This window comes from Sinohyriopsis cumingii, unplaced genomic scaffold, assembly GCF_028554795.1.
Source record: "Sinohyriopsis cumingii isolate HCF-2022 unplaced genomic scaffold, ASM2855479v2 utg000938l, whole genome shotgun sequence".
Lineage (NCBI taxonomy): Eukaryota > Metazoa > Mollusca > Bivalvia > Unionida > Unionidae > Sinohyriopsis > Sinohyriopsis cumingii.
This window is the reverse complement of record NW_028315944.1, coordinates 2,357,566-2,637,500: the sequence shown is the minus strand read 5'-3', so window position 1 is coordinate 2,637,500 and position 279,935 is coordinate 2,357,566. Positions and strand designations below refer to the sequence as shown.

The window sequence follows — 279,935 nt, the reverse complement described above, 5'->3', positions numbered from 1 at the left end:
GCACAATGAAGGACTCCAATTTCTCCACATACACATTCTGACCAGGAAGATCATCCTTGTCCCAGGATCCCAGTGGGTAGGGAGAATAGTAAGTTTGCATCAAGACTGGTATATAGCTGTGCTCTGCACCACTCTGTTTAACACAATAAAGAAACCATGAGAAAGAAATTCTAAAGAAAAAAGCACAATTTGTTTGACAAATAAGTTCAAACACCTAAGCACTTCAAGTCATTCTTACCTAACATATCCTGCTCTCTTTTAATTGCACACAATTTGTGACAATGAAATGCCCTTTGCTAATTTTTTCAGCATATTTTCCCGCAAAACTACTATTTTAAGACTAACAAAGAATCATATATCATTCCTGGATCATCTAAATGGATCAATACTGGATCATCTAAATGGACCAATACTGGATCATCTAAATGGATCAGTACTGTATTGTCTAAATGGATCAATACTGGATCATCTAAATGGATCAATACTGGATCATCTAAATAGATCAATACTTGATCATCTAAATGGATCAGTACTGGATTGGTAATCAGAAAACCTGTATTGAGAATTCTTCTTTCTTGTGTCAAATATGCATGGGTTCTCCACGATGGCTACCTATACCTTAAAAAAGTATTCTTAAAATTTCAATCTAACTGGTAAGAGTTAGTCATTCTTTATGGATAATGAATCATGACAGAAATTGCTGATATGCATAGGCAGCAACAACTAAATGATAATATTGTTCAGGGGAGATATAAAAGTGTACTGGATTTATAAGTGGGTCACCTCATTAATAGGAAGGTAGATTATCAAACCTGTGTGATATGGATTCATTACTAAACCAGTGTTAAATAGGATCCAGAACTAGACCAATGTTACATAGGATCCATTACCACACCCATGTTATATGGGATCCATTACCACACCCATGTTATATGAGATCCATTACCATAACCATGTTACATGGGATCCATTACCACACCAATGTTAAATTGATCTATTACCATATCCATGCAATATGCGATCCATTAGCACACCAATGTTATATGGGCTCCATTATCATATCTGAATTATAATCGGATTCATTACCACAGCTATGTTACAAGGAATATACTACCACACATTATATGGGATCCATTACCATGCCCATATCATGTGGGATACATCACTGTGCCCATGTTGTATATAGAAGCCAATACCACATGTGCTATATGGGATCAATTACTATACCAAAGTTAAGTGGGATACATCACTGCAACCATGACATATGGGATCCATAAAATCACCTTTTATTAGATAAAATCCATTAAAAAACCCATGTAACACTCGATACATTACCATATCTGTGTTGTAATGGATCAATAACCACAACATTGCTACATGGAATCCATTAACATACCTGTACTATATGGGATCCACTACTATACCTGTACTATATGGGATCCACTACCATAATTGTACTATACAGGATCCACTACTATACCTGACCTATATGGGAACCACTATCATACCTGTACTATATGGGATCCACTACTATACCTGACCTACAAGGAATCAACTACCATAACTGTACTATATGGGATCCACTATCATATCTGTACTATATGGGATCCACTATCATACCTGTACTATATCATACCTGTACTATATTGGATCCACTATCATACCTGTACTATATTGGATCCACTATCATACCTGTACTATATGGGATCCACTATCATATCTGTACTATATGGGATCCACTATCATACCTATACTATATGGGATCCACTACTATACCTATGCTATATGCTACCAAGACTGGTTACACCTCTCCCTCGATAACTTGCGCACAATGGGATCCACAAACATAGACTGCACTATAAAAGACCTCCAAAATTTGAAAAAATATCGCTTTGACATCAAGAAAACCGCAGGGGGGAGAGCGGTGTTAGGGAGCTGGGCTGTTTAATGACTGAATCCTCATTTTACAATCACGTCGATAATAATTTTTAATAATGCGCTTTTTCTAATGAAGTTGTTTGTTATTCTGTTTAAATACCATTTTTTTTCTTCAAAATATCCAACATGAAAGATCGTTCCAACTGGTTTGAACAACCATCACATGTACGCAAAAAATATGTGTATTACGTCACTGCTTTTTGTTTTCTTGATGAGTCTGGTCTCGTAGTGGTGTTTAATAGTATCTTGCCAAATCGGTAGTCCATAATTTAGGAACTAGACTAACTGTTGATACACCACCAAACAAGATTCCTTTTTTTTTAAAAATACGCAACATTTATTTCGTGACACGTCTACGTCGAAACTCAATCTTTTTTGTTTAATTAGTACAATGTTAATGTCGTCATTTCAGTGGAAGTAATAATGAAATTTCTTATCATCCCTGAGGATATCTCTAAATGCCAGTTCAAGAATTCTCTGAAACTCGCTTGCTCACAAATGGTCCATATCTGTGAAATCAAGCCCTATATTTTACGAAGTATTCATTTCGCTTGGCTGCCTTGTTATCTTTGATCACAGTTATGAAAGAGTCTGTTAATTTACGGTAGTTTCTGTTACATACACAATAACGTTTATTACAGTGTTCGACTGATCAAATGAAGTGAGTTCACCTGACATACGACTGCGGCCGCTAGATTTTAAGATAGTCTGATTTTTGTGCCTTTTAACTTTTCTTTTATTTCACCTCCTTTTTTTTTAACTCAAAAGACATAATTAATGTGATAATACAAATGAGACCAGCTTTTAATTCAGTGCAACAATACAACAAATACTTCTGCAAGTCAGTTATCAAAACACGGGCAACACTTAATTAGGTTCTCAGAGAAATGCTCGCGGACATAGCTGTTACGGCAGATTGATGCATTTTACGTTTAATTACAAGATGACACATTGCATTTATGACGATTACACATAAAAGGAACTAAAAGATGGAACAAGAACACAAATTTCAATTGATAATAAATTATTTAATTTGTATTTATTTATTAAAGTACTGCCTCCACTCAGCATAAATGACATTTTCATTGATCGAAATTTCCCTACATATCATTAATTGCGGTGTACTAGGTGTCACAGGATGAAGCTGGGTTGGGATTGGATTAGAGAAGACACCAAAAGCAACTGTGTTTACACAATGTTTATTTATAATCGCTATTTAAATACTAACAAATATGACACCATTATAAACAAAAAGATAAGGAAAATTATAAAGTTCCTAACATGGAACTATCAACAACAATTAACTCAACGAGAAAAAACTCAAAACATGAATTTAACAAATGGAATTTCAAAACAAACGTGAATTCCTATCACCGATCAACAAAATAAAAGTGATCTACACCCCAATATAAAGAGAGTCTTGAATGTATCGTTCAAATAATGATTTAGAAAAGAATGTAATTATGAACGTATCGTTCATAAAACGATATTGAAAAGCAGTGTAAATTACGAACCTATCGATCGTTCACATAACGATATAGCAATAGGAATGAATGAAATTACGAACCTATCGATCGTTCACATAACGATATAGCAATAGGAATGAATGAAATTACGAACCTATCGATCATTCACATAACGATATAGCAAAAGAAATAAATGAAATTATGAAATGCAATAGTGGAAATAACGTGGAACACTATAACTATTGTGGTGCCCATTTGATGTCCAAGATGTTCCGGTTCCATGCGCTCTAGTCAATGGCCAGAGAAGCACCCATGCATGGTCCGCTCCTCTCAGTCTGTTGAAGGATCCCTCGAGAGCCTTCACATCAATCACAGATGGGGCCCCGAGTGGCCGAGTGGTCTAAAGCACTCTCCGTCACGGATCACTGCCATCTCACCTCTGTCTGCGTGGGTTCGAGTCTCGGGCTCGGTCAATGTGGATATGTGAGAAAGCTTGCCGGTAGCTTCTCGTGGGTCAGTGGTTCCTTCCGGGGTTTTCCCGGGTTCTTCCTCCACCATTAATACTGGCCGACATGTATAGCCTATCTTGTGCTGAAAAATGGCGTTAAACCCTATAACAACAACAACAACAACATCAATCACAGACCCAATGGTCACGAAGCCCTGGTCCCTCGCACCGAGAAAACCAGTATACTCTTCCGATCCAACGTCACCATAACACAGCATATACGTCACACGAAACCACACAGTTCTGTGACTTCACATCAAACCATTATAAGGCACGGCAGCATGTATAAGGCATGGCAGCATGTATAAGGCAGGTATAATGCAGCTAAAATTATAACAACTAAACCATGTAGTACATATGACATGGTTAAGTACTTCTGCATTGATATATGTTGCACATGCACGCACATGAATTCGTTACCCATTCCATTAATCGTTTAATGCATGCAGCGTATAATTAAATATCAATTTGTCTGTTCAGTTACAACAAATAGCTAACTCGAACCAGACTATAGTATTTCTAATATGGCGTTGTATAACCTAGGTATTGACTCTGTAGAATTTATAATAAATATGTTTCCTGCTCGTTAGGTACTGCATTCAATGAATATGTTTGCAGATATAAGTCTTTTTGAAACATTAATTAAGGTTCTAAAACATCTAAAGTATGAAAACAATTCTGTCATATAAACAAATAGTAATAAAGAAAATTTCATTACCTCTACAGCTGGAGATTTGCTTCCGTAAAGGGGTAAGCTTTCTGACAAGACTCTGCGTAATGTAATTTAGTTATAGAGAATTTGTTCTATATGTACACTAGCTGTGACAGATATGCGCAGCTAGGTACATAGGTTTCCCGCTGCCGGCAATTTGCACATGCAGGGGTCCGAGTTTCGCTCAGGATTTCGAAATAACTAGAGCCTCTACAGCTGGAGATTTGCTTCTGTAAAGGGGTAAGCTTTCTGACAAGACTCTGCGTAATGTAATTTAGTTATAGAGAATTTGTTCTATATGTACACTAGCTGTGACAGATATGCGCAGCTAGGTACATAGGTTTCCCGCTGCCGGCAATTTGCACATGCAGGGGTCCGAGTTTCGCTCAGGATTTCGAAATAACTAGAGCCTCTACAGCTGGAGATTTGCTTCTGTAAAGGGGTAAGCTTTCTGACAAGACTCTGCGTAATGTAATTTAGTTATAGAGAATTTGTTCTATATGTACACTAGCTGTGACAGATATGCGCAGCTAGGTACATAGGTTTCCCGCTGCCGGCAATTTGCACATGCAGGGGTCCGAGTTTCGCTCAGGATTTTGAAATAACTAGAGCCGAAAAAATATACCACCCTCGGGTGACGCTGTATGCGGCAACGAAACCCGAGTACATTTTTGACAACATATACATATTGATATAACTCATACACAATTCCGTGACACTAGGAATGTCGTTTGGAAAGAAAATGTAAAACACTGTAGGAGCTATTTTTAAATTTGATATTTCATAGTGTTGATTTCATTTTCAACGATAAAATGAGCAATACATCAAAATTTCTGTTACCAATTTTGATCGCGATTTTCTTCAATTTCAACAAATACTGATAAATTTTGGGGGTATTTTCAGGTTTAGAAAATGGGATCCACACCTGACACCACATTATAAGCGGGTTCGCAAGTTATCAGGGCATGAGTTATCGAGGGAGTGGTGTATATGGGATCCACTACCACAACAGTGTTATATGGAATCCACTACCATACCAATGTTAAATGAAAGACTGCAATGTACTAAGGTCTTTTATGCTGAGGGACACCTATATTATCAGTCCAACCTGTAAGAGTGTTGTGCGGTTCTTATCTAGCATGTAGTTGGATGTTTCACACTTTGGTCCCTTAATACTGATGACCTGGAAGTAGATACATGGGAATCGTATATCGGTGTCCTCCCCATTGATCTGCCAAAACTCCGGCTCATCTGCAAGAAAGATAAACACTGCATTGTAGCTTAACAGCCAACGACTTCAACCAGACAATACTGTCATCATAGTGAATGGTAAATTCAGTACAAATGTAAGCACTGCATTGTAGCTTAACAGCCAGCGACTTCAACCAGACAATACTGTCATCATAGTGAATGGTAAATTCAGTACAAATGTAAGCACTGCATTGTAGCTTAACAGCCAACAACTTCAACCAGACAATACTGTCATCATAGTGAATGGTAAATTCAGTAAAAATGCTTCGAGCTTTTGGATCTGTAGTCTACAGCTTCTCATCTTGAGTTGGGCTTTTAAGTGTTCTATTCATGTAACTCTGTGTACTATTTCTCAAGCAAATAAATTTGCAAAAGCAGAGTAAATCTGAGATGTTTTTTTCCTTACCAAGAAACAACAGTGATAAGAGTGTGTTCTGACAACAAAGGATTCAACAAAGTACACTGACTGATGAAATAGCTTTATGAACCACAAAAAATTAAGAAGCAATCAAAGCATATGAAATCAGTAAAAAATTCATGTGAAGTACCACAACTTTAATTGTCAACACGATGATCTCAACTATCCAAAAATACTGTGTGCTTTGTTACTCTTATGGCAACAAAATCATGATTAAAAAATGTACTGTTTAGGAATAAAATCTGACAAAATTCATATTACTCTCTGCATACACCCACCCACAACACAAACAAATCATAGTTTATTTTGTATATTTGATGATTCCTTTAATTCTAAAAGCTGGGTCAATTTATGGGAGGTTAAACAAAGAATAATTAAATATGTTTGGATTGCAGTGTCAAAACTGAAATCTAAATATGTCTCAAATGCATCATTTGGAAAGAGAGGTGTAAGTTTCATTTTAACTTAACAAAATAATTTATAAAGGCATACATTTATATTTGTTACCCATAGCAACCCACATAGCAAGGCACAGAAGTCAAATTTCTCAACCATTTTAATAAATAATACTACCTAGGGACTTGAGAGTAATAACATCTCCTGGAGCAAGAATTCTGCAAATAGAAATATCATGTGCATTAACCTTCCTGATGATGAAAAAATGGAAAATTAAATAAATATTAACTCATAACAAGATGTAAGAAATTAACCCATAGGCAATCAAATTTAACACTGCATTGTTTCAATCAATGTCAAAATTATTTTAGTCTTATTAAGTGCTTCAACCTTAAGTGACAGTTAAACATGCAAAGTATGTACATGTATTATATAGTGTAACAAAGATTAACTGTGTTAACAGCATCTACACAACTTAAACGAGTTAGAATTTTGAAAACATAAAGTCAATGTCTAAATTTTTCAAAAACTTTTAAATCAGTACATAGAAACTCCTGACAGAATTTTGAAATACAGAATCTCCAAGGGCAGAAAGTTGAGATTCTCAGAAAAAGGACTCACCAGTCCTTTACTGAATATTTTATATAAATATGGTTATAATGTGTTTTGGATGTATTCAGACCAAGACTGACTATATCCATACCTAGACAGATTATAATGTGTTTTGGATGTATTCAGACCAAGACTGACTATATCCATACCTAGACAGGTTATAATGTGTTTTGGATGTATTCAGACCAAGACTGACTATATCCATACCTAGACAGATTATAATGTGTTTTGGATGTATTCAGACCAAGACTGACTATATCCATACCTAGACAGGTTATAATGTGTTTTGGATGTATTCAGACCAAGACTGACTATATCCATACCTAGACAGGTTATACTATTGGGTGTATTGAAAACTAAAACTGGTTATAATGTTATTATGGATATATCAAAACTAAGACTGGTTATATTGTTGTATTGGATGTATCCAGACCAAGACTGGTTATAATGTTGTATTGGATGTATCCAGACCAAGACTGGTCATAATGTTGTTATGGATGTATCCAGATCAAGACTGGTTATAATGTTATTAAGGATGTATCAAGACTAAGACTGGTTATACTGTTATTATGGATGTATCCAGACCCAAACAGGTAATAATGTTGTTATGGATGTATCCAGACCAAGACTGTTTATAATGCTGTATTGGATTTATCCAGACCAAGACTGATCATAATGTTGTTATGGATGTATCCAGACTAAGACTGGTTATAATGCAGTTATGGATATATCAAGGCTAAGACTGGTTATAATGTTGTTATGGATATATCAAGACCAAGACTGATCATAATGTTGTTATGGATGTATCCAGACCAAGACTGGTTATAATGTTGTAATAGATGTATCCAGATAAAAACTGGTTATATTGTTATTATGGATGTATCCAGACCAAGACTGTTTAAAATGTTGTTGTGGATGTATCCAGACCAAGACTGGTCATATGGATGTATCCAGACCAAGACTGGTCATAATGTTGTTATGGATGTATCCAGACCAAGACTGGTTATAATGTTGTTATGGATGTATCCAGACTAAGACTGGTTATAATGTTGTTATGGATGTATCCAGACCAAGACTGGTTATAATGTTGTTATGGATGTATCCAGATCAAGACTGGTTATAATGTTGTTATGGATGTATCCAGATCAAGACTGGTTATAATGTTATTATGGATGTATCCAGACCAAGACTGGTTATAATGTTGTAATGGATGTATCCAGACTAAGACTGGTTATAATGCAATTATGGATGTATCCAGACTAAGACTGTTTATGTTTGAAGACCTTCTGGGAAGAAAACAATACACTGGAGTACAAGAAACTCCCATCAGCTAATGTAAAGTTTGACAGATGAAATTAACACAAGTTCTTTATTGAAGACTTTGGCAAACACAAAATATTTTCATCTTCCACTAAAAACCATGGATTCAAGACAGCATGCTACAGGGAAAATAATAGAAAAATTATTTATAAATTTAGTTGCATTGATAAATTTTCAAAGTGTCATTTTCCTTAACTCATTGACCAACCACATTAGACACAGTGCAGATGAGAATTTTGCCTTTCATAATTGTATGTCAAATAATGGTTTTATACTCATATGCAAATGTCAAAGAAAAAACAAACTGTTAATTTCTTTTTTGCCCCTCATTTTCTAGATGAACTACAGGATCAGAACTGCTTGGGAGAAGGCATAGGAATAGATTCCCTCCCAGTCAATTCAAAAGGTGTCAACAACCCATGCTATCAGATTCAGGACTGAGGAGATGAAGGTGGGCAACTTGTTGTTCCACCTTGTTAGAAACAGGTCTGTCACTGGTTGACCCCAGAAACTGCACACTCAGTGGAAGATATATGGATGGAGGGACCACTCAGTACAGTGCAGTAGCAGCCCCGTCCTGGACAGAGAATCAGACAACACAGTGAGCCTGCCTGGAATATGTTGTACCTGAATGTTTACTTGATGCTGGGAACACCAACAAAGATATTCCCATATCAATACACATAGCTGTGGTGACTTCATTCCACCATGTTTATGAATGTAATTCACCACCAATGTATTGTGTAACATTACTGGGACTATTTTTGAATAAAGATGGTCCTGCCAAAGATAAGAGCCTTTGAGGATTGCCTTCATTTCCAAGAGGTTGATATGAAGGGTTCTCTCTTGTCCTCAAAGTCCAGCAGCAATAGGGCTCCACCATCTGACAAGCTTGCACCTGAACATTTTGTAGCCTGAGGCTGCTGGGCTTCTAATGAATTCCCAATGCTAGCTATTTTCTATTCTGCAAATAAATCAGTAAGTGCCATTCTCTGTTCTGCCACTGAATCAAGAGTGCCTGATTTCAATGTGACCTTTATCTGCTGATAAAACAGAAGAAAAAAATTGGACACCTTTGTGGGAGGAGGGCCATCTGCAAAGAGCACATCCAGAGGTGGCCAAGATTTATGAGATCTGTGTTAAAGAGGCCAAAGATTTGAAGAAATTCTCTTGCCACGATAAACATTTCAGAAGAAGCTCTCGCTGATGTTAGGACAATGTGTTTGAGGAGGAAGAAGAACTCGGTTAGTATGAGTGAAGAACTCCACACCCAAATGACTGAAATGCTGGGAAGAAACAAGTGCTAACCCGTCCATATTTACTATCAACCCTAAACTTCAAATGAGACAGAGATGGTTGTGTATATCATGAATCAAAACTGAATTTAGCAATACTATCCGCAGGATGTTGCCTGGCTATGTTGACATCCCAGATGAAGATGTCTTGCAGAAAAGGGTCATGATGAAGTCAACTGTTTGGGTAAAATCCCTGGGCATGAGGTTGAGGCTGAAATGTAGCCTACGTTGGGCACAAAACAAGTATTTTCTTGACGTTACATGAATGGAAATGTGGAACGATCCATTAGACAGGTCCACACTTATTGTGTATTTTCTGGGTCATATGGACAAATGGATGAACCTTGCTGCTACCATTTTGACCTTTGGGGCTTTTATGAATATGCTGAGATTGCTTAAATCAGTAATGGGATGGAATTTCCCATCGCCTTTCTTGACCAAGAACATCCTGGAATAAAAGCCTGGTGATGCTATTTTCCAAATAATCTCTACCACCCTTTGGTCCAGTAATGTCTTTATATCCATCTGTAATATATCAGCCTTCATGGAGTTGGCCAGAGTCTCCATCATGGAGAGGACTGATAAGAGAGGAGGGTGCTGGTTGAACGAGATGTATAGCTTCTGATTTTCCCTTTACATACCTTAAATATGAGGGAACCAGAAAGGGAGGGTGCACAAAGTCTCTACATGGCGTGGCTTGAGCGATGCAGAGTGCAATAAAGTATCCCTTCATATTAGAGCTAAGGCAGAGGAGGCTGTTAAGGTGTTAGCCATAACGTGATTGTCTACCCAATTAAGGACTTTAAGGATGAGGCTGAATGCATCCCAAGATCGACTGTTTTCTGCCAAGCAAAACACTGCATGGGAGGCCAAATCCAACAGATAGGAAATAGAAAGCACATTCTATAAAAGTACTGTTGTGGCATTGAAAACTTGCATTTCCACCTTGTAATACAGACGGGGGCAATATCTTTCCTTCTCATTTTAATTTGTTTTGACCTCAGTCACCTCAATTCTGCCATAAATTAACCCAAAGACAAATTTTCCAGAGGGAACACACCCATGAGTCAGGATATACGTATTATTATACAATTGTGGCTCTAGTCAAACTTCATCAATGTTTTCTGTGCACAGCAAATTCTTCCTACAACTGACATTCCATTCTCTTTCTTCTCTTTTTTAAGTTATTCATCTGGCTTATTGGGGTGTCAAAACTTCTATACAGCCAGTCCAAGCTGGTCCCTCTTTTTCTTCACAACTGGGTGTAAATCTAATCCTAAGACCCTTGGGTAGCAGATTAACAATATTTCATACCACCTTGCTATCCCCAGAAAATATGTATTGTATGAAGATAGGCTTGGATCCAGACCAGTGACTGGTCTGACAGGTCACCAGGGACCATGTGGGCATTATGCAACAACATTTTAGACATATCCTGGACCCAGTCTGACTGTCTCTTTCAGAAGGCTTTAACAACCTGGTAGATATTTTCAGTACTTCTTGATGGGGTACACCTCAGAAAAATTGATTAATTTTTCCTGAGTGTAATTCATGCTTAAGAAGCATATTTTCTATCTCCTTCCCATTATTACTGACCTTGGATTTGATTACTTAACACAATTTTCATTACTGACCTTGGATTTGATTACTTAACACAATTTTCATTACTGACCATGAATTTGATTACTTAACACAATTTTCATTACTGACCGACTATGGATTTGATTACTTAACACAATTTTCATTACTGACCGCCTTTGGATTTGATTACTTAACACAATTTTCATTACTGACCTTGGATTTGATTACTTAACACAATTTTCATTACTGACCGACTTTGGATTTGATTACTTAATCAATTTGATTAATGATTCTCTATGTACCTCCACTCTCTTAAGTTGTTCTGTCTCAAACTCATCAATCTTATCTGAGCGAAACTCCATACTGGTTTCTACTTACTTCATTTTCCCCATCACTCTTTCTACCTCTCCCTACACAATACTCCTTTGTTCTTTCTACCTCCCCTATACAGCACTCCTTCAGTCCTTCTACCTCCCCTACACAGCACTCATTCACTCTTTCTACCTCCTCCTACACAGCACTCCTTCACTCCTTCTACCTCCCCATATACAGTACTCCTTCACTCTTTCTATCTCTCCTACACAGCACTCATTCAGTCCTTCTACATCCTCCTACACTCTTTCTACCTCCCCCTATACAGTAATCCTTCACTCTTTCAATCTCCCCTATACAGCACTCATTCAGTCCTTCTACATCCTCCTACACAGCACTCCTTCCCTCTTTCTACTTCCACCTACACAGTACTCCTTCACTATTTCTACCTCCCCATATAAGTACTCCTCCACTCTTTCTACCTCCCTCTATACAGCACTCCTTCAGTCTTTCTAACTCCCCTACACAGCACTCCTTCACTCTTTCTACCTCCCCCTACACAGCAGTCATTCACTCTTTCTACCTCCTCCTACACAGCACTCCTAATAGCATCAAACTCTGACTTAAGATCTTAGACTCAAGTTTGAATCCATACTTTCAATCTCAGAAAGTAAAGCCTCATTTGTTTTGTCCAACATTTTGTCTATATTTGCAAGCATTTTTCTGATGCCCAGTTCTGAGTCCCCATTGAGCACCCTTTGATTTAAATTTGAGAAATATGGACTCACTTCTTGAAGGTCGGGGGAAATTTGGCCTATTGAGAGATTGGAGACCTGTTGAGGGGGAAATTTGGCCTATTGAGAGATTGGAGACCTGTTGAGGGGGAAATTTGGCCTATTGAGAGATTGGAGACCTGTTGAGGGGGAAATTTGGCCTATTGAGAGATTGGAGACCTGTTGAGGGGGAAATTTGGCCTATTGAGAGATTGGAGACCTGCTGAGGGGGAAATTTGGCCTATTGAGAGATTGGAGACCTGCTGAGGGGGAAATTTGGCCTATTGAGAGATTGGAGACCTGTTGAGGGGGAAATTTGGCCTATTGAGAGATTGGAGACCTGTTGAGGGGGAAATTTGGCCTATTGAGAGATTGGAGACCTGTTGAGGGGGAAATTTGGCCTATTGAGAGATTGGAGACCTGCTGAGGGGGAAATTTGGCCTATTGAGAGATTGGAGACCTGTTGAGGGGGAAATTTGGCCTATTGAGAGATTGGAGACCTGTTGAGGGGGAAATTTGGCCTATTGAGAGATTGGAGACCTGTTGAGGGGGAAATTTGGCCTATTGAGAGATTGGAGACCTGTTGAGGGGGAAATTTGCAAACCTGAACATGTAAGAATTCCTTTGGTTGTAGATTTACTTTAGGAAGACACTTTCTTTCTCAGCTATTCAATGGATGACCTCATTTACGACTTGAATACATTTATTTGTGGTAGACTTTAAGATTTACGTTGTACAGCATGCCAACAAAAGAGGGGAGGGATTTGATTCTTTGCACATGTTGCTGGGTAATGCACACAACATATCAACCTACGTCATCCCTGTGTGTATGATGATATCTGATGAAACAGAAGCACCACCTGTATGTAACATTCAACATGCTGAAGTGAACCTTCAGATTAGTTCTCATTTAAGTCATTTGCAGCCCAGTGCACATAACATAACCAGACAGAATAATGCTAGTGGAGCTAACAGTGACTTGCATACTACTTGAAGTTGCTGTCCACTAGTTATGAAATAAAGAATTATACACAGAGTCTTTTAGCTCTGTGGCTTACTGCACATGATCTTGAGCAATATGTCTGAAGTGATACTGTTGAGTTCTAGTACAAACAGAATAGGCTAGCTGGGACTAAATGCGGTTTTCACATACAATTTACTAAACTACGCCTAAGCAATGACTAACACCCAGGATACCAATGTCCACAATTTACTAAACTACGCCTAAGCAATGACTAACACCCAGGATACCAATGTCCACAATTTACTAAACTACGCCTAAGCAATGACTAACACCCAGGATACCAATGTCCACAATTTACTAAACTACGCCTAAGCAATGACTAACACCCAGGATACCAATGTCCACAATTTACTAAACTACGCCTAAGCAATGACTAACAACCAGGATACCAATGTCCACAATTTACTAAACTACGCCTAAGCAATGACTAACAACCAGGATACCAATGTCCACAATTTACTAAACTACGCCTAAGCAATGACTAACAACCAGGATACCAATGTCCACAATTTACTAAACTACGCCTAAGCAATGACTAACAACCAGGATACCAATGTCCACAATTTACTAAAATATGCCTAAGCAATGACTAACACCCAGGATACCAATGTCCACAATTTACTAAAATATGCCTAAGCAATGACTAACACCCAGGATACCAATGTCCACAATTTACTAAACTACGCCTAAGCAATGACTAACACCCAGGATACCAATGTCCACAATTTACTAAACTACGCCTAAGCAATGACTAACACCCAGGATACCAATGTCCACAATTTACTAAACTACGCCTAAGCAATGACTAACACCCAGGATACCAATGTCCACAATTTACTAAAATATGCCTAAGCAATGACTAACAACCAGGATACCAATGTCCACAATTTACTAAACTACGCCTAAGCAATGACTAACAACCAGGATACCAATGTCCACAATTTACTAAAATATGCCTAAGCAATGACTAACACCCAGGATACCAATGTCCACAATTTACTAAAATATGCCTAAGCAATGACTAACAACCAGGATACCAATGTCCACAATTTACTAAACTACGCCTAAGCAATGACTAACAACCAGGATACCAATGTCCACAATTTACTAAAATATGCCTAAGCAATGACTAACACCCAGGATACCAATGTCCACAATTTACTAAACTACGCCTAAGCAATGACTAACACCCAGGATACCAATGTCCACAATTTACTAAAATATGCCTAAGCAATGACTAACACCCAGGATACCAATGTCCACAATTTACTAAACTATGCATAAGTAATGACTAACACCCAGGATACCAATGTCCACAATTTACTAAAATATGCCTAAGCAATGACTAACACCCAGGATACCAATGTCCACAATTTACTAAACTATGCATAAGTAATGACTAACACCCAGGATACCAATGTCCACAATTTACTAAAATATGCCTAAGCAATGACTAACAACCAGGATACCAATGTCCACAATTTACTAAAATATGCCTAAGCAATGTCTACCACCCAGGATACCAATGTCCACAATTTACTAAAATATGCCTAAGCAATGACTAACACCCAGGATACCAATGTCCACAATTTACTAAACTACGCCTAAGCAATGACTAACAACCAGGATACCAATGTCCACAATTTACTAAACTACGCCTAAGCAATGACTACCACCCAGGATACCAATGTCCACAATTTACTAAACTACGCCTAAGGAATGACTACCACCCAGGATACCAATGTCCACAATTTACTAAACTACGCCTAAGCAATGACTAACAACCAGGATACCAATGTCCACAATTTACTAAACTACGCCTAAGCAATGACTACCACCCAGGATACCAATGTCCACACTAGATTGATACAGTAATGGAAACAAGGTAGGAACTGACAGACAAGTTGGCATTGTTTACTTTTTCAGGTATAGTAGATCAATTAATTGGCACATTTAAACTGGCTCTGTGGGTAAGATGTATTTCACAGTGTTTGGGATAACAAGTTTATTATTTTGGAAACTTTCACAGCACAGTTAACGTGTTCCAGTCACATTGGAAAATGCAAAAATATATCAGATTCCATCACTTTTATTTAAGTTTGGTACTGACTTCCTTTGAAGAAAGGTTCTTTGCTGTTATCGAATGATTGTAGACGGCTTTCTTTGATGAAGGGTGTATGCGCTATTGAAGTCACCGCTAAATGACAGCTTTGTTATTTTTTCCATCTGCTGAGTACATTTTCATAACAGTCGGTGCTTCAAAGGTAATCTGTTTCCTTTGAAATTTCAGCAAACTATTTTATCTGGTTACATTTTTAAAAAGGAATTGGCCATCGTTTGGACTAACCTAGTTATTGTACCTTCATGCCTATTGAATAAACCAATAAGTAAGATGTATTTTATTTTTACATTTGTGGTAGCAGCGTGATACTGCCTTCCATGCATGCGTCTGAAAATTAACAAAGGGTCAACGGACAATAGAGATGCAGGTGTTCTGATGACAGGGATTATTACAGAAAATGTGAGTGTTCTGAAGGATTTAATTCTAAGTGAAAAGAAGAGGAATTTTACTTACCATCCACATACAAATGTCAGTCTTTGTAAATATATTAATTACTAGCAAGTGGCCGAAAATCCAGTTTAAGATAGATTACAAGACAATGCCTCGTCCGGTTGATCTCCATCACCAGAAATGTCAACAACATAAAAGCGGATATTTCACAACATATAGAACTCATGCTAATGTTAAGATAAGCGGATAATGATATAACAATGACTGTTTAGATGGGTTTTTTCTTTGTACTTTTAAGAACAAAAAATAATTTTTCGTGTACAAGAAAAATACAAATAAAATTTCAGGAGCCAAGCCACGATCGTTTTGTATTATTCTTACGCGATCTCTTTCCCAAAATGATAACAAGTTTTTCATTTTTTTGGGGTACTTTTTAAGAAATAATTTTTTGTGCATAAGAAAAATACATGTATATGAAATTTCAGGAGCCACACCACAACTATGTTATATCTGAATTCGTGTTATAACGGAGCGTGCTATAGTGGCGTCACACTGTACCAGCTATACCTGCAATTAAGTCGAATCCAGCTGCAAAGAACATTGATTCTGATCTGCTATAACAATGCACCAGCAGATCACGGTCTATATTGTTTATTCTATTGATTACTCCTAATAGGCTGCATAGACCCAGACCTGCCATCACATTATGTGACAGCAGATCTGGGTCTGTGCAGTTTGGAGTTGGACTCGGAAGTAAATATATATATCAATACTTGATTTAACATACCAGTAAGAGAGTGGAGTGGTTGTTAAACTTACCTGGGTGCACTAAAATATGCCTTTATGCTTTCCTCATGGGGGGCACGGGGACTGTAATTTGGGCATTGCACTATAGCAATTTTCACCTCTTCTGCCTGGGGAACCTGACTGCTCCATGATGAACTAGTGCTATTTTCTTCATATGGGTTCAAGTCATTTAGGTATCTCTGCACAAAAACAAAACTTATATTGTTAATCCAGTCTAAAAAAAGCAAGTCACTTGCAACTTATTTTGTTTCACAACTGACTGAAATAAATACTTTTCACAATAATATATTTTTATTTGGGTTAAAATTACTGTAAATGTGCAAGATATTATGTACTAACAATCATTTCAACTTCTCATAGAGATACTATGCAATATAACGGGGGGGGGGGGGGGGGAATGATACACCTGTGTCACATATCGATACAATTCACAATACATAGCCTGTCACATGATGCATACTGATACACAAATGAACAAGATGGTCTTTGCATCTTTGGAAGGTAGGTAGTGCCATTTTATGCACGCTGACATACTGGTTACCTTCATCAATAGCTGCCTAAGAAGACTTCTCCAGATCCGCTGGCCAGACACCATCAGCAACACCAACCTGTAGAAGAGAACCTCCCAGCTTCTGACAGAGGACGAGATCAAGAAGAGACACGGGGTTGGATAGGATACACCCTACGTAAGCCGCCAACCAACATCACCAGACAGGCATTGAGGTCAAACCCTCAAGGCAAGTGGAGAAGGGGCTGACCAAGAAACACATAGAAACAATACCTCAAGGTGGACATCACTAAGATGGGTCGCACCTGGACTCAGCTCGAGGGGATGGCACAGGACAGAAGCCTCTGGTGATCTTTTGTGGGCAGCCTATACCCCAGCAGGGGTGACGGGCAAAACTGAACTGACATACTGGTTGCATTTCCAGTATGATGACTACAGACAAACATAGTTATCAATATTTATATGCAATTCTCAAAGATGACAAAATAACAAAAATACTTTCAAACAGACTACCTGTTGGTTGTCATTGAGTTTTATTCAACATTTTAGGCCATTTAATGGTGGTTCCATTTAAATTAGTTTGGCCACCAGGCCCTTTGGTTTACACTACATGAATGCTCTGAAACCATCTTATTACAAATTTCATGTCTCACTTAAACTTGGAAGACATTACAATGTTATCTTCAAAACAGAAGAAACAATGCAATTTCCTTGTGTGAAGAAAATTTCATCACGAACAAATCTGGGCATGGGAATGAGGACGAATATAAACAAAATCTATCATATTTTACTTTCTGTATATGCAAAAGTCTGCTGTGGCCACAGGTATTTGTATTAGTTAATGAAGAAGGAAAACTGTTCACAACGCCCAGTCCTTTCCTATAATTGTTTTTAAATTTACACAAGGTGATAAATCTGAAAGGTTTGAAATCTGCCCCCTCACTGAGTCTATTTATTCCAGCAGCACCTTTATTCACTGGTTAAATATCTCTGCAACTAAAGAGAAGTTTCTACCCATTAGCAATTTAAGGAGAGCTGCAATAAAAATTGTATACTATGCCGAGCACAATTTCATATGCAGGACTTTCAACTAATTTGAGGGAGTTCCTACACATTACTGCTACATTAATATCTGATTGGTTTATTGTTTATCCAGAATGAACAATAACAGCCAATAATAGTTCAATGTATGTTTCACTGAGTGACAGACTGGTATTATAGCTTTCCAGCAGATGAGGTACAATTAAATGTTGTGTAAAAATGGTTATTAAGAAATGAGTAAACTACTTCACTATACACGTGATACATGTTTGGAATGTATCCTACATGCTGAACATGCTGCTGGGTTAAGATAATTAGCACTCAAGGGAGGGAGAGGATTATGAACCATGTCAATTTGTGTTAATCTGTAAACATTACATGAGTATTCTCAAAATTCTTTTTTGTTTTTACAAAGTGAATTGAATGCCTGTTACTGCAAATACTGTTTCAGACGAATTTTAAATTTAAAGAATAACAAGGCAAAGTAATAATAATTATTCCTGACTGCTGAAGACTACAATAACTTGCATATGGTAAGTATCATTTTGTATCGATTCTCAATCTACTGTATCAATATGTGTATCATTACAGCAAAAGTATCGATGTATCGATATACTGATGACTCATTTCATCCCTATATAAAATAAATAGTGAAAATAACAATGGATTCCAACATAGTCCTTTCTTTCAAAAATGATATACAAGTTTCATTTTATATCTAACTTCCATCTCTTCCTCATGTAATGTTTTCATCAAATGATTGCTTATAACCGTGATACTCAAGGTATGGTTTTATTGCCATTGCACCCAGTTTGTTGTGATTATTTTTGAAGCAGTTTGATCTTGTTCAATGGTTAAGGTAAAGCTATACAGAAATAGTATAAATTAAAAACATTCCATTTTAGATTTGTTTAGAACTTTTTTTCTCCCACCCATTTCAATTACTTTGCAATTTAGCAATCATAACTCCAATCATAGAGAACTGCACTGTATCATAAGAAAGTAAAGTTTTTCAACTAAGGTATGGTCAACAAAATGGTGAATTTAACTGAATAACAAAATAAATAATCTGGAAATACTATTCTCTTGTTAATTTGGTATAAATGACTATATATATATATATATATATATATATATATATATATATATATATATATATACATACACAGGTCACTGCATTTGTATGGGTAAATATGAATGAGTTTTTCTAATGGAAATACTGCATGACCTTGGGAGTGCAGAATATCCATCCAACAAAACGAGTTCATATTTTCCCATACAAATGCAGTAACCTTCTTATTATATGCTCATTTTTTTATTCTACCTGATGCTTAATTATATTAACAAAATACACTACACAAAACAAAGTAAATGAATGTATGCCACATTCCAAACTAAATACACAAGAGCATATTCATCATTACATAACAACAACATAATTACTGCGCACAGAACTCCATCTAGATAAATTTGAGTGCAGTAAGGAGGATGTAATTGCACTTATCATTGAAATTACAGTACAATTTCAAAATGTGTAATCAAAATTGAGAACCTATGACATGGCTCATGTTATTCGGATTTGCAGAAATAAGAAATTACATTTTGAGGAAATTCAGGATGTAAAACTTTAAGTATATTTTTTTGCCATTCTTATCACCAGCTAAAGAAGACAGTATATGACTTGTCACTTGTATTTATCTGTAAGTACCCTTTTTTGCATCTGTTGTATACTGTAGCTAGCCTAAATCCGAAACATTGTATCAACAAATTTAACGCCAAATGTGCCAAAGCAGCAGGTATGTGGCAGTCCACGAAGCATCTGTTTTAGTTCATTCAGAAACAAATTTAAGCAACCACAATGTAAAGCACCTCTTATGTGAGTGTACATGAGTTGTTTGCAAATCAAAAGTGCTGGTGTCTGCAATATGTATATTTGCATGCAAGTTCAGTATCGGGTAATACTGAACAATTCTCACAATGTAAAGTTAATGGAGAAAACAATGAGCATATATATATATATATATATATATATATATATATATATATATATATATATATCGGAAATGCTTAATTACACGTATTTGGATGCCAATTTTTTTATCTGGGACGCAAAAAATCACTCAGGCGGGAGTCCTCTGTACGCATGTAATAGGTGTGCAACAAAATTCAAAGACTTGCCAGTCCTGCTTCAGCCACCTGCTTTGTGGGAAAATGTCTTGATCAGTTAGCTGTGCTGATGTTTACAATGACAGAATTCAGTGACTGAAAGACCCCTTGATGTACATACATGTTGCCATTTTATAAGAGTACATAAAGAAGAACATGATGCAATAGCTGGGCAGCAAGTTCAAAGGCTTTGATTGGCAGCCGGGTGGGAAAATGTACCGATATTTACAGTGATTGAATTCAGAGGCAGAAAGACCCAGAGATGTACATGTGGTCATTTATAAAAGTACATCAAATAAACAACTTTAGCTTTCGTTATCGTGTTCATTTCCGGATGTAGTGGAATGAGCAGTGCACGTGACCTCAGAATCAAGATATGCTGAGACTTAGACAAAATGCCATTCGTAAGTGGATGACAAGTCGCCTAAAAATGTAAACTTCGCCTTCTGTTAGGAAAGCAAAAACAACTTTGCCCTGTGATTATTTAAAAGGTACATTGACTGACCATACCATATTTTTTTAAATGCCCTTTGCCTTAGCCTGGTTAGTTCTAGTGTTGTAGCAAAATGTATTCATTAAGGCATCAGTAGCTAGGCCTAGTTTTTATATCAATTATGTTGACAAACAAACTCTTGCCCATTCACAAGCATTATGTTTTGATAGCTGATTGACCATTAACCCTTTTCCAAGTAAGGTAGAAACTATCAATATCCTGCTAGATATCCTTTGATGACAAAACATACAAAGTTGTGTTTTAAGATCAGAATCAGTGATATGGATATTTATTAACTGCCTCTTATACACTATTTTGTCATAAAATTAGTTTAAAACTGTAAGTGAACCAGTAGGCCTAACGGGAAATAATGGCAGACTTCGCTAAGTCTGGGATGTACCAGTTCATTTGATTGTCTGTTTTCTTAAATCAGTGGGCAAATATATTCAGAAAAAATATACAAATCATTGAAACCAAAACCTAGGTATTATTTTATTAAAGATTTAACTTTAAAATGCAAATTATGTAGGTCAGAAACGTATGAGACAATGCTATGTTGTGGAATTCACGAGATGCGCTTTAAGGTCTAAGCTGTTTTCTGACTTGACATGTACCTGCGAAAATACGGGAAAAAACAGCAAATCAGATACTATTTATTTGCCTAAAATTACTACAAGTATGTATACATATAAATAAACCATAAATTTGCGATCCTGTCAATGGACTATTGTAATGAAGCTATATTATAGTGAGTGATTACATTACGAAAACCTCTCCATCTAAAAATAGATGCATTCACGTCTGTGTTGATACTGTAGGAAAGAAGGGACTGCAACTTTTGATGGTGGGATTCATTTTTTTACCAAAATGGGAGTCCTGGTCTCCTAGTTTTAAACTTCTAGCGAGACCTCTTTATATATATATAACTGAAGCAATAATGCATACCTTTAATACAACTTTATCTGGTTTTTCTGTAGGACATCTCAACATATTGAACAATAGGTGTGGAGTAATGAATAGTCTTTCTGATTTATATTCCTTCCCTAGACCTTTAACCATGGCAATTTTCTCTTTCTTGATATAACTAGATGGCTCTACATCATCACTATCACCGATGTAATAACTTGGATATATGATCACAAAACTGCCATCAAATAAACCATACTTCAGCATTTGTTTATCAGACATGCCAACAAAAAATAGAGGGTCAAATGTATTTTCCTCTGAATACCTCCTCAGCATTTTTCGGAAAGTTGTTTCCTGGTAAACTACATCATACGTAAACTCTCCTATTTGCACCTTTGATCTTTGTGAAGAATCCCTTGTGATATCTGAAAGACATACATCAAATGGGCCCTGTATCTTAGATGGGCTGTCTGATGTTATAGTTCTGAAATCTCTGTACAGCTTAATTGGGGGGCTGTTCTCTATTGCTTCAGGTACATATGTCATTACGAGCTCTGTCGACTCGGTCAAAATGCCCTGCTGGACTGGACTGCACTCCAGTACAATCATATCCCAAAAGAAAGACTTTTTAAAGTCAGGATCTTCTAAAAACTTTGCTGGATATGAAGCCAGAAAAACATCTTTGCTGCGAAGCAAGATATTACTGTTACACATCTCCATCAGCAAACCACTGCAAAACTCAACCTTCTGCAGCCACTGAAAAGCGTCATAATTATTCACTCTGAAGACAACGCTTTTCACTGGATATACATTAACTTTTCTTACAAAGATAAAGTCACTATCAATTTTGTAGTGGAATTTAAAACGTGCTGTACAATGTAAACAAATGCCCTTGTCGGATTCATCCGGCAAAATCTCGTCTCCCGCAATTTTCACAAAGACAATAATTTCCATGTCAGCTCTGTTTCTTTGTGTACTTTTCTCCAATGATGACACATGAACCAGATTGTCCGAATGAGCATCGCTTGAGTACTTTCGAGGATTGTGGGAGGATAAATTAGGCGACCCTTGGGTACTTTCACTTCTGTCTGAGGGATACGTTTGTGACCATACGGACAGGTACAGAAAATTGTGATCTGATGGAACTGCTAAATATTCCGCATACTTTCGAGCAATTTGTACGTGTAAATCGTGCTCTGAATCAACAGATTTCCGCGTAACAAGCCTGGCTTCCACTCTAGGTTCCATTTTCATGGGCGCAGTCATTTTTGTAAATTATATTTATTTAGACTGGTTTAGAGTGTCGCGTCAGCAAGAACCGGTAAAGAAAAAGCCAGGGTTAAAAAAGACGGAAATAATAATAATAATAATAATAATAATAATTTTAAAACGTTTGCGACCTTGGTTTTAAATAAGCCTGTCATCATTTTTATTTTTTTATGATTTTTTATGAACTGTACCTGCAGTTTATACTGAGTGTTTTGCAAGCCGTATTATCAATGGGTAGTCAGTCATTTGTCCTACCTTCTTCAAACACTTCCTTATCCTGTTTTCGCTGTCACTTTAATGACAACTTTTGTGCAATATAAAAATAAAAACAAAAGCCAACAACAACAAAAAAGTACTCATCAGTGAAGAGTAACACCAAGGCTCAAGTACATCACTGAGAGCAAACAGCAGACATGTGCACATTATACAGATTGAAGTATCGGTGTTAGTGAAGAATCAGCGATCACATTTTACCTTTCACACTTTCTTTACCTGTTTTCTGTCTTAGAAAAATTTAATATGTCAGGAAATTTGAGAATCACAGCTGAAATACAAACGCAAGTCTCTGCAATTTCTCATGACTTCAGTCTCAACCGAGCTCAATGTGTCATAAGATTTTAACAGTTTTTGTTGCGATTGCTGAGACACTCCTGACTGGACTACCCCAGACGATTATTGGTGAACTTCAGATACCATATATCGGTTTCACACCAGTATCTCTTGAGTTAACTTTGTCTAAAAAAGTACTCAACAGTTGTTTTTTTATTTTTTATATTCTGTTAACAGGAAATCTGCTTATAGTAAGCAGCGAAAACGCATCACGTTTTCTCCGCTCGAATCTTTTCTCTGAAATGGTATTAAATAATGCGGCTGATTTTTTCTTATATATAACCAGTTAACATGATAGCCAGTGTTGAGAGAGAGAGAGAGAGTGAGTTGTATGAAATATTTGGTACATGTCACTTACCGTGCGACTTCTTTTTTGATATCTGTAACTGCTAAAGACAAAACAAAATATGGTTCACAAGTGAGAAATTACGTTTGTCTCTTTCAAATGAGGATTCTACTCTCGTTTTTTTTTTCTTTCGTTTTTTTTTCTTTCTTTCTGCTCGTAACCACCGTCACCGCTGTTGATATTCGTCTCTTTGTTTGCCTTCTTTTGTTGGCGGTTCTATAAACATTTTTTTCTTAGAAAATTTACTTTTTGTCCTTGACTTCGGTGTCGTTCTATTTCACATTATTTTCATCTCTTACCAGGAAACGTTTTCTCGTCTGCTGCATCATCAGTATCAATGAATGTTTTTTAGATATAGATTTTCCTTACTTTTGAAAAGTGTCCTGTATTGAACTATCGAAATTCGTATGTATGTGCATTGTCTTTGCAAGAATCTATTTTTCTTTCCATTCATCCCTAATTAAATATTTTTGAAAAGTGACTGATATTGAACTATCGAAATTCGTATGTATGTGCATTGTCTTTGCAAGAATCTATTTTTCTTTCCATTCATCCCTAATTAAATATTTTTGAAGAGTTCATTATTCAGCTTCAACTTGTTCAGGTTTTTTCTTCTTGCAAAATGATATTCTTCTTTACACTCATTTCCTTGTTTTAAAATACCCTTTCTTATGGTTGGCCTTACAAACCATCACTCACAATTATTGTAAGTAGTGAATAGGGATAGTATAGCGACAAAGGGAATTAGCATTAAAAACACCCTTGGGAACATATAGCGACAATGGAAATTTAACATGGAGAAAAATCGTGGGAACATATAGCGACAAGGGAAATTAACATGGGAATAAATCGTGGGGCTGTTGAGCGACAAGGAAATTGAATATGGAGAAAAATCGTGGGACTGTTTAGCGACAAGGGAATTGAACATGGGATTTTTTTTTAAAAAAAATTTAAATTTAAAAAAAGGGTAGGCAATTGAAAGGCTATCTCTTTTCGAGAAATATGGCTGGCCCTGAAAAGGGCCTTTGGGTTTTCTTCTTCTTCTAATTTCTTCTTTTTCTCCACCAAGTTCTTATTTTCTCTCCTACACTCTTCTTCCCTTTCTTTTTTTTTTCTCCTCCTCTTCTTTCTTCCTCTCTTCCTCCTCTTCTTTCTTCCTCTTTTCATTTTCTTCTTCTTTTTCAATTTTTTCGTTCCATTTGCGTATTCTTATTCTTTCCTCTTCATCCTCCTTCTCCTCCTTTATCTCTTTCATGACACCACTAATCTTGTCCTTTGCTTTTCTTAAGTTATTAATTTCCATCTTTACACGATGGGGACTATAGGAATAATGGTCTTCAACGAGTCTTATTAGCATCTGTTCCATTATTCCTAAGTTGTCTAAAACGTCTTGCAAGGTTTGTATTTTGTCCATTTGGTTAGAAGCCATCTTCTTTGTAGAATGGTTCCAACGACGAACGTGGTGGGTTCTTATACTGAAAGCGCGGACGTGAAGGAAAACATCCCCCTAAAACATAAAATTGATCTTACCTAGATCATGACCAAACAACGCGCGTACGTGAAGGAAAACATCCCCTACTTTCTCATTTCATATAATATAACCCTAACTATACTCTTCACATACGCTAAGAAACCCATAATCTACTATTCACACAAACATACCTGAGCTCTTACAAACACAAACACACAAACACACAAACACATACCCTCACATTTTTTTAAAAAGAGTTAGTGTTTATATTCACTCTACTCTACCTACACACATTGGCAAATAGATGGTTATTTCTTTTCTTGAGTATTTTGTAGCCCTGAAAAGGGCTGTTTGTTTTTAACTTCAGAGGTCCCTGCTTAATGGTGGCACCTTCCGGGTCTGGCACCACAGACACAACGTCTACTCCAATCATTAGTCCAATTCACATGACTCGTTTGAAGAGCAGACGGCGGGTGAGTGGCTTCACTATCCCACTCCTCCGTTTGCGGAATAGTGAATACTTCTTCTTCCCTCTGTCTTCTTTGTCTTTGTCTTCGTTGTGATTGTGGTTCAGCTACAGGCTGGCGAGATGTCATTGCCTCAGGTGTCACCTTGCACACAGGGTTCATCATAGGGTGACACCTGATCTCTCTCTTTCTTTCATTCTCTTCTTTCATTTTTCTCTCCTCCTCCTCCTGTTCTATTCTCACTTCTTCCACAAGGGAGTCCGCAGTCAGTTCGTTCAGTAGGTATCTGGCATACTCCAGATGCATCTGGAGTTCCATCAATTTAGTCAGTCTGCTGCTCATTTTTCTTGTGTTGATCAATCAACAAGGGTAGCTAGACTGCCCAGTGAGTTTCATTTTATAGTGAAAGCGCGAACGTGATGGAAAACATCCCCCTAAAAACATAAAATTGATCTTACCTAGATCATGTCTAAAACAACATCAACGCGCTGACCTAAAAGAAACACTCACTCACTTTTTATGCTACCCATCACTATTTTAAAATTTTTTATTAACCACTTCAATAGACTATCCACATATGCAAAGCAATCCAATCTAACCCCAAATATACACCTCAAACACCAAAAAACATGATTTTAATCTACTATCCACACCAACTTACGTGAGCACTTACAAACACAAACACACAAACACATACCCTCACATTTTTTATAAAAGAGTTAGTGTTTATTTTCACACTACTCTACCTACACATTGGCAAATCGATCGTTATTTCTTTTCTAGAGTATTGGGTAGCCCTGAAAAGGGCTGTTTTTTGTTTGCTATGGCATTCTTTTTTAGTTTCTAAGAATGCGATGTCCTCTGAGGATTGACTTTCTGGCGATAGGTCTGCTTCTTCGGAAAGAGAAGAAGAACTCTTTGGTGTCGATACGACAATCGACAAAGCCTCTGTCAGCTTCAGGTTGCTGCTGTTGTTGTTGTTGTTGTTGCTGTTGCTGCTGTTGCTGCTGTCTCTGAAGTCTGTACTTCTCTGTCCGTTCTTCTTTCTCCCTGTTCATTTCTTCTCTGAAGAGCTCTTCTATCAGGTCTTCAGTGATTTTTAACATTCTCACATTCTCTATTTCTTCTGGCTTCGGTATCAGACTGTGTCTGACCCTATGCAAATTCACGTAGGCTTCGTTGAGCTTAGCTAGTTCGGAGCACATCTTCTTAGGAGGATGAGTCGACAATGGATGGTTAGACTGGAAACAACCCCGGTTCTTAAAGTCAAAGCGCGGGCGTGAAGGAAAACATCCCTCCACGGTTTTCGAGCCGCAACGTTCAGTGAGTGTCATGAGAGGGATAGTAAGAAATGAAAGAGCATCAATCCAACATTCTTATAGCTAAACAAAAGACAAAGGCATTTTTTTCAAAACACAACATTTTTTATTCAAAAATCACTTAACACTAACCAACAACAACTCTAACATTTTTTAACAATAATCCAATACTATAACATCAAACAATTTTTTTCAAATGACAAACATTTTTTTTCTCAATGAACAATCTACTTTAAACAGGGTTGACAACGTTGTGAATGAAATTGTGATTTCCACTGTTGGAAATCATTAGGCCATTGATGGACACTACGTTTCCTAGCTTGAGACAAAAGATAAGCATAATGGTCACAAAACCATCGATCTACTTTCACATCATTTCTAGCAGAAGAACGAGGATCAAAATGAGTCACTAAATGTTCTAAGGAATAGCCCAGGCTGCGATGATGCAGAAAATGCACACAGTACTGTCCACACACCAAGGAATCTGTGCCTTGTAATTTCACATTATTGAATCGGGTGGTCTGAGCATTTCTTCTCATAAAGTCGATGATATCGTCTTCCAAAGGGGGCAATCCATACGAATCGAAATATTCCACACATCCTTCTTGAGGAAAGTAGACGGCTACCCAGTGGGTTCCTGGGAGATGACTGTCGTCCGTGTTGATTACGTAAGCTAGATGGTCTTTAGGTTTGCGATGAGGGAGTTCATCTTTAGCACAGACGACAGGATTCCAAGAAGCCGTATACGAACTGTGGTTCAAAAGGTAATAAAGTTCCCAGGTATCCATTGTTTTGTGTTTTTTTCTTCTTCTTCTTCACAGGTAATAATAAGTCGTCAATTCGATCCTGACTTTTTGCTTGAAAATGTCTGACGAATAAACGGTTATTCGTTCTGTTTCCTCACTCTGATTCAGGAGAGCTTCGATACGATGGATCTCTTGAGTGGTTAATGGTGGACAAGAATGTTCACGCAAGTCTTTATACCACTGGTGCAACACGTCTTTGTTCGAGATGAGACTCCAAGCTTCGTCCAGATACTCGTCCAATTTTTCTTCTTGGCTCAACATCAGGCATTTATCGTGTTGAATTTGACTGGGATGATCGTTTTGACATCCATAGCAATTTTTCTTGATCAATTCCGTCATTTTGTCGACCAAGTGTTTGGCAAAACAGGAGACTAAATGGGCTTCTTGTTCTGGCCATCTTGACTTCATCATGATCACTTCTTCTTCCACAGTCTCCTTACATTTCATGTCCAAAGTTTCTCCACTAGGTAAAGAGGGATAACAGTCTTCCATGACTTCTAGTAATCTAGAATGACTTCTCTCAAACTGTTGATTTCTATGGTATTATCGAATTCTGCATACAGGATGACGTTCACTGTCTCTGGCAGAGGATTTGCAAACTGAAGTTCCACACGAATCTGGCCTGATTTTATAGGGTGGAAATGTCCCTCGTCGCTGCCTTGGTCTGGAGTGAAATCGAAAGCCCACAAAGCATAGCCTCCTGCGTAATCGTCGTACGTAATGCCGTGACTGGTGTTGGTTCCTAACTGGCCGGTGGCTTCGTACAGGGACAAGTACGATCTCAAATAATTCTTCTTGGCAAAGTCAGGCTCGAAAGGTCGGGTACACAAGGTCTTGCCATCGCGACTGACTTCGATTTTCTTCACGTTGAAGTGTTGAAAGTGGAAAGGATTTTCAGCGAAGTCTCCGTTGAAGGCTGAATTCTCGACCATACCAAGGATTAAACGTTTCGGTAACTGTCCTTGAAACAGATGATCTTCGATCATGGAATAATGTCCAACGGGAATGGTGAACGTTTTCACTTCCACACGTCGTATGGGATACTTGGCGGTCGTTCTGCTCAACGTCTGATTGATGTCGTTTCCCACTTTGGGTAACACTTCCACGCGTCGTACGTAGAGTTTGGCCTCCTCAATTTGGCTTTTAGGATTGCCAGTCTTAGTAGCATCAGCATCAGCCAACAAATGGAAAGCGGCAGTGCTACGATTCAGTCTCAGGCGAACATTGACACCGTTCAGCAAATATTTCTCTTCCAACCACATGTCCAAATGCAAACGATCCATCAGTTCTAAACTCTTTCCATCTTTGATTCTGCATCGTCTTTCCCCAAAGCCGTCATTGTCATCTGCGTCAGCTATCTTAAACTTGGTCGCTTCGTCAGGTTCCCACAGCACACAAGCATTGAGATGGGTATCCTTGGCATCTATTCCGTACGTCAAGAGATTTTCCAGGTAGGCACGGTAAGGGTAAGTATCCATGCAGCTGCTGACCAGTTTGTTATTCAAGTACAAATCCACTGAGCTGAACAAGGAATGCATGAAATTGTTGACGGGAGCTACCTTTTCATCGTCTATAGGACCCCCAGTCTTATCTACAACTTTGACTTTCAGGTACAAGTAACTGCTATTCAGATCGATGTAATCTTCGGGCTGTCCTTTGATTTCAAACTCGATGGGAGCGGAATCGGTCAATGAGGAGACGGGGTGAAATTCCACCCATTGGGATTCTTGCATGGTCATCATGGTAGGGGGCATGGCAAACAGATCCAGTTCCGTCTTGGAACAAGCGCAAGACTCTCGGTGCATCATTTTTTGTTCTGTTCTCTCTCAATAATCGAAAACGTCTAAGTCTCGAACGGTTCTTCTTTTCTTGGCCTTTCTCGCTTGAAGTCTGGTGAAAGGGTGTTTTCTTCGTCGTCTCTTTCTGCCTTGTCCTTGCTGAATGCCTGACTCGGTAGCGTGCAGGGCATTTATAGGTGTTTCTCGTTGGCCTAAAATGTCTTTGCCCGTTTGCAGCAAGACATTTTTGCCTGCCCTCATGAAGGCTTCTTTAGGGTTTTGTTTGTCGATGATGACATTTTGGAGAAATTCTTTGCCTTGCGTCAGTGCCGCATCTTTCAAGGCGTGCAATCCGCGTGTCACCATCGGTTTCAACACCGGGGCCACCGAACGAAAGGCCGATTTTAACATGTCTCCTAAACCGTGTCCTCGCTGTCGAGCAACTCCTCGGTACACTGGATACATGACTTACTTACGAGTCGTGAGAGAACCGTTTTCGAAAATGGAGTTTCACCGTGACTTTTCCTTTGATGAATGGAATATTTTGTCCCAAATCTCCTTTTATAGTAATGTTGACCGTGTCCAAATACGACTTGCTGACCGGTAAATAGTGAGGATGGACAAATTCGCGGTGAACGTGGTAAGTGTTTCCACCTTCATCGTCAGCGTTTGCGGCAGAATCCACTTTGAAAGGAATGACACGCAGTAACGGTACGGAGGTGTGTCCCACCACGTTATACTCCACCACATCGGAGTACACGAACATCAAATTCAGTCCTTGGTTCAGTTCTACCGGGGTACGAAAATACTTGGCAAAAGTATCGTTGTCAGAAATGACTAGTAATTCGCCTTTTTGTTGTTCTACTGTCTTCTTCAGGTTCATGTCACCGCCCAACATGTCAAACAATTCAGGACAAAATAAGAAAGACATGATTTTAGACCCCTCAGGAAATTTCATCAGGAAGCGACGAGCTGTTTTGTGGTACTCTAGGGTGACACTTTTTTTGGCATGCTCCAAAGCTTTCCCAAACACGCCATTAAACCTGGTGGCTATGGTGTTGACCAAATGTTGACCACTAAAATAATAACCTGGGGAAATGAACAAGTGATAGTCGGTCCAGTTTGGATTTTCTTTGTTACGAGTTTTCTTGTCATATTTGCTATGGGTATCCATCCAATGTTGCATTTGCTCGTCATGAACTTGCACCGTAAAAAAATTTTGATTGGGAAGGACATTGAGGACTTGGGTCGGGTGAATCATTTCTACTAAAGCCACTTCCCAATGGGCTTCGTGATCTAAAGGGATGGCTTGAGGTAATTTGGCCGTGTAACAGCACAACGTGTTATTGGGAAACACCTCCATGGAACTGTCACTGGGTAAGGTTAAGTAAAATTGGTTTTGGTGACTCATAATTCCAGAGTTATGTGGCTGTCCGAGGGGTTAGTGGACGTCAGAGGCGTGTCTTCGCCCAAAATGGGGTTCTGGTTGTTATTGGAGTGGTGACTGGCACTGGCACTGGACACAAGGTTCCCGGGGTTCCCGTTCGAGGAGAATTTCAGGGAGGGATTGGGAAGCAGGTAACCGATGCAACTGCTCAATAAAATGGTCCACAATTGTTTGTCTCCTTGTTGCAAACTCAAATTGGCGATGGCTGCCCCGATGACACAATACACCACGAAGATTTGGCAGAAAAAGACGATTTGCGTTTTGGGCACACGTTCTCCACACCACACCCACAAGGGTTGTTTTTGTAAATCTTGCACAGAAGAACTGGGTGAAGAAGGAGTGGTCGACGTAGCTGCGTCTGTTGTGTGAAAGGGCATGATGGTCACTTCTTTTTATAGTCGATGACTTGCGAAGCGTCGATCCAAGAATCGAAACTGGGTGGATATCCTTTCCAACGTACTTTGACTTCTTTGACACGTCGTTTGCCTACTTTACGGGTTCTGCGTTCGAGAATGCTTTCGATGTCGTACACGTCGTCTTCTTTTTTGGTGACACGTTGTAACTCGGGCAAATAAAACGTTCCTTTGAGTACTTCTCCGTTCATGTCTTCCAATTTATAGACGGCAGGATGACGGCCATGCACTCGTCCAGTGACGCGAAACAATTCGGTCGTCCAGTTAGGTAAGTAACCTTTGTCGAAAGTGCGTTTGGTTTTGCCAATGCGTACCCAATCTCCTACCGTCAACTCTCCACTTTTCTTGGGGACAGCCCTCGTCGGGGACGTACCAAACAGACGCTCAAACACCAACACTTCGTTCTCGGGAGTCACGTCTTGCGGGGCACGTCCGATGCTTCGATGGTAAGATTGGTTGTACGCTTGCACCAGGTGCGGTAAGATGTCGATGTACTTCAGAGTGTGGTGATGCGTAAAATATTTCCACATGCGTTCTTTCAAAGTGCGTTGAAAACGTTCCACGATGCTGGCTTTGGTTTCGGGATTCTCGGTGGTAAAAAAATGAATGTCACGTTTCTTTAATTCTTTTTGGAAAGCTTGGTTCAGAAATTCGGTGCCTTTGTCCGTTTGCCATCGAAGAGGGTGACGACCGCTTTGTTTCAACACCCGTTGCAGGGCTCGCACTAACTCGCTGCTGGATTTGGATGTCAAGGGTACGACCCAAGCAAATTTGGAAAAGACGTCGATGACACAAAACAAATATTTGTAGCCACGATTGTAGCTGGCCAAATGAGAGACATCGGCTAAATCGGCTTGCCATTGATGATAGATGCCTTCCACTCGGGTGCGACTTCTGGCAAACTTGCGTCGAATGGGTTTGTGTAAAGTGTAGGTAGCTTGTTCTTGTAACCATCGTTGCACTTGAGGTAAACGGAGACTTTTCAGTCGCGTTTTGGCAGCACGATACAATTTTTGAACTCCTGCGTAACCTGCAGGATGGGAGGGATCGTAGTAAATGCTGGCTAAGACTTTTTCCATTTTTTTTTTTGGTGTGTTAATAAGACACCCACTCTTGTAGGATGCTACTCTTTTTCTCTTGGGGTACTTTCTTGGATTGCAATGCTTTGCGTGTGCGGCCAGCAATAGGTGTCGAAGAGGAGAAGGATGTCTGAGCGGGGGATATCGGTTCTTGTTTCACTTCTGTCTTCACTTCTGTCTTCACTTTCTTTTTCTCTTGTGAGGAAGAAGGGGTGGCCATCATCTTTTTAATCCATCCAATTCTGGAGGTAGGTGGTGTTGTTAACTTGCGTACTTTTTCTGGTGGAGTTTGAAACCCTTCCTCTTCTTCTCCTTTTTCTGTCTTGGTCACGGGTACTGGTGGTACTGGTACTGGTACTGGTACTGGTGCTGGACTTTTCATCAAGGTCTTAAAATCTTTCAAAGTGGGTGGAGCTGTTTCGTCTAAAGCTTTCTGGTGAAAGAGTTGCAGTCGTTGCAAGAGTTGACCGTACTTTTGCGATTTTTCTGTTTCGGACAAATCTTGGCGATCCATCAAGGACTGCAATTCGTGTTGTAACTGGGACATCTCGCTCAAATGGGGATTGGGAGGTAAATGCGGGGTGTGTTGTTCTTGCCACCGATGGTATTCCATCCATCGTTTGTAAGGCACTAAAGCTAGTTTTCGTCCTTCCATGGGGTTGTCAGGGGTCGATTCTGAGATCTTGGGACTTCCGAAGGCCTTTTTATCTTGCTCCCACCAGTCCTCCCAACATGGTTCCCAAGACTCCTTTCAGTATGGGGCCTAACAAGAGAGGTAAAATACCTCCACGTTGCACTAACATCTTCTTTTTTTGACGAATGGGAATTTTCTTTTGAACCATTTTCCGAAGAACGTGACGATGTCTGCCTAAGCATTGTTTCTGGTGTTTGGACAAAGGAATCGTGCCTTTCAAAACGTTCAAACAACATTCGCACACGGTATCGATGACCTCTTTGGAGGCCGTTTGAATGAGTTTTTTTCGTAGGGGTGGAGAAGCTTTGGACAGGACAGATAACAGGTCCCCATGTTTGGCTAAACGTGGTGGCAGTCCTTTCCTTTTCTTTCCTTGGGGTTTTCTGGAGGGTGACATCTTTGAGTCTTTAGGAGCACCAAAAAACACTGATACCCTACTCGGTCACAGGCCTTTTTTATACTGGAACGCGTCGCCACTGATTGTCTTTACGGCGTATTAGTTTGAGGACAGGCATGACACGTCGTGCAGGGGTACGCAACGGACTAAATCGAGCCAGTTCTTGCTTGGACAAATCCAGTAAACTTTGTAACATGCCCGATCTTTCATGGACTTTGATTTTGGGAGAAGGTACTTTGTGAGCAGCAGCCACTGCCACTAAATTGGAAGGTCCTGCCACTGGGGAAGTTCTTTTGGGGGTCATCAACGGAGAAGTTCTTGGTGTGATCAACGTCTCCAAGTACTCTTCAGTTCCTGGTGACATCAACGGAGAAGTGGATAAACGTGAGGCTGCCGGAGACGCAGTCACCGCTGTGGCAGGTCGTGGTTTGCGAGTGTAAGGTTGCGTCCTGGCCGAAGTGCCTCTCTTGCGACTAGTTTTCTTCTGTGGACTTTTCTTTTTCTGGGGACTTTTTCTCTGTTTCTTTTTCTGGGGGCTTCTTTTCTTTTTCCGGGGTGGTGTCTGGTAAGAGGAGGGTCCTGCCACTGGAGAAGTTATTCTTCTTGGGGACCTGGTTTTTTTCTTTTTCTTCTTGGGGCTTCGTTGGACTTTTGTCTTGGGGATAACTTTGGGGGCATTAGGATCCCATCTTAAGAGTGAGCGAATGATGACCCCTCCTAGAGTACCGCTCCCTCCAGGTTTCAAAATGATTTGTTTTTTGGTTTGAGTGTCGATGCGGGGATCGGCCAGTTGGACCAAAGCAACTTTGTTTCGATCGAAAAAGCGTTGGGTTTGATGAGGAATCTGAATGATTCCTTGGAGTATTTGACGTGCTGTCACAGTGAACCATCGTAAGACTTCTTTGAGACTAGCTTCTAAGACACGAGCTCGTGTTTGTGGATTTTTTTCTCGACTGATGCCATACAAGGCACGAATCAATTTGACGGGAAGATGCGACTGAAGGGACGTCATGTTCACACTGTGTGAGACAGACGAAAAAGGGTCTGAGGTTTTTATAGATTTTTTTCATGGGGAGTGAAATGAAGTCGAGGACGGAGACGTGTACAGGACAGGCCCTCCGTCTTGGCACCAGTGGTGAAACAAGTGGGTACGAAATCGCAAATCCTCGGGAGTCGTAGGTTTCAAATCGACGAGTAAATAGGCGTGTGGCGTTTGAGTGGCATCGTCGTACGCCTGAGTCAGCCAAGGCGTTCCTAACTGTTTGGCTAAGACTTGCACTTGCGATTTATCTCGAGGGCTTTTAAACAAGACCACGTAATGCGCATTGAGACTGATGGTGCGATGGGCTTTACTTTGTTGAAACAAATTTTGGGTGATGTAAACGACACTGGCATTACGGTGATGCCCTTTGCGCGTGAACCACAATTTAATTTCTTCTTCGTCTTCTCCTAACATGTCGTCGAAAATGACCAAATGGGTTTGACGGGAGTCAGAGACGATGCCGTCGTCTTCTTTAGGAATGCCTTCCACAAACACGATGGAATCGCCTTGACTTTCTCGCAAGAGGCTGTACGCCGATTGCCACTCTTTGTAACACCACACGATCCGTTGAGGTGGCCGATCGATCAAATGATGTTTATGTTCGATCAAACGTTTGACGAATTCGGTTTTGCCTGAACCGCTAGGTCCAGCAATGAGCATGTTAAAGGGATGGCGAAGATACAAAGCCTCCCAACTGGCACGATCTAAGTGTTCGTCGATGACTTTGACAGTAGAGGAAGAGGGAGCAGAGACAGCAGAGGTAGCAATGGAGTGAGAAATGTCACTTGTGACACGAAAAACAAACAAGACAAGAGTTTATATCCTTTTTCAGAACACGTTTATTGAATGTTTTTTTTTTCAAACATGAATACGAAAGACAAAAATACATAAAAGCCAAAGGCTTAAGTACAACAATAAAAGGCACATGATAACTATGAACGTGGAATAAACACAAGTGTCTGTACAACAATCACATGTTTTGGGTAATGTTCTAACCAGTTCTATAGTAGGGGGTAAGGTGACACAAGTGTCCTCCCGAAAGGGTCTTTCAGGCCTGTCCACGACAGTCCTGTCCTGGGTGCCGGGTTCTTCTGGCACCGTCACTAACACGGGTTGAAAAGTAACTTTTTTCCTTGAACAACTCTCGTGCATACTGGGCCACTTCTTGGGTCCAAGCCTCAAAACCCCATTCTTTCCAGGCACGGACATCTGTCCAATGGGGATGTAAGTCACAAGCTACACACACATCGTCATACACGTCTTGGGTAGCTAAAAGTTGACGAATCTTTTTTTCCTGTTGAGGTCGAGAAGTATCCAGATGAAAACGCAAGGCTTTGAGCAAAAGGAGTTTTTCGTGACCATTTAAGGCCATTGAGGTGGTAAGTACTGATCGTAAAGAGTCCACAAAGAATCGGCTGGTAAACGAAATCCCAGAAAACAAGTCACTAAGACACACACCACTTGTCGTCCCAAATTGAATGGATAAAATTCTTGTAATAATTGATGATAATGATCCACGGTTTGAATATGATCATTGAGTTCCTTCCACGGAATCTGTTGAATGACATGTGACATAAACCGTGGCATGGCAGCCTGTTTTTATGTTCTCTTTTTTTCGGATGCAATACACGTACTTTCTAGCCAGAGATCTTCGTTCTCCAGTAGGGAATCTAAATCTTGCATACTGTAACCGAAACGTCAGAGTTCGTTTAGAAGTTTCCTGTTCCGCTAAGTAGATTCCACGTAACAAATGTTGGTAATCCTTTAACTTGTCTTCCTCAATGCGTTGCACTAGGTGAATCTCGAAGTAACCATAATCATGAACATGTCGATCATTAGCGACCTCAAAGTTTTGAACAATGTCTGACCATTGAAATAATTTCTGACGAATCAGTTCTCTTATACCATTCAGGTACCAGTGGTTAAAGATCTGGTGACGTAACGGATGCAATTGTTCTTTACGTTTGACTTGTATTTTGACCAGCTCTCGGTAAATGCATTCTCTCAATTCCACAGGCAAGGCACGAATGTTCTCTAGCAAAGTATCCATGAATAGGTCATACTAAATCCTCTTTGGTCTGACACAAGAAATGTACTGTTTGCACAAACATGGTTTTAATTCATTGTCGAATCTAAATCGTTTCACCACTAATCTACACATTACAATTCGTTCAGAAGTTTCCTCTTTCACCAAGTTGACATTGCGTGAAAGATGTTGGTAATTCGTTAACTCTTCCTCTGGAATTCGATGCAGTAAGTTTACAATGTAGTAGATAGAATCGTCCATACCAAACCATTCCTTTTTATAACCAGGAGGTCGTTGATCAATGTCTGTCCAATGGAACAGTTTCAACTCAATCAGTCCTTGTATAGCCTTCAGGTACCAGTGGTTCAAACACCGGTGACGTAACGGATGCAATTGTTCTTTACGTTTCACTTGTATTTTGACCAGCTCTCGGTAAATCCTTTCTCTCACCTGCACAGGCAAAGCACGAATGTTCTCTTGTAAAGTATTCATGAATAGGTCAGTCCGTACAATTCACAAAAGTAATCCACATAGTGAGTAATTTCTGACCACTGCCATTCAGGGTAACGTCCAAGAATGTCACTGAACTCTTTTGATGTAAACGGTCTAAAGCGATACAATAGGAGGAATGCACCCTTGACCCAAAGAAATCTAACACACTGGTTGACTTTTTTCACTTTCCTCTTATGAATTTCTCGACACAAAAGTTCTACAGTGACCCATTGAGATTTCACTCTGGCAAACCCCTGCCAAACTTCCTTGTAAATCTTCTCTTGTAGTTCTTTAGGTAATGATTCAATATCGTTTTTGAAATGAAGTTTAAATATTGGTCTCGGTGATGTCCAACATTTGACTCCTAACCAATCTGGTTTCTTCTTCGTCAACGACATGGTAAGTTACTTCAATGTCTCGGTCCCACTAAGGGTAAGTAATGACAATTCGGTGACCATCGAGCATGTTCTACGTAGGCCGAATCTTGCGGTTCCCAGTGGTGAAGTGACACACCGCAACTGAAGCACTTGACTTTATCTCCTTCGCCCAAGTAGAAAAATCCGGCTCTGGCTAATTCTTCGGGGGTCGGTCCTCCCAGATACTTAGGCCATTTTCCTTTGAACGATTGAAGACGATTTTCAAAATCGCAGTATTCCGACAAACGCACAGGAAACGAATATTCGTATTTCACAGGTTCGTTTCGATGAGGGTTGAGTGACATGGGTAGGAGTTTGCTCAGGGCTGGATGACATCCGTAGGGGGGTAGACGTGAAGGTGAACATTCCCCTTTAAAACGAAACCCAGTAAAATGTCCAAGAGGACGAGCGGCATCACTTTCGCATCCCACAGGTTTGATACGCACAGCATCCCTTTCCATGATAGGGGTAGGGACACTAAAGTTCCCATGATGCTTTACGGCATCGCTCAGGTTACAAGGTACAGCATCGTACCCATCGCAAGGCTCACAATCGCACTCGTCTGCAAACTCCGTTACGCAATTACAATGGTAACCACATGGACAATCGCAGTTTCCTTCCGGACATTTTCCGTCGCAATGCCTGGGTCTTATCCATACAGTATTAGTCACACTAGAGGAAGATACAACTTTTTTACAATCCCCAAACTGGAACGATGTCTCTTTCAAAGTATTCATCTTGTTCGCTCGGTCTTGGTAGTCCCAATGAACTATCGATCTTGCCTAGGGTTCCTTTTTTATATACAGACCAATACCGACGTGACCGTACGGTAAGGTGAAATGATTGGGAAGTCGCACTCGCTTCTGGTATACAATTTGATAGACTTTTTCCAAGGGTCGACTGACGATGTGGTGAGTGGGTAAACGTACAATTTTGTTCGGTTGATAGGTGGTCACTTTAACGTTTCCATCCCCTCCCGATTGCAAGGCTTCTTTCAATACCCCAAAGTTGACCACTCGACTGGTACGATAATTCAGAGTCAGTCCTTTCACTTTGCACGTCGTGTGCACTTCTCCTTGTTTGTCACGGTATTCGTAGCCGTAATTTTTGGGACCGCCACTGACGAAACTTAGGATCTTGTCGTCGGGATGCTCGTCTGTCCAGGCTCCTAAACGGTCTCCTTCGATGTTAGGGTGATGTTGAATCGGGTGATGGATGTAAATGCAACTGTCCGTGTCAAAGTACAGGACGCGTTCTTCTAACAGTTCTAAAGCTTCGTACAATTTTAAGCGAGCATGAGCTGTCACGTAAGCCGCAATGATGACATTTCCAAAAGGGTCGTCTTGTACAAAGTCCAGATCTTCTTCGTAATTGACCAAGATCAAATTCTCTCGAACGACGTCCACGTGTTTCATGTATTTGGTTTTGTCGTGAATCATCTGGAAGTAGCGGGAAGGTTCTGTCAAATATTCCATCTTGGGTAAACACGGTCGTTGTGCCATTTTACCCCACAAGCAATTTAACATCACTTTGGCAAACGATCGCCTGCCTTTGTTTTTCTCGATGTGGTCTAAAGTGATGCCTTCTTGTTCCCAGTATTTCTCTTTAAATTTTATTTGGTCCTCGGAAGTGTGACACCAGGAAGGATAGCCGCTGGCTTCTTGCTTCAGTTTCAAAAAGGCATCCACGTAGTCGGCGAAAATGCCTTTCTGAGTAGGGTCACCCTTGCGGTACCGTTGTGTCTTGGGAAAGTGGCAAATTTCGTACACTTCTAACAGTTGGTATCCCATGTCCAGAGCTTTGAACAATTCTACGCTGACCCAGGTTCCCGTCAAGGCCCGTTCTTCCTGGCTGTGCTGACAAACTTGGTCTTGGTTGCACGTTTCGGCACAAGTACGGCACAAGGGAAACATCAGTTTGCCTTGACAATGGTGAGGTAAGACGGGATGGTATAGGTTCGTGGGAGGCAAAACTTTGCACTTGATCAAGCCTTCGTATTGTCGAATGTTTTTCAGGTCGATGTGTTCCGTCAGCAATTGCGGGTGCCCTACAGGAAAGCGACAATATTTGCACACGTAGGGATACAACGAACACACGTCCAAGTACTTGATTTCTTCTCCTTTCTCTTCGTCGGCTTGGTACAGCAAACAGGTGGCATTGGTCCTTCCTCCGTACAAACTATCCCTCGGGTTCAGCGGGTCCATGAACTGGTAACTTTCCACGAGGCGTTTAAACTCGGAATCGGTTTTCAAACGGTGATCGTACTCGTGTTCCCACATTTCCACCACTTGGTATCCTTCCTGTTCCAACTTTAGGCGTCGCTGACAAGTGTCCTGGTACAAGTCTTCCATGGTTCGTTGTAAAAACTGATTTTTAGTGCCACGGTCAGGGTAACAGACGGGACATCCGTGAAATAAGCAACCGTTAAACTCGTACACGATCTTGGGGTTTTCTAAGTCCCAGCCATCGACCGAATACGTTCCGATGGTCTTTTCGCCCCCTCCGTTGCGTGCATGCTGAATCCACTTGTCTTCCTTGTCGCACAAATAATGTAACCAACGTAGGGCTTTGACCGAGTATTGACGCTTGACATAGTGAGTCGTTTGAGGGCTGATGACAGCCACGGTGTTTTCAGGCATGAATCGTTGTCGATACACTAAGGAACACGCTTTGGCAATGGTGCAAGCTTCTTTCAAAGGATCGACCCTCCGTGTTCCATGAACAGTTCTCGAAATTTTCCACAGCAACGCCGTAAAATGTCCACGTCGGAACGACAATACTTTAGCATTTCTTCCTGAAAGTCGAAAGGGTCCGAGGCGTGAGCCTGGTACCAAGCGTAGAAAGCTTCTCGTTGTTCGGTACGCATGTTGTCGGGGTCGTAATAGTGAGCCTCAGGTAAATGGGGTAGAACGGCATGTTGATTGGCTTCCGTATTGAAAAACTGTGGAAAGTACCCTTTAGCCATTTCTGTCATTCCAAACGTTTTAGGCATTCGACTCAAAGGCATGGCCAAGTAACTCATCGAATCTTTAAACTGTACTTGTCCCACTTGCATGAAAATGATTTTGGCTCCGTTCAAAGTCTCTTTAGGACGCTCGGTGCCTTGTTCCGTATAGTACCTCAAAAGAAACTGTCCATCGTATCCGGAGAAATTGTGAGCCATCACCGTGGCATGACGATGACAATCTCCGTAACGTTCGATGTCCTCTTGGCTCCACGTCTTGTCGATGGGGTCTAAGACCCATTGGGCAAAATCGGCTAGCGTGTTCGGTCCCCGAAAGATTTTTTCACGCCCTCCAGGAATCTTGCTGCAGTGAGGGCAATGACTGAAGATAGGTTCTTGAATGCACTTCTCGCACGCTCGATGAGCCACGCAGAAATTAGGAATGTGAATGCCGGTTTCTTGCATGCATTCGAAATCGAAAAAGATGAAATTGCCTTTCTTCTTGTGACCGTCCTCTTTCTCTGGTGGGGGTTGGTATTTTTGCACGTAACATTGGTGTTCCAAGTCCACGATGTGGTGACAAATGTGACATTTTTTCTTTCCTCGACATACGTGTGCCTTGGCAGCATTGGTACATATGACTTGTTCACACGTAGGGCACAATCTCAGGAGTTGACAAGCACATTTCTTCTGTGAACCTTGCGTTTTCAGATGTTGTTGGTAACAGGTAGGGCTGACAAACGTACGCAGACAAGTTGAACAAGGCACTGGTTCTTCGCTCAGACAGGGTGAAGAGGCCAAACATCCTGAGCATTTCAATCCACAATACTTGTGCTGCTCTCGATTATTATAACCATGGTCACATTTCTCACAGTAATAACCGTATCCCAGGAATCCGGTGATACTGGAGCAGCAGAGGGGGCGAATCGGACATTTTGTCCAATCGTTATTTTGCTTAATTATTACTTTCTGCACTCAACGATCTAGTGTCGTCAGCGCCTGGTAAAAAAAAAAACGACGACGTCGTTGGGGGATCGTCGCGTCGTCATTTGGTTTAATTAACACCTTCTGCGCGCCGATCCCCAGCGTCGTCAGCGTCCGGTAAGCACATCGACGACCGCGTCGATGTCATCGCCCCCTCTGTTCCTGACTATTTGCCGGATTTGTATCAAATCCATGTGTGACATTGACCAGCATCGATGGGAAACTGTCTCCATCATTGAAGGAACTATTATGACATTTCCTTCATCGGTCTGACACTTTTCCCATGTGTGACATTGACCAACATCGATGGAATTAATAATGACATTTTCTTCATTGATGAGGAAACTGTCATAGTTCCTATAAATAATTATTATGACACTTTCCTCATGTGTGGCAGGTCAGTTTTGTAAAACAATTCCTTCATTACTCTGTCATGGGGCATTGTTGTTATTGTTGTTGTTTTACAAAATAAAAAATTTTTTTATTAAATAATGCCCCATCGGCGGATTTTAACCGACGAGGATACCAATGAAATAATAAGACTCCGTGGGAAAACACCAATATCGGAAATAGCAGATCGATACAAAATCAGTTACCAGCGCATCTATAAAATCTGGAAAAATGAGCCCGACAATGATATCAGAATGATAGACCTCAGCATCGACGATGAAATAAACCAGATTGTTGATACACCCAGTGATGCGAATTCATCCATGGACGCCATCGTGGATAAACAGACCATTCAGGATTTGCAATGGCGGCTAAATAATTTGATCAACGAGAATAAATCATTGCAACAACGGTTAAAACACGTGTCAAGCACGGCCGATTATAATCGAGTACAACGGCGTTATGATTATTTGCAACAGCGTTATGACGATTTACAACAGCGACACGATGATATGCAACGGCGTCACGATGATGCGCAACGGTGTAACGATGATGCGCAACGGCGTCACGATGACATGCGACGCACCATTAGTGGGCTTCAGCATGAACTCGGAAATGTTCGGAAGGAATTGAATGAAGCACAACACGATAATGCGCTACTGATTCAGCGAATCACCGAAATGACCGCCGTCCCCAACGAGCCGGAAATAATCAGAAAAAAGAATAAACCCCCCTCGGACAAACCTCGCGAGGATAAATTTACGATCAACGAGATCCCCGGTGTGGTATCTCGCAGCGATATTAGGTTTGTGAACCGCATGGACAAGGTGCTTCAAGATAGCGACTAGACCTTTCGTTCGGTAATTACCCATACTGTGTCAAATCGTTTGACGTCATGGTTTGGAAACATTTTTTCATACGTTCTTTGGTAATATTTGTCGCGGAGGCATAACCGAGCTTTTGCTGAACGACTTTCGAATACCATACAATCGTATTTATCCCCGCTGGGGAATTTCTGAACCGCATGATATTTTCCGTTCTTAAATTTTACATTGATTGGCATCCTCGGGCAGGATTTTTTATAGTCGCTGATGACGCTGTCGAATTTCACCGGGTGATATTCCAACAACGACATTATAATTAAACCGTTATTTAATTAAATATTAAAATGATATCAGGTGGACGGTCCTGGATGAACAGTTGCACCACCGAAATTACCATTATTTCGGTACGACAAAACCAGAATAATCCCCCCCGGCGAAACAACTTTACAAGGACACTAGAGTCAATACTATCTGTTTAAATATCAACGAGAGAAGGATCTTCCACCGCGGAGACGTGTAAATGGTTTAACCTCAGCCCGGACACAATTCAACAACCCTTTTTTCAGGCCCGAGATGGAATGTTGCGCGGTGATAAAAAACATTGTACCACCAAAGAGATAATTTCCGACGCGATGAAGAATTTAACGCCCGACCAGAAAAACGCGATGAAGGAAGTGTCATGGGGAACTGTCTCCATTGATGAGGAAACTGTCATAGTTCCTATAAATAATTATTATGACACTTTCCTCATCATCGGGAAAACCATCCATTAACCGACCACACATGGAATCGTAACGCGCTGGTATGTTCGTCCGTCGCGGTAACATCCTTTCCAGCAAATCCCGCATCGTCAATGGTCTCGTTGATCCACGCTGGATCGCCTACAAAATCAGATTCGGGCCAGTCGGGATAATACAATGTGTAATTCGATCGATCCGTGTTTTTAGTATCATCGGATATCAATCGACCGCCGAATCCCTTGTAGATCGATTTGATTTTTTCAATGATATTTTTTAGCGTCAATTTACCCCTTCTAAACCTTATATCCGGGAATATATCACCGAAATGTTTCAACAGCGCGTTATACCTGTCAAGTCGGTCTGGTTGCGCTAGCATTTCTGAGATGCTATTGATTAACCCGGCACGACTCACAGGAACGCTCTTCACATCAAGTCGATCCGGAACCACATCGGGAAGGTTCAACGCGCTAAGAACATTTCTAACGATGTTAAGTTGTTGCCGGGGACTGATTTTATCGGATCGACATGGCGTCGTTGCTACGGCGTTACCGTTATTATGCTCGTCAACGAGAACCCGCTGATATCGCTGCAGCCGCGAAACGTTCTTATTCAGATGTTCTATTCGGTAGTTATCTAGTTTTCTTACGTCGGTCTGGAACACGTAATTGAGATACGTCAACGCCTTTTCGTATGGCTCTAGCCGCTGTTCGGGGTCGTATTGGTAGTATTTATCACCAGTGATTTCATCACCGGGCTCACTATTAACCGCAGCAATTCTCTCTCCGACGGAGGATTTTAAAAAATCATCTACGCGTGGATCACTATTGAGTACAGCGTCGCTGACTCGTTTCTGCTTTTGTTGTTTTTTTTTCTTCCATATTTCGTATTCATCTGGTAATTCCCATTCAACTGAATAACCGGTTCGTTTCATCATTTCAACGAGTCTGCACGTGAAATAACGTTTTGAATTGTTCTCGTCAATAATCGTGCTAATAAACATATATCCGTAACCGGTATGTACATCACAGCGATTTGGGGTTCTAAACAGCAACTCCGTCGACGATAAATCCCTTTCATGTGATTCGATTGCGGAAATAATATCATTGCGGGTCAGTGGAAGCTCTGTGCGGCTCCGTTTTGTTGCTGAATAACGTACTTCCGAAATATTTCTGAAACGATGGATGGCTTGTTTGGTCGCCTCTACAGAACCTAATTCCTCGGAAAACACCGTCATGTACTTGAATCGCGGGTCCACAATGGATATCCCGGCCTCGACGGTACAATTATAGATCACCACGTCGATGTTTTCAAACGCCGCAGTGGTATCAGCGAAATCTCGCTGTTTTTCGGCCGGGTCAGTGTACGCATGATAGTACTTTACTCGGTATCCTAATTGCTGTAACAATTTGGCGAGCTTCTCCACAGAATAATTTCCGCGTCGATTGTGCGTGAATACAACTACACGATTTCCTCGTCGTAACATGTCCAACAGTTTACTGTAGTTATCTCTGTGAGACTGTTCCACAATAAATTTTTTACCATGATCGGGCCGATATTCGTTGGTGATGAATTTCATGTCCGGGCGATTCAAGTATTTCCTGAATAATTCCAAGTCGTCATTGTTAGCGTCCGCGTCAAGTACAATTACCCGTTTCGCGGATGAGATCAGCCATGTCAGTGTTCCCCAAATCTGTTTACCGCGTCTTGATGAGACTATCTGTCGAAGGATTCCGTGCCACTCATCCAGCAATAGAACATCGGGAATTCCACCGACCCGTACAATTGATTCTATTTGTGAAATGACTTTACGAGGCTTTTTAACGTTGAATATAATGTCTCCATGGATATTTTCGTACGATTCAAGATTATAGTCGATGGCGGTCTTTCTGGTAAATGTCTTTCTGTACGATACGCACAACACAGACTGATCATCTCGTATTGATTTCCACGCCGACTCTGACTTGCCGAGTCCACAGTGGGATCCATCCATGTAGTCGTCGTTGAGAATGATTTTACATCCCCGGCCGCCTTCATGAACGGGTGACTCGTGATAAGTATAATCGGGAGTCCTCTTGGGAAACTCGCCACTGTAGTCCTTGCGGCGATAATTAAAACTCCTTACATACCTTTCGTAGAGGGTTTTATCGTCATCACCAGTGATTTTATCACCATCACGCGGTATTATTATTTTTTGCGTGCTTCTGTAACAACCGATCACAAACTGATCAGAGTAAACACGCACAAATGCGTCAATGGCCTTTCCCTCAATGAATCCACCGATCTCATTGTACCCGTGACGTCGCTGACATATGCTGCAAAATGAGCCTGCAACTCGCCCCAGCGATATTATGTTGCCGAGTCGATTTGTAGTCCCGGTGATTTGATCGGGTTGTCCGGACAACAACGTGGAAAATTGTCGAATTTGTTCAGCGGTGATTTCATCACCGGTAGGATCATCACTGGTGATTTCATCACTAGTGATTTCAGGTTCGAGTTGTTCGTAACACGGCTGAATAGAGACCGGACAAGATAGCAGCGTGCTGGTGAATCCAACAGGATAAATCAATCGCTTATCAACGCTATTTGGTCTTGCCGACCTGGTTCCGGACAATTTGATGCTATACAGCCCAGCTTGCGTATCAACATTCCATGTTGGTCTATCCGCGGCGACTTTCTTCAACAGCGATTGATGTTCCTCGAAATCTACCGGGATCGTTCTTAACATGATGTGATAACCGCCGCTGGTTTCAAAAACCAAAACATCGTTGATGGAATCAACTAACTCATGGAAATACGACAACAACTCGGCCAGCGATGGCGTCTTGGAATCCACGTCGATGGTAGGATATCTGCACCGGTGTTTCGGAATAATCTCATTAACAGCGGAATGTCCCTGAAATTCCCTTATGTCCGGATCATCTACGAACACGTGAAATCCCCCCATTTGCTGGATGATTACTCCACGAATTTGATAGTCTGCAACGGTGAGAAGGTCAATTGCGGACTTTTTACTGGAAACACTCCAGGATGGACCCAAATGCCTTCGGTAGTATTCTCGCACGTCGTGATACGTTTCCGGGGACGTAAAATATTCATCCGGGGACTCCTCATAGTAAGATGTTCCGCGCCCCAATGCGTCGATGAAGGTGTTATTGGAATAATGATTATCCATTATACTGTATGCTTTTTAATATTTAATTGAATGTTTAATAATGGTTAATAATAATGGTTAATCCGGCGCTTGCTGTCAATAAATGCAAATGGCTTCCCCAGGGATCAGGGGTCCCATGCGGAAAAAACTGCTACGGTGAGTTTTGCGGGGTGCATAATAGTAGATCAAAACAGGGGAGCAAGAACGGTCCTCAGCCCTGTCTCAGATGTGGAGCGGGCGTCCGAGGAAAGATTAGAATTTGTATCGGCTGTGGAAGCCCCCAGTATCGGTCCGCGGTAGAATACTGCCAACGAAAGAATAAACCGATACCATCCCCGGAAGAATTCTTAAAATCACGATGGGGTGACCCGTCACATATGGAGAAAATGTCAATAGTTTCTCCATCAATACTGGTCAAAAGTAAAACCGACCTGTCACACATGAGGAAAGTGTCATAATTATTATTTATAGGAACTATGACAGTTTCCTCATCAATGAAGAAAATGTCATTATTAATTGTTTTACAAAACTGACCTGTCACACATGAGGAAAGTGTCATAATTATTATTTATAGGAACTATGACAGTTTCCTCATCAATGAAGAAAATGTCAATAGGAATTCATCGATGGAGACTGGTCAGAGTAAAAAAATTATAAAATTATAAAATTATCGTTTTTGTTAATTCTGGCCATTTTTTGACTGTTTTTGGCCATTTTTTGACTGTTTTTGGCCATTTTTTGCCATTTTTTGAGGGTAAAAACCCAAGGAAATCATTTAGAGAAAATCGATGTTTTTCCGAAAAATCGAGAAAAAAACGACTATAGGCGACAAAAAACGACCAAAAATGACCAAAAATGATCAAAAATCGAGAAAAAACCAGAAAAAAACCGGATTTTTATTGAGGGTAAAAACCCAAGGAAATTTTGATAAAATTTATTCCGGTTTTTAACAGGAGAAAATGTCAATAGTCCTCCCATGGTCAGACATACTCTGACCCACCCCCGCGATGACGGACTTATTACGTCGTGAAAATGGCTCTATCATCGATGAAGGAAGTGTCATAATTACTATAAATAATTATTTTGTCCTTCATGGTGGTGACTTGTAACGCCAGGGTGCGTTCGTAATACCGTTGGCGTTGACGGCACAAAAATAGCGGAGGCATTTATTTGTGCTGCGATGTAGCGTGTTAATGGAAGGTAATGATTCACAAGTAAATTACCTATCGCGGCGATGAATTACAAAAAAATATCGCGGCAATAATTACAATTAATTTTTTTCTCCGCGGTAAAAATATATCAGTTGTTTTTATTGTTGTTGTTATAGCAAGGTCACTACTAGTAGTAACTGCTTAGGGGTCCATAACAACAACAATAAAAACAACTGATATATTTTTACCGCGGAGAAAAAAATTAATTGTAATTATTGCCGCGATATTTTTTTGTAATTCATCGCCGCGATAGGTAATTTACTTGTGAATCATTACCTTCCATTAACACGCTACATCGCAGCACAAATAAATGCCTCCGCTATTTTTGTGCCGTCAACGCCAACGGTATTACGAACGCACCCTGGCGTTACAAGTCACCACCATGAAGGACAAAATAATTATTTATAGTAATTATGACACTTCCTTCATCGATGATAGAGCCATTTTCACGACGTAATAAGTCCGTCATCGCGGGGGTGGGTCAGAGTATGTCTGACCATGGGAGGACTATTGACATTTTCTCCTGTTAAAAACCGGAATAAATTTTATCAAAATTTCCTTGGGTTTTTACCCTCAATAAAAATCCGGTTTTTTTCTGGTTTTTTCTCGATTTTTGATCATTTTTGGTCATTTTTGGTCGTTTTTTGTCGCCTATAGTCGTTTTTTTCTCGATTTTTCGGAAAAACATCGATTTTCTCTAAATGATTTCCTTGGGTTTTTACCCTCAAAAAATGGCAAAAAATGGCCAAAAACAGTCAAAAAATGGCCAAAAACAGTCAAAAAATGGCCAGAATTAACAAAAACGATAATTTTATAATTTTATAATTTTTTTACTCTGACCAGTCTCCATCGATGAATTCCTATTGACATTTTCTTCATTGATGAGGAAACTGTCATAGTTCCTATAAATAATAATTATGACACTTTCCTCATGTGTGACAGGTCAGTTTTGTAAAACAATTAATAATGACATTTTCTTCATTGATGAGGAAACTGTCATAGTTCCTATAAATAATAATTATGACACTTTCCTCATGTGTGACAGGTCGGTTTTACTTTTGACCAGTATTGATGGAGAAACTATTGACATTTTCTCCATATGTGACGGGTCACCCCATCGTGATTTTAAGAATTCTTCCGGGGATGGTATCGGTTTATTCTTTCGTTGGCAGTATTCTACCGCGGACCGATACTGGGGGCTTCCACAGCCGATACAAATTCTAATCTTTCCTCGGACGCCCGCTCCACATCTGAGACAGGGCTGAGGACCGTTCTTGCTCCCCTGTTTTGATCTACTATTATGCACCCCGCAAAACTCACCGTAGCAGTTTTTTCCGCATGGGACCCCTGATCCCTGGGGAAGCCATTTGCATTTATTGACAGCAAGCGCCGGATTAACCATTATTATTAACCATTATTAAACATTCAATTAAATATTAAAAAGCATACAGTATAATGGATAATCATTATTCCAATAACACCTTCATCGACGCATTGGGGCGCGGAACATCTTACTATGAGGAGTCCCCGGATGAATATTTTACGTCCCCGGAAACGTATCACGACGTGCGAGAATACTACCGAAGGCATTTGGGTCCATCCTGGAGTGTTTCCAGTAAAAAGTCCGCAATTGACCTTCTCACCGTTGCAGACTATCAAATTCGTGGAGTAATCATCCAGCAAATGGGGGGATTTCACGTGTTCGTAGATGATCCGGACATAAGGGAATTTCAGGGACATTCCGCTGTTAATGAGATTATTCCGAAACACCGGTGCAGATATCCTACCATCGACGTGGATTCCAAGACGCCATCGCTGGCCGAGTTGTTGTCGTATTTCCATGAGTTAGTTGATTCCATCAACGATGTTTTGGTTTTTGAAACCAGCGGCGGTTATCACATCATGTTAAGAACGATCCCGGTAGATTTCGAGGAACATCAATCGCTGTTGAAGAAAGTCGCCGCGGATAGACCAACATGGAATGTTGATACGCAAGCTGGGCTGTATAGCATCAAATTGTCCGGAACCAGGTCGGCAAGACCAAATAGCGTTGATAAGCGATTGATTTATCCTGTTGGATTCACCAGCACGCTGCTATCTTGTCCGGTCTCTATTCAGCCGTGTTACGAACAACTCGAACCTGAAATCACTAGTGATGAAATCACCAGTGATGATCCTACCGGTGATGAAATCACCGCTGAACAAATTCGACAATTTTCCACGTTGTTGTCCGGACAACCCGATCAAATCACCGGGACTACAAATCGACTCGGCAACATAATATCGCTGGGGCGAGTTGCAGGCTCATTTTGCAGCATATGTCAGCGACGTCACGGGTACAATGAGATCGGTGGATTCATTGAGGGAAAGGCCATTGACGCATTTGTGCGTGTTTACTCTGATCAGTTTGTGATCGGTTGTTACAGAAGCACGCAAAAAATAATAATACCGCGTGATGGTGATAAAATCACTGGTGATGACGATAAAACCCTCTACGAAAGGTATGTAAGGAGTTTTAATTATCGCCGCAAGGACTACAGTGGCGAGTTTCCCAAGAGGACTCCCGATTATACTTATCACGAGTCACCCGTTCATGAAGGCGGCCGGGGATGTAAAATCATTCTCAACGACGACTACATGGATGGATCCCACTGTGGACTCGGCAAGTCAGAGTCGGCGTGGAAATCAATACGAGATGATCAGTCTGTGTTGTGCGTATCGTACAGAAAGACATTTACCAGAAAGACCGCCATCGACTATAATCTTGAATCGTACGAAAATATCCATGGAGACATTATATTCAACGTTAAAAAGCCTCGTAAAGTCATTTCACAAATAGAATCAATTGTACGGGTCGGTGGAATTCCCGATGTTCTATTGCTGGATGAGTGGCACGGAATCCTTCGACAGATAGTCTCATCAAGACGCGGTAAACAGATTTGGGGAACACTGACATGGCTGATCTCATCCGCGAAACGGGTAATTGTACTTGACGCGGACGCTAACAATGACGACTTGGAATTATTCAGGAAATACTTGAATCGCCCGGACATGAAATTCATCACCAACGAATATCGGCCCGATCATGGTAAAAAATTTATTGTGGAACAGTCTCACAGAGATAACTACAGTAAACTGTTGGACATGTTACGACGAGGAAATCGTGTAGTTGTATTCACGCACAATCGACGCGGAAATTATTCTGTGGAGAAGCTCGCCAAATTGTTACAGCAATTAGGATACCGAGTAAAGTACTATCATGCGTACACTGACCCGGCCGAAAAACAGCGAGATTTCGCTGATACCACTGCGGCGTTTGAAAACATCGACGTGGTGATCTATAATTGTACCGTCGAGGCCGGGATATCCATTGTGGACCCGCGATTCAAGTACATGACGGTGTTTTCCGAGGAATTAGGTTCTGTAGAGGCGACCAAACAAGCCATCCATCGTTTCAGAAATATTTCGGAAGTACGTTATTCAGCAACAAAACGGAGCCGCACAGAGCTTCCACTGACCCGCAATGATATTATTTCCGCAATCGAATCACATGAAAGGGATTTATCGTCGACGGAGTTGCTGTTTAGAACCCCAAATCGCTGTGATGTACATACCGGTTACGGATATATGTTTATTAGCACGATTATTGACGAGAACAATTCAAAACGTTATTTCACGTGCAGACTCGTTGAAATGATGAAACGAACCGGTTATTCAGTTGAATGGGAATTACCAGATGAATACGAAATATGGAAGAAAAAAAAACAACAAAAGCAGAAACGAGTCAGCGACGCTGTACTCAATAGTGATCCACGCGTAGATGATTTTTTAAAATCCTCCGTCGGAGAGAGAATTGCTGCGGTTAATAGTGAGCCCGGTGATGAAATCACTGGTGATAAATACTACCAATACGACCCCGAACAGCGGCTAGAGCCATACGAAAAGGCGTTGACGTATCTCAATTACGTGTTCCAGACCGACGTAAGAAAACTAGATAACTACCGAATAGAACATCTGAATAAGAACGTTTCGCGGCTGCAGCGATATCAGCGGGTTCTCGTTGACGAGCATAATAACGGTAACGCCGTAGCAACGACGCCATGTCGATCCGATAAAATCAGTCCCCGGCAACAACTTAACATCGTTAGAAATGTTCTTAGCGCGTTGAACCTTCCCGATGTGGTTCCGGATCGACTTGATGTGAAGAGCGTTCCTGTGAGTCGTGCCGGGTTAATCAATAGCATCTCAGAAATGCTAGCGCAACCAGACCGACTTGACAGGTATAACGCGCTGTTGAAACATTTCGGTGATATATTCCCGGATATAAGGTTTAGAAGGGGTAAATTGACGCTAAAAAATATCATTGAAAAAATCAAATCGATCTACAAGGGATTCGGCGGTCGATTGATATCCGATGATACTAAAAACACGGATCGATCGAATTACACATTGTATTATCCCGACTGGCCCGAATCTGATTTTGTAGGCGATCCAGCGTGGATCAACGAGACCATTGACGATGCGGGATTTGCTGGAAAGGATGTTACCGCGACGGACGAACATACCAGCGCGTTACGATTCCATGTGTGGTCGGTTAATGGATGGTTTTCCCGATGATGAGGAAAGTGTCATAATAATTATTTATAGGAACTATGACAGTTTCCTCATCAATGGAGACAGTTCCCCATGACACTTCCTTCATCGCGTTTTTCTGGTCGGGCGTTAAATTCTTCATCGCGTCGGAAATTATCTCTTTGGTGGTACAATGTTTTTTATCACCGCGCAACATTCCATCTCGGGCCTGAAAAAAGGGTTGTTGAATTGTGTCCGGGCTGAGGTTAAACCATTTACACGTCTCCGCGGTGGAAGATCCTTCTCTCGTTGATATTTAAACAGATAGTATTGACTCTAGTGTCCTTGTAAAGTTGTTTCGCCGGGGGGGATTATTCTGGTTTTGTCGTACCGAAATAATGGTAATTTCGGTGGTGCAACTGTTCATCCAGGACCGTCCACCTGATATCATTTTAATATTTAATTAAATAACGGTTTAATTATAATGTCGTTGTTGGAATATCACCCGGTGAAATTCGACAGCGTCATCAGCGACTATAAAAAATCCTGCCCGAGGATGCCAATCAATGTAAAATTTAAGAACGGAAAATATCATGCGGTTCAGAAATTCCCCAGCGGGGATAAATACGATTGTATGGTATTCGAAAGTCGTTCAGCAAAAGCTCGGTTATGCCTCCGCGACAAATATTACCAAAGAACGTATGAAAAAATGTTTCCAAACCATGACGTCAAACGATTTGACACAGTATGGGTAATTACCGAACGAAAGGTCTAGTCGCTATCTTGAAGCACCTTGTCCATGCGGTTCACAAACCTAATATCGCTGCGAGATACCACACCGGGGATCTCGTTGATCGTAAATTTATCCTCGCGAGGTTTGTCCGAGGGGGGTTTATTCTTTTTTCTGATTATTTCCGGCTCGTTGGGGACGGCGGTCATTTCGGTGATTCGCTGAATCAGTAGCGCATTATCGTGTTGTGCTTCATTCAATTCCTTCCGAACATTTCCGAGTTCATGCTGAAGCCCACTAATGGTGCGTCGCATGTCATCGTGACGCCGTTGCGCATCATCGTTACACCGTTGCGCATCATCGTGACGCCGTTGCATATCATCGTGTCGCTGTTGTAAATCGTCATAACGCTGTTGCAAATAATCATAACGCCGTTGTACTCGATTATAATCGGCCGTGCTTGACACGTGTTTTAACCGTTGTTGCAATGATTTATTCTCGTTGATCAAATTATTTAGCCGCCATTGCAAATCCTGAATGGTCTGTTTATCCACGATGGCGTCCATGGATGAATTCGCATCACTGGGTGTATCAACAATCTGGTTTATTTCATCGTCGATGCTGAGGTCTATCATTCTGATATCATTGTCGGGCTCATTTTTCCAGATTTTATAGATGCGCTGGTAACTGATTTTGTATCGATCTGCTATTTCCGATATTGGTGTTTTCCCACGGAGTCTTATTATTTCATTGGTATCCTCGTCGGTTAAAATCCGCCGATGGGGCATTATTTAATAAAAAAATTTTTTATTTTGTAAAACAACAACAATAACAACAATGCCCCATGACAGAGTAATGAAGGAATTGTTTTACAAAACTGACCTGCCACACATGAGGAAAGTGTCATAATAATTATTTATAGGAACTATGACAGTTTCCTCATCAATGAAGAAAATGTCATTATTAATTCCATCGATGTTGGTCAATGTCACACATGGGAAAAGTGTCAGACCGATGAAGGAAATGTCATAATAGTTCCTTCAATGATGGAGACAGTTTCCCATCGATGCTGGTCAATGTCACACATGGATTTGATACAAATCCGGCAAATAGTCAGGAACAGAGGGGGCGATGACATCGACGCGGTCGTCGATGTGCTTACCGGACGCTGACGACGCTGGGGATCGGCGCGCAGAAGGTGTTAATTAAACCAAATGACGACGCGACGATCCCCCAACGACGTCGTCGTTTTTTTTTTACCAGGCGCTGACGACACTAGATCGTTGAGTGCAGAAAGTAATAATTAAGCCAAATAACGATTGGACAAAATGTCCGATTCGCCCCCTCTGCTGCTACTGGTAATGGTATCGAAATGGTCATCGTGATGATAAACATGAATGTATTTTCCGTCCTTAAAGTCTTGGCCTCGAAACAACAGAGGTCCGCGCACTTCTTGAGGGTGCACTTTCATGGTGTAGCGTGGAGCTAGGGCATCTTGCAATTTTTGCATCTCAGGAATGCCACAGGGTGTGTCTTTGGACAGTCCGGCTTGTTGTAACAGGAGTTCTGCTTCATTTCGTTGTTTGGCTCGATCGGATCGTTGAATAGTTTTCCAGGTTCTTTTCCATTCTACCGTGTCGTTCTTGTTGGCATAGGTTCGTCCCACCACGATGGCACGGGCTAAACACATCTGGTCATGAGGGTTGTGAATTTGGACAAGGCTACGCTTAATGCTGCGAAGGTCGTTCACCAATAACATCTTTTTGCGTCCGGTCCCTTGAGGAGGAGAGACGTGGGTCATGTCCAATGTGGCTTTTCCATCGGTGATGTCAAACTGGTCGTTGGATTGTTGTACGTGTTGAATCTTGTCCATGACTTTGGAAGCAGTCAGTTCTGCAGGGGTGCTAAACTCGATCCAAACAGGGGATTTCAAACCGTCGTGTTGTATGGAAAGTCTCAAGCGATCGTCTTCTTTGGGTTGACATTGTTGATTGAGTGCAGTGAGCAAAGAATCCCACACCTCAGTGATGAACACTTCTGCTTTCTCTAACGGCACTTCAGCCTTGAAATCTTTAAACTTCACTGTGTATTTGTAAGCCGTGGTTCTAAATTTTCTAGAGGAGCGCTTTTCCGTCTCTCGAATGGAATAGTACTTTTCAGGGTTGACTAAGGGTGGTGAACTTGGTTTAGAGGGTTCTGATTCTGGTTCACTCATGTCCTCTTCAAAATCACTGGCATGAATTTGTGCCAAGATTTCAGCCCTGGTACGAGGCGATAGATCACGTTTCTGCCTCTTACTTTCTTCTTCTTTCTTCTCGAATGAATTAGATCGTTTCATCTTGAAAGCAAAAAGTCAAATGACTCAAGTTCAAACACCATGAGCTTCTTTATAGTCATAGCAGACCAGCGTATATAAAAGGGTGTGTGTCTTGTCCTTTCACTATTCATTTCACTCTCAAGCCGAGCACAACGATGGAAGAGACTAACCAGATGGAACGTTTCGTCAGAGCTTTGCGAGGGGTCATTAGAAAATTCTCTTCAGACCAGCCTACGGACTACTCTCCTTCCTTTCGAGATAAAAGTCAAGATACTTGCTATATCTGTCAGAAGAAAGGGCATTGGTCTTCAGAGTGTCCAGACCGTCAAAAAAGAACAAAAACAGGGACTAAAAAAGACAAAAGTCAAGATACCTGTTATTATTGTAAAGAAAAAGGACATTGGTCTCCAGATTGCCCAAAAAAGAAACAAGAGGAGTCAGAAGAAAAGAGGGATTCTTCAGAAGAAGAGAGGGATTCTTCGGAAGAAGAGAAGGATTCTTCAGAGGAAGAAGAGGAAGAAAGAAGACAATTCTATTTACAAGAGGCAAAGAAACAGGAGAAGAAGAAAAGAAGAAGGGAAGATAATGAGGAAAAGACAGTGAAGAAATTTAAAAAACAGAGAGACTAAACAAGGAGAAAGAAGAAGTCAATGAACTTTTTATTAAAGTGTTGTGTTGTGAATGGTGAAATGGATTGTAAAAAATAGATAAAAGAATAAATTAATGATATAAGGTAAGTGTCTTTGAGTTTTGATTTTAAAATAAGAACATACAATCACGCAATCATACATAGACACGTACTATAAGGGTAAAATGGGTGGTTTTTTTTTTTTTTTTGAGTTATTGGCAAATTGAAATTGTATTTCTTTTCGAGAAATGTGGGTGGCCCTGAAAAGGGCCTTTTTCTTCATGGTGAAGGGGTGAGTTTAAGCAATCAACTTTAACTGCCTTAAGCCTTTGCCACGGCCAAGGCCTACTTCTGGACTGCGTAATGTTGATGATGATGATAATGATTGGGTTGAAATCACTAAGGGTGGTACGGTAGGCTTAGTCACAGGGTTGACGTGTTTAGCTCGGGAAGGTCGTATTCTCTTCGGTCGTAATAAAGAAGTCTGATACATTTGTTTCAGACTTCTTAACTCCGCTAAAATGTCCAACAGTACCGTGACCGTTTGATTTTCACCCTCTTGTTTCTTTGCTGCTACTTCTTCTTGCTGTTGTTGCTGTTGTTTTTTTCTTACCTCTTCTTCTTGCTGCTGTTGCTGTAGGAGAAAAGCCTGTTCCGCTTCCTTTTGTCGTTGTATAAATTTCTCCAATTCTTCTTTCTGTCTCTGTCTAAAATTCTCCACTTGCGGTAATGAAGAAGGTAACGAAGGTTCCGGAACAAATTCTTGCGAGGAGAGAAAATCCACAAAATCCCAATGTACCTCTTCTGAAAGTAAGTCCGGGTTCCCTTGGGCGGTCTCCCCTGCTGGTGCACCCCATTGGATCGTTTTCTGAGTTTCCGTCATGTTGAATCACTGTCGCATAGATTGACTGCACACAAGCGCTAGCGAATCTATATAGACCAACAGACGTCACAGACTGCTCTCTTCGGATTGGATGCGGGCTGACTGAATTTTGTAACGCGTGTTCGGATTGGTGAATGAACTCAATCCGTTTCAATCCTACCACTGCCTATAAATAAGCGCAATTCACTGCATTGATTCACCTGTTCTCGTCGCTTCAAGATGTGGACCACAGTTGAGTCGTCCACCCTTGTGTCTTCCATGATGTTTCGGACAGACTTGCTCATGTATGTCCGATCCAAGTGGACCGTTGTCCACAGGACAAACACCAGCCTGTGGATACGTAGGATCTACGTCGAAAGACAAGGATGCCTCAAAAGAGTGCTGATTTACGGACCAACAGTGAGACGCAGCCTAAGGACAAGAAGAAGACCAATGCGGTGCCCTTTATGTTAATGAATACATTAACATAAACCCAAAGGCCCTTTTCAGGGCCAGCCATATTTCTCGAAAAGAGATAGCCTTTCAATTGCCTACCCCTTTTTATAAATTTAAATTTAAAAAAAAAAAGATCCCATGTTCAATTCCCTTGTCGCTAAACAGTCAAACGAGTTTTCTCCATATTCAATTCCCTTGTCGCTCAACAGTCCCACGATTTATTCCCATGTTAATTTCCCTTGTCGCTATATGTTCCCACGATTTTTCTCCATGTTAAATTTCCATTGTCGCTATATGTTCCCAAGGGTGTTTTTAATGCTAATTCCCATTGTCGCTATACTATCCCTATTCACTACTATTGTAGTTCTGTTTATACGTCTTCCTCTTTGGCTTTCACGATCCTTAGTTCTGCTTAACAACCCATCTTGAATCCATCAAGCATTTCTGAAATAGTTTTAGCCAGTTCAGTTTCTGGTTTCCTTTTTCTTTTCAGTTTTTCAGTTAATATTTGTGCTTTTATTTCAGATGGCAAATTCTCTGTATTCGCGCCCTTGTATATCAAAACTATTTTTTTTTAAAACACGTGGTGAATCTTGTATTACACATTCCTTGCCATTAACAGAGCTCCTGATACATTGTACCAGCCTCTTTTGTTTATATGATATAGAACAAATTATATTAGTAGTTAATGGGGACACCCTAGGGACAATGGGACTTATCATTTTTGTTGTTTTGGGGCTTAACGCCATTTTTCAGCACACGATAGGCTATACATGGCGGCCAGTATTAATGGTGGAGGAAGAACCCGGGAAAACCCCGGAAAGAACCACCGACCCACGAGAAGCTACTGGCAAGCTTTCTCACATACCCACATTGGCTGAATCCTAGACTCGAACCGCCGCAGACAGAGGTGAGATGGCAGTGATCCGTAACGGAGAGCGCTTTAGACCACTCGGCCACTCGGGGCCCCTGGACTTATCATTAAAAAACACCTTGGGACACTCTGGGGACAATGGAAATTTAACATGGGAAAAATTGCTTTGACACTCTAGGGACAAGGGGAATTAACATGGGAATCTATTTTGGGTCAGTCTAGGGACAAGGGAAATTTAACATGGGAGGAAAAAAAACAATTCTAGGGACAAGGGGACTTGAACATGGGATTTTTTTTTTTTTCAAAATAAAAAAAATAAATAAAATAAAATAAAATAAAAATAAATTTAAAAAAAAATGGCAATTGAAAGTCTAACTCTTTTCGAGAAATGTGGGTGGCCCTGAAAAGGGCCGTTGGTTTTCTTCTTCTTCTAATTTCTTCTATTTCTCCACCAGCTTCTTATTTTCTGTCCTACACTCTTTCTCTTCTTTTCTTTCTTTTCTTCCTTCTTTTTCTCTTCTTTCTTCCTCTTCTCATTTTCTTCTTCCTTTTCAATTTTTTCGTTCCATACTCTCATCCTTATCCTTTCCTCTTCATCCTCCTTCTCCTCCTTTATTTCTTTCATCAGAGCAGTGATCATTTCCTTTACTTTTCTTAAATTGTTGATCTCCATCTTCACTCGATGGGGACTATAAGAATAGTGATCCTCGTTTAACCTCACTAACATTTGCTCCATCATACCCAAATTGTCCAGGACGTCTTGCAACGTTATCATTTTATCAAGTTGGTTTGAAGCCATCTTCTTTTTTATTCTTTGTAGAATGGTTTGCACGACGAATACTGTGGGTTCTTATAGTGAAAGCGCGGACGTGATGGAAAACATCCCCCTGAAACATAAAATTGATATTACCTCGATTATCACTTAAAACGCGCGGACGTGAAGGAAAACATCCCCTACTTTTCTCATTTCATATGATCTACTATTCACATACGTAAAGCAGGAATAAACAAACCCCAAATCTACTATTCACACACGCAAATTATTAAAATGAAACCCCAAATCTACTATCCACACAAACGTACGTGAGCGCTTATAAACACACACACACACACACACACAAGGAAAAAAGAGTCAGTGTTCATATTCACACTACTCTACCTACATACATTGGCAAATCGATTACTATTTCTTTTCTAAAGGTTTGGGTAGCCCTGAAAAGGGTTGTTTTTTTAACTCCATGGCACCTGGTTAATGATGGCACCTTCCAGGCCTGGCACCACACACACATCTTCTTCCCCAGTCTCTTTTCACTCTTTTTTGGGGGAGAGCAGAGGCAGGATAAGTGGCTTCAGAATCCCAGTTTTCTGTCTCTGGGATTCTGAAATTTTTTTCTTGTGGTTGTGGCCATTCCTCTCTCCTTTTCCTCCTCTTCTTTCTTTCTTCTCTCCTCCTCTTCTTTGTTTCTTCTCTCCTCCTCTTTCATCCTTCCCTCTTCTACAACGACTTCCGCGGCCAGTTCATTTAGTATGTGCCAGTAGTTAAGGGGGACACCCTAGGGACTAGTGGACTTCCATGTAAAAAAGGCAATATCCACTCTGGGGACTATGGAAAATTTAACATAGGAGAAAAAAATATCCACTCTGGGGACTATGTAATTTAACATGGGAGAAAAAGATATCCATTCTAGGGACAAGGGGAATTTAACATGGGAATAGAGTGTGGGTCTATCTAGGGACAAGGGGAAATGGAACAGGGTCGGGACACTATTTTAATATGGTCCCGACCTGATGGGTCTATGAGTAGTGAATAGGGATACCCTAGGGACAATGGGTCTTACCATTAAAAACACTCTTGGGTCAATCTGGGGACAATGTAAATTTAACATGGGAAAAATTGCTGGGTCAATCTGGGGACAATGTAACTTTAACATGGGAAAAATTGCTGGGTCACTCTAGGGACAATGGGAATTTAACATGGGGAATAGATTTTGGGTCTGTCTATGGACAATGGGAATTTAACATGAGGAATAGATCGTGGGACTGTCTAGGGACAATGGGAAATTTAACATGGGGAATAGATCGTGGGACTGTCTAGGGACAATGGGACATTTAACATTACGGAAACCCCTGGGGGGATATAGCCTCAAGGGAATTTAACATATGGAAATTGAACATGGTGGGTCTGTATAGCGTCAAGGGGAATTGAACATGGTGGGACTGTCTAGGGACAATGAAGGTAGAGGGTCAAACACAACAGAGACAGAGACATACATACACTAGTACAAGCGTGAGATTTATATATAAAGCATTACCAAGACCTGAAATCTTGGTAATGGTGGGGTGTTCAGAAATTTGCATAATTGTAATGATGCTATAAATAGCTATAATCAAGGAAATGCTCAACGACAAAATGGATGTGACTAAATGTAACGCTAAAATGACGAAATTGTCCCAGAATTTAAAGGAAAATAAACATATCCACGAAAATTAAGTTACAATGGTTTAGACTAAAATGGATAAAATTAGTAACTACTTACAATATCAACTTGTGTGACGATCGTGGATAAACACCCATGTATCTATTTATAGCCATAATCAGCTGATTTTCCTATGAAATCTCACTATCTATTTATAGCTACAACTTGTGGGTTATTCCTTTGGAAAATCCCACTATCATTTTATAGCCTCAGCTTGAGTGACGTTCCTGGTTATGAACTCTAGTACATATGTATAGCTACAACCTGTGGAAAACCCCAAGTCCATATTTATAGTCTCAAAATTTCCAGCGTCAGTGACGTCACTGTACTGGAAATTAGGGGATAAATGGCAACAGTGTTGCAAGTGGCTGACCTGAATACGCGCTACTGTAGGTAGATAGGTAGAATGTATTTGATAGGGATAAAGGGAGTTTTAGAGGGACAAACAGAGACCAATACACACACACACACACACACACACGCACACCACAGAGAGAAGAAGAAAAAACAAACCCAAAATATACTATTCACACAGGGAAGAGGAAAAAAAACCAACAAATATACTATCCAGACGTCCTTACACTAACACACACACACACACACACACACACACACACACACACACACAGATAGAAGAATAAAACCAAAATTAAAATATACTATCCATACAAACGTACGTGAACGCATACAAACCCCAAATATACTATCCAAACAAACTTACTCGAACGCATACAAACCCCAAATATACTATCCACACAACGTCGCTAACGCGTACAAACCCCAAATATACTATTCATACAAACGTACGCGAACGCATACAAACCCCAAATATACTATCCATACAAGCGTACGCGAACGCATACAAACCCCAAAAATACTGTCCATACAAACGTACGCGAACGCATGCAAACCCCAAATATACTATCCATACAAACATACGCGAACGCATACAAACCCCAAATATACTATCCACAAAAACGTACGCGAACGCATACAAACCACAAATATACTATCAATACAAGCGTACGCGAACGCATACAAACCCCAAATATACTATCCATACAAACGTACGCGAACGCATGCAAACTCCAAATATACTATCCATACAAACTTACGCGAACGCATACAAACCCCAAATATACTATCCACAAAAACGTATGCGAACGCATACAAACCACAAATATACTATCCATACAAGCGTACGCGAACGCATACAAACCCCAAATATACTATCCACACAAACGTACGCGAACGCATGCAAACCCCAAATATACTATCCGTACAAACGTACGCGAACGCATACAAACCCCAAATATACTATCCATACAAGCGTACGCGAACGCATACAAACCCCAAATATACTATCCACACAAACGTACGCGAACGCATGCAAACCCCAAATATACTATCCATACAAACTTACTCGAACGCATACAAACCCCAAATATACTATCCACACAACGTCGCTAACGCGTACAAACCCCAAATATACTATTCATACAAACGTACGCGAACGCATACAAACCCCAAATATACTATCCACACAAACGTACGCTAACGCATACAAACCCCAAATATACTATCCACACTCGGGAGGAAGAAGAAAAATAACCAAATATACGATCTACACAACGTGCGCGAACACACACACACACACACACACACACACACACACACACACACACACCACAGAGGGAAGAAGAAAACCATTATACACTATCCACACGGAGTGAAGAAATAACCCTTTATATATACTATCAACAGAGAGTGAAGAAAATAACCCAATATTTTCCAGCAACGCAGAGTGAAGAAGAAAAAGTTTTTTTAAAGCACCTAAGCCCTCACCTGCAATGACCAACTCTGCCAAACACCTACACCCCACCCCCACCCCCAACACTACAAAACCCATTTAACCCGTTGTTTTATGGCATCAGTGTGTGATTTAGGAAACATCAAGACAAAATGATGGATGAATAGGCTGACTATTGTTTACCGACTTGCATGCCTAAAGAGCGTGCGTGAAGGAAAATATCCTTCCATTTCAATTCTAACTAAAACATGATCCAGAGGGATAGAGAGAGGTGAAAGAGCACAATTTCATAAAGTGTGAGTAAAAACAAAACACGCCATCGTTATTATACAATGTCAAGACCAAGAGACACTTACGTTTTCTTTCTTTTCTATTCTCTTTTAGAAGGTAGTATGAAATTTCACGTCAGGGCCAACGCATCGGCTCACATTGTCAATTTTTCCATTTCCATGTCTTCACTGGCACAAGTTTCTCCTCATCTTCAATTTCTTCTTCTTCTGAATCCCTCTTCTCTTTTACGTCTTGTTTCTGTTTCTTCTCTTTTCTCTTAGGACACTCTGAATCCCAGTGTCCTTTCTCCTAACAACGATATTAGGTATCTTGACTTTTGTCTCTCTTTCTTAGACGAAGCAGGTAATCTGAAGACAAATACCCATTTACCTTTGCAGATATAGCAAACTTCATCAGCATTTACACACTTTCGTATGACTCTCATCAAATCAACAACCAAAAGAGTAAGTTTTGTTGCCACTTTCGCCTGTGAATTATGCTTTCGTATGACTTTTAGCAAATATTTGACCAGCAGGTCGATCTGTGTTGACTCTTCCATCTTCTTGATCGTTTGAGAGTGGAATGAATACTCTGACGCTAAGACACTCTCCCTATATACAGGGACCTGCTGCGTATGAAACCTAGTCAAATGTAATTTTTGCAATAAGATGAAAAGATTTCATTGAGAAAGTAAAAGGCAATGACGTGCCGTGTCGCCTCACACAAGACCTGAAGTGTTAGCTCAAATCCGTGTCAGCGATTTCGAAGACGACATAACTGAGCTTTAATCAATGCTCTCCATTTATGCCACAAAACCACGAGTCCTGATTCACGCCAAAAGAAATTTCGTTCGGTCCATAAAAAATAGTATCACATCTGAGAAACGCAAAAACGAACTTCCAGAAAACTGAGAACGACGGCTTACACCTACAACGTGAAATGTATGAGTTCATGTAGTGCGCAAAACTTAGTCAAATTAAATTTTTATAGTCAAGACGAAACGATCTCTTTTCGAAGAAGAAAGCAGACACCAAGCGACAATGGCCATCCGTGTCACATAACACTTTTCAAAATGTGTATTATCAGAGGTTTGTTCTAGCGATCTGCACGGTTAAATTCAATGTTGATGTATTTTGCAATCAGACGGACACAGTTTCCATGGGATCGCCCATGGTACCATTGTTCGTGCATTAGTTTAATTTTTTTAAATATTTTTTTATATAAATCGCCTATAGGATAGACCCAGTAAAGCATGGCCATTCTCGTCACTGTGTGAATAGCTACTCAAGTCAATTCGAAGTGAACGCGGTCAGAAAATAAGTATAGCCAATGAAATGGCTTACAACGGGTGATGCATTGTTTTGTTCTAGGACTGTGTGGCATAATAATCCCTACGCTCTTGCGTTGTTACCATTACAGTGCAGACAGACTGGAATGTGAACTTACAAGCCCTCTTTGTGTATTGTACCATTTCTTCTTACCACATCAAAATACTGAGCGTCACAGTGTTGGTTCGCGTTTTCAAGCTGACCATTTTTTTATATCTTACTTAAACCTTTTAACATAAACACTCACACTCACATCGGTAGAGTCAGAACAGACGTGTTACAGTATTGAGGGGCATGTTATCTTTTTTTCTTCAAACTAATAAATTTGGGGTTTGTATGAAGTAAAGAACCGAAAGTACAGTGAACCTCAAGGATGATGACCCAATCTGTCTGTCTATTGATGCGTGTATTTACTTAAGAAGAAATATGACCTCTAAAACACAAAGAGATACGCCAAGCATGATTAGAATGAACACAACGATGTTTTCCTTCACGCCCATGTAATTTAGAGTTTCAATCCTCTTTCAAGACAAACTTGGTCCCCTTTTGTAGGGCTTGAAATAAAAAAAAACTGAAAAATCTTAAGCATTTTGCTATAGATAATTTCATCAACAGACTAAACAACATAAATACCGTTACAACACCAGAAAGCCTTAAATCTTCTATCAAAAAGAAATGCATCAAAAAATTAAAGATTAACGATAACTAACCAATGAAACCGAAATTAACAAAGGCAATCACATGTGAAGAAATGTCTCTCACTTTGGAAAGGTAGGCGAATGTAAGCTATCATGCACCATCAACTTGAAAAAAATATAAACAGAGAGAAACCTGAATTCAAAATTCATTTTTTTTAAAATTTGTTTTGTTTCTTTTTTTTTCTTTTTTGGAACAAATCTAAGCACTAATATAGAGTGGAAAAGGGAAAATGCACATAAAAGCTTTGTTATTTCTGAAAAAATGAGGGGATATTCCTAACGTTCATAATCACCTATATATGCTTGGACTTGTCTGTGACTTATCCACAAAACAAGATGTACATATTTCTGGTCAAGCTGCAAGTGTGTGCGTGTTTTGGAAAATGGTAAAAATTGGATATACAATTTTCTCGTGACACTTATAAAGTGAAGAGTCTGTGCAAGTGTCAAAAGCCAAAGTCATATAAGTTTTGTATTTTGTACGTCTTGTAAAGATTTCCACTTTAGAAAATGTGAAGTATCACAAGTTATTATCACAAACAGAAGTGGAACATAGGGGCTTGCAAGAAAGAAAATAACCCAGACAGTTGGTGTCATCAAGAGTGCTTGCTTGCTTACTTGAATTAAAGTGATTTTCGCTCCAATGGAGCATATATCACTGGTTTAATCACGCACCGCGTGATTTTTAATTACTCCTGGGGAAGGAAAGAGAGCCTCATCCCCCAGGCTTTTATGTACTCACAGACTACTTTTAAATTTAGCCACTCAAGGTGTAGGACTAACTAGTCCTTAACAACCTGACGGAAAGGCTTTAAACATGAGTGGGAATAGTCTCACCACACACTCATTTTTCTTAGCTGGTTTGAAATGCCTCAGGTGTCAACCCAAGCAGTATGTAAAGCCCGCTACGATTGGTCGGTAGCGATGACGTCACATTAGGACACATGGGCGTGTGGCAGGTGGAAATCGGTCCACATTCTGCCACGTGTACGATGTCCGAGCGTGGTAAAGGAGGAAAAAAAGGTGCTCATCAAGCCAGCGATGGATGTTAAGTACTCCCCAAAACGCTAGTCCGTACCTATTTCAAATCAAGTCGTGTCACCAAAAAAGAAGACGTGTACGACATCGAAGGCATTCTCGAACGCAGAACCCGTAAAGTGGGCAAACGACGTGTCAAAGAAGTGAAAGTATGTTGGAAAGGATATCCACCCAGTGTTGATTCTTGGATCGACGCTTCGCAAGTCATCGACTATAAAAAGAAGTGACCATCATGCCCTTTAATGCAGATTCAGCTACTGCGATCACTCGTTCACCCAGTTCTTCTCTGCAAGATTTGCAAAAACAACCCTTGTAGGTGTGGTGTGAAGAACGTGTGCCTAAAACGCAAATCGTCTTTTTCTGCCAAATCTTCGTGGTGTATTGTGTCATCGGGGCAGCCATTGCCAAGTTGAGTTTGCAACAAGGAGACAAACAATTGTGGACCATTTCATTAAGCAGTTGCATCCGTTACCTGCTTCCCAATCCCTTCCTGAAATTCTCCTCGAACGGGAAGAACGGGAATCTTGCGTCCAGTGTCAGTCACCACTCTAACAACAACAACAACATCCCCATTTTTGGGCGGAGACACTCCTCTGACTTCCAGTAACCCCTCGGACAGTCACAGAACTCTGGAATTATGAATAATAACAACCAATTTTACTTAACCTTACCGAGTGACAGTTCTATGGAGGTGTTTCCCAACAACACTTTGTGCTGTTACACGGTCAAGTTACCTCAAACCATCCAATTAGATCACGAAGCCCACTGGGAAGTGGCTTTGGTGGAAATCATTCACCCAACACAAATCAAAAACATCACCGAAAAGCAAAACACTTTCCAGGTGGAAATCCTGAATGCCCAATTGGAAGAAGAAATCAACAAAATCGGATTTTTGGAGACACAAGACCAGCCAGCAATCCAGCCTTCATTATCTACACCTTGAAAATTCCTTCAGGTTATTATTTTAGTGGTGAACATTTGGTGGACACTATTGCGGACAGGTTCAACTAAACCTTTGGAAAAGCACTGAACAGAGCCAAAAAAAGTGTGAAGATTGAGTACCATAAAGTGGCTCATCGTCTCATGATCAAATTTCAAGATACGGACACATTGTCCCTCAGGGTCAATGGTAGTTTGTTTGAAATTTTGGGTGGAGATGCAGAAATGGTCGCAAACAACTTCAGCCCCAAGTTCAACAGTAATATGGATTTTTAAATAGCTTTTGGAAACCCGGTAGAACTGAACCAAGGACTGAATTTGATCTTTGTGTATTCCGATGTGCTGGAGTACAACGTGGTGGGACACACCTCCGTACCGTTACTGCGTATCATTCCTTTCAAAGTGGATAGTGCCACGACCAGTGACTAGGAAGGTGGAAACACCTATCACGTACACCGCGAATTTGTACATCCTCATTACTTGCCCGTCAGTAAGTCGTATTTGGACACTGTCAACATTGCTATAAAAGGAGATCTGGGACAAAATATTCCATTCACCAAAGGGAAAGTTACATTGAAACTCCATTTTCGAAAACGGTTCTCTAACGAATTGTAAGTCAAGGCAGCGACGAGGGACATTTCCACCCTATAAAATCCGGCCAGATTCGTGTGGAAATTCAGTTTGCAGAAAATCTAAGCGCAGACAATATGGTGAACGTCATCCTGTATGCTGAATTTGACAATACGATAGAAATCAACAGTTTGAGAGAAGTCATCCTAGACTATTAGAAGTCATGGAAAACTTTTATCAATGTTTATATAGGAGGAATTCTTTGGACATGGAATGTGAAGATCCTGAGGAAGGAAAACCCCAAGACAAAGACGAAGAAGTCACCATGATGAAGTCTAGATGGCCAGAACAAGAAGCCCATTTAGTTTCCTGTTATGCTATAGTCTTGGCAGAAAAAAATGAAGGAATTGATCAAGAAAGGTTGTTATGGATGTCATAACGATCATCCCAGTCAAATTCAACACGATACATGCCTGATGTTGAGTCAAGAAGAAAATTGGACGAATATCTGGACGAGGCTTGGAGTCTCATCTCGGAAGAAGACGTGTTGCAACAGTGGTATAAAGGCTTACGTGAGCATTCTTTTCCTCCATTAACAACTGAAGAGATCCATCGCATCGAAGCTCTCTTGGATCAGAGTTGGGAGACGAGACGAAGAAACGGTTACTTGTCAGACATTTTCAAACAAAAAGTCAGGATCGAATTGATCACTTATCATTACCTGTGAAGAAGAAAAAAACATGGATACCTGGGAACTTTATTACCTTTTGAACCACAGCTCGTACACGGCTTCTTGGAATCCTGTCGTATGTGCAAAAGATGAACTCCCTCATCGCAAACCTCAAGACCATCAAGCTTATGGATCAACACGGACGACAGTCATCTCCCAGGAACCCACTGGGTAGCCGTCTACTTTCCTCAAGAAGGATGTGTGGAATATTTCGATTCGTATGGATTGCTCCCTTTGGAAGACGATATCATTGACTTTATGAGAAGAAATGCTCAGACCACCCGATTCAATGATGTGAAATCACAAGGCACAGATTCCTTGGTGTGTGGACAATATTGTGTGTATTTTCTGCATCATCGCGGCCTGGGCTATTCCTTAGAACATTTAGTGACTCATTTTGATCCTCGTTCTTCTTCTAGAAAGGATGTGAAAGTAGGTAAATGGTTTTGTGACCATTATACTGGTCTTTTGTCTCAAGCTAGGACACGTAGTGTCCATCAATGGCCTAATGACTTCCAACAGTGGAAATCACAATTTCATTCACAACGTTGTCAGCCCTGTCCAAAATAATGTGTTAGCTGAGAAAAAATATTTGTGATTTGAAACAAAATGTTTGATGTTATATTGTTTAATTATTGTTAGTTTTAAGTGATTTTGAATAAAAAAATGTTGTGTTTTGAAGAAAGAAAAAATGCCTTTGTGATTTGTTTGGCTATATGTATCATGATTCATGCTCTTTGACTTCTTACTATCCCTCTCATGACACTCATTGAACGTTCCGACTCGAAAACCATTTGTAGGGATGTTTTCCTTCACGTCCGCGCTTTGACTTTAAAAACCCGGGTAGTTTCCAGTCTAACCATCCATTATCGACTCATCTTCCTACGAAGATGTGCTCCAGACTAGCTAAGTTGAACGAAGCCTATGTGAATTTGCATAGGGTCATGACAAGTCTGATATCGCGACCTGAAGAGATAGAGAATGTGAGAATATTGAAAGTCACTGAAGAACTGAAAGAAGAGCTCTTCAAGGAGGAAATGAAGAAGGAGAAAGAAGAATGGACGGAGAAGTACAGACTTCATAAACAGCAGAGAGAGAGAGTAGCAGCAGCAGCTACAGCATGAACCTGACAGAGGCTTTGTCGACTGTCGTATCGATACCAAAGAGTTCTTCTTCTCTTTCCGAAGAAGCAGACCTTATCCTGTGAGAAAGCCTGTCGTCAGAGGAGGCAGCCATCTTATAACCTAAAAGATCGCCATAGCTTCAAATTCACTAAAATAAATAAAAATAAAAATAAAAACAAAAAAAACTTTTCAGGGCTACCCCATACTCTCGAAAAGAAATAACATTCCATTATTAGAGTACTTAACATCCATCGCTGGCTTGCTGAGCACCTTTTCTTCCTCCTTTACCACGCTCGGGCATCGTACACGTGGCAGAATGTGGAACGATTTCCACCTGCCACACGCCCATATGTCCTAATGTGACGTCATCGCTACCGACCAATCGTAGCGGGCTTTACATACTGCTTGGGTTGACACCTGAGGCATTTCAAACCAGCTAAGAAAAATGAGTGTGTGGTGAGATTATTCCCACTCATGTTTAAAGCCTTTCCGTCAGGTTGTTAAGGACTAGTTAGTCCTACACCTTGAGTGGCTAAATTTAAAAGTAGTCTGTGAGTACATAAAAGCCTGGGGGATGAGGCTCTCTTTCCTTCCCCAGGAGTAATTAAAAATCACGCGGTGCGTGATTAAACCAGTGATATATGCTCCATTGGAGCGAAAATCACTTTAATTCAAGTAAGCAAGCAAGCACTCTTGATGACACCAACTGTCTGGGTTATTTTCTTTCTTGCAAGCCCCTATGTTCCACTTCTGTTTGTGATAATAACTTGTGATACTTCACATTTTCTAAAGTGGAAATCTTTACAAGACGTACAAAATACAAAACTTATATGACTTTGGCTTTTGACACTTGCACAGACTCTTCACTTTATAAGTGTCACGAGAAAATTGTATATCCAATTTTTACCATTTTCCAAAACACGCACACACTTGCAGCTTGACCAGAAATATGTACATCTTGTTTTGTGGATAAGTCACAGACAAGTCCAAGCATATATAGGTGATTATGAACGTTAGGAATATCCCCTCATTTTTTCAGAAATAACAAAGCTTTTATGTGCATTTTCCCTTTTCCACTCTATATTAGTGCTTAGATTTGTTCCAAAAAAGAAAAAAGAAACGAAACAATTTTAAAAAAAAATGAATTTTGAATTCAGGTTTCTCTCTGTTTATATTTTTTTCAAGTTGATGGTGCATGATAGCTTACATTCGCCTACCTTTCCAAAGTGAGAGACATTTCTTCACATGTGATTGCCTTTGTTAATTTCGGTTTCATTGGTTAGTTATCGTTAATCTTTAATTTTTTGATGCATTTCTTTTTGATAGAAGATTTAAGGCTTTCTGGTGTTGTAACGGTATTTATGTTGTTTAGTCTGTTGATGAAATTATCTATAGCAAAGTGCTTAAGATTTTTCAGTTTTTTTTAATTTCAAGCCCTACAAAAGGGGACCAAGTTTGTCTTGAAAGAGGATTGAAACTCTAAATTACATGGGCGTGAAGGAAAACATCGTTGTGTTCATTCTAATCATGCTTGGCGTATCTCTTTGTGTTTTAGAGGTCATATTTCTTCTTAAGTAAATACACGCATCAATAGACAGACAGATTGGGTCATCATCCTTGAGGTTCACTGTACTTTCGGTTCTTTACTTCATACAAACCCCAAATTTATTAGTTTGAAGAAAAAAAGATAACATGCCCCTCAATACTGTAACACGTCTGTTCTGACTCTACCGATGTGAGTGTGAGTGTTTATGTTAAAAGGTTTAAGTAAGATATAAAAAAATGGTCAGCTTGAAAACGCGAACCAACACTGTGACGCTCAGTATTTTGATGTGGTAAGAAGAAATGGTACAATACACAAAGAGGGCTTGTAAGTTCACATTCCAGTCTGTCTGCACTGTAATGGTAACAACGCAAGAGCGTAGGGATTATTATGCCACACAGTCCTAGAACAAAACAATGCATCACCCGTTGTAAGCCATTTCATTGGCTATACTTATTTTCTGACCGCGTTCACTTCGAATTGACTTGAGTAGCTATTCACACAGTGACGAGAATGGCCATGCTTTACTGGGTCTATCCTATAGGCGATTTATATAAAAAAAATATTTAAAAAAATTAAACTAATGCACGAACAATGGTACCATGGGCGATCCCATGGAAACTGTGTCCGTCTTATGGCAAAATACATCAACATTGAATTTAACCGTGCAGATCGCTAGAACAATCCTCTGATAATACACATTTTGAAAAGTGGTATGTGACACGGATGGCCATTGTCGCTTGGTGTCTGCTTTCTTCTTCGAAAAGAGATCGTTTCGTCTTGACTATAAAAATTTAATTTGACTAAGTTTTGCGCACTACATGAACTCATACATTTCACGTTGTAGGTGTAAGCCGTCTTTCTCAGTTTTCTGGAAGTTCGTTTTTGCGTTTCTCAGATGTGATACTATTTTTTATGGACCGAACGAAATTTCTTTTGGCGTGAATCAGGACTCGTGGTTTTGTGGCATAAATGGAGGACATTGATTAAAGCTCAGTTTTGTCGTCTTCGAAATCGCTGACACGGATTTGAGCTAACACTTCAGGTCTTGTGTGAGGCGACACGGCACGTCATTGCCTTTTACTTTCTCAATGAAATCTTTTCATCTTATTGCAAAACTTACATTTGACTAGGTTTCATACGCAGCAGGTCCCTGTATATAGGGAGAGTGTCTTAGCGTCAGAGTATTCATTCCGCTCTCAAACGATCAAGAAGATGGACGAGTCAGCACAGATCGACCTGCTGGTCAAATATTTGCTAAAAGTCATACGAAAGCATAATTCACAGGCGAAAGTGGCAACAAAACTTACTCTTTTGGTTGTTGATTTGATGAGAGTCATACGATAGTGTGTAAATGCTGATGAAGTTTGCTATATCTGCAAAGGTAAATGGGTATTTGTCTTCAGAATACCTGCTTCGTCTAAGAAAGAGAGACAAAAGTCAAGATATCTAATATCGTTGTCAGGAGAAAGGACACTGGGATTCAGAGTGTCCTAAGAGAAAAGAGAAGAAACAGAAACAAGACGTAAAAGAGAAGAGGGATTCAGAAGAAGAAGAAATTGAAGATGAGGAAAAACTTGTGCCAGTGAAGACATGGAAATGGAAAAATTGACAATGTGAGCCGATGCGTTGGCCCTGACGTGAAATTTCATACTACCTTCTAAAAGAGAATAGAAAAGAAAGAAAACGTAAGTGTCTCTTGGTCTTGACATTGTATAATAAGGATGGCGTGTTTTGTTTTTACTCACACTTTATGAAATTGTGCTCTTTCACCTCTCTCTATCCCTCTGGATCATGTTTTAGTTAGAATTGAAATGGAAGGATGTTTTCCTTCACGCACGCTCTTTAGGCATGCAAGTCGGTAAACAATAGTCAGCCTATTCATCCATCATTTTGTCTTGATGTTTCCTAAATCACACACTGATGCCATAAAATAACGGGTTAAATGGGTTTTGTAGTGTTGGGGGTGGGGGTGGGGTGTAGGTGTTTGGCAGAGTTGGTCATTGCAGGTGAGGGCTTAGGTGCTTTAAAAAAACTTTTCTTCTTCACTCTGTGTTGCTGGAATATAATGGGTTATTTTCTTCACTCTCTGTTGATAGTATATATAAAGGGTTATTTCTTCACTCCGTGTGTATTGTGTATAATGGTCTTCTTCTTCCCTCTGTGGTGTGTGTGTGTGTGTGTGTGTGTGTGTGTGTGTGTGTGTGTGTGTTCGCGCACGTTGTGTAGATCGTATATTTGGTTTTTTTTTCTTCTTCCTCCCGAGTGTGGATAGTATATTTGGGGTTTGTATGCGTTAGCGTACGTTTGTGTGGATAGTATATTTGGGGTTTGTATGCGTTCGCGTACGTTTGTATGAATAGTATATTTGGGGTTTGTACGCGTTAGCGACGTTGTGTGGACAGTATATTTGGGGTTTGTATGCGTTCGAGTAAGTTTGTATGGATAGCATATTTGGGGTTTGCATGCGTTCCAGTACGTTTGTGTGGATAGTATATTTGGGGTTTGTATGCGTTCGCGTACGCTTGTATGGATAGTATATTTGGGGTTTGTATGCGTTCGCGTACGTTTGTATGGATAGTATATTTGGGGTTTGTACGCGTTAGCAACGTTGTGTGGATAGTATATTTGGGGTTTGTATGCTTTCGCGTAAGTTTGTATGGATAATATATTTGGGGTTTGCATGCGTTCGCGTACGTTTGTGTGGATAGTATATTTGGGGTTTGTATGCGTTCGCGTACGCTTGTCTGGATAGTATATTTGTGGTTTGCATGCGTTCGCGTACGTTTTTGTGGATAGTATATTTGGGGTTTGTATGCGTTCGCGTAAGTTTGTATGGATAGTATATTTGGGGTTTGTATGCGTTCGCGTACGCTTGTATGGATAGTATATTTGGGGTTTGTACGCGTTCGCGTGCGTTTGTATGGATAGTATACTTGGGGTTTGTATGCGTTCGCGTACGTTTGTATGGATAGTATATTTGGGGTTTGTATGCGTTCACGTACGTTTGTATGGATAGTATATTTTAATTTTGGTTTTATTCTTCTATCTGTGTGTGTGTGTGTGTGTGTGTGTGTGTTTGTGTGTGTGTGTGTGTGTTAGTGTAAGGACGTCTGGATAGTATATTTGTTGGTTTTTTCCTCTTCCCTGTGTGAATAGCATATTTTGGGTTTGTTTTTTCTTCTTCCCTCTGTGGTGTGCGTGTGTGCGTGTGTGTGTGTGTGTGTGTGTGTGTATTGGTCTCTGTTTGTCCCTCTAAAACTCCCTTTATCCCTATCAAATACATTCTACCTATCTACCTACAGTAGCGCGTATTCAGGTCAGCCACTTGCAACACTGTTGCCATTTATCCCCTAATTTCCAGTACAGTGACGTCACTGACGCTGGAAATTTTGAGACTATAAATATGGACTTGGGGTTTTCCACAGGTTGTAGCTATACATATGTACTAGAGTTCATAACCAGGAACGTCACTCAAGCTGAGGCTATAAAATGATAGTGGGATTTTCCAAAGGAATAACCCACAAGTTGTAGCTATAAATAGATAGTGAGATTTCATAGGAATTTCAGCTGATTATAGCTATAAATAGATACATGGGTGTTTATCCACGATCGTCACACAAGTTGATATTGTAAGTAGTTACTAATTTTATTCATTTTAGTTTGAACCATTGTAACTTAATTTTCGGGGATATGTTTATTTTCCTTTCCAATGTGGGTATGTGAGAAAGCTTGCCAGTAGCTTCTCGTGGGTCGGTGGTTCTTTCTGGGGTTTTCCCGGGTTCTTCGTCCACCATTAATACTGGCCGCCATGTATAGCCTATCGTGTGCTGAAAAATGGCGTTAAGCCCCAAAACAACAACAACAACATTTTCCTTTAAATTCTGGGACAATTTCGTCATTTTAGCGTTACTTTTAATCACATCCATTTTGTCGTTGAGCATTTCCTTGATTATAGCTATTTATAGCATCATTACAATTATGCAAATTTTTGAACACCCCAGCAAGATTTCAGGTCTTGGTAATGCTTTATATATAAATCTCACGCTTGTACTAGTGTATGTATGTCTCTGTCTCTGTTGTGTTTGACCCTCTACCTTCATTGTCCCTGGAAAGTCCCACCATGTTCAATTCCCCTTGACGCTATACAGACCCACCATGTTCAATTTCCATATGTTAAATTCCCTTGAGGCTATATCCCCCCAGGGGTTTCCGTAATGTTAAATGTCCCATTGTCCCTAGACAGTCCCACGATCTATTCCCCATGTTAAATTTCCCATTGTCCCTAGACAGTCCCACGATCTGTTCCCCATATTAAATTCCCATTGTCCCTAGACAGACCCAAACTCTATTCCCCATGTAAAATTCCCATTGTCCCTAGAGTGACCCAGCAATTTTTCCCATGTTAAATTTACATTGTCCCCAGATTGACCCAGCAATTTTTCCCATGTTAAATTTACATTGTCCCCAGATTGACCCAAGGGTGTTTTAATGGTAAGTCCCATTGTCCCTAGGGTATCCCTATTCACTACTCATAGACCCATCAGGTCGGGACCGTATTAAAATAGGGTCCCGACCCTGTTTCATTTCCTCTTGTCCCTAGATAGACCCACACTCTATTCCCATGTTAAATTCTCCTTGTCCCTAGAATGGATTTTTTTTTCTCCCATGTTAAATTACATAGTCCCCAGAGTGGATATTTTTTTCTCCTATGTTAAATTTTCCATAGTCCCCAGAGTGGATATTGCCTTTTTTACATGGAAGTCCCCTAGTCCCTAGGGTGTCCCCCTTAACTACTTGTGCCTGGCATATTCCAGGTGCACATGAAGTTCCAACAGTTTTGCTACCCTTCTGCTCATTCTCAAGTGTTGATCAATCAACAAGGGTAGCTCGACTGCCTAGCGAGTTTCAATTTATACTAAAAGCGCGGACGTGAAGGAAAACATCCCCTAAAACAAAATTGATCTTACCTAGATCACGACCAAACAAACGCGCGGACCTAAAAGAAACACTCACTCACTTTTTTATATTACCCATTACTAATTTAAAAATTTTCATTAACCACTTCAATATACTATCCACATACGCAAAGCAATCAAATCAAATCCCAAATCTACTCTCCCCACACGTCAAACAGCAAAAAACATGATCTTAATCTACTATCCACACAAACGTACGTGAGCGCTTACAAACACACAATCATATACACAAACACATGCACTCACACTATAAAAAAGAGTCAGTGTTTATATTCACACTACTCTACATACACACACTGGCAAATGGATTGTTATTTCTTTTCTTGAGTATTGGGTAGCCCTGAAAAGGGCTGGTTTTTTTTGCTTGTGCAAAGTTGAAGCTAGGGCGATCTTTTAGATTCTAAGAATGCGACGTCCTCTGACGATAGACTTTCTGACGATAGGTCTGCTTCTTCGGAAAGAGAAGAAGAACTTTTTGGTGTCGATACGACAATCGACAAAGCCTCTGTCAGGTTCAGGTTTCTGCTGCTGCTGTTGTTGCTGCTGTTGCTGCTCTCTCTGCTGTTTCTGAAGTCTGTACTTCTCTGTCCATTCTTCTTTCTCCCTGTTCACTTCTTCTCTGAAGAGCTCTTCTATCAGGTCTTCAGTGACTTTTAGCATTCTCACATTCTCTATCTCTTCTGGCTTCGGTATCAGACTGTGTCTGACCCTATGCAAATTCACGTAGGCTTCGTTTAGCTTAGCTAGTTTGGAGCACATCTTCGTAGGAGGATGAGTCGACAATGGATGGTTAGACTGGAGGCTGCCCCGGCTTTAAAGTCAAAGCGCGGACGTGAAAGAAAACATCCCCCACGGATTTCGAGCCGCAACGTTCAATGAGTGTCATGAGAGGGATAGTAAGAAGTCAAAGAGCATGAATCAAAATTCTTATAGCCAAACAAAAGACAAAGGCATTTTTTTCAAAACACAACATTTTTTATTCAAAATCACTTGACACTAACAAACAATTATAACATTTTTAACAATAATCCAACAATATAACATCAAACATTTTTTCAAATCACAAACATTTTTTTTTCAATTAACACTCTACTTTAAACAGGGTTGACAACGTTGTGAATGAAATTGTGATTTCCACTGTTGGAAGTCATTAGGCCATTGATGGACACTACGTTTCCTAGCTTGAGACAAAAGATAAGCATAATGGTCACAAAACATCGATCTACTTTCACATCGTTTCTTGAAGAAGAACGAGGATCAAAATGAGTCACTAAATGTTCTAAGGAATAGCCCAGACTGCGATGATGCAGAAAATACACACAATATTGTCCACACACCAAGGAATCTGTGCCTTGTAATTTCACATTATTGAATCGGGTGGTCTGAGCATGTCTTCTCATAAAGTCAATGATATCGTCTTCCAAAGGGGACAATCCATAGGAATCGAAATATTCCACACATCCTTCTTGAGGAAAGTAGACGGCTACCCAGTGGGTTCCTTGGAGATGACTGTCGTCCGTGTTGATCACATAAGCTTGATGGTCTTGAGGTTTGCGATGAGGGAGTTCATCTTTAGCACAGACGACAGGATTCCAAGAAGCCGTGTACGAACTGTGGTTCAAAAGGTAATAAAGTTCCCAGGTATCCATTGATTTGTGTGTTTTTCTTTTTCTTCACAGGTAATAATAAGTCATCAATCCGATCCTGACTTTTTGCTTGAAAATGTCTGACAAATAACCATTTCTTTGTTTCGTCTCCTCACACTGATTTAGGAGAGCTTCGATACGATGGATCTCTTGAGTGGTTAATGGTGGACAAGAATGTTCACGCAAGTCTTTATACCACTGGTGCAACACGACTTCGTCCGAGATGAGACTCCAAGCTTCGTCCAGATACTCGTCCCAATTTTCTTCTTGACTCAGCATCAGGCATTTATCGTGTTGAATTTGACTAGGATGGTCGTTTTGACATCCATATCAATCTTTCTTGATCAGTTCCGTCATTTTTTCGACCAAGTGTTTGGCAAAACAGGAGACTAAATGGGCTTCTTGTTCTGGCCATCTCGACTTCATCATGACAACTTCTTCGTCTTTGTCTTGGGATTCTTCTTCCACAGTCTCCTCACATTCCATCTTCAAAGTTTCTCCACTAGGTAAAGAGGGATAACAGTCTTCCATAGTTTCAAATAATCTAGAATGACTTCTCTTAAACTGCTGATTTCTATGGTATTATCGAATTCGGCATACAGGATGACGTTCACCGTGTTATTTACGGGTAAAGGTTCTGCAAACTGAAGTTCCACACTAATCTGGCCGGATTTTACAGGGTGGAAATGTCCCTCGTCGCTGCCTTGGTCTGGAGAGAAATCGAAAGCCCACAAAGCATAGCCTCCTGCATAATCCTCGTACGTAATGCCGTGACTGGTGTTGGTTCCTAACTGTCCCGTGGCTTCGTACAGCGACAAGTACGATCTCAAAGAATTCTTGTCGGGTTCAAATTTAGGTTCAAAGGGTCGGGTACACAAGGTCTTGCCGTCGCGACTGACTTCGATTTTGGACACTTTGTAATGATGAAAGTTGAAAGGGTTTTCATGGTAGACTCCGTTGAAGGCTGTATTCTTGACGATGCCAACGATCAAACGTTTGGGTAACTGTCCTTGGAACAGATGATCTTCGATCATGGATCGCTGTCCAGCAGGAATGGTGAAGGTTTTCACTTCCACTCGTCGGATTGGATACTTGGCAGTCGTTCTGCTCAATGTCTGACTGATGTCGTTTCCCACTTTCGGCAACACTTCAACACGACGCACGTAGAGTCTGGCTTCTTGAATCATAGTTTTGTAAGTGGCACCATGAGCAGCCATTAAATGGAAAGCGGCACTGCTGCGATTCAGTCTCAAGTGGATATCCACCCCGTTCAGCAAATATTTCTCTTGCAACCACATGTCCAAATGTAAACGATCCATCAGTTGTAAAGTGCGACTTAGTGCAATTTTCGTTCGTCGTTCTACGTCCCCAGCAACTGTAATGCTGTCGAACTTAGTCGCTTTGTCAGGTTTCCATACCACGCAAGCATCCAGATGAGTGTTCTTGGCTTCTTTTTCGTACGTCAAGAGATTTTCCAGGTACGCTCGATAAGGGTAAGTATCCATGCTGCTGCTGACCAGTTTGTTATTCAAGTACAAGTCCACTTCGCTAAACAAGGAATGCGTGAAATTGTTGACGGGAGCTACTACATCATCATCGGCTAGGTTAGCTTTGGGTGGTTCGATCACTTTCACTTTCAAGTACAGGTAACTGCTATTCAGATCGATGTAATCTTCGGGCTGTCCTTTGATTTCAAACTCGATGGGAGCGGAATCTGTCAATGAGGAGACGGGATGAAATTCCAACCACTGGGATTCTTGCATGGTCATCATGGTGGGGGGCATGGCAAACAGATCCAGTTCCGACTTGGAACAAGCGCAAGATTCTCGGTGCATCATTTTTCTCTGTGTCTCAATACTTTAATAATCGAAAACGTCTAAGTCTCGAACGGTTCTTCTTTTCTTTGCCTTTCTAGCTTTAGAAGTGTGAAGTCTGGTGAAAGGGTGTTTTCTTCGTCGTCTCTTTCTACCTTGTCCTTGCTGAATGCCTGACTCGGTAGCGTGCAGGGCATTTATAGGTGTGTCTCGTCGGCCCAAAAGGTCTTTACCCGTTTGCAGCAAGACATTTTTGACTGCTCTTAAGAAAGCTTCTTTGGGGTTTTGTTTGTCGATGATGACATTTTGGAGAAATTCTTTGCCTTGTGTCAGTGCCGCATCTTTCAAGGCATGCATTTCGCGTGTCACCATCGGTTTCAATACCGGAGCCACCGAACGAAAAGCCGATTTTAACATATCTCCTAAACCGTGTCCTCGCTGTCGAGCAACCCCTCGGTACACTGGATACGTGACTTAAAACTGGTGAGAGAACCGTTTTCGAAAATGGAGTTTCACCGTGACTTTTCCTTTGGTGAATGAAATATTTTGTCCCAGATCTCCTTTTATAGCAATGTTGACCGTGTCCAAATACGACTTACTGACAGGCAAATAGTGAGGATGTACAAATTCGCGGTGAACGTGGTAAGTGTTTCCACCTTCCTCGTCAGCGTCCGTGACAGAATCCACTTTGAAAGGAATAACACGCAGTAATGGCACAGAGGTGTGTCCCACCACGTTGTACTCCACCACATCGGAGTACAGAAACATCAAATTCAGTCCTTGGTTCAATTCTACCGGGGCACGAAATAACTTGCTAAAAGACTCGTTGTCGTAAATGATTGGTAATTCCTTTTTCTTGATCATGTCCTTTCTCAGGTCCATGGCTCCGCCCAACATGTCAAACAATTCAGGAGAAAATAAAATGGACACGATTTTACTCCCGTCAAATTTCATCAAGAAGCGACGAGCTGTTTTGTGGTATTCCATGGTGACACTTTTTTTTGCACTTTCCAAAGCTTTCATAAACACGACATTTAACCTGGAGGCTATGGTGCTGACCAAATGTTGACCACTAAAATAATAGCCTGGGGAAATGAACAAGTGATAGGTGGTGTACTTTTGAGTTTTTGTGCCAGGGGTTTTCTTATCATATTTGACATGGGTATCCAAGTACTGTTGCATTTGCTCGTCATGAACTTCCACATCAAAAAAGTTCTGATTAGGAAGGAGATTGAGGACTTGGGTTGGGTGAATGATTTCTACTAAAGCCACTTCCCAATGGGCTTCGTGATCTAATGGGATGGCCTGAGGTAATTTGGCCGTGTAAGAGCACAACGTGTTCCTGGGAAACACCTCCATGGAACGGTCACTGGGTAAGGTTAAGTATAATTGGTTTTGGTGACTCATAATTCCAGAGTTCTGTGGCTGTCCGAGGGGTTACTGGACGTCAGAGGTGTGTCTCCGCCTAAAATGGGGTTGTTGTTGTTGTTATTGGAGTGGTAACTGGCACTGGCACTGGATACAAGGTTCCCGTTGTTCCCGTTCGAGGAGAATTTCAGGGAGGGATTGGGAAGCATGTAACCGATGCAACTGCTCAATAAAATGGTCCACAGTTGTTTGTCTCCTTGTTGCAAACTCAAATTGGCAATGGCTGCCCCGATGACACAATACACCACGAAGATTTGGCAGAAAAAGACGATTTGCGTTTTAGGCACACGTTCTCCACACCACACCCACAAAGGCTGTTTTTCTAAATCTTGCACAGAAGAACTAGGTGAAGGAGTGGTCGACGTAGCTGCGTCTGTGTGAAAGAGCATGATGGTCACTTCTTTTTATAGTCGATGACTTGCGAAGCGTCGATTCAAGAATCAAAACTGGGTGGATATCCTTTCCAACGTACTTTGACTTCTTTGACACGTCGTTTGCCTACTTTACGGGTTCTGCGTTCGAGAATTCTTTCGATGTCGTACACGTCGACTTCTTTTTTGGTGACACGTTGTAACTCGGGCAAATAAAACGTTCCTTTGAGCACTTCTCCGTTCATGTCTTCCAATTTATAGACGGCGGGATGACGGACATGCACTCGTCCAGTGACACGAAACAATTCGGTCGTCCAGTTAGGTAAGTAACCTTTGTCGAAAGTGCGTTTGGTTTTGCCAATGAGTACCCAACCTCCTACGGCCAACACTCCACTTTTCTTGGGGACAGCCCTCGTCGAAGACGTACCAAACAGGCGCTCAAACACCAGCACTTCGTTCTCGGGAGTCACTTCTTGCGGGGCACGTCCGATGCTTCGATGGTAAGATTGGTTGTACGCTTGCACCAGGTGCGGTAAGATGTCGATGTACTTCAGAGTGTGGTGATGCGTAAAATATTTCCACATGCGTTCTTTCAAAGTGCGTTGAAAACGTTCCACTATGCTGGCTTTGGTTTCAGGATTCTCGGTGGTAAAAAAATGAATGTCACGTTTCTTTAATTCTTTTTGGAAAGCTTTGTTCAGAAATTCGGTGCCTTTGTCCGTTTGCCATCGAAGAGGGTGACGACCGCTTTGTTTCAACACTCGTTGCAGGGCTCGCACTAACTCGCTGCTCGATTTGGAAGTCAAGGGTACGACCCAGGCACATTTGGAAAAGACGTCGATGACACAAAACATATATTTGTAGCCGCGATTGTAGCTGGCCAAATGAGAGACTTCGGCTAAATCGGCTTGCCATTGATGATAGATGCCTTCCACTCGGGTGCGACTTCTGGCAAACTTGCGTCGAATGGGTTTGTGTAAAGTGTAGGTAGCTTGTTCTTGTAACGATCGTTGCACTTGAGGTAAACGGAGACTTTTCAGTCGCGTTTTGGCAGCACGATACAATTTTTGAACTCCTGCATAACCTGCAGGATGGGAGGGATCGTAGTAAATACTGGCTAAGACTTTTTCCATTTTTTTTGTTTGTTTGTTAATAGGACACCCACTCTTGGAGGATGCTACTCTTTTTCTCTTGGGGTAATTTCTTGGATTGCAATGCTTTGCGTGTGCGACCAGCAATAGGTGTCGAAGAGGAGGATGTCTGAACAGGGGATATCGGTTCTTGTTTCACTTCTGTCTTCACTTCTGTCTTCACTTTCTTTTTCTCTTGTGATGAAGAAGGGGTGGCCATCATCTTTTTAATCCATCCAATTCTGGAGGTAGTTGGTGCTGTTAACTTGCGTACTTTTTCTGGTGGAGTTTGAAACCCTTCTTCTTCTTCTCTTTTTTCTGGCTTGGTCACTGGTAGTGGTGGTAGTGGTACTGGTGATGGTGCTGGACTTTTCATCAAGGTCTTAAAATCTTTCAGAGTGGGTAGAGCTGTTTCGTCTAAAGCTTTCTGGTGAAAAAGTTGCAGTCGTTGTAAGAGTTGACCGTACTTTTGCGATTTTTCTGTTTCGGACAAATCTTGGCGATCCATCAAGGACTGCAATTCGTGTTGTGACTGGGACATCTCGCTTAAATTGGGATTGGGAGGTAAATGCGGGGTGCGTTGTTCTTGCCAACGATGGTATTCCATCCATTGTTTGTAAGGCACTAAAGCTGGTTTTCGTCCTTCCATGGGGTTGTCAGGAGTCGATTCTGAGATCTTGGGACTTCAGAGGGCCTTTTTATCTTGCTCCCACCAGTCCTCTCAACATGTTTCCCAAGACTCCTTTCAGTAATGGACGTAACAAGAGGGGTAAAATGCCTCCACGTTGGACCAACATCTTCTTTCGATGATGGGGAATTTTCTTTTGAACCATTTGGCGAAGAACGTGATGATGCTTGCCTAAGCATTCTTTCTGGTGTTTGGACAAAGGGATCGTGCCTTTCAAGACGTTCAAACAACATTCGCACACGGTATCGATGACCTCTTTGGAGACTGATTGAATGAGTTTTTTTCGTAGGGGTGGATAAGCTTTGAACAGGACAGATAACATGTCCCCATGTTTGACTAAACGTCGTTGCAGTCCCTTCCTTTTCTTTCCTTGGGGTTGTTTAGAAGAGGGATGTTTTTTGGAAGGTGACATCGTTGAATCTTCAGGAGCACCAAAACACTGATACCCCAACCTGGTCACACACCTTTTTTATACTGGAACGCGTCGCCACTGATTGTCTTTACGTCGTATCAACTTCAGAACAGGCATGACACGTCGTGCAGGGGTACGCAACGGACTAAATCGAGCCAGTTCTTGCTTGGACAAATCCAGTAAACTTTGTAACATGCGCGATCTTTCTTGGACTTTGATTTTGGGAGAAGGTACTTTGTGAGCAGCAGCCACTGCCACTAAATTGGAGGGTCCTGCCACTGGGGAAGTTCTTGGTGTCATCAACGGAGAAGTTCTTGGTGTGATCAACGTCTCCAAGTACTTTCAGTTCTTGGTGTCATCAACGGAGAAGTGAATGAACCTGAGGCTACCGGAGACGCGTTCATCGCCTTTGCAGGTCGTGGTTTGCGAGTGTAAGGTTGCGTCCTGGCCGAAGTGCCTCTCTTGCGACTAGTTTTCTTCTGTGGACTTTTCTTTTTCTGGGGACCTTTTCTCTGTATCTTTTTCTGGGGACTTCTTTTCTTTTTCCGGGGTGGTGTCTGGTAAGAGGAGGGTCCCGCCACTGGATAAGTTCTTCTTGGGGACCTGGTCTTTTTCTTCTTCTTTGAGCTTCGTTTGACTTTTTTCTTGGGGAGAACTTTGGGGGCATTAGGATCCCATCTTAAGAGAGAGCGAATGATGACCCCTCCTAGAGTACCGCTCCCTCCAGGTTTCAAAATGATTTGTTTTTTGGTTTCAGTGTCGATGCGGGGATCGGCCAGTTGGGTCAAAGCGACTTTGTTTCGATCAAAAAAGCGTTTGGTTTGATGAGGAATCTGAATGATTCCTTGGAGTAATTGACGTGCCGTCACCGTGAACCATCGTAAGACTTCTTTGAGACTAGCTTCTAAGACACGAGCTCGAGTTTGTGGATTTTTTTCTCGACTGATGCCATACAAGGCACGAATCAATTTGACGGGAAGATGCGACTGAAGGGACGTCATGTTGACTCTGTGTGAGACAGACGAAAAGGGTCTGAGGTTTTTATAGATTTTTTTTGTGGAAAGAAGTTAAGTCGAGGACGGAGACGTGTACAGGACAGGCCCTCCGTCTTGGCACCAGTGGTGAAACAAGTGGGTACGAAATTGCAAATCATCGGGGGTCGTAGGTTTCAAATCGACGAGTAAATAGGCGTGTGGAGTTTGAGTGGCATCGTCGTACGCCTGAGTCAGCCAAGGCGTCCCTAACTGTTTGGCTAAGACTTGCACTTGCGATTTATCTCGAGGGCTTTTAAACAAGACCACGTAATGTGCATTGTGACTGATGGTGCGATGGGCTTTACTTTGTTGAAACAAATTTTGAGTGATGTAAACGACACTGGCACTACGATGATACCCTTTGCGCGTGAACCACGGTTTAATTTCTTCTTCGTTTTCTCCTAACATGTCGTCGAAAATGACCAAATGGGTTTGACGGGAGTCAGAGACGATGCCGTCGTCTTCTTTAGGAATGCCTTCCACAAACACGATGGAATCGCCTTGACTTTCTCGCAAGAGGCTGTACGCCGATTGCCACTCTTTGTAACACCACACGATGCGTTGAGGTGGTCGATCGATCAAATGATGTTTATGTTCGATCAAACGTTTGACGAATTCGGTTTTGCCTGAACCGATAGGTCCAGCAATGAGCATGTTAAAGGGATGGCGAAGATACAAAACCTCCCAACTGGCACGATCGAAGTGTTCGTCGATGACTTTGACAGTAGAGGAAGAGGGAGCAGAGAAGCAGAGGTAGCCATAGTGTTAGGAATGTCACTTGTGACACGAAAACAGACAAGACAAGAGTTTATATACTTTTTTCAGGACACGTTTATTGAATGTTTTAAACACGAACACGAAAGACAAAAATACATAAAAGCCAAAGGCTTAAATACAACGATAAAAGTCACATGATAACCATCAACGTGGAATAAACACAAGTGTCTGTACAACATGTTTTGGGTAATGTTCTGACCAGTTCTATAGGGGGTAAGGTCATACAAGTGTCCTCCCGAAAGGGTCTTTCAGGCATGTCCACGACAGTCCTGTCCTGGGTGATGGGTTCTTCTGGTACTGTCACTAACACAGGTTGAAAAGTAACTTTTTTCCTTGAACAACTCTCCTGCATACTGGGCCACTTCTTGGGTCCAAGCCTCAAAACCCCCTTTTTTCCAGTCACGGACATCTGTCCAATGGGGGTGTACGTCACAAGATACACACACATCGTCATACACGTCTTCGGTAGCTAAAAGTTGACGAATCTCTTTTTCCCGTAGAGGTCGAGAAGTATCCAGATGAAAACGCAATGCTTTGAGCAAAAGGAGTCTTTCGTGACCATTTAAGTCCATTGGGGTGGTAAGTACTGTTCGTAAAGAGTCCACAAGGAATCGGCTGGTAAACGAAATCCCAGAAAACAAGTCACTAAGACACACACTACTTGTTGACCCAAATTGAATGGATACAGTTCTTGTAATAATCGATGGCAATGATCCACGGTTTGAATATGGTCATTGAGTTCCTTCCACGGAATCTGTTCAATTACATGTGACATAAGCCGTGGCATGGCAGCCTGATTTTATAGTCTCTTTGTTTCGGAAGCAGTAAAGGTAATTTCTAACTAGACATCTTCGTTCTCCAGTAGGGAATCTAAATCTTGCATACTGTAACCGAAACGTCAGAATTTGTCTAGATGTTTCGTCTTCCGCTAAGCAGATTCCACGTAAAATATGTTGGTAATCCTTTAACTCGTCTTCCTCAATACGTTGCACTAGGTGAATATCGAAGTAACCAAAATTATGAACGTTTAGTTCATTCACTAACTGAAAGTGTTCAACAAGGTCTGACCATTGAAACAATTTCTGACGAATCAGTCCTCTTATACCATTCAGGTACCAGTGGTTAAAGATCTGGTGACGTAACGGATGCAACTGTTCTTTACGTTTGACTTGTATTTTGACCAGCTCTCGGTAAATGCGTTCTCTCAACTCCACAGGCAAGCCCAAAATGTTCTCTTGTAAAGTATCCATAAGTATATACACTGTTTTTGGAATCCTTGGGTGGTGGCCAATAGCCTCGTTTACCTTTGTGCCTGATGTAATATCCACTCATAATCAGTCTTCTTATACTTTGGAACAGAGCATAATTTAAAAACGGATGAATAACTTTGCGTTTACGTTTCACTTGCATTTTGATCAGTTCTCGGTAAATGCGTTCTCTCAACTCCACAGGCAAAGCACGAATGTTCTCTAGCAAAGTATCCATGAATAGGTCATACTAAATCCTCTTTTGTCTGACACAAGAAATGTACCGTTTGCACAGACATGGTTTTACTTCAGTGTCGAATTTAAATCGTTTAATTACTAATTTACACATTACAATTCGTTCAGAAGTTTCCTCTTTCACTAAGTTGACATTGTGTACAAGATGTTGGTAATTCGTTAACTCTTCCTCTGGAGTTCGATGCAGTAAGTTTACAATGTAGTAGATAGAATCATCAATAGCAAACCAATCCTTTTTAAAACTAGGGGATCGTTGATCAATGTTTGTCCAATGGAACACTTTCAACTGAATCAGTCCTTGTCTAGCATTCAGGTACCAGTGGTTCAAACGCCGGTGACGTAACGGATGCAATTGTTCTTTACGTTTGACTTGTATTTTGACCAGCTCTCGGTAAATCCTTTCTCTCAACTCCACAGGCAAAGTGCGAATGTTCTCTTGTAAAGTATCCATAAACAGATTATGGTAAGTTACTTCAATGTCTCGGTCCCACTAAGGGTAAGTAATGACAATTCGGTGACCATCGAGCATGTTCTACGTAGGCCGAATCTTGTGATTCCCAGTGGTGAAGTGACACACCGCAACTGAAGCACTTGACTTTATCTCCTTCGCCCAAGTAGAACAATCCGGCTCTGGCTAATTCTTCGGGGGTCGGTCCTCCCAGAAACTTAGGCCATTTTCCTTTGAACGATTGAAGACGATTTTCAAAGTCGCAGTATTCCGACAAACGCACAGGAAACGAATATTCGTCTTTCACAGGTTCGTTTCGATGAGGGTTGGGTGACATGGACAGGAGTTTGCTCAGGGCTGGATGACATCGGTAGGGAGGTAGACGTGAAGGTGAACATCCACCTTTAAAACGAAACCCAGCAAAATGTCCAAGAGGACGAGCGGCATCGCTTTCGCATCCCTCAGGTTTGACACGCACAGCATCACTTTCCATGATAGGGGTAGTGAGAACAAAGTTCCCATGATGCTTTACGGCATCGCTAAGGTAACAGCGTACAGCATCATTCCCATCGCAAGGCTCACAATCGCATTCCACTTCAGAAGCCCCACACTTGAATTGTGCCTTTCTAAACTTGTTTTGTGTTTCTCTGAAAGTATTCATCTTGTTCGCTTGGTCTTGGTAGTCACAATTAACTATAGATCTTGCCTAGAGTTCCTTTTTATATACAGATCAATACCGACGTGTCCATACGGTAAGGTGAAATGATTGGGAAGTCGCACTCGCTTTTGGTACACGATTTGATAGACTTTTTCCAAGGGTCGACTGACGATTTGGTGAGTGGGTAAACGTACAATCTTGTTGGGTTGATAGGTGGTCACTTTAAAGTGTTCATCCTCTCCAGATTGTAAGGCTTCTTTCAATACCCCAAAGTTCACCACTCGACTGGCACGATAATTCAGAGTCAATCCTTTCACTTTACACTTCGTGTGCACTTCTCGTTGTTTGTCCCGGTATTCGTAGCCGTAATTTTTTGGACCGCCACTGAAGAAACTTAGAATCTTGTCGTCGGGATGCTCGTCTGTCCAGGCTCCTAAACGGTCTCCTTCGATGTCAGGGTGCTGTTGACTCGGGTGATGGATGTAAATACAACTGTCCGTGTCAAAGTACAGGACGCGTTCCCCTAACAGTTCTAAAGCTTGTACAATTTTAAGCGAGCATGGGCTGTCACGTAAGCCGCAATGATGACATTTCCAAAAGGGTCGTCTTGTACAAAGTCCAGATCTTCTTCGTAATTAACTAAGATCAAATCCTCACGAACGACGTCCACGTGTTTCATGTATTTGGTTTTGTCGTGAGTCATCTGAAAGTAGCGGGAATGTTCTGTCAAATATTCCATCTTGGGTAAACACGGTCGTTGCGCTATTTTACCCCACAAGCAATTTAACATCACTTTGGCAAACGATCGCCTACCTTCGTTTTTCTCGATGTGATCTAAAGTAATGCCTTCTTGTGCCCAGTATTTCTTTTTGAATTTTATTTGGTCTTCGGGAGTGTGACACCAGGAAGGATAGCCGCTGGCTTCTTGCTTCAGTTTCAAAAAGGCATCCACGTAGTCGGCGAAAATGCCTTTCTGACTGGGGTCACCTTTGTGGTATTGTTGTGTCTTGGGAAAGTGACAAATTTCGTACACTTCTAACAGTTGGTATCCCATGTCCAGAGCTTTGAACAATTCTACGCTGACCCAGGTTCCCGTCAAAGCCCGTTCTTCCTGGGTGTGCTGACAAGGCTTGTCTTAATTGCACGTTTCGGCACAAGTACGGCACAAAGAAAACATCAGTTTGCCTTGGCAATGGTGATATAAGACGGGATGGTACAAGTCCTTGGGAGGCAAAACTTTACACTTGATCAAGCCTTCGTATTGTCGAATGTTTTTCAGGTCGATGTGTTCCGTGAACAATTGTGGGTGCCCTGCAGGAAAGCGACAATATTTGCACACGTAGGGATACCGCGAACACAAGTCCAAGTATTTCATTTCTTCTCCTTTCTCTTCGTCGGCTTGGTACAGCAAACAGGTGGCATTGGTCCTTCCTCCGTACAAACTATCCCTCGGGTTCAGTGGGTCCATGAACTGGTACCTTTCCACGAGGCGTTTAAATTCGGGATCGGTTTTCAAACGGTGATCGTATTCGTGTTCCCACATTTCCACCACTTGGAATCCTTCCTGTTCTAACTTTACCCGTCGCTGACAAGTGGCCTGGTACAAGTCTTCCATGGTTCGTTGTAAAAACTGATTTTTAGTGCCACAGTCAGGGTAACAGACGGGACACCAGTGAAATAAGCAACCGTTAAACTCGTACACGATCTTGGGGTTTTCTAAGTCCCAGCCATCGACCGTATGCGTTCCAAGGTCTTTTCGCCCCCTCCGTTGCGGGCATGCTGAATCCATTTGTCTTCCTTGTCGCACAAGTAATGTAACCAACGTAGGGCTTTGACCGAGTATTGACGTCTGATATAGTTGGTCGTTTGAGGACTGATGACAGCTACGGTGTTTTTAGGCATGAATCGTTGCCGGTCCACTAAGGAACACGCTTTGGCAATGGTGCAAGCTTCTTTCAAAGGATCGACCCTCCGTGTTCCATGAACAGTTCTCGAAATTTTCCTCAGCAACGTCGTAAAATGTCCACGTCGTAACGACAATACTTTAACATTTCTTCCTGAAAGTCGAAAGGGTCCGAGGCGTGAGCCTGGCACCAAGCGTAGAAAGCTCGTTGTTCGGTACGCATGTTGTCAGGTTCGTAATAGTGAGCCTCAGGCAAATGGGGTAGAACGGCGTGTTGATTGGCTTCCGTATTGAAAAAGTGTGGAAAGTACCCTTTAGCCATTTCTGTCATTCCAAATGTTTTAGGCATTCGACTCAAAGGCATGGCTAAGTAACTCATCGAATCTTTAAACTGCTCTTGTCCCACTTGCATGAAAATGATTTTGGCTCCGTTCAAAGTGACTTTAGGACGTTCGGTGCCTTGTTCCGTACAGTATCTGAAAAGAAACTGTCCATCGTATCCGGAGAAATTGTGAGCCATCACTGTGGCATGACGATGACAATCTCTGTAACGTTCGATGTCCTCTTGGCTCCACGTCTTGTCGATGGGGTCTAAGACCCATTGGGCAAAATCGGCTAACGTGTTCGGTCCCCGAAAGATTTTTTTACGCCCTCCAGGATTCTTGCTGCAGTGAGGGCAATGACTGAAGATAGGTTCTTGAATGCACTTCTCGCACGCTCGATGAGCCACGCAGAAATTAGGAATGTGAATGCCGATCTCTTGCATGCATTCGAAATCGAAAAAGATGAAATTGCCTTTCTTCTTGTGTCCATCCTCTTTCTCTGGTTGGGGTTGGTATTTTTGCACGTAGCATTGGTGTTCCAAGTCCACGATGTGGTGACAAATGTGACATTTTGTCTTTCCTGAACATACGTCTGCCTTGGTATTATTGGTACGTAGACCTTGTCCACACGTAGGGTACAATCTCAGCAGTTGACAAGCACATTTCTGCTGTGAACCTTGCGTCTTCAGATGTTGTTGGTAACAGGTAGGACTGACAAACGTGCGCTGAGAAGCTGGACAATGCATTGGTTTTTGCCCTTCGCTCAGACAGGGTGGAGAGGCCAAACATTCTGAGCATTTCGATCCGCAATGCTTGTGTTGCTCTCGATTGTTATAGCCATAGTCACATTTCTCACAGTAATAACCGTATCCCAGGAATCCGGTGATACTGGTAATGATATCGAAATGGTCATCGTGATGATAGACGTGAATGTATTTTCCATCCTTAAAGTCTTTCCCTCGAAACAACAGAGGTCCACGCATTTCTTGAGGGTGCACTTTCAAGGTGTAGCGTGGAGCTAGGACATCTTGCAATTTTTGCATTTCGGGAATGCCGCAGGGTGTGTCTTTGGGCAAGTCGGCTTGTTGCAACAGGAGTTCTGCTTCACTTCGTTGTTTGGCTCGGTCCGATTTTCGAATATTCTTTCAGGCTCTTTTCCATTCTATCGTGTCGTTTTTGTTGGCATAGGTTCGTCCCACCACGATAGCCCTGGCTAAACACATCTGGTCTTGAGGGTTGTGAATTCGGACGAGACTTGTTTTGGTGCTGCGAAGCTCGTCCACCAATAACATCTTTTTGCGTCCAGTCCCTTGAGGAGGATAGACGTGGGTCATGTCCAGTGTGGCTTTTCCATCGGTGATGTCATACTGGTCATTGGATTGTTGTACGTGTTGAATTTTGTCCATGACTTTGGAAGCGGTCAATTCTGCTGGGGTGCTAAACTCGATCCAAACAGGGGATTTCAAACCGTCGTGTTGTATGGAAAGTCTCATGCGATCGTCTTCTTTGGGTTGACATTGTCGCTTGGGTGTGGTGAGTAAAGAATCCCACACCCCGGTGATGAACCCTTCTACTTTCTCCAACGGTACTTCGGACTTGAAATCTTTAAACTTCACCGTGTATTAGTAAGCCGTGGTTCTAAATTTTCTAGAGAAGCGCTTTTGGATCTCTCGAATAGAATAGTATTTTTCAGAGTTAACTAAGGGTGGTGAACTTTGTTTAGAGGGTTCGGATTGTGGTTCACTCATGTCCTCTTCAAAATCACTGGCATGAATTTGTGCCAAGACTTCAGCTCTGGTACGAGGCGATAGATCACGTTTCTGCCTCTTACTTTCTTCTTCTTTCTTCTCAAATGAATTGGATCGTTTCATCTTGAGTGCAAAACATCAAATGACTCAAGTTTAAACACCATGGATTAATGTATGGTCATGGCAAACCAGCGTATATAAAAGGGTGTTTGTCTTGTCCTTTCACTATTCATTTCCCTCTCAAACCGAGCACAACGTTGGAAGAGACTACCCAGATGGAACGTTTCATCCGAGCTTTTCGAGGGGTCATTAGAAAATTCTCTTCAGACCAGCCCACGAACTACTCTCCTTCCTTTCGAGATAAAAGTGAAGATACTTGCTAAAGCTGTCAGAAGAAAGGGCATTGGTCTTCAGAGTGTCCAGACCGTCAAAATAGAAAAAAGTTGTTAGAAAAGACAAAAGTCAAGATACCTGTTATTATTGTCAAGAAAAGGACATTGGTCTCCAGATTGCCCAAAAAAGAAACAAGAGGAGTCAGAAGAAAAGAGGGATTTTTCGGAAGAAGAGAGGGATTCTTCAGAGGAAGAAAGCAACCAGGTAAAGAAAAAGAAACAGGAGAAGAAAAGAAGAAGGAAAGAAAGCGAGGAGGAAGAGGAGGAAAAGACTGTGACGGTGAAGAAATTCAAAAAAGAGAGAGACTAAACAATGAGACAGAAGAAGTGAATAAACTTTTTAAAGTGCTCTGTTGTGAATTGTGAATTGGATTGCAAATATTGATAAAAGAATAAATTAGGTATAGAAAGGTAAGTGTCTTTGGGTTTTGATTTTAAAATAAGAACGTACACTCACGCACTCATACACAGACACGTACTATAGGGGTAAAATGGTTATTTTTTTTTTTTTTTGAGTTATTGGCAATTGAAAGTTTATCTCTTTTGGAGGAATGTGGGTGGCCCTGAAAAGGGCCTTTGGTTATTGGTGTAGGAGTGAGTTTAAGCAATCAACTTTAACTGCCTTAAGCCTTTGCCACGGCCGAGGCCTACTTCTGGACTGCGTACTGTTGATGATGATGATGATGATTTGGTTGAAATCACTAAGGGTGGTACTGTAGGCTTAGTCACAGGGTTGGCGTGTTTAGCTCGGGAAGGTCGTATTCTCTTCGGTCGTAATAAAGAAGTCTGATACATTTGTTTCAGACTTCTTTACTCCGCTAAAATGTCTAACAGTACCGTGACCGTTTGATTTTCACACCCTTGTTTCTTTGCTGCTGCTTCTTCTTCTTCTTGTTTTTTTCTTACCTCTTCTTCTTGCTGTTGTTGCTGTAGGAGAAAAGCTTGTTCCGCTTCCTTTTGCTGTTGTATAAATTTCTCCAATTCTTCTTTCTGTCTCTGTCTAAAATTCTCCACGTGCGGTAATGAAGAAGGAGACGAAGGTTCCGGAACAAATTCTTGCGAGGTAAGAAAATCCACAAAATCCCAATTTACCTCTTCTAAAAGTAAGTCCGGGTTCCCTTGGGCGGTCTCCACTGCTCGTGCACCCCAATGGATCGTTTTCTGAGTTTCCGTCATGTTGAATCACTGTCTCATAGATTGACTGCGCACAGGCGCTAGCGAATCTATATAGACCACGTGACGTCACAGACTGCTTTCTTCGGATTGGATGCGGGCTAACTGAATTTTGTAACGCGTGTTTGGATTGGTGAATGAACTCAATCCGTTTCAATCCTTCCTGCCCCTATAAATAAACGCAGTTCACTGCATTGATTCACCTGTTCTCGGCGCCTCAACATGTGGACCGACGTACACTCTTCCACCTTTTTGTCAGCGATGATGTTCAGGACGGACATACCCATGTATGTCCGATCCAAATGGACAGTTATCCATAGGACAGACACCAGTCTGTTTATACGTAGGATTTACGTGGAGAGGCAAGGATGCCTGAAAAGAGTGTTAGTCTATGGACCTACCATGAGACGAAGCCTAAGACGAAGAAGATGTTGCAGATGCCCTTTATGTTAAGGGCATATTAACATAAACCCAAAGTCCCTTTTCAGGGCCACGCACATTTCTCGAAAAGAGATAGACTTTCAATTGCTTACCCCATTTTTTTAAATTTTTTTTTAATTTTATTTTATTTTATTTATTTTTTTATTTTTTTAAAAAGAAACAAAATAAATCCCATGTTCAATTCCCCTTGTCCCTAGAATTGCTTTTTTTCTCCCACGTTAAATTTCCCTTGTCCCTAGACTGACCCAAAATAGATTCCCATGTTAATTCCTCTTGTCCCTATAGTGTCCCAGCAATTTTTCCCATGTTAAATTTCCATTGTCCCCAGGGTGTCCCAAGGTGTTTTTTAATGGTAAGTCGCATTGTCCCTAGGGTGTCCCCATTAACTACTTATATTACTCCTCTTTTCTTGATGCACTTTACTTGATCTTCTTGGATTAATTTGTATATCATTTGTAACCAGATAGCACATGATATCTTAAGAAATTAACTCTTTCTCTGTTTCATTGCCTAGTCTGGTCCTAGAGCCTCTTTCCTTCTCTTCGTTCATAATGTTTTCTCCATCTTCATTCATGCCTTTTTTTCCATTTCATAAATCTTTTAGTACACTTTCATTATTTTCCATTTTGTGATATTTTCAATATCTTCAATATGGATAATTTATTATCTTTCAATTTACTTTTCTTAGTTTTACGTTTTCTTGAATGTTCAATAAAATCATCGGTTCTTATGATGGCTACATATTTAATCACGATTTTTAATTCTTAGTTTCAAAATTTCTTTATCCCCAGCATTTGTACGTCTTGAGATATACCCTAGCAAAACAAAGACGTGGAAGTTATGAAGAAATGTAAGCAGTATATTAGAAATGTCAGCGTATATAATATACTCAAAATTAACATATTTTAGATCTATTTCTATGATATTAGATTGTGGAGAATTTAATATTCCTGTATTATCAATATTCTTGTTATTATTAATAGATTTATAAATCTGATGTTTAGCAGCAGAGGAGGTGAACAGACCTTTTGCTGGAACGTCATTTTTGAAAAAATAAAGCTTCCTACGAAAACGAAAATAATAAGGTCACTAACGCCAAACCGAAGCCTCTAACAGACCGAGAGGTTCTCCAATTTGATAAGTTTTTTTTTGTTACTTTATCTTTCTCGTTCATGTTTTTTATTATTTATAAATTTGTATGTGCGTTCATTTACCCGCCGGACGTTTCATGGAGGTCGCACCTCCTTTGCTGCTATAAATGTATGAGTAATTAAACCGATCTCTCAACCAAATATTTTATCAAGACATATACAATACCGCGATCGCGGATCGTGTAAGTTTATTGTTATAAATCCGTGTGGAGCAGAGTGTACTTTTGAAAAGAAGTTTTTGAATTTAATCATATCCATATCCCCACTACACCAAGTCTGATGAATATGTCGCAGAGTATGTGTATCGACTCCATTAAACACAACTAAAATATTGCAGTTATCACTGATCACTTTAGGTATTTGTGTATATCGTTGAGTAACATAAATCACATCAGTATTTTTATGTCTGCCTCGAGAAAATATTCTAGCTGGATTTGATTGTTTGTCCAGCACTACGTCGTCATATACTACTAAATTATTAATAAATCCATCGAGGTCATCTACAGATGGGGTTTCAATATCGGTGATAAAATTAACAATAGCATTACCATCTTCGTCGAACAATTATGCATTTTCATTAAAATCTTTAGGTACGTGGTAACATCTTCAACCGACGGAGATACTGTATGACTGGCTCTTGCTTTCGTGTCGCTGAGAAATCAATGACATCCATGTTATACAAGTATAATAAATACTATGAATCTATATTGTGTTCGATGTTGAGCATCCATCCTCACAAGTGGATTAACATCAATAATAAAAACTAAAAAGCGTACACTTACTGGTAAATATGTGAAATGTGGTACAAATAAATATAAATTTATTTCTAGTAATAAAATTGGTAGTGATATTGCTATATTGTTAGGAAAATTACCAAGAACTCCATGGGCTAAATACCCAGGACAAGATCATCTTCCAGGATATACCTACTGTGGTACTGGAACCCGACTTGATATCCGACTTGACGAGCGAGATCAACCAAGACCTGGAGAGTATCCAATAAATGCTATTGATAAAGCATGTCACGTTCATGATGTAGCTTATAAAAGTAAAGATCTGCAACAACGACATATTACAGGTGTGAAGTTGATTCACTCGTTAAATTCCATAAAAATATATCTTTTAGAGAATCATTAGCTAATTGGTTGGTGAAATCTGCGATGAAGGGTAAACTAGTAGTAGGAGCTGGTAATTAATCAACCGATTATTATAAAATAATGGAATCAGTTTATTATAGCCCAAGAGGATATTGGAAAGGCAGATCAGCGATTAGTAAACTCGCTGATGCAGCAAATGTTACACGTTCTGTTGCTGCAAAATGGTTAGCACGACAGGCAATATGGCAAATTTATCTAATTTTAAGCATGAACATTTTGATGTCAACACTCCTAATGAAGTTCATCAAGCAGATATCTTATTTTTACCACATGATACTATTAAAATTGGTAGACATCAATCACGTGCATACAAATACGTGTTGACTGGCGTTGACGTTGCAGGTAGATATAAAGAGGCAGAACCACTATCAGCTAAAACAGCATCTGACGTTTATCTGCTTGTCAACAAATTTGTCAACGAGGACCTTGCGATGGCTACACTTGCTACAGGTTGATCCTGGCAAAGAATTTCTTGGTGCAATATCATCTCTGATGAAGAAAAAAAAAATAACGTCAAAATTAGACGAGGACATACAGCAATTCATCGTGATCAGGCAATTGCTGAACAATTTATTCGAACACTTGCTGAGCGTTTCTTTTGGATATCAATATGCGAAGGAAATAATTCAGAAAGATACGAGATCTCGCGAATGGGTTGCAAGATTACCAAGTGTGATAGACACGTTAAATAATGAAATTACTCAACCAACTGCCATGAAACCCGTTTATGCGATTGAAAAAAAATTCACGTACCAATACATGACTTTCCAAAACAATCAGTATTAGGTAATTTTACTGTCAGATATTTATATGAAACTGATGAACTTGAAGGTGGTAAAAACAGAGCGACTGATCCTATTTGGAGTATTACGACATTTCTAGCGTGGAAAGATCTGCGTGTAGACCTGCAATCTACAGACTGCTCCTCATCGTGGATTTTTACGTGTACAATTACAAGTAATTACTGAAGACACACAATTACCACTGCATTCACTTTGAAAACTAGCTCCTCGACGTCGATTAAATTCAAGACAGGTCAGCACCACATTTTCGCTTGTATGACCAAAATTACTATTAATTCTGTCCACGGTAAACTGTTTTGAATTATTTTTCTAATATTGCCACAACATTTCTACGTTACGGTTCGCACAATGATTATTCTGTCGTGATTTCAATGTCATGATAAATTCAGCATCGAGATCAAAGTCAGGCTTATTTTTTTGTCACGTTGTTTATAACTAATTTTTTCTTACTATACCATCGCCATTGCCAGCAATGGTTTCCTGAATTTGATCATTATTTTCTGTGAAGTCTATGACAATTCTCCGCAGCTGCGATATTCTTCTGACTCGAGACACTGCGAGATAAACTAAGTTTGACGATTCGATACGATCCAAACAGTTGTATCAGAGGTGGTTAATCCTTGTGATGAATGAATTCTCATTGCGTATCCTAGCGTCAATGGAGTTTTTTCAATAGTTAACGCGTTCTCAACAACACTGACAGGAACTAAAACAATATCATTTAATACAAGATTTTGTTTCTCTGGCGATCCTGTTATATCAACTTCAATATTTTTTCGTCGAGTATCTGCTGGTCCATAAGACAATGGTACGGGTAGATTTGAAATTTGAAATAAATAATTGTTGTTGAAGTGTATCCCGAACTATCTTTCTACTTGCCACCATCAAATCATTTGGTCTCCATAAATTCCAAAAATTGTGAATAGGAGTTTCTGAAAGTATTTCATGCTTTATTTTATATTGAATTTTACTCGGTTGTAGTCTGATTAATTTCTTAAACTCTTAGTTCTGGATCAAGTGCTCTATGATCATCAGCTATTTCTTCATAATAATCTACAAAATTCCTCACCCAGTTACGTGGAAACAATCCAACAACAGGCGCTGGATGACCATGATCGCCACACATTATTGCAGCAGTATTTTCTGTCAATAACCAATCAAGAAATATTGTTAACGTTTCTAATGAAACAGTGCATATTTCATCCCAAACAATAATTCTTGGAATATATTTCTCTCCCATTCGTCCAGGAATCCATTTATTTCCTTCCATCGAAAGAATATATGATAAGTGCATGATTTAATATTTCTTTCTCTCATTTCTCTTGCGAGTCTATGTGTAGGTGTTAATACAAGTATTTCTGAATACCAGTTCACGAATTATTCGATCACACCAGTTGTTTTACCAGAACTCCAGGCCTATAGAGATAAACTATTGTATGTCTAGCTACAGGATCAAATACACATGGTGTTGATGACAATTTTGATATTTGATTTCTTTTATAACAAATATCCTTCATTTCAACGTCGGCGTATTCCGAATAATTGAGTATATTTTCTTGTTTTATTCTCCATTCACCCCATGATGCATAAGTGCCGATATGTAGTTGTTCTAGCAATCCTGTATTTTTTTTTATTGATATAAACGAATCTGTAGCAAATCTGACAGCAAACTCAGAAAGTCTATTTATCATCGATAATATATTTATCGAAATGTATGCAAGCATTGAAGATCTTAAATGAGTAAACTGCGGTGACACACGATCAATATAACTCACAATTGTACCTAATTTAGTTCCGTCTGATAAATTAACATTAATTCGACTTATAAATGTGTTTCTATTCTTTGTATCAGCAATTATAAAATATAGTTAAGCATCATCTATATTTCATCTTGTACAATGACTTTTATGATCATATGATCCTCCTTGGGTGAATTATTTTCTGCCAAGATTTTTTGCGATTTTATTCTCAAAATCAGTTATATCAGGATTTTCATCATCAGAATATTTCTTTTGTTGTGGTAACCAAACTTGTTTCTGCGGACGGTACATTATAATTGCTTCACTTACTGTTAACAATAACAATATTTTTACATGCAGCAAATATCGTAATAAAACTGTTGGTGAATACATTTGTTCTGAAAAATGTTTGCCAAACCAGACATAACAAATCGGATGAAGATTTTCAGCAAACTTAAATGACTCGATACAAGCGAATCTAGTGAAATAAAAATCTGATAATGGTCTATTTATCGATACTCTGGTCATCTCCAAAAGGCTCATAATACTTGGAACACTCGCCCATACCAAGAAATTTTCCGGGATAACATGCAACCATAGCAACCGAAATAATATACTATAATCGTATATGGCATTCCATAATCCATCGTGTCCGTAGTCGACACAACTGCGTTGTATTTCTTCAAGAAGATCTAATCGTGTTGGTTTCCACCACTTTTTCTATCTAGCAAAACGAGCAGCAACTGACAGAACGTAAAAACAATTACTCAGTAATTGTACGCATCGACATGGGTATATTTCAACGCAAGATTTTTCATTTCTTCATGGACAGATTCTGTACGATAAATATCTCTATTAGGCTGTACAAACTGATTATAGTTTCAGTTGTCGTAACTCTGAAATAACCACACGGATACACGTTCGTGCTTACTTATTTCGTCAATAAAATAAAATATATCTTCTTGGTAAAATGTAACAGTCCGATTTCGTGGAAATAGTGTTACTGCATTAGTCCACGCATGCGCCTTATGATCAATAATTTCAATCCAAGCTACTTTCGATTTATATTTTAATTCGTATAAAATCTTTCCTGTTATCGTTCTTACTATTACCGGGAATTTTTATTTCTATCCTAGCTCAGCGACGTCTTTGACAGACGCTCCGATATCTTTAACTATTTCTCTCCACTCGTTTTATATTTACATCTTTAATCCATTAAACCATTTCCACGTATCGCGTTTGTGAAATATCCCGTTACTCGCTCGGCTACACAATTTATGTTTGAACATTTCATCGGTTTTAGATTATTAACGCTGGGTTTATCATTTATCGAATAAATTCCATAAACAACCTCGGTTACAGCATACGCTCTTTCATAATACGGTTTGACAATACCAGTCAACATTCCTGGTTTGGAATTTTTGCTTAATACGGCAATTATTTCATTATAAAAGACAGTGTCACGTTTGTCACTGATAATCCAATTATTATTGTTCATTTCTGCTAATACAATAAACTTTACTCTGAAAAATATCTGTGATCATCGTGATAATTAATAATCGTTGCCGCTCGTTTGTCGTTCATTGTATCATTGATAACATCGTCGACACCGTCGGTGTTGCGGACGACTTTGAACGTTGACCACACATGAGATGCACCATCTTTACTAAATTCTTTCTTTGCGTCATGAATAGTGTTAATCAAGTTTTACTGGTCGGATCAACCAGAGCACGCATCGGTAAGTCAGAGGATATTCTGTCAAGATTAAATTTATCCTTAGGTGGTTTAATCTTGAGCCCTGTTAATTCGTTCATATTATAATTAAGACAAATGTATATTAAAATTTAAAAGTTATATATATATATATATATATATATATATATATATATATATATATATATATATATATATATATATATATATATATATATAATGATTTCTACCAAAGAATAAATGCAAATGGCTTGTGATAGGCCCTCCTTGTGACAAAGCTTGTGTAAACTAATTCTGCGGATATCAATTACAAAGTGTACGAAGAAGGAGTTTGGGACCAAAACCATGTTTGAAGTATGATGTTGGAGTGAGAAGAGAAACACAGTTGTGTGTGCAAGATGGTGGTAAAATATACAGGGAACTGAAAAGATATTATGATACAAAAATATTAATACTGATAATAATGTCAAAGTTACAAGAAACGCTGAAGGCTATGTTGCTAGATTTTTAAAATATTATTTAGACAAATAATAATTTAGAGAAATAATAATTATATATAAATGGAACAAAAAGAATTTGTAAAACATCCTATCATCAAGGATTAAGAGGCATCTTGTGATGATATAATCAGGAACTGTCGACTAAAAAAACAGTTGGTAATGTCACTAATACTTGTTATCTTATGATCAATACTAAATGGAATAAACATTATTTCAGTCACAGGTTTGTCTACGAGTGTTTTCGGGGCGGGGGTTATTGGCGAAGACGGTCTTGTGATCGATCATATTGATGGAGAAAAACACAATAATTCTTTAGATAATGTGCCAGCCAATACACAGAGCTAGAACATCAGATTTGGTGATAATGGCAAACAATCAAAAATTGCACAAAATGTTAAATTTGTAAATACAGAAACTGGTGAAGAAATAATATTTCAATCATTGAACGCAGCTGGAAAATATATTTATATTTTTAGGTCTTCAATACATTATGTCGCAAATACTATTATCAGATTTGCTTTCTCTAAGAAGTATACACAAACTATAATTTTTCATTATTCTTGAAGGGAGATAGCTCTGACAAGCTAAGGTATCTCCGGTAGAGTAATTATGTAGTTACATTGCTTGTTGCTTCTAATATTATATTACGATTTATTTAATTTTTTGTGTCATTATACTCATTGTTAACATAATTATTGATAAAACAATTATTTATTTATTCTGATTCTTCACCGTCAGTGGCAGAAGTTGTTATTGTTTTTGTAGAGCTTAACGCCATTTTTCAGCACACGATTGGCTATACATGATGGCCAGTATTAATGGTGGAGGAAGAAACCGGGAATACCCGGAAAGAACCATCGACCCACGAGAAGCTACTGGCAAGCTTTCTCACATACCCACATTGGCCCAATCCGAGACTCGAACCCACGCAGACAAAGGTGAGATGGCAGTGATCCTTAAGGCTTTAGACAACTCTGCCAGAGTGGCAGATGTGCAAAATTATCTATGATAATCATAATTTTGTGCACTTTTGCAATGGCATAATAGAACGGTTATTTATCTATTTTGATACTTCTATTATTGAAGGGTAATTCTCACCGGCAGAGTAATTCAGTAGTTACTCTGCTTGTTACTACGTAATATTTATACGACTTATAAAGATTATATTTTTGTGTGTGTCATCGTAACAAATTTTATACAATAATTTAAATATCTGCGTGATAATTAACATAAGAAACTATTTTACTTACTTCTGTTCACTCCAGAGTACATTTCCAGACTGACTGAGATAAAATGAGTCTGACTGTATTTTATAGTCAAATACACCCACGCAAGTATTCTGGAAACTACGTCATTTTGCGTAAGCGAATGTTTCAGAATGTTTCAGAAAAATCATGTGACTGAGTTATTCTGATAAATCTTTTCTAGAACACTTGCGTAGGTGTATTTGACTCTAAAAGACGGACAGAATCGCGTCTCTCCAGTCAGTCTGAAAAAAAAAGCATCGAGAGGGAATCGAGGTAAGTAAAATATTTATTTAGTGGTTAGAGATTGTATTTTTGCGCTATATTACAAAACTGTATTATATGTCTTGGTTGAGGAATACAATATATATATATATATATATATATATATATATATATATATATATATATATATATATATATATATATATATATATAATGAATTACGAAAATATTAATGATATTATTTCTGCAATTAAAAAATAAAGAAAGACGGCATAAAAATTCAACATCAGCTAGAAAAAATTATTTGTGAGTTTTAATCATTGCAAAAACGTAAATCTGATGATAGATATACACTACCAGCAGAGTACAGATTTATAAAAGAAATCCAGCAAGCTATGTTGCAATCTTTGACTACTGTGAAATATAAAGAAGTTAAAAAAATTCGTACCTCTCTCAACCGTGATTGAAAAATTAGATCAGAATTAGCTCACGAATACGAAATGAATACGAAACGAAAAAAACATTATTAAATCGCGTGTGAGGCAGTTGAAAAGCTTATGCCAGATCGTGAAAATAAAAGCGATGACAGAGTTATTAGTGAAAGGGAAAAAAAGTAAATCGGATTTTGAAAGTGAATGTGAAAATAGTAAAGAGGACTTTGAAAGTGAAAGTATTGACAACTTGGGTCACTGTCGTGGGTAATTATCCTCTGACTTTATGCTACATGGGAAATAAATTTAAAAAATTACTCGTGCAATTTTTTCAATAATTTGAATATATCCAAGAAATCGTTAAGATCTTACGTAGATATTTATATTCAAATTTTCATTTCCTAAATCAATTAAGTGTCTGGGTTGGTAAGCAAGTTTGAAATGTATTCTTGATAATAACGGATTTGACAACGCAGGTAAACAGGATTAATAGGCTCTTGCATAATCAAATATCCTGGAGGTACTTGCGGTGTAAATGTATATAAAATATATCCTTGTTGAGCTTGAATAGATTTTTCAAGATTTATTTGATAACTGCCATCAACTGCATGACATACAAGATTGACTGCGATTGTTAAAGTTATATTTACAATTTCTGGTGAAATATATCGGCCACCACCGTATGGATCGTAGTTATGCATGAGAAGAGATGCTGGCGGTGCTGTTTTTCTCCATGATTCAGACATTTTAGAAAGTTTTCGTTCAAAAGATTACTGACCGATTTTTGTAGTCCATTAGTTCTAAATTCTTGCAGTATAAACTTATATTGACTTTCCTCAGTTATTTTATAATGATGGAGAAATATTTGTTTACAATTTGCTCTTTATATATATATATATATATATATATATATATATATATATACCTTAAATATTCTCAGCATGTTTTTTAATGTTTTCTAATTTCATGGTGTTTGTTTTTGTAATCATATATCTTATAGGTGCTGTCTAATGTTGTAAAGCGCTTAGAGCTTCTAAAGATTAGGCGCTATACAAAGTCCTCATTATTATTATTATTATTATTATTATTATTATTATATATATATATATATATATATATATATATATATATATATATATATATATATATATATATATATATATATATATACATACATACATATATAGACTTCATGTCTTTTTCTCGTTGTTTCCTTGATTGATTAGCTTCTTCAAGTTGAAACTTCATTTTTCCTCTTTTTGTCTCCTTTCTTGTCTTTTTTATTAAATATAATCATTTATTTTCTGGTTAAAGATGCTAAAATCATTAATATCTTTCACAGATCTGATCTGCGGAGTATTAGTAGCGACACGATATACATCCTTAATCCAATCGGGAGGTCTTCGAGTATTATTATATTCGGGTTTTACATATTTTTCACATTCACGATATCCAAACACGGCAATATCAATTACTTTGTCTGTGTCTTCGATATCGGCAATACCTTCAGGCGTAAATTTATATATTACCCTGGTTCTGACTCTTGGCAGAGGTTGTTGTTGAACTTTAGGTTGTGGTTGAGGAGGTTGATGGGGTGGTGGTTGAGCTGCTTGGAGACGGCCAGCAATATCAACAGGCAATGTTTCAAGAGCTTTTGATGTAGCCTCAGTTGCTGTGACAATTTTTTTGGTTGGTTCGACAATTGGTTTAAATAATTTTTCTGTACCTTCTGCATATTCAACTTGTGCTTCTTCTTGGCATTCTTGCAGTTTTTGTTTGAGAGGATCAAGATATCTTCTGATTGCTTCTAATCTTTCTCTAGCTAATCTACTAGTGCAAGATTCCGTTATTGATATAATAATGATTTAATAACTCATACATTCATAGCAGCAGAGGAGGTGCTACATCAATGAAACGTCCCGCGGATAAAAAAACGTACATCACTTTTTTTCGAAAAAAAAAAACACGAACGACAAAGATAAAGTAACAAAAGAACTAATCCAAGTCGAGAAACTCTCGGTCAGTCAGAGACTTCGGTTTGGCGTTTTTGGCCTTATTTTTTTCGTTTTCGTAGGAAGCTTTATTGTTTCAAAAATGACGTTCTAGCAAAAAGGTCTTTTCACCTCTGCTGCTTATTCTGTTGGCGTTTTTAATTTCTCTTTTGTATCTAATGATAGTTAAACAGTGAGCAGTTAAATTACACATTTCCTTCTTGTCTTTCTATCCCAACATAACAAAATATTTTAATAACCCCTTAAATCTCTTTCAATTTTGACTTGACCTTCATTACAACTACAACGCAATAACGGTGACTATAATACACACAAGAGAGCAAAACGTCAATTTCAAGCAATTTCAAGCACTTGAACTTGATCCAATTCCAACATCACTGCTGTTTGAGTGCTCAGATCCAGTATTGCCTTCACTAACTGATGTTATTAATACTTCTCTCTCATCAGGGGAATTCCCATCATTTTTCAAAACTGCCATTGTAATGCCTCTGAAGAAATCAATATTTGACCATAACGATTTAAAGAACTACTGCCCAGTTTCTAATCTCCAATTCATATAAAAAATCTTAAAAAGGTTGTTCTATCCCAGCTTGTATCTCATCTGAATTCAAACAGTCTTTTTAGCAATGTACAATCTGCATATCGCCCTGGCCACAATACTGAAACTACTCTTCTAAAAGTAGTTAATGACATTCTCTCTGCTTTTGGATAACAAAAATATTACAGTCCTTACCCTCCTTGATTTGTCTGCAGCATTTGACACAATAGACCATGATACAGTAATTCACCGTCTTCAGCTGTATTTGGCATTCATGATATAGTCTTAATGTGGTTCAAGTCCTACTTGGTCAACAGGACACAACCTGTCTGCAAATGGAATATACTCCAGCCCAGTTAATCTATGTTGTGGTGTTCCACAGGGGTCTGTTGTTGGACCTGCGTTCTTTATTCTATACACTCAGCCGCTCTCAAGTGTCATAGATTATCATCCAGTATCTCACCAATTGCACCCTGACGACACCCAGATATGCAAATCTAGCTACCCAACTGAAGTTGATGCTACCATCCAAGGTGCGTTTCTGATGTGAAATCGTGGATGACATGTAACAAGCTGCAGATGAATGATAATAAAACTGAGGCCATTCTGGTCACAACACAAAGACTTTCTCATTCACATCTTTTACCTCAAACAATAAATATCAGCAACACCAACATTAAATTCACAGTCAGTACGAAACTTAGGTGTTACTCTGGACAGTACTCTCACAATGCACCAACATATCATGAACATATGCAAGAACGCATATCTTGAGCTGAGACGCATCAGCTCCATTCGCAAATGTCTTTCAATTGATGCCACAAAAACACTTCTGTGTTCATTAGTACTTTCAAGACTGGACTATTGTAACTCAATTATGTCTGGTTCATCTCAATATCTACTCCAGAAACTTCAAAACGTTCAAAACACAGCTGCTTGGATCATATTTAGAGGACCACAATCAGAGCACACCTCCCCGCTATTCTGTACCCTATACTCAGGGCCGGCGCTACCATATAGGCAAACTAGGCAGCCGCCTAGGGCGCTGATTTCAGGGGGCGCATTTTTTAAAAAAAGTTATTGTTTATAAATTTTGAAATTGATATATTCGGGGGGGGGGGGGGCGACAAAAATCTAACTTTGCCTAGGGCGCCAGATAGTCTGGCAGGGTCTGGCGCCGGCAATGCCTATACTTGCTAACCATTCGATCCAGAATCAAACACAAAATTTGTTCTCTGTGCTACGTTTCACTAACGGACTCCAGTCCAACATTCCTATCCGACCTCACCCATGTGTACACACCAGCAAGATACTTACGCTCCTCTTCTGACAATCGTATACTCATTATTCCCATTATAAAAACGAAGTCATATTGACAATGTTCTTTCGCATACCAGGGCCCAGCAACATAGAATGAATTGCCCACTGAACTTAGACACAAAAAACACAGTGATTCCATTCAAGAGTGCTTTTAAAATTCACTTATTTTGACTGCAAGAACAAACTTAAAGACCTAATAATATTTTCTACCTTAAATATTTTCCACATTTTTTTGTTTTATAATTTCATGGTGTTTGTTTTATGTAATCATATCATTATATACGTTTTTATGTTACAGGTGTTGTCTGATGTTGTAACGCACTTTGAGCTTCTAAAGATTAGGCGCTATATAAAGTCCTCATTATTATTATTATTATTATCCATACACGAAATTTTAGAATACATTCAACAATGAACCACGGTCAGGTTCCATTTTAGATACAGTTTGACCTACTGCCGAGAAACTAACACTACAGATGCATCATTACACGATGATGTTGAACAGTACACATGGTCGATCAAATAATCATAATCCGATAACTGTAATCAGAGCTGAGAGAGCGAGAGAGAGAGAGAGAATTGACTAAGTGTCCCTGTGTTCAAAAGTAATATGTAGATCAATCGGTACACTATAATTTATTTTTTAAAAATTACATTTAAATGCAATGTATTTTATTTTATGCTTGAACTATTTTGGCGAGGTATTTACAATTTCAAAAGTCATATTGGGCAAGAACGTTCATTCCCTATATTCTGGAATTCCGGTAGCATCTCTTAAATGGTAACTCCAATGAGACTTAGTCTATTAAGACGTTTGAGTTATAGCCAGTCTAATTGTTCAAAACAAACTTCCGTCTGCAGCAACACATGCTTCCGGTCAAAATAAACTGGCTATGCTCAACAGTTCTTAAAGAGACTGAGTCAGAATAAGAAGACAAAACATGAAGTATGTGATTGTCCATGAAAAAGTTCATTGAATCCTGGTTCTCAAATATCTTGGCAGTTTTTGGATAAGCTTTTCCTTTCTTGATCCGAGTGTTTCGGGATCGATGTTTACATTTCGTTATCGTTATATTATTGTGTTGTTACCGTATATAAATTGTAAGTTCCGTCACCTAGGGTTGATATGCATAATATTTAAGGTAGAATTGTCCTTACATCACAGTTCTGAAGTTTCTTCATCCATGAAATAATTATGTTGATTTACATTGAAAACACTTTTTACCTCATAGTTTGTTTGCCAATAGCGAAAACAAACATGGAAAGATGGACCAATGAACATACAGAAACAATGTAGTTAAATTGTTCTATAGTGACTGTGAGTTGGTTATTTACTTAGTGTCGGTTAGAAGTCAGCCCAGTTAAGCTGCTTCAATGTTGCTTTACAGTTGGCTTCCAGTCTATCATGAATCACACCCGACATTTTTTCTCCGAAAGTATTGTCGTGGCACAATTCCAGTCTAGTTGAGAATTATTTACTCCTTGTATAACTTATAAATATCAAACCATGTCATGCTCCACAAGTGCAGACGTTTTAATTTGGAAAAATATAGCCCTCAGGAACAAGTACAATGTCAAGTCCTTTTTTCCCCATTTCTTCTCCAAAAGTATTGTCATGGCACAATTCTAGTCTGGCAGAGAATTATCACAATTAAGTACAGTGTCAAGTCCTTTTTTTTTACATGGAGCTGCCTAATGTACATGAAAACCACTGCTATGGTGGCCTAAGTGGTTAGAGCAGCTGCCAGAGATGCAGGTGATCACAGGTTCGAACCTTGACTGAATCATATCAAAGACTTATAAAAATGATACTAGCAGCTGCCTCGCTTGGCGCTTAGCATTAAGAGGTTAGAGTTAGCACCGGTTGGCGTGGTGTTGGTTTAATGTGACTGGTGGAACATGATACCTAAGTGCTCGACATAAACTGCCACACTGCAGACACCATAGGAAAATGACTAAAAAATGGCTAAAGCTTTGTTAAAAACCCACATACATGAGCTGCTAGGGTGTGAAATGGGCCCTTTACTTAGGTAAAAAGATAGTAAATACATATAATATACACTATGCAAGACACCTGTCATTATAACAGCTGCAATTAAAATGACAGAATATGACCTAAGTCTCAAAATTCTCAGAGTAATAAAAATGTCCATTAAGATGAGTAAAATCATTCTTTACATAAGCATTCTATGATAATGCAGTGAGATTAAAGGTGTCTTTATATTTTTTTTTTAAAAATTCATTTTGAACTAGTATTTAAAATGACTGATGATTGATTATATTTTTTAAAATAATTCAGACTATTATTATTAGTAGTAGTAGTAATAGTAGTAATAGTATTACTGTTAAGAAAGAAAACAGAAGATCTATTTACATGTTTATGTGGAATCTAACTAATAATTTAAATATTCAGATTCAAACTTTAAAATACAAATAAAAATAATAATAGAAAAAGTTATTATTATTTGCTGATTTTTTTTTCATCATTTTTAAATTAAGATATTTAATCAGTTTAAATTTACTTTTTAGGAATTTTTTGGGTCATATTATGATAATAATAATAATGTCTATACTACATATTCTTTTAAAATATCAATCAAATTTTAAAGACGCTAAATACAAACCAGATAAAAAAGAAACAGTTTTAGGCTAAAGATTCAGACTACAGAGTTATGGAATTTTTGGCATATAATAACATATATACACTGTACCTACAGGACATATAATAACATATATACACTGTACCTACAGGACATATAATAACATATATACACTGTACCTACAGGACATATAATAACATATATACACTGTACCTACAGGACATATTTATGATTAGAGAATTTTACAGTTTAGTTTAATCTCCTATTATTTTAATGGTAGCCATTATAATGGACAGGTATCTTGGATGGTAACAACAGCACACAGTACAGATAATGCAGGTTACAGAAAATACATGTTTCCATGATGGAAACTAATCCATTGACACCATTGTCCATCACGGACTGGATATATTGATAATCACATATGATTACGTTGTGGCTTGCTGTGCAGGGTTTTCAATAGACGTGTACCCTGAGGTTTTGATGCTTGGAATTTAAATTTGATCCATTCTGGTGCATGGAAATTCTGACCTATGCATTTTTATGATGCAAATTGATTGGGTCAGACAGAGGTCTCACTAGGATTTTCCAGGACTCCTAAATTGGTAAAAATCTGAGTCCCACCAGCAAAAGTTGCAGTCCCATCCCAGAAACATGTTGAAGTGGCTAAATGTCCATTAAAATGCCAGGAATAAACAGACAAAACTTTTTCAGTTTTATTTCTGTTAATCATTTATTATTCTACAAAAACTATGTATTAAAATTGATATCATATACAAATATCATATTCTTTAACTACAGTATAGTTCACTTTTGTCAATGTCGCATTTCACACAATTTTCTGATGCTTGGCTTTGGATTGTATTCCTCCACACTGGGTTCCTCATTGACTTGCATCATTTAAGTTAAGGTCTCATATTTTATTCTGGACCTTCCCTTAGTCTTGCCAAGTTGTCTAAAGCACTCACTGTTATGGATCACTGCCATCTCACCTCTGTCTGTGTGGGTTCGAGCCTTGGCTCGACCAATGTGGTTACATGAGAAAGCTTGCCAGTAGCTTCTTGTGGGTCAGTGGTTCTTTCTGTGGTTTTCCTGGGTTCTTCCTCCACCATTTATACTGGCCACCATGTATAGCCTATCTTGTGCTGAAAAATGGCGTTATACCCTACAACAACAACAACCCTTAGTTTTGACTTTGTTCTGCACACTGAAGCCTCTCTTGCATGCCATGCATGTTACTGGTGACACCAACACAATCACAGCTAGGACTGCAAAGTCTGGAAATCTCTGTAATCTTGAAGTAGAGTTCTACAGGCTTCTGTCATTGTGAAGTTCAATGATATTATAAACACCTGGCAAGTAGGTTGTCTCAAGATGTCTCATGCCAAAAAAATATGGAACTTTGCAGATTAGAAGAACCAGTAGTTGTCATTGAGTTTAATTTTCCACTGGCATATAGCTCTTATTTGTCAGTCAGGATGAATTTTGTGAATCCAAGGAAAGTTTTTATTCCAAACACTAAGCCAGGCATCATGCACTTTCTTACACTTGGCTACTGTCCCATCCAAACAGTCAGTTCTAGCAACTTTAGCAGAGTTCTGAAATTCTTTAAAATCAGTTTTCTGTTTAACCCCAAAATACTTATCCAAATTTGCACATAGCATTTTGTCCAAGTCTCAACGTGCCTTGATTTCAAGGTCGCATGAAATATTTATATGGCTACAATCAGAAATGAACACAATAAAAGGGATTGTGCTGGGTTTTGCCAGTGTCACAAATTGCAATTTTTTTTCCTAATTGGCAACAAAATATACTATCTGGAGATATTTTTGGTGGCAACATGTTTGGCTGATAAAAGCTGCATATACAGTCTTGGCTTTGGAGTGAAGAAATTCAAAGGCACCATGACAGGTCCTGCAGACTTGGATATAAAAATGCACTGGAATCTATTGTTACATAAACAAATCCTTGTTTCATTTTGACAAACCACCCCACAGTGCATTATTATATCATAATCTGCTTATGCTGGTGTCTGGCCTTGGTACTGTATGCTGTAATATAACCAAAATAGCCATGCAGCTGACTAGCTACACTCGATCACCTCTGAATGTGAGAACAAGGAATGACTACAGTCGATCAGAGGACAGCAATTAAAAAAAAAAATGTAACAGAAAAAAATAGTTTCCTGCAACTTCAAAGAAAACTGATTACCTTTGATGCACTGATATATACCAAGCAAATTAAAAAAATCTGTTTCAGTGTTCTACAATTACTTGATGTTGCCGCAGCAATAACAAATGGGCATTTGTTTGGTCCTTCAAAGATAGCCTTTAGCGGTGCCTTCAATAACACATACACCTTCATCAAAGCAAGTCAACAACCTTTGATCAAAGGAAGTCAGCAACAAACTTATTTAAAGCATTGTTTCATTTTTCATAGTTAATGGAACATATTTATTGTGCTGCGAAACTTTCCTGTTTGCAACAAAAAAGTCAGTATGGAGGACTCCTGCATGGGTAATTTTCTGTGTCGCAGATCAAAACTTTGCATCCAGATACGAGTAATTAAGCGTTTCAAAAATTTCTGGTCAGAACATCATTTTTATTTACCCTTTATTCTATGACTGCTCAGTGTGTGCTGTCCATAACAAATGTATTGTATGCACCAGTGGATGACATTTGCAGGACTACTGTTTATTGGTCAGTAATATTGTACCTATGTAAAATAAATATGAACTAGGTAGGCTGACAGGTTACTAATGTTACTCTCATTACTGAATCAAACTTGATAAATGTTTTGAGATTATCTTTGATGTTTATTATTGGAAGTTGAATAGGGAATCAATTATCACTTGATTAGAATAACTTTTGATCAAATATAAGTGGTTGTTTAATTGACCATCACATTATAATCAGTTAGAAAATCAAGTGGAAAATACAGCAGCTTGCAGATCAGTTGTCAAAAGTAAGTGGACAGATTTTAGTTGGGTTTTATTGGTGATTACTTTCTTTTAATCATCAAGACGTTTAAAAGTTTGAAATCAATGGTAACAGATTAAGTTTAAATCAAATATTGGCATTTGTTTGACCTGTTTCCAGATCAGGCAAAAATAATGTGTTTCCAGGTGGCCAACCATCCTTCTTTTTCTTTGCTGACCCTAGTTCTATTTCTCAGCGTTAAAAAAAAATATATATATAAAAAAAAACTGATCAAAAAGTTTATTTGTGCATCTGATTGAGCTGGTTTACCCTGGTACTTGAAGTGCATATATACTAATCATTATAATATCTATGTTATGAAGAAAAAATAAATGTAATAAAAAATTTCCAGAAATTGATTTGTGCATCTAATTGAGCTGATTTAACCCAGTACTTGAAGTGATTAGTACATTATATATTTGTGTGTGTGTGCGCGTGTGTGTGTGTGTGTATTTTTTTTTAAATTACCTACTAACCGAAATTTTAAAAACAGTGCAATAGGAAATTCAATTTTTTTTTGCCATGTAGTGTACTGGCCAAGTATGTTCTGACCTGTTACAAGTATGGTTTTTGACGATTTTATTTTACCAGTCCCATAAGATACGTTCAGACTTTGTTACCCTGAGCATATGTAAGAGAACTTATGGACACGAAATAATCTGTGTTGAATATGACACACCCCACTACTGCATGTTACAATAAAGTAGGTAGATAGAATGCTTATTTGATAGCACACTGAAAGAATCTGATCTTGTACTTTTCTTGTTTGGTTTTAGTTTTTGTTCTTCATAAACAATTTATGTGCAAAATTAATGTATCCACTATCGCAAATCATATGCTGCGATGTAGCATAAACTTTTATGTTGAGTAAAAACATTGACATATTTGTTCGTTAATGTGAAGATGTACTAATGTGTTTGCTTCTTATCAAGGAGTCTACGTGCAAATTTAACTTTGAGTACCGGTACATTTTTGGAGATGCAAGTTTCAAATGATTTCATTTTAAATCCAAAAGGTGAAACCCATATCAAGCATGTTACCAGCTGAGCACTGATATTATGATTGAAAAGATGTGCTAATTCGTACAGTTCAAAAAAAAAGATCAGTACCAGAACATTGTGCACACACAAAAATACTTAAAAAATTAATTTGTGGTGTCCTAACATATATGGTGTCACAGCATATATTGTAAACAAAGTAAATTGAAAATGTTTTCACTGAAGAATATCAGAGACAGTTTCAACACTCAGCAGTTAAAGGGGTCACGGGTGGCCAAGTGGTCATGTTGTCTTTTCAGATCTGTCCCATCTCATCTTTGGCTGTTTGGGTTCTAGTCTTGACTCAACCAATGTGGGCCTGTGAGAAAGCTTGCTGGTAACTTTCTGTGGGTCAGTATTTATTCCAGGTTCTTCCTCCAAATATACTGACTGCCATGTATAGCTTGATCATGTGCTGAAAAATGGAATTAAACCTCACAAAACCCTACACTCAGCAGTTAAAAGAAAGAAATATTTTTATTTTTGATTCTTGGAAACATTCTTTTGAGTGACTGTTGTTACTTTATGTGTGATTAGATGTCATACTGACATGAGTTGAACAGTACTGTGCTACTCAGTTATTAGTGTTTAGTAATTATGAAAGTGACAAATCTAATAATGTCAGGTACTTATAAAAGTTAAAAATCGAAAAAAATCCAGCAATTATGAAAGTGACAAATCAAATAAAATCCCGTAATTATCTGAGTGAAAAAACTAACGTCCAGTAATTATCAGTGATAAATATAATAAAATCCACTCATCATCAAAGTGAAAAATCTAATAAAATCCAGTAATTATTAAAGTGATAACATCTAACATTTAAGAACACATAGCGGTAAGGAATCAAATTCCAACTATGTCTATCGTAATTTGGGTATAAATATAAAGGCTGTGACAAGACTACACACATACCAACTATGTCAGTCCTAATTTGGGTATAAATACAAAGGCTGTGACAAGACTACACACATACCAACTATGTCTATCCTAATTTAGGTATAAATACAAAGGCTGTGACAAGACTACACACATACCAACTATGTCAGTCCTAATTTGGGTATAAATACAAAGGCTGTGACAAGACTACATACATCCCAACTATGTCTATCCTAATTTGGGTATAAATATAAAGGCTGTGACAAGGCTACACACATACCAACTATGTCTATCCTAATTTGGGTATAAATACAAAGGATGTGACAAGACTACACACATACCAACTATGTCTATCCTAATTTGGGTATAAATACAAAGGATGTGACAAGACTACACACATACCAACTATGTCAGTCCTAATTTGAGTGTAAATACAAAGTCTGTGACAAGACTACACACATACCAACTATGTCTATCCTAATTTAGGTATAAATACAAAGGCTTTGACAAGACTACACACATACCAACTATGTCAGTCCTAATTTGGGTATAAATACAAAGGCTGTGACAAGACTACACACATACCAGCTATGTCTATCCTAATTTGGGAATAAATATAAAGGCTGTGACAAGACTACACACATACCAACTATGTCTATCCTAATTTGGGTATAAATACAAAGGATGTGACAAGACTACACACATGCCAACTATGTCTATCCTAATTTGGGTATAAATACAAAGGATGTGACAAGACTACACACATACCAACTATGTCAGTCCTAATTTGGGTATAAATACAAAGGTTGTGACAAGACTACACACATACCAACTATGTCTATCCTAATTTGGGTATAAATACAAAGACTGTGACAAGACTACACACCTACCAACTATGTCTATCCTAATTTGGGTATAAATACAAAGGATGTGACAAGACTACACACCTACCAACTATGTCTATCCTAATTTGGGTATAAATACAAAGGCTGTGACAAGACTACACACATCCCAGCTATGTCTATCCTAATTTGGATACATAAAGATCTACTGCATTCCTCATATTCATTATTTGTCATTGTAGAGGATGAATATTTTTGAGGGAAGTATTCTTTACACCAGGTCATCATGGCACTTGTATAAACATGTATGACAGACATTTTAAAAGTGTCTCAAAGTTGATGAATCTATTCAAATGTATTCTAAACAATTCATCTGACTGGATTCTTAAAGGCATATAGCCATTGAAATTTTTTTTAGAAAAGGGCTAGCGCTTCATCTTGAAAATATTGGCTGTTTTAATGGCAGTGAGTACAACATCTGAATACCATGCTTACATTTATTTCAGAATGCTCTCTGCTAACAATTCCTTCTACAAACATTAATCAAACCTTTTGATGATAGCTTTAAATTTATTCAGTAAACAGTGTGAAATACACCACTTTTGAAAGTCTTATATTTAATGTCAGCTTTCTTGGGAATGTAGACTAGACAAATAACTACTTCTGAATAAAGATTTACACTAGTAGGCTAGACAAACAACCACTGAATAAAGATTTACACTGGTAGACTAGACAAACAACTACTAAATAAAGATTTATACTGGTAGACTAGAAAAGCAACTACTGAATAAAGATTTATACTGGTTGACTAGACAACTACTGAATAAAGATTTATACTGGTAGACTCGACAAACAACTACTGAATAAAGATTTATACTGGTAGACTAGACAAACAACTACTAAATAAAGATTTACACTGGTAGACTAGACAAACAACAACTGAATAAAAATTATACTGGTTGACTAGACAATCAACTGCTAAAGATATACACTGGTAGACTAGACAAACAACTACTAAATAAAGATTTATACTGGTGGACTAGACAAACAACTACTAAATAAAGATTTATACTGGTAGACCAGACAGACAACTACTGAATAAAGATTTATACTGGTAGACTAGACAAACAACTATTAAATAAAGATGCACACTGGTAGACTAGACAGGCAACTACTGAATAAAGATTTATACTAGTAGACTAGACAAACAACTACTAAATAAAGATTTATACTGGTAGACTAGACAAACAACTACTAAATAAAGATTTACACTGGTAGACTAGACAGACAACTACTGAATAAAGATTTATACTGGTAGACTAGACAAACAGCTATTAAATAAAGATGTACACTGGTAGACTAGACAAACAACTACTGAATAAAGATTTATACTGGTAGACTAGACAAACAACTACTGAATAAAGATTTATACTGGTAGACTAGACAAACAACTACTACTGAATAAAGATTTATACTGGTAGACCAAACAAACAACTACTAAATAATGATTAATAGTGGTAGACTAGACAAACAACTACTGAATAAAGATTTATACTGGTAGACTAGACAAACAACTACCGAATAAAGATTTATACTGGTAGACTAGACAAACAACTACTAAGTGAAGATTAATACTGGTAGACTAGACAAACAACTACTAAATAAAGATTTATACTGGTGGACTAGACAAACAACTACTAAATAAAGATTTATACTGGTAGACTAGACAAACAACTAAGTAAAGATTTATACTGGTAGGCTAGACAAACTACTGAATAAAGATTTATACTGGTAGACTAGACAGACAACTACTAAGTAAAGATTTATACTGGTAGACTAGACAAACAGCTACTAAATAAAGATTTATGCTGGTAGACTAGAGAAACAACTACTGAATAAAGATTTATACTGGTAGACTAGATAAACAACTACTAAGTAAAGATTTATACTGGTAGACTAGACAAACAACTACTAAGTAAAGATCTATACTGGTAGACTAGACAAACAACTACTAATGAATAAGAGCCAGCTCTCATCAAATGATCTGTTATATCCAAGTAAGAATAGTTCTCTTCAACGTGACACATGTGATTGGTGAAGTGGTTCAGAAAAGAAAGTGAATTCAAAGATGAAAATCCACACTGACAATTCTGCACTCAATCTGAGTCAGTGAGTGTCTAATTAGAATTAAAAAAAACTTGAAGTACTTTTTTTTTAAAAACACTATAGAAATAATACAGCATTTCAATTTGGCCCTGAATTTACATTTGTTATTGCAGTTAGAGATTAGGATTCTTGGTTATTATATTCCTTGTCTCTAGCTGGAACCTGTAAGGTTCATCTGTTTGGCAGTAGTAATCAGTATTTATTGAATGAATAGAAAAAGACTAAAAGAAATGGAAAAACATTTTGTTTTTCTTGATTGCAGAGATTTGACATAACCTGAATGATTTTATGCAATGCTTAAAAAATAATTGTTTTGCAATCATACTAATGATGCATATTTTGCAAACATGGTCTTGTTTATATATTTTTCAATTTATTTATGTATGCAATATTATCATGATACCTATTGTATTGAATACAATTAGCATGATGTGTACAGTGATACAATATGATTGGTGATGCCTAACTATAATGATAATGAGTCTAGCCTACATGATGTGTACAGTGATACAAAATGACTGGTGATGCCTAACTATAATGATAATGAGTCTAGCCTACATGATGTGTACGGTGATACAAAATGACTGGTGATGCCTAACTATAACGATAATGAGTCTAGCCTACATGATGTGTACAGTGATACAAAATGACTGGTGATGCCTAACTATAATGATAATGAGTCTAGCCTACATGATGTGTACAGTGATACAATATGACTGGTGATACCTAACTATAACGATAATGAGTCTAGCCTACATGATGTGTACAGTGATACAATATGACTGGTGATACCTAACTATAACGATAATGAGTCTAGCCTACATGATGTGTACGGTGATACAAAATGACTGGTGATGCCTAACTATAATGATAATGAGTCTAGCCTACATGATGTGTACGGTGATACAAAATGACTGGTGATACCTAACTATAATGACAATGAGTCTAGCCTATAAAATATATGAAGTTAAGCTCCTAATTTTGTATAATACTGATATTTAAAGTTATCATTTATGTATAACTAAATACAGTCATCTGTCACCAACTTATTCTCATTTGAATTATAATTTCCTAAGAATTATAATTTCATTTGAATTGTTCACTGATGAAGTTTAGCTGTATGCAGTACCTGCTATGTCTACTCACTTAAAGTCAAGTCAGACTGCAAATGACAAAGATCCTGATCTGCCATAACATAATGCACCTGCAGATAAGGGTCATTGTAGTTTGTTCTGCTGAATAATCCTAAGAAACTGCAAGATCCAGATCTGCCAGCATATTATGGGATGGCAGATCTAGGCCTGGTCAGCCTGCAGTTGGTCTGTCTTAAATGCAATTACAGACAGTATATGCAGCAAACATTTTCTATTTGTATTCACAAGTTTGATACATTTATTTCTATATGATTTGTATTCTGTCTCAGTACTGTCTCCTTAATCTTAATTAGACCGAGTTTTGAGATTTTTTTAATTCTCAAAACTGTCACATCATTTAGGATTGGTTTTTGTACGGTAAGAGTAAAGAACTCTTGTGGTAATATATGTGGTCTTAATATCAACACTTATAACAACAAAAACTCAAAATACCTTTATACTGTTTTTAAAACTCTAATAGCTTCATACATTTACATACACAGCCATACATGAATTCAGTGGTCTTGTATAAAAACTTCATAATGTCCGTGAAATATTTTCTTTTACCTCACTACTTACATTTGTTTTTGACTTGATGAATCTTGTACATAGGAAACTGGATGGACAAATTTAAAAAAACTGACGGCCCCGGACCAGAAACTGGTGGTGCTGGAAGCAGGCATTCTAGCTACTGAGCGCTCTGTGAGTGCAGTCCAGGATAAGTGTTAGAGATTGGTTTTGGGAATTCTTTAACCAAATAAAGACTGCTCAAAATTGTGCAGTTTATCATGCAAATTATGCCATTGCTTAAATGAAATTAATATAAGCCTTTGCAAACAACAATACTGTGAAATTGATTAAGACCCGGCCTACACAAATTTCACTTGTAGTTATGAAGATACAATTTTGATGCATTGTTTTCTTTTGTAGGGTTAACATAGATGGCCTTTTGGTCTACTTTCCCTATGACTATATCTACCCTGAGCAGTACATGTACATGTTGGAACTCAAAAGAACCCTGGATGCAAAGGTAAGAATTTTCATTCATAGGCAGGCAAACATACAGTTAAGATAGCTATTACAATTTCCTGTGTGTCTGCATTGTCAAAAGAAAATGCTCAGGTAATAATAATAATAGCAATAATAATAATAAAGACTTTATTTTGAGAACATTGGATGGCACTGGCATTAATAAAGTTGGAGACAAACAAAAATTGCCAACCTCAATATTTTGTCACCAATTTTTAACAAAATGTTGCCATTTTCATAATACAGTACTACCCATTTATCTCGATATCCCTTTTACCAACATAATATTGTCAACTTCAGTGGATTTAGAGATAAGTGGAGGAGGGCTACAGAATCAAATTTTGCATACCAGTGAAATTTGTAAGAGGTTAACTGACGTTAGTGAGCAGCCCTGACACTGAGAGAAAATAATTGAATTTTTTATTCATTGAAGGCAAAACTTATCTGACATACACGTGTGTATTGACAACCTACAGCTGTGTAGAAGAATCCATAATGCGTGAAATAAAGTATGTTTATATGAAACATCCATAAATTCTAGTATGGATCACATGTTAGAAAATTTATATATCATTCACATTATGTTAGAAAGCACAAATAAATAGTATGTAAAAAAAAATGTAGTCCTCATTTGATCTATACCACTCTCAATAAAACACTAATCAGTTCAATTCATGGTTGCCAGCAGCTCATGGCTGTATGGTTGTTTACATGCCACATGTACATGACCTAGTTTTTGGTCAGGTGTCTTGCTGAGGCTACCTTGGAGATGAAGCTTTTAATATTGAAATGAAAACACATGAACAAAATAAAAAGTTTAACAAAGATCATTGCAGCCAGATGTATATGGTTTCAAAAGATTCAAAATTTAATTTGCGTTTTATGCCACCCTTGGTAGTGACCATAAGCCTAAACATATTCTTGCAAAGTAGAAGCTTTTGCGACACAATAAAAAGTGTTTGAATCACTTTGGAAAATGCAACAATCAGTCAGCTTCTGTCGTTTTTATTTATGTTTGGTGCTGACTTCCTTTTGATGTAAGATGCTTTGTTTTTATTGAATATTGTAGATGACTTGCTTTGATGAAGGTTGCATGCATTTTTATTGAATATTTTAGTCGACTTGCTTTGATGAAGGGTGCATGTGTTATTGAAGTCACTGCTAAATGCAAACTTTCGAGGACCAAACATTAGGTTATTGCAGTGGTGACATCAAATAATTGTAGTAGAGCATTGAGATAGATTTTTTTTTTGGGGGGGGGGTCATTTGCTTAGTATTTAAATAGAACAATCAGTGCTTCAAAGATAATCAGTTTTGCAAAATTATGTTTTGCGTGCATTTTTAAAAAAATGTCATCGGAGAATTGATTGTAGTTGTCTGCATAATCGGATTATAAAGTATAAACATGCTTAAGATGCATTTGTAAATATTTTAAGACAATGATGTGTTTATGTAACAATAGATAGCTCCTGGTGCATTTTATATCCAAGTTTATGTCTTCCTTTCATAGTGCCTTTGAATTTCTCAACCCCAAACCCAAGATTATATATATACAAGTTTAAACAGCTGAAAAAATGTAAGAAAAACAAATCGCAATTTGCAACATTGGCAAGCCCAGTGCCATCTATGGAGAAGGTAACTCAGTTAGTTACAGAACTAATCTACACTGGGGCCTTCTAGCTGTTATGTATAATATATACAAATATATAAAACACGATGTAAAAAATCTGGCTTGACACTAAATAATCAAGTGATTTTAAACATTGAAGTATCAAGCCTGGAACATATGCACAGGCATCTGTGAACACATAAACAGATATAAAATGTCCTGCATTGAAAAATTAAACTGTGAAAATGGTGCAAAAGTACAGAAAAACAGGTGTTGTCTATATTATATTACTAGAACTGTATTTGTATTTGTAGGTACAAGATTTTCATGTTATGGAGGATAATTATTGATTTATCTTTTTTATATTCCCATCTTAAGAAAAAAGCTTAATGTGTTTTAATGTTGTCCATCTTACCGTTACCAATTTTGTGTCTGCATTTCAATGTTTGAAAACCTTTGTAGATGGCTTGCTTCTGGGGTAAAGAAGAACCCTATCAAAAGGTCATGGTCAATGACAAAAGAAGAAAAATGACTTCCACCACAATAATTTGAGTTATCCAATGAACAGTTACTAATTTATGTGGATGACTTGCTTTTGGGATAAGAAGAAAAATCTGTTGTTTTTTTACCAAAAGGATGAAGGTCAAGGTCACTGTGACAGAAAGAAGAAAAATAGTTTGAACACAATAACTTGAATTCTTCACCACCTACAGTTACATAATTCAAGGATGGGTTGCACTTGTGGAGAAGCCTATTTATTTGGGGGTAAAAAGGTAGAATACTGTGTTCACTGTAGCTGAAAGAATGCACAAGAACTTCAGTTTTTCATCATATACTTGGACCAAGCTTTGCGCTTCAATAATGAAGAACCTTAATGATTAAAGTATTTGGATGGCTTACACTAGGGACAAAGAAGAAGCACTTTCATTTTGGGTTCCAAAGGTCAAAGCTGAAGGTCAGTATAATTTTGAATTTTTTTCATTATTTGTTATGTATAATTATCATTTGTAATTGACTTTGTCCTGAATGAAGTTCATTATGTACCTGACTTTGGTAATTAATTCTGTAAACAAGATAATACATTGCTGTTATTTCTCTGTGAGTGTAAGTTAAATATTAGGATCATTATCTTAATCAGGGTCAAGGACATTGGTATTCCCACATGTTGTTCCTGATGTCACCATATTCTTTTTTTTATAATTTTACTAACAGATTTTACCTTGTTTACAACTTGAATTTTTTTAGAAATGAACTTTTTACTCTCATCCTGGTTAAACTTTTTGTCTTAGCTTCTTTTTAAATCTTGTTTACTGAAGAAATTACTTGGACTTGCTATAACATCTGAAGCAAAATAATTTTCATTGTTGTGTTCAATTTTTTATTTCAATTTATTCAAATTTATTATTCACTGGAAGTACAAAGTGCTCAATAAAATTCTTGGACAAACATTAACTTGGAATTATAGTGAATTCAGACAAGGACATCTTGGATTTATGTTAATGTGATTCATCAAAAGACTTGGCACATTTCCACATCACAGTTGAATCTTTTTGGAAGGTCACTGGAATTTAATTAGAATTGTATTCATTAGGACTGGTGACAGAACTTTTTTGGACTATTTTAGATTTAATTCTCAATACTGTAAATTATTTTTAAATTTTCATTTTGTGTTCATGCGAAATTAATTATTTGTTGAATTTTATAAAACTTTTTGGTTTTCACTTGTTTCTGTTACTTTGATTAAAACCATAGAGTCAATACAAATGAAAATGATTTTTGCACAGAAATGTCAGTTACGGACCAATACATTCACCACAGTTAGTGGATGGTTTGCACTTAAGGCATGGAAGAGGTTTGTTCATTTGAAGGGCTTAAGGTAAAAAAAAACAACCATGGTCATTGTGGTGCAAGATATATGGGTTATGAAAATAACATTTGTTCTAGCCCAGGTTCCTTGACCATTCTTTGCAAATGTCTGGCACTGAGGTTGCCATAGTTAAGAGACCTAAAGATTCAGGTATCTAAAGGTCATGGTAAGTTAGATATGAAAATAATAGTCTCTGCACATTAAGTTTAGTGTCTTAAGTGCCTGCAATGTGGACTATTAAAGATGGGACAAATTTACAATGTCCCCACCCTCTCATAAGAAAATTAAATAATCAGGGCTAAACATCTTGAGTGTGTTTTTTGTCTCAAATTTTGAGTTTCCTCAACATCTGAGATTTTTCTCAAATCCAGTTTCACAAAGAACACATGAGAAAAATCTCAACTCAGATTTGAGTCCACAATTATCTGAGGTTAGGGTTATGTTCCCTGAAGTGCTCAACTATGGCACTTGAATGATGTTATCGTTGATGTCATCAAAGGAATTGTTTGGAGAATTTTTAGGGACAGAGGTAACCCCATGGATATCAATGACAATGCTTTATTTGCTCACTTTAGATTTACTGGACTTAATTTTATTCATTGTAAATACTGTTACTAAAACACTTGATTCGGCTTTTACTAAGTGGAGCATGGCGTTGCTACCGCTCCACAAGGTGCTTTTGGCCTTACACTTTATTGCTACTGGCACTCACTTTATGCTCATTGGAGAGTCCTTGGGTGTGAGTGTAGCCAGTGTAAGCAGATGATTCCTTGTGTGTGAGTGTAGCTAGTGTAAGCAGATGAGTCATTGGGTGTGAGTGAGCTAGTGTAAGCAGATGAGTCGTTGGGTGTGAGTGTAGCTAGTGTAAGCAGATGAGTCCGTGGATGTGAGTGTAGCCAGTGTAAGCAGATATTTGAAGTGGCAACAGCCTTAGTGAGACAGGCAAAGAACTTAATACAATTTCCCCAACAAGAGGCAATATACGACGTCAGCAGGGCTTTTACAGAATGTCAGGTAAGATATTTTCCATTGATTTCAAGTATTTAAAAAATTATTCGTGTCCATCAATAGCAGCATCTGCTCCTCATACGTCATATGGCCAAGTAAAAACAGTGGATGATACCGGGTAGGCTTTGTACGAAAGGAAACATGCCATAATATTTATGCATAGTTTTTACTGTGAAGCCTGCAGTGTGTTATTCCATTACAAAGTATATGAATTGACTGAAGGTAGGACTGTGCGATTAAAAAATATTTTTTAACTTATGTTAATAAATTTATATGGGCTACAGACTTTGATCTAATGTCACATCAGGTGCATTGGAATTTGGGGTCGTGACAGTATTGTTGTTAATTATATTATTCACACCACAGGGGCTGGTACAGTTGCTTACAATTTAACTATCAGTCATACATGTATTATTATTATTTTGTTGTTGTTGTAGGGTTTAACACCATTTTTCAGCACACAATAGGCCATCATGGCGGCCAGTATGAATGGTGGAGGAAGAACCCGGGAAAGCCCGGAAAGAACCACCGACCCATCAGAAGCTACTGGCAAGCTTTCTCACATACCCACATTGGCCGAATCCGAGATTTGAATTCACACAGACAGAGGTGAGAAGGCAGTGATCAGTAACGGAGAGTGCTTTAGACCACTCAGCCACTCGGGGCCCCTGTATTATTATATATTGCATGTATGACTGATGGTTAAATTGTAAGCACCAATAAAAGACCCTGTGATTTGAACACCATCCCAACTAAAATCAAAAAGGGAAAGCATTAACAATGTAAACAAATACTTGCAACTTAGTAATTACATTAATTTATTGTTTCTAAATTGTTGACATAGGGTCCCCGACAATGAAAACTTGCTACCACTTCCACCAAGATGGAAGCACTTGATGTAAACAAACATACAGGCTACATACTGTCCTTTTTTGGTTTCTTTACTAGTCCATTTCAACAACAAAAATTCAGCCAGTATAACTTTTAATATTGCAACAACAAATTGAACAAATAAAAAAGTAACTCTTGTATATCTAAATAGATGGAAGTACAAAATGTATGCAACTGTTGAGATTATCAAATATGGTGGACTAAATCACATTTGTTGCTTGAAAACATATATTCATGCATGTAAATATGGTGATTGTATTACTTAAGAAACTAGTTTGATTCAAAATCGGTTTTAGCATTGACCAATAGAAAAAGATAACTAAACTTAGCATTTACTTACAACACAAACATTACTGAGTTTCATACCTTTTTTTTAAATAGAAGATACACATTATATTATCTTATGCATTTTTCAATTAAAAAAAATAACCCCAAAGTTTAGGCAGGCATATAATTTCCTATAAAATCGTGGCTTTTTCCCTCTTGTACCTATAACCATTGTTATATAGCTTTGACATGCCATGCACACAATTGGGGCAAATAACAAAGATAAATAAGTCTTACAATTTAGTTCAGCAATGTAATAAAATGGATTCATTAATGTAGAATCATAACACAGTTTCTTTTGCTGAAGGATATATCTTATAGATTTTGATGAACTACAGTGAAGAGCATGTGGTGGATAATTTATATACCTGTAAAATTATACCTGTGAATAGCTATGATTATATCTAGACTAAAATATCAAAATCAAGATGAAATTGGTCAGTTTAGCAACAGCAATTTAAATTCAAATTCACAGATACATTATTCATGAAAGGGTAAGCTTATTAACACATACTTGGGGTTGAGAATGTATTACTTAATGCTATCAGTATATTTTAATCCATTATATTATTAGAATCAGCTGTCATTGTGCCTAATTTTTCCCATTTCTGAACTTTATAATTGGTGATGTACATTAATAGAGTTCATAAATATTTATCTTTTATATTAAACAATAAAGATAAATGATATATTGCAGCGCATACTTGATGTTCATAATACAAAATACTTTTAAAATAAATTATGTACATTCATTACGGGATTTCCAAAATGTTCTTTGGGCAATGGATGGCACATTCATCAGGATTCAGGCCCCAATTTCTAATGAACAGGATTATGTAAAAAGAAAAGGATTCCATTCCCTTAATGTACAGGTAATTAATAAAGGAGGAGAATAATAATATGAGAGACACTTGGCACCAAATTTTGCAACATTATAATTGAAACTGCAATGGTCAATATATTGAAATGATACGGAAAATAGAGAAATACACATAAAGTGTAGAAAGGTGTTATATATACAAATCCTGGGAATTTAAAAAAAAATGTATTTAACATTAGATAATATTAAAATGATTAGTGTGCACTACAGTGTAAAATCATTTCATAATGTTGTTTTATTTTTAAAGTACTTTTATACCATATTTTACTGGTGGGTATGATGTAGGTATAGGTTCAGATGTTCATTTCATCAAACAAAAGTAACATTTGTTTATGTCTTTTGGAATCAAACCTTATATATGGATATGTATCTCCTGGACACAAAATATAATGATTTGGGATTTTTTGAATCATTGATCATAGGTAGGGTTGGTTGTAGAATATGTAATCTTACTGAGAAGATATAATTAAAAATTACAAGAATTTACCCTATCAAGAGCCAAAAACAAATATTTTTACATATAATAAATGTTATAAATATGATGATACTTTTGGCTGATAAATTTAATTGTGTTAATTTATCATTTTAATATAACATTTTAAACATCATTTAAGTAACCAATACCATTTCATATTTAATTCCTAATATTTTCAGGTGAATATGATGGATTTCTACTTGGTGTGTCTGGCTGTCATTGTCAGAAATTTCTTATGACACCATACAATGCACTGACCACAACTGCATGGAGGAAGTTCCTTATGACACCATACAATGCGCTGACCACAACTGCACAGAGGAAGTTCCTTATGACACCATACAATGCACTGACCACAACTGCACAGAGGAAGTTCCTTATGTCACTTTACAATGCACCTACCACAACTGCACAGAGGAAGTTCCTTGTGACACCATACAATGCACTGACCACAACTGCACGGAGGAAGTTCCTTATGACACCATACAATGCACTGACCACAACTGCACAGAGGAAGTTCCTTATGACACTTTACAATGCACCTACCACAACTGCACAGAGGAAGTTCCTTATGACACCATACAATGCACTGACCACAACTGCACAGAAGAAGTTCCTTATGACACTTTACAATGCACCTACCACAACTGCACAGAGGAAGTTCCTTATGACACCATACAATGCACTGACCACAACTGCACAGAGGAAGTTCCTTATGACACCATACAATGCACTGACCACAACTGCATGGAGGAAGTTCCTTATGACACCATACAATGCACTGACCACAACTGCACAGAGGAAGTTCCTTATGACACTTTACATTGCACCTACCACAACTGCACAGAGGAAGTTCCTTATGACACTTTACAATGCACCTACCACAACTGCACAGAGGAAGTTCCTTATGACACTTTACAATGCACTGACCACAACTGCACAGAGGAAGTTCCTTATGACACTTTACAATGCATTGACCACAACTGCACAGAGGAAGTTCCTTATGACACTTTACAATGCACTGACCACAACTGCACAGAGGAAGTTCCTTATGACACTTTACAATGCACTGATCACAACTGCACAGAGGAAGTTCCTTATGACACTTTACATTGCACCTACCACAACTGCACAGAGGAAGTTCCTTATGACACTTTACAATGCACCTACCACAACTGCGCAGAGGAAGTTCCTTATGACACTTTACAGTGCACCTACCACAACTGCACAGAGGAAGTTCCTTATGACACCATACAATGCACTGACCACAACTGCACAGAGGAAGTTCCTTATGACACCATACAATGCACTGACCATAACTGCACAGAGGAAGTTCCTTATGACACCATACAATGCACAGACCACAACTGCACGGAGGAAGTTTCTTATGACACCATACAATGTACTGACCACAACTGCACAGAGGAAGTTCCTTATGACACCATACAATGCACTGACCACAACTGCATGGAGGAAGTTCCTTATGACACCATACAATGCACTGACCACAACTGCACAGAGGAAGTTCCTTATGACACCATACAATGCACTGACCACAACTGCATGGAGAAAGTTCCTTATGACACCATACAATGCACTGACCACAACTGCATGGAGAAAGTTCCTTATGACACTTTACAATGCACCTACCACAACTGCACAGAGGAAGTTCATTGTGACACCATGCATTGCACTGACCACAACTGCACAGAAGAAGTTCCTTGTGACACCATACAATGCACTGACCACAACTGCACAGAGGAAGTTCCTTATGACACTTTACAATGCACCTACCACAACTGCACAGAGGAAGTTCCTTGTGACACCATACAATGCACTGACCACAACTGCACGGAGGAAGTTCCTTATGACACCATACAATGCACTGACCACAACTGCACAGAGGAAGTTCCTTATGACACTTTACAATGCACCTACCACAACTGCACAGAGGAAGTTCCTTATGACACCATACAATGCACTGACCACAACTGCACAGAGGAAGTTCCTTATGACACTTTACAATGCACCTACCACAACTGCACAGAGGAAGTTCCTTATGACACCATACAATGCACTGACCACAACTGCACAGAGGAAGTTCCTTATGACACCATACAATGCACTGACCACAACTGCATGGAGGAAGTTCCTTATGACACCATACAATGCACTGACCACAACTGCACAGAGGAAGTTCCTTATGACACTTTACATTGCACCTACCACAACTGCACAGAGGAAGTTCCTTATGACACTTTACAATGCACCTACCACAACTGCACAGAGGAAGTTCCTTATGACACTTTACAATGCACTGACCACAACTGCACAGAGGAAGTTCCTGATGACACTTTACAATGCACTGACCACAACTGCACAGAGGAAGTTCCTTATGACACTTTACAATGCACTGATCACAACTGCACAGAGGAAGTTCCTTATAACACTTTACATTGCACCTACCACAACTGCACAGAGGAAGTTCCTTATGACACTTTACAATGCACCTACCACAACTGCACAGAGGAAGTTCCTTATGACACTTTACAATGCACCTACCACAACTGCACAGAGGAAGTTCCTTATGACACCATACAATGCACTGACCACAACTGCACAGGAAGTTCCTTATGACACCATACAATGCACTGACCATAACTGCACAGAGGAAGTTCCTTATGACACCATACAATGCACAGACCACAACTGCACGGAGGAAGTTCCTTATGACACCATACAATGCACTGACCACAACTGCACAGAGGAAGTTCCTTATGACACCATACAATGCACTGACCACAACTGCATGGAGGAAGTTCCTTATGACACCATACAATGCACTGACCACAACTGCACAGAGGAAGTTCATTATGACACCATACAATGCACTGACCACAACTGCATGGAGGAAGTTCCTTATGACACCATACAATGCACTGACCACAACTGCATGGAGGAAGTTCCTTATGACACTTTACAATGCACCTACCACAACTGCACAGAGGAAGTTCATTGTGACACCATGCATTGCACTGACCACAACTGCACAGAGGAAGGTCCTTATGACACCATCCAATGCACTGACCACAACTGCACAAAGGAAGTTCCTTATGACACCATACAATGCACTGACCACAACTGCACAGAGGAAGTTCGTTATGACACCATACAATGCACTGACCACAACTGCACAGAGGAAGTTCCTTATGACACCATACAATGCACCTACCACAACTGCACAGAGGAAGTTGTTTATGACACCATACAATGCACTGACCACAACTGCACAGAGGAAGTTCCTTATGATACCATCAATGCACTAACCACAACTGCACAGAGGAAGTTCCTTATGACACCATACAATGCACTGACCACAACTGCACAGAGGAAGTTCCTTATGACACTTTACAATGCACTGACCACAACTGCACAGAGGAAGTTCCTTATGATACCATACAATGCACCTACCACAACTGCATAGAGAAAGTACAATGATGCCTTGTGTAGAGCCAGTGTTGTTATGGAACAAATATTGGGCATTCTAAAGACTGAGGCATTTCCCATGTTTGCATAATGGTATGAGAGTTTTTCCTAATAAAGCTCCCCAGTACACATTTTCCTGTGTTGTCCTTCATAACATAGGCATATACAAGGGGGACATCATTCCATAGGCATATACAAGGGGGTCATCGTTCCATAGGCATATACAAGGGGGACATCATTCCATAGGCATATACAAGGGGACATCGTTCCATAGGCATATACAAGGTGGATATCATTCCATAGGCATATAAAAGGGGGACATCATTCCATAGGCATACACAAGGGGACATTGTTTCATAAGTATGTACAAGGGGGACATCGTTCCATAGGCATATACAAGGGGGACATCATTCCATAGGCATATACAAGGGGGACATCATTCCAGCTGATGAATTAATTGCAGATAATGAAGAAATTTTAAATATTTACGAACCAGAGGATGGAAATGAATTGCGTGATTATTTATGCAGGACATTTTTTTCATGAATGAAGACAATTCAGTATAAATATATACACGAGATAAATAATACATTATCACATTTATACCATACAGATGTACTGAAGACAATTCAGTATAAATATGTGCATGAGATAAATAATACATTATCACATTTATACCATACAGATACACTGAAGACAATTCAGTATAAATATATGCATGAGATAAATAATACATCATCACATTTATACCATACAGATGCACTGAAGACAATTACTTCTGTAGAATTTTTTAAATATAAGACTTTATAAGAACTTTTTGGAATTTACTTAGATAATAGCATGTTGTCTTTTCCCGATATTTGTTGCAATAAAATTAGTGGTTAATAAATACTGAGTAATGTAAACATTCCTAAAGTTAATTTATTAAAATCAAATTAGGCAGAATCAAGGTTATCTAAAATAAAAACATACTATTTCCACTTTACAAACATGGGAAACTTGATAACTTAATAATAATAATAATACAAAGTATAGTAATTTATCCTTTTATATGGAGTTATAACATAATCATATCAAATGTAATGAATGACCATAGCACAACATTGTGTAATAACTAGTAAGCTTAATGACTTCATGTATATTGCAAAGTATGAAGTTCATTGCTTATAAGTGGATTAGAAACAAAATATAATCCCAATAAATCATTGCAAGAAATATATTTCATGCTGTTTAAGCCCTGTATGGCATAGCTGATCAGTATACCATGTACAAATCAAAACCAAGTCTTCAGTGCTACGTTATATTTCCCTTGTCAACTGTTCATTGTGAACATTACTTTTCTACTTAGAATAGAATCAAAACCAAGTCTTCAGTGCTACGTGATATTTCCCATGTCAACTGTTCATTGTCAGTATTACTTTTCTGCTTAAAATAGAATCAAAACCAAGTCTTCAGTGCTACGTAATATTTCCCATGTCAACTGTTCATTGTGAACATTACTTTTCTACTTAAAATAGAATCAAAACCAAGTCTTCAGTGCTACGTGATATTTCCCATGTCAACTGTTCATTGTGAACATTACTTTTCTACTTAAAATAGAATCAAAACCAAGTCTTCAGTGCTGCGTGATATTTCCCATGTCAACTGTTCATTGTGAACATTACTTTTCTACTTAAAATAGAATCAAAACCAAGTCTTCATTGCTACGTGATATTTCCCATGTCTCCTGCTCATTGTGAACATTTCTGCTTAGAATAGAATCAAAATCAAGTCTTTAGTGCTGTGTGATATTTCCCATGTCAACTGTCCATTGTGAACATTACTTTTCTACTTAGAATCAAAACCAAGTCTTCATTGCTACGTGATATTTCCCGTGTCAACTGTTCATTGTGAATATTACTTTTCTACTTAGAATCAAAACCAAGTCTTCAGTGCTATGTGATATTTCCCACGTCAACTGTTCATTGTGAATATTACTTTTCTACTTAGAATCAAAACCAAGTCTTCATTGCTATGTGACATTTCCCATGTCAACTGTTCATTCTGAATATTACTTTTCTATGTAGAATCAAAACCAAGTCTTCAGTGCTACGTGATATTTCCCTTGTCAACTGTTCATTGTTAATATTACTTTTCTACTTAGAATCAAAACCAAGTCTTCAGTGCTACGTGATATTTCCCACGTTAACTGTTCATTGTGAATATTACTTTTCTACTTAGAATCAAAACCAAGTGTTACACAAATCTTAGTGAAAAGAACTTGAATTTGCTAAATGCAAATGTCTGAGAACAGGCTGAATATAAATGAGTTGAACTTTACCAAAGCCTTGGAAAATCCAAAAGAGCAAAAGTGAGAAAGATGTAGAGTTATAGCCTGCATGTTTTGTAGCACATTTAAGACCTGTGTGATTCATTAACCTTCCAAAAAGTTATAAAGCTTCTTTGAATTATTGATTGATGAAACTGTAAATGTACTGCTGTTATGACGATGATGGTTTATGTTCATGCATTTTCTTCCATCCAGCCAACAATGTATACACCTATCCATGCACTATCAAGCCTGAATTTAATACATACACTTCCATCTGTGTATGACGTAGATACAACACAGAATTCTCTGTGAAGTTTGTTGTTGCTGTTGTTTTGGGGTTTAATACCATTTCTCAGTGCATGATAGGCTATATGTGTCGGCCAGTATAACTTGTGGAGGAAGAACCTGGGGGAAACCCTGGTAAGAACCACATACCCAGCAGAAGCTATTGGCAATTTTTTTACATGTCCATGTTGGCCAAGTACAAAACTCAAACCCTTGCAGACAGGTGAGATGGCAGTGATCAGTAGAGGCAAGCACTTTAGGCCACCGGATCACACCTATGTGAAAGCAAACTATTCCTTTTTCTTGGGACAAAAGTAAAAGTTTTTCCCATGTTCCTAGACTTCTCACTTCTGAAGGATAATTCTATGAAATTATTGCCCCAGAAAATTTTGAAATTATGAAATGTCATCCAGTATACTCTTGGAATACATGCTATGTATAGTATGCCTTTTGACTTCTCAAAGAAATTAATGTGAAATTTTTGTCCCAGAACATTTTGAAATCAGGAAATATCATCTCAGTACATGGTATGTCTGTTATACTGTCTCAGTTATTTCAGGCTTGAATCTTTTATTAACAGAAATAAATGTACCCCTACTTGTAAATCATATTCAGCAAATTACAGCAGTTTAGTCTCATGTTATATTTTAACAGTTGTCTGCTTTACTATGAGGTTCACAGTAGACTTCAAAATTTGTCTCCAGATGGAGCCCTCTGTGGAATAGTCCAACAAGCAGTTTAGGAAAGTAGGGTCTCTCTTGTTGTTTTCATCAAGATTGATTTTATTTTTATATTTCAGGGTCATTGTCCACTAGAGATGCCCTCTGGGACAGGGAAGACTGTGTCCCTGATTTTATTTTTATATTTCAGGCTCATTGTGCACTAGAGATACCCTCTGGGACAGGGAAGACTGTGTCCCTGATTTTATTTATATATTTTAGGGTCATTGTGCACTAGAGATGCCCTCTGGGACAGGGAAGTCTGTGTCCCTGATTTTTTAAATATATTTCAGGGTCAGTGTGCACTAGAGATGCCCTCTGGGACATGGAAGACTGTGTCCCTGATTTTATTTTTATATTTCAGGGTCATTGTGCACTAGAGATGCCCTCTGGGACATGGAAGACTGTGTCCCTGATTTTATTTTTATATTTCAGGGTCATTGTGCACTAGAGATGCCCTCTGGGACAGGGAAGACTGTGTCCCTGCTTGCTCTGATCGTGGCTTACATGAGGGTTGGTACATTGTCTCATTCCATTTTCTCACCCTTACTTGAAAGTAGGAGACATTCAAGACATTTTTTAATGAATTTCAGTTTTTAGAACGCAAGTAATGCATTTTGAAAATACTGACACATTTTAAATGAATTTCAAATTAGCATGAAGTTTTGAAATTTAGAGGTAAAAGGACCTTTGTGGCTGTTATTATATTCAAGTAATCAGCAGACATTTTAGAGGACTTAAATTTCTAAAATGTTTAGAGTTAAAGGAGTATATTACTGTTATGTTGCAATACTATTCAATACTATTCAATGTTTTTAGAAAATTTATATTATCAGGAACATGTTTTATAAATTGTAAAATTTAAGATTTTTCTTACAATATATAGATAATAATAGCTGAATACATGATACAAGAAATAAATTGGTAATTTTAACAAAAACTCTTTATGCATTGTAGAAAAATGCTGATATTCTTTGGAAGATACTTCTTAAATTTGTATCTTATTTTCTCCGACAGGCAAATCCAAATGATGTGACCAAACTTATCTATTGTTCTCGAACTGTGCCAGAATTGGAAAAGGTACTGGTTGATACATTTTTGTTTAGTGTGACACTATTTGTGGCAAAGAAATACTTGAATATTAGATCTGTAACACTATATATGACAAAGAAATGCTTGGATGATTAACTCTGTAACACTATATATGACAAAGAAATGCTTGGATTATTAACTCTGTAACACTATATATGACAAAGAAATGCTTGGATGATTAACAATGTAACACTATATATGACAAAGAAATACTTGGATGATTAACACTGTAACACTATATATGACAAAGAAATACTCGGCTGATTAACACTGTAACACTATATATCACAAAGAAATACTCGGCTGATTAACACTGTAACACTATATATGACAAAGAAATACTGGGCTGATTAATACTGTAACACTATATATGACAAAGAAATACTTGGATGATTAACACTGTAACACTATATATCACAAAGAAATACTCGGCCGATTAACACTGTAACACTATATATCACAAAGAAATACTGGGCTGATTAATACTGTAACACTATATATGACAAAGGAATTCGTGGCTGATTAACACTATAACACAATATATGACAAAGAAATACTTGGCTGATTAACACTTTAACACAATATATGACAAAGAAATGCTTGGATTATTAACAATGTAACACTATATATGACAAAGAAATGCTTGGATGATTAACACTGTAACACCATATATGACAAAGAAATACTTGGATGATTAACAATGTAACACTATATATGACAAAGAAATGCTTGGATGATTAACACTGTAACACAATATATGACAAAGAAATCCTTGGCTGATTAACACTGTAACACTATATATGACAGAAATGCTTGGCTGATTAACACTGTAACACTATATATGACAAAGAAATACTTGGCTGATTAACACTGTAACACTATATATGACAAAGAAATATTTGGCTGATTAACACTGTAACACAATATATGACAAAGAAATGCTTGGCAGATTAACACTGTAACACTATATATGACAAAGAAATCCTTGGCTGATTAACACTGTAACACTATATATGACAGAAATGCTTGGATGATTAACACTGTAACACTATATATGACAAAGAAATACTTGGCTGATTAACACTGTAACACTATATATGACAAAGAAATACTTGGCTGATTAACACTGTAACACTATATATGACAAAGAAATACTTGGATGATTAACACTGTAACACTGTATATGACAAAGAAATTCTTGGCTGATTAACACTAACACTATATATGACAAAGAAATACTTAGCTGATTAACTTTGTAACGCTATACTTGATAAAGAAATACTTGTATGATTAACTCTTTTACTCCTAATGCATCAATTTCTCATTTGTATTTAAGATTTCGTCAGTTGCATTGGATTGAACCATACCAGATGACATAATACTGTACAGAAAAATCATAATTCTTTGCATAGCTGAGGGCACCAGATGACATAATACTGTACAGAAAAATCATAATTCTTTGCATAGGTGAGGGCACTACCCCTCCCAAGTGGATGGTCACATCAACACAGGGTTTTCACTTAAAGACTTGAGAGTCCAGTGTAGAGATTTGATGTAGAGTTGGTCCACTACCCCTCCCAAGTGGGGTCACATCAACATAGGGTTTTTCGCTTAAAGACTTGAGAGTCCATTGTAGAGATATAATGTAGAGTTGGTCCACTACCCCTCCTAACTGAATGGTCACATCAACACAGGGTTTTCACTTACAGACTTGAGAGTCCAGTGTAGAGATTTGATGTAGAGTTGGTCCACTACCCCTCCCAAGTAGATGGTCACATCAACACAGGGTTTTCACTTACAGACTTGAGAGTCCAGTGTAGAGATATGATGTAGAGTTGGTCCACTACCCCTCCTAACTGGATGGTCACATCAACACAGGGTTTTCACTTACAGACTTGAGAGTCCAGTGTAGAGATATGATGTAGAGTTGGTCCACTACCCCTCCCAAGTGGATGGTCACATCAACACAGGGTTTTCACTTACAGACTTGAGAGTCCATTGTAGAGATATGATGTAGAGTTGGTCCACTACCCCTCCCAAGTAGATGGTCACATCAACACAGGGTTTTCACTTACAGACTTGAGAGTCCAGTGTAGAGATTTGATGTAGAGTTGGTCCACTACCCCTCCCAAGTAGATGGTCACATCAACACAGGGTTTTCACTTACAGACTTGAGAGTCCAGTGTAGAGATTTGATGTAGAGTTGGTCCACTACCCCTCCCAAGTGGATGGTCACATCAACACAGGGTTTTCACTTACAGACTTGAGAGTCCAGTGTAGAGATTTGATGTAGAGTTGGTCCACTACCCCTCCCAAGTGGATGGTCACATCAACACAGGGTTTTCACTTACAGACTTGAGAGTCCAGTGTAGAGATTTGATGTAGAGTTGGTCCACTACCCCTCCCAAGTGGATGGTCACATCAACACAGGGTTTTCACTTACAGACTTGAGAGTCCAGTGTAGAGATTTGATGTAGAGTTGGTCCACTACCCCTCCCAAGTGGATGGTCACATCAACACAGGGTTTTCACTTAAAGACGTGAGAGTCCATTGTAGAGATATGATGCTGAGTTGGTCCACTACCCCTCCCAACTGGATGGTCACATCAACACAGGGTTTTCAAGAAAAGACTACTGATAATGTCTAGTTTGACCTACTTGAAAATGGCTCCTTGAGTGGCATCTTGAAAATCTTGTATTGTTACTCTTCCTGAATGGATGATTCTATCGAAATGGGGTTTTCACTTAAAGACATCTTATGATGTCTAGCTGGTCCTCAATAAAAAATAAAACCAATTTGACATCAAAGATGGCAGCATTGGCAGCCATCTTCAAAATCTTGTTTTCACAACTCTACTTAAACAGAAAGTCATGTTGACATAGGGTTTTCACCAGAAGGCTTATTATAATGTCATAAATGAAAATAGTGCTGATCTTAAGTCCAGTATGGCTGCCATAACAGATACTAATGAATGGAAAGTCACATCCTGAAAATACTGTTATCTCAGCTACTCTCTAAATGGTGGGCATATATATATATATATATATATATATATATATATATATATATATATATATATATATCCACATGAAGTTTTCAGCTATGGACTTATAATGATACCTGGTTGATCCTAACTGAAAATGGTCCATCCAATATGGCTTCAATGATGACTGTCTTAAAAATCTTTTTGTCAGTAATTCCCCTGAATGGATGATCATTGTGACATAGAGTTTCACCAAAAGACTTCTAATGATATCTGCTTTGTCTTAAATGAAAATAGTGTCAAGCTGGCATCCAGTATGTGTAACACAGCAGCTAATTTGAAAATCTTGTTATTGCTGAGGAATATTAATCATGGTTTTAACACTTGACAGTTAAAAGGAAGAAATGTTCTCTGGAAAATCTTTTCATCGTGTATAGTGTCAGTCTCAGAGGGAATACATCCGCAGATGTATGAGATAGAACTTGTTTAAAGTTTAGAGAGTAGTGAAGTTAGTCTTGTATGAATGTTTAGCAAAGATTGTAGTAGAAAGCATTTTCACTAACGATGGACTCCATGTACACCTTGCAGGTTGTAGAGGAATTGAAATCTCTGATGGTGTATTATGAAAAGACACTGAAGGAGAAACCCAACATCCTGGGCCTGGCCCTTAGCTCACGGAAAAACCTCTGTATTCATTCACAGGTAACTTGCATGCATCACAGGTGCTAATGAAAGATATCTTGAATCTGGCCACCATGTCACAGAGATGCTCAGTATTTTAAGGCCTAGGTAACATGAGTAGTTGGCAGGTACAAATTAAACACAGAGCATAGGAACATGTAAAACTCAGTACACTGAACTTGGTCTGCAGCTCACACGATATTTTTTGCTTCACTCACAGGGTATATGCACAAAGAGAAAGAGACAAGGACAATGACATGAAAATACTTCAGGCACTGATAACAGTAAAAGAAATGAAATAATGTCATTTGCCTTGTGATGTTGCAATCATAATTTCATTGCATGCTGCCATTTTACCTAAAAGAGCTACATTTCCATACTGGATGTTGATCTTATTTAACTTCAGTCTTTTCTAATTACACCCCATTGTTTTATTTCATAATTCCCTTTTCTAATTACACCCCATTGTTTTATTTCATAATTCCCTTTTCTAATTACACCCCATTGTTTTATTTCATAATTCCCTTTTCTAATTACACCCCATTGTTTTATTTCATAATTCCCTTTTCTAATTACACCCCATTGTTTTATTTCATAATTCCCTTTTCTAATTACACCCCATTGTTTTATTTCATAATTCCCTTTTCTAATTACACCCCATTGTTTTATTTCATAATTCCCTTTTCTAATTACACCCCATTGTTTTATTTCATAATTCCCTTTTCTAATTACACCCCATTGTTTTATTTCATAATTCCCTTTTCTAATTACACCCCATTGTTTTATTTCATAATTCCCTTTTCTAATTACACCCCATTGTTTTATTTCATAATTCCCTTTTCTAATTACACCCCATTGTTTTATTTCATAATTCCCTTTTCTAATTACACCCCATTGTTTTATTTCATAATTCCCTTTTCTAATTACACCCCATTGTTTTATTTCATAATTCCCTTTTCTAATTACACCCCATTGTTTTATTTCATAATTCCCTTTTCTAATTACACCCCATTGTTTTATTTCATAATTCCCTTTTCTAATTACACCCCATTGTTTTATTTCATAATTCCCTTTTCTAATTACACCCCATTGTTTTATTTCATAATTCCCTTTTCTAATTACACCCCATTGTTTTATTTCATAATTCCCTTTTCTAATTACACCCCATTGTTTTATTTCATAATTCCCTTTTCTAATTACACCCCATTGTTTTATTTCATAATTCCCTTTTCTTATTACACCCCATTGTTTTATTTCATAATTCCCTTTTCTAATTACACCCCATTGTTTTATTTCATAATTCCCTTTTCTAATTACACCCCATTGTTTTATTTCATAATTCCCTTTTCTAATTACACCCCATTGTTTTATTTCATAATTCCCTTTTCTAATTACACCCCATTGTTGTATTTCATAATTCCCTTTTCTAATTACACCCCATTGTTTTATTTCATAATTCCCTTTTCTAATTACACCCCATTGTTTTATTTCATAATTCCCTTTTCTAATTACACCCCATTGTTTTATTTCATAATTCCCTTTTCTTATTACACCCCATTGTTTTATTTAATAATTCCATTTTTGATGTACACACCCATTTGCCAATTGTATATTGTTAAGATGTTGTCTGGATGTGTGTCTGTCCTAATCAAGTATCATCATTATTTGACATAAGTTCTGGTAATTATTCATTACATATTTTATTTCAGACAGCTTATTAGTACTAAATGCTTTAAAGGAGCACTGCTGCATAATAAAATAAAAAAAATTTATGCAGAAAACTCAGAAAGAGGTTTGTTCTTATAAAAACAGCTTTCTGAGCTTAGTACATGTCAAACATTTGAATACTTTAAGGAAAACTTTCAGATTGAAGAGTATCATTTCATTTCCTAAGTTCTAGAAATTGTACACAGGGATAATTTATTCATATTCAAACTGCGACTGTTACCATAGAAGCTGATGACTCCATGTAAAGGTGAGAGTGGCAAGAAGATAGGGTTAGTTTGATCAGGATGACAGGGAAAGAAGAAATAGCAGAAAGTACAAAAAGATACATAGAGCTACAACCTGTGGAAAATGGCTTACAGTAAGAAAGAGAGGCATCCCAATACAGTTATACAAAGAAAGAGCTACAACCTGTGGAAAATGGCTTAAAGTAAGAAAGAGAGGCATCCCAATACAATTATACAAACAATGGATTAAAAATTATACTGTAATTTCTAACTGATGCTAACTGTAAATTCAGTGACAGTGATATTTTACATTAGTGATGGAGTAATGGATATGCATTCAATATAATGGATCTTGTTAATGTTATTGGAAATTAATGTGAAGAGTGAAAGCATAAATAATCTTATCAGTCTGACCTTTAAATGAGTGCATGACTGCAGAACTAACAACTATTTCTAATGTCATTAATATTATTTAATTCAGACAACTGCAATGGTTAAACAGCAGATCAGTTGCTTTATTCAGTATGGTTTTGTTGCTCATTGTATGAACTTTTAGATGCAGCAAGGCATCATACATGAATTTGTTTTAGTTTATATTTCAAATTCATTTTTTCTCGCAGGTATTACATTACATAAAGGACCTTTAAAATGACTGTTTAACAGACTTATTAAAGCCAGTTTAGCAGAGGCCTGGCATTGACTCTGATACATTAGATTCCAAACCTATTTTGTCTCTTTAGATATATTGTAAACTTAGCTTACACTGATAGAAATGTAAACTTAGCTTACACTGATATAAATGTAAAGTTAGCTTACTCTCATAGAAATGTAAACTTAGCTTACACTGATAGAAATGTAAACTTAGCTTACACTGATAGAAACATAAACTTAGCTTACACTGATAGAAATGTAAACTTAGCTTACACTGGTAGAAATGTGACTGTTATGGTGAAGAATTCTATCGACATTTTTACCTGTAGGGTGAAGAATTCTATGGACATTTTTGCCTGTATGTTGAAGGATTCTATGGACATTTTTACCTGTAGGGTGAAGAATTCTATGGACATTTGTACCTTGATCAGTTCTATACTTTACCTGCAGAAGAAATGGGTTTAATTTCAGTTTACAAAATACTTTTAAATTTTTGTTCTTGTGAAGAAGAAAATTATGTTTTGTGTGAACGTTTGCAAATAAAATAATGTTGCTGTCAAGTATAATTAGATATAATATTTCTTCTGCGGTTGAATGGAAAGTTAATAGTTTAATAATGTTTTATATTGTTTATAGTTGTATCAAAATTGAAAAGTTATATTCATAAAGTGATGTGTGGAGATATTAGTTACATCAAATTCAAATATACATGTATGCCAGTTTATTTTGTAACTCTCATTTCATGAATATTTTTAGTTTTAATAGTGTCTTTGAAATCGTTTCATAAATGTCATTGACAGTTATCATGTTTAAATTGTAAAACAAAAAGTGAAAAAAGAGTTTTATCCCCATGCAAAAGGTTGGGTTAATACCTTGCTGTCTGTCTATCCCCCCCAACCTATTAGTAATGTAGTGTATCCCCATCACCATTAAAGACAGACAACTTTGGGGTTAGTCCCGAAGTACACATTGGTCATAAAATTGTAATTATGAGTATTCGGATGGGATCAGTGTCTCAGGAAATATTTTTCTTCTCTAAAAATCTAAATATTTAGGGCAATGCTTGTGGAAATCTACAATTTGGTTTATGTCATCTTCAGGGCCAGGGCTGTTACACTGCCTGGTCCTTCCCCAATAATGATCCTTGTGGGTATGGTGCCCCTGGGTTACAACTTAAAACTGTTGAGATCCCCAAGTAATAACCATATGCTTGAAGGACAGTAGACAGAACCAGACATACTGGTATATCCAGTATGGACCATTGGTCATGTCCCTTATGTCGTTGACACTCCCCTGGTTAATAACTTAGACATGGTTGAGATCCCCACATTCTAACCATATTTGATTTGAAGGACATGAGAGGAAATTAGACATATTTCTAGCACAGACCCTGTAGAAGGAGATTTGCTTTCTGTTATTAAGAAAACTGTTTAGATCCCCAGCCTATAACTATATATAGGTTTGAAAGGCATGTGGAGACAAAATTACACATGTATCCAGCACAGACCCCGGGTTGTGCTCCTGTGGTTGGGAATTTGACCCTGGCTCAGAACATGGAAACTGTTACGATCTCCACCCTAAAACTATATATGGATATTTTATGTACAAGGGAATAGATGCAGTAGGGTATTTACCCTAGTCATATAACTTGAAAACTGTCAAGATCCCTATTCTGTGTGTGAATGTTTGTGTGTGTGCGTGAGCATACATGTGTGTGTATGAGCAAGCATGCGTGTGTGCATTCATGTGAGTATTGATAAATTTGAGCCTGTAGCAGGACATACATATGGCTGACTATATTGGACATGTGGGGTGTGCTGTGTCTTATGTAAGACAAGGCTATAAAGTCTGCCACTTTCATCATTATATTATGTAGGTCAAAGGTGGACATTACTCTGTTTGAGCTGTAACTTGCAAACTTTTAATAAAGTAATAGACACATAACTTAGCGTAATAGTACATCATGACTTGATGTTGTCCTTTCATGGACCCATCTGTAATGCCAGGTCTTGTCCAAACTGTCACCTAGACACTTTTGTTACAGATAATGGAATTAATGTTTCCCCTGTAAAATGAGGGTGTATCGTGTACCTGTCATGTGTATCAATAGTCCTCAGCAGGATCAGATTCATGTGTAAAGTTTACTCGCTTTTTGTATTAGTACTGTAACACTAAAGTCAATGATGGTAGTTTAAGTCTTATGTTTAAATTATAATTTTTTTAATGTGTCATTTATTTTTCATGGTATATTCATCAAGTTTTAGATAATAGATAAACCTTTTTTATTTTTGTTTCATTATTTTAGCTCTCATATTCTCAAAGAAAATGATTTAAAAATGAATGTATGATTAAGTATTATAAATCAGTTTTTTTTTAATTGTTGGCCTGTATTCAGCAGATGTGTAAGTAATGAAAATAAAATATTTTGGATGGTGTGTCTCGTACCACTATCAAGATTCTGCAAAGTTTAGGTCACAGTCGTCTCAAGGTTACTTATTTGTGATGTCCTGATTGTAATTTAAAACATTAAAAGTAGTAATATCAAACACTTAGTTATCAATCAATATACAATTCATTTAAACATTCCCGGATTATTTTTAGGCAAGTTCTGTTTTTTGGCAGCTTCCATAGCAACCACAATGAGATACAATTTATCACATCTTCCCAAATTGCACACTGGTAACATTTCAGTCACAGATTTGGAGGAAATATTCATCATGTCGTAATCCACAAACAAATGTGTATATCATGGTTTTGATGACAGCCAGGTGAGAAACGTAATTTTCACAACTTGAAAACTGCTTTGTTTAATGTAATCAAACTTTCCAAATATGTTCAATGTGACATGTTTTAGTTAATGTTGTTTCATATAACTTCCATAGCAATCATGAACCTTTGACATTATCTTGTTGGAAACCTGTTTTATTATTTTTAAAAACTGATGGCAATTAAAGTGAAACTTTAGAAGTGAAAGAAATATCTTTTACATTTTCTACAATAGTTGTATCTATGGAGAACCAGAAACTGTCTGCTAAGGGACCAACCATTTATGGAGGTACAGGGGATGGAGGCACCTTGGATTTTCTTTCAAACCAGAATTTGTTTCTCTATTACCTGAAGATATTTAATTATTTTCAACTTGTTAATTGGAAAGGAGGTTCTTTTTCCACAAATGAAAGCAAGATTTTCTTTTCAAGCTAACTGAGGGCTGAAAATTTTGTAATTTGTGTGTGTGGGGGGAAGGTAAAGTATCCATTCCCCTCTGAAAATTGAATGTGCAGTCCTTGAGTTTAATTCAACTCCGAGAGAAATCTCTGAACCCAGTTTAACTGCAAATTGCTGTTAGTATTTGTTTTACTGTTATTTCATTGCAAGTACAGTGAGCACTGCTTGCTACTTTTGAAGTATGTTTTATTTACCCATAGAAAATTTACTTATTTTTTTGTGTAGGAGACAAGAGTTTTGACCTGTTAGTTCTTTTGAAGTATGTTTTATTTACCCCTAGAAGAGTTACTTCATTTTTTGTCTTGGAGGCAAGAGTTATAACCTGTTAAAAATATATTCTGTTATAACATGCCATGAAGTTGAGGCATATGGGATTTACATTGTCAGTCTATGTCTGTGGGTCCATCTGTTTTACTTGACCATGCTAAAAGTCCTATATAGTTTCAGTTATTAAAATTTAACTTGCTCTATTGGTGAAATTGGATGAGGTTGTGTTTACCGTATCAATAAACAGATAGATGGCTTATCCTTTTATTCTTTATGAGAGAGTGCTGGAGATGTTATAATGTAAACTTTCATTTGGTTACACTTTGAGATGACCTGCACAATTTTATTACACAACAATTACTATTTTTATCCACCACTATAAAACTGCATATAAAAACTGCTTTACTTCAAGGAGAGTACATTAAAATGTATTAAACTATTTCATCACATCAACAACACCAGTACTTTGTTTTTTATTATCACATAATGTCGAAGCAGCATGCTCTCTTATGCCGTTTATGCCTTAGGTTGTTATTTTGATTTGTCATGTAATCATATTACACATGGTCAACTTTATTTTTAGACCAAACAAGCCCTATGTACGTTGAAGTTTGAATGTCTTAAACATGATTTTCAGTCTTAAAACATGATTTTCAGTCTTAAAACATGACTTTCAGTCTTAAAACATGACTTTCAGTCTTAAAACATGATTTTCAGTCATAGAACATGATTTTCAGTCTTAAAACATGATTTTCAGTCTTTTTAGATTGAACACAAGCTTATTTTCAAATATTTTTGACCATTCAAATAAAAGAAAATGGAGAAAGCAAAGTAAAAATTTCAAAATGTATATAGTAGTGCTCTTTTAACATGGTAACCATAGTTACTTTTGAGTTACATTTATTTTGTTTTATACATATGTTATAAATGACTTTGTGTCCATCATGTTATTTGCCAGTTTATTTTTTCATTAGGTGTTGAGTACAGAGATTAAATGAGGTCACTGTTTTGCATCAGTGGCTTGCTTTTAGACTTTAGGCAGAGATCAGTGAGGAAACAGGTACTATAGTAAAAGTCACGCTGGTCATATAGGCATTCAACACTGACTTTTTCAGTAATGGGAGTAATTTTTTAGAATTCGATTCTACATACCTATAAGTGGCAAGTATTCACTTCATTTTGGATTCTTATACATCCACATTCCTTTGGAAGGTTGTTATTTATATGCCCCGAGAAGTGCATATGGCAAAATCAGTGTTAAACTACGTAGACATTTTTTGAGGAAATGAACCTAAAGGTGTGATCCAGTACAATCCAGATTTGATGTCACTTTCTGTGATGTCACAATGAAAGCTATTCATATTGATAAAAAAACATCTTTACTACCCGATATTGTGACAATTCCACTCGAAGTGCCCTTTTCTTGACCCATGTTTAGCACATTCCACCATTGCGAAAGACCACATAGATCGATAGTTTTCATCTGGAAGTTTCTTGATGACATTTAAGGTGCAGAGTATTCAAAAATCAGGATTAAATAGACTTTGTTTGAAGAAAATTAGTGTTAAAATTTAAAAGAACAATTTATATGAAATTTGAAATGAGTAAATGTGCATACATGACCTGTGTGACTTGTACTATAATTATTGTGTGATAGAGTTATTTAGTTATTTAATGTAACATTTTTGTTGCAGGAAAAACAGATGATAAAATCTTGCAGTTCAGTTTTACTGTTTCTTAAAAATACAAAATTAATTTCAAAACATGTTTGTATGTCAACTGTAGGTATCCTTAGAGCGAGATGGCAAGGTTGTGGATGCACGCTGTCACAGTCTCACAGCTTCCCATGTCAGGGCTCAGCACAAACATAACCCAGACATACCTGTTTGTGGATTCTTTGAGGTACCATAGGATAAATATTTTTTCTTTTCATATTTTTGTCATGCCTGCCATAAGGTGGAGCTTGTTATGTTGTGCTGTTGACTAACCTTAGTTATTCATCATCTACAGTTCAACATCATAGTCACTGTGAATAAAATTGGTTTCCACACAGTAATCTAGATTTTAAAGTTACCAAATTTTTCAGATGAATTGCATTTGGGGCAAGGTATAATGCTACTTCTTTTGGTCTCAAAATGTCAGAATTTAAGGTCACTGACCAATTAAAAATGGTTTCTGCAAAATGAATGCAGTTCTGTCACCCACAGTTACCAAGCTTTGTGGATGGTTTGCACTGTGTGTAAAGAAGAACCCAATTGATTTTGGAGAAAAAAAAGTTGAAGATCAATTCCAGTTTTTAAAAGAATTTTAAAAAATGTTTCTCTATAACTTTAGTTTAAGATGACATACCTCAGCTAAACTTTGTGGATGGCTTGCACTTGGGTTAAGAACGAAGTCTATTGATTTCAGGGTCAAAAGGTCAAGGCCACTAACTAAATAAAAAGTTAATTCACAATAAAATAATTTCTACATCAAACACATTGTGATAGGAAGGAACTTGATGATTTTGGGGTCAACAGGGAAAAAGTCAAGAGAATAGTCAAGGTCACTCTGACTGCATGTAGAAACGTTTCTTCCATGCAGAAGTTTCAGTTGTCTTCATATTGGAGTATTGCACATAAGATGGCATATAATGTGTTGTTATGATACTCTTGTTAACCATTTTTTTCACATGGTCTGTTGTTTAAATTGAAAAGTAATAAATACAGGGTACAAAGCAGACCTAAAAAACAGAAAAGTCTAAAATTTCATTTCGACCTTAAAAACCTTAAAAGAGTCTTTAAAAATTAAGGAAACCTAAATTGAACAAAAACAACAAACAGTTTGAACAAATGATATACGACTCTGTCCCAACTCTAAAATAAATGCTTTTTTGCACACTGTTCTTTGTTACGCTAGCCTGGCAGTCAAGAATTTCTTAGCACTTGTGGGTATTTGTTTTTTAAGTATTTATTAATTTTCAGTTATCTTTTTTTCTCATTTAATTTAGAAACTAACTCAAATCATACTCTACAGAAATTTCAATAAAATTAATGCTGTTGTCATCATGGAAAAAATCTTGTATCTACTTGGTGTTTTTAACCTCAAAAACAATTTGAAAACCTCAAGAAAACCTATTTTAAAAAAATCCCCAAAATTTTAAAATTTAATTTTTCTTGTAACCCTGTAAATAACAAGGTCCTGCTTGACTCCTTTTTTACATGGTAATATAGACAGTTTGAAAATTAAATTAAGTACTGCAGCTTTGCTTTTTGTAGAATCAGTTGATTGCAGGCAGTGTATTATATATGTTAATATTATTGCAATTGCTTATACATGCATGTAGGACAATGTGTTGTTTGTAGAACATGAGCAAAGAATAGCACATTAATTAGTTTGTTGTTATACTGAGAGAGACAGACAGACATAGCTAAAGAGATATTCTGGCCTGTGGATCATATTTCTTTGTGTTGTTACATATATCTCATTTAATTCATATTTATTTTAATTTAATTGTTTGTCAGTTTTAAATTTTTTATTCTATTATATGCTATTATAATGTAAATTTATTCCCTGGATATGATATTATTCCAGAAAATTAGTTGAACTGAACCATTCTTTCGTAAACACCAGGTGTTAATCAAAATCTTGACCTTGTTTCAGAATTTGTAGCAACCTTTGTAAACAAGTTCTATTTTATTTTAAAATGATTGGTTTTTGTCAGGGTCATTTTTGGTGTACGTGACATAAACACATTCACGTGTCCCCCCCCCCCTTTTTGATTTTGCAATTCTGTTTTTTCCATTACTGCACATTTGTTAGTTTTAAGAGAGATGCGTAGAGAGAGATTTCTAAGTTTGGGGCTTTTTACACTGATGTCAAGTTATTTTGTTGTAGCCAGATTTTGACTATAATTTCTTCAGATCAGTTGGATTGAGGAGTGCTCACACAGAAATTTTGTAAAGATATTGCTTACAAATTTAATTTGGATTTCCAATACCGGAGTGCCATTATTTGTATATCCACAAGGAACTGTAGATAAGCACATTACAGACTACAACATATGTCATCGTCATCCATCTTGGATTTTCCATCAGGATTCAAACTTGAAATTATTAGAACATTTATTACTACGACTTTTGCAATTTAATTCGTGAATTATTCTCTGATTATTTTTGGATTTGATTCTTGAAACCGTAAGTTCTTCTCATTTTTTCATTTTTACAGATATTTTCCAGGGAAATGAATTATTTGTTAAATTTTGAAAAGGTTGTTGTTTTCACTCTTTCTGTGTTACTGTTTATTCAAGCCTAAACACATAATGTAACAGTGTTTATTTGTTTTACAGAACTTTGATGTACATGGAAAAGAAGAGCCACTGCCTGCAGGGATCTATGGCTTGGTACTGTTTGTTTCTGTCTAAATGTTATCTTTACAAGGTTAAGGATGTAGAATAGGCCAGATACATGCCCTAAGAGGTGACTGATGGAGTTTCTCAGTGATTAGCATGTATGATTCATGACCAAAAGGGAGTGGGTTTAGTTCCTATCATAGGGTCAGACTGATCAGTGACCAAAAGGGAGTGGGTTTAGTTCCTATCATAGGGTCAGATGGATCAGTTATCATGGTGTGTCAGTGGCCAGGGCAGTTTGCTACAAAGTTCCATGGCACTAAAAAACCTACTTTGTTGCTCTGCTGTAAAACACCAAAATCAACAAACTAAGCAAAAACTGTTTAAATGCTTAACTATGAACATTATACTTCTGTTATGAACTTTCTATTAGCATATTTTGATTATCAAATATCATTCATGTTTGATCAGTTCTAGGTTATTTGGAATTCATTACTGTTGATGTGGCCTTTTGTTTGTCTCTTTTTTCTAAAAATATAATAGCTGTTGTTCCTGAAATTGTTTTTGAAAGCTCTGAAACAGGTTCTTTGTAATAGCATTTCAGTGTTATAACCATTGATTCTAATTTACTTTCTGTCATTATTTAGTGGAAACTTTGACTTTGTTATTCATGTTTGTACGAGAAAACTGTCCATGTGAAATTTTTCATTACATGTTGGTACACACATTGTTATTGAAAGAAATTCAGATTTAGCTAAACAAGACCTTTTTTTGAAGTATAGGATCTAGTTAAGCTAGATGTATAGGATCTAGTTAAGCAAGACCCTTTTAGAAGTATAGGATCTAGTTAAGCAAGACCCTTTTAGATGTATAGGATCAAGTTAAGCAAGACCCTTTTAGATGTATAGGATCTAGTTAAGCAAGACCCTTTTAGATGTATAGGATTTAGTTAAGCAAGACCCTTTTAGATGTATAGGATTTAGTTAAGCAAGACCCTTTTAGATGTATTTGATCTAGTTAAGCAAGACTCTTTTAGATGTATAGGATCTAGTTAAGCATGACCCTTTTAGATTTATAGGATCTAGTTAAGCAAGACCCTTTTAGATGTATAGGATTTAGCTAAGCAAGACCCTTTTAGATGTATAGGATTTAGTTAAGCAAGACCCTTTTAGATGTATTTGATCTAGTTAAGCAAGACTCTTTTAGATGTATAGGATCTAGTTAAGCATGACCCTTTTAGATGTATAGGATTTAGTTAAGCAAGACCCTTTTAGATGTATAGGATTTAGTTAAGCAAGACCTTTTTAGAAGTATTAGATCTAGTTAAGCAAGACCCTTTTAGATGTATAGGATTTAGTTAAGCGAGACCTTTTTAGAAGTATAGGATCTAGTTAAGCAAGACCCTTTTAGAAGTATTAGATCTAGTTAAGCAAGACCCTTTTAGATGTATAGGATCTAGTTAAGCAAGACCCTTTTAGAAGTATTAGATCTAGTTAAGCAAGATCCTTTTAGAAGTATAGGATCTAGTTAAGCAAGACCCTTTTAGATGTATAATATCTACATGAAATTGTTAACAAGATATGCACTTAACCTAATATAATATATAGCTGTATTTTATTGCCATTTTTATTATACTTTAGTTGCTCCATAACAGTTACGGTCTTTGACTACAGGCATTGTGCATGTATACCATATGTACTCACTCATGTCTAGCTGCAGACTGCACAGACCCAGATGTGTTGTCCCATAAAGTGCCATCAGATCTGGGTCTCTTTAGTTTGGTAGGAGTAATCATTAGAACAAAACAATATAGAACCTGATCTACTGGCACATAATATGATGGCAGATAAGGTATTTGTTGTTTGCAGTTGAACTAAACTTATAAGTGAGTATATATGGTAACTGTTATTTTTTTTTAGGATGAATTGAAGGATTATTGCAGAGAGAAAGGATACTGCCCCTACTTCATGGCCAGATATGCAGTGAGTAAAACATTGATCCTACCAGTTGTTTTCAGTTTTAATTCTCACAACACTATTCCTATAAGTTCCTTTCTTCTTCCTTATGGAAAGATGCATTTTTCACTCTTGTTTGTCTTGCCAAAAAATGCATTTTTCACCCTTTTGTGATTAATAATAATAAAATTAGCATTTCTTTGCTTCTTAACGAGTTCATATCTTTACAAAATCAACTTAGATTAAAGTGCATTGATGGACATTTGACACAACTGAAAAGAACTTTGACAAATAGAAATGTTTAACATCTTAATTCATATGAGGAAAGATGAAAATAGTGAGACACTTTTTTTCTTCAAGAGTTGAGGATGTCTTGTCAAATAATTAAATCAAACTCCTGCTTATTATGGTACAAAAACTTTGCAGTACTTCAAGATTTTAGTGAAATTATTGTAACATTTCAAAAGTCAGACAATGATTGTGTTGTATCTAAATTTGTATTATAACAAAGCATGTTATAGCAGGGTTTCACTGTTTTTATACACAATGCTTAAGACCGGATTGGTTTTTGGTTTAGAGAGGTTTTCTATTTACTGAGGGTTTTGCAGATGGAAAAAATGTCTTTTTATGTATGGTCATGTGGCTGAGAGAGTGCAAATATAATTATGAAAGAACATCTTTGTTGTTTAAGAATGCACAAATTAAAAAGTATTTTTTAAAAAGAAACATTTAAAAAGAAATAGCAGAACAGTGTTATTTCCCTCGGAATATTACATTCAGACATGAATAAATTCAGTTATTAAAAAAACACTCCTCATCTCAAGAAATATTAAGGAATGACACTATAACAACTAATTATCAATGACACTATAACAACTAATTAGCAATGACACTATAACAACTAATTATCAATGACACTATAACAACTAATTATCAGTGACACTATAACAACTAATTATCAATGACACTATAACAACTAATTATCCATGACACTATAACAACTAATTATCAATGACACTAGAACAACTAATTATCAATGACACTATAACAACTAATTATCAATGACACTATAACAACTAATTATCAGTGACACTATAACAACTAATTATCAGTGACACTATAACAACTAATTATCAGTGACACTATAACAACTAATTAGCAATGACACTATAACAACTAATTATCCATGACACTATAACTAATTATCAATAGAAAAATGTAAGGTGCTTTAATTTTCATATTGATCAGTTATCTAAAAAATATCGAGTTATAGAGTATTTACCTATTCATGACCATTCAGCAGACTGTTACTGAATATTCACCCTCTTTTTTGGTTTTTGTGAAAGATAAAGAGATGGGACATTAATCTAACTTGTAACAAAAAGACCAATGTCAGAGTTTGTAAGGAGTGCGTGAAGGTCAGAGAATACCAATAAATAGTCCAGTGTATTGTTTATTAAAAAGACCCATCCAAGTATATTTTTTTTTGTGCTGGATTTCTCTCACACCACAGATGTATTGGATTAAACTCATTCGTTAATGCATGTATCACACAAGTTTTTCTTTTTTCTCTGTATAATTATCACTGTTCTGATCATAAATGCAAAGTACATTTAAGTTTTTCTTATTTCTCTGTATAGTTATCACTGTTCTATCTATCATACAAAGTACTCTTTAAGTTTTTCTTATTTCTCTGTATAATAATCACTGTTCCTGTCTGACATAAATACAAAGTACATTTAAATTTTTCATATATTTCTCTATAATTATCACTGTTCCCATCATACATACAAAGTGCATTTAAGTTTTTCTTATTTCTCTGTATAATTATCACTGTTCCTGTCATAAATACAAAGTATAATTATCACTGTTCCTGTCATAAATACAACGTATAATTATCACTGTTCCTATCATAAATACAAAGTATAATTATCACTTTTCCTATCATAAATGCAGTGTACATTTAATTATTTCTTTGTATAATTATGACTGTTCCTATCATAAATGCAAAGTATAATTATCACGGTTCCTATCATAAATACAAAATATAATTATCACTGTTCCTATCACAGTGCATACAAAGTATAATTATCACTGTTCCTATCACAGTGCATACAAGTATAATTATCACTGTTCCTATCATAGTATATACAAAGTATAATTATCAATGTTCCTATCACAGTTCATACAAAGTATAATTATCACTGTTCCTATCACAGTGCATACAAAGTATAATTATCACTGTTCCTATCACAGTGCATACAAAGTATAATTATCACTGTTCCTATCATAGTATATACAAAGTATAATTATCAATGTTCCTATCACAGTTCATACAAAGTATAATTATCACTGTTCCTATCACAGTGCATACAAAATATAATTATCACTGTTCCTATCACAGTGCATGCAAAGTATATTTATCACTGTTCCTATCACAGTGCATACAAAGTATAATTATTACTGTTCCTATCATAGTACATACAAAGTATAATTATCACTGTTCCTATCATAGTACCTACAAAGTATAATTATCACTGTTCCTATCACAGTGCATACAAAGTATAATTATCACTGTTCCTATCACAGTGCATACAAGGTTTAATTATCACTGTTCCTATCATAGTACGTGCAAAGTATAATTATCACTGTTCCTATCATAGTATATACAAAGTATAATTATCAGTTTTCCTATCATAAATACAAAGTACATTCTAGCCTCTACCAATAATCGATCAGGAATTTTAAAATTTATAGGTACAAAGAAATTCCTAAAATGAGGATATTCTTCATTCTGTTTATGTAATGCTGCAAAAATTATGTTAATGTAATTTATTCTAGTGTCTAAATTAAGAAAATTAGCATCAGGATCCCAAATTTCCTTTGAGACATTATTATTTATGTAAATCTATTTTTTTAGCAGAAAACTAGTATAAGATGAGAACCTTGAACTGTTTACTTTTCCAACATGTTTCGGTGTTTTTTATAAAGTGCATGTCATCAAAACATTGTAATGTCATATTTATCTGTACATTTACAAAGACATTGCTTCTTTCTGGCCTTATCAGAAAACAGTCCTCAGCAATTTGGGCAATCATTTCTTAGATTACCAGTGTAATGTAGCAGAACTTTAGATATTTGGTGTTATCACATCTACTCTAATGTTTTTTCAAATTCTTCTCCCCATTTGGAATGACCTTGACCCCTACACCACCCATAAAAAGACTCCTGTTTATGTTATCTGTCATTTATATTATACAAAATGAATTGTGGTTGTTTGTTCTTATTTTATTTTTATAGACTTGGAGTGGAAGATCAGTATTATTTCCATGATTTTACATTATTGTTTTTAAAGTGTAATGTATCTGCAAGATGAATCAACTAAAATTAGCCACGCTTCATTGAATATATGATATAATCAAATTGCACATAACATATTTAAGTTATACTAGGAAATTATCATATAGACAATAACAAATATTCAAATACAGTAACATCATGTACCACTACAGCAGCAGGGAGAGTGAACCCTACAACTTTTGGAGTAAGTCTTTTTTGAAAATAAAGCTTCCTATGAAAAAAAATGAAAATACAAGGTCAATAACGCCAAACTGAAGCCTCTAACCGACCAAGATTTTCTCTAATTGGGTTAGCTCATTGTTTATTTTATTTTTGACGTTTGCGTTTTCAAACTTGTGTGATTGTTTGTTTACCTACCTGGACATTCAGTTCTTGTCGTCACCCTCCCTGCTGCAGTGTCTCAACTGAAAATTTTATCAAGACCTACATGTTATTGTGACTGAGGATCATGTAAATTTATCATGATAAATCCGTGTGGGGTAACTTGTGCTTTTGAAAAAAAGTTTTGGAACTTAATCATATCCATAAACTCTGAACACCAAGTCTGATGAATGTTTTGCAGAGTATGTGTATCGACTCCATTAAACACAACTAAAATATTCAGTTAACTCTGATAACCTTAGGTATTTGTGTGTATTGCTGAGTAACATAAATCACATCTGTTTTTGTGTCTGCCTCGAGAAAATATCTGAACTGGATTTGATTGTTTGTTCAGCATCACATCATTGTATACTACAAGATTATTAATAAATCCATTGAGGTCATCTACAGATGAGGCTTCATCAATATCAGTGATAAAATCAATAATACCATTACCGTCCTCATCCAGAAATTGTGCGTGTTTATTAAAATCTTTAAGCACATCGTAACATCTCTCTGATCATCTACAGATGGTGTCACTAAATATAACTTATCCCACTTGAGCCATCTCATTATCAGATTAAGCAACAATTGCATCTTACCAGACCCAGATGGACCTATGGTAATTGGTCTGATAGAAATTGGTAAGGCTGGATGATGCTTGACTGGCTCTTGCTTTTGTGTCACTGAGAAATCAGTGATATCTGTGTTGTACAGATATAATAAATAATATGGATTTATATTGTGTTTGATGCAGAGCACCCACCCCCTACAAGTGAATCAACAACAACAACAAAAAGGAATAAAAAGCGTGCACTTACAGGCAAGTGTGTGAAATGTGGTACAAAAAAATACAAATTTATTTCATCTCATATGAAGACAGGTGGTGATAATGCTGCTTCACTGAGCAAATTACCAGGAGTTCCATGGGATAAATACCCCAGAGAAAAACATATTCCTCGATATAATTATTGTGGTCCTGGAACCCGACTTGATATCCGACTTGACGAATGAGACCAATCAAGACCTGGAGAGTATCCAATGAATGCCATTGATCAAGTGTGTCATACTCCTGATGTAGCATATAAAAATAAGGATTTACAACAATGACATATTGCGTAGGTGAAGTTGATTCACTCATTAAAATCCATAAAATATAAATCTCTCAGAGAAAAACTTTAGCTTCCTAGTAAAAAATCTGCAATGAAAGGTAAACTAGTGCCAGGGGCTGGTAATTAATCAACTGATTATTATGGTAATAATGGAATCAATTTATTATAGCCCAAGAGGATATTGGAGGGGTAGAGCAGAAGTTAGTAAACTTGCTGATGCAGCAGATGTCACACGTTCTGTTGCTGCAAAATGGTTAGCATGACAGGCAATATGGTAAATTTATTTACCTCCACCTAAAAAAATTCAGTACACACATTTTGATGTCAGCATTCCCAATGAAGTTCACCAAGCAGATATTTTGTTTTTACCACATGATACCATTCAAACTAGCCAATCACACACATACAAATATGCGTTATCTGTCGCTGACATTGCAAGGAAACATATTTCAATCAATCAGTGCAGCTGGAAAACATTTTAATATTTGCCCGGCTTCAGTAAAACATGTCGCATACATAATATATAGATGGGCATATTAAAAAAAGAATGAACAGAAAATAATATTTCAGTTTTAAACACTGCAAGAAATGTGAAGGGATATAATTCTGTCAAGCAAAGCTTTCTCCGATAGAGTGATTAAGTAGTAGTCTTGCTTGTTACTGCGTAATATTATATGACTGATGCAATTATTATTTTTTTGGTGGCTCACACACTGTATTTCTTGGCCCCTTGACTGTCAAGGATTACATTAGGGGGATTCTGTCACGGTGACCATCCCTCTTTTTTGTATAAATTCAGAAAAATAAGAACCGTATCATTAGTGTGCTGATCCTGGTAAGAATTGCACAGACCATTTTGATGTAGCTGTCTGGCAAGATGAAGGGATATAACTCTGTCCTGACTGTCAGGGGATGAGAAGAAAGATTAAATAATTATCTTACTTGTATTTTACCACTACTTTCACTTTTAAATGATTACATTTTATTTGGTTTCTTTTGTTGTTTTTTTTGAGAAATATTATCTTTATTTTTCTGAGTCTTTCAAGTTTCTTGCTTCCTTGAGATTTTGTCAATGATAATAATTACAAAAAAAATAAATATAAACAGCGAATAAGACACGCCCATTGTGTGAGCTACTTTTTGATTTCAAAGTATTGCTCAGCTAGTATAGTATAGGACACATATCATTATTGGGGTTCTCCCAAATGCTCAAACATATTTATTATGTAATGAATTTCAAAAATATTAATGTTATTATTTCTGCAATTCAAAAATTACAACATGACAGTATAAAAATTTCTGATCAACTTGATCCTGAAAAAAATTATTTGTGACTTTGAATCATTACAACAATGAAAATTTGAATATTGATAAACATTACCAACAGACTTCCGATTCATTAAGTTGATTCAGCAGTCTATGTTACATTCCTTGGCAACAGTCAAAGATACACAAGTTGAACAGTTCGTTTCACTCACGCGAGCTATTGAGAAAATTAGGTCAGAAATGTATCACGAATATGAAACAAAAAAGAGTGTGAACACGCGCATATGGCAGTTGAGAAATATTGTCTGATCATGAAACGATCCATTGTAAAAATTAAAATGAAATTGCTGTCACCATTGACTGTGAAAGTAGTGAAAATGTCAGCAACAGCTAAATAAAGTAAAAGTATGAAATCCTTGACAGAGTCGATGACCGAGTCTTTGATTTCATAAATGGGGGAAAATTCAATTCTGGCTGTAGTAAAAAAAAAAATTATTTTATATTTCTGATAATATTTATTCAGAAATCAGATTCAGTGGTTTTATAATTTATATTTATTTTTATTTTTGGTCGATAATCTGAATAAATTTGAGTAATATACCAGTCAAATCTAATAATGATGATGAAATCATTGGGTCAGTAATCAAAAATATTAATAACAATGATAGTCATTGAATCTGAAATGATAATAAATTCGAGTAATATACCCATCAATTTGATGAAATTGTTTGATAATCTGATTTAATTTGGGCAATATACCCATCAATTAGATGAAATTGACTCAACGATAAAATCATTAAATCTGAAACAATATTAATAATGATAAAATCATTATAAAATCAATGATAAAATAATTGTATTTAAAGTTGTTTATGAATTTGACTAATCTGCTTGAATTTGGGTAATATAGTCATCAATTTGATGAAATTGTTTGATAATCGGAAAAATTATGGGTAATATACCCATCAATTTAATTAAATTAGATTTTATTCTGAATCAGATTATAATATATTTATTAGCTGATCAAATTCAATGCAAGAATGTGCATAATTCAGAATCTGATCTCTGTCAGATGCAATCGTAATAATATGTTCTTGCTGCTGCTCATTTAACTGTTCCTGCATTCACAAAAATTCTTCATCACCATAATCATCAATAATTATATTAACACTAAATTTTTCTGTGTGGAAGTGTCAGTATTGTTCTGACGACACATTCAAATATCTCTTTGTTGTAAACAAAAAACTCACATGTTAATACATTATATAATACCACATAAGTAATTGTTTGTAGCATTTGTAAAATGCCAAATTCGATGCAGAAACAGATTTTACATAATCCTCTACAAATGCACATACAGATTTATATTCAAAACTTCATGTCGCAAATCAAGCAAGTGTCCAGTCTGGTCAGTAAGTTTGAAATGTATCCATGATAAGAACGGATTATGACATAGCAGATAAACTGGATTAATGGGTTCTAACACACAAAAAAATCCAGGGGTGCTTGAGGTGTGAACATATATAAAGTATATCCCTGCTTGACCTTACTGGACTTTAAAGTTACATCATGTACAAGATTAACTGCGATCGTTGATGTTATATTAACAACACCTGGCAAAATATGACAACCTCCACCGTATGGATCATTGTTGTATCTGAGAATACCTGCTGCTGGTGGATTTATTTTTCTTTGGGAAAATATTCATCAATAACATTAACAACTGATTTTGTTAAATCATAGACCTTAAATCCTGGTATTGCAAAATTTGGTAATTGTTCTTCGCTTATTTTGTAGTGGCTAAAATTACTGTTTCAATAATCTAGCGAGTTTATTTCTTTCGCTATTGATAATTATGGTTCATGAACAGTGATAGCAATTTTGGATTCTTTTTCTGTAATAGATTTGATTCTGCACTGGAATTTATCATGAATCTGTTCAATTTGATAATTGCCCATAGGTATACTCACAACTTGCCAATTGAGGGTTCCATTAGGTTTATTTTTATATGCAAATACCAGTGAATTGTTTGCTTGTAATCTGCCAAATGACACTGATCTAATATGTGACTAACTATGATATACTTGCAGTTGTGCTAGTGCAATTTCTTTGGCTGGAATCGCAGTTGGAAAGCTAACACTGAACTCAGGATTGGTTGAGCTTGCTGATACCATTGTGGTTTTTGATGGAGTTGTATTAGCGACGATCTCTTGTAGTAATTCATTCAACATTGACATTATAATTATTGGTTTAATCCTGATGCTAAATCATTTGTAGATTCTGACACAGTCATTGCCTCATGGTAAATCTTAATAATTTCTGTGAATTCCTGATCTGATATTATTCCATCGCTGAGACTTGATGATATCAGCGAAGATAATTTGGAGTATGCTAGCATTGCTGTATGTAACTTTATTGTATACTCGTCTACTTTATCAACCAAGCATGCAGATTTTTTTTCTCGAAATGATGTTAAAAATGCCAGCAACATCAGTTATAATGGTGACACCAATTCCTATCAATGGTGCTATCATGTATGATGCTGACAATGCGCTGATGACTGTTACTGTTCAGCAATGACTGCAGATGCAGAGTGTACAATTATATAAATAAAATATCGAGATTAATGATACCAGTTTCAACATTGTTTGGTTGTTTTGGTAATTGATCACACATAAAAACACCTCTTAAATTTTTTGTATTTAATCACTTAACAGCATCAATTAAATCAAAATTGAAGATGGGAAGAATCAAAGAAGTGTCCAGGAGAGTCTTGGACCTTTTCTGTACCACAAATGGGGAGTTCCTGATAGTCTTAGACCTTTCCTTTTGTTTGGGGAAGTTTTGATTCTGTGACCTGTTGCTTTCTTTAATGCCATCCCAGCAGCAGTTCCAACAGCACCAAGTGCAGCTGCTTTTGCAACAGCTGGGGCTGCATCTGCTATTAATGCTGGTATAGCTGCAAAAAGTGGAAATATGCCACTCATCTTGGCTGCATCGTTAATGGTGCCTGCAAAAAGATTAAGTCATACATCGGTCTTTGATCATTTGGCTTCAGTGAAGTGCCTGAGTTGATGTTCTGACAATGTTTATTTGGACCACCTTTGATTTGTTCTTTTTTAGTGATATTTTTATTCCACAGTTCTTTGCTGAATTTGACTGTAGATTTTTAATCTAACCAGGAGTCAGACTGACACTAACATGATATGACATTATAAATATCATGAGCGATTTAATTACATGTTTTCTACTGGGACATCAGTAACTCTCATTTGTCCACCAACACCTTCAAGCAGCATTATTTTGTCTGAGAGTATGATAGCGATCGCTGTGTAATCAGTAACACTGGCTGGTAGTGCACTTACTCAAATTCAAACAAATGTCAACGACTGACTGTCTAAAGAAATCTAAATGTTCCAGCGAGAAGTAGTAGATTAGATACAGCATCAAGAAATCTCACTGAGATATTTGCAAACCAGAATCCACATTCTGATCACGCCACATGAATGTCATCAAAAGATAATAAGCACATCTACATGATTATTTTCAAAATCCAGCGACACTTCTTCAGGCAGTTCTTTTTGTCCATTTATCCTTAAAGAACTTCACTAACTCCAAGTGGGTCAAATACCATATGATTTCATATTAGAGAATCCCATTGTCAAATATCTTGAAAAGCTATAGATATATGTCATAGTGATGAAACTCCCTGTTGTGATATGATCTGCCATGCAAATGTGCCACCAGTTGTACTTGTGATTGAGTCTGCAGTCATTGTCAACCACAATAACATTGACTTTCCACCACTGTCCATAAAAGAGAGCAGCTGTTGTTTTTCACTGAGTGATGGTGGCATTGCTGGCATCCACAATAAAAGTTTTGTCAGGGTCGATGTTGCAGCTGGATCAACACCTTCAGCGTGCTAGATTGCATCATCATCTGTGGATTTTCGAACAAGAACAACTGTATGTTTTGCCCCAAAGATAACTTTTCTAACATTTCTGCAGAAACCAAAGATACGTGACAGTGGTATCACACAGCAAAATCTTTTCTGAGCATCAATTTGATTTTTACATGCTGTGAATCCCAGATTAAAATTCGCTTTTACAAAGAATAAACTTTCAACATTAGCGGTGTCAGCCGCAGCAGACTTTCTTTGGACCCTGAAAAGTATAAGGTCTGCCATCAGCGCGATCAGTGGCATCTTTTGCAAACATCATTGATGAACCAGCAGACCATGTATAATCATTGCTGTATTGGGATAACCTCAATATCGATGTAACAACATCAGCATCATTATGACAGACATCAATTTCTCAACCATCAATTATATATCATGCACTGTTAAATATACCATAATTCCGTTATTAACAAACCCACCCTGCACATCACCATAAGGATTACTATCGGGTTTTTACAAATCTACCCTGAACTTCAATGAATTCCTCATCGGGCAAGAAATCTCTGCTTGTATCCTGAACTTGTAGTTTGATTCATCTGCGTTGGTTTGGTTCTTGTGCTTCATAAGAATGATATTGATAATCACGCACAGACTCATCCTTGAGTACTGGTGTGTTCATGTCAAATGCTGGATCAGATACATGTTTGAACATTTCATTATAATTGTTATCATCTCAAATGATGTACCATCACAATCGCTTAGCAATTGCGACAATATAACCCACTAACAAATTTGCAGTTATATCTCGAGTTTCTTCACTGGCTAATTCCTTCAGCAGTTCATTTGCTGCTTGATTTATTATTTTACTAACATTTTTATGCATTACTTCGGCACTGGGTAATTTTACTGGCTGTGGTTTTTGTCATATTAATCTTGCTAGTCTGTCCTTCATTGCAGAGAATTGCCTTGCTAGCAACCAAAAGCACCAATACCTTTATCACGAACATTGTCAATAGCCTTCATTCCCAGTTGCTTTGCAATCGGTATTGCTTTTAGAGCTATTCTTCTAAATAGACCCTGAACAACATCACCTAGTCCTTCTATGTAGGTAACTTTATACGTAGATAATTGCGAATTTGTCACCTTGATCTTTACAGGTCCACACTGAGCATTATGTAAGATCATCTTATTTTAGTCATGTATCTGATTGCATACCTCAATTACGGGTGTAATAATCATCAACGATTTCTTCAATGAGGGACTGATAAATATTAGTGTCTCATGATAACGCCTGTGAATATTCATTGACAAATAACAGCTGCTTCACTAATGATTTCTGGGGAATTATTACCTGCTCATTTTCATCTAATGAGGATTTCTAGTCTATCAACATCAGCAAGGACATTACTGGGATAGAGTTTATCGGGTCCACCATTGGACTAACCACTTCCAGTTTTTTCGTTTGTTATTGGTTGTTGTAGATACTCATTTATTTTCTTCTTATGACTTTCTTATTTTTTTGCTTCTTCATTTATACATTTTTGTTTTACTGGTTGTTGTAATTTATATAAATCTTCTTCTGCTTCATAGATTTTATCAGTAGCAAGACCATTTCTAGTGACACTAGGGCCATGACCTTTATCCTTTTTCTTGTTGTTGAGTCGGCTTTTTTCTTATGTAAGGTTGATTTCCATTCTGCTCTTGCTTTCTCAAGTTGCTGCTTCATTCATTTCTTCTTCTCTTTGTCACATTTCTTGTCTTTTTTGTTCAGTGTACTCACCTACTGCCTGTTTAAAAATGTCAAACTTATTAACATCTTCCTCAGATCTGATCTGCAGAGTATCAGTAATGACACAATATACGCTCTTGACCCAGTTGGCAGCTTTTAGAGTTTTAGCATATTCAGGTTTTACATACTTATCTCTATCACGATATCCAAACACGGCAATATTAATTATTTGGTCTGAGTCATGGAAAGCGGCAATACTTTCCAGCATAAACTTATCCATAATGTTAGTTCTAACTTTTGGAGGAGGTTGAACTTCAGGTTGTGGTTGAGGAGGTTGCTGGGGTGGTGGTTGAGCTGCTTGAAGACAACCAACAATATCAACAGGTTATGTCTCAAGAGCTTTTTGAGCACCCGTTAGATACGTCAGGTGAAATTCATGTTTGAATCTTTTAAAAATGCTAACAGGTGGCAACATTGAATGAAATAAACATCCATTAGATATGTCAGGTGAAATTCATGTTTGAATCTTTTGAAAAAGCTAACAGTTGGCAACATTGAATTTTATAAACACCCATTAGATATGTCAGGTGAAATTCATGTTTGAATCTTCTAATTCAGTTTCATTGTAGACAGTGCAGTGTTTCCCTTTACCCTCATTTGCGCTTCAGAGACCCCCAAATTTTTAATTTAACTCAGTCTGACCCCCAGTTTTGACACCAAGGTGATTTTTGACTCTGTCTTGTACCCCTAGGGGATACACTGTAAACAGTATAATTATGGCACGTTCTTTTCTTTTAAAAGATGAAAAGAGTCAATAACCTTGTCATCGATTCCCATGAACACTTCTGTGAGAACCTAATTAAGTACCGGCTGCGTTTTGATGTACACCTTGGGGTTATTTTTGTTGCAGTTTAAAGATCGATTAAAAGAGACTAATATTGTTTTATCATGTTAAGTAGGTCTTTGTATCAAATCAACCATGGAATGTACAATAAAAAGTTCAATGGCATGCAGATCCTAACAGTGTAGGCTCTTTCAGGGTCTTTTTGAACTGTTGAACATGGTTTCAAATATTATGTACTTAACATCATAAAATTAGTAATCAGTTGTTTATCCTAATCATTTGTAAATGTGATCATGTTCAGTAAATGAATCAAGCAGAAGGTGCAATTATGAATGAAAAGTTTTGAATGATAGATAGGGTTCATAATGGTGAAGCAAAATCAAATGTTTGTTGTGATCTCAAATTTGCCAAGTCAGCACTCAGAGATTTGCTCACGGATGAGCAGACATTTCAGGATCATTTGCTGACACCATTGAACAACAACAGGCATGGACAGCAAATGATACATAATTAGATCATGCTGTACATACATTAGTTCACACAGCATATAAACAAGGTGTTTCTCTCTGGAACAGTTTTCAATGCCCTTGCAAAGAATGACAAAAGGTATGGATAATGATTCTTGATTTCCTGGCAAACCATAGATGACTTTTGAGATTCCATGCCAACATGGAATAAAACAAAATTCATTATCAGAAAGATACACTCAGCAGAATGTGATGTCATGGTCGTCAAGTGTCAAAAACTGAAAATATTATTGTGTTCTCATTTTGTGTTTCTGACCCATTAGATTCATGTTAATTTTTTTATAAATCCCATGGTAACTTGCACCCTCGCTTAAGTGTGGTAGATGTTTTTGAACCCCATTGTGTGCAAGTTTTGAGGGAGCATTCAGTTTTTCATTCACATTCATGTGTTCTCAAGCACATCCACCTCCCTCTTGAACGCAGTCTTGTACCTCTTCTCATATTTTGTCATGAGGTATCTTTTCAAATGCAGTATTTTCATGCATTCCACATTACTTGGAGGTAGATAGAAAACCACACTGTACCTGGCCCCTTTGAGTTTCATGGTAACTTTCCTAAGCACCTAATGACATTTATCACCACAATACTGCACCCCCAGTACAACCTAATTCCCATAAGATCAAAATTGTTATATACAGTAGTCAAAAAAAAATCTTTTTTTTTATACATGTACCATCAATTTTTTCTTCAGTAAATCAAAACCCCTTTACTCTGGAGACCAAAATTCAGTCCGTTTCAATTTTACACTGAAGCAAAACCCTATAAAACCAAAACTCATTTCACTCATAGAAATATGCTTTATACTGAACTGAGGTCCAGAAATACCCTGTGATCATGCATCAAGTAAAACATGCACCTGAAACATGCAGGGCTGAATTATTTACAGTTTGCAAATACTGTAGTAGGCTTAATGGTGAGTTGGTGACCCAGAAATATTCCAGGACATTCCAGGTAAAAAAGTACTCAAACACAGTTGCTGATACAAATAAGGGCTGACAAGATGCTACCTGGAATCATTACACTTTTTAAGCAGGACCAATTTTTAAGGTAATTGTTAATAACTAAACACTAGTTGAAAACAACTATATATTATCTGTTTATTATGCAAACATGATTGATGTCATTGATTTGTGTAAATTATGAATATAACTTTATTTAAAATTTAACATCTTGGCTTTTAGTAACCATCCTTGTTTCCTTGGTACTTTTCTGACAGTCAGGTATTTGGAAGGAATGCATGTTGTTAACTAAATGTTCATTTTTGTGTATTACACAAAACAAGACAGATGTTCTCTCATAATTACACATTACATTCTTTGTCATTACATAAGCACATTCCCTATTTCAGAGTTAACAATGATATTGATGATTATGTACTTGTACATTTACTTGTCTCTAACAAGACATCTTTTTCTTGGTGGTTATACCTTCAGTATCATAAAAAGCCTCAAAAACAAAACTAAAATTTGGTCCCAAGGGTTTTCAGTTCGGAGGAGAAATTAAATATATATATATATATATATGTTTTTTTTATTTTTGAATTAGATCACCCATGCAAACGTGGTTGTATACAGCTACTATTATCTACTGGATCCGAAGATTGCAGAACAAGTATCAAATGGACTCTCAAAGAAATCTGTGGTTGTTTTTGATGAAGCTCACAATATAGGTAAGGTTCAGACAGTCTGTGTGCTACTTCATGGTGATGTAATGCCTGTTTGCTAGCAGACAATATAATTATGGTTCAGACAGTCTGTTTGCTACTTTATGGTGATGTTTGCTTGCAGATAATATAGGTATGGTTAAGACAGTCTGTGTGCTACTTTATGGTGATGTTTGCTTGCAGACAATATAGGTATGGTTCAGACAGTCTGTGTGCTACTTTATGGTGATGTTTGCTTGCAGACAATGTAGGTATGGTTCAGACTGTCTGTGTACTACTTTATGGTGATGTTTGCTTGAAGACAATATAGGTATGGTTCAGACAGTCTGTGTGCTACTTTATGGTGATGTAATGCTATCAGACAAGATACATATCTGTAGGTATTACCAGAAATACAGTGGTTTCAGAAGTGGGTCCAGGAAATATATTAAGTAAGTTCGATTTTGAAAAGTTGATGGTTCTTTTGGCATCTCATTTCCTTCTCCCCAAAATCTCCCACTCGTAATAAAGGGCTGGATAGTAGAGTCACTAGCCAGCCTGTAGCTATTGTGTCATGTGACAGAGTGGACTTCTTTCTGATATTAGATCTATAACATAAAATAGCTTATATGCATTATTGGAATTGTATCTTGTGATATCAAATTTATTACTATCATGATTAGAAATGTGGGCCAGGCAACAAACGTGATCATATTCAAGGATCTAAATTGCAAATAGTACAGTATAAACTTGTTTTTATGTCAGTGTGCCAATAGGTCTCGGTGGCAGCTGTTTGTTAGGAATAAGACAAACAATATATACCCTGATCAACTGGTGTATTATGTGATAGCAAATCAGGATCTGTGTTGTTTGCAGTTAGCGAGTATGTATGGTAATCAAAATTTATGCCTGTACTAACTGGCTAGTACTAACTGTTGAGCTTTAGATACTGAAAAACAATCTTCCTAAGTTTAGCTTTATTTATATTTCATTTTTAAAGCCTCAGTTACAATTTTCAAGTCTGTTTAGTTCTTAGACACAATTTCTTTGTAAATTCAATGAGCAGTAAATGCAGGATTCTTTTTTGTGACTAGACCTAACAATTTTTATATTTTGGCACATCCTGACCACACTTGGCCTTAACGGTATATTCCTGCACCCACTATCCATTACACAGGGTGCATAGTTTGTCACCATCTATCAGCATTGGCCATTTTCAACATTTTATCAAAAACTACCAGACTGGTTTTTAATCCAAATCTGGCAGAATGTTTTCTGACATTAATGTTATCCAGATTTGTACAAATTATTCTATAAAGTTCTTCCATCTGATATTGCTGGCATTAATAAAATTTGAAAAGCCTTATTTGAGGCCCCTGATGGCCAAATGGTTGAGGCCTTGACTGATCACTGAGTGACATCTCACCTCTCTCCGCATGGGTTTGAATCTCAGACTCATCTAATGCAGGTTTGTGAGAAAGCTTGCCATTAGCTTCCTGTGGGTCAGTGGTTCTTCTTTGGGTGCTATTTGGTTCTTCCTTTACCAAATATATTGGCTACAGTGTGCTGAAAAATGCTGTTAAACCACACAGCAAACAAACCAAACCAAAAACTGATTCTCAATAATCACAACAGAATTTGACCATACTTTACAGCATTTTGGCATGAAATCCATTCCATTTTTTATAAAGGACATCTCATATGTCTGCCATCACTTAAAATAAAACAACTTTGAAATGATTTCTTCTCAAAATCTGTTTGGCAGAGTTTAAGCAAATTATTGGCATGAGTGTGGTATATATCTAATATTTGCCATGCATTTTGAGCATTTTACTCAATTCTTGAGACCCATACATAGATACATACATGCATACATACATATATCTATTTAATTTGTATTGTTTGTTGGTTTTACCTAATGATTATATATTATACACATCTGTATTTTGTGCTTGACCTTGTTGAGAATCAAGCTAGTGTACATGACCAGTGACATTTATTTTGTAAACAAATAACACATAGCTAATATTATATCATTGTGGATTCAATATTCAGATTATTGTCAGTGGAGGTAAATATGTTTATTTGATTCTGATCAGTTTTCAACCTGGAAATTCTAAACTTGTTGACAACTTTAAATGTTTTTTGAAGGAGATTGGCCAACATCCTGGCTCTTTTATTGTCTTAGCTTTTTATATAATGTTGTTTGCTTGAAAAATTACTAATTATTTCCATGAGATCTGAAGCAGAATCAGTCTTATTATGGTGTTCAGTTTTAAATTTGTTAGGATTTATTTGTTCAAAGTATTATTCACAGGAATTAAATTGTGCTCTTTAATATTCTTGGACTAAAACTTTAATTTGGAATTATAGTGAATTCAGATAAGGACATTCTGGATTATATTTTTGTGATTCATCAAAAGACCGTAAGCACATCACCACACTCCAGGCCATTGGCACATTAGCACATTCAGGACAACAGGCACATCAACACATTCAGTATTGGAATATTTGGGATGGCACTGGAATTCAAAAGGAACTTTATACATTTGGACTTGTGATAGAACTTTTAGGATTATTTGAGATTTGATTCACAATACTTTAAGTTCTTTTAAAATTTTTACTTTTTATTCTAGGGAAATAAACTGTTTATAGAATTTTACAAAAAATTTTGGTCTTTGCTTTCTGTTATTTAGTTTAACACCATAGTCATAAAAGCATGCATGCCTTCCAAATTTTCAGCTGTTTTGACCCAGTTCAATTTTCGAACAAGAAGTGTTTATGATGGTGTTAAATTTTTAATTGACAGTATGTTATTTATTGTAATTTTATTAAATTAACAGTTATTGCTCCATTAATAAAAGAGATATCGGCTGAGCAGTGGTGTAGCCTCTGAATGCAGTGCATGATAACAGATGGGTGTAGCCTCTGAATGCAGTGCATGATTACAGATAGGTATTTGTAATGTCTGTCATAGTATACAACAGATAGGTATTTGCAATGTCTGTCATAGTATACAACAGATAGGTATTTGCAATGTCTGTCATAGTATACAATAGATAAGTATTTTCAATGTCTGTCATAGTATACAACAGATAGGTATTTGCAATGTCTGTCATAGTATACAACAGATAGGTATTTGCAATGTCTGTCATAGTATACAACAGATAGGTATTTGCAATGTCTGTCACAGTATACAACAGATAGGTATAGCCTCTGAATGCAGTGCATGATAACAGGTATTTGCAATGTCTGTTATAGTATACAACAGATAGGTATTTGCAATGTCTGTCATAGTATACAACAGATAGGTATTTGCGATGTCTGTCACAGTATACAACAGATAGGTATAGCCTCTGAATGCAGTGCATGATAACAGGTATTTGCAGTGTCTGTTATAGTATACAACAGATAGGTATTTGCAATGTCTGTCATAGCATACAACAGATAGGTCTTTGCAATGTCTGTCATAGTATACAACAGATAGGTATAGCCTCTGAATGCAGTGCATGATAACAGATAGGTATTTGCAATGTCTGTCATAGTATACAACAGACAGGTATTTGTAATGTCTGTCATAGTATACAACAGATAGGTCTTTGCAATGTCTGTCATAGTATACAACGGATAGGTATTTGCAATGTCTGTCATAGTGTACAACAGATAGGTATTTGCAATGTCTGTCATAGTATACAACAGATAGGTATTTGTATTGTCTGTCATAGTATACAACAGATAGGTATTTGTATTGTCTGTCATAGTATACAACAAAACAAGTAATGCTCATTATTTAAAGAGAAAATCTTACCTTCAGATTTGTTATCCCTGTGTATTCTCATGTAATTTATTTTTTAAAAAAATTGAAAATACAGTTGGTAATGGGCACTAGATAATTTTCTACTTTTTACGATGCTGACCATTGACAGTATTCTAGCATGAAGTATTTTTAAGTTTTACAAATGATGACAATCAGATTTGGCTACAGATAAATAAACAGCTTAAATGACAGCTCAAACAAAAATGCTCAACAGAATTGGACCAAATTTGACTGAAATCATATTGGCATGAAAGACTTGCATTGTTTTACCAATGATAATTATCCCCCATCAAATGTAACTGCATTGCTACAAAGAACAATTTATAATACGTTTCAGCTCAAATATTACTAAACAGACTGTGACCAAATTTGATAGAAGGCAATCGGGCATAAAGGACTTTAAAGTTTTTGCAAATGATGCTGAATGGATATGACTTACGTGTGTTGCTACTAAAAAGAAATTTAAAAACCTTAAAATGACTTCTCACAAACTCAACAGAATTTGACTAAATTTGCCAGAAATCACATTGTCATCAAGGCTGAAAATTTATATAAGTGATGCCTGTGTATCAACAAATGTAAACGCCTTTACAAGAAATATAGAACCTTTTGTCAAAATTCCACCAAACTGCTCAAAGTCCACTCTGACAGTAGCATTCCTGCCTTTATTTAAATGATGCCAATCTGCCATAGCTCCACTAATATTAGAAATACAACTCATTAAACACCTTTTTCTCAAAACACTTGTAAACAGATTGTGATGACCTTTGACAGAAAGCATTCATGTATAAAGACATTTCAGTAGTGGACAGATTTTGATGACCTTTGACAGAAAGCATTCATGTATAAAGACATTTCAGTAGTGGACAGATTTTGATGGCCTTTGACAGAAAGCATTCATGCATAAAGACCTTTCAGTAGTGGACAGATTTGGATGACCTTTGACAGAAAGCATTCATGCATAAAGACATTTCAGTAGTGGACAGATTTTGATGGCCTTTGACAGAAAGCATTCATGTATAAAGACATTTCAGTAGTGGACAGATTTTGATGACCTTTGACAGAAAGCATTCATGTATAAAGACATTTCGGTAGTGGACAGATTTTGATGACCTTTGACAGAAAGCATTCATGTATAAAGACATTTCAGTAGTGGACAGATTTTGATGGCCTTTGACAGAAAGCATTCATGTATAAAGACATTTCAGTAGTGGACAGATTTTGATGGCCTTTGACAGAAAGCATTCATGCATAAAGACATTTCAATAGTGGACAGATTTTGATGGCCTTTGACAGAAAGCATTCATGCATAAAGACATTTCAATAGTGGACAGATTTGGATGACCTTTGACAGAAAGCATTCATGCATAAAGACATTTCAATAGTGGACAGATTTTGGTGACCTTTGACAGAAAGTGTTCATGTATAAAGACATTTCGGTAGTGGACAGATTTTGATGACCTTTGACAGAAAGCATTCATGTATAAAGACATTTCAATAGTGGACAGATTTGGATGACCTTTGACAGAAAGCATTCATGTATAAAGACATTTCAGTAGTGGACAGATTTTGATGACCTTTGACAGAAAGCATTCATGCATAAAGACCTTTCAATAGTGGACAGTTGATGTGCCGTCAGATGTGGATAAATAAACAAAATAAAATCAAGATGCCTTGATAAAGTTGTTTTCATCACATGTGCAACCAACAGCAACCAAAGAAATTTGTGTGGAAAAGCTTTTTATTGATGCAGATTTCTTGGACAGCTGTTTTATGCAATTGGTTGTTAGGCAGATGTCAGCTATGTGAGTGACTTCATGCCTATCTTGGATCTCTTGTTCCAGATAGTTTTATATTGTGTTAAATTTTTTGCACTACACCAAAATTGTTCACAGAGCGCTTTCAAAGTGTGGCCACAAATGTATTAATCAGTAGATTGAACTGTATAAGGACAAAATATGATTGTCTGTCACCTGAAGATAACCTGATAATGTACATGGGATTTTATTGCTGGCTCTGACCAGTGTAGTAAATTACCCACAGCATGTGGTTACTGTAGTAATTCCTGTTCTTTCCTGTTTCTCCCACATGGACATTCAGCAGTTGTATTAGATGCATACCAATGACAATAGCAAAGGAGAAGATTTTAAATGTTGAAATTCAAATTTTTTAAAATGTTCATGTTCTGTGTACTTATATTTCAACTCAAGCTTTAAAATTTCAGATTTAAAATTTTAGATTTGTCCAGTACTGTTCTCTTGCTTTCGTTTATGGTCAGTCATGTTAAAGCAAAAGGCTATTTTGACCGTTGGGAATCTGTCAGCATGTGTGCAATCTTAGGCCTACTTTGGCTTCTTGTAATTTTAAACCAAGACGTCTGCATTAAATAATATCAAATCATGTCCATATATTATGTGTCTTTCACATTAAACATTTAATTTATCCAGACGTTCTTTTTAAAATTGAAATATATTGTGTGGTTTTCATTTAATTTCAGACAATGTTTGTATAGAATCTCTCAGTGTCAAGATAAACAGACGGATATTAGACAAATGTCAGCAGAACTTGGAGAGTTTAAGCAGACTGATAAACAGGTAAAATAATCCACATTTATTCTTGTATGTGTTGCTACTGTTTTGGGTTTAACACCATTTTCAGTGTAAGATAGGCGACAGCTCTGAATGTCTAGTGGTTAGAACATCTGCCTGAGATGTTGGAGGCGGCAGCTTTGAGCCCCGGCCAAGTCATACCAAAGACTTGTAAAAATGGTACTACTGGATGGGACATGATGCTTCATGTCTGTGGCATGATGCCCCAGTGCTATACATCACTATTAACTGTCACACTGCAGACATCATAGTGATATGACTGATTTTTTTTTAAAGCTACATTAAAAATAAAAAACACACACAAATGCATGATAAGCTATACATGGCAGCTGGTATAATTGGTGGAGGAATAACCGAGGATAAATCCATTAAGAACCACTGAACCACAGGAAGTTACTGGCAGCATTCTCACATACCCACGTTGGCTAAGCCTGAGACTTGAACCCATGTGGACCTAGGTGAAATGGCAGAGATCGATAAATGCATGCTCTTTAGAGCACTTGGTCCCTAGATTAAATGTACGTGTTTAATGGCACATCTGAACAATCCTGGCTGTATTGTGCCAAGCAAATGCTAGGTATCCTGGCTGTATTGTGCCAAGCAAATGCTAGGTATCCTGGCTGTATTGTGTCAAGCAAATGCTAGGTATCCTGGCTGTATTGTGCCAAGCAAATGCTAGGTATCAAAAAATGTTAAAGGCAAACAGGTTGGCAGAATCTCCAAAAAGACAGATCCCTCCAACCAAAAGTAAGTTAATCCCTCCAACTGAAAGTAAATAAGCACTATGACACAAAAGATAATGGGTGAAGATGCTGCAGAAACTTCCAAGAAAGGAAACAAAGCTAAGATAAAGTTTAAAAAGGGGAAACTGCTTCAAGTACAATGTCAGAAATCTTTCTTTAAAAAAGGCACTCTTTTAAAAGGTCAAAGACCTCAGATCTTAATCATGGATACATTCTATGGCAAACAAGTTGCCTTCATCATTTGCCTTTTATGATATTCAAGAATTCATTCTGTGGCAAACAAGTTGCCTTAATTAGTTGCCTTTTATATCATGAAGGGGTGCATTCTGTGGCAAACAGGTTTCTTTCATTAATTGCCTTTTATGACATTCAGGGATGCATTCTTTGGCAAACAAGTTGCCTCCATTAGTTGCCTTTTACGACATTCAGGGATGCATTCTTTGGCAAACAAGTTTCTTCCATTAGTTGCCTTTTACAGTGTTCTGGATTCATTCTGTGGCAAGCAAGTTGCCTCCATTAGTTGCCTTTTATACCATTTAGGGATGCATTGTCTGGCAAAGAAGTTGCCTCTATTAAATGCCTTTTATGGCATTTAGGGATGCATTATGTGGCAAACAAGTTGCCTCCAGTAGTTACCTTATACGTCATGATGGGATTCATTCAATGGCAAACAAGTTGCTTCCATTTATTGCCTTTCATGACATTCAGAAACGCATTCTATGGCAAACAAGTTGCCTCCATTAGTTGCCTTTTATGGCATTTTGGGATGCATTCTATGGCAAACAAGTTGCCTCCATTAGTTGCCTTTTGTGGCATTTAGGGATGCATTCTGTGGCAAACAAGTTGCCTTAATTAGTTGCCTTTTATGATATTCAAGAATTCATTCTATGGCAAACAACTTGCCTTAATTAGTTACCTTTTATATCATGAAGGGATGCATTCTGTGGCAAACAGGTTGCCTTTATTAGTTGCTTTTTATATCATGAAGGGATGTATTCTGTGGCAAACAAGTTGCCTCCATTAGTTGCCTTTCATACCATTTAGGGATGCATTCTATGGCAAACAAGTTGCCTTCATCAATTGCCTTTTATGATATTCAGGAATTCATTTTGTGGCAAACCAGTTGCCTTCATCATTTGCCTTTTATGATATTCAAGAATTCATTCTGTGGAAAACAAGTTGCCTTAATTAGTTGCCTTTTATATCATGAAGGGGTGCATTCTGTGGCAAACAGGTTGCCTTTATTGCTTTTTATATCATGAAGGGATGCATTCTGTGGCAAACAAGTTTCTTTCATTAATGGCCTTTATGACATTCAGGGATGCATTCTCTGGCAAACAAGTTTCTTCCATTAGTTGCCTTTTACAGTGTTCTGGATTCATTCTGTGGCAGGCAAGTTGCCTCCATTAGTTGCCTTTTATACAATTTAGAGATGCATTGTTTGGCAAAGAAGTTGCCTCCATTAAATGCCTTTTATGGCATTTAGAGATGCATTATGTGGCAAACAAGTTGCCTCCAGTAGTTGCCTTATATGTCATGACATTTAGGGATGCATTCTATGGCAAACAAGTTGCCTCCATTAGTTGCCTTTTATGGCATTTAGGGATGCATTCTACGGCAAATGAGTTGCCTCCATTAGTGTTGCCTTTTATGGCATTTAAGAATGCATTGTGTGGCAAACAAGTTGCCTCCATTAGTTGCCTTTTATGATATGCAGGGATGCATTGTGTGGCAAACAAGTTGCCTCTATTAGTTGCCTTTTATGGCATGTATGGATGCATTGTGTGGCAAACAAGTTGTCTCCATTAGTTGCCTTTTATAATATGCAGGGATGCATTCTACGGCAAACAGGTTGCCTCTATTAGTTGCCTTTTATAACATTCAAAAATTCATTCTGTGGGAGACAAGTTGCCTCAATTAGTTACATTTTATGACATTCAAGAATTCATTGTTTAGGAAACAAGTTGTCTACATTAGTTGTTTTTTTTACTATGTTTAGGAATACATTCTAATGCAAGCAAGTTGACTGCATTAGTTGCCTTTAACATCTTTCAGGGATGCTTTCTATGTCAAACAAGTTGCCTCCATTATTTGCCATTTACATTGTACAGGGATGCACTCATGTCAAACAAGTCCACTTTATGACATTCACGGGTGCATATTAGACTTATCTGCAAAACTGTGAACAGTATAGACTGAAGTCTTCCATTCCATAATATGTCGGTAGATGTGACCCCCATATTTTTGAAACTTTTAAGGCAAGAATGTAAACCATGTTGTCTAGTAGTGGTACCTCAAGTTAAGAAATATGTATATAGCTTTGTTCTGATAAAAGTTAGAGACTGTTAAAGTCTGGAGATTATGAGCTTGAGTTCCTTGTTTTTAGAATATGTGGCCTGACTCTCGAGTTTGAGTTTGAGCTAGAGATTTTGTTTCAAACAATCAAAAATTACGTTACTTTTGAAAGCTCATTTCTGACTGGCTGATTGTGGATACTTATTCTCATGCTCAAACTGTTACAATCTTCAGGCCTGGCCTCCATGACACATTTGCTCCAGTCTGAAGCATTTAATAATTAAACTTTGAATGTACCATGGCATTGCTGCTTTGCAGTTTAAGTCCTTTTAATTTCAGAATTAAAGACACTGATGCTGAACGATTAAAACAAGAATACCAGAGGCTTGTGGAAGGTTTGAGAGAAGCCAGTGTTGCTAGGGAAACTGATGTCATTCTGTCTAATCCAGGTAACCCTTAATAACAATTATTACCTACCATCTTTACTCACATGTAAATTGAGTCAGACTGCAAACAACAAATATCCTGATCTGCAGTAGCATATTGTGCCTGCAGTTGGGGTCAGTGTTGTTTGTTCTTCTGATTACTCCTTACAAACTGCACAGAACCAGATCAGCCAGTGCATTGTGCAACAATAGATCGGGGCTGTGCAGTTTGCAGTTCGATTTTTCTTATAAGCGAGTATATACAGTATTCTATATGGGGTGCTGATAGTAAAAGTTAACATTAGTATCTTAATAATTATTTGCATATCTTACCACAGAAAATTGGTTAGTTAATTAGTTTCCCGATTACAAAGCAGTATGAGTGTATTTTTTTTAATGGAACATTCTTTTATATTCCAGTTGTACCTGATGAGATCTTACAAGGTAAGCATTGCTTAGTGGCAAACTTTTAATTTTTTTCCAGCAATTCCATCTTGATTGAGTCTGTAATGAATATAGTACATACTGGCTATTACATAGGTCTTTTTATTTTCATATACTTTCCTGACCTATCTGTTTGGTCTTTTTTTTTCTTTCAATGAATATTTTAATATATGGTACATAATTTGATGTCATAAATTAATGTTAATCTGTGACAAGGTTTTCTCGAAATTTCAAACTTATTTTAACTTGCCCATGTTACTGAATTTCAAAACACAAGATATGGGGCAAGCTATTTCTGTATGAATGGAGATAGAGCCTCATACATATTGAGTATTCAATTAACTTTTGGGGTTCAGCAAAGATTTCAGGTAAAATACAATGGGATCTTTGTCCTACAGTTTTCTTAACATTGTTGAAAATTTCCAACTGATGTGTTGTAATGTAGACACCAAAGAACCAATCTTATTTAGTATATTGAACATTAAGATTAGTACAGTATAGGAAATCTGTAATCATTAATTGGCTGGAGCTGTAACATGTTGCCATTTTGCATTTTTATTGAAGACTATGAAGTAGTTTAGAGGACTTTCTCCGAATGAATCATAATCAGCTTGAAAGATTTAAGTTGACTTAATTTTTTCTCTCCATGTTTTGCAGTTTTATTGAGTTTATATTCCTAATTTGGGTAATTTAATTTGTTATGTCCATTGTTACATCAGTGTTCTTTCTTTTTTTGTTCAGCAAAAGATTTAATATCAGACACCAGTGGGATCTTTCTCCTACTTCAAAGACATTATAGGACTGTACAAATGAATACTCATTAACTTGAAAGATTTAGGTTGACATAATTTTTGGGCATTCTTGTTTTGTAGTTATACTAGGATTATATTGTTAATTTGGGCAATATAAATTTTCATTTCCTTTGTTACTTCCATTAAAGGATTCTTTTTTTTCATAGTTGATGTTTGTGGAATCACCCACTTTTTCATTACATCATCCAGAGATGCTGCCAGGATGTGGGAATGTGGGAATCACACAAGATTTGTATGAATTCTCATACCTGGAGAGCAGTGATACATGAGAACTCCTGCAAATTAGTTTAAAGTCACACATATTTTTATTTAACAGTTAAACCTTAAATTTCATGCAGCAACAAAAGTCACACTGCCAGTAGAAGTATCATAGCGCTGTCTCCTTTCAAGTGGGCAACTGTTTTTGCATCTGGGTTCTTTGGCTTGACATAAATAGATGTTAAACTAAATTTGATTAGCAGGTTGGGCCCTGGAACAAGCAATATGTCATAGTTTGAACTTTGTATCAAGGAAGTTTTACAGATGTTTGTTTAAAATATGGGCTACCTAGAATGATTGATTCCCATTGTGGTTCATGTTCATCTGATGATTTTGTTGGTTGATGATATTGATGATAACAGTGATGATGAGAGTGATTTTTAAAGTTATGATCTAGATCAGATTGTTGGAGCTGGGAAGAGTTAATGAAGATACCAATGAGTGATTTCAATCCTGTAATGATGTTGAATATGAGTCCAAGTGTGCATGCTGGATGGACTAAAATCAGACGGCATGCAAATCAACCCCACTTTCAGTGGTGTTTTGAAATTAAATGCAGAAAAGGCAGAATGTCAAGCCAATTAAATTACAGTGTTTTGGTAGAGTGCAATTTTCATTTCTTTTCTCTAACAGTTTAGCTCAGTGGCATCTTGTACTGCAAGCTATTTTGCCCTATAAGGTTTAAAATAAGTTGAATAACTTAGAATCCAAACTGAAATTAAGAAGTTAAGATATTTACTTGATCAGAATATCTTTGTCTTAAAAAGGACACTAGCATTGATGGACTTGAATTGTAATATAGAATTTTGGAGCAGAAAAAAAATCTGGCATAACAGTCGGCAAAGCACTGATTTAAGAATGTAAAATTTGGCAGATCATATGTTAGTGAAAAATCTTATTTTGGAGGAGAAGTGTCCAAAAGACAATATCTTTGAGCTGTGGAAAACTGTACATAACAACCATAAAGAACAATTAATCTGGTTAATCTCGATATGACCCTTCAAACAGCAGACTCAGAATAGGGGGATCTCGGCAAAAACAATATTCATACACAGATATGGCACAGATTAAGCTCAAAAACAATCAACAGATTAACGCTTATACAGATAGAGGTGACATCTTCAAAATATTTTGATTTCAAGAGAGCTATGAAAGAGTGGAGCAAGAATGAAGAGAGATAAATATTTAAGTGTTCAGTAAATACTGAACTATGTGTGTTTCCTCCTTCCCTTCCTTTTTTCTACTCCCTTTTATTTTTTTAGACAATGGGTACAGCCTCCTTCCTTTAGATAAAATCCTGGCAATATCTAGGATTATCTAATATATTTGATGAGTCATTTTTGTTCTCCATTTTCTGTTATTCTTACAGATAATGCATTACCATTTTTAAAGAAATGTGATGTCAGACCTGACTGCACTTTCTCACTCAATAGACTGGGGACAGTGAGGTACAAGTTACATTGTGATTGCCCAGTATGCCCTTCACAAGATGTCTTTACCTGATGATTGCACATAATAACTCATTTCTTTTTTTTTTCTGAAAGAATTACTTTATGAAATCATCCTCAATCCAGTATAAAAAAGATTTTAATATCTAACATGTACATAACAATGGACATGAATGAAAAGCGGAAAAAGAAGAGTTATCAAAAATCAGTTGCAACACGTAAACCATTTTTACATCAAATTAAAGCAAAATACCATGTAAACTGAACACGTTCACCAATTTATCACAAATATACTGTTTTCCATCTTTATGGAGCAGAAATTCCGTTCATGTTTACACAGATGCACCTGTGGTGAGAAAGTGGGTATACTTCCCTTTTGTCTTTCACTCAACAAAAGCATGTACTTTGCATGATGTCAGTCTGTCATAAATGGGTAGCATAGAGATGTAAAAAAAACACTGCTTGATGTTGACAAAACTATTTTTTCATTTGCTGCCATTATTCTGCAAGAATCTGAGATTTAAGATTCGGACATCATATACCAATTTAAATTTTTTGAAAACTGTCAGAATTCTGGTGGTGCTATCTTTTTAAGACGTATCAAGAATTAGGTTAACAAATATACTTTCCTTGCAAGGTCAAACATAGTTGGAAACATCTGAGATTGGCATACAATTGAACCAAATTTGGAACATAACACTGATGACAAGAAATGTTATTCAAACTTGGTGAAGAATAATTTAATATTTGTATTATTTATTTTGTTCTTGTGATCTCTGCATGATTTTAAATATGCATAGTTATGCTTTCTCAGTAAATTGAATGAGAGTGACCATTCTCTTAATGACAGCTGGTCATTCTCTTAATGATAGTGACCATTCTCTTAATGACAGATGGCCATTCTCTTAATGACAGTGACCATTTTGATGGCAGTCAATCCTGTCACCCTTATTGCATTCACCAAAAAATTTGTGAATGTCCCAAACATTTTGATTGAAAATTTGAGTTTTTAAATTTTCTTTAATCAATTAAATATGTATCAGTGTTGTCTCTCTGCTGTTGAGTGCAGATGAAATAAGCACCTGTTTTAAGTTTTGTTGACCAAATGCTCATATTCTTTACAGATGCAATGCTTGTTTGTATGACATTCAATTCTGATCCAAATGTAATTTGAAATTTTCAAACTACATTCCATGCTAACTATTCATCAATTTGATTTACATGCATTCATTTTAATGCCAATTATAATGAAGAAAAACATTAAACTTTTGCCACTTTGCTCCTTTTTTTGCCATCACTGGCACCATGTGCTCTGACTAATGCACAACTCACATACATATTGTATTTGTTTGAAGACTTTTACAGAAATTATCATTGCTTGACAACTCAAAGATATAGCTTGCCCAAGAACTTTCTTAATTTACAAGTATCCTATGGGGAAAATTGTGTTGATTTACGCGATAATCTCAGGAATGCATCTATGGCATAAATTGAGCATCACCTGTATAAATATGAAAAATTTTATTCATTGCTTTTCAGTAAGGTGTGCCTCAAACATCCAAATGGGAATGATAAATAATGATTGAGTTAATTTGTTTAAATTGATGGTCAGAAAAATTTACCATTAAATTCATTTATGACAATTTTGGGGGAAAAATTGCAATTTATGTATGAAATTTAATGATAAAAACAACTGCACTTTTTATTTCATAGTTAAATGCTTTCACAAACAATATGAATTTCTTAAACTTTTATTTTTAAAAGGAGATTTGGCTTACAGTAATAATTGAGATGTTTCGTCCTTTAGAGAAAACTTCCCAATATATTTGATTATATGTCTAGTCAGAGTCCAGACAACACAGACCCTGATTTGTGTTATCACATAATTCATTGATAAATCAGGGTTTGTCTTGTTTTTCTACTGATTACTCCTAACTGCATGGACCCAGATCTGCCAGTGCATTTTGTGATAAAGATCTGGGTCTGCCCAGTTTGCAATTGGATTCTAAGTGAGTTTATATTATATCCAATCCATACCTTCAGAGGCAGTACCAGGCAACATTAGAAATGCAGAACATTTCATCAACTTTATGAAGAGGTTCCTGGAGTACATGAAAACAAGACTTAGAGTTCAACATGTGGTTTCAGAAATTCCACCATCTTTTCTGAAAGACTGTGCCCAGAAAGTTTGCATAGACAGAAAACCACTCAGGTTTGAAATATTCCTGTGGGGTATATAGGCTTGATGGGAAGCTTGTTTTTGCATGCTAAGTTGGTGGCTACTAGTTTATGTCAGATATTGCAGCTTAGAAAACAAAACATAGAATTGTTTTCTTGAGCCTACTTTAATATCTGACACTGTGTTTCGCCTGACATAACACTTTTCTTACTTGTAACAGTGTCAGATATCAAGTGGCATCAATATTTTTGTTTAGGTTGAACTAAATGCTTCACAGTTGAATATTTCCTAAACCTCATCATGGAGTCTGCTCAAAGTTGGGATGGGTTATTATAATGCTAAGACAATTCATTCTGTGATACACTTGCTTGCCTTTTTGCCCTTGGGGTCAAGGTCAGTCAAAAGTTCTGCATTAAGGTTTTGATTACAGATTTTCTCTTATTTTGTAAACCCATTGATTAATTCAGTTCAAAAAATTATAAATCATTATAAAGGTAAGACTGACTTATTTTCTCATCTGTTTGACCTTATAATAAATGTCATATTAATTGAAATTTAGATTAGGGTTCTGATTAAAATTTTTTTAATTGATTTATGTTTACTTAATATTTTAATAGCAGAATTAAGTTATTAGATTATGAAGCAAAATTTCATTCTGTAGCACAGTTGCTGAGCTTCTTTACATCTAGTTCAAGGTCGCCTAAATTTCATTCTGCAACATAATTGCTCAACCTTTTGACCACAGGGTCAAGGTCATTCCACGTACAGCTATTCTTTTAGCTTGGGCTCAATATGCAGGGCCTGGCATTCTTGTTGAAAAGTAGTACAGTGACTGTATTCAGTCAGGCTCTTACAGTTGAATTAAGCATGCTTGCTAAACTCAGTCCAAAAGTCACTTGAAATCACAGTTAAATGTTTGCAGAATCATCTGTTAACTATTTCTTGTCTTGATATTCATTCTAACCACAAAGATGGATTAATCTTTGACTATTCAATTAACTGCGCCAACCCTATTGATAGGAAAGTCACTAAAGTATTGATTTGCAGACATTACTAGAAACTGGGTCATTAGACAAGACAGTGATGGGATACCAATTTTATGAATTTTGTTGTTTATACAAAGCATAGAACAGTAAGATCACTTCTATCCACAAATTTAAATGCAGACCATAATGTCTTTATTTGCAAATTACACAAACGTCTACCTACAAAAGCAGATGAATTCACAATAACAAAATTTAAAACATTTTTATGACCGGAGTGAGAATTACCAAGGTTAAAGTGTAAATTATGATCAAGAATTGACAGTAGATCAGCAATGGTTAGTCCATCTCAGTGGATGATAGAAGCCCGTCTAAGATGACTAGTTAATCCATTTCACTGGATGATATCAGTCCATCTGTAAAGATGTGTTATTCCTTCTCTTTGGATGATAGCAGTCTGTCTATGAAGACTAGTTTGTCTTTCTGTGTGGGTAATAACAGTCCTATGATGACTAGTTTGTCTTTCTGTGTGGATGATAGCAGTCCTATGATGGCTAGTTGGTCCTTCTGTGTGGGTAATAACAGTCCTATGATAACTAGTTGGTCCTTCTGTGTGGATGATAGCAGTCCTATGAAGACTAGTTAGTCCTTCTGTGTGGGTAATAACAGTTTATCTATAAAGACTAGTTGGTCCTTCTGTGTGGATGATAGCAGTTCTATGATGACTTGTTGGTTCTTCTGTGTGGGTAATAACAGTTTATCTATGAAGACTAGTTGGTCCTTCTGTGTGGGTGATAGCAATGTGGATGATAGAAGCCCGTCTAAGATGATTAGTTAATTCATCTCACTGGATGATATCAGTCCATCTGTAAAGATGTGTTATTCCTTTATTTTGGATGATAGCAGTCTGTCTATGAAGACTAGTTTGTCTTTCTATGTGGGTAATAACAGTCCTATGATGACTTGTTTGTCTTTCTGTGTGGATGATAGCAGTCCTATGATGGCTAGTTGGTCCTTCTGTGTGGGTAATAACAGTCCTATCATAACTAGTTGGTCCTTCTGTGTGGACGATAGCAGTCCTATGAAGACTAGTTAGTCCTTCTGTGTGGGTAATAACAGTCCTATGATGACTAGTTTGTCTTTCTGTGTGGATGAAAGCAGTCCTATGATGGCTAGTTGGTCCTTCTGTGTGGGTAATAACAGTCCTATGATAACTAGTTGGTCCTTCTGTGTGGATGATAGCAGTCCTATGATGACTTGTTGGTCATTCTGTGTGGGTAATAACAGTTTATCTATGAAGACTAGTTGGTCCTTCTGTGTGGGTGATAGCAGTGTGGATGATAGAAGCCCATCTAAGATGACTAGTTAATCCATCTCACTGGATGATATCAGTCCATCTGTAAAGATGTGTTATTCCTTCTCTTTGGATGATAGCAGTCTGTCTATGAAGACTAGTTTGTCTTTCTATGTGGGTAATAACAGTCCTATGATGACTTGTTTGTCTTTCTGTGTGGATGATAGCAGTCTTGTGATGGCTAGTTGGTCCTTCTGTGTGGGTAATAACAGTCCTATGATAACTAGTTGGTCCTTCTGTGTGGATGATAGCAGTCCTATGAAGACTAGTTAGTCCTTCTGTGTGGATAATAACAGTTTATCTATAAAGACTAGTTGGTCCTTCTGTGTGGATGATAGTAGTCCTATGATGACTTGTTGGTCCTTCTGTGTGGGTAATAACAGTTTATCTATGAAGACTAGTTGGTCCTTCTGTGTGGATGATAGCAGTGTCGATGATAGAAGCCCGTCGAAGATGACTAGTTAATTCATCTCACTGGATGATATCAGTCCATCTGTAAAGATGTGTTATTCCTTCTCTTTGGATGATAGTAGTCTGTCTATGAAGACTAGTTTGTCTTTCTATGTGGGTAATAACAGTCCTATGATGACTAGTTTTTCTTTCTGTTTGGATGATAGCAGTCCTATGATGGCTAGTTGGTCCTTCTGTGCAGATGATAGCAGTCCTATGATGACTAGTTGGTCCTTCTGTGTGGATGATAGCAGTCCTATGATGACTAGTTGGTCCTTGTGTGTGGGTAATAACAGTTTATCTATGAAGACTAATTGGTCCTTCTGTGTGGGTAATAACAGTCCTATGAGGACTAGTTGGTCCTTCTGTGTGGATGATAGCAGTCCTATGATGACTAGTTGGTCCTTGTGTGTGGGTAATAACTCTATGAAGACTAATTGGTCCTTCTGTGTGGGTAATAACAGTCCTATGATGACTAGTTAGTCCTTCTGTGTGGATGATAGCAGTCCTATGATGACTAGTTAGACCTTCTGTGTGGATGATAGCAGTCCTATGATGACTAGTTGGTCCTTCTGTTCAGATGATAGTACTCCATCTTTGAAGACTCTTTATGCACAGAACTTTAGTAAGATATTTAACTCATATTTTGTGAAAGTTATAACTTGTTAAGAACAATAAAACATTTTATAAAATTGATGATGGAAAATAAAGATTCAGTTTGATAGGTGAATTTAAAATATCATGAAGCAGTGGTACATAATGTAATAAAAATAAAATTTGAATTGACTAAACTCAGATTCTATTGTTTTATGTTGACAGTGGGTATCGTGTCCTGTTTTTTTATACTTTTCACCATGGCTTCATGGCACAGTGATTTTCATATCTACAGAATGTAATTAATCAACATGGTCTTATGGTATGGTACTGTTTTAATTTGTAGATTGCAACTGATCACCATGGTCTTGTGGTATATTACTATTTTACTTTAGAGTGTTACTAATTAGCATGGTCTTGTGGTATAGTACTATTTTTCTTTAGAGTATAACTGATTACCATTGTCTTGTGGCATAGTACTATTTTTCTTTAGAGTGTAACTAATTCCCATGTTCATTGGTTTAGTAATATTTTTATCTATTGCGTGTAATTAAAGAATAATGTTAAGACTGAATTAATTTCATTGTATTCATCACAACAGATAAAAATATGCTGTATATACATGCTTTTTATGTCAAGTCCAATTGCAGGCTGAACAGACCCAGATGCGGGTCTATGCAGCAGAATAAACAACATAGACTCTGATCTGCCGGTGCACATGATCTGTGTTGTTTTCTATTGGACTTGACTTATAAGCAAGTATACATGTTAGACATATTAGATATGAAGGAGTGAAGTATTTTCTTCCTAATTTATCAGATCATTTTGATGACAAAACTTTACTGTCGTTTACAGGTTCTGTTCAGAGAGGTTAAGATCCTTGTTGAGAACACTGGAACTGACAGACATTCAGGACTTCTCTGCTCTCATTCTTGTGTCAAACTTTGCTACTCTTGTCAGCACATATACCAAAGGTATGTGTTTCTCCAGTCACATGCCAAAGGTATGTAGTTCTTGAGTCACATATACCAAAGGTATGTAGTTCTTGAGTCACATATACCAAAGGTATGTTTTTCTTGAGTCACATATACCAAAGGTATGTAGTTCTTGAGTCACATATACCAAAGGTATGTTTTTCTTGAGTCACATATACCAAAGGTATGTAGTTCTCCAGTCACATGCCAAAGGTATGTGCTTCTCCAGTCACATATACCAGAAGTATGTATTTCTCCAGTCACATATACTGGAGGTATGTGCTTTTCCAGTCACATATACCAGAAGTATGTATTTCTCCAGTCACATATACCAGAGGTATGTATTTCTCCAGTCACATTTACCAGAGGTATGTATTTCTCCAGTCAGATATACCAAATGTATGTGCTTCTCCAGTCACATATACCAGAAGTATGTATTTCTCCAGTCTCATGTACCAATGGTATGTGTTTCTATAGTTACAGATACCAAAGGTATGTATTTCTCCAGTCACATAATCCAAAGGTATGTGTTTCTCCAGTCACATATACCAAAGGTATGTTTCTCCAGTCACATATACCAAAGGTATGCATTTCTCCAGTCACAGATACCAAAGGTACGTATTTCTCCAGTCATGTTGTGTCATCTTTCTAGGATGTAGCCCTGGATTCCACTTCTAGTTTAAATTGACTTGAAAAGAAAGACATTGTAAATTATACACATGATTTCTGAATCCAGGCAGAGATTGACCGAGTTTGTTCAGCAAGAATGGTTGATTGAGATGAGGGAAATTCAGATTACAATGAATGTCAGTGGAGAGATTTTCTCATAATCTATTGTAAGAAAGTATATTGTCAATAATTTAATTTGAAGAGCATAACAAAATTGAAAAGTGAGTAAAATTTTATCAGGGTAGGAGACATTCATTTTTTTTCAGGTTTCATCTTAATAATAGAGCCATTTGATGACCGTACGCCTACCATCTCCAACCCAATTCTCAGCTTCAGTTGTCTGGATGCATCCATTGCCATCAAGCCTGTATTTGACAGATTCCAGACTGTTGTCATCACATCAGGGGTAAATAAATAGTTTGAAGTGGAATGCAGTAATATGCTGGTGGTGGGGTAGAATGGGGATGTCATTGAAGGATCTTTGGAGATTATTTGTAAGGTCAGTTGTCATGATATATGTTCATGGTTACCATGTTGACATGGAAGATGGGGATTTCATGTCCAGACTTTGTCCAGTAGTAGTCTGGCAGCTTCTCAGCTTGGGCTGGTAGAGGTTGTTCTGAGTGACAAGAGTGTACCATACATAATCACTTACAAGTCAAGAACAACTGCAAAGTGCATAAACCCAGATCTGTCAGTTCATTATCTGGGCCTGTGCAGTTTGTTAGGAGTAATCATAGAACAAACAAAACAGACTCTGGTCTGCAGGCACATTATGTTATGACAGATCAAGGATTTTTTGTTTGCAGTTTGACTTAAAAAGAGAGTATATACGGTACATACTACAATGATGCATTTTTAATACTCAGTCTTATTGCCCACCTCTTGAGACAGTAATCAGTCAGATTTCTCATCTGGCTGTCAGGCAGTCATATTCATGTAACTAGTCTGAACATTTTGTCTGGATTGCTTTGAAACTTGTTACAAAACATTGTTATCTTTTAAAGTTGGGCTTATTGACCAAAGACTGCTTCCTAATTCATACTTTCCCCAATAACATTAAAATTAGGATAAAATCTCTACTACCTCCTGAATCCAGCAACCGACGTAAGTGAAAACTGCCATCTTTCCAATCTATTTAACATAAAGAGCAAGGTTAAAACCCTTGCTCACTAAGTTGTGATTTGTTGGCCAGATGTTGACCAGTTTAAGCTTTCATGTTGCCTCCTATTATCCAAAATTATCTGTTTGATTTTCAATCATCCATATACAACGTTGGTACATTATTGTGTATAAAGATATTTGCTACATGTTGGAGTAATATTTTTGAAAATTTGGACAATCTGTAAATTTGTTTGCATTCAGGGACTTGATTTTCAGATTGTATGCTCAAACATGGTATTTTTGCTGTTCATTGTTGGTAGTCATTGTTACACACTGCTTGTATTTTTTACTTTTTTAAAAATAACAAATATTATTGATTTGTACAGGCCAAAACTTTTAAGTTTTTAAGTTTCTTATTTTCGGGAGTCTTCTCACAAGCACTTTACCCATTCCCACATTTGGTTGATATGTCCATGCAAGTCCAAGTCTGTGCTCACAAGCACTTTATCCATTCCCACATTTGGTTGATATGACCGTGCAAGTCCCAGTCTGTCTGTGCTCACAAGCACTTTATCCATTCCCACATTTGGTTGATATGACCGTGCAAATCCCAGTCTGTCTGTGCTCAAAAGCACTTTATCCATTCCCACATTTGGTTGATATGACCGTGCAAATCCCAGTCTGTCTGTGCTCAAAAGCACTTTATCCATTCCCACATTTGGTTGATATGACCGTGCAAGTCCCAGTCTGTCTGTGCTCACAAGCACTTTATCCATTCCCACATTTGGTTGATATGTCCGTGCAAGTCCCAGTCTCTCTGTAATCACAAGCACTACCTAAGTGCTGAGAGGAAATGCTATGTGGCCCTTTCTCTTAGTGAAAGCCAGAATGGTATAATCCTTAAGCTCTAGCTGGCATGTGCGGTCATCCTTCTCAAGCTTTTGTCTGTCTAATCAACTTTTGTAGAAATAAGAATTGATTCTGATGGGTCTGGTTTCAGCTATCTAGACAACCGCCAGACCAGTTTAACATCAACACAGCCACCTAAAGGTTGCAAGTTAAGTGCTTTGAATGCATTCAGCTGGAGTTTTCCTCTTGTTAAGGAGAATTCACTATTTTTCTTCATCAGCATACTGCTGTCATAGGTTACATGACTGTCAGTTTTGCTATCCTCATTTTAGGACACTGGTTTGTCATTCATATCATCAATCCAGCCATTCTTCTCTTGAAGGATATCTTGTTAAAGATGATCAGGCATTTCCTCCTGTTACTATTCTCCATGCATCACTGTGATTGGGAAATGCATTTGATGGAGGATGTAAATGTTTTAGTAAATTATATTTCTTCAAGAATACTTACCTGATCACGTTGTAAAACTGTCTGACCCACCAATGTCGGACACACCGATGTCTGATACACTGATGTCTGACCCACTGGTGTTGGACACACCGGTGTCGGACACACTGATGTCAGACACACCGATGTTGGACACACCAATGTCTGATACACTGATGTCTGATAGACCGATGTCTGATACACCGATGTTGATAGACCGATGTCTGATACACTGATGTCTGACCCACCGATGCAAGTGTGAGCATCCTCATTTATTTATGTATCATTCAGGTTAAACTGGTAAACATTCAGTAGATGGGTAGCCACCCAGTGGTGGCAAGGGGAGGTAATCACAAGTAGTTTTCCCTTTGTTTATACATTACATGGACGAGAAAGATGAACTGTTTATTTTTCCATGGTTGCAAGATTCAGGAGGTAGCACAGTATATTTCAAAATATTAATGTGATTGGTAAGTATTCTGGAAGAAATATAATTCTGTAAATTAAACTTACTTTCTGTCTGAGTTACTTCATATTTTAATGGCTTCTGGATGCAGAGCAGGATCGATTCATGTCACTACTAGTTGAGCATTTATTTATTAGTTGTTTTGAGACTTTGTGTACATTATGGTCATCCAGAAAATGGACATATTGGCCATTGACTGTGTCCTTGCATTTTTTTGTTCTGAAAAGAGCATATTGGCCAGTCAGTGTTCCTGCATGTTTTGGGTTAGAGTTGTGCTCTTTTCATCTTACAGCTACAAGTAATATATGGCGTAAGTATTGTGTCCTAATCCTGCAGTTTTTGACGGATTGCTTGGCTTTAAAACTTGACATGCTTGTTAACTCCTTATTACATGAATATTGAACTATGTTGTATTCCCACGGTTGTTTTGTTACAGTTATTTTTGTTTTTTCAACTAGATTCAGTATATGCCTTATGACACAACTTTTCTTGTCAGTTTATGATGGATTGTTATGAAACTTGGTTTACATATTATGCATACTATAGTCATGATGTATTTATTAATCACTGTAATTTTTACCTGAGTTATTACTCTTTTTGATCTGAAACTGTATGCAAAATAAGACACCTTTGGTATGGCATCATGGCATCCATCTTTAAAATCTTCTTAATGTTACACCTCCCGAACAGATTGTACATATATTGACATGGGGATTGTACATACATTGACATGTGGATAGTACATATATTGACATGGGGATAGTACATATATTGACATGGGGATTGTACATATATTGACATGGGGATTGTACATATATTGACATGGGGATGGATTGTACATATATTGACATGGGGATTGTACATATATTGACATAGGGATTGTACATATATTGACATGGGGATTGTACATATATTGACATGGGGATAGTACATATATTGACATGGGGATTGTACATATATTGACATGGGGATTGTACATACATTGACATGTGGATAGTACATATATTGACGGGGATAGTACATATATTGACATGGGGATTGTACATATATTGACATGGGGATGGATTGTACATATATTGACATAATAATAATAATAATAATAATAATAATAATAATGACCTTATTTAAAGAGGGTAACACAGTTAGCTAAAAACTAATCTACCTTGAGGCCCTCATACAAAGGAATTCATTTATTTAAGCTGCATCTCTGAAGCCACTGGATATATTGGGTTTTGGAAGAAGGAAATAAAGTGGGCATTTCTAATCTCAACTGGAATACTATTCCAGAGCAGAGTTCCAGAGTATTGGAAACTTTTTTTTAAATAACTCATTATTTGGTTTGGGAATTTTATACTGTTTGGTAGACATGGATCGCAGGTGGGGAGTATTACCAGGTAGCCTATACTGGAATAGTGATTGTAAATATTCAGGAGCACTATTATGAGATATCCTGTACATTAATTTGGCTTTTCTCAAACAGATTCGGTCTTTAATAGGTAATATTTTTAACCTACCAGCTAAACTTTCATTGCTTCCTTTCTGGATTGATATTAGCCCAAATGCTCTTTTTTGAAGATGTGCCAGCTTTGCTATGTTTTTATCATTTGAATTACCCCATACTGTACTACTGTAGTCCAAATAGGGTTGTATGTAACTGTTATTAAATAGTTTTCTGTGCCTTTCAGGGAGAAAATATCTTATCCTACTGAGAAGCCATAAACTTGAATTGACTTTTTTACTGATATGTTTGATATGTTCAGTCCATGATAGGTTATTATCTACCAGAGCACCAAGTAGTCTATCATGACAGACCATTTGCAGATTTGTATCCTTCCATGTCAGACATAGTTCATCACTATCAAGATTTGTCCTTCTTTGCTGTGTTGAGATAAGTAATATTTTAGTTTTACCGGTATTTACCACCATGCCATTACATGTGCACCAGTTTTCCAGTTTGTTTAGTGCATTCTGTAAAGAAATTTCGAGCTCATGCTTTGTGTTTTGGATGTCTGACAATGTTGTGTCATCTGCATAGAGATCTGTAGATGATATTGAGTCTCTTAGTAAAAGTGGTAGGTCATTATTAAATAAAATGAATAGTAATAGACCTAGAATTGAGCCTTGTGGTACTCAATATCTAATTGTTTCAGGTTCAGACAGAACATTATTTATGTAAACATGTTGTGTTCTCTCATTTAAGTACGAAGTAAACCATCTAATTGTTCTTTCATCACACTGGTAGATTTTCAGTTTCTTCAAAAGGATTTCATGATCCACCATGTCAAAAGCTTTCCTGAAATCTACAAATACAGTTCCTATTATTCTACCTTGGTCAAGTGCTTGAAGCCATTTATCAGTTAGGGAGATCAAGGCAGTCTCACAGGAATGGTTCTGTCTAAAGCCTGATTGATTAGGGTGTAACAGCAAGTGTTTGGTTAAATATGACATGAATGAGTCATGGACATGTTTTTCAATCAATTTTGACAAGTTTGGTAGTATTGAGATTGGCCGGTAGTTATCAGCATCATCCTTAGAACCAGATTTGGGGTTTGTACATATATTGACATGGGGATTTTACATATATTGACATAGGGATTGTACATATATTAACATGGGGATTGTACATATATTGACATGGGGATTGTACATATATTGACATGGGGATTGTACATATATTAACATGGGGATTGTACATATATTGACATGGGGATTGTACATATATTGACATGGGGATGGATTGTACATATATTGACATGGGGATTGTACATATATTGACATGGGGATGGATTGTACATATATTGACATGGGGATTGTACATATATTGACATGGGGATGGATTGTACATATATTGACATGGGGATTGTACATATATTGACATGGGGATGGATTGTACATATATTGACATGGGGATGGATTGTACATATATTGACATGGGGATAGTACATATATTGACATGAGGATTGTACATATATTGACATGGGATTTTACAAGAAGACTTTTTATGATGTCTGCTTGTTCTCAAATTAAAATGTTGCCAGTCTGATGTTCAATGTGCCACAGTGGCTGTCTTGAAAATCATATGATTGCTACTTCTGAATGGATGGTCATAGTAACTTGTGGCTTTCACTAAAGGACTTCTTATGATGTCTGTTTGGTCACAAATGAAAATGATGTCAATGTGACTTTCAGTAAAACCATCACAATGGCTAGCTTGGAAATCTTATAATTGTGTTTTTTTCTAGATGGCTGGTCATATAAACATTGTGTTTTCACCAGAAGACTTGTGATGTCCAGTTGGTCCCTGATGGAAATGGCACCACTCTGATATCCAATATGGCCACAATAGCAGCCATCTTGCTGGTGTTACTCCTCAAAATGAATAGGTCATATCAACATGGGGTTTTCACCATAAGACTTTTTATAAGGTCTTATTAGTCATAAGCAGATAAGTTAAAATGGTACTAATCTGATATTCAGTATGGCAACCACGTGGCCATCTTGAAAATCCTGTAATTGTTACTCCTCTTAAATTGAAAGTCATTTAGACATTGGGTTATCATCAGAAGAGTGAATAAGATGTCTTGTTGGTCCTAAATGAAAATGATGTTAATTGATGTCTTGAAAATATTGATATCTCTACTTCTTCCAGTTGTATGACTTTCAACAGGGGGTTTTCACTGGTAGACTTCATATGATGCTTAGTCGGTCCTAAATGAAAAGGGTGGTAATTGTGCATCCAGTATGGCTGCAGTGATGGCTGTCTTGAAAATCTTGCTGTCACTATTTACCTAGAATGGTTGGTTATATTAACATGAGGTTTTCACCAAAAAGACTTCTAATGATGCCTACTTGGTCCTAAATGAATACAGTACCAATTTGATATCCCATATGACCACCACAACATTTAACTTTACAGTCCTGTTGTCATTAAAGAATATCATAGATAGTTTCAGCACACAGCAGTTTTAAGTATACTAAGATATGATCTTAAATTCTTCAATATTCTTTTCACTCAGCAGAGCATTATTCTCTCTTAGGGACTCTTGTTTAAATTTTTACTCTTTCTAGAATTACAGATGAAACAATATATGAATGGATTTCTTTGACACTTATGGATTTCTTTGACACTTGGCACATGTTTTTGCCCTTTTTATACTTGAAGCTGGAGGTATCCAATCTCACAGTTGTTTTGGATGGAGACAGTATATCTTATTTCCATCACTGGGACAGGCAGGGGTATATTTATTGATGGAGACAGTATATCTTATTTCCATCATTGGGACAGGCAGGGGTATATTTATGGATGGAGACAGTATATATTATTTCCATCATTGGGACAGGCAGTGGTATATTTATGGGTGGAGACTATATCTTATTTCCTTCATTGGGACAGGCAGGGGTATAGTTATGAATGGAGACTATATCTTATTTCCATTATTGGGACAGGCAGTGGTATATTTATGGGTGGAGACAGCACATCTTATCTCCATCATTGGGACAGGCAGGGGTATATTTATGGATGGAGACAGTTTATCTTATTTCCATCATTGGGACAGGCAGGGGTATATTTATGGGTGGAGACAGCATATCTTATTTCCATCATTGGGACAGGCAGGGGTATATTTATGGATGGAGACAGTTTATCTTATTTCCATCATTGGGACAGGCAGGGGTATATTTATGGGTGGAGACAGCATATCTTATTTCCATCATTGGGACAGGCAGGGGTATATTTATGGATGGAGACAGTTTATCTTATTTCCATCATTGGGACAGGCAGGGGTGAATTTATGTATATTGCTCACCATCTCTTCAATTTAAGATAATGAAAGCTGCATAAGATATTTATTACATGCTTCTTTGTGTTCTCCCAGTACAAGTTTAAACTCTGTGACATTTTTTTCAGACGTAATCATTTATATTTTTTATCCTTATCTAGACCCTGTCCCCACTTGACATGTATCCGAAGATTCTGGATTTCCGGCCTGTTACCATGGCAATGTTTACAATGACCCTGGCAAGAACCTGTATCTGTCCAATGGTAAGTTTCTCAAGGTTTTTGGATCAAGTCAGCAGTGAAGATGCTAAATTGTATTTTGAAATATCATATTTTCTTCTTTGTTCAATGCAAATACTGATTTAGATTTGATATGAAAATACAGCATATAATATGATCTAATATTCTTGTGACATTATTGAAAAGGGTGTAGATAATTTAAGAATTTAGATTCACCCACTAATTTTAAGAATTGAATCCTAATTGTAGGTGATGGCAAAATGTTAAGACCTGCATATTGACACAGTAGACAAAGAACTGTGTGTTGGTTGGGGCCTTATTGCACTGTTGTCAAAAAATACATGCCAGAATGTTTGGTGCTACGTCAAAATATCATTAGTCCATACATGCCAACCATTATGCTTTTGGCATAATCATTATGCTTTTTTCACTAAATTATACCTTACGAGAAAATGTATTTGGATTACGCGCTTTCGGTATATCCCCCTCCAAAAAATTAATAATTTTTCCTCATTATTTATTAACATCCCATTAATCCCACAGACCGTATTCTAGAAAAGACAGCTTCTGTGTAACTACGACATAAAAGTACACTTGTCCATAGACTTGCATGTACTTTCCTAACAGTATTATGTTCTATTTATAGCAGCTGCCCTATTTCCAATAAACATACTGGTTCTACTTTCAAACTTTTGACCTCAGTTTCTGTTTAAAGCAGCTATATGGCTTAGTTAGGAGAGAACAGACTGGTTGAATTTTTTCATCTCATTTCCCAGCTAAAAGACCCAATAACTGGAAGATATAAATTTCCTCTTTTTTGTCAGGTTATGAAAGGAATATTGGTTCTTTACCATTCTAATGTTGACTATGAGAAATTGTTCAATATTGTTAACAAAAATAAAACTGAATTCAGATCCAGGCTCTGTAACCCAGCACTTAGTGCTCTACTGGTATGCTAAACATTCATAGCTCAGCTGGTACAAAGTGTTTTGAAATGCTTTTTAAAGCTCAAATTTTAATATACGAAAACTTGAAGCAGTAATTGATGTTAAAAGTCCAGAGGGATAAATAAATCATTTTGTACACATACTCATTGAATTATTATCATGTTATATGTGGATTACTCTTTTTCTGCTTGGATTACTCTTTTTGTCCACTTGGATTACACTTTTTCCTTGCCAGGGGTTGGCATGTATGCTAGTGCACAGCTTCAGCATTAAAAAACAAAGACTCACTGAAAGAGAAATTGTCACTGCACTAAATTTTAAAATGTATTGATTTGGTTTTCTGAAGATTCAGCAGTTGTGGTTAATAGTTGTGGTAAATAAAATTCCAATCTTTGTTTGTTCTTGGTGATATTTTTTTTTATCGATCATTTCATGCATACAGTATCAGGTCATTATATTCATAATGTTTTTTGCCAGTTCTCTTTGAGTTGGTCAGATTGTAGATGTGTATTTTTGCTTTATTTTGTTCTTTGTAAAAGACAATACTACTCTGTTTTCCTGTTGCTATTTGTTTAGGGGTTATCAAGACGGCTTATTCAATATTGAGGTCATACTTTCTGGGGTATGATCATAATTGGATGTAATAAACCTAACAGGTCACTTTTTAATTTTGTCATTTTCATCCTGTAATACTTATGAATTGAGATTCCAGACTGCACATTCATATTCTTAAATAGGTTTAAACTGTTGAAAGCTAATTCATTCTCTTGCTGTTGGCAAGCTGACAAGTTATGTCTTAAAAGCTGAAAGTCAGATTTGTTTTGTGCGTACATCTTGAACTTAAATGTACATCACTAGTAATTGTGACTCTATTTCATTTGGTTCAGAATTTTGAAAGAAGTACCTTTAGATGAGTTTGACACTGATTTTATGAGATTTGTTTCTTGTCATTTTCATTATATTGCATTTTTTAGGGGTTGGAATTAAGTCATCTGTAAATAGTTGAAATTTTAAATCAGTACCAGTTATGGAGACATTGATCCATAAATATAAAAGCACTTGACCAATTACATTTACTATGCCCTGGAGTACTCCAGAGCTACATTGAACCAGCCAAATTTGGAACCATTTACCATCACACATTGGTTTTGTAAATGTAAAAAGCAGAGTATGTCTAGTGCAAGGTTCTGTCTATAGTTCCAGCATGAAATAATTTACTCTTTAACAATTTATGGAGGATAGTGTAAGAAGTTTTTTGAAAGTTTAGTACAAAACATATCTACTTGGCTGCTGGTACAGAAACGTTTAGCCCAGTCATCAATATTTAACAACTAAGATTTTCCAAAAGGTATGTTGCTTATCAGAAATAAGAGAAGACTTATCAAAGTGCTTCATGATGTTAGAACAAGCACTTTACAGTGAGTACTGGCAAGAGAGACTGGATAGAACAGACAATATGTTCAAGCACTTTACAGTGAGTACTGGCAAGAGAGACTGGATAGAACAGACAATATGTTCAAGCACTTTATAGTGAGTACTGGCAAGAGAGACTGGATAGAACAGACAATATGTTCAAGCACTTTACAGTGAGTACTGGCAAGAGAGACTGGATAGAACAGACAATATGTTCAAGCACTTTACAGTGAGTACTGGCAAGAGAGACTGGATAGAACAGACAATATGTTCAAGCACTTTACAGTGAGTACTGGCAAGAGATAATGGATTAACAGTGGTCATATGATCACCAAAGACAAATGTCCAAAGGTTGTTAAAGCTCTTCACTGATTGAGTCAGCAGAGAGTATGTTAATATTCTGAAGTTGAAAGTTTATTTGCATCAGTATGCTTCATTTAACAACTTCAATTCGGTTTCCTTTTAGACATAACTGCCCAAGGGGAGGGGGGAGGAGACTGTTTGGATATAAAGATATTGCCAACATTTGTGTGGAAAAGATGAGAAATATAGATTTTAGTTCATATCAAAAGGTAGTTTGGATTATGGGGTTTGGATAAGACTATACTGTATTTATTATGTTACATCCTGTAGATTTTGTGGCATTAATATCATATATTGATATCAACCATTATCATATTAACCTGTTTATAAGAAGGAGTCAACTATGAACAGTACAGACCCAAGTAATCCATCATATATTAGGTGTTAGGGTCTGTACATATAATTTAATGGAAATAGCTCTCAGATCATGTCTGTGCTATTTGTGTTTGTTTGTTAACAGGTAACCATAGTAACAAAACCAGTTGCCAAAATAGTGATTGTCTGCCTTTTTTGTCTTAACAGATTGTCAGTAAAGGCAATGACCAGGTGGCAATGACTTCCAAGTTTGAGACAAGAGAGGATCCAGGTGTGTTCTGTGTAGTTGACATGCCAAATTACAATATCGTAAATAGGATACAGCTGATATGTGGAGAAATCAGCAAGATGAAAGCTTTGTTGTACCAGTACAATTGAAATGCCTAAATAGAATTGTGTAAATAACATCAAAAATGCAGATTATTTAAAACAATGGGCACAGGTAGATACAAGCCCACATGTACTGTACTAAATATTAAAGCCTTAAGTCACAGTGGTCTGATTTTAATCCTCTGGGTTATCTCCCTTTAGCAGTTAGATTAAGGCTGTATTCTGTAAGGGTAGCATAATGCACTTTAAGCAAGAAAGTCAATTTTGCTATGGCCTGTTCTCTTGTAGGAATTTTCATCAAGTTGAAAAATAGTTGCATTAACTTAGCATAACATTGAATTTTAGTCCATTTTTAAAGATTAAGAAATGAACATTACATCACTCTTTTAAAAACCTTCATTATACTGCAGTTCCTGTTATAAGACAGGTATGGTCATGGATCTCATTTCAATATTTAGAATTATAAGTATTGTGTACTTTATTATAACAAGGCAATCTCACTATAAGGGTGTATACTCCATGACTCCCATGGGTAGTATTATAATGAGGGATTACTGTATCATGTACTTAATTATAAGGCATTATATTCAGTGGCTACCATGATCATTGTTATAGCATTCACTATATGGCATTATACTCATTGGCTACCATGGTCATTGTTATAGCATTCACTATATGGCATTATACTCATTGGCTACCATGGTCATTGTTATAGCATTCACTATATGGCATTACACTCATTGGCTACCATGGTCATTGTTATAGCATTCACTATATGGCAGTATACTCAGTGGCTACCATGGTCATTGTTATAGCATTCATTATATGGCATTACACTCATTGGCTACCATGGTCATTGTTATAGCATTCACTATATGGCAGTATACTCAGTGGCTACCATAGTCATTGTTATAGCATTCATTATATGGCAGTATACTCAGTGGCTACCATGGTCATTGTTATAGAGGGACTACTGTATCATCTACTAAAGCATTCACTATATGGCAGTATACTCAGTGGCTACCATGGTCATTGTTATAGAGGGGCTACTGTATCATCTACTAAAGCATTCACTATATGGCAGTATACTCAGTGGCTACCATGGTCATTGTTATAGCATTCATTATATGGCAGTATACTCAGTGGCTACCATGGTCATTGTTATAGCATTCATTATATGGCATTACACTCATTGGCTACCATGGTCATTGTTATAGCATTCACTATATGGCAGTATACTCAGTGGCTACCATAGTCATTGTTATAGCATTCATTATATGGCAGTATACTCAGTGGCTACCATGGTCATTGTTATAGAGGGACTACTGTATCATCTACTAAAGCATTCACTATATGGCAGTATACTCAGTGGCTACCATGGTCATTGTTATAGAGGGACTACTGTATCATCTACTAAAGCATTCACTATATGGCAGTATACTCAGTGGCTACCATGGTCATTGTTATAGCATTCATTATATGGCAGTATACTCAGTGGCTACCATGGTCATTGTTATAGAGGGACTACTGTATCATCTACTAAAACATTCACTATATGGCAGTATACTCCATGGCTCCCATGGACTGCATTATAATGAAGGAGTACTTGATTGTGTAGTTTTTATTATAATGCAATCACTGTATGGCAATATACTCCATGGCTTTGATGGACAGCATTATAATGAGGGAGGACTTGATTGTGTAGTTTATTACTAAGGCAGTCACTGTATGGCATTGTACTCCATGACTCTGATGAACTGCTCCAGTGGCCTAGTGGTTAGAGCATCCACCTCAGATGCAGGAGGTCATGGGTTTGATCCCCAGCTGAGTCATACCAAATACTTACAAAAATGGTACTAACAGCTGCCTCACTTGGCGCTCAGCATTAAGAGGTTAGTGTTAGGACTGGTCCGTCTGGTGTCAGGATAATGTGACTGGGTGGGACATCATTCTACATGTCTGCGGCATGATGTCCCAGTTCCAAACATCACTATAAACTGGCACACTTCAGTCAGCGATATGACTGAAAACTTGTTAAAGCTACATTTAAAACCCAAATCACACACACACTGATAGACAGCATTATAATGAGGGAGTACTCATTTGTGTAGTTTATTGCTAAGGCAATCACTGTATGGCAGTATACTCCATGGCTCCCATGGACAGCATTATAATGAGGGCATACTGTATTGTGTACCGGAACTTGCTGACTTATGTAATACGTGACTTACATGAACTCGGACTTACACAACCTTTCCCATAAGCCCAATACTGTACAGTTTACATGTATTAAATTTTTTAGTTAGAAAATTTTTGTATTACACTACTAACCTTTTTCTTGCAAAAGGTAACTACAATACCACAGAATTCTGCATCACTTTTTTATTTAAAAAAATGTGTGGTTTGTTTCTAATCATGTTGAAGTATGTAACATACACAACTGTCATGTGATGCTTGCATTCATTCTCATTTTGTAGTAGCCAATGAACTCACACCCACAGAATTCTCATATTTGTTCAAAAGCTTGTTATTATTAGTGATCTTGAGGGCTGAAATCATGACTGTTCAGTCCATTTGTAAATGCATGAAATTTGATCTGGAGATGAAAATGATGATAAGGAAATACAAAAGTGGAGAATGTTTATTGGCCAAATCACGTGAACTAAGTCTCTCAGTATCCACAATCAATATGATAGTAAATAATGCTGATCGTATAAAGGAACATATTAAGGTGTCTGCACCCATAAAGTTAATAATAATTACAAAACAGTGTTCTGGTGCTGTTTATGAGATGGAAATATTTTTAATCATATAGATGGAAGACCAGATACAAGTGTGCATTCTCTTAAGCTTTATGATGATCCAATTGAAGGCTTGAAGTTTCTATTCAGACATTATGGGAAAGTGCCAAGACCTAACACTTCATGTTGTATACATGTATAGGCTATAGGGTGAGATTGATAGGTGGGGTGGGTGAAATGCCAGCTTGTGTGAAGGTCAACTTACGTAAGGGTTTCCGAAATGGAACAGAACATTTACGTACGTCAGGGAGTGCTGTACCTGTATTATAATGCAGTCACTGTTTGGCAGCATATTCAGTGACTCCCATGGACAGCATTATAATGGAGTACTGTAATGTATACTTAATTATAATGCAGTCACTGGATGGCAGTGTGCTCCATGATTCCCATAGACTACATTGTAATGAAGGAGTACTGTATTGTATACGTCATTATGACAATCACTGTATGGCAGTATTTTCTATGACTCCCATGGACAGCATTATAATGAAGGAGTACTGTACTGTACTTTAGAAAATGCATACTTAATAAATGAAATAAATAGGTCTAAATACGTCAGTTGAACGACATTATCAGTAATGATAAATTAGCCACAGATCTAGGTTCTCATACTGTAATTGTTTTGTTAAGTTGTTGTTGCCTACATACTGTTTAACATACATTTCTCTATGTACACTACCTCTCTTGTTGGCTGTAAGGTTTTGTCACCCATTTACCACTCATTGATAGCTTGTACCATATGATTGTACCTACTGATGCTAAATATTAATGGAGAAATCTTTTAGATTAAGCTCAAGTTCAAAGCTTTTACTTTCTAACTTGATAAAAGTCCAACACAGTACAAAGAGGATGTCTTGATGTTACTGTATAGAAGATGGAAAGAAACAGTAGAGAAATCTCAAGTGCAATAAAAATATTCTTTTTTATTTAATTTTTAGACAATGTATTAAAGCACATTTAACCATTTTACAGTTGATATAATTATTATTCCCACATATAGGATGTAATCGTTAATGTAAATTTCCTGGCAGTCAAAGGTTTCACATTTTGGATGGGTCACAGTGGTTTAGTGTTAGCATGCCAGACTCGTGACATAAAGATTGTGGCTTTGAATTCTACCATTTGATCAGCTACTGTGGCGTGTCCATTGACAAAGTATGTTACTGCAGTTGTCTCTGCACTCAGTAACTTGCAATGCTGCAAAACACCAAGCCAAACAACCAAGTTTTGGAATAAAACATGACCAGTTTTGTAAGACAAGGTCTTTACAAACCTAATCTGTTTGACTATCAAATTATTGGGCATTAAGAATAAATGGGAAATAACTCTAAAATAAGATGTAGTACATAGAAGTAGCCAAAGACGTGAAAGCTGAATTTATTATGCTTTCATTACCATATGAACATATAAGAAAACTTAACACTGGAGAGCTGTTTTGTTGGAAGATTTCCAAACCTTGCTTTACTATTTATATGGGCCCTTAGATTACCACCTTAAAAAAAGAACATGAATTTTCAATGATTTTAAATATGTCTAAGCTCGCCTTGTTTTTCTGTACGATGTACATTTCAGTTTATGGTTTGGCGTTTCTTTTGCAGCGGTCATAAGGAACTATGGCAACCTTTTGGTGGAGCTTTCAGCTGTTGTCCCTGATGGGGTCGTCTGTTTCTTCACAAGTTATATTTACATGGTGAGCTCCTCTATATAGTGCATGTACATGCTTGCACTTACATACATTTGTATTTGTATATATGTGTCAGGTGAAGAAGATATTTTCTGATGTCAGTGTAACATGTATAAATGTATCAATCTGGTGTTTAATGATTGTGGTATACTGCCATGTGTACCTGCTGGTGTTAATGATTGAGTTTCTGCCCATGTATGCATGCAGTTTCTCGTTCGAATACATCGCTTGAGCACACTGACATTAAGATGTTCCACACCCTCTGGAATCCAGCAATCACAAAAATTCTTCTTTAAATATGTTACCTAATCATAATAATAATTTAGGAGAACTACTACTACCTTGCAAATCCAGCCCTCCCAGATTCTACTTTTAAACAAAGGAAGCTAAAAGTTGTCTGCCAACCTATGTGGCAGTCAGGCAGAGTGATCTTCCATTAGGTAAGACTTGGCGTCAAAGTGCCAAGAAGCAAACTCATGTCGTGAGAGACCTTGCAAAAGCCAGAATTTACGCTGAAGAGATACAATTACATGTACTCTGTACCATTGGAGAAGTTTTCACTTCTAAAGAAAGTATAGTCCATCTATATTTCCAACATTTTCTCTTCCTACCCTGACAAAGTTCTGCCTTTACAATTTGCTAACACTTTGTCATTATCAGACATTTAGGTTCTTGTATGGTGATCCTAAGTGACTCGCATTCAGTTTGGACTATAATTATAATCATGTACGTGCAAGTCTCTTAAGCTTAAAAAAATTCCTAATTACGAACAGGTACATATCAGTGAGTTTCTGTTCAAAGACGGGGCCCCGAGTGTCCAACTAGCCTAAAGTTCTCTCCATTACAGATCACTGCCATCTCACCTCTGTCTGTGTGGGTTCGAGTCTCGGATTCGGCCAATGTGGGTATGTGAGAAAGCTTGCCAGTAACTTCTCGTGGGTCGGTGGTTCTTTCTGGGGTTTTCCCTGGTTCTTCCTCCACCATTAATACTGGCCATCATGTATCATGTGCTGAAAAATGGCGTTATACCCCACAACAACAAGAACACCAACTGTTCAAAGGCCTCTGTAGCATCCAGGTGCAAACTTCAGTCTCCTTTTATTTTTACTTGTACAGACACTTGTGTACATTTCTGTATTGCTTCTGCTCTAGTCTGACAAGTACAGGTCAGCTCTTTCTATACCTGGTTCACTCAGGCACTTCTTGCTCAAGCATGTTTCTATAGGCGACACTTGATTCATGTTTATTTGCATATGCATTCCATCATATTTAAAGAGCACTTAGTCACTTGCATGGGGAGCCTATGCAACTTCACAAGATAGGTTCGGGCCACAATATTGTATGTGTGCAGGTCTGTATGCCCTTAAGAAATTTCTTATATATGTATAATTCCCTCATTTGTGGTACATACAGAGTTTCCTTTAAGATGGCATCCTTAGCCTTGGAGCACCATGCTTCAATGATTCTAACTGTACATGCCATCCTTGACCTTCCCTACAGGTAGTATTGCAATTAAAATCATCTGCTATCACTATTTTCCAGGTAACCATCATTTAGTATAGCTCTGCACCCACACTGTATTCAAACATCTCATGTACAGGCCCACAGGTTTATACTTCTCCTTACAGGTGGTATTGTTATTATATTTTACCTGTATGCTTCCTTGATTTATTAAACTTAACAGATTTCTTGGTCAACTTTTTAAGATTTAGCTCTGTACCTTTCTACAGGGCTACAGTTTTATACATTTTGCTCTGTTTGTTTTACTGATTAAAACTATGAGCAAAGCACAAACACACAAAGCTCAGGACAAATACATCACCAGTCTGCATGCTGACCTTTCCTCAGTGTGAGAATTTCTGGCAGACATGGGAGATAAATCAACATTGGCACGCTCTGAAACAGCTCTGGCACCCAAGTCACCACCACAGGACTCCGCATTTTTGGCAATTCTCTCTGCCTTGCCTCCTCGGAGTTTTACCTGATTCCTAATGCAGAACAGTGAAGGGCAGAGCAAACAAGCAGCCAAGTTCCCTCTCACTCAGCAGATATATGGACAGGCTACATGGATCAGACATCCCATAACCCATCCCAAACACAGATGGACTATTTCCATTGCTACCAGGATAGGCCATATACTAGGGATTACAAAGGGCCAAAAAATCAATATTATGGGCTCAATCACTAACTGCCACACTTCCAGTACGTCAAACCCGACTTTTGGGGACGTGTAGGGCCCAGTCTAAATCTCATACCACCTTGAAACACTCATTTGGCATGATGCTACAAATTGTTCCTCGCACTTCAACAGATGTCGTTTTTCAATTTCTCTACTCTCTGCCATGAGAAGAAACTCTTTACTCAGCTACTGTTTTGAAGTCACAGTTTCTAATTCAGGGTGTTCTATGAGTTTAGTGAGTGACTGACCTCATCACTATTCACCTGTTAAATCTCAAGCATGGCAGGGACCTTAGCCTCACCTCTTGCAACCAAGATGTTCTCTAGTGCTGTCATTTATCCTACACAGTCTGATGGCATGGAAAGATTCAGCCTTCCAAGCCTCCATTGAGGACATTTTCCACCTTTGACCCCAGAATTTTGTCCTCCTCCCACTCCATCAACAAACTGTACGACAGAACAGAAGAATCCAACTTCAGTTACTTCTGCAGTCTGGGAGAGTTATAGACATTCTGACTCACCTTCATCATCAGTTCATTGGTGGTTCTACATTTGCCACACACCAGCCTTGGAAACCCAGCAGTTGACAGTGATATTGCTGTTTGGGGATGACACATCCACACTCCATATGTATGGACTGGATGGCCTTTGATGACATTTGGTAGTTAGTGCACAGTTAATTCATCCATGCCCCTTGGTTCTCAATTGAAACACCATAGCACATTTTGAATGCCATCCATGAGGGAGACTTCACCATCAGTATGGACTTAAATGGCACGTACCTTCATGTCCATATTCACAAGGTTACATAGGATATTCCTGTGATTTGCCTACAACATTATATACAAATTCAGGGCACATCCACTGGGGCTTAACATCAGCCCTTGTGTCTTCACTCGTCTGATGAATCAAGTAATGGTGCATGTCTGGACCATTTCTGTGGCAACAACATAAAGCTACCTGGACAACATCCAGCAGAAACATCAGTGACTTAGATCTGACAAGACATGACAACCCTTGTTACCTATCAACAAGGAAATATCCAACCTAGAACCATCTCAACAATTTGTTATCACCTAGGTATGGAGTTCAATACAAAGGCAACATATTTCATCTCCTTCAGGATTGGTCATTGAAATCCAAACCATGGTAGCCCATTTACTTTCAAGGAATTCTATCTGCACAGGAATTCCTTCGCTTACTAGGTAGACTGCACCAGTAACCAAGTGCCCTCCTTGCATGCGGGTTTGAATCCTGGCTGAGTTATACGAAAGACTTATAAAAATGGTACTTTCAGCTGCTTTGCTTGGTGCTCAGCATTAAGAGATTAGTGTTAGGACTATGTGATGCTACATGATTAACCCTATGCCCAAAGTGGAACCTAATTTGGGTATTAACCTGGCAGAAAAAGACACCCTTTGAACCATTTTCAAAGGCATGTCTGGCGCTCCTTTCCTACCAGCCCTGCTTCCTCATGGCATTAGTGACTACAGGCAAAACTAGCAAAATACATGCCCTATCAATAGACCCGAATTACATGCAGTTCCAACAAGATATGTGTCTTATGATGGCATCCTCTGTCATTGCCAAGAACTGCCTTCTTTCAAAGGATAACCAGACTTTAGTCATGGGACCTCTGTCTCATCTGGGCACAGAAGCTGAATGCCACCTACAAGACCCAGTTCAGGCTTTGAAGTGGTACCTTAATAGTACAGAACAATTGTGTCAATGGAGGTCATGCCTCAACCTCTCAAGATAGGACAAGAGGATATATCAACACAGACTATGTTGTCCTGGATTAAGTGGGTTATTTTGTCAGCATATAGGGAAATAACCCCAGCTCAAATGAACTTATTATGCATTTCAACTCGCAAGGTTAGAGCAGTTGCCACCAGTCTAACAGTAGACCAGAACTGTTCACTAACCGATATCATTCAGGCTGTGGGATGGAGATTGGTACTAGCAGCTGCCTTGCAAGGTGCTCAGTATTAAGAGGTTAGTGCTAGGACTGGTCGACCTGGTGTCAGGATAATATGACTGAGTAGGACATGATGCTTCGTGTCTGTGGCATTGATGCCATAATGCTAGACATCACAATAGCCCCAGTGCTAGACATCACTATAAACTGTCACACTGCAGACATCATAGCAGTATGACTGATTTTTTTTAAAGCTACCTTAAAATCCAAATCACACACGTACACACACTTACTAGGCTTTCTCAATGTGGCAGTGGACCTCATGGTCCTAGGTTGCCTTTCTATGCACCCATTGCAAATGGTTCTTCTGCCTGAATGGTGGCCTAAAGTTTGCCCACTGTACCATCCTCTCACAATCTGCACACAATTGAGGCACCATCTAAGGAATTGGGGCAACTTAACTTGGGTTATACATCTACAAAGTACAACCGCCTGAGATTACAGTCTGTACCATTGCAAGTACGGCTGGGGAGCCCATCTACTACCATGCTTTCAGGAAGCCATTGGTGCATGATTTCCCCAGGAATAACATTTTAATATCAATAAATTCTGGAGATGATGACCATTGTGAAAGCTTTCCACTGGTGGCAGGAATATTTGCTTGGCAATGGAGTTCGCATTCTGTCCAACAGCTCTTCAATGGTGACTTATCTAAAAGGGGGAACCAAGTCCAACAGTGGTGAGTTATCTTAAATAAAAAGGAGGAACCAAGTCCCCAGACCTTTGCATCCCAGTTTGGGACTTTTTAAAGTGGTGTTGTCAACATCAAATCCACATACAAGTTTGACATATCTATGGACTCCTAACATACTAGCCAAATTTTTTTATCCTAATACAGACAGATTTGTCTCTTCATTCCTAAATTTTCATTCGTATATGTACCTGATGGGATCAACCTTTGGTGGACCTGTTTGCAACAAGGTGGAATACCAAATTCCCAAACTTCGTATCTCCAGTCCTGGACTCGAATCATGGGCAGTTGATGCTCTATCAATAGATTCAAAACAGACTGGATGCATACGCCAACCCTCCGATTCTGAAAGTAATACAGAATGTAAGAGAATGAGAGTTTCACTCAGATGGGAGATGTTGTGGATCAGTGACCTCATAAATCTTGTAACTGGAACTTTCGGATTTTCATCATCTATTCAAAGAACTGCAACAGCAGCTGTTTCGTTCCTACACAGACTGTGGAACCTGCACATCTAGATCATATTAAACAGGCCTTCAGAAATAAACAGTTCTCATAACTAGTCATGGAGAAAATCACTCTAGCAAGAAGGCCCTCCACTGAAGGCATATGAAGGCAAATGGCTTTCACCCACTGATCCACAAACACACCTCTCCAGACATCTATACTGGAAGTAGCTAACTTCTGCTGACTCTTCAAAGAAAGTTAAAATAGAGTACAATAAAAGGTTACTGCTCCACAATCGCTGACAACTTTTTTCATCACAGAAGAGGGGATGTTGGACAAATCAAGGACTTATCCAACCTACTTGCCAACTTTGAGTATACACAGCTGAAAACATTAAACCTATGCCAAAGTGAAACCTATCTTGGGTATTAACCTGGCTGAATGACAATACACCTTTTGAACCAATTTCAAAGGCATTTCTGGCACACCTTTCCTACAAGACCTGCTTCCTCATGGCATTAACGACTACAGGCAAAACTAGCAAAGTACATGCCCTATCAGCAGACCCGAATTACATGCAGTTCTGACAAGATATGTGTCTTACTTATGATGTCATCCTCTGTCATTGCCAAGAACTGCCTTCTTTCAAAGGATAACCAGACTTTAGTCATGGGACCTCTGTCTCAGCCGGGCACAGAAGCTGAATGCCACCTACAAGACCCAGTTCAGGCTTTGAAGTGGTACCTTAATAGTACAGAACAATTGTGTCAATGGAGGTCATGCCTCAACCTCTCAAGATAGGACAAGAGGATATATCAACACAGACTGTTATCCTGGATTAAGTGGGTTATTTTGTCAGCATATAGGGAAATAACCCCAGCTCAAATGAACTTATTATGCATTTCAACTCGTAAGGTTAAAGCAGTTGCCACCAGTCTAACATTAGACCAGAACTGTTCACTAACCGATATCATTCAGGCTGTGGGATGGACATTGGAGTCCACCTCCCATCCACCACTTACCTATTCTCCTAAGGTTTGGGTAATGTATTTAAAAAGATACCAATTTTTCCTAGTAAAATATGTTTCTTGAAGAATACTTACCCAATCATAATAGATATACTCCCTCCCAGCCTCCCCGCTGTTACATCCATAGAGAGTGTGCCTTCACTCCAGTATTAACTGAAGGCTTCTTAGGCTTTGCCTTAAAGTCCTGTACCTAAGGGGAGATCATTCTGTCCAACCGCCACTTAGGTTGATAGACAACCTTTAGCTCCCTTTAGCTAAAAGTAGTATCTTGGAGGGCTGGATTTGTGAGGTAGTTGTAGTTCTTCTAAGGTATTATAATTAGGTAATTATTCTCGAAGAAACATATTTTAGTAGGGAAAATTGGTGTCTTTCCCACAGCTAGGTTGATACGGTTTACCAGTATTTTGCTTTTGCTTATATGACTCATGTACAACTGTCATGGCATCTGAATAAATCTTATGGAATTTACATCATCCATCTACAAGGTATAGTATTGACAGTAAAGGTTTATGCCCAGGCATGATATTGACACTGAAGCCAGGTATATGTGAGTATCTAATGATCTTGCCAGCCAACTCAACCAACATTTTTGTGTGTGTGACATATCTCCATCCTGGCTTTCAACCCTTATGTCCAGCCAACAAGTTTATCACACCAATATATTTGCAGTCTGTTCTGTCAACAGACCCATCCAGGTGTTTGGACACATTAGACATAGTATGGGTTCAAACATTGTTCATCAGTACTATCAGCAACAGTATCATGTGAAGACTTGAATGCCCAGACTGGCCAACCATCCAACTGTCATGTCTGCACTTAAATTGCTAGTGCAATGCTTACAAGTGGGGTATTTTACCAAGCTAAGCTGTCATTCTGTACCAACCCAGATGTCCCAGCCAATCCCACCGGCCATGCAAGACCATCACTTTAGTACACAAGTGGTCCAGGATATCTCAAAGCCACCTTTTGTAGCATTTCCAGATGGAAGATATACAGCAATGCACACTGATGATTCAGTGGCATCTTTGCCTTATGGTTTGACATACCCGTGGTTCATGCACATAGGAGGATGAGAACCCTTTAGTTGACTACCTTTCTGAGTTAGTTTCTCCTGATAATTCTGATCTTACTATGTAAAGGACTGAATTTAGTTTTGAAACTGTCATAGAGGAAATATTTCAAATTTTGCAGTGTAGGTATGTCCCTCAGCCAGTTACAAGTACAGTGTATAAAGTCAAGGCTTTCATTTAAAAGTACAGTGTATAAAGTCATGGCTTTCAGTTACAAGTACAGTGTATAAAGTCATGGCTTTCAGTTACAAGTACAGTGTATAAAGTCATGGCTTTCAGTTACAAGTACAGTGTATAAAGTCATGGCTTTCAGTTAAAAGTACAGTGTATAAAGTCAAGGCTTTCAGCCAAAGAAGATGAAGATTATGTACATCCATCCTTCCGGGTTTTTGTCCAAATCTCTGAAGATTGAAGAAATAGCCAGGAACTTATCAGGATTAGTCCATGTACTAACCAAGACCTTTTTCTTTGACAAGTCAATTTTCAGCCACTTTTTTCCAATATTGGTCCAGGTTGCTCAGCAACACCTATGTTATGGATTTTCCTAGTATTGGCAATACTTTACTGCTGTCATTATGTCTTTTCCTCTGTATTACAAGGTGGACTGAAAAGTTTTCATGATACTTCTAAACTTATATGGAATGTGGTTTCTATTTCCCCTCTCTTGGACTTGGCCTTTCTTGTGGTTTACAGTTTGATAGATTAGGCTGGGAATGATCACAATTGGGATGTAGTCAGTCACATGTCTTGTGGTTTACAGTTTGATAGATTAGGCTGGGAATGATCACAATTGGGAAGCAGTCAGTCACATGTCTTGTGGTTTACAGTTTGATAGATTAGGCTGGGAATGATCACAATTGGGATGCAGTCAGTCACATGTCTTGTGGTTTACAGTTTGATAGATTAGGCTGGGAATGATCACAATTGGGAAGCAGTCAGTCACATGTCTTGTGGTTTACAGTTTGATAGATTAGGCTGGGAATGATCACAATTGGGATGCAGTCAGTCACATGTCTTGTGGTTTACAGTTTGATAGATTAGGCTGGGAATGATCACAATTGGGAAGCAGTCAGTCACATGTCTTGTGGTTTACAGTTTGATAGATTAGGCTGGGAATGATCACAATTGGGATGCTGTCAGTCACATGTCTTGTGGTTTACAGTTTGATAGATTAGGCTGGGAATGATCACAATTGGGATGCAGTCAGTCACATGTCTTGTGGTTTACAGTTTGATAGATTAGGCTGGGAATGATCACAATTGGGATGCAGTCATTCACATGTCTTGTGGTTTACAGTTTGATAGATTAGGCTGGGAATGATCACAATTGGGATGCTGTCAGTCACATGTCTTGTGGTTTACAGTTTGATAGATTAGGCTGGGAATGATCACAGTTGGGATGCAATCAGTCACATGTCTTGTAGTTTACAGTTTGATAGATTAGGCTGGGAATGATCACAATTGGGAAGCAGTTAGTCACTTCACAAGAGTCATTAACATGGTGGCTCATCTTGCTATTGCTAACAGCCTAATAGCCTGCTGTACCTTAGATCTGATATGAAGCGATACTCTGCATTGCTCAAACCATATCATATAGCAATCTTGCACTCCCCTTTCATGTCCCTCCTTGTTTTCTTGTTTGGGGGATGTATCAAGGAAATCAAATTATAGAGGCAGCAGAGAGTTACCTCTTCGGTTCTTGGTTGAAAATCCATTCTTGGCTCACCTTGTTAAGAGCAGCCTTAGAGACAAAAGTGTCAAAGATATTATATACTCAAAGTTACAGGGGCCAGGTGAACAATAGGAGATTGTCTCATCTTACTTCTTGCAGGTAGGGGTGGGGGAGAAAACATATTTGTCTTCCTTTAGGCCTCTCAAATCCAAACGATGACTTGACAATGACTTGACTTCTCTGCATCTCCCTGGCAACCATCCATTGGGTGCCAGACTCATTCTTTTCCACAATTCATGGACCAGTTAATTCCCTCACTGTGAATGGTCAATACAATTGGTTTAGAAGGGGCTCCACATATCATTCAGCCATCCCCTCTCATGTCTCCTTCATGATGGAGACTATGAGTGTTGATATTTTGCAGGGTGGATAATAAATGTGGAGAAGTCAGCTCATGTTCCTTCAAACATTTCAGTCACCTGGGTAATTTGTCTTCATCCCAGATGTATAGACTGTATTGTCCTAGTGTCAGATAGAGCCAGTTATTTATCACGACAAGAGAGTTTCTTCAACTTCTCAATCTTTTCAGTTTGACAGCGGATCTCATGAATCTTGGCTGCCTCAACATTGTGCCTTTTGCAGGTGGCTCTCCTCTCTCAGTGGCAACTAATTTCTTGCCCATTAGTTCAGCAGATAATCTCATCTGAAATCAAACACTTTCTGATTCATTGGCATAATGGATAGTCTAATGTGGGCAATTCTGTTGGAAGCCTGAAATCCAGAGGCCCATTAGCTACCAGACTTCATGGTAGTCACTGGCATGTGGACACAACAAGAGAAAACCCATCACATCAGTCTTTTGGAAATGAAGGCAATCCTCAAGCCTTCCAACACTTGGCAGGGTAACCTTCATTCCAAAACAGTCTATGTAATGTCATACAATTCAGTGGTGGTGAATTTGTGGTAACAAGGAAGAAGAAAGTCACCACCACTATGAATATTAATATGGGACTACTGCCCAGGTCAGACATATTCCTGGCATGTTAAATGTCCTGGGCAATTCATTATAAAGAATGGGCCACACTTTTCACACAGAATAGTCCACCCAACAGTCTTTCTTTGGGTTTGTGTGCTTTAGGGTTGCCTTGCAATGAGTCTCTGTGACAAGGTGGAATCACAAACTATCCACCTTTGTCTCACCAGTCCTGCACACAGATGCATAGGCCATGGATGCACTATCCATCAACTAGGAGGGATTGGGGGATATGCCTACACCCTCTCCCACCCCCACCCCCATGGTCCTGGTACCAAAAATAATTCCAAAAGTGATGGGCCAAAAATGCAAAGTGATTTTGATTGCACCTCCAAGATTGGAGAAGCCCTGGGTGAATGATCTGCTCTGTCTAATGATAATATTTCCAGGAAATTACTCGTGAGACTCAACATGCTCAAATAGCCACAATCAAATATGTTTTATATATGCCCCAACAGGCTACTCCCATAATGCATGGCTCTTGTGAAGAGAACATTATGAAAGAAGCATTTTCACCCTTCTGTCATGGAGAGGATCTCATAAACTAGAAGTCCCCCACATTTTGATCATGTATGAAGGAAGGCTTTTTAGGAACTGGTGCAATAGCAACAGTGGTGTTCCTTCTGAGTGCTAGAATGGCTAAATGTTTCCACTGGCTCATTGATGGGAAAATGTTAGTACCATTTTTAAGTAAAGGCTTACAGGTCCATGCTCTTGGACACATTCTGACATCATAGTAGAACATGTTTTTCATGATAAGGATTTATCAAACCTACGGTCAATTTTCAAATTAATAGACCAAATCTCTTGCCCTGTCTCCCAAGTGGAATTTATCATGATTCCTGATATAGATCAATTCAAATCAGTTTAAACCTTTAGCCAGTACCTCCATGATCCTGCTCTCAAACAAAACCTGTTTCTTGATAGTGAGTTGCATGCCCTTTCAGTGGACCCAAAGTATCCACAGCTCAGATCACCTGGTTAGAAGTCCAGATGATTCAACAAGGCTTCATAGCAAAGAAAAAGATACTGGCAGTGGGCAAGCAAAGAACAGTCATCTGTACCCCCTTTTTCATCTATAAGTCTAGGAGTCATTGATGCAGGACCCACTCCATACACTAGAATATTAAAAAAGCCTACAGAAAAGTGCTAGCTGGGTATGGGGTCACTGTGGTTAATCAACACAAGAGAGGACATAATAGACACACAAGCCCATGGCTAAATTGCATAATATGCTCAGCATACTCTGACATGCCAAGAGATCAAGTACGCCTCATGACAATTTCAACTCATGTAAAATAAACCTATCTCTTCAAACATTGTGGCTGTTTCAGACATAATAGATGCATTTGGCTGGAATGCAGTCAACTTAATCAAGCTACTGTCTGTTTACTGAGACAAGAACTAAATCGGATAGGTCCAGTGGCTGTAGCCCATACTATTACCAGACAAGTCTAAAATCAGCACAGTCTTGGAATAGTGCTTTCACATAATTCCTCTTTGTGGTCATGTGATTCACCCTCATGCAGAGAAGAATCTTGACTCTCTCAAGCTTGACCATGATACAGATAGGATGCTCAGTATTGACTCCTTCGTGTACAAATTCTCCTAATGTCAGTATGTTCGGAGAATGTATTCAAGGGAGAAAGCAAAGTTTTCAGTAAATTATGTTTCTCTAAAAATACTTCCCCAATCATATTACTAATTACTAATGAGTCCTCCCCCACCTCCACACAAATCCATGCATCCTCATCAAGTAAAATTGGTAAACAAATGTGGTGGTAAGAGGAGGTAATGGGAAGGGTTGGAAAGAGTTTCTTCCCTTGATCTATATGACCTATGGAGGAGAAGAGTTCATTTTTTCATGATTGCTGGATTTGAGTTAGCATTACATCTTCCTAACAATATGATCAGGTAAGTATTCTCAGAGAAACATAATCTGCTAAAAAAATGAGCTTTTAATGATTATGGGTTCTGGCCCATGTATAATTGATGCTTTTCAAGATTATGGTATCCAGCCCATGTATGCATGATGCTTTTCAAGATTATGATATCCAGCCCCTGTATGCATGATCCTTTTCAAGATTATGGGATCCAGTCCCTGTATGCATGATGCTTTTCAAGATTATGGTATCCAGCCCATGTATGCATGATGCTTTTCAAGATTATGGTATCCAGCCCATGTATGCATGATGCTTCTCAAGATTATGGTATCCAGCCCATGTATGCATGATGCTTCTCAAGATTATGGTATCCAGCCCATGTATGCATGATGCTTTTCAAGATTATGGGATCCAGCCCATGTATGCATGATGCTTTTCAAGATTATGGGATCCAGTCCCAGTATGCATGATGCTTTTCAAGATTATGGTATCCAGCCCATGTATGCATGATGCTTTTCAAGATTATGGTATCCAGCCCATGTATGCATGATGCTTTTCAAGATTATGGTATCCAGCCCATGTATGCATGATGCTTTTCAAGATTATGGTATCCAGCCCATGTATGCATGATGCTTTTCAAGATTATGGTATCCAGCCCATGTATGCATGATGCTTCTCAAGATTGTGGAATCCAGCCCATGTATGCATGATGCTTTTCAAGATTATGATATCCAGCCCCTGTATGCATGATGCTTTTCAAGATTATGGAAATATCTCCTATGTGTATGTGCTAGAAGAGCTTATAACACATCCTGTTTGCTCTCTGTCCTTCATCCATCATCCAATGTCCATCAGCTGGCTCAAGTTTGTTACTGCTACGCTTCCTAAACAACTTGGAGGATTGCCATAAAACTTGACACTTACCTGAATCCCATGGACAGGTTGGTCCTAGATGAAACTGGTACCACTCAGACATCCAGTATAGCCACCACAGCAGCCGTCTTGAAAATCTTGTTATCAACATTCCTCTGGAATGGATGGTTATATCATGTGTTTTCACTAAAAAGCTTCATATGATTTATAGTTGGTTCTAAATAAAATGATGCCTATCTGACCAATATGGACACCTTGGCAGTCATCTTGAAAATCTTGTTGTCATCACTCCTGATGAATGGAAAGTCATATTGACTTGCTCTTTTCCCAGGAAACCTCTTATGATATTTAGTTGGTCCTAAATATAAATGGTCTTCCTGGACTTCAGCATGACTAATACAGCTGCTATGTTGAAGATCTTGTTATTGGTACTCTTTCTAAATGGATAGTCACTTTGACATAGAGTTTTCACCCGCAAACTAGTTATTGAATCTAGTAAATCCAGAATGAAAGTGGTGCTTATCCGGCATCAAATATGATTGCCACAATGAACATATTGAAAATCTTGTCTCAGATTCTTCTGGATAGGTGCTCATATCAGCATGGGGTTTTCTCCAAAAACCTTCTAATGATGTCTACTTTGCCCGAACTAAAGATATTGCCAATCATACATCTAGTATGGCTGCCACAGTGGCTTATTTTTGAAAATCTTGTCAGGTATGAATTATCAAACATAATGTCAACATTCATCAGTCAAAAAGAATAAATAGTCTTTGCTTGAAATTTCTGGAAATTCTTTTCAGCCATCAGAGTGTCAGTCTCTCTGAGGGACTCTTGTAATGATTGTAGGATCCTTCCGTTCTGTGCATGCTGGTGTTAATGATGATGTGATCCCATCCATGTGTGTGTGATGACTTTAATGATTATATGAGCCTGCCTTTGTGTGTGTGATGACTTTAATGATTATATGAGCCTGCCTTTGTGTGCTGTTATTTATTTAATATTGGATTGTGTACCATTAGCCTAAATATTTGGCATATCTTAAATACATTTATATATTGCGTCATTTGAAAATATATAAAAATAAATGGTCTTAAAACTTTATGTAAAAGCACACTTAATTATAGGTATTCATATTTCTTCTAGCTTTTATTTTCCTATATCTCTTTTATTCTAGGAGTCCACCGTTGCATCATGGTATGAACAGGTATGGCTGGTGTTTTAGTGTGTTAGTAAGGCCTTTATAACTCACTATATTTTTCTACTGTAGATTACACTGTGATATGCACCATCCTTTGCTAGTGTAAGTGTACAGTAATCAATAACCTGTACTTTATTACCATAACACTGGTATGTTATACACTATACTTTGTTACTATATTACAAAATACAAGTAAATAAAATGTGTGCCATGGTTTAAAGAAATTAATTATAGTGTTCATCAGTACATAATTTCCATTAATCGGTGCATAATATTATAAAGATAATAATAATAATAATAATACTTTATTCAATAAGTTAGGCCACTTGCCCATAATAGGTTAGGCCACTGGCCCATGTTAGGTTAGGCCACTTGCCCATAATAGGTTAGGACACTGGCCCATATTAGGTTAGGACACTGGCCCATAATAGGTCAGACCACTGGCCCATATTAGGTTAGGCCACTGGCCCCATAATAGGTTAGGCCACTGGCCCATATTACAAAATAAAAGTAAATATAATGTGTGTTGTGGTTTTAAGAAGTTAAACATGGTATACATACCTAATTTCCTATATTCGATGCATTAGTTTAGAAAGATGTTACTACCTCTAAGTATATTATTCACCATTTGTTTGAGTTGTCAGATATTGTCTAAAACTAAATGCCAGATTTCTATAGTAAGAAAGATTTCTTATAATTAATAAATTACTATGACACATGAGGGATAACAAGTTTTCTACAGACTGATCATGATAAAAAAATCTTCATTAAAGTATTTCTTTCTTAAATAGTCATAACCTGAACAAACACATACAAAATGGAATTCATCTGCTACCAAGTAAACATTATTTTTCTGGCATAATTCACAATACCTATCATCCTTCTAAATCCTGTTATGCCTGCCTGTCTATATTTTCAGTGTATGCACTGAACACCTAAATTTAGCAAGTAATTTCCTAAGAAAATATAATAATCCACATGAGAGGTATTTTTCCAGTTCTAATTTGTATTTATACATGCTATAATGTACAATTTATGTAAATTGTTAATATCACTTCACCAGTTTTGGAGTGTTGAATCCTTAATTTTGCAAAAATAGAAATTTTGTTTTTTCATCTCCAACATGTTGATGTAGGCAAACATACTGAAAACCGAAGCAAAGTAATGTCTTTAACTTTTTGGTAGACCAGGTGACATGTTTAGTTTCATTTAATCCTTTGAGCATTAAACTACACTTGTGTGGGTAACAAGCTAAAGGCATTCTTACAACCTTCAACCAGTATTTAATACATTAAAAAAATATGAGGTACAAAGTGGGTATCTTCCTCACTCCTCCAAATATCCCAAATTTCTGACCCATTGCAAACATTTGATTTTACTACTGAATCAAAAATTTTACAAGCATTCTCTGTACTAAAATAGCCACATAGTTTTTGATAATTCAAAATTCTTGAAGCTGCTTTCTTTGCCTGAACCACTAGTATTTGTTCAGCTTTTGTCCAAACCATCTTTGGGGTGAAAAACAGACCCATATACTTGTAATAAGGCACATACTCAATTCGACTTTCTTTGAAAAATCATACTTTATACTTTAGTTTTATCGATATTGACCATCATAGCAGTATTATCATAGAAACATTAAATAACATTTATTTGGTTCTGAAGCTTTCATGTATTTGCCCAAACAGCAAGCATTCAGGCTTCAGCTGTGTATTCAAATCATTAATAAAAAGGCTTGCTTTCCTACAGTAATAGTGTACAGTGTGTTATGCACCATACTTTGCCATAGTAATAGTGTACAGTGTGCTATGCACCATACTTCGCCACAGTAATAGTGTACAGTGTGCTATGCACCATACTTTGCCACAGTAATAGTGTACTGTATGCTACAACCATACTTTGCTACCTTAAAGTGTTCTGTATGCAATAACCATACTTTGCTGCCTTAATAGTGTACAGTGTGCTATGCACCATACTTTGCTACCTTAATAGTGTACAATATACTACAACTATACTTTGCTACCTTAATAGTGTACAATATGCTACAACCATAATTTGCTACCTTAATAATGTTCTGTATGCTGCAACCATGCTTTACTACCTTAATAGTGTACAATGTACTACTCCCATACTTTGCTACCCTAATAGTGTACAGTATGCTACAACCATACTTTGCTGCCTTAATAGTGTACAGTGTGCTATGCACTCTACTTTGCCACAGTAATAGTGTACTGTATGCTACAACCATACCATGCTACTGCAGTAGTGAACTTCATAAACTGTTGACATGCATTATAGTATCTATGTTTTGAAATATTAAATTTGATTTCTAAAACTCAGTGAAACCAGATCTAACAACAGCATTGAAAAATTACAGAAATTAACCGTAATTTTTCTTTGCTTCTGAAATTAGAAAATACATCACTAACTGTACTTTGATATGCACTCAATGAAACTGTTTTGTAGTACTTCTTTATATAGTATACAAATTGACTCATACTTGAATCTTATTTTCATTTGAACATTTTGTTGCTTTCAATGTCTTTTTGTTCTAAAACCAATGAAAAGATTTTGAAATACATACCTGTCAAGAACATGGCTGAACTGCATACCAACAACTATGATGGTGGTCAAGAAGCCAGAAATGATGTATGTGTTGGTACCAAATAATAAAAAAAAATCACTTGCCTACCAGCAGTTTTAGCTGAAATTCTGTCATAAACATGGAAAATTAATTTAAAAACACCATTACATTTATTAGGAATATGGAAGTAAAGTTTATGGTGAGATGATCAAGTTAATATTTGCCAACATCATGCCATCCTAGCCAGAGATGCAAACAGAACTGAGAAGATGCCTAACTCATGTAGCTCTTCTTGCCTTCTTATATGGATGTTTCTCAATCATTTTACACAAGAGCCTAACTCATGTAGCTCTCCTTGCCTTCTTATATGGATGTTTCTCAATCATTTTACACAAGAGCCTAACTCATGTAGCTCTCCTTGCCTTCTTATATGGATGTTTCTCAATCATTTTACACAAGAGCCTAACTCATGTAGCTCTCCTTGCCTTCTTATATGGATGTTTCTCAATCATTTTACACTTTATGACATTTTAAAGGAGTTAAAGTTACATCCAGCATTGACGTTTTGTTCAGTCTTGAATATTTGGTGCACTTTCTTCAGATTTTCCCAACATATGGCAATATACTATCCTGTATTACAGTATATCACAAGACAAAAATTATGGTGAAACGAAACCCTGTTAACTAGTCCTGTTACAAATTCAGTAGCAAAGCCTTCATCAACTCTAACAGGTGTCTAAATCTACCGAAGACTTACAAATCTACAAGAAAATCAACACACTTAATAACAAATTTAGCAACCATTGGTTCACTCAGGCATGCAGTTTTGCAACAGCATTAAAAATGAAGCCAATATATGTATTAAAAGTTCTTTCACTGAACTAGAATTTAAAACTGAAGTTGGGTGTTGATGTTTGTGTCTAAAATAGCAAAGGAAAATGGTGCTGGCAATAGATTGTAGATTGTAAGCATAGAATATTTTGAAGCCCAATATCTTTCTGCCAGTTATCAAAGCAGTGGATTGATGATGTTTATCCATAAGTCCATCTTTTTCCCTGTCAGCCCATCTAGCCATCAGCCTGGCATCAACACGTGAGAAGATGGTTTGCATTTATATCATTTTCTTGTCCATTACGATTGCAGAGTCATACGAGTTTATATGTAAATGTTTCCTGAGTAGCAGGGTTTCCCTTTGACTCATACTCCTTGGTTAATGTATGAATTTCATATGTCACCAGAAGTTGGCATGTTTGCAATCTTCCACAGTTTGACTCTTGGATTTTTTCCTTAATCATCAAACATTAAAATCAGTACCTAATAATAACCTCTGACATTCTTGCTGTTTGAATGACCATACCTGTACATCATCTATATATCCATTATTCAGCAGTTTTCATGAGAAGTTGTAAGTCACATGGGGTAATATGATAATTGACATAGATGTCAACTTTGATCTTTTGTTTTAAGAAGATAAATGGACTATATTAGTGAAACTAATTTGAATATTTGAAATTTAAGATCTTTTAATTTAAGATGGCAAGAAATTAAAAATGGCAGATGGAAATCAAAATGAATTGATTGGGGTAAATTCCACACTTTTGTTTTGATGATGTTATGCTATCGTCAGAATTATTTTTAGCAATTATTGATTTCAGTTGTTTCAGTGTGAACTGGTCATGCCTTATAAATGAATTATTTTTTGTTTGATCATTTCTAGCATTCCTGTTACAGCATATATATTGTTTTACTGCCATTTGTGTGACATCATATTACATGAAATTTGACTGTCGAGTGTTTCATATAAATACTATGGCTTAGAGGAATATTTTGAATTATTTCTGAGGGAAATGTCAGCATGAGACTGAATTGGTGTGAAAAAGGGGTAATAAGAAAAAGAAGAAAGTCAGTTCTTCAAAATGCATACAAAAATTCAGGGATGTGTAGAAGAAAATAGATAAGTGATATTTGTCTATTGCCTTGACAGTAGTGATCTACAGATTATGCCGTGTCAGTAGTGATATACAGATTATGCCGTGTCAATAGTGATATACGGATTATGCCAGGTCAATAGTGATATACGGATTATGCCATGTCAATAGTGATATATGGATTATGCCTTGTCAGTAGTGATATACAGATTATGCCGTTTCAGTAGTGATATATGGATTATGCATGTCAGTCATGATATACGGATTATGCCAGGTCAGTAGTGATATACGGATTATGCCATGTCAGTAGTGATATACAGATTATGCCTTGTCAATAGTGATATACAGATTATGCCGTGTCAGTAGTGATATACAGATTATGCCATGTCAGTAGTGATATATACATATTATGCTGTGTCAATAGTGATATAGAAATTATGCTGTGTCATTAGAGATATATGGATTATGCCATGTCAGTAGTGATATATAGATTATGCTGTGTCAATAGTGATATATGGATTATGCCTTGTCAGTAGTAATATATGGATTATGCATGTCAGTCGTGATATACGGATTATGCCAGGTCAATAGTGATATACGGATTATGCCATGTCAGTAGTGATATACAGATTATGCCTTGTCAATAGTGATAAACAGATTATGCCATGTCAGTAGTGATATACAGATTATGCCATGTCAGTAGTGATATATACGTATTATGCTGTGTCAATAGTGATATAGAAATTATGCTATGTCATTAGAGATATATGGATTATGCCATGTCAATAACGATATATGGATTATGCTGTGTCAATAGTGATATATGGACTATGCCATGTCAGTAGTGATATACAGATTATGGCATGTCATTAGTGATATACAGATTATACCGTGTCAATAGTGATATACGGCTTATGCCATGTCAAAAGTGATATACAGATTATGGCATATCAAGCAGAACTTGTGCTAACCCAATATATGCCAAGCTTTTTTAAATGGTGGTTGATGTTAACTGCATTTCAGTGTAATATGTGATGTTTTAATTTCCTTTGGTCTTCTTTTTGTATTTATGTCATAATTGTGTTGTTTGTCTATTAAACAAGACCCGATGCTTTCTGTATTTGACAATAAATGTAAATGGGTTTTAAAAATGTGTTTTCTTTCCCCGTCATTCTTGCGTCTCTTGTGCTTACAATTTTGATTCTTAATAGATTTGGACTCTTGGAAATTTCTTCACAAGAGTGAAAGGCCCTTCAGTTTTAAGTCCTAAGGTATAGCCATCATTGAAAACTATTACTGCTTTAGCAGACAGTCATATTTTGGTTCATATATCATAGACAATAGAGGAATGGACTGCATATCATAGACAATAGCTTATATATCATAGACAATAGAGGAATGGACTGCATATCATAGACAATAGCTTATATATCATAGACAATAGAGGAATGGACCATATCATAGACAATAGCTTATATATCATAGACAATAGAGGAATGGACTGCATATCATAGACAATAGTTTATATATCATAGACAATAAGGGAATGGACTGCATATCATAGGCAATAGCTTATATATCATAGACAATAGAGGAATGGACTGCATATCATAGACAATAGCTTATATCATAGACAGTAGAGGAATGGACTGCATATCATAGACAATGGCTTATATATCATAGACAATAGAGGAATGGACTGCATATCATAGGCAGTAGCTTGAAGAAATTAGCATGTAACTGTTCATTAGGATGCAGACACAGATATAATGGATACCATTTGTTTAAACTGTATTATATTCCAGTTGTTGAAAAATCTGGATCGTAAATTTTGTCAGAATTGTTGCTCTTTATTAAAAGAAAGGAAAATTTAAACTCATAGCATTCAAAGTTTCATTGCACACCTGCCTTGTGGATTATACTAAAATCTATGCATGGTCATGTACTGGTCTCTTATCTAGGAATTAGTTTCAATGAGAAAAATGTTAGGTAATAACTTTGCACAAAATAGATACTTATTATGTGTGTTTTGTATACTATGATTTTCTAAATATTGGAATAAGAGAAAACTTGTGATTAGTATTATAAAGTTTTGGTACCGTACTATGCAAATCATGTTATGATACTACACCAACCAGGGTCAGTTCAGTCATTCTGTTCATAATATTTAGAACTGACCATGTGATTTCTCATAGATTGTAGATGATGTTGGGAGATTACAGTATAATCAGTTTTTTTACTTCATGCATGAAGTTGTGTCTTCTAGCATGCTTGTATTTTCCTATGGATCAAAATAAATATGAAATTTAGCAAGTTATATCTATTTTTATTTATAATTTTCAGCTTTGATTACTTTGCTGTCTTACTTGTTACACACAAGTAACATTATGTAATATGTATAAATTGCTATTTTTCATTTATTTTCTCCCAGACACTAAATAAAATATTGTTTAGTTTCACACACACACACAAAACAGTTCTTATATGCTGTTGTTCAATAGCACATTTTAAAATAATGTAGTGAAATAAACCATGAAGACACTTGATAGACAGACAGGCTTAGGACCCCTTGATGTTATTTCATAATTCATCAAACAGTCGGACTTGAAAGTGAGAGGCAATCACTAGAATAAAAATTGAGATAAAAATTCTCAGCTAACAGATGAGAGCTTGGGGTAGGTGGGTGGAGCTTGAGGATTCATGAATCTGTGACTAGGAGCCACACATTGTTTACTTTAGCATGTCTGTCAGATTATTTTTAGATTTTTACACCATATCACACTTCAGTCCTTATTTTGTGACCTTTGATAGTACCAGTTTGGTTTGGTTTGGTGTGACTTTTGGTATTACTGCTTTGGTTTGGTTGGGTGTGACCTTCAGTAGTACCAGTTTGATCTGGTTTGGTGAACTTTGGTATTACTGGTTTGGGGTATTTTTGGTTTGACCTACAGTAGTATCTGTTTAGTTTTGTTCTGTTTGGTGTAACCTTTTGTTGTTCCAGTTTAGTTTTGCTTGGTATTTTACAGCTAAGCAACAACTTCAAGGTTATATTGTGGCAAGGTATGTGGAGCATGTTGCCTTGCTGCCCAAGAACACACTGCAGTAGCTGATATGGGCTGGTAGGAATATAAGCCACACCCTTCTTATCACATGTCTTGGAGCAATGTATTGGATATATATATATATATATATATATATATATATATATATATATATATATATATATATATATATATATTGAGAGCGAGAGAAATGGTTTTCCCATTTACCTGACGTACAGGAATTCTAATGCATCCTATGTTTCAAGCTACATCAGAATCAGAGCTCAGGAAAAGTGCTCATTCTGACGGGGTACAAATCGGCCAAGCTGAGTAATATCTTACTACATACTGATCCCTGGGCTGAGTACATGCATAATTACCCCATGAAAATAAATCTCGATGCATTTTCTATCATTACCAAAGTGCAGTATCACTTGACATTTGGTGTGCTTCACTTTTAAATAACTTATGCCTAATGTGCCTAATTGATGTCGGTCTAAAACTTGTTGCAACAAAGGTGGATAATAAAAATGGGTAAATATTATTATAAGATTATATTGCAGTTTCACATTTAGCCCGTTTTAATAATGTTGGCATTTACAGTAATGCTTTTCCATAATTTAGGCATCAGTTTGATGTGGAGAAAGTTTCCTTCTCAATGACTCATTACTGATCATTATGAGTCAGACCTCTTTGAAGTTAAGAGAAAGAGAATGTCAAACTTCATTGAAGTTAAGAGACAGAGAATGTCAAAACTTTATGTGATGTTTCATCTGTTCAGGTAATCTTGCAGTTGCTACTGGTGGCTGGCATTTTCAAGACTGAAGCTGTATTGATACATTGCCATTTGAAATGGCATGTAATTACTTTTCATAAGAAAAATGGCATGTAATTACTTTTCATAAGAAAAATGGAATGTAATTACTTTTCATAAGAAAAATGGCATGTAGTTACTTTTCATAAGAAAAATGGCATGTAATTACTTTTCATAAGAAAAATGGCATTTAATTATTTTTCATAACAAAATGTTGGCAACTTAAAATTGAAATGGGTATTACAAGTATTTTAGCGGGTTCCCAAAAACTTTCACACAATGTGTGCTGTTGTAGTCTATTTATAAAACAGATAATGTTGAGACAATGACTGATTGGTCAAAACCTAGTTCAGGTAATGACCTTGAAATGTTCTAGTTCTTTTGCAAAATCAGCAATCTTCCTTTATGGTGCCCATGAACAGCTTTCTATAATGAAAGTTTGACAAAATTAAGTCATTTACTATGAAAGTGGAAATTGAAACGATTGGAATTCTTCTTTCAAATGCATGTGTCTGACATGGTGTGTTGTGAAAAGTAAATAGCCACTTATGTAATTATATGCTGGCATCCATACTGGTGATCTCAAGCAAGCAAAACAATGTCTAGTCAGACAAAAATTAAAAACTTTTGACATTCCCCACCTCGTATCTTGTCCCATATCTAACTTATAAAGTTGTGTAATAACTCATATAAAAGGATAATTATTACACCTAGAATCTGAAAACGTTTTATAGGACACACGAAGACCACTAAGAAATCAAGAGCTGTATGTGCAATTTGGGTCTTATTACATGTTTATCTATTGAACCACAAGTTACACCTTATTATTTTTAAGATATTTAACCACTTTTAGTATCAAGCTAATTGCATCAGCTACCTGTGGTTCTTTCAATAAATGAGTAATCAGTCTAGTATAGTGTGTTTGGTATAATGAGGACAGGAATAAATAACTCCTGAAACTCACTCCTCCCAGAGACGTGCTTGGGAATATTTTCCTGAGCCCTGACGTTACAGTAAAAGTTAAGGAATCTGAGCTAAATGCAGATGTTAAGCAGATCACAGGAGCAGTAAATACAGGTCACAGTGACTAACTGCAAAGATTAATGAGGTAACTGGAGTGTGCTCTGGTCGGTGATGGAGCTAATTTTTATTTAAGGTGGTAGCATCTATGACAGATCTGCATAATCAGGTTAAGTGACCTCACTGCTAGTAATTTGAGAAACCAAGCTAAACACAGGCTAATGCAGGTCACTGTCATGGGAAATCTGGGTTTCAGAGGCATATTTTTGACAGAGGGATGTCATGCTTCTCATGATTCATCTTTACATGACTTTGCAAGAAGCTGTGTTGCAGGATGTGAACTGAACACAGACTGTAATCTAGAGAAACTGCACTTAAAGCGATGGTAAGCAGATATTACCGAACAATGAAATATAGGACACAATGACATAGTTTTCATTGATAGCTGTTGTACTTGTGACATGATTATATACCAAGACTAAATGCAGCAGTTAACCAAAATCAACGGACAGCGAAGTACAGGTGACAGTTAAATGTTCAGTACTCCGTATGATAAATCTAAATATGTAGTTTGGGGTGTGTGTGTAAAACTCATTTTAATTATGCAATACTTACCCATAGCTATTACTGCTGTTAAAACTAATTTTTATGACTGTACAAGTTGAGTCTGAGAAAATTGCCATAATGTAAACCCTGACTTAAAGAAACTGAGCTAAAGACAAAGGCTAATAAAAGTAACTGGTCCATGAATAATAGGTCACAGTGACATAATTTTCACTGATGGATTTAGCACTCATACTGTATTGAGAGTAATAGTCTATAAGAAAATGACCTACATGCAAACCCTTACCCACATCTTGATGCTGGCTTTAGGGATGGACAGACAGGCTTCCTCAGTTCATGAGATGGAATTACTTCATGGTGGAGCCAGAAATAATGCAACTAAAGCAATATTGATCAAGATCTTTCATTTCAGTTTAACGGATGAACATTCAGAGTCGTGTTCAGAATCCTAACAATAAAATTTATCAGGTAAAAGTGAGGATTGGTTAATTTTCTGATCATTTACTTGACATTGAGCAAGTTGTCATACATACCTTTCACCGACTTAGATTACAGAATGTATTTGGTACAAGTCCAGAGTTACCCTTGTATTTCATTCTTGCTTGAACTCTAAGATATGATGTAACATTAATGGACCAGTTTTCATTATATATTAACAAGACATAAAGATAGAGAGGATGGTATGGAGAATTTTATAGTAGACAAAAAAGGAAAGGACTAGAAAAGTACTCTCATTTGTATGAACCAAATAAGAGAGAGAGAGAGAGGAAGCATATATTCATTGAACACACGTTATTTTCATGATGAAATATAAAGTTGAATGAAAATACAAATCAACACAAATATAATCTAGAGCAAAATGAGTGTTTATTTACACATTGTGCATAATTCAACACTAGGAAAACAAACTTTGTTTCATATTTTTAGCACAAAATAGCACTTGCCAAAAATTGTAAATAAACTTAATTTTTTTTATTAAAGATTATTTTTTTTATTCAACCAGAAATCATAGAATGAGCTGACAAAAAAAGGAGGAAATAAATGATAAAGGGATTGGAAAGGTCGAACATTTTGTATTTTCAGATTTCATGTCAATGTAAAGGAATCTTGCTTGTCACAGTAAAAATAGAGCTTATCTTGCAGATCTGTATGTATACCACAAGATCACATTCTTTTGAATGCATACATGTAACTATATACAACAAGATCATGTTCTTTTGAATGCATACATATAACTGTGTATACAACAAGATCATGTTCTTTAGAATGCATACATGTAACTGTGTATAAAACAAGATCATGTTCTTTTGAATGCATACATCTAACTGTGTATACAACAAGATCATGTTCTTTTGAATGCATACATGTAACTGTGTATACAAGATCATGTTCTTTTGAATGCATACATGTAACTGTGTATACAACAAGATCATGTTCTTTTGAATGCATACATGTAACTGTGTATACAACAAGATCATGTTCTTTTGAATGCATTCATCTAACTGTGTATACAACAAGATCATGTTCTTTTGAATGCATACATGTAACTGTGTATAAAACAAGATCATGTTCTTTTGAATGCATACATGTAGCTGTATGTATACTATAAGATCTTGTACTTTAGAATGCATACATGTAACTGTGTATACAAGATCATGTTCTTTTGAATGCATACATGTAACTGTGTATACAACAAGATCATGTTCTTTTGAATGCATACATGTAACTGTGTATACAAGATCATGTTCTTTTGAATGCATACATGTAACTGTGTATACAACAAGATCATGTTCTTTTGAATGCATACATGTAACTGTGTATACAACAAGATCATGTTCTTTTGAATGCATACATGTAACTGTGTATACAAGATCATGTTCTTTTGAATGCATACATGTAACTGTGTATACAACAAGATCATGTTCTTTTGAATGCATACATGTAGCTGTATGTATACTATAAGATCTTGTACTTTAGAATGCATACATGTACCTGTGTATACAAGATCATGTTCTTTTGAATGCATACATGTAACTGTATATACAACAAGATCATGTTCTTTTGAATGCATACATATAACTGTGTATACAACAAGATCATGTTCTTTAGAATGCATACATGTAACTGTGTATAAAACAAGATCATGTTCTTTTGAATGCATTCATCTAACTGTGTATACAACAAGATCATGTTCTTTTGAATGCATACATGTAACTGTATATAAAACAAGATCATGTTCTTTTGAATGCATACATGTAGCTGTGTATACAACAAGATCATGTTCTTTTGAATGCATACATGTAACTGTGTATACAACAAGATCATGTTCTTTTGAATGCATACATATAACTGTGTATACAACAAGATCATGTTCTTTTGAATGCATACATGTAACTGTGTATACAAGATCATGTTCTTTTGAATGCATACATGTCACTGTGTATACAACAAGATCATGTTCTTTTGAATGCATACATGTAACTGTGTATAAAACAAGATCATGTTCTTTTGAATGCATACATGTAACTGTGTATACAACAAGATCATGTTCTTTTGAATGCATACATGTAACTGTGTATACAAGATCATGTTCTTTTGAATGCATACATGTAACTGTGTATACAACAAGATCATGTTCTTTTGAATGCATACATGTAGCTGTATGTATACTATAAGATCTTGTACTTTAGAATGCATACATGTAACTGTGATACTAGTTTGAGTAACATTTGGTAAAGTGTTTTGTTTTTTTCCAATGGAACAAAGGTTTCGCAAAGTGTTGGCTTTCCCAACATAAGTATGGCTAAAGATGGTCAGGGTAAGTTAAAACCATGAAAACGGGGTAACCAGATTGATGCCTCTGCCTTCTACCTCCCCATTGAAAAAAAAAAATTAACAATAGTCCCTCAAAGAAATATACTATTACTCTTGGTCAATATTTCCATTGATACATAGAGGTATTTATTTGTAATTTTTGTCAAGTTCACATTCAGAATTATTCAAGTTACAATGGTACAGCTTTTTCACAAAAAAGAACACTACACAACAGAAACATGATGGTAATAGATACAACAGAAACATGATGGTAATGGATACAACAGAAACATGTGGTAATGGATACAACAGAAACATGTGGTAATGGATACAACAGAAACATGTGGTAATGGATACAACAGAAACATGATGGTAATGGATACAACAGAAACATGATGGTAATGGATACAACAGAAACATGTGGTAATGGATACAACAGAAACATGTGGTAATGGATACAACAGAAACATGATGGCACATGGTCAAGCTTATAAGGTAAAAATCTTGAGAGATGAGAAATACATATGAAGAATTGTGAATGAATAATGAAATAGATCGATTTAAAATTATATTCTGAAAAATAATATTGACATTATTTAAAAAGTAATACAAACTACTATGTTATGGATAATTAGCACATATATCATGGAGATGCACAGTAAGGCACTCCAGTTTTATTTGCAAAAAGCTGCAAATGTGTAAAACAAATAAGGTACATACAATTTGCTCTTCTGACCCCTGTTCTGTTCTGTTCCTAAATAGTGTGATTGTTAATTTCTTTGTTGTCATCTTTGGATTCAGTCTTTCCTACTTACTATGTATTTATAATCAACCTGTTATACCAGGCTGATGAGTCTAAATATATAAACCTTACAAATAATGGTTTTGTGATGGGTTTTATTGTTAATAAGTATATATAAAATGTAAGTACATATCACCTTCTTGAATGCGAATAATAAGTCAATTTTATCACCTGTGTTAATGTCAGTAATAAATCAGTTATCATCCATATCATCTGATTAGAGAAGATGAAAATAAATCAGAGAATGATACCATCTGTATTTTATTATCAGGCGAGTCCAACTGCAATCAACATGTATTCAAATCTACTCTCACATAATGCACATGCAAAGATCAGGGTTTATGTTGATTGTTCTACTCCTAATAAAACTGCATAGACCTACATCTGACAGTGCATTACGTTTTGGAAGAGCTGGGTCAGTGCAGTTTGCAGTTAGATTTATAAACAAGTATAGACTGATTACGTTATGCTGTAGATTGACTTTATTCTTTGAATTTTTGTGGATTTCTTGCTTGCTTACACAACCCAATATACAAGTTACTTTTATGAGGAAAAAAAAACAGAACACATTAATACCTGACAGACAAACCCATAAATTTTACAGCAGTTTTTGGCTGAGCTACAAAACATTGTACCCATGAATGGAAATGAATTCTTAGTACAGTAATACTACATGTAATGTGGAAACTAAGAAAGGGCAAAAATTAGGACAAACACATAGAACCAATTTTCAGCAAATATTTTGTAGATGTATGTATATAACATATCTACATAACATCTACGTTTGTATGAATGCATGCTTGCACACACATATGTATGTATGTATGTATGTATGTATGTATGTATGTATGTATGTAAATATTGTTTACTTATCACAGCAGTAGTTTATGCAGTCCATGCAATTCGTTTACAAGTCACACCCTAGCAAAATTATCACAGCTTTGTATTTGTCACCCTACTTTCATATAAGACAAAGGAAATGCTGTAAAAGCTAATTTCAATATGGACAAGATTTAGCCATGTAGAAGTTTAAATATCTACATTATCAAGCTGCTTATAAGCCAAGGCCAAATGCAAACTGAACAGACCCAGATCTGCCATCGCATAATGTGCCAGTAGATCTGGGTCTTTGCAGTTTGTTAGGAGTAATCAGTAGAACAAACAAGAAATCCTGATCTACCAGTGCATTGTGCATGACAAATCAAGAAATCCTGATCTGCCAGTGCATTGTGATGATAGATCTACCAGTGCATTGTGCATGGCAGATCTACCAGTGCATTGTGCATGACAGATCAAGAAATCCTGATCTACCAGTGCATTGTGCATGACAGATCAAGAAATCCTGATCTATCAGTGCATTGGGCATAACAGATCATGAAATCCTGATCTACCAATGCATTGTGCATGACGGATCAAGAAATCCTGATCTACCAGTGCATTGTCCATGATGGATCAAGAAATCCTGATCTACCAGTGCATTGTGCATGACGGATCTACCAGTGCATTGTGCATGACAGATCTATCAGTGCATTGTACATGACAGATCTACCAGTGCATTGTGATGACAGATCAGGGTCTGTTTTGTTTACAGCTGGACTAGATTTATTTTCTCTTCAATCTGACTTCTGACATTTGCAAAAACTTGAACAAAAATCATAAAGAAATTACTTGTCCATTGATACTTTTAATATCAAAATTTCAATTTTTTTAAAAAAGCAGATTGACCTTTTTATGATGTAATGTCAAAATTCTGTTTTTTTTAAACACTGAAATGAGTTTAAAGAATACTTAGACTATACCATAGATTTTGTCTATGGAGCAAAGAAAAGAGGAGAAAATCTAAAATAATGTGTGACAGACAGACATTATTATCAAATATGATTTACAATACACAGTTATTATCAAATACAATTGACTATATGCAATACACAAAACAGTACAGGATGTAGTTTGCAAACATCAAAGACCCAGATATACAACCTCATCATGTACTGATACTGTTATCAAAGTCGACACATCATGTACTGATGCTGTTATCAAAGTCAACACATCATATACTGATACTGTTATCAAAGTCGACATCATGTACTGATACTGTTATCAAAGTCGACACATCATGTACTGATACTATTATCAAAGTCGACACATCATGTACTAATACTGTTATCAAAGTCGACACATCAACATGAGAATTCTTCTCATAGTGTGATAGGCTGGTTCATGGGGTTGGGAGAATGGTAATTAAAGCTTAATTTATAGTTTATTGTCTTTCCTGCCCCACAATAGATTTATGTATCTATAAATAAAGCATTATTATTATTATTATTATTATGATGTACATGTCATCATTTCCTTTGTACAAAATATGATTATGAATTATTTTTATTAATATCATTTTCACATAAAAGGGGCGTGGACCAAAAGTATAAAAAAAAAAAAAAAAAAGCGTCACAATTTTGGAAGGATTACAATATAGAACAGTAATCTCGTTAAGGCAGGGCAGTGACCAGGCATATCTAAGAAATGGAAGGAATGAAAATGTTTTGAATTAATGCTGCACATTGCAAATATTTAATTATAAACAATACTCCACTTGCCTGTATGGGGCAAACCTATCTGGGTCTGTGCTGTTTGCATGGCATAAATTGGTTTAAAGAATTAACAGATTAAGCTCACATACCGCAAGACACATTAGGCGTCTGAGTTTATGATGGTCGAGAGTTGCTGTATGTAGTAGGCATTGTCCTTGTTTGGTTGTCCAACAGCGTCTCGGGCCAGCTGGTGACATATATCCAGCAGTTTGTTTGTCATTTCCAGCTTCTGCTTTTTGGGGCGGGTGTTATTGCTGCGGTTCCGTTTGTTGGCAAACCATGACTTGACCTGTGCCACAGAAATACCACCTGACTTAGCAAGCTGCTCTTTTTCTGCCTTGGTTGGGTAGGGGCTTTTGATATGTTCATGGTACCAGTCTGTCATGATTTGGATTGCCATGGTATTAAGAGGCTCGTTATGACGTCGACGTTTACTGTTCTGACCAGTTGAATATTTTATCTCATCATTCTCCTTTTCTGAATCAGGAGAAAGACTTCTCTTGCTTCTGGACTTTGTATCTTCTTCATCATCTAACTTACTAGTACAGTCTAAGCTTTCCTGCTGGCTTGTGTTGTTGTTGTCATCACTCTGAACAGTAGAAGTTGGGGTACATTTTGTTTTTGATGACAAGATAGCAGTAGATGTGGATACATCACTTGACTGAATTTGGCTCTTTTTCATTGAGTACGAGAGACTCTTTGCAAAACCAGCCTCCACATTGAACTGGCTCAAGTCTGGATAAGTCTGTGACTTTGGTGTAAACCCTGGCATGGACATAGACAGCCGTGGAGAGACATTTCTGTGTGCAATCGGTGGGATATTTTCCTTCCGTCTGTTGATATTGGCAACCCGTAAAATTGGATAACATGGCACTGGGGTGGATGCCTGACAGTGTTTACCTGGCATCTCCTTGTTTGTTGTCATGGTAACCATGCTTTTAGCACTGGTGTTTTGGTACTGAATAACAGGTGAGGCATTGAGATCTGAGCTGTAGCCACTGTCTTGGATTTTGGAAACATTTTTACTTGATGGATAGACGTTTTTGTTGGATTTGTCATTATTCACATTGGTTGCTGATATTGAGGTTGCATTTTGGGAATTGTTGGCACTTGAGTTATTCAAGATGGATTGCCTGCTTGTGTCTTCACTGTCAGTTGTTCCCACCAGGGACACCTCAGGGTCAGTCGGCTTAAGAGAGTTGAGTGCCATCAAATATTCTGGAGTAGAGCAGCGAGTAAATTCCACATTCTGGTTGCTTAGATTTATCAGTGGATCATTGTGTTGTTCATTCTGAGTTGCAGCGCTGGAATTGACAAGGTTTCCTGGTGCACAGAATCCCCATGTCTGAGGTCGATCATTTGAGACAGGGTTTCCTCCCACACATGTGCTGGGACAGTGCCAGGAATACATTTCCTCCCACTCTAGATTGTAACCATAGCTAAAGTTATCACTGTTCTCCTGTAAGGACATAGCTGGTCCATTGGAATGTTGGTTGGTGTAATAATATTCTGTCCCTCCAGTCTTCTCATCATTAGACATGTGGGGTTGAGAGGGGTGGGGGTGTATTGCACTGAGAGGGGATAAAGTCCATGATCCAAAGTTGGTGGTACTTTGAGTACTACTTTCACAAATTGAATGACCTTCCCCATTGGTTGTAGACATGCTTTCAATACTTGAATAAAGTTCTTCAAAGGTCTGCAGATTTTCGCATTCATTTGATTGAAGTTTCTCATCTACTTCCATTACTGGATTAGGTCTGAACAAATTTATGCTTTAAAGTTCTGAAATATACTCACAGTTGCCCTAATCCAAACTCCTGTAAGTGATATCATCTGCATTGCCTATGTTACTTAGGACATTTTGTTTTCTACAACATCAGCCTAGGTTACTTGTTGGATTTAAACCCCTTCTATCCATTGGCTAGCTCCCAGTTAGCTATTTGCTTTCTGTGCCCTTCACAGCTTGAACAATTTGTTGAAAAATTTCATGCATGCATGCTGCATGCATGGCCCTTACAGGCCACATATAGGGACAGGGTTCACTCAGTGATTGAGTCACTCATGTGTGACATTCATGACCTAATGGACCTTAATTTTATCAGCATGTACACATTTATGAACCAGGCTTCATAAACATTTATTTATTTATTTATTTATTTATTTATTTATTTATTTATTTATTTATGATTTTATCATTTATTCAGTTCCTTTTTGATGTTTGGATATAGGCAAAGAAACTTGTTTGCAACAGTACTTACGGTTAAGCAGTAAATTCTTGTTGCATTTATTTATTTATTTATTTATTGTAATTTATTTTATGTTTGATTATTCTTTCATTATTTATTATTCATGGAGTCTGTATGAGTCTATATGACAAAATAGTTTCATGCACAATCATTAAATTTGTATTATTAAAGATTAGAGATTCTACAAAAGAATACAAGAATAAAGTAATTATCCTAATGGGTCATTGACTCTACAAAGAATACAAGAATAAAGTAATCATCCTAATGGGTCATTGACTCTACAAAGAATACAAGAATAAAGTAATCAGCCTTTGGGTAATTGACTCTACAAAGAATACAAGAATAAAGTAATCATCCTAATGACTCTACAGAATGCTATCATTGACTGTACTTATATTCCTTTCTATTTATTTCTCAGTTTCCTTCTGTCGAGGTGCCTAATTTTATTTTATCTATGTGCTCGATCATATTGTATCATATTCTGCTGTTTTGAAAACAACCATCACTTCCACCACCATCATCATCATCATCATCATCATCACCAATGACACCATAATCAACAAATGTTTAACTAATTAAAAATGTTTTTTTTTCCTTTCATCAGTTATTCTTTCTTTCTCTCCTTTCTTTCTTAATCAGAGTCCCATAAAATGTGTTACAACATTATTAATACGTTATCATTAATATTGACAATGATCATAATGTATATTCTGCTGTATTTAAAACAAGCACCACTTCCACCACCACCACCACCATCGCCATCACCATCATCATCATCACCAATGACACCATAATCAAGAAATATTTAACTAATTAGAATAGCTTTTCTTCTTTTTGCTTTCGTCATCAGTTGTTCTTTCTCTCCTTTCTTTCTTAATCAGAGTCCCATAAATAGTGTTACAACAAAATGGATACATTATCATTAACATTGAGATTATTGAAGAAAAGATTAAAGTGGAGTTGAGTAGTTGGCCTGACTTGATGGGACATGATTAATTCTGATTGATCCTGTATACTGGACTCAAAGGGTAAGCCACAGTTGTCATGGATGGCTGGCTATTGTCCTACTATCCTACTTTTGGGGTCTGATTTTATGGAATGTCAATAACATTCTTTCATTCTATTTATAGGTCCTTATAAAATGGGTTAATCAGGTTTTGAATAAGTGAAGAAAATTGTATAAATGACAAACACAATTTAAAGATTCAGTTGATTAGATAAATTATCTGCAAATTAAATATGTTTATTTATTGTTAAAGTGGGATTATAACATTACTGTTTATGTCACTATCCTTTCTGTCTAACACTTTGTTGTTTACTCTGGAACTTTGAAGCTGTTGAAGAATAGTGGATATAACTTTGTACACTTGTACAGCTTTTAGGGCTAGAAAACTCTGTTTACTTGTACAGCATTTAGGGTTGGAAAACTTTATATGCTTGTACAGCATTTAGGGCTAGAAAATTTTGTATACTTGTACAGCATTTTGGGCTAGAAAACTTCATATGCTTGTACAGCATTTAGGACTGGAAAACTTTGTATGCTTGTACAACATTTAGGGCTAGAAAACTTTATACGCTTGTACAACATTTAGGGCTGGAGAACTTGATATGCTTGTACAGCATTTTGGGCTAGAAAACTTTGTATACTTGTACAGCATTTAGGGCTAGAAAACTTTGTATACTTGTACAACATTTAGGGCTGGAAAACTTTATATGCTTGTACAACATTTAGGGCTGGAAAACTTTGTATGCTTGTACAGCATTTAGGGCTAGAAAACTTTGTATACTTGTACAACATTTAGGGCTGGAAAACTTTATATGCTTGTACAACATTTAGGGCTGGAAAACTTTGTATGCTTGTACAGCATTTTGGGCTAGAAAACTTTGTATACTTGTACAGCATTTAGGGCTAGAAAACTTTGTATGCTTGTACAGCATTTAGGGCTAGAAAACTTTGTATACTTGTACAGCATTTAGGGCTAGAAAATTTTACTCCTCCACTAATACTGTCCATTTGTACTTACTAGTGGTACATGAGGAAGAGCACATCACTGTTTCAAGATGCTTGTCTGAATGGACAGTAGGTAATTAAACCAAAACAAGTATCGTGTACTGTGTGAAATGAGTAAAATTGATGTGGAACAAGTAGAAGTTTCCATTCAGTTGCTTTATAGGACCAATTTAAATTTCAATTCACTTGCCCTGCAGGACAAGTTGTCAATGAAATTTATAAAACTCGTACACCAATTAGATTGTTTGTTGTGTACTCATTGGAGGTCTGTCCTGAAGATCAAGGTCACAGCTCAGTATGTTAAGTTTTCATTTTCAAATGATTTAAGATTATGAATTGAAACTTGTTATACCACATCATTAGATGTGTGTTGCATGCTATAATTGGGAGTCTTATCATCAAGTCAAGGCCATGGGTAATCATTGCAATTTTTTCATCACAATTTCCTTTTCTTTATATAGTTTAGGAGGTGTTTGAGATTACGATGAAACTTGGTTGTCTTATAAATCATCATTATCAGGGGTGGCATGTACCACACACACAGGTAGTGGAGATGGGGGGCGGGGGGACTGTCTTCAAATCCATCTGTTTCTCTCCAAACCCATTAGATTAAGTATAGCCAAACTTGGCAAAGGGCAGCCTGGCATGAAGGCAGTTTTTGTACAAATAATGTTAATACACTATCAAATATAGCCAGACATGGCAAATAGCGTCATGGCATGAAGGCAGTTTCAGTTTTTGTACAAGTAATGTTAATACACTGTCAAATATAGCCAAACTTGGCAAATAGCATCATGGCATGAAGGCAGTTTCAGATTTTGTACAAATAATGTTAATACACTATCAAATATAGCCAGACCTGGCAAATAGCATCCTGGCATGAAGGTAGTTTCAGTTTTTGTACAAATAATGTTAATACACTGTCATATATAGCCAGACTTGGCAAATAGCATCATGGCATGAAGGCAGTTTCAGTTTTTGTACAAATAATGTTAATACACTATCAAATATAGCCAGACTTGGCAAATAGCATCCTGGCATGAAGTCAGTTTCAGTTTTTTGTACAAATAATGTTAACACACAATCAAATATAGCCAGACTTGGCAAATAGCATCCTGGCATGAAAGTAGTTTCAGTTTTTGTACAAATAATATTAATACACTGTCAAATATAGCCAAACTTGGCAAATAGCATCCTGGCATGAAGGCAGTTTCAGTTTTTGTACAAATAATGTTAATACACTGCCAAATATAGCCAAACTTGGCAAATAACATCCTGGCATGAAGGTAGGTTCAGTTTTTGTACAAATAATGTTAATACACTATCAAATATAGCTGTATTACTGTAGATAGAGAAACCTTTAAACAATATATTCACCACAATAGCAGAATAGAATTCGACCACATTTGACAGAAAGCATCCTGGCATGAAGAGGTTTCTAGCTTTTATAAAATGATGTTAATCTGCAATCACATTTGACTAAGATTACTAAAATTAAGATAATCTTTCAACAACTTTTCCCAGATCACTTAACCAAATTTGAACAAATTTGATAGCATTATGCCATTGATAGCATTATGCCATTGATAGCTTTCATGTTTACATAGTTAATGCTGATCCAAAATGAAATATGTCATCATTAAAAAAAAGTAAAACCTAATTCTTCATGAAAACTGCATTATCCAAATTTGACAGAAAACTTCCTGACAGGAAGAGCTTTCAGTTTAATTGCATGATGCCAATCTACCATCAAACATGGTCACTATTACTAAAAATAGAAACAGTAAATGAATTCTTTGAAAAAATGCTTGACAGAATTTGTGTAAATGTTATGGAAATCATCGTTGCATAAAAAAACTTTAATTTTATATACATGCTGCTGATGCACCATGAGATATGGTTACTAAAAATAGAAAACATCAATGACCTCTTTGCAACACTGCATAACAGAATTTGACAAATCTATACAGAAAGCATCCTGGCATAAAGAGCTTTCATATTTGTGGAAATGATACCAATCCATCATCAAATATGGCCACCATTGTAAAATTAATAAATATGTGAAAAACTTGAAATGAAGCTTCTCAGATACACATATTTCTAAGCAGAGATTGACCATTCTGGTATTAAAGACTTTATGACAATGATGCCAAATTACCATCAAATATGGTCACCATTACTAAAATTGAAAAAGCCTTTAAACAACATCTCAATAAGGATTAAACAGAGCTTAACTAAATTTTAGAGTGCTCCAGTGGTCTAAGTGGTTTGAGCGTCCAACTCGGATGCAGAAAGTTGCAGGTTTGAACCCCAGCCAAGTCATACCAAAGATTTATAAAAATGGTTTGCACCATCCTCTCTTGGCACTTATCATTAAGAGATTAATGTTAGGACTGGTTGGCACCTTATGTGAGACTGGGTGGGACATGCTGCTACTTGTCTCTGTTATGATGCCACAGTGCTAGCTATCACTATAAACTGCCACTCCGCAGACATCATGGCAATAGGACTGGACAATTATTAAAGCTATGTTAAAAATCCAAATCACACTAAATTTTACACAAAGTACTAAGATGGACCAGTTGGCACATTCATGCCATCATATAGGGCTGCTGTAACTCACCTTACTTAACAAAGCCTTTAATAACTTCTTTTAAAAGGGTTGTCTGATTTGTTTAAATCTTGCCAATCCATCGTCAAATATGGCTTGTACATTTGTCCTTCGATGTTCTGAACCATACATTTGTTCATTTATCTTTTAAAATGTCAATATTAAGAATCAAGGCTGCAGATGTTCCTTGTAAAGACAACTAATGGACCTGTGCATCCTGATGTGATATAAAATGATGTCATGCTTCAAATGTCATGAGCTCTTGAATTAAAAAAAGTTTGTTACCAACAAAGTTACTAGTGAGGTACTATTATTTTGTTTGTTTATGCCACCAGATGAATCCTGGACTAGAAAACATCAGCCTTACCTATTTCAGAAAGTATTTTAAGCATTGCAACTTCATCAGTCATCAAAATAAAAAAACTGCTTAAGTAATACCATTCACAAGGGAAAATGTAGACAGCTGCAGCCAAATTTTTGGAGGATTCTCAGCTGTTGTACATCTGAGCTCTTGGGCATAAAACACAAACTGCGTACATCACTAAATATTTTTCCAAGAAATTAGTTGTTTGTCACCTTCTATAGTTGTTAAAGGTTTAGACATAATCACATGCAATATGTGGGTGCATTCTTGAATTAAAGAGTTCTCACAATACCAGTCAATTCCTATTCTTCAATAATGTCATTATTTGGAGAGTCAAATCGGTCCCATGAGTCCAAAGAATATTTAGGTGCAAGTCTAATCAATGTAAAAATTATTATTTCATTTTGTTAGGTGTTAGTAAATAAATGGTAAGGACTATTTCCTTTTGTTTTAATAGTCCTTAAGAAAAAATTCATTTACTCCCTGCCCTTGCAGATTCATACTTGTGCTCATGTCTTATGAGAGCTATGCAACACGGAAAACTCAGTGTCGAGCATTTGCTCCGACACTTTGACTAATTTAGCATTTCAGCATACTTATATACATATATAATGAACAACACAACAACATCATTTGATGTAACCAAACCAGAAAAGGAAACACCTCTTCTGACTGGTTTGAAGGCATTAGAGCCATTTCTATGGCATTATCTCCAAGACACAATACCATAAGGTACACATTCATTCAGTTCATATGAAAACATGAGAGAAACCTCAATAACATCATCAAACCCCATTGGGTTGACAAAATAAACATCTGCATCAATATGTTTGAGATGGCAAATGTTTGAGACAGCAAATACGGTAAGACCTTGTTATGTGTGTAGGCAGCGAAATGTATACACTGGTTTCAAATTTCATTACAAACAGGTTTGATGTAAACGCTAATAATAGTGTTATGATTATTTAAGAAGACTAGTCACAAATGTAGATAACAGAATTTTATTGAAATATTTTAAAACGTTTTTTTGGGTCATTGTATCCTTTTAATTTTTATTTAGTGTTGTGCCATGCTTTTTTCCTTGTAATTTTGAATTTTATTGAATGTTGTGAAGTGTTCTTTCATTCTATTTTTGTTTGAATTTTACTAAATATTTTCCAATGTACTTTTCATTGTATTTTTTCTTTCTATTTTTGGTTGCATTATACTGAGAATTTTGCAGTTTTCTCATTGTATTTTTGAACTTCACTAAATGTCTGGCAATGCTTTTTTCATTGTATATTTTGAATTTCACCAATTGTTTCAATTATTATTGTGTTTTTGATCTTTCACCTTTATGAATGTCGTTTTTTTTTCTCTATCAAGCCTTGAGGACTTGGCTCAAATGACCCTGGGGTATTATTATTAGGAATGAACTTTTAAGTAAAAGTATTAAGATTGAAAACTTCTCTAAATTGTGTTAAAAGTAATTTTTCATTAAATTGTATTGAAAGTAATTTTCCACTAAAATATATTGAGATAAAGATTGCGCTTTACGAGCAGGAGCAGAAATCGATGAAATACCTTTTGCTCCTATCTAAATTTCAGCAATTGTCAGCATAAAATAAATTTTGCTTGTATCTAAATGTCAGCAATTTAGATTTGGGGGAAGCTGCTGAACAGACAAATTATTAAATCAGTAATGGATGAGTTATGGAGATGGTTCACAAGATTTACCTGGGAAAGGTCAAGGGTCTTGTTCCGACTGGACTGAACGAAACCAAAAGCTATATAAATAGAGAAGTGGGCTTATGAAGAGTTAGTTCGTTCCTCGAGTCAGAACAGCTCTGTCTTTTCCTTATGGCGATTCCGTACCTAAATTCCCCAAGATGTAGCTGTATCTACACGGTTATTGGTGGCACCCTTGTTAGACAGCCTGAACTCCTTCTTCTCTCTCTCTCTCTCACCATGGTCAAAGTCATTTTGAAACTTATGAGTATGATGCAAACCGTATCATAACATATATACTGACAAGAAATGAAAATGGAAACTATTAGAAAACATATATACTGACAAGAAATGAAAATGGAAACTTTTAGAAAACATATATACTGACAAGAAATGAAAATGGAAACTTTTAGAAAACATATATACTGACAAGAAATGAAAATGCATAGTTTAACTACTAAGAAAAACAGTATTTACTCTTTTGACCCACTTACAGCGAAAATCACCAGTAAATAACAACATATTTGTTATGCTAATAGCTTTTTATGCAGTTGCCATATTAGGCACCACATGCTATATATACATGTAGTATGATGTTGCCATATTAGGCACCATGTGCTATATATAGTATGATGTTGCCATATTAGGCACCACGTGCTATATGTAGTATGATGTTGCCAGTCACTTCATCCATCCACCTATCTGTGTGTTTTCAATTTAATTGACATAAAATAACTCAAGTTATTCACCATCAACAGTTACCAGACTTTGTGTTTCCCTTGTAAATTGGGTAAGTTGGAAGTATTCTTTGCAGTAATTTCAAAACATCTTTCCTTTAGAGTGAATGAATTCAGACCATGTATAATTATCAACTTGATAACGTATTCCTTCCTCCACTCTATTGGCACCCCTTGTTTGTCATATATTTCCTGTACAAGGTCAATCAAGGTGTCCACTGATATTGTGGCATCTGCTTTTAAGGCTTCAGGTAGATGTTGTGACCTTGGTAATAAAGGTGACCGTAGTGGTTGCTAGAACTGGGGAGGTATTTGTCTCTTACCCCTCCTGATCTCACATGGTTGATTTTGGAGAGGACCAAGTCTGTAGTAGATTCCAGACTGAGAGAAGAACATGCAGAATTCCAGGTTAGGAGGCAGACAGGAACACACCACATTATCACAGAACAATTCTTATAATGGCAGTCACCCTTCTGTATTTGAATTTTTTAGACTTGGGAAAGCATTTAACATGATGGATAGATGCGCCATACGGAAAATCCTTATGTATTATGGCATTCCAGTGAAGATTGTCAGAATTATATAGTGTTTCTACAACGACCTGACCTGCCATGTCATACACAACACAGACTTGTCTCATTCTTTCTCTGTTGACACTGGCATCAGGCAAGGTTACTTTAGCCAGTGAACTTCTCACTAGAGATAGACTGGGTGATGTAGTCATGATGTCATAAACTTCACATAACACTCATAATACATTTTAAAAGTTACATAACACTCATAATACATTCTAAAAGTTACATATAACACTCATAATACATTTTAAAAGTTGCATAACACTCATAATACATTTTAAAAGTTGCATAACACTCATAATACATTCTAAAAGTTACATACAACACTCATGATACATTCTAAAAGTTACATACAACACTCATGATACATTCTAAAAGTTACATGCAACACTCATGATACATTCTAAAAGTTACATAACACTCATGATACATTCTGAAAGCTACATAAATATCATGATATATTTTGAAACATTACATAACACTCATGATACATTCTTAAAATTAAATAACATTTGAGATATGTCATGAAAGTCACATATTACTGATGTCATTGAAGTTATGTAACACTGATATAAAAGTCATATAAACGACATAATATATCATAACAATCACATGACTCGTGATATCAAGTCATGAAAACAGCATGCTCTAATAATGTGTTTTGTTTGTCTTTTATTTTATGTACATTTTTCAAATTTAGCCTTTACATAGCTATGCAAAAACATTATTATGCTGAAGTACTGTAAAATGCATGGATACATACGTATAAACAAACATACATACATACATACATACATGAAGGTGTTAAAATCATGCAACACGTGATAATGTCATAAATATCACATAACACTAAAAGTATCTTGTCATAAAATGCTGTTGTCACACTGAAGTATCACTTAGTAATGTTGCATAACAACATCACTGAGTAAGTGTGTGATTGTGTGATTATGATTTTTAGTGTAGCTTTAACAATTTTTCAGTCATATTGCTATGGTGTCTGCAGTGTGGCAATTTATAGTGATATCTAGCACTGGGGCATCATGCCACAGACATGTAGCAACATCACTGAGTAAGGGAAGTCCTAATAATGTTATAAGATGAACAGATCATAAACTTATTTTCATTTGACATACAATTTAGGGAAAAAATTGAATAATAAAACATGATATTATCTGCAATCAGCTTGTGGAATATATAAATTATTCGCTTTTGCTTCATTACTTTAATATCAAATGAATGCATGTTTAAGATTCTTATCAAAACTGAGCCATCAATACTTTTTTAGAGATAAAAAACGTATACTTATTTAAATGTATTTCTTTGTCAATAATACATTCAGCTTCTGTGATTTATTTAACAAATACCAAATGCTAAGAAAACTTATAACTGAAATGGTGAAAAAAATCTTTTTAGCACAATATAGATTGAATAATAAGCAAGTTGTTTCTGTCTAGCCTTGGATTAGTCCTTTTGTACTGTTGATACTTCTGTGTGTTACTCGGTTTTACTGATCAGGTCCAGGAATACAAGCCATTGTATGGTTGAATCTTCTTTATGTTACATGGTTTTACTGACCAGGTCCAGGAATACAAGCCATTGTACGGTTGAATCTTCTTTATGTTACATGGTTTTACTGACCAGGTCCAGGAATACAAGCCATTGTACGGTTGAATCTTCTTTATGTTACATGGTTTTACTGACCAGGTCCAGGAATACAAGCCATTGTACGGTTGAATCTTCTTTATGTTACATGATTTTACTGACCAGGTCCAGGAATACAAGCCATTGTATGGCTGAATCTTCTTTATGTTACATGGTTTTACTGACCAGGTCCAGGAATACAAGCCATTGTACGGTTGAATCTTCTTTATGTTACATGGTTTTACTGACCAGGTCCAGGAATACAAGCCATTGTACAGTTGAATCTTCTTTATGTTACATGGTTTTACTGACCAGGTCCTTTATGTGTTGCAGGGCATTATTGACCAGGTCCAGAAACACAAACTGTTGTTTATAGAGACCCAGGATGCTGCAGAGACCTCCCTGGCTCTACTCAACTACCAGAAGGTAAGTTAAGTAGGTCCTGCACAATACAGATTTGGATAAAAAGGGATTGGCTTGAAAAAATTATTATAGCTTTAAACATTTCTGTTTTGAAATGAATGATTTTGCACAAAATCTGGTGAAAAAAACAATTGTTGTCGATAACTTATTAAACTTTATTTAACTTTCCCCACTCTTTAGCTGGTCTATATTGTGACTTTTCCCACTCTTTAGCTGGTTGATATTATGACTTTTATCCACTCTATAGCTGGTCTATATTGTGACTTTTCCCACTCTATAGCTGGTCAATATTATGACTTTTCCACACTTTAGCTGGTCGATATTATGACTTTTCCCCACTCTATAGCTGGTCTGTATTGTGACTTTTCCCCACTCTTTAGCTGGTCGATATTGTGACTTTTCACCACTCTATAGCTGGTCTATATTGTGACTTTTCCCCCACTCTTTAGCTGGTCGATATTATGACTTTTCCCCTCTTTAGCTGGTCTGTATTGTGACTTTTACCCACTCTTTAGCTGGTCGATATTATGACTTTTATCCACTCTTTAGCTGGTTGTTATTATGACTTTTCCCCACTCTTTAGCTGGTTGTTATTATGACTTTTCCATACTATTTAGCTGGTTGATATTGTGACTTTTCCCCATTCTTTAGCTGGCTGTTATTATGACTTTTCCCCACTCTTTAGCTGGTTGATATTGTGACTTTTCCCCACTCTTTAGCTGGTTGTTATTATGACTTTTCCCCACTCTTTAGCTGGTCTATATTGTGACTTTTCCCTACTCTTTAGCTGGTTGATATTGTGACTTTTCCCCACTCTTTAGCTGGTCGATATTATGACTTTTCCCCACTCTTTAGCTGGTCGATATTATGACTTTTTCCCACTCCTTAGCCGGTCGATATTGTGACTTTTCCCCACTCTTTAGCTGGTTGATATTATGACTTTTCCCCACTCTTTAGCTGGTTGTTATTATGACTTTTCCATACTCTTTAGCTGGTCTATATTGTAACTTTTCCCCACTCTTTAGCTGTTTGATATTGTGACTTTTCCCCACTCTTTAGCTGGTTGTTATTATGACTTTTCCCCACTCTTTAGCTGGTTGATATTGTGACTTTTCCCCACTCTTTAGCTGGTCGATATTGTCACTTTTCCCCACTCTTTAGCTGGTTGATATTATGACTTTTCCCCACTCTTTAGCTGGTTGTTATTATGACTTTTCCCCACTCTTTAGCTGATCTATATTGTGACTTTTCCCCACTCTTTAGCTGGTTGATATTGTGACTTTTCCCCACTCTTTAGCTGGTCGATATTGTCACTTTTCCCCACTCTTTAGCTGATTGTTATTATGACCTTTCCCCACTCTTTAGCTGGTTGTTATTATGACTTTTCCATACTCTTTAGCTGGTCTATATTGTGACTTTTCCACACTCTTTAGTTGGTTGATATTGTGACTTTTCCCCACTCTTTAGCTGGTCGATATTGTGACTTTTCCACACTCTTTAACTGGTTGTTATTATCACTTTTCCCCACTCTTTAGCTGGCTGTTAATATGACTTTTCCATACCCTTTAGCTGGTCTGTATTGTGACTTTTCCACACTCTTTAGCTAGTTGATATTGTGACTTTGACCCACTTTTTAGTTGGTTGTTATTATGACTTTTCCCCACTTTTTAGCTGGTCAGTATTGTGACTTTTCCCCACTCTTTAGCTGGTTGATTTTGTGACTTTTCCCCACTCTTTAGCTGGTCAATATTGTCACTTTTACCCACTCTTTAGCTGGTCGATATTATGACTTTTCCCCACTCTTTAGCTGGTCTGTATTGTGACTTTTAACCACTCTTTAGCTGGTTGATATTGTGACGTTTCCCGACTCTTTAGCTGGTCGATATTATGACTTTTCCCTACTCTTTAGCTGGTCTATATTATGACTTTTATCCACTCTTTAGCTGGTAGATATTATGACTTTTCCACCCTTTAGCTGGTTGATATTGTGACTTTTTGCCACTCTTTAGCTGGTTGTTATTATGACTTTTCCCCACTCTTTAGCTGGTCTATATTGTGATTTTTCCACACTCTTTAGCTGGTTGATATTGTGACTTTTCCTCACTCTTTAGCTGGTCTGTATTATGACTTTTATCCACTCTTTAGCTGGTCGATATTATGACTTTTCCACACTTTAGCTGGTCGATATTGTGACTTTTCACCACTCTTTAGTTGGTCTATATTGTGACTTTTACCCACTCTTTAGCTGGTCTATATTATGACTTTTCCCCACTCTTTAGCCAGTCAATATTGTGACTTTTCCACACTCTTTAGCTGTTTGATATTGTGACTTTTCCCCACTCTTTAGCTGGTTGTTATTATGACTTTTCCCCACTCTTTAGCTGGTTGATATTGTGACTTTTCCCCACTCTTTAGCTGGTCGATATTGTCACTTTTCCCCACTCTTTAGCTGGTTGATATTATGACTTTTCCCCACTCTTTAGCTGGTTGTTATTATGACTTTTCCATACTCTTTAGCTGGTCTATATTGTAACTTTTCCCCACTCTTTAGCTGTTTGATATTGTGACTTTTCCCCACTCTTTAGCTGGTTGTTATTATGACTTTTCCCCACTCTTTAGCTGATCTATATTGTGACTTTTCCCCACTCTTTAGCTGGTTGATATTGTGACTTTTCCCCACTCTTTAGCTGGTCGATATTGTCACTTTTCCCCACTCTTTAGCTGGTTGTTATTATGACCTTTCCCCACTCTTTAGCTGGTTGTTATTATGACTTTTCCATACTCTTTAGCTGGTCTATATTGTGACTTTTCCACACTCTTTAGTTGGTTGATATTGTGACTTTTCCCCACTCTTTAGCTGGTCGATATTGTGACTTTTCCACACTCTTTAGCTGGTTGTTATTATGACTTTTCCCCACTCTTTAGCTGGCTGTTAATATGACTTTTCCATACCCTTTAGCTGGTCTGTATTGTGACTTTTCCACACTCTTTAGCTAGTTGATATTGTGACTTTGACCCACTTTTTAGTTGGTTGTTATTATGACTTTTCCCCACTTTTTAGCTGGTCAGTATTGTGACTTTTCCCCACTCTTTAGCTGGTTGATTTTGTGACTTTTCCCCACTCTTTAGCTGGTCAATATTGTCACTTTTACCCACTCTTTAGCTGGTCGATATTATGACTTTTCCCCACTCTTTAGCTGGTCTGTATTGTGACTTTTAACCACTCTTTAGCTGGTTGATATTGTGACGTTTCCCGACTCTTTAGCTGGTCGATATTATGACTTTTCCCTACTCTTTAGCTGGTCTGTATTATGACTTTTATCCACTCTTTAGCTGGTAGATATTATGACTTTTCCACCCTTTAGCTGGTTGATATTGTGACTTTTTGCCACTCTTTAGCTGGTTGTTATTATGACTTTTCCCCACTCTTTAGCTGGTCTATATTGTGATTTTTCCACACTCTTTAGCTGGTTGATATTGTGACTTTTCCTCACTCTTTAGCTGGTCTATATTATGACTTTTATCCACTCTTTAGCTGGTCGATATTATGACTTTTCCACACTTTAGCTGGTCGATATTGTGACTTTTCACCACTCTTTAGTTGGTCTATATTGTGACTTTTACCCACTCTTTAGCTGGTCTATATTATGACTTTTCCCCACTCTTTAGCCAGTCAATATTGTGACTTTTCCCCACTCTTTAGCTGGTTGATTTTATGAGTTTTACCAACTCTTTAGCTGGTCGATATTATGACTTTTCCCCACTCTTTAATGGGTTGATATTGTGATGCCTTCCATGTGTCCACTACTTGGCCCATTACCACACATCTTCCTAAACAGGTCAGTAAAATTTCACAATTTTTGTAGTTATGTTCTCTTGGTGGAATCCATCAGCAAGTGGTCCTTCATCCCTGACTCATGCTCCTGCAGTCTCTGTGAAAGGGTCAGAGGTCAAAATATGCTAATATTTTAATTACAATGACATTTTTGGACCTTTTTTTATATGCATTAGCAACAGAATGATGCATTATGATTTAGCATTATGACCAAATAGATTAAAATTACTGGTAAAGCAATATGATTGCTTGTATAGCATCTTCTACATACAATATAAATCAAAAATAGAAAAACAGGTATTGTTATGTAGCACTGTTATGTTAGAGTGTCTATGATGATTTATATTTTTATGTCATATCTTTAACTTAATTGCAGTATATATCAGTGCTGAAGTAATTACTGGACTTACTCTTTTAAAACTTTACTATCATGTATCTTGGGACTGTTAGTAAAATAATGTAGATTTTTGTTTTATACTATAATATAGTTATGTGTTGATGCACAAATAATACAAAATAACCACCATTTCTATACATGTTTTCTATCATATCTTTTTTGCCCATTTTTTAAATTTATCTATTTTATATTTTATGTTTCATATATATTCATTTTTTTCTACTTGCCATGTGCTTATGTTTCATATTATGAAGAGGAAGTTCTTGTGAGTTTGTTACCTATCCTTTTTTTTAGATATTTTGCTGTGAGGCATGGAAATTAAAATTAAACTAACTTCTTTGATAATATGGCCATTCATGCTCATTATTAAAATGAATTTTTGTGATTTAGGCCTGCAATAATGGAAGAGGAGCTGTCCTCCTATCTGTAGCCAGAGGCAAGGTCTCTGAGGGGATAGATTTTGGTGAGTAATATATATATATATAACACAATATTATTGCTCAGGTATAATGATTAATTTATTATTTGTATTTTTTCTTCCACAAGAAAATAAAATGTGTATCCATAGCCTTGGGGAGTATCTTCAGTTCAAATGTTGCATCCTGTTCAAGGTGATATTTCAGAGTCTGGTTCAGTCCAATACATTTGTTATAGGCTGGATGTATTCAGCTCAAGGTGATATTTCACAGTCTGGTTCAGTCTGGTACATTTGTTACAGGCTGGATGTATTCAGTTCATGGTGATATTTCACAGTCTGGTTCAGTCTGGTACAGTTTTTATAGGTTGGGTGTATTCAGTTCAAGGTGATATTTCAGTCTGGTTCAGTCTGGTACATTTGTTATAGGCTGGATGTATTCAGTTTAAGGTGATGTTTCACAGTCTGATTCAGTCTGATACATTTGAAATAGGCTGGATGTATTCAGTTTAAGGTGATATTTCACAGTCTGGTTCAGTCTGGTACAGTTTTTATAGGTTGGGTGTATTCAGTTCAAGGTGATATTTCGGTTCGATTCAGTCTGATACATTTGTTATAGGCTGGATGTATTCAATTCAAGGTGATGTTTCACAGTCTGATTCAGTCTGATACATTTGAAATAGGCTGGATGTATTCAATTCATGGTGATGTTTCACAGTCTGATTCAGTCTGATACATTTGAAATAGGCTGGATGTATTCAATTCAAGGTGATATTTCACAGTCTGATTCAGTCTGATACATTTGTTATAGGCTGGATCCAACATGTAAACTTTAGTTTTATATGCATATATCAGATTTATTGTAAAGTCGGAAAACGGAGTGTTTTTCTAGACAGAGAAAAAGCATGGGAAAAATATTTAGCACTAAAGGTGTGGAAAAAGTTAGGAATGTTGGGTTGTTATGTTTAATATTTTTTTGTTATTGCTTGAACACATTTGTGTGTTGAATGTAAGGACACACAAATAAGCACCACTTAACAGACTGCCTAATTGGCTGAAAACAGTGAAGCTGTCTTAAATCTGTTGATAACTGCTGTGGGAGAGCCCATTAGGTTAATTTGCATAGGTAAAATGGAACAACCCAATTTGTTTGAAGTTCTGGGTAAATCATGTTGTAGAACAAAAGTTATTACACATCATTGCCTTGAATGTTTAAGCTGTCTTTATTCAAGATCATTGGCAAGTTTATGATAAGTGGCAACATTTCTTTGAACCTGATCTTCACTCTTTGTATAAGATGTGAAACACAATTATTTTGGTAGTTGGAGTAAAAGTGTAATCCATTTTTGAAGGTACAGTGTCAATATACAGCTGTGATTCAATCAAAGATGAGCCATCTGCTAAGCAAATTTAGGCAAAATAATATTTATTTTGTGCACACACTGCAATCAGTCATTCTGGAGTGTACAACATTCATTGACATAGCAGCACCACCCAGCATATTTGACACTTCCTTACAAAAATGCAAATGCAGAAAGATAGTTTTCTTTGCTGAGAAAAATTCAACAAAATCTTCTGGAAATTCGAACAACAATGCTGACTGGTCCCTAAAGAGTGCAGAATGAACCCAAATAATACTTACATTACTTTCAACCCCTGTCTTCCCTTGAACTGTTGACTACAGCAAAGAAATCACATAGATAAGAAAACAGTCTACTGTCTAATGGATTTCAAAGACAAAAACTTGGTATATTTTTTGTTTATTATTGTCTGTTTGGTTGTTATTATGTATGTGCACATGTGTGGATGTGGTGACGTTACTGGTCATTGCTAACTCTTTCTTTTCCTATCAGATCTGAATTTCCAGTAATTTTCTAGAAGCGTATATGAAAAGATAACTTATTTTTAATTGGATGATGCCCCATTTAGTATTTTATGTACATCATCATTATGGACCTGTATATATTAGAGAAAGTTAAAATGATTTCTAATGTTTTAATGCTAATAGCTGAAATGACTTATTATTCATACATATGTTTTGAATATGTCTCATATTTCTCCTTCAGACCATCATTATGGTCGTTGTGTCATCATGTTTGGAGTGCCCTACGTGTATACACAGAGCAAGATACTGAAGGTGAGATGATCAAATTTCTCTCTAATGATTGTGTATTTATATGTTCAAATATATGTTTCTGCATAACCGATTCAAAATTTTTTAAATAATATACTAATAAATAAATAAATATTAAATAATATACTAATTAAGAACCCAAAAGGATGCAGTAGATGAGGGACAGTCATTTATCTGTTTACAAATTTAATATGCAAATTTTAGTAATAAAAACATCAATTTATTTTTAATTGATTTACAGTTATATAACCTTTAATATAATTATTGCTGGTGGAATCAGTATTTTAATTAGTAAGCAAAATGTACAGTTCCATAACCTTTCTGAGATTTTCTTTCTAGGCTCGACTTGAGTATTTGAGAGACCAATTCCAGATTCGTGAGAATGACTTCCTGACATTTGATGCCATGCGGCATGCAGCCCAGTGTGTGGGGCGGGCTCTTAGAGGAAAAACAGATTACGGCATCATGGTATTTGCAGATAAGGTGTGTTGTAGAACTTTTAATTAAGAGCACATTAGCTTAGGCAATGTAGTTTAGCACAAAGGGTACAATTTTAACAAATTAATTTTATGTGACCTTATTGATGTGTCAGCTCTTCTAGAGGTCCAAGCTTCGCTTGTATTGTGCTTTAGATTAATTATGGACAAAATGATATTCATTTCTTATTTATCTTAAGCTAATTAGCATATTAACAGATGAAAGTAATACATATAGTGCAGCACAGATGAACAATCAAAACAGATTCAATACCTGTATTTATTACATGTATTATTGACTTCAACCAAATTGAATTTGGAGCTAATTACGGTGAATTTGTATGAATTTTGACTGTCTGTATTCTGTGTCATTTAATGGAGAATTATTGACTTTAATTTTGAACATTGACTTAGTTCATTTGTATTGGTTTAAATGAAATAAAGTGTTCTGTTTTATATTATTGAGATTCGTGAGTTTGATTTTCAGCACTTTATGATTTTGATTTGCCTGAGTTTTGTCTCCTGATTGGAAGAGTATGCCCATTTTATTTCCTATGACAGTCCTGGTCATTCTCAAAACCTTAGAATTGAGCTTTTATTAACAAGACTTGGAGGGATTTGCAGCATTTTTATTATTTTTTGCCTGAGTTGGCCTTATCTTTGACTCAGATGAAAAGTTCCATCTGAGTACATTACCTTTTTTCATGGGACTTGATTACATGACGATGTGCACAACACCATCATTTGTACATACCATAAATAAATACACTTTCGTTCTCAATGGTCAGTGAAATGTCTGGGACATTAGTTCCTCAAATGTATCTGTTGATGAATAATGTCAGCAAAGCCCCATAGTAATGACATTGTCTGGTCAGCTGTCTGTCCATTAACAATTTGGTCTCCAAAATGTAACTTTATTGGGAACTTGGATTTTGACCAAATGTGGTGTAAGGCTTCATACTGATGGGAGAGTAAGTGTTTTTCTTTTATTCCTTCCTTCCAGCTTCCACTTTTGTCATTTAGAAAAGCTAGGGTCCTAATTGCCCATCCTCCTGATTTTCATTTCTGCCACCTTTCTTTATTGTTGGATTTCAACTAAATTGGCATGTTCTTTTATATTTTTAAGACCATAAATAATTTCAATTTTCAGCATTCTATTTACACAAGTTATTCACCTTGATTATTTGTCCTTCCAACTTTTATTTCTGTAAGATAACATTGCCGTAATTTGTTGGATTTTCAACCAAATTTGACATGTTGCTACAGATTGGTGAGATCTTGAATTGAGAGTTATGGCACCTGATTGATTGTCCTCCAGACTATGGTTTTCTGGGACTGCTTTACTAAACTTTGTTGGATGTCAACGTTATTTTGATGAGATCTGGAATTTATTTTGAATCATTCTACATTGTCCTTTAGAAGAATTATGTCCCCTTGTAACTTATCCATCTAAATTTGGTTTCTGCAGCACAACTTTATTAAGGAATGTTGGCTTCTGGAAACAATTTTTATAACTTTGTATTGATGATAAGACTATAAAAGAGTTGGGTTTTATTTCATGTTTTAGCCATGGAATTTCTATTTTCTAAATTTATCTTTCCAACAAAAGTTCTTTCTTAGGCAGTACTGAGCAAATTGTAATGAATGGGCCCTTTATAATCTACATTTTACTAATAACTCAAGTTTACTTGCTATTTTCAGAGGTTTTCTAGAGCTGACAAACGTGGTAAGCTTCCACGCTGGATTCAGGAGCATCTAAAAGATGCTTTGTGTAATCTGTCAACAGATGAGGCTGTTCAGGTTGCCAAACGGTTCCTGCGACAGATGGCCCAACCATTCCACAGGGTGGGTTGAGTCGTGTGTAGAATTCTGTTATTTTTAGAATATATAACTATGTAAAAGATAATATTATATATATCATAGAGAATAGATAAGTATCTGGTCCCTATTAATGTTTTGAAACTATGAATACTTCCCATCACAGTTTGTTTATTGTACAGCATTTCCCGCACAATAGGTCTTGGAGGATGCAGCACCTTGTGTTGAGGATTTTTATTGTTGAAAACTTGGGATTTTGCTTATTATAGAGAAGGGGTTTACTTGACTAAAATGCAGAATTTTGTCATCAAGCATGGTTTTATCTAGTATTATAATTATGCACTTGTTGTTTGTCATGCTTATTCATGCAGTCTAAAATTACAGAATTGTTATTAAAGTTACAGATAATGGTCATGAAATAGACGATACGTGTTTTGTGTGTAAGTAAAGTTACAGATAATGGTCATGAAATAGATGATTCATGTTTTGTATGTAAGTAAATTAAAAATCTTGTTTACATTTAGGATGATCAGCTGGGTTTGTCCTTGTTGACACTGGAGCAACTGGAGTCTGAGGAGATGCAGAAGAAACTGGAGCAGAAAATGCAGTATGTGTGAAGAGGACACCTTATCTTGTCCAGCCTTGGATAATGTTTTGATTGTCTAGAAGATCAGGGGTTAGTTGGTTTAATGGATTAGGTTATATCAGAATATGATCAAATTGAAATATATACCCTCATGGTATTTGGGTGACTGAGAAAGGAATGAAGAAAATGTGCCAAGTAGGCTGATATTAAAATAAAAGGATTTTTTCAGCCTTCTTACAATATTACATTGTGGACCATTGGTTTCAGCCTTCTTACATTATTACATTGTGGACAGTCGGTTTCAGCCTTCTTACATTATTACATTGTGGACCATTGGTTGCATAGGAGAAAAATTCAGTGATGACTCAGTCTGCAGTGTATTATACAGTAATAAGGAATCACGGCTTTGGATGTATTTCATGAATTCTGGTATTACTGAATTCTGGTATTACTGAATTCTGGTATTACTACTCCACTGTGTGGTACCTATTAGCCTCAGTCTTTGCCAGTTTAGAAGGTTGGAAAACTGAACACAAAATTGGAGCTTTCCAGGCCTGGATAATTGATGGTAATGGGAAAAATCTTTGACTGGCATAGTTAACATAAAGAAGTGACAGAAGAACACATGGCAGAAGGAACCAAGAGTCAAATCCTGGCTTGAGGTCATTCTTCAGTGAGTAATGAAAACATGGAACAAAATTTTAATGACCATTCTTCACTTGTACCAGTTTGTAGCTGTGTTTGTTTACAATAAAAGCTGTTATTTATAGGCTGTTGGATAGTTGTTTTTAAATTTGTCACTTTAAACAAAAAGAATGCCACATTAGCATGTATTTCTTACCGTTAGGTTACTTGTACAAGAAAATATGAATACAGGATATTTATAGAGTTCATTTTGAGTCTGCATCTATCTGTCTATCTATCTATACATCTATCTGTGTGTCTGTCTGTCTATATATCTATCTTTCTATCTATCTGTCTGTCTGCCTGTCTGTCTGTCTATCTATCTGTATGATCTATCTGTATGTCTTTTTCTCTATCTGATCTGATCTGATCCATTACAGTATTTTTATTTTGATGGTTATTAGAAGGGACAGATATGGGTGCATAGGTTAAATTTGGAAAAGTAAATATGGCCAACCAAACATTTGGCCACAATCTGGCATGTTTGATCTAACCAAACATTTGGCCACAATCTGGCATGTTTGATCTAACCAAACATTTGGCCACAATCTGGCATGTTTGTTTGATCTAACCAAACATTTGGCCACAATCTGGCATGTTTGATCCTACCAAACATTTGGCCACAATCTGGCGTGTTTGATCTAACCAAACATTTGGCCACAATCTGGCATGTTTGTTTGATCTAACCAAACATTTGGCCATAATCTGGCGTGTTTGATCTAACAAAACTGACTAAACTATATCTTAATGGCACTCAAATAAATTGATTGACAGTGAAACAAATGTTCTTCTTTATGTTTGTAACGTGATTTTCAATCAATACATGCATGAAATTGTCCCAACCACTTTGTAAGCCAGCTGTGGCTAATCTTCTCAAAGAGAACGCTATGCACCAATATCTGTTGCTATTAACAACCATTAGAAATTATCATTAGAATTGACCACTCTAATGACCACTCTAATGACCACTCTAACGACCACACCTAATCAACCTACCTATCTTTCATCATCAAAACAAAGCTACTCATGCAGAGCTGTTAAAAACATAAATTAGGAATGCTTTAATGTGAAATTTTAAAATCAATTAATTTCATTAACTTTTTTATTGCCACCAGAGTGACTTGTATTTTCATTTGGGATAAAATGAATATGAAGAAAATGTTATACAGGTTTGAGTGTTTGTTGAGTTCACAAAATTGTTTTATTGAGCTGTGAAGTAGGATGAGGGCTGGCATGAAATGGAGGCCAGTATCTGTATTTCATGGCTCAATAAATCAATGTATTGAGTGAGAAGAAAGTCTGTAATTGCTTTTACTTTCATGCCATGATAAAAAAAATATTCCCATCAGTATGATGTTCTGCAGATTTCATATTATTTGGATGAAACCAATGCATCCTGTTTCTTTTTAGTATATATAACCTGTTCATCAATTCAGAATTCAGAATAAGTTTTAGGAAATTATAATTAAAATTATTTATCAGATAATATTTCCTTCAATCATGTGCCAAACTCTCATGAAAACTCAAAATTTCAAAACATTCCTTTTGCAAAAGGGATGGGAGAACTGCCGTTGAAGCTGGTATCTGTGGATGTGCCACCTGCACCTGAGATTAAAGGGACTACCTCTAAAGTAGCATATGTGCCACCTGCACCTTGTTCATGGGAGACTGCCTCCAAACTGACATCTATTGACGTGCTACCTGTACCTGGGTGGGGGTGGGGGTTGGAGTGGGGAGTAACTGCCTCCAAACTGGCATCTATTGATGTGCTTCCTGTACCTCAGTGGGGGTGGGGTAGGGAGTAATTGCCTCCAAACTGGCATCTATTGATGTGCTTCCTGTACCTGGGTGGGGGTGGGGTGGGTGTAACTGCCTCCAAACTGACATCTATTGATGTGCCACCTGTACCTTGGTGGAGGTGGGGTGGGGAGTAACTGCCTCCAAACTGGCATCTATTGATGTGCTTCCTGTACCTGGGTGGGGGTGGGGTAGGGAGTAACTGCCTCCAAACTGACATCTATTGATGTGCCACCTGTACCTTGGTGGGGGTGGGGTGGGGAGTAACTGCCTCCAAACTGGCATATGTGGATGTACAAACTGTGCCTTGGGGTAGAGACTCCTCTAAACAGGCAAAAGTGGATATGCCACCATATTGGGTGCATAATTTTAAGTTTGTCAGTACATCATCAGGAGCCTATTCTATCCACTCCAAGTACACAGTTTGGTCCATTGATTATTGATACATGACTTAAACCAAACAGCATAGACTCAGATCTGCTGTCACGTAATGCACTGGCAAACAGATCAGAATGACTCTTATGACTAAAAGCAAACAATGTTGACTCAGATCTGTTGACACATAATATGCCAGCCAGCAGGTTAGGGTTGTTCTTCTTATGAGTTACAGCAAACAGCATAGATCCAGATCCTCTAATACAAAGACCCAGATCCCCTGTCACATAATGTGTCAGCTGGCTGGTAGATAGACCCAGATCCTCCATCACATAATGTGTCAACTGAGTGACAGATAGGCCCAGATCCTGTTACATAATCTGCCAACTGAGCGGCAGATAGGCCCAGATCATCTGTCACATAATGTGTCAAATGAGTGGCAGACAGGCCTACATCCTCTGTCACATAATGTGTCAGCTGAGTGGCAGATAGGCCCAGATCCTCTGTCACATAATGTGTCAAATGAGTGGAAGACAGGCCTACATCCTCTGTCACATAATGTGTTAGCTGAGTGGCAGATAGGCCCAGATCCTCTGTTACATAATGAGTCAACTGTCAAATCAGGACCATTCTCGTCATGACTTAAAGCAAACATTATAGACCCAGATCTGCTGACACATAATGTGTCAACTGTCAAATCAGGACCATTCTCCTCATGACTTAAAGCAAACAGTATAGACCCAGATCTGCTGACACATAATGTGTCAACTGTCAAATCAGGACCATTCTCCTCATGACTTAAAGCAAACAGTATAGACTCGGATCTACTGACGCATAATGTGTCAACTGTCAAATCAGGACCATTCTCCTCATGACTTAAAGCAAACAGTATAGACCCAGATCTACTGACACATAATGTGTCAACTGTCAAATCAGGACCATTCTCCTCATGACTTAAAGCAAACAGTATAGACTCAGATCTACTGACGCATAATGTGTCAACTGTCAAATCAGGACCATTCTCCTCATGACTTAAAGCAAACAGTATAGACTCAGATCTACTGACGCATAATGTGTCAACTGTCAAATCAGGACCATTCTCCTCATGACTTAAAGCAAACAGTATAGACCCAGATCTACTGACACATAATGTGCTGGTTGGCATATCAGGATTATACTTCTTATGACTTGAAGCAAACCTGACTGACATTGTGTCACAGTATATCTGGGTCTATGTTATTTGCATCTGGTTTTGTGTTGGGTAAGTAAAGTATTTTTGTTTTATGCACAGGTAAATAAGGCATATTGAATCTGGTTCACAAGTAAATAAATTATAGTTGGTTTGATACACAGGTAAATATGGTATATTGGGTTTGGTGTAAAGGTATATTGGGTGTGGTACACAGTTAAATATGGGTTTAGTTCACAGGTAATTAAGGCAACATCTTCATTCTTATAATATTCTTTTGGAATGATTATTTTTTATCCTCATTTTGTATTTCCTGGATTTAACAGAAAAACAAAGGCCTAAAAGATGCTATCTTAAATCATGATATGGAAAGTAAGTGTTTTCACCTGAAAATTGGAATGAAAACAAAGGAATACCATGCGTAATATGTCAGACTTTGAGATGATCCATGTTGGTATAATTCTTTTGGAAAACAAATGGTATAATAGTTCCAATCTGATGGCAAAACCAAGCTGAATGGTAATAAATATTACTCACCAGAAAGAGTTAATAAAATCTTAAAGACTAGAATATGGAAAAATAGCAATACCTTGCTATAAGATCCTTCATTATAACACAGTCCCAGAAGGTATGATGTAAAGAAGGTATGATGATAGAACACACTTCATTAAGTGATAGTAATTACATCATGTACTTCATTATAAGCTGGTCTCACTATGAGGGGATAAACTCAGGATAGTAATTACATCATGTACTTCATTATAAGCTGGTCTCACTATGAGGGAATAAACTCAGGATAGTAATTACATCATGTACTTCATCTTGCACTTTCAATATATAAGTTGATAGAATATTTGGATAAGCCTAATTTACTTAATTTAAATAATGTATGTCTGGGAAACATCTGTTGTGTATGATATCTTCCAAACAAAACGTGATTAAATATACTTAAATCAACAATTTCTAACTAATGTCTGGGATGTGGTTTTTCTATTTAAATATTTACAACCACTTTATTCATAATGCTTCAAAAGCAGTTTCTAATTTGGGAGTTGGATTATCTTTAACAACAGATGTTTCTTTAAATATTCCTGCACATTTCCTTAGAAATTTCTTATCCTACTGTCACATGATAATCAGTCTTCGGGACACAGTCTTCCACTAACTCGATATTGATGGGTGGGTTAAATCCAAGTTTAAGAGAGTCTTTGGATTTGTGTAAACTGTTGTAGCCGACATAATTACATATGTACATAACCATGTCACTTAGTAACAAAATGAAACCATCACCATCTAATCTGATCTTACACTGATATGTAATCCTGAAATTTAGTTATAATGTCTTCATTAAAGTTGTAATATTATTTTTCTAAATTTAATTACTCTTTATCCTTTAATCAGTGTTGGATGCAGATTACATAAAACATAGTCTCAGTCTTGCTGTTCTGCATCTGTTAATACGTTTTTAATCTGTTAAACAGGAGTTACAACCTGCCAAGTGGGAGTATGACCATCTGTTAATATCTTACTCTCTGCTAAACAGGAGTATGACCATCTGTTAATATGTGACAACCTGCTAAACAGGAATATGACCATCTGCTAATGTTACTCTCTGCTAAACAGGAGTATGACCTTCTGTTAATATGTTACTACCTGCTAGAGGGGAGTATGACCAAGCTTTTGCCTTAAATCCATTAATATATTATAATTTACTCCAATCTCAATGCAACTGAAAGTGACATAATTCGATTTCACAGTTGAATGTAAACATCTGTATAATCAGTAAGTTAGATTAATTTCTCTCATTTGGTACTCAAAGCCATCATCAGCATTTCTGAAATCTTTTTTGTCCATGGCCTTTGAATGTACACTATCATCTCTAATTATTTTATTCTTGCCATTAATGTATCTCCAGTCATAATTTGGAGGAATGTGCAAACTTAACTATAATTTTAAATAATTTAAGTAGGATAACCATAATGCAACAACCTGGAGGAGTGGAAAATGGAGGGAATGAACTTCCAAGTTTTATCTATCAATGTTAATGGTATAAATATGGAAATTTTTTTTAAATTCAGTCAAAATCTAGAATATGACATCTTGTTTTTCCAAGAAACCCATAATGGATTTACAGATGAGGTTAAAGTTTATTGTGAAAGTCACCTAAACGGAATTTTAAATACAAATGATTATGAAGGGGATGATGTAAAGGGGGGGGGGGGTAGCCATTTTAATTAAAAATAAACCGGGTTATAGTTGGGAAAAGCTGAAAGAGGAAAAAGAATTAATGGAAGGATGATACATTTAAAAATTGGGAAAACACATTTTCTAAACATATGTATACCTGCAAACAACTATCGGAAACATGGGTTTATAAGACATTTATCTAAATATCTAGAAAAATATAATATGGAAAATGTAATAATAGGTGGAGATTACAACTGGGTAGGAGATAACATAGACAGGGAAGGGGAACTAACTACTAACGATCTTAAGTGCAAACTAATTATGAGGGATTTTATAAACGCACATAAACTAACAGATATATATCGGAAATTAAATATACCAAGGAAGGAATATACCTTTGAATATAAAAATAATAAAGGGAGTAGGATTGATAAATTCTTATGTACCAACTACAATGAACAAATATATAAAGAAGCAGATATAATAGATTTAAAGATTTCAGATCATAATCTGATATACATCAAACTAACTATAACAAATGAAAATAAATGGGGAAAAGGGACTTGGAAATTAAATAACAAATTATTAGAAGATCCAAACTTTATTTCATAAATCAAAAAGGTAATAAATAAAATGGTAGAAAATGGGAATAGGGATATAATTCAAGAATGGGATATCTTGAAAAAACAAATAAAAAGTATAGCAATTAAATTCGCACAAATAGGAGTATGAAACTTAAACTAGAACAAGAGGCTATTGAAATACAACTAAAAAAAGACAACCGAATAGAATTGGAAAATAAACTCAATGACAGATTAAATAAAATAAATGAAGAAAAGATAAGAGGTAGAGAAATAAGGGCAGGGAAATTTACTCAAATTTATAAAAAAAAGCAGAAGGCCTCTTCAAGCGCGAAGAAATTAGGAGGGGGGGAGAAAGTAATGGATGTTTTAAAAATTGATGGAAATAAAACAACAACTGATAAAAATGAAATTCTAAAATATATTGAAGATTACTATACTCAACTGTATACATCCCAAAGAATAGAAGATAATACAATTGATGAATATCTAAAAGATATTGAATGCGAGATGATTCCAACAGAACATAAAGACTTATGTGATGGTTTCATCTCGCAAGAAGAAATTGTAGAAAGTATCCGAAGCCTTACAAAAGGGAAATCTCCAGGTGGAGATGGGCTCACCACGGACTTCTATACGAAATTCTGTGGTGAGTTGTCGCCCATTTTAGAATGGTTATATAACAATATTTTATTCAGAAATGATGCTATGACTAAGAGTATGAGGGAAGGGATAATAACATTAATATATAAAGGGAAGGGAGATAGGAAAGAGCATAAAAACTGGAGGCCCATCTCCCTCCTAAACACCGATTACAAAATACTTAGTAAAATTCTAGCAAATAGGATAAAACATTTGGTTTTTAATGTTGGGGTGCCTGGTAACGATAGCTTCTGGAGAGGCTATCAACACTGTTGCACATCCACTTTTTATGGCTGCAAAGAATAAATTGTGGCATGAGTAATTTTGTAGCATTAAAGTGAAAAATTAGTGTCAAAGTATCATAGTCATGTGCTATGTATCGTGGTGATCATTATGTTTCACATATTTGTGTGAATTAACTAAAACTTTTCAAAATGATAGTAAAATCTTTAATGCATAAATGACACTAACTACATATATATATATATATATATATATATATATATATATATATATATATATATAAACTCACCAACTACGTCTTATTTCTCAATTCCTTCATGGATTCTATATGCTTTAATTTTATGGTCTTTCAGTGTTTTCACTTGATCATTTATCAGTGATTTCAAAGGTGATATGACCAAACTTGTGTGTTGCTTAGGACAGTGCATCTGCAATAAAATTGGTTTGCTAAACTTTGTTTTTAAGCAAATATAATTTGTCTTACTCAAAAATTATCTTATTGCGATTAACATAAGAAAGCAATTGACCTATTCATATTAAACCTATATGGATTGATGAATATCACTTTGCTCAACTTTAATGTAGGCATTCAAAACATTAGCAATTATGTATGTACATTACAGTACCTTTATATTGCACAATTTTATATTTATAGCATTATACATCCATACCTGCTATTACATAAAAATCATCTTTTCATATAATTTCATAGCACAGAATTATAGTTTTTATGAAATCAACATAACTCAGCAGCATTTATTCAGTGCAAATCACACTTAAGTGAGTTAACTCTCTCTTTCTTCTCTCTCCATACCTTGTCCAACATCATTGGTGGGAGAATGTAGCATACACTTTTCCCATATCCCGTGGGAAGGATGGCAAATGTGTCACTTCCATCAATAACTAATTTTATTATCTCATACTGTTTTTCTTTAATATTAAAATAATATCCATTTTCTTGAGTTTCCGTCCTTACCTGCCATGTTGAAATGTTTGTGCACCAAAACTTTCTTTCCAGTATTGCAGAAAGACAAAAACTCGAAAATATTGAATGAAAGTCACGCAGTGTCTACAATAACATGAAAGAACACATGGTTTTCAACATATTAATTGAGATGACACCAGCCGGAAACATGTCGCTGTCACATCATCCTGGAAAGAGGCAGATTGATCACAATGAAGCCACACGTCAGCACGGTTTTGTTATTATCACGTGACTATTTGACCTGTGGCATGGTATGCATATTGGCCGGCAGATTTGGCTAGTCATGTGACTAGCAATGCAGATGGTGCGAACGAGGTCAAATTTCATCAATGCTATAGTGTTTTTCTCGTACAACAACGGATTAAAGACAAAATCGGTGTTATACTTGTAATTTCTGAGAAGATAAATGATTTCCCTATCGATTTAATGTAAGTATGGCTCAGTGTAAGGTCATTTAAGTTTGCTAGGCCTGTTAGTAGGCAAGTACCCTATGCTGATACCAAATGGTGTCAGCGAATTCCAACTTTTCGATAGGCAGTGCACTCTGACCCTACACACCAACATAAAAAAAACAAATGTCAAAAATGGGGCGGCAAGGGTCAGAGGAAACTTTGACTATTCTCTCCACAATTATCTATGTAACAATATTGCTTTTTATCTGCTATCTTTCTATCTGTAAAAAAATTAAAAACAATTTAAAGCTTTTAAGTCTGTCAAGATAAACAAAATCTTTGTATTTTATAGATGAAACTTGTATATGTACAGTAAATATATGGTGGTCGGAATTGCACCTATCAGAGGTCGGAATAAGCAACAACACGGTCAGATTTACACCTAGTATATATAGGCATAATAAAATCACTTTTCAGTAAGAAGATCTTAAATTATATGCCTTTTGAATAGTGAAACGTGTAGCAAGAAGCCCGATTGACTGCTTCCCATATCGTTTTTAGGTACACAGTAGGCTTCAGTAATGAAGTTGTCGATCTCATGTCAATGACCTCAGTGGTCAGAATATAACCAGATTACCCTGATGTTGAAATTACTAAGAACTGACCGTAGGCTGAAATGGTCAATCCAGATCAACTTTACAGTAAGCTTCAGTGTTATGGATGGCATGTAATATCTCCATAGAAAATACTGTTTCCTGAAACATCGAAATATGCTCAAAATCCAAGTTACACAGCAATCTTGATGCGAATAAAATACTTTTAACCAGCTTCTAGCATGTCATGTAATTACGACACTTGATCGTACTTGATATTACTTGATTGGTATAAATGGCAAATTGTAAATTTAAATAGTACATGAAAAAGTGAGATTATGATTGAGAGAACCCAGAAGATGTATTTACATGCTTAGGTCTTTTTGTCAGGTTATTTTGTGTTTTAGATTAAAATAAGACTTAAATGCAGTGGATCGAATCACTTGAATGAGGTAATCACCAGAACAGATGGTGAAAGTGAGTTTAATTTGTCTTTCTTTTTAAGTAGATAAGTGACTGCCCACCATGGGCCGTAGAGAGTGATCACGGGCCCTGGGTAAGAAACACCCAGGCCTCTCCTAGTTCTTGTTCAAACAAAAAAAAAAATCTTTTTTAAAATTAAAAAGTATTGTTCTGCCCAGGCCCCCTTACAGGCCTGGACCCCAGGGATATATCCCGGTCGCCCCTCACCTCTTCTCGGCCCTGTGTACACCTATGATTGTCCACCGTTTAATCTCATTTCTTATTCAACTTAAGACAACAAACAAACGGCACCTTTTGCTCAATACTAAATAATACTGATCTCACTGATCAGCAATTTAAATAATTGATCCATGTCAGTTTGATAGCAAATTTTGTGTCATGAATAACAGTGTTGCCGTTGAAAATAAACTGCTCAAATGAAGTTAAGACCTAAATTCAATTCATCTACAGCTATTGAAATAACAACAATTAGCAACAAAAAGGAAGCGTTTTATGTCGTTTTAATCTTCAGATAAAGCATTCCTTACTTTTATCCAGTCAGATATATGCAAAAAGGTCATTCTGTAGAATACTTAGCAAACCCATGAAATTCCAATGTTACTAAAAAAAACATAGGTCAATCGATATATATTGGGAAGTATAAACAGACCCCTCACTAAACCTTTCCTTCCTGCCTCGAAATTCAACACGCAGTGATTAGGAATGTAAAAAAAAACAAACATTAAATATCTTTTTTTCCTCACTTTCCTCACTCAACCTTTAGATCTGTTCCCCACCCCTTTTTATGTGTAGGATGCGTACACCTTGAGCTACATATTATTATCTAGCCTAATATATAATGCTATTTACCAATTAACGTTTTTCACCAGCTTGTTGGAACACATATGCACACACACTCATATCTTATTTTTATTAGATGTTTCACGTGAAGATGTAGCCAGACTATTAATCTCAATTCACGTTATTTTATTTACTTTACGTATGTGCGTGTAACTTAAATGTATTGCACAACTTCAATATAATAACGGGGCATCAGTCAACAGGAACAGGAGTGGAACTATTTGTCCTGATTCACTGACTTTGTATAAAATAATATGCTTTGACCATAAGCAAATTGACAAGAAGTCATACATAAGGCCACAAGAAAACAATAGCAGTAATAGGGGGCACCCTAGGGACAGTGGGACTTACCATTAAAAACAGGGTCCCGGCACTCTGGGGGCAGTGAGAAATTTATCATTCTGGGCCAGTCTAGGGACAATGAGAATTTAACATAGGGAATTTTAACATGGATGGGTCTGTAGAGGGACAAAAAGTATTGGGCCTGTCTAGGGACAATAGGAATGGAACAGGTAAGGTGACATTTGTAACACATACAACAGACAAACATGCAAACAACTTTACAACCGGCAATTTGTTTTTAGGCAAACAAAAGCAAATCTTTTCGAAACATGAGTGGCCCTGAAAAGTGCCTTTGGTTTTTTGTTAACATCGTTCCGTCAACATAGAGGGCAATGCATAGGTCTTCTTCTCTTCCTCAAACTTCTTCTGACTTCTGGACCGTAGGTGAGAACTCTCTTCAAATAGCCTTGTCTCTCCACATAAATTCTTCTTTTCCAAACACTTTTATCCATGATCCGAATAATTGTCCATGATGATAATAATAATAATAATAATGCTTTATTTATAGAGGGTGACTCATTAGTCAAGGACTGTTCTCCCTTGAGGCCCTCTAAGGAGAGAATAACAATGCACATTCTATGAAGATAACAATAATTACTGTTTATTTTAACATGTTTAGTATTAAAAATACTAAATTCCATTATAATCTCTTAGAAACACATGCATACTCATGAAATCTCTTTTTAAATACTTTAATATTTTCAGCAGGTTTTACATGTAGTGGAAGCTTGTTCCACAGAACTGTACCTGAGTATTAGAAGCTCTTTTTAAATTGCTCTGTTCATGGTTTTGGTGCTAGAAGGTTTCCATGTGATATTGATCTCAACTAGTATTGTGTTGAAAAAGACCTGAATAAGTCTTGAAGATATTCAGGTGCAGTTCAATGTAGACATTTATATAAAAGAACTGCCTTGTGAAAATCTATCCTGTCATATATTGTGAACCATTTGAGTTCTGTAAATAATGCTATTGAGGGATGATCAATAGATGCGTCTAAAATTATGCGTGCTGCTGTTTCTGAAGGTTATAAATCCAGTCAAGCTCAGATTTAGCACAGTTTCCCCCTACATTTGAACAATAATCCATTGTTGTATAGCGTCAAGGGAAATTGAACATTTAAAAAAGAATAAAAGAAATTTATGCATGAAAGTTAATTTCTTTTAGAGGCATAGGATTGGCCCTGAAAAGGGCCTTTGGTTTTCTTCTTCTTCTTCTTCTTCTTTTATTTCCTCCACTTATTCATCCACACCCTTATCTTTCCCAAAATTCCTTTCTTCTTCTTTATTTCTGACTCTGGTAACCAGTCAGGATGACCCATAGACCTGAACTTCTCCTGTATCTTTATCCAATTATTATTCAACCTCTCAAACTCTGCCTGTTTCTTTAAGTTTTCCTTATCCTTTCTTTCTTTACTCCATATCTCTTTTATCTTCTTTACTTCTTCCTCCATCACTTTTCTCATAAGATTTTCCGCTTTCTTCAGCTTGTTCAACCCCCATTTTACGTTCCGCCACTCCGTCCAATACAATATGATTTCTAGGAAGCACCTGACTTGGATGACATGATCCAGTGCTTCCTTCAAACTTCCTACTCTGACATAAGTTGGGTCAATGAATCTTCTTGACTTATTGACTTCTTCTTCTATCATCCCTGCTATCAGATTACTGGCTACCTTTAGACCTTTAACTTGACTGGTTACCAAGTCTTTGGTATCTCCATTCCTCAATTCCTTTTCTATCCTCTCTATCACATATTCTAAATCCATCATCCAGAAATAGATGTCTCTCAGTAGATTGAATAAATCAGACACTTGCGCCATTTTGTATCGGTTATTCCGTAGAATGGCACGAACGACGAACACTGTGGGTTCTTATATATAAAGCGCGGACATGAAGGAAAACATCCCATACTTTTGTCATCTCATATTATGTACTATTCACACAAAGGTGATTAGCCATATAATCTAACCTCATTATATACTATCCACACACTGGAAGCAGCAAAATCAAACCCAAATCTACTATCCACACACGACAAGCAGCAAAAAACATAAGCATAGTCTACTATCCACACACGCGAAGCAGCAAAATCAAACCCAAATCTACTATCCACACACGACAAGCAGCAAAAAACATAACCATAATCTACTATCCACACACGAGAAGCAGTCAAATCAAACTCAAATATACTATCCACACACGCAAAGCAGCAAAAATCAAACCCATAATAGTAGTAAGGTGGGGTACATTAGCGACAATGGGAATTAGCATTACAGAGACCCCTGGGTCAGATTAGCGACAAGGGAAATTTAACATGGCGAAAAATCGTGGGTCAGATTAGCGACAAGGGAAATTAACATGGAGAAAAATCGTGGGTCACTCTAGCGACAAGGGGAATTTAACATGGAACTATAGTGTGGGTCTGTCTAGCGACAAGGGGAAATTAACATGGGGAATAGAGTTTGGGCTTTTGGGATTTTTTTTTATTAAATTTTTTTAAATTTAAATTTAAATTTAAATTTAAAAAAAAGGGGTAGGCAATGGAAAGGCTATCTCTTTTCGAGAAATATGGCTGGCCCTGAAAAGGGCCTTTGGGTTTATGTTAATGTATTCATTAACATAAATGGTACCGCATTGGTCTTCTTCTTGTCCTTAGGCTACGTCTCACTGTTGGTCCGTAAATCAGCACTCTTTTCAGGCATCCTTGTCTTTCAACGTAGATCCTACGTATCCACAGGCTGGTGTTTGTCCTGTGGACAACGGTCCACTTGGAACGGACATACATGAGCATGTCCGTCCGGAACATCATGGAAGACACAAGCGTAGAAGATTGCACATCGGTCCACATCTTGAAGCGACGAGAACAAGTGAATCAATGCAGTGAACTGCGCTTATTTATAGGTACAGGAAGGATTGAAACGGATTGAATTCATTCACCAATCCGAACACGCGTTACAAAATTCAGTCAGCTCGCATCCAATCCGAAGAGAGCAGTCTGTGACGTCACGTGGACTATATAGATTCGTTAGCACTTGTGTGCAGTCAATCTATGCGACAGTGATTCAACATGACGGAAACTCAGAAAACGATCCATTGGGGTGCACCAGCAGGGGAGACTGCCCAAGGGAACCCGGACTTACTTTCAGAAGAGGTACATTGGGATTTTGTGGATTTTCTTACCTCGCAAGAATTTGTTCCGGAACCTTCGTTACCTTCTTCATTACCGCAAGTGGAGAATTTTAGACAGAGACAGAAAGAAGAATTGGAGAAATTTATGCAACGACAAAAGGAAGCGGAACAAGCTTTTCTCCTACAGCAACAGCAACAGCAACAAGAAGAGGTAAGAAAAAAACAACAGCAACAACAGCAAGAAGAAGTAGCAGCAAAGAAACAAGAGGGTGAAAATCAAACGGCTACGGTACTGTTGGACATTTTAGCGGAGTTAAGAAGTCTGAAACAAATGTATCAGACTTCTTTATCACGACCGAAGAGAATACGACCTTCCCGAGCTAAACACGCCAACCCTGTGACTAAGCCTGTCGTACCACCCTTAGTGATTTCAACCCAATCATCAGAAGTAGGCCTTGGCCGTGGCAAAGGCTTAAGGCAGTTAAAGTTGATTGGTTAAACTCACCCCTACACCAAAATAAAAAGGCCCTTTTCAGGGCCACCCACATTTCTCGAAAAGAAATACAATTTCAATTTGCCAATAACTCAAAAATAAACCCCACCCATTTTACCTTATAGTACGTGTCTGTGTATGAGTGCGTGAGTGTAGCTTCTTATTTTAAAATCAAAACTCAAAGACACTTACCTTATATCATTCATGTATTCTTTTATCCATTTTTTTACAATCCAATTCACAATTCACCACAGAACACTTTAATTAAAAGTTCATTGACTTCTTCTTTCTCCTTGTTTAGTCCCTCTGTTTTTTTAATTTCTTCACCGTTTTTTCCTCATTTTCTTCCCTTCTTCTTTTCTTCTCCTGTTTCTTTGCTTCTTTTAAATAGAATTGTCTTCTTTCTTCCTCTTCATCCTCTGAAGAATCCCTCTCTTCTTTCGAAGAATCCCTCTCTTCTTCTGAAGAATCCTTCTTTTCTTCTGACTCCTCTTGTTTCTTTTTTGGGCAATCTGGAGACCAATGTCCTTTTTCTTGACAATAATAACAGGTATCTTGACTTTTGTCTTTTTTAGCCCCTGTTTTTGTTCTTTTTTGACGGTCTGGACACTCTGAAGACCAATGCCCTTTCTTCTGACAGATATAGCAAGTATCTTGACTTTTATCTCGAAAGGAAGGAGAGTAGTCCGTCGGCTGGTCTGAAGAGAATTTTCTAATGACCCCTCGCAAAGCTCTGACGAAACGTTCCATCTGGGTAGTCTCTTCCATTGTTGTGCTCGGCTTGAGAGTGAAATGAATAGTGAAAGGACAAGACACACACCCTTTTTATATACGCTGGTTTGCCAAGACTATAAATTAGTCTATGGTGTTTAAACTTGAGTCATTTGACGTTTTGCACTCAAGATGAAACGATCCCATTCATTCGAGAAAAAAGAAGAAGAAGAAAGTAAGAGGCAGAAACGTGATCTATCGCCTCGTACCAGGGCTGAAATCTTGGCACAAATTCATGCCAGTGATTTTGAAGAGGACATGAGTGAACCAGAATCAGAACCCTCTAAACCAAGTTCACCACCCTTAGTCAACCCTGAAAAGTACTATTCCATTCGAGAGACGGAAAAGCGATCCTCTAGAAAATTTAGAACCACGGCTTACACCTACACGGTGAAGTTTAAAGATTTCAAGGCCGACGTACCCTTGGAGAAAGCAGAAGGTTTTATCACCGAGATGTGGGATTCTTTGCTCACCGCACTCAAGCGACAATGTCAAGCCAAAGAAGACGATCGCTTGACACTATCCATAGATTACGACGGTTTGAAATCCCCTGTTTGGATCGAGTTTAGCAGACCCGCAGAACTGACCCCTTCCAAAGTCATGGACAAGATACAACAGGTGCCACAATCTAATGACCAGTTTGACATCACCGATGGTAAAGCCACACTGAAAATGGCCCACGTCTCTCCTCCTCAGGGAACTGGATGCAAAAAGATGTTATTGGTGGACGACGTTCGCAACACCAAAAAGAGTCTCGTCCGAATTAACAACCCTCAAGACCAGATGTGTTTAGCCCGTGCCATCGTGGTGGGACGAACCTATGCCAACAAGAACGACACGGTAGAATGGAAAAGAACCTGGAAAACTATTCAACGATGCGATCGAGCCAAACAACGAAATGAAGCAGAACTCCTGTTGCAACAAGCCGGACTGTCCAAAGACACACCCTGTGGCATTCCTGAGATGCAAAAATTGCAAGATGCCCTAGCTCCACGCTACACCTTGAAAGTGCACCCTCAAGAAATGCGTGGAACTCTGTTGTTTCGAGGCCAAGATTTTAAGGACGGAAAATACATTCATGTCTATCATCACGATGACCATTTCGATACCATTACCAGTATCACTGGATTCCTGGGATACAGTTATTATTGTGAGAAATGTGACTATGGTTATAACAATCGAGAGCAACACAAGCATTGTGGAATGAAATGCCCAGGATGTTTGGCCTCTCCACCCTGTCTGAGCGAAGAACCAGTGCCTTGTTCGACTTGTTTGCGCACGTTTGTCAGTCCTACCTGTTACCAACAACATTTGAAAACACAAGGTTCACAGAAGAAATGTGCTTGTCAACTCCTGAGATTGTGCCCTACCTGTGGACAAGGCATACTTACCAATAATGCCAAGGCACACGTATGTCGAGGAAAGAAAAAATGTCACATTTGTCACCACATCGTGGACTTGGAACACCAATGCTACGTGCAAAAATACCAACCCCCACCAGAGAAAGAGGACGGTCACAAGAAGAAAGGCAATTTCATCTTTTTCGATTTCGAATGCATGCAAGAGACTGGCATTCACATTCCTAATATCTGCGTGGCTCATCGAGTGTGCGAGAAGTGCATTCAAGAACCTATCTTCAGTCATTGCCCTCACTGCAGCAAGATTCCTGGAGGACGTGAAAAAATCTTTCGGGGACCAAACACGTTAGCCGATTTTGCCCAATGAGTCTTAGACCCCATCGACAAGACGTGGAGCAAAGAGGACATCGAACGTTACGGAGATTGTCATCGTCATGCCACGGTGATGGCTCACAATTTCTCCGGATACGATGGACAGTTTCTTCTCAGATACTATACGGAACAAGGCACCGAACGTCCTAAAGTGACTTTGAACGGAGCCAAAATCATTTTCATGCAAGTGGGACAAGTACAGTTTAAAGACTCGATGAGTTACTTGGCCATGCCTTTGAGCCGAATGCCTAAAACGTTTGGAATGACAGAAATGGCTAAAGGGTACTTTCCACACTTTTTCAATACGGAAGCCAATCAACATGCCGTTCTACCCCATTTACCTGAGGCTCACTATTACGACCCCGACAACATGCGTACCGAACAACGAGAAGATTTCTACGCTTGGTACCAGGCTCACGCCTCTGACCCCTTCGACTTTCAGGAAGAAATGTTAAAGTATTGTCGTTCCGACGTGGACATTTTACGGCGTTGCTGTGGAAAATTTCGAGAACTGTTCATGGAACACGGAGGGGTCGATCCTTTGAAAGAAGCTTGCACCATTGCCAAAGCGTGTTCCTTAGTCTACCGACAATGATTCATGCCTGAAAACACCGTGGCTGTCATCAGTCCTCAAACGACCCACTATGTCAAGCGTCAATACTCGGTCAAAGCCCTACGTTGGTTACATTACTTGTGCGACAAGGAAGACAAATGGATTCAGCATGCCCGCAACGGAGGAGGCGAAAAGACCATCGGAACGTATTCGGTCGATGGCTGGGACTTAGAAAACCCCAAGATCGTGTACGAGTTTAACGGCTGCTTATTTCACGGATGTCCCGTCTGCTACCCTGACCGTGACACTAAAATTCAGTTTTTGCAACGAACCATGGAAGACTTGTACCAGGACACTTGTCAGCGACGCCTAAAGTTAGAACAGCAAGGATACCAAGTGGTGGAAATGTGGGAACACGAGTACGATCACCGTTTGAAAACCGATCCCGAGTTTAAACGCCTCGTGGAAAGTTACCAGTTCATGGACCCGCTGAACCCGAGGGATAGTTTGTACGGAGGAAGGACCAATGCCACCTGTTTGCTGTACCAAGCCGACGAAGAGAAAGGAGAAGAAATCAAATACTTGGACGTGTGTTCGCTGTATCCCTACGTGTGCAAATATTGTCGCTTTCCTGTAGGGCACCCGCAATTGTTGACGGAACACATCGACCTGAAGAACATTCGACAATACGAAGGCTTGATCAAGTGTAAAGTTTTGCCTCCCTATACCATCCCGTCTTACCTCACCATTGTCAAGGCAAACTGATGTTTCCTTTGTGCCGTACTTGTGCCGAAACGTGCAACCAGGACCAACCTTGCCATCACAGCCAGGAAGAACGTGCCTTGACGGGAACCTGGGTCAGCGTGGAATTGTTCAAAGCTCTGGACATGGGATACCAACTGTTAGAAGTGTACGAAATTTGCCACTTTCCCAAGACACAACTGTACCACAAGGGTGACCCTACTCAGAAAGGCATTTTCGCCGACTACGTGGATGCCTTTTTGAAACTGAAACAAGAAGCCAGCGGATATCCTTCCTGGTGTCACACTCCCGAAGACCAAATACAATTCAAAGAGAAGTACTATGCACCAGAAGGCATCTCTTTAGACCACATCGAAAAAAACGAAGGCAGGCGATCGTTTGCCAAAGTGATGTTAAATTGCTTGTGGGGTAAAATGGCTCAACGACCGTGTTTACCCAAGACGGAATATTTGACAGAACCTTCCCGCTACTTCCAGATGATTCACGACAAAACCAAATACATGAAACACGTGGACGTCGTTCGAGAGGATTTGATCTTGGTCAATTACGAAGAAGATCTGGACTTTGTACAAGACGACCCTTTTGGAAATGTCATCATTGCGGCTTACGTGACAGCTCATGCTCGCTTAAAATTGTACGAAGCTTTAGAACTGTTAGAAGAACGCGTCCTGTACTTTGACACGGACAGGCATTTACATCCATCACCCGATTCAACAGCACCCTGACATCGAAGGAGACCGTTTAGGAGCCTGGACAGACGAGCATCCCGACGACAAGATTCTAAGTTTCGTCAGTGGTGGTCCCAAAAATTACGGCTACGAATACCGGGACAAACAAGGAGAAGTGCACACGACGTGCAAAGTGAAAGAACTGACTCTGAATCATCGTACCAGTCGAGTGGTCAACTTTGGGGTATTGAAAGAAGCCTTGCAATCGGGAGAGGATGAAAACTTTAAAGTGACCACCTATCAACCGAACAAGATTGTACGTTTACCCACTCACCACATGGTCAGTCGACCCTTGGAAAAAGTCTATCAAATTGTATACCAGAAGCGAGTGCGACTTCCCAATCACTTCACCTTACCGTACGGTCACGTCGGTATTGGTCTGTATATAAAAAGGAACCCTAAGCAAGATCGATAGTTCATTGTTCATTGGAGTAACTGACCATGTCGTTGACGAAGAAGAAACCAGATTGGTTAGGAGTCAAATGTTGGACATCACCGAGACCAGGGTTTTGAGGCTTGGACACAAGAGGTGGCCCAGTATGCACGAGAGTTATTCAAGGAAAAAAGTTACTTTTCAACCTGTGTTAGTGACGGTGCCAGAAGAACCCGTCACCCAGGACAGGACTGTAGTGGACAGGCCTGAAAGACCCTTTCGGGAGGACACTTGTGTGACCTTACCCCCTACTATAGAACTGGTTAGAACATTACCCAAAACATGTTGTACAGACACTTGTGTTTATTCCACGTTCATGGTTATCATGTGCCTTTTATTCTTGTACTTAAGCCTTTGGCTTTTATGTATTTCTGTCTTTCGTATTCATGTTTGAAAAAAAAAACATTCAATAAACGTGTTCTGAAAAAGTATATAAACTTTTGTTTTGTTTGTTTTTCGTGTCACAAGTGACATTTCTCACACCATGGCTACCTCTGCTGTCTCTGCTCCCTCTTCCTCTACTGTCAAAGTCATCGACGAACACTTAGATCGTGCCAGTTGGGAGGCTTTGTATCTTCGCCATCCCTTTAACATGCTCATTGCTGGACCTAGCGGTTCAGGCAAAACCGAATTCGTCAAACGTTTGATCGAACATAAACATCATTTGATCGATCGACCCCCTCAACGAATCGTGTGGTGTTACAAAGAGTGGCAATCGGCGTACAGCCTCTTGCGAGAAAGTCAAGGCGATTCCATCGTGTTTGTGGAAGGCATTCCTAAAGAAGACGATGGCATCGTCTCTGACTCCCGTCTAACTCATTTGGTCATTTTTGACGACATGTTAGGAGAAGACGAAGAAGAAATTAAACTGTGGTTCACGCGCAAAGGGCATCACCGTAATGCCAGTGTCGTTTACATCACCCAAAATTTGTTTCAACAAAGTAAAGCCCATCGCACCATCAGTCTCAATGCGCATTACGTGGTCTTGTTTAAAAGCCCTCGAGATAAATCGCAAGTGCAAGTCTTAGCCAAACAGTTAGGAACGCCTTGGCTGACTCAGGCGTACGACGATGCCACTCAAACTCCACATGCCTATTTACTCGTCGATTTGAAACCTACGACCCCCGAGGATTTGCGATTTCGTACCTACTTGTTTCACCACTGGTGCCAAGACGGAGGGCCTGTCCTGTACACGTCTCCGTCCTAGACTTCATTTCACTCCCCATAAAAAAATCTATAAAAACCTCAGACCCTTTTTCGTCTGTCTCACTCTCAGTGCGAACATGACGTCCCTTCAGTCGCATCTTCCCGTCAAATTGATTCGTGCCTTGTATGGCATCAGTCGAGAAAGAAGTCTTACGATGGTTCATGGTGACGGCACGTCAATTACTCCAAGGAATCATTCAGATTCCTCATCAAACCCAACGCTTTTTCGATCGAAACAAAGTCGCTTTGGTCCAACTGGCCGATCCCCGCATCGACACTCAAACCAAAAAACAAATCATTTTGAAACCTGGAGGGAGCGGTACTCTAGGAGGGGTCATCATTCGCTCACTCTTAAGATGGGATCCTAATGCCCCCAAAGTTATACCCAAGACAAAAGTCCAACGAAGCCCCAAGAAGAAAAAGACCAGGTCCCCAAGGAGAACTTCTCCAGTGGCAGGACCCTCCTCTTACCAGACACCACCCCGGAAAAAGAAAAGAAGCCCCCAGATAAAGAAAAGTCCACAGAAAACTAGTCGCAAGAGAGGCACTTCGGCCAGGACGCAACCTTACACTCGCAAACCACGACCTGCCACAGCGGTGACTGCGTCTCCGGCAGCTTCACGTTTGTCCACTTCTCCGTTAATGACACCCAGAACTGAAGAGTACTTGGAGACGCTGATCACACCAAGAACTTCTCCGTTGATGACCCCCAAAAGAACTTCCCCAGTGGCAGGACCTTCCAATTTAGTGGCAGTGGCTGCTGCTCACAAAGTACCTTCTCCCAAAATCAAAGTTCAAGAAAGATCGGGCATGTTACAAAGTTTACTGGATTTGTCCAAGCAAGAACTGGCTCGATTTAGTCCGTTGCGTACCCCTGCATGACGTGTCATGCCTGTCCTCAAACTAATACGACGTAAAGACAATCAGTGGCGACGCGTTCCAGTATAAAAAAGGCCTGTGACCAAGTCGGGTATCAGTGTTTTTTTTGGTGCTTCTGAAGACTCAAGGATGTCACCCTCCAGAAAACCCCAAGGAAAGAAAAGGAAAGGACTGCCACCACGTTTAGCCAAACATGGGGACATGTTATCTGTCCTGTCCAAAGCTTCTCCACCCCTACGAAAAAAAGTCATTCAAACAGCCTCCAAAGAGGTCATCGATACCGTGTGCGAATGTTGTTTGAACGTTTTGAAAGGCACGATCCCTTTGTCCAAACACCAGAAACAATGCTTAGGCAAACATCGTCACGTTCTTCGCCAAATGGTTCAAAAGAAAATTCCCATTCGTCAAAAAAAGAAGATGTTAGTGCAACGTGGAGGTATTTTACCTCTCTTGTTAGGCTCCATACTGAAAGGAGTCTTGGGAACCATGTTGGGAAGACTGGTGGGAGCAAGATAAAAAGGCCTCGGAAGTTCCAAGATCTCAGAATCGACCGCTGACAACCCCATGGAAGGACGAAAACTACCTTTAGTGCCTTACAAACGATGGATGGAATACCATCGGTGGCAAGAACAACGCACCCCGCATTTACCTCCCAATCCCCATTTGAGCGAGATGTCCCAGTTACAACACGAATTGCAGTCCTTGATGGATCGCCAAGATTTGTCCGAAACAGAAAAATCGCAAAAGTACGGTCAACTCTTGCAACGATTGCAACTCTTTCACCAGAAAGCTTTAGACGAAACAGCTCTACCCACTCTGAAAGATTTTAAGACCTTAATGAAAAGTCCAGCACCATCACCAGTACCAGTACCAGTACCAGTACCACCAGTACCAGTGACCAAGACAGAAAAAGGAGAAGAAGAAGAAGGGTTTCAAACTCCACCAGAAAAAGTACGCAAGTTAACAACACCACCTACCTCCAGAATTGGATGGATTAAAAAGATGATGGCCACCCCTTCTTCATCACAAGAGAAAAAGAAAGTGAAGACAGAAGTGAAGACAGAAGTGAAACAAGAACCGATATCCCCCGCTCAGACATCCTCCTCCTCTTCAACACCTATTGCTGGTCGCACACGCAAAGCATTGCAATCCAAGAAAGTACCCCAAGAGAAAAAGAGTAACATCCTCCAAGAGTGGGTGTCTTATTAACACACCAACCAACACAAAAAAATGGAAAAAGTCTTAGCCAGCATTTACTACGATCCCTGCCATCCTGCAGGTTACGCAGGAGTTCAAAAATTGTATCGTGCTGCCAAAACGCGACTGAAAAGTCTCCGTTTACCTCAAGTGCAACGATGGTTACAAGAACAAGCTACCTACACTTTACACAAACCCATTCGACGCAAGTTTGCCAGAAGTCGCACCCGAGTGGAAGGCATCGATCATCAATGGCAAGCCGATTTAGCCGATGTCTCTCATTTGGCCAGCTACAATCGTGGCTACAAATATTTGTTTTGTGTCATCGACGTCTTTTCCAAATTTGCCTGGGTCGTGCCCTTGACTTCCAAATCGAGCAGCGAGTTAGTGCGAGCCCTGCAACGAGTGTTGAAACAAAGCGGTCGTCACCCTCTTCGATGGCAAACGGACAAAGGCACCGAATTTCTGAACCAAGCTTTCCAAAAAGAATTAAAGAAACGTGACATTCATTTTTTTACCACCGAGAATCCCGAAACCAAAGCCAGCATCGTGGAACGTTTTCAACGCACTTTGAAAGAACGCATGTGGAAATATTTTACGCATCACCACACTCTGAAGTACATCGACATCTTACCGCACCTGGTGCAAGCGTACAACCAATCTTACCATCGAAGCATCGGACGTGCCCCGCAAGACGTGACTCCCGACAACGAAGTGTCGGTGTTTGAGCGCCTGTTTGGTACGTCCCAGACGAGGGCTGTCCCCAAGAAAAGTGGAGAGTTGGCCGTAGGAGATTGGGTGCGCATTGGCAAAACCAAACGCACTTTCGACAAAGGTTACTTACCTAACTGGACGACCGAATTGTTTCGCGTCACTGGACGAGTGCATGGCCGTCATCCTGCCGTCTATAAATTGGAAGATATGAACGGAGAAGTGCTCAAAGGAACGTTTTATTTGCCCGAGTTACAACGTGTGACCAAAAAAGAAGACGACGTGTACGACATCGAAAGCATTCTCGAACGCAGAACCCGTAAAGTGGGCAAACGACGTGTCAAAGAAGTCAAAGTAGGTTGGAAAGGATATCCGCCCAGTTTTGATTCTTGGATCCACGCTTCGCAAGTCATCGACTATAAAAAGAAGTGACCATCATGCCTTTTCACACAGCAGACGCCGCTACGTCGACCACTCCTCCTTCCCCTAGTTCTTCTCTGCAAGATTTACAAAAACAACCTTTGTGGGTGTGGTGTGGAGAACGTGTGCCTAAAACGCAAATCGTCTTTTTCTGCCAAATCTTCGTGGTGTATTGTGTCATCGGGGCAGCCATCGCCAATTTGAGTTTGCAACAAGGAGACAAACAATTGTGGACCATTTTATTGAGCAGTTGCATCGGTTACCTGCTTCCTAATCCCTCCCTGAAATTCACCTCGAACGGGAACCCCGGGAACCTTGTGTCCAGTGCCAGTGCCAGTCACCACTTCAATCACAATCAGAACCCCATTTTAGACGGAGACACGCCTCTGACGTCCAGTAACCCCTCGGACAGCCACAGAACTCTGGAATTATGAGTCACCAAAACCAATTTTACTTAACTTTACCCAGTGACAGTTCCATGGAGGTGTTTCCCAAGAACACGTTGTGCTGTTACACGGCCAAATTACCTCAGGCCATCCAGTTAGATCACGAAGCCCATTGGGAAGTGGCTTTAGTAGAAATGATTCACCCGACCCAAGTCCTCAATGTCCTTCCCAATCAAAATTTTTTTTGATGTGGAAGTTCATGACGAGCAAATGCAACAGTGGATGGATAGCAATGTCAAATATGACAAGAAAAGCCGTACACAAAAGTACACCACCTATCACTTGTTCATTCCCCCAGGCTATTATTTTAGTGGTCAACATTTGGTCAGCACCATAACCTCCAGGTTTAATGTCGTGTTTCTGAAAGCTTTGGAGCATGTCAACAAAAATGTCACCATGGAGTACCACAAAGCAGCTCGTCGCTTCTTGATGAAATTTGAACGAAGTAAAATCGTGTCCATTTTATTTTGTCCTGAATTGTTTGACATGTTGGGTTGAGACATGGACATGAGAAAGGCCATGATCAAGAAAAACGAATTACCCATCGTTTACGACAACGAGTCTTTTAGCAAGTTATTTCGTGCCCCGGTAGAACTGAACCAAGGACTGAATTTGATGTTCGTGTATTCCGATGTGGTGGAGTACAACGTGGTGGGACACACCTCCGGACCGTTACTGCGTGTCATTCCTTTCAAAGTAGATTCTGCCACGAACGCTGACGAGGAAGGTGGAAACACTTACCACGTCCACCGCGAATTTGTACATCCTCACTATTTGCCGGTCAGCAAGTCGTATTTGGACACGGTCAACATTGCTATAAAAGGAGATTTGGGACAAAATATTCCATTCACCAAAGGAAAAGTCACGGTGAAACTCCATTTTCGAAAACGGTTCTCTCACGACTCTTAAGTCATGTATCCAGTGTACCGAGGGGTTGCTCGACAGCGAGGACACGGCTTAGGAGACATGTTAAAATCGGCCTTTCGTTCGGTGGCCCCGGTGTTGAAACCGATGGTGACACGCGGATTGCACGCCTTGAAAGATGCGGCACTGAAGCAAGGCAAAGAATTTCTCCAAAATGTCATCATCGACAAACAAAACCCTAAAGAAGCCTTCATGAGGGCAGGCAAAAATGTCTTGCTGCAAACGGGCAAAGACATTTTAGGCCAACGAGAAACACCTATAAATGCCCTGCACGCTACCGAGTCAGGCATTCAGCAAGGACAAGGCAGAAAGAGACGACGAAGAAAACACCCGTTCACCAGACTTCAAGCGAGAAAGGCCAAGAAAAGAAGAACCGTTCGAGACTTAGACGTTTTCGATTATTGAGAAAAGAGACAAAAAAAAAATGATGCACCGAGAATCTTGCGCTTGTTCCAAGACGGAACTGGATCTGTTTGCCATGCCCCCCACCATGATGACCATGCAAGAATCCCAGTGGGTGGAATTTCACCCCGTCTCCTCACTGACCGATTCCGCTCCCATCGAGTTTGAAATCAAAGGACAGCCCGAAGATTACATCGATCTGAATAGCAGTTACTTGTACCTGAAAGTCAAAATTCTAGATAAGACTGGAGGTGCTATAGACGATGAAGCAGTAGCTCCCGTCAACAATTTCATGCATTCCTTGTTCAGTGGAGTGGACTTGTATTTGAATAACAAACTGGTCAGTAGCAGCATGGATACTTACCCTTATCGTGCCTACCTGGAAAA

At 37.5% G+C, this 279,935-nt stretch overlaps 3 protein-coding genes across 6 annotated transcripts in view; 1 reads left to right on the top strand and 2 right to left on the bottom strand.

The window, feature by feature from the left end:
• The window catches only part of LOC149773007 (peroxisomal ATPase PEX6-like), a 104,007-nt gene extending 80,697 nt beyond the window's left edge, over nucleotides 1-23,310 (bottom strand). For all 3 annotated transcript variants that reach the window (XR_016417510.1, XM_089946980.1, XM_089946981.1), the window contains exons 1-5: nucleotides 22,079-23,310; nucleotides 16,938-17,104; nucleotides 6,867-6,907; nucleotides 5,733-5,875; nucleotides 1-133 (exon numbers count right to left, since the gene is read on the bottom strand). The exon at nucleotides 1-133 is cut by the window's left edge and continues 16 nt beyond it. Coding sequence is in view for 2 of the 3 variants with exons in the window: in XM_089946980.1 (XP_089803106.1) it covers nucleotides 1-133; nucleotides 5,733-5,875; nucleotides 6,867-6,907; nucleotides 16,938-17,104; nucleotides 22,079-23,305 (1,711 nt within the window). In the remaining variant the exon portion in view is untranslated. The remainder of the gene's footprint in view (nucleotides 134-5,732; nucleotides 5,876-6,866; nucleotides 6,908-16,937; nucleotides 17,105-22,078) is intronic.
• Nucleotides 23,311-107,864: 84,554 nt separating this feature from the next.
• On the top strand, nucleotides 107,865-254,201 carry LOC149773005 (general transcription and DNA repair factor IIH helicase subunit XPD-like). Of its 2 annotated transcripts, XM_089946946.1 has the most exons (26): nucleotides 107,930-107,966; nucleotides 119,583-119,682; nucleotides 121,753-122,245; nucleotides 133,975-134,052; nucleotides 134,557-134,619; nucleotides 138,203-138,316; nucleotides 146,176-146,292; nucleotides 148,718-148,771; nucleotides 150,640-150,702; nucleotides 165,320-165,443; nucleotides 171,731-171,827; nucleotides 175,220-175,329; nucleotides 175,726-175,749; nucleotides 180,311-180,479; nucleotides 184,683-184,801; nucleotides 185,737-185,876; nucleotides 193,315-193,416; nucleotides 196,638-196,701; nucleotides 201,160-201,251; nucleotides 215,275-215,304; nucleotides 243,682-243,774; nucleotides 248,394-248,466; nucleotides 250,485-250,555; nucleotides 250,892-251,035; nucleotides 252,730-252,873; nucleotides 253,371-254,201. In XM_089946946.1, exons 3-26 carry the CDS (start codon nucleotides 122,165-122,167, stop codon nucleotides 253,461-253,463), a joined length of 2,259 nt encoding a protein of 752 aa, XP_089803072.1. In that variant the 5' UTR covers nucleotides 107,930-107,966; nucleotides 119,583-119,682; nucleotides 121,753-122,164; the 3' UTR covers nucleotides 253,464-254,201. The 2 variants fall into 2 exon arrangements, with proteins under 2 accessions (XP_089803071.1, XP_089803072.1); XM_089946945.1 differs by lacking the exon at nucleotides 121,753-122,245 and having other exon boundaries at nucleotides 107,865-107,966.
• On the bottom strand, nucleotides 230,563-231,869 carry LOC149773006 (homeobox protein ceh-60-like). Its single transcript, XM_089946972.1, has one exon. The coding sequence runs from the start codon at nucleotides 231,854-231,856 to the stop codon at nucleotides 231,557-231,559; it is 300 nt and encodes a 99-aa protein (XP_089803098.1). The 5' UTR covers nucleotides 231,857-231,869; the 3' UTR covers nucleotides 230,563-231,556.
• Nucleotides 254,202-279,935: the final 25,734 nt, after the last annotated feature.

What these genes read in the sequence shown, in the direction of transcription:
- LOC149773006 (XM_089946972.1), bottom strand. Translation starts at nt 231,856, where the DNA reads ATGGCAATCCAAATCATGACAGACTGGTACCATGAACATATCAAAAGC.
- LOC149773005 (XM_089946945.1), top strand. An exon ending in ACCTCTGTATTCATTCACAG is followed by an intron (nt 138,317 to 146,175) that starts GTAACTTGCATG and finishes TGTCAACTGTAG; the next exon opens with GTATCCTTAGAGCGAGATGG. An exon ending in TGTCAGCACATATACCAAAG is followed by an intron (nt 184,802 to 185,736) that starts GTATGTGTTTCT and finishes ATTTTTTTTCAG; the next exon opens with GTTTCATCTTAATAATAGAG.